We start from the raw sequence: 288,358 nt of genomic DNA on the forward strand, positions 1-288,358 counted from the left end.
TTTTGAGATAAATACTACTGTAAAGAAGGATAAAGACTGAAATCCACTGAACTGAAAAAAAAAAAGAAAAAAAGAAAAAAAGGGAATTTTTTTTGTCACAGGAAAATTAAAAATGCATTGTCAAAGCTATTTGGCTGGTCAGTTGAGCAACTGCTAGAAAAAGCGACTTCTTAATGATTTCTAAATCACTGTAGGTACAAAAAAAAAATTCAGACACTAGTAAAGACTAATAAGCAGTTATCTGCACAGCCATTAGTACCAAAAAAAATCAAATTACAATTTATTTTCTACCTTTTACTCTTTTAGTGGTAGTGCTTAATCTATAAAAATTGGATAAAGATTTAGCAGGTTATTAAGCAGCTAATAAGCTCCAGCATTAAAATACTGTTTTCAGAAAAAAAAAAGCACTCAGAACACACAAATATTCCACCAGATTTGGAAGTTATTTGCATAACTAGAAGGTACTCCAGAGAGTTGGTAAGAACCCTCTGTGCTTTAATTTCTGTGCTTTAATTTCACCCTATGACACAGCAACAGCAACCTACTCGTCCCACCTTACCAATTGCTGCTTTGAAGCACTTCACTGAGCCTCTTTCCTAGGACTTCCATCACTCAGCACTGAGTCGGAGCTGAATATCAAGGTTTTCCAAGACATGGAAGACTGCTGTGGCATGCAGTAAATAAAACAAGCATGCATTTACTGTAAAGTGCAGCTGAACAATTCGTTGAGATTTCAGTGCACTGTAATGATTTTCTTTTGCTTACTGGCGTCTTACATGTTCCCATAGATTATTTATAAAAAGATAAGGCATTTGTTCATATGTACTAGTGCATTTGTACCAGTATACGTGAATGTGGTCACCCTAGGTCATGTCTGACAGCCATTTCAGACATGTGAGCCTTTCCACACTAGTAGTATTCATCTTATTTTTCTGTTATGTTACAGAACCTACCCCATTGATTTCAATTTCTTTTAAATCTTGCTTTTAACTTTCAGAGACATATTTCCCACAAGGTATGCTTCTGCAAAACATCAGGGCGCTGCTTTTGGGAAACAGGCAATATGGAGGGAGCTATCATTCACACCTGGCACCAGACTTAGGTGTCAGTTAGGTGTCGACAGATCCAATGCATATGCTCTTAGTGATCTTTACAGAAATCATAAAAAAAATGTGAATAATTGTATTATGTCAGTGTTGACTGTGGATACCTCAAACAGCACAGCTGAGTGAAAACAAATATACAGTTGGCAACCACCTAATATTCGTACTTTAATAGGTAGATGGACGTATGGTGTAATGTTTTCTCCAAGAGATAATGCAGAAGAAAGATTACTTCTGCTTCCCGCACATTACGGGATATTACATAATAAATGTTTTATTGGCAAACACTTGTTGCCAGAAAATATTTAAGGCTGAAGTCACAGCAAAGAACATAAGTAGGCTAGAACAAAAGCAAAATAACTTTATTGTGAATTTGAAGTGACCAGACATATAAAATGACACTTATTATGAATCTGGATTGTCCTCCTCAATGTCGCATGCATAGCTACTCCTCTATGTACATATTTTTCTTCCTCACCAATCCTGCTTTAGCATTTGACTTGATAGTGATTTCCAGAGGAGATGTAATCCTAAACATTCCCATAGGGCAGGAAACTAAAGCTTGAGATAGAAGGGAGATGTACTTACAATAGGCATAAAAATTTACTCTGCTTGTTAGAAGAAAAATAAATCCATTTTAAAACATATGTATTATGTTGTTACAGTGGTGTAAATTACTGGAATTAATAAAGTTATCATAGTCTAATAGAGCAATTAAAATAATTAAATACCCAAGTAAGAGAGGCTACTAAATTTTTAGAAATGATCCGTTAACCCAGAGCACTGTAAGAAGAACAAAATAAAAAAGCTTTCTATTCCTTGTTCTGATAACAATTTCTTGGAAACAGTTTATCAATTTCTTTTTCTGAGTATCTCCTGGCACAGTCACAAAATTGAAATCCAACTTGACAGAAAACAAGCTATACCTCTAGCTAAAGTGAGTTTGTGACCTTTCTACCATATGTAGCATTGGTGCACTCTACAGAACTATTCACACATGCCATGCTCCATTACTTCTCTTTCTGTCTGTGAAACCAAAATTCTCTCATCTAAACTAACTTGCTGGCTGGGCCTCAGGAGAGGTCAATTTTCTGGTTGACAACAATTTAAGTTATTTTGACACAGAGAAGAACAAATTCTCCTCCATAAAAACTACAGATTATAAAAATCCTCCATTTCATCTTCTCAGGATTTACTGCTGTAAAATGCATGATGCTCACACATTAAGGCCATTTAGGCCAGGAAAATATTTGTGACAAATGGTACTTGTGCACAAATAAGTTTATATTTCATCTACATAGAATAAAAATGATTTGATCTCATGTAGCTCATAACACCAAAATGTCAATTTTACAAATACATGTGCCCATGTTGTTTACACATACGGAGAATTTCAGAAGCATGCAGAGAATGCTATGTATACTGCAGGGTTTTTTTTCTCTCATTCAGAGATTTTCCAAAATCATAAGACATTTTGATGCAGTAATATATATAATGCTACTAAAGTAAAGAGAATATATCCAGATTATTGTTTGATAAAAATGGGCCAGTTAGGCCACAAGGAGTCATTCTGATAACTCTGTAGTCCATGCTAAATAAGGAGAGATAAACACTACCATAAATATACACTAAATAAAAGCAAAAGCAAAACTTCATAAAATAAGAAATTAGATGTTGTTGTATGCTACTTTCATGATTCAGAAATGAAGAACTGTCTGTTTTTTCAACGTACATTAGAATCTGCTTACTGCAGCTGTGATGCTTGCGTTTCACTACTCTGACTTACTCCATTACAAGCCCATTTTCTTTTGTACATGATGTGTTGCTGTACAGCTTATGCTGGAAGAGACCATTTAGGTCAAAGGTTTTGTGCAAAATACCTCTGAAATAATGAGTAAAGAGATAGTAAAACTGCCTTCTGTCAGGGAGGAAAGGTAAGGCTGCAACATATATACGCATTTCAAGTGTGGAAACTGTCAGTTGCACTGACACTGATGTGATAAACCGTGTGAGTATGTGGAAAAACACAGCGTGACTTTGCCTTTTTATCCTCCGCCTTTGAGGGTTTGTCAAATATGACGTAAGCTAATTCTCTTACAAAGGTGTAGAACAATAATAATAATTTCGTACTTTCTAATTATCATTTGGTGAAAGAAATTGGATGAGGGAAGGAGGTGAAAATCATCTGGGGATAAAACAGTAAGAGGGTTTTGTCAGCAGCTGTGCATAAGCCATCAGCAGCTGTGTACACACTCTTCACTGTTTTAGGATAAAATCATACAAAAAGTATCACTCCAGATGGGGAAGGCTTGTGTATGCCAGCTCTCACACAGTTGTGCTGCAAGGATATTCCTTCTCATGCTAGACCCTGCCCAGGATCCAGCCTCCATCTTGATGCATCCTTGCCTGCCATCCTCCTCTATAAGAACACCATGTTACTGTTACATGGGCATCATGCAAACCTTGCATGTTCCAGTGCACTGGGCATTAACAGTGCTAGGGGTGGAACTGCTGAGAAAACTTCTCATATTTGGCGCTGAAACAGCTCCTTGGAGTCACCTGATTTGCATTAATCACACTGCCATGCGTGGATTTCCATTTCTCTATCAAGTCTGTTCTAAATGACTGTTTGTAAAGGAGGTGCTGAATGACTGCATAGTGACAAATACTATTGAATATACCTGAGCTAATCTTAGGATATTTCACTAATTCCCTCAATGTATTTTTCAGATGCAAAATGGAAATTGTGATGAGAATTTGTGAAAAATAATTCTATGTCCAACCCAAAGGATCCCCGGCTCTCAGTCACTTGTACTTCTACAGGTACACATGATGTTAAAGGTTCTGTGATACCATCTGCATCATTCTGTAACCCACATTAAATCACTCTTTTATGTACAAGGGCCAAGTAGGTACATTTCTCATTTTTCACAGTGGAGATCAAAGCCCTCCTTTGCTCATTTTGCGGCTAGCTTCTTACCGTTGGCACATCTGGAAGCACCTGATGCCCTCTCAGATCCAACCTCACCTGCAGCTCCCCATATGTTAAACCCTTCTTCCAGGGCATTCCTAAGGTTTTGGGCATCTAGCCATCTCTCTTCCAATGAAAGCCCCTACTGCACACAGTCTCACTTGACATGTTATGCCTGGCACTGAGAGGCCCGTGCCCACAAAGCCAGGCTTCTTGCATGCCCTTATCTCTCAGGGCTGGAGCTGCACCGCTGGGCTCACACATGTCCCAGCCCACGGTGGCATGCTTGCACTAGGCTGCCTGCTCCCAGCCAGTGCTAACAGCAGAGAGCAAGGAATCAGAGATAGCAAAGGCTGCCAAACCTCAACAAGCAGTTTGAGTGTGAAAACGGATGTCACACAAAGCTTCCTCCCACCCCCTTTGCTCCTCACCACTGCACAAACAACAGACACTGCAGCAGCAAAGTGCAGCCTCTGGCTTCTTTTCAAAGTCATACTGTCCAAAATGCCCCCGCCATACCTCGGGACACTACCCGGACACGCTGCCACCCGACCACTGCCCCCACTTCTCCCGTCGGGCCACGTCCCGGCTGCACCCAGAGACTGCAGGACTGAGCGAGCTGCGATCCCCACCTTCACATGTCTTTACTCAGAGCTGTTTCCCGCTCTGGGCCTAGGGCATCCCTCACCCCGATTGCCCATATGGTAAGACACAGATCTACTCTCTTTATTTAATTCCATTTGACTTTATTTCTACTTGAAAACCATGCGCGGTCGCCCATCGGTCAGTCCCGCACGCGGACGGGAAACCCGTGGCCACCCCGTTCCGGACCGCCCCGTCTCGCTTCAGAGGCGCCATCCGACGCCTCCATGCGCCGACAGGGACCCCGAGCCCCCGCCCCGCCCCGCCCCGCCCCGCCCGCGGCACAGCTCTCCGCAGCCCGCGCCTCGAGCAGCCGCTCCTAAGCGCCTCGCGGGCAAAGCCCGCCCCGCCACCGGCCCCGCCCCGTCCCCTCGGCTCGGGCTCCTCGGCCCCACAAGGACTCCGGGACGCTCAATGTCAGGTTGGCGGTGCGGCTCGGCCGCCGGCAGGGGGCGGGCGAGGGGAAGCGGTGCCAGCCCTGCGCGGGAGCGCGGCTCAGTGTCGGCGGCGCTGGCCATGCCGGGCAGCGCGGCGGCGCGGTGCTGAGCCCAGCGCGGCCGAGCCGCTGAAGGGCACGGGAGGCGGCGGCAGCGGCGGCGGCGGCAGAGGCGGCGGCTGAGGCTGAGGCTTACCACGCGCTCTCCTTCGGCCGGGGCGCGCAGCATGGAGGGCGGGAAGCGCAGCTCCTCTCCCGGCAGCCGGGACGAGGGCAGCGCGAACGCCTTCCCAGCCAAGCAGGCAACCCCGGCGGAGAAAGCCCAGAGCAGCCCCGGCGGCGGTGCGAAGGAGCATGGCAACTCGGTGTGCTTCAAAGTGGACGGCGGCGGAGCCGAGGAGCCCGTGGTGGGCTTCGAAGACGCCGAGGGACCCCGGCGGCAGTACGGCTTCATGCAGCGGCAGTTCACCTCCATGCTGCAGCCGGGGGTCAACAAATTCTCCCTCCGCATGTTCGGCAGCCAGAAGGCGGTGGAGAAGGAGCAGGAAAGGGTTAAAACTGCGGGGTTCTGGATCATCCACCCCTACAGCGACTTCAGGTGAGCGCAGGGCTCCCGCAGGTGAGCCGGGCAGCGCCGCTCCCTCAAACTTCGGCGGGCTCCGGCCCGGCCTCGCTCCTTCCCTCCTTCCTCGCAGACCCGCTCTCCCGGTCGAAACTTTGCCGGGGGCAGCGTTAGGCAGCGGGAACGCGGCGGCCTCCCTGCGCTGCGCGCTGCGCGCAGGCGGCGGCTCGGGGCAGGGCGAGTCTCCCGCCGACCCGGCTCGGCGCTCTCCAGCGTGCTGCAGCCGGGGCGACGGTACCGCCCGGACGCGGAGGCCGCATCGGGGCTTGCGGGAGTGTCCCGGGCTGCAGGGTCCGAGGGAGTCCGCGGCCGCGGAGCCCTCTCGTCTGGATGCAGCGGGCGGGAGGGTGTTTGGGCAGGGCTGGAGACAGAGAGAACTTTGTCCAACGCTGCGAGTGAAAGCGTGTGATCAGAGGTGCAGCGGTAAATAGGGCATGAGCATGGAGTGTCGCTTTCAGAGTGAGTTGGATGTCTGTGACACCGGGATGCTCTTAGAGAAAGCATCACAAATAAATTCCCAGCAAGAGGTATTAAGGCTACGTCTTAAATGCGAGATTATTTCATTTTACTATGTATGCCAGCTGGCTGCGTGCCTTTGTAAATTTACCACTCTCTGTGGTATTTGCTGAAGAAACATCAGTGCTGTTAAGCATATTTGATCAAGGACTTGAAGTGGCCACTTTCTGTATACATAATAAGTGAATCATGTTAGTGAGTGTCTTTCAAAAAAGGAAAGCCCATCCTGTTCAGTAGTGACATGGGTCTCCTAAGAAAAAGTGGGCTAAAATAAAATGTGCTCTGGGAGGAAGTGTGGAGCCTGGGTTTCTGTGGGACTGTCAGGGTCCTGGGCAGTGAATGCTGCCCACAGCCCTGGAGCACAGTGGGACCCCAGCACACAGCCCCACACAGCAGGGCTGGTTGCTGGAGGTCCTCTCCAGTGCTTGCTAGCCTGGCTGTGTTGGCTGCAGAGTCAAGGATCCTCTGCTGCCTTCCTGCCATCAGAAGGGAAGCAGTAGGGCACGACTGTGGCGTGTGTGGGGGACAGGGGCTCTAGTGGCCTGCTGTTTCCTGCTTCTGTCCATGAGTAACTTGATTCATGTCAGGGTGACAGTAAAATGAATGAGGTTATTCCTGGATGTCGAGATGCTCATTTTGTTATAAACTGATTGTCCGAGTGAGGTATGCAGTCCAGCAGTGTGTTGGGCAGAATGAGGTTACAGACCGTATTTTGCACCCTGCAGCTCTTTAAGATGATGATACTCATGGTGATAGCTGGTGATACTCCTGCTTGATTCCATTACACAAATGTCTTCTAATGCTCTCCTGATTCTTCCTGTGGGAATGTTTGAAGATCATAGTTTGCTTCCTTGTTTTATGATAGGAATAAACACTTATTTTTAGGCCTGCGTGCGTATTCTTAAATTAACTGTATTTTTTCTGAAGTATTTGTTGTGTTAATTTTATAAAAATTAAGCTTTTTGTTTTTTTAAAGAAAGTTCATAGTTTTTGGTATTTTCTTTCCAGTCTTAGGCGACATGCCCTTGTCCATATCCTATTCTTTACTGTTTCGTTACTTTTTCAGTAAGAAATTTGAGCTGCATGTGTTGTTTTTCCTGAAATTATTGTAGTGACAATATTTATAGAAATGGATGAAGAAGTTGTACTCTGTAGTAAAGGCAGCTTCCTAAGCAGGAATAAGGACAATTCCAGTCAGTTGCCTTCGACAGTATCTCTGTGGCGGAGAAAACGCATTTGTAAGGGTGAAGTTGTTTTGATTTGTTATTGTATTTTCTAAGAATATATTGCTTGCATGTAAAGCACACAAAGAGGCACAGGTTCATCTATGTTAGTGATGGTAAGACCGAGAGAAAGAATACAATTTTCTATCAAAATAATATTATAAACAGATGAATGTTTCCCAGTATCAAAGTGGGAATATGTAGGGTAGGCTTGTAAATGTAGTTGTGATCAGCATGTGATCATCATGTTAAATGTGGTCACACTTAGGACGATACTGGATTAACTACATATGAGATAGGAAAACTCTGATGTACGCTTCTGTGGGTTCTTACCTATTTCTGTTTCTCTGGTTTTGAGTGCTTGTGTGCATTTGCTGCAAGTGGTGCATTTGGCTAGTGGTTCACCTAATTCTCTCATTTGTATATGTAAAACTTTGCATGATCATTGACAGTGAGCACTGTTTATTGACACTGCACTGCGTGGGGCAGGCAGTGTCTTTGTGCTGTCACAAATCCTTTTTATAGTGGGAGCAGAAAAGTATAGATTGTACAGAAACTCAGAGCTGGATGAACCAGTTACTCGCATTCTTGCTGGGCTTGATGTCTATTTTATTACTGTTTGCTTCTATCTGCTTGTGTTTCAGAGAAGAGTATGCTCTTCATCATACATATACCCTTGGAGAATTAAATTCCGTAAATGTTGCATAACACTTCTACAAGGGAGCTGTTCTGTTCCTGGTTGTCTCTTCCCAGTTTTCTGAGGTTAACCTCTGATTTGAAAGCTGTTATGTAAACCGAGCACCTAATGCACACCCACACCAAGGACTTCTGTTTGTCTCTTCTCAGCTCTGATTGATGCCGCTCTGAGCCTGGACAGCGTTTCTGTGCAGTGGCATGAGTCACAAAAGTGAATTTATCGTCAACAATTGCACTCCTGTAGTCCCATGTGCTTTCTGTGGGATACCAGGTGCCGTCAGCTGTGCCTGCTCACCTGGGTGAGCGCAGCCCCTGGGAGGGAGCTGCAGAAGTGGCCACAAATCAAAGCAGCACAGAGCCGGAGCAGACCCCAGCAATTGGTTCAGCCACTGCTGTAGGGGCTCTGTGCATTTCATAGCAGATTCATTGCAGACGTGAGTGACTCCTGTATGTTACTGGGTTCTAGTGTCATTGGGATTGTACGTGATAGATATCCCAGATGAGATCCCAGTAATTAATCATGCGGTGTCCTTAGGCACCTTTCGTGAGCTCTCAGAGTGTTTGCATGTGTATGCTTGGGCTCACGGGTTTGAGCCTGGGACATCTCCCTGTCCATGAGCTCACACAGAAACTCACAGCATTCTGGAGATGTAGTTTTTATTACTATATCAGCTAGAGCATCTACAGTGTGCAAGCTAAAAAGAAAACAGAGATGCTACCTCCAGAGCCATACGGGAGAGGAACATTTTAATGAGAAGGACTGAGTAGGACTAGAGTGGGCAAGTAAATGCAACCTGTGCACTCTGTTGGTTAAAGTTTTTAGTTTGATGTTTGGGAACAGCCTGTGACTGAAAGTGGAAACAACAATTTTAATTGGCTTCAAGTTGAAGTCAAGTTGTACTGACAGGGAGCTGTCTGATGGTGGTAGATGAGGAGGTGCAGTGCTGGCAGTGCTGGAAGCCTTTTTACTGTAGAGGTGGCTATGAAGTGTGAAGTCCTCTGCAACAATGCAATAATCTATTGCCTTTTTCTTCAGAAGAGTCCCTCTGAGTAAATTCTTTTCAAGGGGCCCAAAGCCTTATTTTAATGATAACAGAAAAGTGAATGTAGAATTAACTCTAGAATTGGAGCAGAAAATTTTAGAATATAGTGCATAAGAAGGTATTTTACGTGGAAGGCATACCATTATTATTTTTTTTAAGCAAAAAGCTAAAACCTTTTCCTATACAACTTTGAGTGTTCTCATATAAACATTTATAAATCATATAAAGCACTATTGATATTATCTTGAGACTAAATTTAATGTAAGGTTTTAATATGTTTTAATCAGAGTGAAAGACCAAATAATATTTATATTTAAATACCTAGTTACTTCCAGAATAATTGTTGTCTGATGCTATTAAAAAAGCATTCTCATCTTCTGCAGATTTACCTATCCATGTCATGCACGTACACATGACAAAGTGCAAGTCAGAACTGCGAATGTGCCTCAGGTTTTTGGTTTTTTTTTTTTAATAATTATTATACTTGTCTCCATTTTGAACATAAATTTGACTTCTTTTGAACTGGTGCTCACTTTCTGGACCTGCCTTAAATATCCACAGTCACCCCGATGAGGTAGACTCTGTATGTTATGGGCAGCTTAAAAATACATATTTCTCAAATTATTGCCAGTGCTGATTTAAAACCTGTCCTTCCGGGGAACCAATCTTCACTCTGTGTTATACGTATAACATATTTTAAGAAGCTTAGGGTAAGCACTTTGTCCCTCTCATTTGTCACGTCTGTAATGTCTCAGTTGAAGCTAATGAGCTTTATCCTTTTGTGAGCTGTTACCTACTCAGGTTTACACAGAGCAGTACAGTTGGGAAATAAGGCTGTATGTGATTAAGACAATATGTGTTACATCATCCTTATATGCAATTTATATAGCTATATATATGTATGTAAGATGAAGCATATAAATCATGTTGGTTTATATTAAATAGATCATTTACAAATTAGTGTGGGCTTTAATGGATACATTATGTCAGTGGTCGTGTAGGAGTATGAAACAGCTGTAGCTTTGGATTCTAAATGTAGTTGACTCAGTTTTGCGATTAGTGATGATTTTTTTTTTTTTCCACTATATCAAGGCTCTTGAGTTATTTGCTTATTACTAATTCTTGTAATTCCCGTACAAACTGATTTTTTGAAATTTATTTGGATTTGTGATTGAATTGCTGTTTGGCTAGGGCTCTCTTTCATGTATACTTTTCAAACTAGCACTTTTATTTTTATTAAGGGAAAGCTTCTAGTTAAACTATTCCTTTTACATAAGCATCACGCTTTGTACATCACTAACCATAGGGGAACATTGAGTATCGAACAGGTCATTAGCAGTGCTTGGCATTTTATTTACTATATCCCAACATTTTTTGTGCTTTACTTCCTTAATGCCCAAAAGCATAGAATGACAAAATTGCAACATTAATCTAAATAATTAATATATATTGCCAGGAAATTCTTTTTGACAGTAAGTTATGTATTGCACTTGATAATAGTTCCCCAAGTAAAATGCAGCTGTCACCAAGGTAGGTATTGGCAAGTAAGCAGTACGAAAATAAGCAACAAAATGTTCTGCTGGAGATGCTTTGATGTAGAATATGGGCCAGAAATTAATTTGATTCTTTTTCATCTTCAGTTGCTATTATTTTTAATATTGAATTATACTCATCATTAGCTGTCACTAATACATTTGTTATGAAATGGGTGACTAAAACTAGCTACTGGCATTTGTTTTTGCGCAAGCTGTGAGCATGTATGAGTGAAAATAGATATGTAGAAGTGTGTGTTGTGCCTCTGGGCTCCTTAGGGTCATGTTTTTTTAGTCTCCTTTGTGATTTTCTTCAAGCACTGCAATAGAAAGCCTGCTGAATCCACCTGAGTTGGTGCAGCCGCTGCTCATCTCTTGCACCTCGAGGGGACGTGGGAATGATTAGGACTTCATTTGTGCAAGAAAAATAAATTGTTTTGTTTCCATTCATTCGCTTGTCTGTAATGTAGAATTATAATGCATTGTTTGAGCTCACATCCAGGTCCATTTCTCAATTTTTATTTTGTTTATTTTCATCCTGGAATAACAGCACATTCATTGTATTGTCTTTTGAAATTTTAATGTTTTATATACATGAGAATATGAAGCAACAATTACAGCAGAGAAAGAGTTCAATAATGTAAGTCAAAAAGTAAATCCATTCTCTGTACTTTTCATTTAAGCAGGGATGTTTTGGAGGTCCCCTGCCACTCCCAAGGGGAAATACACAAGTACAGGACACTACATTTTAGAATATTTAACATATTTACAATCTAAGTAAAAGTAATTGTGTACATGGGGGCTTCAAGATACGTTTAAAAAAACAAAACAAAGATACCAAAATGGCCCCACAACCCACAAACCACACTGAAGCATTCTACAGTTCCTGTAGTTAATCTAGAGTGCGAGTCTTTGAACTTTGAGATGGGACACTCAATACCATGAAACCTCTTGTTTTCTGAGGTTTTTTTCTTTTTTTCTTTTTTTCTCCCTGTTGTTCTGAATGACGTGAGGGAAGTGCTTGATAAATATGTGTATAGAGAACAAGATAATATCAAAATTTAGATTTTATAACATCAGCATCATGCTTGGGCTTCTAGTATTCAATCTGTCATTCTCATGGTTACGTTGGTAAGACCACACGTTTCTGAATATCTACTGGTAATTTATTATTTCTCACCTCATCAAAATAAGTATTGCTTATAATTGCATCAGTAGAGGTTAGATTTCTTAGGTTGAGTATATGGAGAGAACTGTGAATTAGAATACTATGTAAACATGGCATTGTAAATAAAGTTCTAGATCAAGGACTTGCTTCAGGGGCTTTAACAATTACAAAGATGAGTAAAAATGCATAATTTTTGATATGTTGCTTAGGCTTTTTATGCTTATATAATCAAGTTAAAATTTTAGTGGCTTCATTTCTGATTGTTTAGTCTGGGATAGATTTTTCAGGGTACTCAGCAACAAAAACCTGTGATACAAGAGGTCACTTAAAAAAAAAAAAAGAAGTATGATGAATCTCTGCGTTTGCATTTGTCTCAACTTAGGTACAGTGACGTAGAATTTAATTAAGCCTTATCAGCTTTCTTGAGCAGCTTGGTTTGAAGACAGTAGAAAGCAAACTACTATTTCTAAAGAGGAGGGAAGAACATGAAAATTTGTGGGGAAATTTATTTCATTTAGATTTAAATAATCAATATCCTTTCTCATCTGTGCTTTCACTCAACAATGTGCTTGGGAGCCATCTTCTATGTCAACATGTGATTTTGGAGAGAGAAGAAACTCTTAACCTACTTTGCAATGTTTAATTTTTAACCTGACAGTACAGTTCTCGTTAATTGCTTGAAAGTCCTTTAGCTGTCTATTCTCCGATTCTTTCCCAGAGGCATGATTTAATTTTAAAAATCATAGTGTATTCAGCTCTAATTATTGGAGGGCTCGTTCTAGACACGTAGTAAGGTATGTTAATGACCAAAAACTGTATCAGCTAGAGTCAATGTCAGTGCTACCTCAAGGACACTGTCATTTAGCTTCCATAAAATCTCTGCTAATATCTTTTAATCTGATGATAGTCAGATTCAGGAAAGCTGCATGTTATGTTGAAATAATCTTACTACCTTGGTTTGCAATGCAGCTGGAATAAATCTAGAGTAAACTTGTAATCAGAAAATGTTCATTTGATTAGAAAAGAAATTCAGCCATTATATATTATAACAAACAAACAAAGCCCCAAAATCTTATTGCTCTCCCCCCCCAAACCTTTCCATATTTATGTTGCTGAAATTCCTACAGCTTGATTTGCAGTGTGTGGATAGGAACAGAATTCAGTTCTTACTTTATTAGCTTGTGTGCTGTTTGTGTTTGTCTTACCTAATGAAGCATGTTATTTAACAGTTTGCTGTGCTATTGGAATTAAGTGTGCTGCTGACATGAATACATTTTAAATCTTTATAAAAATCATACTTATTAAAAAAAACCATAATAACGTTTTTTTTCACCTGTTTTTCACCTGTTTTTTCACCTGTTTTTTTCACCTTTGTTTTCACCTGGAAAAGCACAGATATCTTGATGCTCACAGCCAAAGCTAACTAGAAATAGGTAGATGGTGCAGGCTAGTAGTCAGGAATTAATGTCTCTAATTATTTTGAATTTAGGTAATTACAGTAAATTTTTTTAGGCTGCATTTTTTATGTATTATTATGATTTTCTTTATCCAATCCTTAGAAATCCATTGAAGCATGTGCTTACATTGAACCTTATGTGAAAAGCTGTACAGAAATAAAACATGACCTCAGTGTTCATGAATTTGGGAATCAAGCCTCCACATTACATACGTACTGTATTCTGGTTGCCTCCAGACTTTTTTCCTCCTCTCCTGAAAATAAATACTGAAGTACTGATGTTCTCCATTTCTATTGTATCCTGCAATACAATCCCAGACTCTTGCTTCTCTTTAATGGCATGATTACACTGACAGATAGTATTCTGAAGTGAGCTGGACTTTTAGTGTATGTGTAGATATATCACAGGATACTAATGAAAAGTGATTTTTTGACTTTCTCCAGTCACATCTATGGATACTATACAGAACCTTTTAAAGATATGTGCGTAACATAAAATCAATGCAGCTTTACCAAGGAGATGGAATGTATTGATGGAAGACTAGAGGAATGGAGTCAGGTGTTCATATGACTGCTGAGAAGTCTTCCATCAGGTTCTGTAGTGACTTCTGTCTATCTGTTCATGCCATTTGCAGAACTTACGATGTGTGACATAGAGAAAATAATCTGTAGTAGGCAATACTACCACCTAGTAGTAGGCTTCCTCACAATGCATACTAGCAAGCTTCTGTCTTCCCCAAATATATCCTAGGCTATAGGTTTCTTGGAATGGTTGTGCATGTGCTCATTTGCATTGATTTCTCGGTGAAGGTAACATAGCCAAATTGTCTCTCACTGTGTTTCACCCTCACTTTAGTGCCAGACAAGCTGAACAGGAAAAAAGAGAGATTTTCTTTTTCCAATTAGGCATTAGTATGTAAGACAGAAAAGTGGGATCAAAATAAAAGTCGTAAAGTAAGGCAAGCATGTCCCTCTGCCTTCAGCTGTTCATTGGAGGCTTTCTTATTACTCGCCTTACCAAGAATACTTCAGAGATGTCCTGTTTTTCAGAGCTGGCGTCCAGTCTTCTTAGAAACTGCTATGTAGGTGACTCCTTAAATACTAAATCTGTCTGTTTCTGTATTTTCTTTAAACAATTTATTGTGGTCTAACTTTCAGGTAGTGAAATAGAGCTTATAAACAACAAGCAATCCTCATTTGAAAGTTTGCAAGAACACAGTGATGTTATCTGTGACAGATCATCTGAGCAGTTTTGTTTTCATTTTTGTTTTTATGAACATCTTTGCTCTTCCCTTATTCTGCTTTTCCTTCCCCTCTCCTCTGTCCCTTCCTGAAGATGCAGTGAATTCCTTTACAGAAATGGAAACAACAAAATGATGGTTTACTGTAATTTGTTTGCCCTGTGATATAGTTCCTTTTCTTACTGTGTCTAGTATGTATGAGCTGCTGAGCTGTTGGGCTGACTTCCTCTTGGTATTTGAACACAGTGTCTTGTAAACAAAAACTTGTTAAGATTTTTTTTTTTTTTTTTTTAAAGGAAAAATGGTTATATACACAATTTCCCATAATGTGACCATGTTGGTAGATTTCTTCTGGGAAGGCACGTTCCCAGAAGTTGAGTGTGCTGTTAATGTGTAGACTAGTAGCAATATATGTTGCCCAAATTGTCCCTCCAGCCCATTTATTGCCAGCTTGGGAATTCTACTGTTGCATACATCTATCACATTAAAGTTATAATTATAGGAGGCACACTTCTGTAATGCAGAGGAAGTGTGATATCAAGAGTAAAGCAGTGCCAGATGGCAGGCAGTTTAACAGAGCATTGTATAAGGGTCAAAATTGAAAATGTCTGAAGTCCAATGGCTTATTAAGCAGTAGATGTTGCATGTATGGGACAAGTGAGAGATAAGAAACCTAACTTAAGTATCCACGTGACCAAAATTGACTTTTAATTGCATGTGTTCTGTTAGTAAATATCTGAAATGCATGTTTTTATTAAGTTACGAATGTTTCTTGAAATTGGAGCAGAATATCAAGTGCAGTGATAGACTGCTGGGCAGTAGAGTTTGTACATGCATTTACTGAAGTCTTAAGTTTGTTATGATGGCTGATTCCTCTGACACAGATGCAAATATCTAGAAACAATCTCAAAATATTTGATGCTGAAAAGAGTTAAGTCTGGTGCCTAATATAAACAATAGCTCAACCGAATTAATGGTTGTAAGTACTGCTTGAAGGAATAAAGCATGTAGTGTTTGGTTTTGGGTTTTTTTTTGCCTATCCTCTAAACTGAAGATGAAAACTGAAGATGTTTTTGTTTCTTCATGATGTGTTTTCTTCTGTGCTGTCCTTCGCATGCAGGCTTGCTTTTTCTGGCGAGAGATGATTGACATTAAGATAGGTCTCTTCAAGACACCTTCAGTATCGTACACTTGTTGTCCAAGTATTGTACAGTGTTGTCCACTGGCGTTACTCAGTAATTTCCACCTGCCCTCCATCATTCCTATAGGGGAATGATGGAGGGTAGGAGACTGTAAAACCCTTTTTTTTAGTATGACCAGGGACATTCTGTCATTTTAAAGCCATCTTCACAGTCTATGTAGCATTGACTGATTTTCTATTTTTATGGAACGGCTGGAAAAATTGCAGTGAACTTCTGCTCCCACACTTGGTTCCTGCAGCATGGCAGTGATCAGATCTAGAAGGAGAGCCATGTTCACAGCCCAGGGAAGCAGGTACCAGAAGTCTGCAGGAAATGGTAGCAGATGTTGCTGCTCTGGTGAATGACTTCCTATGTTTTTCTTAGACCTAGGGATTCCACTGTGTTACTGAATTGCAGCTCATCTTAGTATTGAATGTACATGCTGGTTTTTGTCGTTAGCAAAAGAAATGGATGAAATGTGGTATTTAAGTTGGTTTAATGCTTCCAGTACAAAGTTTTCAATTTCTGGAACATCTTTGAAAATCTGAATTTTACCCCAGGCTCTGGACAACGTGAGGGAATATACAGAATATTAGATGAAGATGTGAGAGATTATGAGCCTGTACCTCTTTGGATGTCAAAACCTGGAGACCCAGGTACTTTTAGAGTCTGGACTCTGGCTGAACATCATCACATTCCAGCCTTAAGGGGTTGTAAATGGCAAGACTGATTTATCAATACTGTTGCCCATGTGAATGTTCTGAATTAATATATAATAAGAATTTGCATATTGTTTGTGTTCAATCTCATTCAGATATCTTTCTCTATAAAATGTGTATAGATGTAAATAAGTATACATATTTTGAATGTGCTGTTTACAGATCAGTATTTTTTCTAAGATTCTGGTGGAAGTTCTAGCAATAATTAGTTTCTTGTTGATTTCCTCCAATGAGTTAACAAAATTCATTTGGCTTTTTCTTATTATTATGCATCTGTAAGTTAAACTTTTTTGAATAGTTTGTAACTCGCTGTCCTCTAAAAGTTCTGCAGAAGTATTTGGCTAAACTAATTTTCTTTTAATTCTAAGGGGGAATTGGATTGTGGCTAAAATCTATTCTGAGATCTCCAAAGTAAAATATTTTCTTTTGCTGAAAGCCAGAAACCCATTTATAAAATTTAGAAAATTTCATTTTTGTAAAAAGGAATGAAAGATACACATCTGGCATTTCATTTGCCATGGAGAACAGATGTTCTTTTTGTTTTGGTATCTAAAAACAAGTCATTTGTCTGTGCAGTAGTAAATAGCTTCCTCGTTACTTTTGCTGCTCTATGCAGTTCAGGTCATAGGTCCCCAACCAAAGTTTCTTATTTAGAGCCGCTTATCAGTGGCTGCTATTAGAGCCAGCTTCACTTGCCATACTCACTTTCCCTTGTCACCCCTAACCTGGGTGATGTGCCTGATCACTGGAGCCATCCCATCCCTGGGGAGCATGAGTAGTCTTTGCTTTGAACTCGTGAAGGTTGGAGACTTTCTGTACCAAGAGAATTGACAGCCAATTGTGAAAAATGAAATGTGCTTCCAAAATATAAAGCTTGCTGGCAGAGAAGTAGATTATTCAATAATTCACTTTTATATTTTTTTCTGATAAATATTTATAGGTGAAGCACGTAACGGAGCCTGTGGTTAAGTTTGAGTAAGTTTTCAGATCTTAATATCATTACAATCTTTTATTTTTACAGGCTGAAAATTGACCTGTTTCTCTGCAGCTCAAAGAAATTGTATTTTTTTATTAAATAATAAAGGTGTGTGGATGGGAAAACATCCAATGTACCTATTTTTTTATAACATCTTCACTTTAAATTGTTTTGTCTCAGTGAAGATAGAATATAAACTTTTATATTAACTTGTATTTTGGTATCAAATGTCTTTCAGTATTTAAAACAACCATTTCATATGACTGAATTAAAAAATAATTAACAGATACATTTCAACACAAAAATTTAACACAGCTAAGGTTTTAGAAATGGATCTTGACCACTATTGCATTGTTATACTGCAGTGGGAATTCATTTTCAGCTGCAATCACAAGAAGCACATGCCCAGCAGTACTGCTCCTGGCAAAGGCATACAGGAAAGAGAAAAGCTTTCACTGCACGTTGAGGAAATCTCTCTGCTGTACCAGATATTGCAGGTTATCCCTTGCTTCACAGTCTGAAAAATATCTATTGAACTGGTGTTCACAAAGAGGATGTTAGTTCTCTTTTGGGGGGAGAGGGAAGGATCTTTTCTTCTTTCCCCTGAATAAAATTGCAAAAATGCTGTTTGTCAGTTGCATTCAGTTGCACCAACTGATGTCCACCCATAGATCTCAGAGATGCATTTTGCATCCCTAGAAACTTAGTTTGTATTTCAAAGCTCTACGTTTGGCCAAGATTACTGCAGGTTCTTTGTGAGAAGTTTTCTCCAGGATTTGGTGTGCGGAAGCCTGATAGAGAGTTGGAAGGTGAAGTAGCCTGTAAAGGAGGCAACAATAGGCAACATGTAGCGAGATCATGGCTAAATCTTAGTCCAGTAACTAGAACATGCTTGAGAATCATATTCTCGTTCTCGTTTGCTTTTCTGTTCTGGGTTTTCTTTTTTTTTTTTTTCTTCTTTTTTTTTTTTTTTTGTTTTTGTTTTAAGTGAATATCAAGTCAATCTGATCGCTGCTCTGTCTAGCAACATAATGAGCTGATTTGTTTTGGCAGTGCAGTCAGCAAGCTTGTGCTGTCAGAAGGATGGAAGGATTGAAGCACGCAGAATGTGAATTGGGAAGTCTTAAAAAATGTTAGTTGTGTTACACCCATTTAAATATTATGGAAGACAAATGGCTAACGGAGGGATTTGGATGCCAGCTGAATAATGAAACAAATAGTGGTTTCTTTATGTGATTGGCGTGAGGATGAGAAACCTGCACAATTTGCTTTTTGTGGGAGAGGCAGGTGTTTCACTGTATGAAGTGTGAATTAGTGTTTTGAGACATCATAGGGAAATCTGATATTGAAATTTCTAGCTAAGCGTTTGCCTTCTGCCCTGCATCACCCTCAATGTGGGTATATGGGGAGATTAAGCTGGCTTGTGGAAGGTGCTTCTGTTATCACTTCAAATATTTTGCATGGTACAAATTTCATCAATTAATTGATGTTTCAGTGGTATAAATGAATTGATAGCATAAGTTGAGTTTACAAAATATTGACTGAAACATAATGCAATTTTCAGCTCCTTCTTAGTTTAAAGGTCTTGCCTGAATCTTGCCTGAAACAAAAATTTCCAAGAGTTTTCTGCTTTCTGCTGACTAATAATTCATATTTGAAGTTACTTGTTAGCTTCTGTTCTGTTTTTTACAACGATATGCACAGAGACATTTTACACCTCATTATCAGAATTGAATTGTTAGTACATTTGGAAAATACCAGAAATACTGGCATCTTGTGTGCACTAAGCTGAATCTTAGTTTTGTTTTTGTTGTTGGAGATACTTACCTTAGAACATGAATATTCACAACTTGGTGGTAAAAAATCAGTGTCCTCACCATTGCTTGCCCCTAGGATGTATTGAAAATAACAAAGGAGTGCCTTACAAATAAGCTCTTGTCCTGATGCTCCTCTAAAGATAAGTAGAGAAAATAGACTTTTCTCTATTAACAGAAACATTTAATGTTTAAACATTACATTGATAGCTGGGAGATTGAATTGGTTAAGAAAATCTATTAAAGCACCTAATTAATTCTTTTTTCTTCCATAAATCTGTACGTTAACATATTAATTGTCATGTTAACCATAAGATTTTTGCTCATTTCTGTACTTTTTCAAAAGTACGGTCCTCTAAAGACAAACAAAAAAGAATGCTTTGACAATAATTTTATAAAGCTTCTCCCAGTTAAAGCCTCTCCACTTCTACTTCACATAGAAGCATCTTAAATGTCATGTTTCTAATTGGCACCCTTAACATTTCTGTCACTACAGAATTCCTAATGAATTCAAGTGCTCCAGCATGAGATTTGAGATTATTTTGCAGCTGGAATATTTTTAGATCTCCATCTCTTTCAGAGTTTCTCTCATGCTTATAAAGTGGTCCTTTCTAATTTGAGGATAGGAATACTTTTTGTCCCTTCCCCCAGATATCATCTGCTACAGAAATTTGCTGACAGTGTGTGGTGATTTGTGACTAATTTAAGGGCCAGCATTATGAATTTGAAACATCAGTTGGAGCACTACACAAAATGTTTCCCAATACTGAGAAGCTATGGCACAGCAATTTGAAAAGAGGGGGTGAATCCAGGAAAAACGCATCACTTGTACTGTAAGGCATGTTAGCTTTTGATAATCTGATATATTTATCTTGTGATTGGTGTGCAGGTTGCCATAAATAGATTCAGCATCTTCCAGCAGTAAATTCAATTGTGCATTTGGACTCTCCACCAGAATTTTTTTCCCCAGTTGGCAGCTATCTGGATGGGAGCACCAGCCTGTGCTTTTTCTGATGAGCAGAGCTAGTGAAAGGAGGAGCTGTGCAAAGGCAAGGGTGGTGTGGTGTCAGAACTCCATCGGGAGCATGTGCTGCTCTTGCCCAAGGTTAAGTGGAAGTCAGGCTTTAATTCTTCCTACTGTAGTTTAATAAGTTTCTCTGGAGAAAAAGTAACTGCAAATAGCAAATGTATTCAGGCACTTATGGTAGGGGATTTTTGGCCAAAACCAAAGAGACTTATTATTAAATAATAGTGCCATGTTACATAAATTTATCTTGTCCTCTTCATCCTTCTCCCCAGTATGCACTGTGGGTAATAACACTTCACTGACATTTATTTCTTCATCTCAGAATACTGTTAGTGCTTTAAAGTGCTATGAAACTTTGGGCAGAAGCTACTGGATGGGTACTAATAAGTATAGATCTTCTAATAAAATGTCACATCTACTGCCTAACAGTTGAATTTACTGAATATATACATTATTTTAATGTAGGTAAGTAATTTTGAAGTCATCATCTATGGACAGTACTGTGACTTTTCTCTCCCAGTAATCACGCCTGTAGAGCACTCAAGCTAAACATAAACAAATGCCATAACCGAAGAATTTTGAAAGTAGTAAATTGTTTTTCACTGGCTTGCCTGGGCCCTGGTCAGGTTCCCTGATGTAATTCCCTCATGTAATCATCTGCCTTGTGCATATAATCACAACTGTACAGCAAGCTGCAAATGTCCTGCACTGTTTTCTGTTATCAGGTAAAACTCACGGGGGGGAAAAAAAAGTAGGAAACCCTGTAATTTGTTAATTTTTGTATGCAGTGTATAGCTGTGTAATAAAGAGGAGTCAGCATTGCTGAATTTTATTTTCTCACTAAAAAAAAATAACAGTGGCGCATGGTTTGGGTCTCTGAACATACATGTCTAGGCTTCAAGTGAAGGAATTCAGTTCTGATCTCACATCAAATGGAGTTTTCTGACCATCAGAAATCTTCAATATTATTTATTTTGCTTGCTTTTAGTCTGAAAGAAAATGAAAACATTGAGCTAGAAGATTAATGAGGTCCAGTACTGCCCATAATTAAAGCCGTGAAACTGAATTTTCAGAACTTCAGCCTCCTCACACACCAGTCTCAGGCAGGTAGAGGAAGCTTTTCTGATGCTCCAGCAGCTTTCCTGTCTAATTCAGTGAGAGTTCATTAAGCTTAGTATGTGTTAAAGAAAAAAAAGGTAACAAATTTGTGTTAAATTTTCATCTGAGTTAGTAATTTCATCCTTAATTTGTAATATTTCTTCAGTTCAAGGTTAGGACTTGAAGTTCAGGAGTTAATCTTACTACTGTAAGCTGCTGCTTTAAAGTTGGTAGGAGTCAAGTGTTAAAGGGCGTGTGTCAGCTTTGTAAGATTGACAAAGGAAGGATCTGTCTGGCGTAACCCTTATCAAACAGGGACACCCAGAGCAGGATGCTGTCTATCTGAAGAACTGTGAGGAGGAGACTCCACAGCCTCTTTGGGCAAAAAAGATTCCTCATTAGTTTTCACTTAAAAGAAGGTAACAGTTTTCAGAGCAGAAATAGAGGGGAATAAAGAATATAAATGAAAACAATCAGGATAATATTTTATCTTAAAAACAAACAAACAAAACTCAACTTTTGCTTAAGGTTGGAAAAATCAAAAATTGGTGTAACTTAAGTAGTCTTTCATGTGCTACATCTAGAGTCCAGAACTTGTAAATCATGGAAGCACTCTACAATATATTTGCAACATGTAAACAGTCCTTCCATGCTGGGTGCTGACTAATATTCCTGGTCAAAATGTAAGAAATTTCATATTTCATTTACGTGCCGCCTTCTTAAAAGAAGCATGGTGAAATGAACACTTCTGCCATCAAGAAAAGAACTGGGGGTTCCTGATGAAAACCATCCCTTCTTCCTCCTCCTGTACTTTCCAACACATTCCAGTTATTCTCTGTGAGGTTCAGATGTTTTTTGGTTTGTCTAGCTTTGCTGTCTGTTACTTAAAGAATAACATCAATAGAGCTGCAAAGTAAGAGAAAGATAGCGTGCTCTGTGGGAATCAAATTCTGACATGGCTAATCGTGAGTTTAGTAGTTGTTACAGTATGCCGTAATGAAGTTTTATATTGCTATTATTTCTACTAAGATCTGTTCCATATAGCACATTGACTTCTCTGCTAGGTGAATTGATGATCCATGAATTAAAAGAAGAAAAGCTGTGTTAGAAGGTGAGAGAAGAACGCTGAGTAATTGCATCTGCTAGCTGATCAGTATATTTAAATAAAGAAGAAGACAGATTTTCTATGGAAAGTTTGTGAAAAATTTCATCAGATCTTGATTTTCTGTATCATCAGATTTGGATTTAAAGATATTTTGTAAAAAATTTGAATGTCTCCTTCAAAGTCCTTCCACTTCATAATGTATGGGGCTGATGAGTATTTATGGCTGAATAACATGAACTCGTTTCTTTTTCTGCTGTGTTTAAACAATCAAATTATTATAGTCTTTCTGGAAACTGGAAAACTGATCTTAAGGAAGGCCCTGACTACTCTGTAGCCTCAAGTCACAACACCCAGTGTCCTAGAGATGTTGCTCACTTTGTGATTTGTGACACTTCTGACAATTTCTGTTAGGTCAATCTGGGTGTACAATAAGAATAATCATATATTAAAATAGGCAGATTTGAGGACATTGGGACTGTCAATGGGCATTAACCTGAAAATAATAGGAAACAGAAATCTCAGTGACCTCTTACAGTGTTGTAAATGCAGCAAGTTTTGCAGCACATTAACTACTTGAGAGCTGAAGTTTTGTTCTTTAAAACTCAATTTTCTCTGTATGGAATATATGAAGTGGAAAATGAAGTGTCTGCTAGAATTTATAGTGCTTTACGTTACTGAGCTTTGTACAGACATTGATTAATTAGTACTAAATAGTTCTTCATCACTTCCTGGGTAGTCACATTTTAAACAGACTGTCCTATTCTGGATAACCAGTAGCAATAAACAAACTACCAAAGCTTCAGCGTGTTCTAGGAACATAAAGTGCACCTTGTAATCAGGGAGTTTGGAAATTATCGTTGATAAATTATGAGTGAAAAGATCACTGAAGGAGAACTAAATTCAAAATAATTTTACTTGACAATTTTAAAGTAACTATGATGTTTTTCTGCATAAAATGTTTCCTTAAAATGAGTAGAAAATTTCTAAAGCTGTCTTTTTATATTGCATTAGCACTTGAAGGTTTTTTTCACCTAAAGATGTTAGTACACTGAGAAGCATTTCAAATGGTTCAGTCTGGTATCTGTGGTTTCAATTAATGGTAAGTTGCAGTAGCTATACTGAGCTAGCTTTGCAGGAAGAGTGAACTGTCACTATTTACTAAGGTAGTTCTGGCTTCTTATTATGTGCTCTGAATGCTTGTTACCCCAGATTCATTTTTTTGCCTCATTCTCAGCAAGTTTGTGTCACAGCCTTACCACCACTCCCTTGCTTTTTGTCAACATTTCAGAACAATTTACATACATCTGGAGCTCTGAGATGGTAAGTTTTTAATATCTGTAACTACCCGCAAGGGGCTTGGAGGAATAATAATAATAATAATTAAAAAGCAAATAAAAATAGCTTAAAACAGAGAGGTACCTCTTTGTCTCAGTAGCAGCTCCTTGCACTGTCTCATAACGCTTTTTAGTAGGCCCTTGTTATGTGAATAGTAGGATGTTCTGAACCACTGGGCAAGGAAAGCACTGTATTACTTTCTTTGCATAGATCACCGAGGGCAATGCAGAGAATGGCATCTAGTTTTTCTCACCTGAGAAACAAGTATTGTATAGTGGAGCTAGGGAAGTAGTGTGTGGAAACGTTTTCCTGAAGGAGAACATATGATTCATTTCTGAATGAAAAATGAACTGTACAGTAATAAGACTTTTTCTAGCTACCTAATCAGATTATACTACATTGTGCACTAAAAATCAAAGCACAGAACTGATGCAGTCTCAGAGTCCTTAGCATTAGATTTTGTTACTGAAGCCCTGACTTTACCATAACTTTTGCTGACATTTAGTGTCAGAAGCACCAATGTTTTGCATAATCACCATGGATAACTATCCTTTAAACAGTATTATTGTAGGATAAACTCAGCTGATTCAGTATTAAATTTTATTTTGGCCGGGTAGCTGTTTTGTATGTGGCTTTGGTTAGCCTTAGTTATATAACTACATAACACCCTGCTGGTTAGGCTTAAGAGATCTAAAATCCAGGAATGGTTTGTTTAGGAATGAGCCACAGATACATGTACATCTCTTGTGATTATTTCTTTTCTATTTCCCATTCATTTCAGGATTCCTTACAGAATTCTGTTCTTCAGAAATGCTTTGTGAAATATTTTGGTTGAATACTTGTGGTAATTGAACCTGTCAGCCTGGAAACAGTAATATATAAATTTGTGGTTCCTTCTGCATTGTATTTTTAGTATACTGATAAGGCATGTAGTACAGCAGTAAGCCTACTGTAAGAATTAAAGAAACAAGGAAATACGTTTGGAAACTTGTGCCAGTGCAGAGGTATGGAAACTGTCACAAGTGTTAAGCACAAATACATTTATAGCATTGAGTCTTCACATTTGTTGTAAGACCAAAAATATGTAAAACAGAAATCTCACTGTAGTACATGGAAAATTACTTGTAAAGTCTATTTTATGCAGTTTCTCTGTGTATTAGTTACAGGAATTTTGATTCAACTGCTAGTCCAGACTATGTCTGTAGGCTTACCATAAAATGAAGAATTAGGAATTCTTATGCCAACCTCAGTCCACTATACCACTCTGGTTTTACTGTGCTTCACAGTTACAATTAGTTATTTTGTATTCTTAGATCATTCAAGAAGTATTTTCTGGATTAAGCTAAAAACAAAGGAAATTTATAAATCCAGATAATTTAGAGTACATATCTGGAATCTAATTAAAGATGTATGGTGCATGCAAATTTAGAAAAAAAAAATACATTTGTGATTCTGCAACACTTTTTCTCCTATTAAACTTATATAATTATTGTTAATTGCCATGGACTTTTGCCATGATGGGAGTGTCATGTAGCATGTGAGATGGTTTGTGCTAATGTAATGGAAGTGACCTGGAAGGGTGTACTGAATGCTGTGCTGGTGTCAGGTCCACCACACAGAACTCATTGCAGCTGTTGGCCTGCTCAGGTCCTGCAGAAACCATTCCTGCTCTTCTCTTCTAGAAAGTCTAGTGAGAACATGAGAAACTGATGGAGACCAGTTTCTGTGCCTTTCTAGGTCATTTAGCTGTATAGATCATGCTGCCTTTGCTTACTTGTAATGTTGAGTGCATGTAGTTGTGAACTATCTCACTTAGTGAACAAGACATCAATGATTTTTATGGAGTGATTCTAGAAGCATAGAGATACTGATAATACACATGGAAATGCATGAAAGTCATAGGATAACAAAATAGTGTAGACTGGGAGAAAGCTGTGAGAAGTCATCTAATCCCACTAACTGCTGAGTGTAAGACTACATAGTTATTTCTGGTTTTGGCTTCTGTGATTTCTTTCTTTTTCTGTGGTGTTATTCAAGCACTGTTATGGTATGATTGCCTTTGTAAGTACGTTTAATATGTTACCAATTAGATATTTGGGCTTCAATTTGGACAGAAACCAGAAAAAATAAAATAACTGCGTTGATAAGACACGAGTGGCAGTAGGCACCAGTATTACTTCTATGCACACACTATGTGCTATACACACGCTACGTGCAGAAGACTAGAGAGGCATGCAGGATTGAGTCCAGAGAGTGGCGGTCAATGGCTCAGTGTCTGGATGGAGATTGGTGATGAATGGTGTCCCCCAGCGGTTGGTGCTGGGGTCGATAGTTTTTAGTTTTTTTGTCAGTGACACCAACCGTGGAGTCAGGTGCACTCTCAGCAGATTTGCTGGTGACACCAAACTGTGTGGTGCAGTTAGCACACCAGAGGGTTGGGATGCCATCCAGAGGGACTTAGACAGGCTTGAGCAGTGGGCCCAGGTGAATCTCATGAGCAAATCCAAATGCAAGGTCTTGTATCTGGTTCAGTGCAACCCTCATTACCAACACAAGCTGGGGGATGAAAGGATTGAGTGTAGCCCTGCTGAAAAAACCTGGGGTACTGATGGATGGGAAGCAGTGTGCCCTCACAGCCCAGAAAGCCAAACCGTGCATCAAAAGAAGCATGGCCAGCAGGGTGAGGGAGGTGATTCTGCCCCTCTACTATGTGCTGGTGAGGCCAGGTGTGGAGTCCTCAGTACAGGAGTGACACAGACCTTCCCGAGCATATCCTGAAGATGGCCACGGAAATGAAGCAAGGGGTGGAACAGTTCTCCTATGAGGACAGGCTGAAAGAGCTGGGGCTATTCATCCTGGAGAAGAGGAGGCTGCGAGGTGACCTGTGAGGCCTTTCAGTATTTATAGGGGAGGTACAGCAAGGAAGTGGACAGGTTCTAGCAGGGTCTGTGGTGATAGAACAAGCGGAAATGGCTTCAAGGTTAAAGAGGATAGATTTAGGTTAGATATAAGGAAAAGGTCATTTGCAGTGAGTGTGGAGAGGCACTGGAAAAGGTTGCCCAGAGATGTGGATGCCTCGGCCCTGAGACTTTCAGACCAAGGCTGGATCAGGGCCTGGACAACCTGGCTTGGCTGTGGATGTCCCTGTTCATTGCAGGGGAGTGGGACTGGATGAACTTTAAAGGTTCCTTCCAACTCTGAGGATTCTGTTTCTGTGATTCCACGATAAGTCTGCGGGGTGTCACACATGCATCCCTTTCAGATATACCATTCAATGATTAGCACAGTATTGGCTTCATTCTAGATGCATGTTCTTGAGAAGTAAGGCAGATAATGGGAGATAATAATTACTATTCTACTGACTGTGCATACACAGGAATTAAATTTATGTCAGAATCAGGAGTTCTAGCATAAACAAAATGTTCAAGTAACCTTATATACATTTATTTTCTATATGAAGGCATAGTATAATTGCTAACATAATTTAAATGCTAACCTAAGATACTAATGCATTTGGGCAAAATTAACACTAAATTTCAGTATTGTAATTTATTTGTATGGAACCAAAAATGTAGTTGAAGTGAAATTAGCAGTGTGATAGAAGTCATTTTTCTAAGCAAGTTATGCCCACATTGCACCAACCATTCTGTTTCTTTCATTTTTTCAGATTTTACTGGGATTTAATCATGCTCATCATGATGGTTGGAAACCTTGTCATTATACCAGTTGGAATCACATTCTTCACAGAGCAAACAACAACACCATGGATTATTTTCAATGTGGCATCAGACACTGTTTTTCTATTGGACTTGATAATGAATTTCAGAACTGGGACTGTTAATGAAGACAGCTCTGAAATAATACTGGACCCTAAAGTCATTAAGATGAATTATTTAAAAAGCTGGTTTGTGGTTGACTTCATCTCGTCGATACCAGTGGATTATATCTTTCTCATTGTAGAAAAAGGAATGGACTCAGAGGTTTACAAGACAGCAAGAGCACTTCGTATCGTGAGATTTACAAAAATCCTCAGCCTGTTACGCTTATTACGCCTTTCAAGACTGATTAGATACATACACCAATGGGAAGAGGTAAGAGACATACATACAATCATAACATTGTTTGCTTCTGTTCCCATAAAAACTGGTCAGGTACCTCTGAAGAGCTACTCAAGACCCAGGTTAGAATAACAGGCTTTTACTCACCAGTTGGCATAGTTACAGAGACATGCTAGTAGAAAGCCCTTTTGGAAGAAAGCACAGAGCAGTAACCATCTTCTGTCTGATAACCACAGAAATAAAGTGTGTAGGATTGTCAGCGCAATTGGGATGGACGAACTCCTACATCAGAAATTTTAGCAGCCGCCTAAAACTGCCCTTGATTTTGGTGTTTAGCATTTAGAAGTAAGAAGTAAATGCTCTTTCAGTCACAGAGAACTAGAGAACTTTATATATATGTATTCATTTAGACACAGAAGAAATTGAAACCACTTTTAATTGAGTAGATTTCCTAGAACATTCATTGTTTCAAGGCTGTATGAAGGCTGAATTCTTTATAAAAATGGGGAGTTCAAATTTTGAGTCATTTCCTTCTAAACTGTCAACTCCACTATTTGTAGATGTGACCTTAAGCTGCCTGCCAGTTTGGCTTGATGACATTTACAGAAAATTATGGCATTCCCTAATTTGGTTTGCTTATAGTTAGGAAGCATTTGAATCTTTGGCACATATTACCATGATTCAGGCATTTCATTTCTTGCCTGTCCCCATTTCTGCAGTTTTAAATATCATAATATGTTTTAAAAGGAAGTGCTAAAAACATAGGAAAAATAACTGCTGTTTTCTACGTATTTTTTTGCAGCAAGTGTTATAAGAATTATTTCGTATTTTCACTGAAATGCTATTTAAAAACTGCATTTATTTATTTAAATGAACATTTAGAAAATTAAATTAATACTGGAGAATGATTTTCTACCATTTATGTGTTTGTTTTTTTTCTGCTAGATACTCTGTTTTAAAGTATTATGTTCACTTTCTGGTTTAGCAGAAACCTCAGTGCTGATCCTCCCCAAAAACAAAATCAGATTATATTAAAACCAGCATGAGGCTGAATGATACTAAATATCAAATGTTTAACAAATTTATAGTTGTTTCTCAAAAACCTGAAATAGGTCATTATTTTTATTAGTATGTTTTGTAAATTCTACTTCTTTGCCTCCACATAATGGAGTGTAACTATATTTTTGACACAGAAATGGAGCCCTGTAGTTATGTACTCAATTTAACTGAGGCAAATGATTAAGCATATCTTGCAGTTCTACCATAAAGCTGTACTTTTGTCTCCTCTGTGCTTTATAGAGAGACAACCTTCTGAAACACGTTCAATGACATTATAATCTGGCAGCTTGAATTAATAGCTTGCCACTGAAAGGCCCTACTAAGAACAGAAATGAATACTTTTTTCCCCCTTTGCTTCTCTGTTATCAATGATAAATCAAGTATTCTAAATCAGAAATAGTTGAATCTAGAGCTGACTAGGACTAGAAGTGACCAGAAGATCTTGTCCTATCTAGCAATGCCTATTGCTGTTGTAATCTATAGTTCAAGGCTGCTAATTTCCCCAAGGTGCTTGATTGTAACCTCATCTTTGCCTCTTTTGGTAATACTTAAATAATGCTAGCATTTATTAAAAATGAGTCGAGTCCATCTTTTTGTGTTGAGTAACACATTCTAATGCTTGCTCATTTCTCAGGAAGGTGGAAAGGGATCAGAAGTATTATTGTTTCTGGGTCTGAAACTGCAGGGAGGCAGCAGTGGGCTTCATGACTACTTTGAACAAAGACTTCTACTGCCTGGGAGAGTGTGCAAGATACCCTGAGATGAACATAGGCTGAATGAGCTATTGATAAATCCTAAAATGAAAATTAGACAAAGTAAAATAAAACAAACCTCTTTTCTCTAGCATATTATGCATATCAGAAGTCAGGGCAGTCATATGGAATTTTGTGTTTGGCTTTTGCTATCACAACAGTGATGTATGGAGATGTGAGACTGTACTGCACAATGATCGAGGACAACTTTGGAGAAATTGAATGTTGCAGCACTGTAAAGTTTTAAAATGGCAAAACTGGATAGCCAGACTTAGTTTAATTTGGATATGATGGTCAGATGATCACACAGAGGCAGTCAGTCAATGAGACATTTGCTGGTCGTGATAATATGTTCTGTACTGTGTGTACACATGAACTACAGAGAGCATCCAGTGACTTAATTTTTATAATACAGAGCTGGAGTCTAAGTGTTTCAATGGATTGAATATTTGTTGCCTATGGGCTGACATGTTGTTTTTCGGTATTATGAAGTTATGTATAAAATAATACATTGTATGCAAAATAATATCAAAAATATTGAGAAGACAGATAGCAGCTTGTTCTTTGCAAATTGTGAAGCATAGACTTCCTGGAAAACTGATAAATGAGCAAGCCAGGTTGTGTAACAACACTGCTATCCCACTGAAGTATTCGTATGACCTTAAATAGTAAAGATAGGTTGAAATTGGAGTTTTTCATTTTCTTAGTATCACATACCTAATATTCAGTTGGTTAGTATCCTAAACTCTAAGAGGAGTTGGCAAAAATGTTAGAGATTTTTATAAGACACTAGTGAAACATAGTTTGTTTTCTTTCTTTCCATTATTATTTACATCGATGAAATTGGTGTCAATCTGCTGTCAGTTCCATCTAGGTAAGCAGTATTTGTGTTGCAGAAGCTTTCTTCTTAACTGCTAAAAAGTAACAGAGATCCCTAATAGGCATGGATGGATTGATATGTTGGTCTGCTGTAAATAGTTTGCCAGAACAAATGACTGTAAAAATGAGAAGAAACATTTAAATGAAAGTATGGGGGACGTGTTGAATTTGCAAATGTTTTTCATCTACAGAATCTGATATGCCAGTCTCTTAAAACCCAAAACAACAAAGAGATAATGAAGAGATACTTATTTTAAAAAAATTATGTAATATAGCATTTAGGGAAACATATTTATTTAAAATGCTGATTGCAGAAATTGTTTTTGCAGTGATTTCTGACTCTTCATTTGTTGCTTTTGTTGTTGTTGTTGTTGTTGTTTTTGGTTTTGGTTCCAAAAAACAAACAAACAAAAATTCCTAACTAAACAAACAAAGAAACAAAAACACTGGAAAAGCAGAACGCAAGCATGAACTACAGGATCTATTGTATATGTACTTTAATGTTACTATATTCAGATAATCCAGCAGGACTCAACCTGTATCATTATGCTGACATGGTCAAGAATTGAATATGCAGAGAACTAGACAGTGAATAACATAAAAACAAAGCTGTAATAAACTATGTTACTGAAATAGAATAATTGTAAATATGGAGTGGTGACATCCATAAGTCTTTTTCAGAAAATCATTCTAAAAGTATTGAGATTGATTTGTTTAAGCTCCCATACATTTTAGATAGATATGCTCTCAACTTGTAAGTTGTGTTACCAATGTTCACAGATAACCAAACAATTAAAAGGTATTCAGAATTAAGAATACATGCACTGTTAAATTATTTTATGTTCTGAAATAGAAAGTCATTCTTTTCCTCTGAGTTTCAATAAAGAGATTACAAATGATTCACCACTTTGAATTTACCCATGGTAGAAATTTACTGATTTTTTCAAATAACGATTTTCTCCAGAGGCTTCTTAAAAACAGACTTCAAAAGCCTTTCTTAAAGCTATTCTAATTGCAGGACAAGACCTAGTAGAAGTGCCAGTAAAGAAAATTCTTACTCCTAAAAATGGTCCATAAATATTTCATTCTGAGATGCCTGATTCTTTGGTATTAGAACAGATTTTAAAGTCACAGATTGCTTATTGCAAGATTTGCAAAGAAGTTTAGGTTTTGCAAACATTCATACATGAGAATGTTTAGTAATTTTAAATTGCATCATGTTTTATTTTGATTTGGCTGGTACTGAAATCTGGTACCTCAGTTGGGTAACCTTTTCAAGGTTAATGAACATACCAAACATTTGATAGGCATTCTTGCTTTGCTAAAGCTCCATTCTTACATGAAACTTATTCCCCAGATTTCTGAGCACATCACACAAAGTGTCTTTAATTTTTACTGTATTATTTCTACAATCACAGTTATACAGAGCTACCAAATCTCATAAATAAAAGCTGTCTTGAAATCTGAGCCTCACTAAAATGTTTAAGAATTAAGTAAATACGGAAGTGCTTTGCCAAATCAAGTTCTGTAATAACAGTTTAATCTGTCGCTTCCATGTTACACAATCCCAATTGTCTTTGATGAACACTAGGTGTCCCCTCTTTGTTCTGCTTGTTAATAACCGTACAGGAATGTATATATAACTAGATGTGATGATGATAACTACCTGAAAAGCATACTGCATAACATGTTTGTGGTACCTGGATGACAGAACAGGATTTGTACTTGAACAGCATACAATTTCTGTGGTAGGTATACATCACTCCCTTTATTATGTCAAATCTCTTCATTCCCTTATAACCTGCTGAGAAGACTAGATTTATTGTGTCTCCTTTGGATCACTTACTAGCATACAGTGTGACAAAGGAGAGATGATGACTTAGCTGGGTACTTGGTGGGGCTGGGTAAAAACAATGTTACATCTTTACCACTGGCATTATTCATTTTTCTGTGTCCTCAGTAAAAGGACAATGAAGAGAGGACTGTGTCTCCAAAGATGCCTTCTTTTGGTTGATGGTGTTGTGCAGTGCTCTTTGCTTCAATTAACAGAAATGGGAGTCGACATAATGTTTTTGCTTTCTTTTTATTTCGTTTTAATTCCTCTCCTCTGTGGCAGTAGTTTAATCCTGTAAAGTTGTATCGCTTACTGTAATACAGCAAAAAAGACACCAGTACAGTTCATTTTAAAAAATGATTTGGTATACAGTAGGACATACTTGTTTATTGCCTATTACAGATGCATCAATCAAATCTGAATCATCCAGCTCATAGGAGTTACAGGGAAAAAAACTGGTTAACTTCAGAGAGAAAGAAGATGTAGTAGGAGTAGGAGAGCCTACCTTCTCTTACTGGCAGTCTTAAAGCCTCTAAAATTTTGCAGAAAATTGTCTGTACTGATTTCTTTGGCTTTCTTGCCATTGAAAAGACTGAAATAGGAGAAAATTCATATTTTCTGCCAATTTCAACTGTAGGAAACTGAAAATCAAGTTTTCCTTTTTTTGGGGGGGGAGGGAAATTGTGCTTGGAAAATGCTGCATGCCTAATTTATATAAATGAGTGAGCTTGTGTTTAGCACTGAGTAAGCTACTCAAACCAGGGTAAAATATTCATGCTGTTGTCTATGTCGTTTCTCATTGAGCAGATATTTGATCTCATGTACACATCTCACACAGATGACTTCCATTTTATGCTGTGCTGTGTCTCAAGACACCTGATTTGTAATCCTATTATAAAGTTGTCTTTACCAGGCGAAGGTGTTGTCATGTGTACTTGACACATGCTGACCTCCTTCACTTCTTGCGTAATCTAGACAGGAAAAAAACATGCTATTTGCTTGTGACTTGAATTGCAAAGTCTAAAAGTGTGCCTTGCTCAACACAGCTATGGTAGTAGAACGTATCTGTAGGTTCATCAGAACACAGAGGCCCATCCATGTCAGATGGCTGCTTCTATTATCCATATGGAGTTGGATGGTTTGGTAGAAAGCTCTCAGATGTTGAGAAGGACAGCATTTAAGAAGTTTTATGCTGGTTTTCAAGTAAAGGCTGTTCCATTTTGAAGCACGTTTGTACTTTTCTTATAATGTGACAACAGCAAGTATTCTATTCCAGGTAGGTTTAATAATCTACTTCAGTTGCATTGTGTTAATTTGTATTTTTGGATTTTGAGCATGCAAAAAAACTTCTGTGTCCCCCCTCTGCATTTAATAGGAGCATTCCAGTATTTTACATTTGGATGTGAATCTATTCATGGCACCTACTCAGGGCTGCTTTATTATAGGGTTTCTACTTGAAGCTATACAAGCTGATCAAGCAGCATGCAGAAAAGGATACCCAGCCCAGTTCCTCAGGGGGAACACACTGTTTGTGCCTGTGAGTTATGCTGGCTGTTAGGTCATTACGGGTAGGACTCGTAGTGCTGGTATTCCTCCATAATTTGATTGTGATGTTGCCTAATGGATTGTCTGTCTCTGACAGCAATTAAAACTGAGGTATTTTATCTGTAGGCACTGATCCTGTAGAGCCAGAACCCTTACTGCTAGCTGTTTTCTCTCCTTACTTAAAATTAGAGAATATAAAAGCAGTTGAAGCTATTGATGCTGGCTTGATTGTTTAATTCTAGTCTACTGAGTATCATTTGCTTATATGCGTAGAACTGAAATGATAGAAGAATTCTACAAATAAATAACACATTGATTCTGAAATAAAGCATGATATACTGTGGAAGAGTATGCAAGTTGAAACATTTTCATAACAGCAAAAGGCAGTCTCATGACGTACAGATATGCAAGTCTGAGTGCTTAAATAACATATTTTTCTTCTCTGTCACATTATATACAAGCCTGCTCTGTACGTTTTGTTAGATAGGGCACCCAATCCTGACTGAATTGGTAGTGTTCAAAATATGGGAATGTAATGGAGCTTATTTCCTAGAAATCTTAGTGTTTATATGTACTGTCAAAGTTTTAACAACAGGTCACTACATTATGCTCAGCTCTGCATTGCTTTTTTATGTATTTCAATGAAAATTAGATATCAGAGCAACTAAAGCATATGTGCATGAGCTGTCACTGATGTAGGTGATGGAGCACACTGAAGTTTGTATTTGTTCACTCTTTTAAATTCTGTACAACAGTAGGAAAACACATGTAACTGATAGTGACAATTAGAAGACATTATGATCCATCCTCTCCTAATAATAGAATACTAGCTGCCAAAAAAGAGCAGCAGATTTTTAGAGCAGGCAATTACTGAAATGCAAGCAAGACATAGTATTCTGTTCTTTAATTTCCTATTTTGCAATTTAAGTATAATAACTTCCACAGAAAAATATCTTTCTTCCTACAGACTAAATAGGAAATGTTATGAATGTGAAGTTTTTCTCTTCATCTCGTTACTCCATAGTGCCAACAAGGTGTCTTTCGTGTGTAAGTACACTGACATAGTAATTGTGCAATGTCAGTTTTCCCTAGGAGATAAACTGAGGTCTTAAATAAATCTCCCTGAACTGAGACTCTGGAAAATAATGCCTTGTATAGTAAGTATTCTTGCTGGTATTCTTGTCGGATCTTTTATTTCTATTTTCGCTTACATAATACCGACAGATTTTAAATTTGCACCCAAGTTTTCTTTGTTTTCATTTTCGTGTAGTTGCTTTAGATATTGCTAGGGATTCATTATCACTGCTTAAGGCTGTCTGAAGAAGACTAACTGGTCTAATAAGATTTTACAAGGCTTTTTTTTTTTTTTTTTTATAGAATGCAACAGTGTGTCTTCACATTGCTAATCATTACTAATTGAAAGTTGAGGAGGAAATTATACTGGAAGAATAAAAACTGATGGTCAGAAGCTGAGTATGAACAATTTTGACTTTTTCCTAACATTTGGCTTCGAGAATCATTTCACTTCTTAAGTAATCGTGTATTAAAGGATAAGTTATATAGATTTCAAGCTGATACAGTTTCATCTTCTACTTCATGGGGAAAGTTGTCAGTTGCTGTGAACACTTCTTTAAATTAAAATAAAAGAAATAAAAAAGCAATAAAATAAAACTAACCCACCAGTTATGTTCCTCTCTCTGTGTAGAACACCGTGCTTCTGAAACTGCAGGCTTTAATTAATGTGGATTCTTAGGCACTGCCTCAATTGTCTTAAGTCTCAGAGGTAGAGAAGTGAGATTGGGCAGACCAGCCTGCCTCATCACCCTTCCTCACTTATGTCGTGCTCCTTAATTTGTCTGGGCACTTTGTCAAATGAGATCAGGGAAATAATACCGATTCACCACCTGTCAGCAGGCTGAGGATCATGCTCTGATTTTGATCAAATTTGACTACCTTCTAACTCAGCAAAATACTTGGGATGCTACTTGTTTGAAGAGTTGCTGACTCACACTGAAGACCGTGGAATAGGAGTTTAATAGTTAATTAGGAGCGGGATTCTACTTTACAAAGCTAAAGTGGTCTAAATTAACCACTCAGGGAGAAAGAGGCAACTGTATAAACCTATTTAGAGACTACTGAGGAGCTGGGTTGGCAATGTAGAAATAGCTTTTCCAACTCTAAGTTGCCTTCTGAGTTATTTCTAACCTGAATTTCATGGAAAGAAACCTGAATTTCATCGAGTTTATTCCATGACATTATCTCACATCCCATATGCGTAATGTATGATTTAAATATAGTTGCAACCTGAAAAGAATGAGCAAATAACCTAATTTAGAGATTGAAAGCACTGTGCTCCTTGCTGCTGAGCAGGAATTAAAGCTGTAATTGAACTGCTGTGCTGCTCAAACAGTTCTGCATGGAAAGCGTGCTCTCTTCCTCATTGCTTTCATCTTCTTTAATCCAGACACGTGCTTTGACATAGCCCTTCCATTCGTCTAGGCTCATAGTCTTTTCCTCTTACTGTTATCTGAAAACAGCTCTTTTTTCAGCTTCTTTGCTTTAGAGCCAATAGCAGCAAAATAAACTGCATCTGCACCTTTTAGTTGTGCTGCTTTGCTCAACATCATAGCATTGTTGATCTGGCATGAACTACTTCCAGGTGGTGCTAAGTATTATTACAGTCTTGGTGTTGAATGGATATGCATCTCTAGAGATCCCTCCCTGCACCCAGGTGGGTGCTACTGGATGAGAAGCTGGGCCAATGGGATCCATGGCTGCCTAGGAGAAACCATCTGAAAAGAACCATCTGAAAGGCTGGCTAATTATGATGGGACAGCTGTCATCTTGCCAGAGCACTGAGCACTATGCTGACTATAGACAACAGGAAATATGATACTGTCAAAAAAGGGGGGAAAAAAAAGAAAAAAAGAGAGAAAATAATGGGAGAAGATATTGAAGCAACTTGAACAAATATGCATGCACATATTCGTGTGAATAATCTTCAAGTGTGAGGGTTCCTGAGACGGCTTACATACCTCTCAACAGAAACCCAAGAAAACTGTCCTGCTTAAGTTTTTCCATCTCCAGATAAATTCTTCATGTGCAGTTTACCTTGCTTGGCTTAACTTATTAAAAGGACTGTGATAGCAAAGTTTTCTCTCCTTGCTAATGCTTCTTTTCATGCCTTTAAGATAGTGACATACAAGATTAATGGCCAGAATCTGAAACTGGAGAGAATGGTGACATGCATAATTCAGAATGAATCTGTTTGCAATGCTGCTTTACTGTGGGATTTCCAAAGCATAGTACTGAAAAAGGTGTAGTAATGCTCCTTAAGTTGTTTGATTCCTCAACCAGAGACATGAACTTGTCTTCATCTGTTGCAAAATTGACAAAGTGTTTCACTTGAAAATTGTTTACCATCTTAGGAAGTTTAATGTTGGGTATGTTTTCAACAAAGAAGTGGAAAAATGTACAACTAAAATGTGGTTTCAACAGGCAAGGAGTAAGTTTTAGAATTGCTGCATTATTTTGATCACCAAGGAAATTTAAGCTGTTGTTTACAGACAAGTAACTTAATATAGGCACACCATGCTGTAATCAGCACTTCAGTGGTTTGTCTGATTTCATATATTTTCTCAAGGATAAGATACTCTTTTCTTGTGGAGACTTTCCAGTGAGCTAAGCCAAGCACTGGCTTTCTTTCAGTGTTAATCATGTAAATACATTTTTAACTATCACCTATTTTGTTGATGGCTAGACCAATCAATCATATCATAAATGTGTCATTATTTGTCCTTTTTATAATGTGACATTTTTAGTAATTGAATGCACATCTTAGCCTTGTATGGATTTGTATCTGTATTTCTGTTCATGTTTGAGTGTCACAAATGTGCGTTCTGATGGATCATTTGAAAACAGTTTTTTTAAAAATTCTGTCTGTTTATTGAGGCTCTTGATTGACAGAGTAACTGCCAGACACTGACAATGAAGGTATTAAAATACTTTCCTTGGATAGAATTAGTCAATACTGTAAATTTTTTTTTAATCAAAGAAAATCAATGAAGATACTGCTTATTTTCAAAATAATTACAAAACAAATTCTAGCTGAACTGTGCCTGGCTTCTTCCTTTTCATTTAATCTTCCCATCATTTTCCCATGGAAGATTGTAAAAACAAAACTTCAGTTTTGAAGGTTTCAGTTCAACTGTTATTCTGTTTCTGAGAATAATTAATTATTGACTCAGTAGTTCTTATCAACTTTTGCTTAGCAATTAAATAATTTTACATTTGTGGAAGAAGTGATTTGCTTTTCCCTCAGCCAGAAGTTTAGAATTGATAGCATTTGAAAGCAGATATATAGGATGTTTTCCTGTGACACAGCAATTCGAATTCAGTCTGCTTCAGCCAATTACTAATGCTCTTAGGGGCAGTAAAGTCAATTTGACAACTTTAGATGGTGCTTTTGGGAAATTTTCTCTCTCTTGTTTTTTTAGATATGTATGGATTTCTTGTCTAAAGTGAACATGGTCTGAATATTTTAATGCATTAAGTACACAAACTGTTCAGCTGCATGCTAATTTTAAAGCCACGTGTAATAACTATTTAACAACCTATTTAGAACTAAGAATTGAAAATTATTGCAACAGTAAAGTAGCATCAATTTGATGTCATTTGCTACAGTGATATGTGAATGATTGCTTTTTGGACTTCACAGCTACCATGAGGTGCTTTGTCTAGTCAGTCAGTTTTTCTTGGTATTGAAGAGACAAGGAAAAAGTGTTAAGTATTTGATTCACAAGTTCAGTGTAAATAACTCAGCATAAACAATGTTAAAACTACATTTTCTCATCTTTCCTTAGCTATCTCAATAAGGAATTTGTTGCCTTTTTTAAAAGTTTTAAAAGTTATGGTTCCAAGTAAACCTTGAGCCTGGCCCTATGGATTTCCTTCCAGTATCTCCAGAAATTTTCCTCTGATGTGAAGTATATATCGTGATGTTCTTTAGACAAATCTAGACTAGAATTAGATTGTCATCTGAGCAGCATAAAGTAATTCTTCACCAGTGTAAATTTTTTTTTGATGAAATCGTAAAAAAGCACTGGCTTGGATACTTAAGGCTTGAGTTTCAGGATTAACATGCATGCTGGAGGAGATTCATTTTCCTTTATCTCTCCTGTTTTGATCTTTGACAGTAAGCTTTTTCTCGCAGCATTGCGTCTCTAGCTCTGTGTTTCAGTGCTAAATATACTTTAAAAACTAGTAATATATTATTCATTACGCATGCTAAATCTATGTGAGAGGAAGGAGAAAAAGAAAATCTCTCAAGAGAGAAGGGGTAAATAACTATATGGTCCCTATATGATGTTGTTGGTTTTTTTTCCTTGTGATTTCTGTTACCTGCTGCTGTCTAGATCAAAAGCTCAGCTGTGATGTTTTCTTTGACTACCATCTCTTAGTCTAAGCAGTGTTAAGACTGTAGAAATAATAGCGCTGATTGTTACCTAGACTTTTTGAATTGGCTGCTGCAGTTTGTGATAGAAGCTCAGTACTGTTAGCTTCTTGCTGACTGCACATCTTGTCATCTCATCAATACTGGGGAGAATCACTCTGATGAAAACAAAATCAGAAAACAAAAACAAGATCAGTGCACCTCCCACCTCACAAGAAAATGTATCTTTGAATTCTAAGACAAAGTATACTCAATGTAATATCTCCTTAGCTGTTAAATGTTGGTTTTATTAATTTTATAAACAAGTGTTTTTTAGTTTGCTGCATTTTCATATTTTTACTTATGAAGAAAATGGCTGTTCCTCACAGAAATCATGACTTAGAACTATTTCTGGTCAATTTAAGCAGTTTAGGACTCTGAGGGGATTTTCACTGGAAATCATAACATCTGATATTTTCTCTCAAGACATTTTGAAGATTTACAAGCCTTCAGCTGGCCTTAGCCTTGTTGGTTTTTTTTTTTTTTTTTTTTTTTTTCTGTTTGTGTATAAAATTTTGTCTGTGCAGCATTCCAGTTCCTTAGCAGAATAGGTAGAGATACTGTTTCAGGACATGACTCTCCTTTTTTCTGAATATTTTGTGGTTGCAAATGTGATTTTGAGATACAGAGATTCAAATCCATTAAGTATTTTTTAACTTCACATTTATAATGAGTAAATTTAATTGAACCACAGTTTATTTTTAAATTGAACTACAAATGCATTTGAATGTCTTCTGAGTGTTTTTTTTTTGTTTGTTTGTTTTTGTTTTTGTTTTTGTTTTTTCCCCACACAAAGAAATCATTTCTCAGATATTTATTCTGCAGTTTCTTTTTGGTTACCCACATTTTTATTTTGTGGAACTGCCATGAAGAAGGAAAGCCTATCCTGTGTTCTCACAGATAGTGAAGGCAAATAGTCAGAGCTGCTGCAAAAACTGTTGGATAATTTGTATCTTTGACTATTCCTGTGGTGGAATATACAAAACAGAAGAGACTTTAATGAAGATTTTTAAGTAGATTAGTACAAATTAAGCATTTCAAAAGATACACCCTTAATTCTTTTTATTTCTACAGTTTGAAATGGAAGAGTGAAAATCTGTTTTTTAACTAAACAAATCTAAGAATTTTTAATGGGACATTTTGTAAGGTCAACACAGACAGAACCTAAAGTAAACCTAAAGTACATGGAGTTGTCACCTCAAGGTCATTCCTTATTAAACATCTTTAACTATAGTGATAGTGCCTTCTTTTGCAAAGGGAAACAAACCGAAGAAAATCCCCTGCTTTACCTGCAGATGTCTTCAAAGCTAGAGGGAGGTCTGGCATTCCTCTGCCCCCTCAGTGGGAAGGGTTTGTGGTGGGGTTGGCCAGAGATGTTGGCTATTCTAGCTTACGGCTTTGCCAAACCAAAAGCTGTTCATGATGCTGGCTGTGGGTGCCTAATGGATGTGGCGTTTGCACGTCACTGGGGCATCACAGGTATATGTGGTGATTATACAGGTATATATGGAGTGAGTGTCTCGTGACACACATGGGAAGGACACTGCCTCAGCCCTGACATAAAATCAACTTGATGTCAGCAGATTTGTGCTCCCCATTATGATACTAAGCAGGGCCATCTGAAGTGGCCATCTCTTCCCAAAAATTGGGCAGGGAGCCCAGACACGCATTACGCATTGGAAGGCAAGATGTCAAAATACGCAACTGAGGGGCTATTAGAGCTGCTGTTCAGCTCCTAGCTACTGCTAACTTGCCTGTGTTTAGAAGAATTAAGGCATATGACCTGGAGAGAATGCAAAAATTAAGCTCACTTAATTATTTCTTACAGTATTTTGTATTCAGTGTTCCATTCAGTTCCATCTCAACTGAGTTCAGTAAGACTGCACTGACGAAAATTGGAGGATTTTCCACAATACTGAAATTATTGGAACTCTTGAATCTAATCAAGATTTACCCTGGTGACCTGCTTCGTGTGGTTCCAAGAGGAAATGTAGATATGTCTACTGAAAAGCTAATTTAAATTTGAAACAGAAGGACAAATCTAAGTTTTTCATTTATCTGTCTATCTATCTATCTATCTATCTATCTATCTATCTATCTATTTATTTATTTTTAAATTTAAGCTGCTCTTGTTTTTAAGTAAAATGTAAAGCTGCTAACTAGCATGTTCCAATTCTCGGGTACTACCAGAGCTTTGCAGTGATACTACTATCATTCAGTTACCTTAGATGTTTTCAGAATATATCCAAAGAAGCAGACAGTGGATGATTTTGGTCCAACTCTGTCTTTTCATATTAATTTCCATGGCCAATCAAGTATTTGTATTTGAAATATGGTTTTCTACATTATACTTTATGCCCTTTGGAATAATTTCTATGTATTTCTTAGATGTGAGGAGAAAATTTAGTTTGCTCAGTATTGGTGGTAGTGAGCACTACTGTGTAGGCAGAAGAAAATCTATTATTTTAACTCTTAAGTAAGTAGAAGTGTTTCTAAATCTTCAGATAATTTGGCCCACCATTAGACTTACAGTTTTCTTAACTAGCCATAACAAGTAGAAAAAAAATATATCTACTAATGAATAAAGCAAATCTTAATAAGGCTTTTCTCCTTAAGTTATCAGAGTGAAGTTTTAAGAAAATGCATGAAAAATCATATCTCTGAAGCAGCTTTGTGACTTAATCTATTTCCAAATGACAGTACAATGATGTATCAGTAATCAGTGAAAAACAATGAGTGATCTAATACTGACCAGATCTGCTGCCCTGATAACTCTTCACTATCAATATAAGAACAAATACTGAGTCAAAATGGCTCAGAAAAATGAAGTGTTATATTCAAAAGGCTAATGTAAAATCTACATACCTTCAGAGCAGTGTATGATGTCGCATATGTTATGCAGTTCTTTGAAATCCATTTCTGTTTTAGATATCGGCATTACAATTCATCGTGCACTCTTTGCTAGCATGTTAAAATGTTGTTCTCCCACCATTAGTCGTACTGCATACACTGACATCAATAGAGACTGCTGTTCTGTTTGCTGGAAGTTAGTATCGTTTTTGCTTTATACTGGATTTCTGTTTTAAATACAGTTTTTATCAGATGAAAACAGAATGGATCCTTTGGAACAGACCTACACAGATCTTAATATCGTAGAACAGATAGCAGATAATAGAAGATATTCAAGTCCAGCTGAGTTCTTTCTTCCGACCCTGTGTGATTTTGCCTGTCCCATGTACCCCCAGCTCCCCAAAAATGACATCTTTTCTTGGTTCCTGATGTCTACATCTCTGTTTATTTCCTTGAAAGAAAGAAATACAAGCTATTTCAAAGTGAACTTCCAAATCAGAGATTTCTGAAATTGGTAGACAGCTGAAGATTCCCCATCCTTCACAGCTGTTTGTTTGCTGTGGTGTCCTTGACATATTAAAAAAACAAACAAACAAACAAAACCAACATGTATTGTAAGATACAAGGTTATATTTTCCTGTTTCAACCAGTTCCTAGATAATCAGCAGTTTTTAAATTGGAAACCTGTTGGGGTTTGGCATTCTTCAATCTGTAATGCAGATTGGTTTATAACCAGTTGATAGCTATCCAGAATAATACCTAATATAATCCAACGCCTGTATTTAATTGTTGTTACTGATTTTTCTGGTGCTACAGCGCCATTCTTCTACAGTTAAAATTTATCAGTGTTCTATGCAATTCAGGTACATTGTCAGTAAGCGTTGGTGAGAATCTACACTGGCAAAAAAGATCCCTCAAATGTTATTTTCCCTTATAGTGCGGATTAGCTATCACAAGTCATTGATCCAGCTGTATTCACATGTCTATATCCTTTTATCCTGTTTATTCCTGTTAGATCAGTGAGGCTGAAGCAGTCTCTATAGCTGATAGGGAGCACGTCTTTAAGAACTTAACTTAAGCTGTTGGAGATGAGCTCTTTTTGATGCCTTGCTGGTCATGCTTCCTTGTGCCCATGCCAAATCCAGTGTTAAATGAACCCCACATCTACTGTGGATTTGAGATTACTGTAGTTTTTAGCCAATTAGATTTTGACTCTTCCACCTATTCTATTAATACTTCTCTGAGAACTTTGTAATGTTGTCCAGTTAAATATTGTTTCAAAAAATGTTATTTCACAAGTTACTTTGAAAAAAAAACAAAAACTTTTCTCGTTCAGAAATTGTGGTGTGTGACATGTTGTGTCTTATTTTGGTATGGCTTCCTATTATTTTGTTAAGCATACTTTAAAGAAATTCCATTTTTTTATGTGAGATAGTTCTTCTGGGGAGCATTATTGTTTCCTGTGTTTCCAGTTTGGAGCATTTGACAGACTTCTAGGTTTCAGGCCCACAATGCGGGATACTTTCAAGACAGTCTAAAAAGTTGTAGACAGTCAAGAAAGTCTGGAAAGTCTATCACATTTTAAAGAGAAAACAAATTTCAGCTACTTGTAGTAACCTGTACTTCTGAGGGGACATGTCGTATGCCATGTACTATTTTGGAAAAAGCTCTCAGAGTTTCCCAACAAAGGAAAGTTTTATTTTGTCTACATCCATTTTTCATCATAATGTCTTGAATTTAGTGATCTTCTATGTTTAAGGCACAGTTAGGACTGAGTTTTTAGGGAGGTAGAAGATTCTGGGAAACAGTTTAATGTGGAGCTCATTCACAGTGTTTCCTTGAAGCTGCTTCATAATCTTCAGGCAGATAAGTAGATCTGTATCCTGTTTCAAAATTTCAGTATAAAATTCAAATACTATTTTTAATATTTCTCTGCATTGGTATTTCCATCTCATTTCCACTGAATATTAACTTCAGTTCTTTGGGTTTCCTGAGCCTTGCCACTTATCACATTACTTAAAGGTGTTTCTAACCACCAGCAAGAGAAGAGCTGGAAGAGTTGCTTTTTAAGCAGCTGGAAGCTAATGAAAAGATGATATTAACAGTGCTATAAAACAGCTGCTGGTTGCTGGGAAAATGGTCAATGCTGATGCACTATAATGATTTTATTCCTCTTTCTTAGTGAACTCCAAAGTGACCAGGCTTTTTGGTCTGTGTGGTAATGGAATGTTCCTTACTAATAGTCAAGCAAATTGATGTCCAGATGAATTTAATCACTGTATTTCCAGAAGTGTGTTGGAAATAATACAGCAGTTCTATGGAGGGAGATAGTTTTTTTGATTACTCTGAAAGGCGAGTTATAGAGGGAAAATATATACATGCAGCTTTTCAAAGTCAGAGAAGAGTCTGCTTTCTTTAGCTAGAAAAAAATATGAGGATTAGAAATTGACTTAAACATTTAATATAGGAAAACATATCTTCTGCAGTAGGAAAAATGACATACAGAAGCCCAATTTTTATGGTAACTTTGACTTCTCATCCTCCCCTATCCTCCCTCTTTCTCATTATTGCTTTCTTTTCTGTGATTATTCTTGTAGGCATCAGTACAATAGCATCATCTACTTAGCTGGAAAAATAAATTAATAAATTAATAAACAAATTATTGGAATTTATTTATCTTAGTTTATCTGCAAGTAAGGGCCATATAATATACATGTGTGTGTGTATATATATATGTATATGAGAGCCATATATGTTGTGTGTATTTTGTTTTGTGTGTATTTTGTGGGGCAGAAGTGCAACATAACCATGAGGGAAGACAATATTATAACAATTAATCTCTTTGAAAATGGTCAAATTTCCAGTGAAGACCTGGAGTTAGTTCTAAGAGTAGTTCTTTGTTCAGTTTATTCTGAAATTATTCACTTCTCAAAGCCACTGGTTTTTGTATTAGGATGAAGGTGCCAAAGGAACCATTATAAATATAGAACTGCACTGTTTTTGGTTCAGAATATGGCTTTGAGATCACACCTATTGTTGCATGGCAGTCTCTTGTTCAATTCTATTTTTTGAATGATTTTGTTTTTTGGCATTTTTTCTTTGCTACAGTAAAGAAGAAAATATCTGACCATTCATTTTACCTGCAAGAAGACTTAAGAATATCATTCAACTAGAATATTTTAGTGTGCCAGAAAACATTTTTATTTCACTTTTATTATTCATTATTATTTATAGAGTTGTTACAATTTTAGTTTTACTTGTGGGACAGGATACTTCAGCAGTGTAAACTTCCTCCTTACTCCTCCTCCTCCAGAAAATGTTGAAAAAAGTGCTGTACTTTCATTTACTAAGAAATGCTCCCCAATATCATACAATTTTGTATTTTTTTTTCATCCAATCTACTACTGAGTCACTTACAATTATATAAACCATAACAGATTTCTATACCGACTGAGATTGGTGAGCATGCATTTGCTGCAATACTGTGACTCATTTTCAGGAACAGCCAAAGTCGTTATAATGCTTGAACAGTTTGATGCTGCCTGCCTTTCACTTTTCAATTACAGCATACATTATTTAATACTTTTCTAATCTTAATGTCTATAGGTATTCTTTGTTCTTTGCAACAGAAAAGTTAGCAACATGGAAAGCCCAACATTTACCAGAGGAATTACATTTAGGGAGACCCTTGATACTGAATATTTCTGTCCCTAATTGTCCCAAGGAGTTTCTTGCTTACGGATATCTGAGTATGTATATCAGTAATGTGATATGGGAATCTGCTATTTGAAGTCTTGAGTGTTTGGAATGAGAATGGTTGAGAAAATATTGGTGCTTCATTCATTTTCAGAAGACATTCATTTCCTCGGTTCCAGAAACTCCTTTTTATTTTGCGGTTTTGCACTCTTTCAGAAAAAGAATTCTCTGAGCCATTAATATTATTAGCAGGGAGATAAAATTAAGGATTTTCATACCTAAGGCTTAGCATTATTCACTGATTTTTATCTTTTATCCAGAACAGCTTCTTCAAGGTCCCATTTCTCTGTATGGCAAATGGCAAAAGTAAAGCATTTCAGGACAGGATTCAGAGCAGTCCTGAAAACTGTGCCCCCAAATGCATACATTCTCTTTTCCCAGATTCAGGTAAGTATGCAGAGGATGGAGCAATGCAGGATTCTGCCCTTGTATGTGATCATGTGTCATGTGAGATGAAGGCAGATCTCTTAGCCTAAAAAAGGGGAGCCACATGCAACACCATGGAGTCAGGATAAATCATGAATCTGTTAAAATATAAGATAAAAAGGTAGGTATCTTTATTAAAAACAGTGGCACTGATAGTCACATTTTAGATCTGTGAAGAGCTGACTCCTGAGGTTTGTATTAAACAACTTGAGAAGACATACCAAACTGGCCTTTAGAGAATTCGGAGAAGAAATAGATAGCATTTATTTTAAATTTTCAAAATGTTTCAAATTGAAAGTCAGCATTAAGCTGTATGGGCTTTCACAGAACCTCACATATCTTGATATCTTAATGTCACCTTCAGATAATCTGAAGAAATAGGCAGCAGCTGAAGTGGAACTTTATCTGTCATAAATTTATACTGCAGTTTAGGTTTTACATTTTGTTTGTAGCAACACTGAATTTTATTTCATTTAAAGCAACAATCTTGCCACCCAATAGCTATACTTTTTTTTTTTTTCTTTTTTTTTTTTTCTTCTGAGTTGTGCTCTCTGCTCTGCTGCTGGTTTTGACTTGAAAAAAATAATGCTGGAAAAGATTTCAGATTGGAAAACTAAGGTCTGTGTTTAGATAAGGTCAAATTACATATTTATTAACCTATAGCTTCCATATTCATGTGCTTTGCTCTACACTAGGTATACCATCATGAAGATATTAGTTTCTCACTGTCCTTTAAATTGTATTTGAGCATGGTGTCTGTGTAGACCAAGAGGTCACGCTGTTGTTTGAGTAATGTACTGACAGTGGACAAAAATCTCCTCGCATATTAGAAAATAGTGTCTCAAAGATGCACATACATAACCAGAAGTATTGCTCTTAATCCTGTCCTGGATCTGTCCAGGTCAGATAAATGCTGTAGGCGCATGTAATCCTCCCTTCAGACAGTCTGATCTCCTGGACTGCTTCCAGCCCAGGATTCCAGGTGTATGATGAGAAATGTGTCCTGAGCTAAAGCTTTGAATTTATATCTTTGTCTCTTTTTACCATTAATCCTTGTTTGATTTTGAATCTTCATGCCTTCTGCTCTCTTAAATTATTATTTTTTTTCACTATTACTGTATATAAAGAAAATTTACTTTTTTATAACATGGTGTGCTTTTCCCCCCTCTTTTCGTTTATTCTCTGTACTCTTGCTTTCCCTTTCACCAGGATATTCCTTGCACTGAAAAGCTGGTGTCAATGTTAGCTTGTCTTACTGCTATGTTTTGCACAAGCTCTATGGATGTGACATCTCTCTTTGCAATAAGACTGTAGGACAGGATGAAGCATATGATCTTCAGCTTACAATTGATAAGAGTCAGTGTGAGAGGGTAAGCCTATTTGTCTGTGTCTGTAAGAGTTTTTTCAAAACAGACCAGTTACTGGTTGTAAGGTCTTTTTTTAGAAATTCAATATTCATTTAACATTGAGCTCTGTTCACTTCTCTATTAAGCTGCTAAGCTAATCCTGAAATGCGGTTAACTAAAGATTGATATATTCTAATTAATAAAATGGAAGCTGTTCATGAAGATAGCAACATGAAAGCTGTGGAGAAAATGCCTTGCCTTGATTTTTCCACAGTAAGCAATTTGATATCATTGTACATTTAATATATACAGCCAAATTTTGTCACATCCATTACTTGAGTCATGAACTTCATCATTCATCAGTTTTCCAATAACTGGAATAAAATCTTTATGTTTTGATCTTGTGGAAGAGCAAGTGAAATGGATATGAGCATACTCATCAGTACCTTCATGGAAATAACTTAAAAAGTTACATTAGCTCATTAAGAGCCACTGGAGAGAATCATATTATTTAGTTTTAGCATTCCCTGATTCAAATAGTTAAACAAATTCTAATCCCCAAAATAATGGTATTCTTTTCTAATAATGGGTTTAAATACAGAATCAAAAGACAGCAAGATGAGAAATAGCTAATATCCCAGGCTAAATTACAAGAGCAGGCAACAAAGCCTTGCTTCAGCATCTGTATTGTAGTGGATAATGCAATCCATGCCCTTGTCTCAGCTAAGTAGGACATAGAATTGCACATCTTATACAATCCATTGACAAGTTCTTAAAAATTTTTGCCTCAAATGGTGTTCTATATTTGTTCATTAGTTGTACTACCATGCTACCTGAAATACTTATTTGATTTTGGAAGTCACATTGTTTCTGATGCAGCACCAGTTTGCCCAAAGTTTCTGAAGAAGAAATCAGAAGGTATCCTGTTGGCCTATTCAGTTCACTGTAGAGGTGTTTTTCAGTACCTCCAAACTGCCAGTTAATAGTCTATTTATATGCAATATTACAAACTAGATTGAATGTATCAGGTCCATTAAAAATTACTCATTAAAAAAACAAAACAAAACAAAAAAAAACCTGTACAAAAAATAAGCATAATTATAAAGGAGTACAGAACAATTAATAGAAAATGTATCCCAGTCTACCGGCAGCTGAAATACATGTGTCCTGATCAATTTACCTCTGGTATCAGTGGAATGGCACAGACAAGGCTTACCATGTCTCAGAGGAAATAGAGAAATTGTGTATTAATTGTATGTACATTTTTAATAAGAAATAACAAGTGCAAGGTCAGATTTCAGCAACTATAAAGAAACAGTGCCAATAATTTATTATGCGAGAGTTATTTTTTCCATCAATTTTCCATTTACTGCTCCATCAGAATATCAGAAAAATGTAGATCTTTGTTTTTCTGGGTGAAAAACAAAAGAAACATAGGAAATGGGACTATGACTTCATTTGTTTTCAAGTCAGGAATGACTGTGATTTTGTAATAAGAGAGAGGAAGAGAGAAAAGTAGGTATCACAATGTAGGAAGAATTAATTTTGCTATATAGGCTTTTCTAGCATATCTAATTTATGCATTTACAGAATTGTTTTGCTTTTATTTTTTATACTATTCAAATACAGCAAAGTTTATTTAGAATACAGAAATACATAAAATTTATATCAGAATGTTGTTGAATGATCTCATTTATTTGCAGTTTATGCACAAAGGTTGGTTTTATTAAAAAATATTTCAAATAATGTGTGAACACACTGGAAGGCTGTGGTGCTGTTCAGCAAGACCTGGACAGACTGTAGAGTTGGGCAGAGAGGAACTTGATGTTTAGCAATCATGAAATCATAGAATCATAGATTCATCAAAGTTGGAAAAGAACCACAGGATCACCCAGTCCAACCATCCACTTATCACCAATACTTCTCACTAAACCTTATCCCTCAACACAAAATCCAAACGTTCCTTGAACACCTCCCTGCAAACTTAGGGAGGGTGCACTCAATGCCCTCATCCAGGTCATCAATAAAGATATTGAAGAGGACAGGCCCCAGCACTAACCCCTGGGGAACATCACTCATGACCTGGTCTCCAGCTGGATTCAGCTCCATTCACCACCACTCTCTGGGCCCAGCCCTCCAGCCAGTTCCTTATCCAGCCAGGAGTGTACTTGGCAAAGTCACGGGCTGCCAGCTTCTGCAGGAGAACAGTGTGGGAGACCTGTGGAGGAATAACTGCATGCATCAGTACAGGTTAGAGGCTGACTTGCTTGAAAGGAGCTCTGGACAAGAGCTTTTGCAGGGTGGTTGGACTCATAGAATCATAGAATCATAGAATCACCAAGGTTGGAAAAGACCTAAACGATCATCCAGTCCAACCGTTCACCTATTCCCAATAGCTCCTACTAAACCATGTCCCTCAACACACATCCAGTCTTTTCTTGAACACCCCCAGGGTCGGTGACTCCACCACCTCCCTGGGCAGTCCATTCCAGTGCCTGACCACCCTTTCTGAAAAGTAATACTTCCTAATGTCCAGCCTGAATCTCCCCTGCCGTAGCTTGAAGCCATTCCCCCTGGTCCTATCACTGATGACACGAGAGAAGAGGCCGACCCCCAGCTCACTACAGCCTCCCTTCAGGAAGTTATAGAGAGCAATGAGGTCTCCCCTGAGCCTCCTCTTCTCCAGGCTGAACATTCCCAGCTCCTTCAGCCTCTCCTCATATGGCCTGTGCTCCAGACCCCTCACCAGCTTCATTGCCCTCCTTTGAACACGTTCCAGGGCCTCAATATCTTTCTTGCAGTGAGGGGCCCAAAACTGGACACAGCACTCGAGGTGCGGCCTCACCAGTGCTGAATACAGGGCAACAATCACCTCTCTGCTCCTGCTTGCAACGCTGTTTCTGATGCAAGCCAGGATGCCATTGGCCTTCTTGGCCACCTGGGCACACTGTCGGCTCATGTTGAGCCGAGCATCAATCAATACCCCCAGGTCCATTTCCTCTACGCAGTCCTCCAGCCACTCCGCCCCAAGCCTGTAGCGTCGCCTGGGGTTGTTGTGGCCGAAGTGCAGGACCCGGCATTTGGCCTTGTTGAAACTCATCCCATTGGCTTCAGCCCAGCTCTCCAGCCTGTCCAGATCCCTCTGTAGGGCCTCGCTACCCCCAGGCAGATCCACACTTCCAGCCAATTTGGTGTCATCTGCGAATTTACTGAGGGCGCACTCGATGCCCTCATCGAGGTCATCAATAAAGATATTGAAGAGGACAGGCCCCAGCACCGACCCCTGGGGAACACCACTCACGACCAGTCGCCAGCTGGATTTGACTCCATTCACCACCACTCTCTGTGCCCGGCCCTCCAACCAGCTCCTCACCCAGCCAAGAGTGTATCCATCCAAGCCTCTGGCTGCCAGCTTTTGCAGGAGAATGCTGTGGGAGACAGTGTCAAAGGCTTTGCTGAAGTCCAGGTAGACCACAGGTAGACCACATCAAGCCTTTCCCTCATCCACCAGGTGGGTCACTAGATCATAGAAGGAGATCAGGTTGGTCAAGCAGGACCTGCCCTTCATGAACCCATGCTGGCTAGGTCTGATCCCCCGGTCACCCTGCACATGCCGCATGATCTCCCTCAAGACAGTCTGCTCCATAACCTTCTCTGGCAGGTTTCTGGTCAGGCTAACAGGCCTGTAGTTCCCCGGATAATGATTTCTCGAAGACTGTTCCAATTCCTGCAGTTCTGTGATTATATAACTTGCTCTATGTGTTTATTTTGACCTGTCTACTTGCAGAGTTTATGAAACATAAATGTACACTAGTGTGCTCTAGGAAAGACAGTATAATACTAATTTTTTAAACAATGTTGAGTTTATAGAGAAAAAGAAGATCGCTAAAAAGACTTAGTGAGACAACTGCATTAATTATGTTTGCTGTGGGATTCTGTACACTGTATGCTGTTGGCGCAGTTTCTTCTGTGTAAAGTTTGTTAGTAAACATGATGCTTGCTGATGATTGTGAATGAAGCACAAAGTGTGGAGTCTGGAGACCTGCTCCTGATGCTGCTCCATCACCAAGGGAAAAGAAACTTTACTCCCAAAATCTTTTTTTTTTTTTTTTTTTTCCTCACAGGGGTCGTAAACAGTAACTGAACCTTGCCAATAGGGTATCTATGGCTGCCAGCCTCCCCAGTTTCCTTCTCCTTTCTCCATATGGTTTCAAATTGCAGTTCTTAGCAGAATTTCTGACATTAGGAGCGAGCTGCGTGTTAGGAAGTGGCATTTACTTTCTCCTGCTTGATACTGTCCCAGTGGATAATGATTCTCATGGTCTGTTCAAGAGCTCCTTTTGTTCTTTACTCTGCCAGTCTGTACAGTGCTCAAGCTGCAACTCAGACTTTGCTCAGTCTAGGACATAGCCCAAATTCAGACCAGCTCTGGGTATGTGGGACTGACTGCTTGGCCATGTGTAAGGAGAAGGAAATGGTGGCTGTGGAGAGGTAAAAGGAGCTCTCACTGACTCGCCTGGGAAGAGAAGCTGCTTTTAGACACAATGGGAAAAATCTATTCAATATTTAAAGATTAAGGATAACCTAGTAGATTGCAAGTCTGCTTTCCTCTGCCTGAATAAAACTGAAGCTCGTCTGTAGTTGTACATCCTCCAGTAATAGCATCTTAGTAGCAGCAATGTAGATTCCAGGTTATAGAACTAGAAATTAACTTTAACCCCTACTGTTGCTTTGTTACACTGTAATCTGTTGTTACATCAGATACCTTTTATTAGAAATTCACTTTCACAGGAATAATTTATAGGTTCTTTATTGCTTCCTCAAGTAAATGAGAATAGAAATGCTAATTTCCCCATTTATAAATTATTCTACAAATGCTAATTTCTTTGCCTGAGAGTGCTTAGTTACATTGTAGTGCAAATTTTGAGTTACTGAGATATACAACTAACGGATGAGGAGTGCTATTGTTTGAAGACCAGTCTCTTTATGGTGTAAGCCTGCATTTGCTTAAGGATTCTGACACAGAGATCCGTCGATTTTTCCTATAGATTAATGTTAAGCCATCAAAACTCATTTTTCTTTCTCACTATTTACATGGCATTTTTCCAAATGTACTGAATAGAGACTTTGCAGGATTTTATATGCAAGCAATGATTCATCAACCAGAACTGAAAGTGAAATTGGCCTTCAAATTTTGGTGGATTTTAACTGAACAAACAAGTCACATGCTCTTGTGTTCTGAGACCAGAAAAAAATTTGGTTGTATTTTGCATATAAATATTCACAGCTATAAATAACAATTCTATTTTTTCATGTTCCCTACTATGAATTTAAAACCTCCTGCTACAACAAAGTATCCCCGCAATGCAAAAAAGGTGGTTTTGAATGGAAGAGCAACATGAATGTTCACCAAAATTATTTGCCAGTATTCACTTACTTGTAGACATAATGTTCTTCCTCCAGCCACTGTTTTATACTTGTCTTTTTAATTCCAGTGACACCACATTAATGCAAACACTTCGGTGCTTGTTTCAGAATCACTTAAAATGTATCTGAAATAGTGAATAAAGAATAAGAACTATTTCCAGTATCCCTACTTTAACATTTCCTTCCAAAGACAGGGATTAGTAAGAACTACCACAGTAGTTAATAATTGCTACTAATAACTTGATCTATATTCTTATAGCTCACTGAGATATCACTGTAAAATCCCAGGTTATTAGTTGTTACTACTTATTTTCTATTCCTCTTAGTGCCTGGATGCTCATGTCAAGTTCAGATCTGGAATACATGGAATACATAATACATAATGGAATACATAATGGAATACATAATACATCAATGTACATATCTGCTTCTGGGAAACTTCTAGACTTCAAAGTAATCAGATAATTGTAGGAAAATACCTTTCGTCTTTTGATACTTTGGGGCTTTTAAGCATGATGTCAAGTTGATTTCATAAAAGAAAGAAATTACTTTAGTTATTTCTGATAATGAAAAGTGGTGAAATTTCTAATTGTAATGGAAAAGTGTGACATGTAATTACTGAGTTTTTAAGATAAATATACTTAGTTTGAAAGCAGAGTATGATTGATAGTCTCATAGTTGTTGTTCTGTTTTTCTTTTTTCCTGTGGTATTCTTAGCAATCCAGTATTTTATTTACCATATCTGACTCTTCTGATTATGAATAGCTGTGGACAGCAGATGTTAGGCAGTGACTCTTGCTAACCACCAAATGCTCCATCTCAGTGCGATTAAGCTACAAGAAAGCCAGAGATTATAGCACAGCACAATAAACTTTGTTTTGGTAGCTGTTTCTTTCTCAGTAACATGCCAATACATGCTTTGCTTTTTTGACCAGAGATGGGCATCAGATTCTTTCTTTCATGGGACCTTCATCACCCAACATCTTTCCTCTGAGATATTACAGCTCAGTGCTCATCTTTTTGGATATGGAGGTTTTCTGTTTTTTTTTTTTCCTATGTTACTCTTCACTGAAATAGAAGTTCATAGAATCACAAACTGCTTTGAGTTTGAAGTGACATAAAGACTATACAGTCCCAACTCCCTACTGTGAGCAGGGCTGCCATCCACTGGATCACGCTGTCCAGGTCCCATCCAACCTAGCCTTGAACACCTCCAGCAATGGAGCACCCACAACTTCTCCAGGCAGAAACGGGCCATTGCTGTGTGCAGCCCCTTCCCAACCTACTACTTAACTTCAAGCTTGAGAATCAGTTCCATCTAGCTTCAAGGCACTTGAAGCAAAGGCTAAACACACATGTCAAGCATTAGTTTACTCAGATGTTAGGTCTAGATTTGATTCTGAAAAACAAAGAGTTTTGCTAACCTTTGCAAAATTGAGTTAAATGTTAAAATCTTCTAAAAATTTTCTTGTGTTTCATATTGTAATATTTTTTTTTTCCTGTTTAAATATATTTAACATGAGAACTACAGAAATAAGCTGCAGTAGAAGTTAGCTAGTACATAGTGCTTTGCATAAGCCGTTCTTCAGTGTTGCTTAATTTTGACCAGATCAATTTGGTGCACATTTAAATTTAGCCAATAGGAGTTTGAATTAAATCGTTGTCTATCTTCTTTCAACTTTGCCACAGGGTCTCTGAAGGAGAACATAATATTGTAGTTACATGTGCCCTAATGTTTCTGAAGACAAGCCATTAATAGCATACATTGGAAAGTGCATTTAAAACCACGACAAATATTTTTTACAGGACAAGTAAAGAGATTTATTTAATCTGCCCTATTTTTAAAGTGATATTGCCATGTGACATAGGGTATTACTGTTGGAGAACTAGATAAACACATTATAGTAATTAACCTTCCTGGAAAGGGGGAGCTTCTGAAACTTTAAAATACTGCTCTGAAAAATAGTCTGAAAAAAAATAGTTGTTGAATTATCAACATCTGCTAGATAAAGACTAATGATATCATTATCATTTCTTTTAAGAATATTGGACTGATTTCATTTGGAGGCAAGTCAATTGAACTGAAATGAAATAAAGGGAGCTGAGTCAGTCTTTTTACCCCAGGACTGAATTTGGCACACAGTCTTCCTCCTGTACTTTTTATTAGCTCCCTTACAAAGCAATTAAGTACAAACAACTGAGCATCAGAATTCAGTCTCAAACCTCTTAGCAGAAGGAGAACATTGTACAGTTCTTTAGGTTATGGTATTTCAAGCCTGACATTTCTGCTTTTTGATTTAGTATAATAATATAGCTTTTCCAGCTTAACATTAGCCTAACATATAGAGGTTGACATTTTCAATTGAATTCCTGATGAACATTTTTGTGACATCATGATGAACCAGCTGAATTTTTACTTTGTACAGTATTTTGACATATGGAGGCAAAGTATTTAAAATTCCTTGTATTATTTTGCTTTTTTCTGACTCTTTACTCTACTTTCTCTTTCATTTCTCCTTTTCCAATACTGAAAATTGTATTAAAACTCTCTTTATGCCTTTATACTTGTTCCAGTGCCACTTCTCTCCATGCTGATTGATTTGAAGCAACATTTTTCTGTGTGGCCATCAAAAGAATAAATACCATGCTTCACATGTATTTCTTATACTTGGAATGTGACACTGCAACAACTACTTCAGTAATTAGATGGCAGCATATCTCTCAGTGACTGACTTATGCTCTGTGTTACCAGAAGGGTACCAGTCAAACAGGATTTTAAGTCTCTCAACACATCTCACAGTTCCTTAGAAATTTGGTTGGCAACTGCAGAGATTTTTGCTTGGCAGCTTCAGTTTGTTATCAGTATAGATCTCCATTGAGGCTGAGCAATCGCCTACTGAAACTTGCTGATGTAACCACACTGCTGGCTGCCTGCATGTGAGTGCCATGTTTCTATGCCTATGAAAACCAGATAAGTGGGAAGGAACCTGCTAGTGAAAAGCAAAAAAAGAGCTCAATGTGAGGTTCTGTACGACAGACTATCTGACTTAAAAAAAAAACAAAAACAAAAACAAACAAACAAAAAACCCCTACAAAACAAAAAATCTATTATTTTCATGTGTATTAATTCAGTTTTGGAAGATTCTTAGGGATTTGTTAAAGATAAATAATAATGCCATGGACTGATTTTTGGCTTTAAATAGATTATTTAGATTTCTAAGAGGTGAAATATAATTCTGTGCAATATTGGTAAGATTAATAAAAGATTAATTTCTAAAATTGCTAATTCTTAATGATGATATTCTGTTTTTTTTTGTCTTTGAAATAGTTGATAAATGTTCTCATTATCCTGAAAGTTATCCAACACATGTACATTCTCCTTCCTTAATCCCCCCACGCTTAAATGAATAATGAGGATTCAATGGGAGACCACAAAAAAAAACCAACAAAACAGTAGGTCTTCCTTCCAAATTATATTGTGAAAGACTTTGGTCATATTTTATTCTGCATCTATGAATATATTGAATTAGATGCATCTTTTAGCCATCCCTGCTCTGAATCTACCAAATGAGTGGTACCTTCAAAGGCAAAGCGAATTCAAGAATGTAATTGAAATGAATTTGTTTTTTCTATGTGATTTGTACGTACAGTAATGACAGTCGTGAGGAAGTTATAAAGTATGGGCTCATATGTTTCTCAACAGCGTGTTAAAGATGTCACTGTTAGATTTAATGTGTGTTCCACATGGAAATTGCAGCTGATTCTTCCTGGCAATAAGTTGATAGTTGATTCAGGCTTGACAGGAAAATATTTAAGGCTTTTGACCTAAAATGTAGTACACTCTGTTCTATCTCCATCACCATGGAGAAAACAGATGCAAAAATGTAAACATAACTGTAGGCATATTTCAAAGTAATTTTATCATCCTTTGCTTAATTAATTTTTCCAGAACTTTTAATCAGGGTAGATTGGGCTGGAGCTTTTCTTTAGTAAAGCACAGTGCAGTGCTTTTCTACTTCCCATTTAAAGTTAGTCTCAAGACAAATTTTGTACCCGTTCCAAAGCAGGGTGTTGCTCTGAATGTATGGGAAGCCATTCTTCTCTGGCTGTCTGGCAGCTTGCCTCTGAACATGGTCGTGGAGACACACAGCAAACCCTAAGGGGGTCACTTGCCTGCTGGGTTTCATAATAGCTGGTGCATTCTGAATAGTTAGTTTCATGATGTAAAAGTAAAGGATGCCTGGAATAAAAGATGTACTCCTGAGATGTGTTCACTGCAATAAACAAACATGAAAGTAAGAAACCCTCAGCCCATCCCTGAGTCTGTTGCTGCTCAGGTTCTTCTCACAGCCTATTGCTGAGAACCTCAGCTGATTTCAAGGCCTGCTCTTTGTGAAAAGGGTTAAATGAATATAAATGTTTGTTCTGCTTTACTGTTAGTACTCACTTCATCAGCTTAGAGGTGTAAATATTTGTTTTCCCATTGATCTTCTGTCCAAAAACACCTTCCTATTCAGTTGGTTCTGTCCATAAACCTCCAATTCTAACATTGATAGAGTTCTGATATTTCAACTGCTTGGTCTATTAATCTTGAAGTGTGATTTTCTTCTTTTGGCAGTCTTTTCGCATTGCAAGATGCTTAATTTTACCATTTAAAATGCACAGTTTTTGCAGTATCTTTTCCTTGGTGCTGTGTGAACAGTCCAAGCTGGACATGGCTGCAGGAATTAATTTTTACCCTTTATTCAGCACCTGTGAGAGCACATCTGAGACATTGGCTCCAATTTTGAGTTCCTCTGTATGAGACACACATGGGTGTATTGGAGCAAATCCAGAGGATGGCCGTCAAGATGCTTGAGAAACTGGAGAACAAGTTGTATGAGAAGAAGTTGAGTGATCAGTGTTTATTTAAGCTTTGAGAGATTAACTTCTTTATAGAACTGCCTAACAAAGGTGAAAAGGTGAAGTTAGAGCTTCGCAAGAATAAGATGGATAAAAAATTGCAAGAATAAGTTTGGATTATATGATAACATAATAAGATATGTTAGTGTTTTGTGGTGGTGGTGTTATAGGTTTTTTGTCTGGATTTTTTTTTTTTTTTTTTTTTTTTTTTAAATCATGGGATGGTGAAAACTGAAACAGAGGCCAAGGGAACTTTTGGCATCTCTATTCCTGGAGATACTCAGACCTTGACTGGATGGGATCTAAGCAACTGGGCAGAAGTTGACCTTATTTTGATCATAGAGGTGGACCTTTTAGAAGTCTTGTAGAAGTACCTCCCATCTGATGTGATTCAATGAACACTATTCTTATAGTTTGTTTTCCATTTACATGCCTTTTAATTTGTTATCAGAGTTTCACATACTTACTCTCTTAACATCAGTTGAATTTGTTCTGGCAGAATCATCATTGTCTAATTTCAAAATTTTTAAAAAGTTATGTGCCATCAGGCTTATAGGACTTTCTCTTTACTGATGCAACAGATGTTATGGCAGATGATGCAATTTGGACTTCTGGTTCCTGCTTACAAACTCAGAAAATCACTGTTGTTTGTTTCTGTTCATGCACTTTTTTTCATATAAGAAAACATCATCTTTTATACTGTGTTTGTTTCCACAATTGTCTATGCATTTGTGTGGTTCGCTGTAGATTTCAGTTTTGGATTCCAGAGGCCTTTCTCTCTTATTTTTTGGATTCTTTAAAATGTCTGTTGTGTCAGAACACTGCCCACACATCATAAGCCTTCTCACCCCCACTCCTTCAAAAATATGCTAGACTTGTTCTTCAGCTTTTAACCAACCATAAACTCTTCAGTGCTTCCATTCTTTTGCTATTCTTGTTCTTAAAGAGTATATTGATCACATTTCATTTTTCTGCTGAATGTAGTGTATCTCAAATATCTCTTGTACAGTTTTCTATTGGTCTCTTCTTTCTGAGTTAACTTAAAAAATGCATTATCTTGTTCAGAAATGTTACTGACAAACATTTTTACACATCATAGCTTCTACTGGTATCTATGCAGTGCAGTGTGTAGCACTTCTTAAGAAAAATTGTTCAGATAAATTTCTGAAGCCAGAATTATAGATCAATACAGCTTGAAATGCCAACTCACCTGTTTTCTGCCTGCATGTTGACCTGCCTGGACTCAGTTATTTCCTTGCCTTTACACAACAGATAAGAAGACAATCCAAGGATAATAAAACTTTCTCTACATGCAGAAACATAAGAGAGTGAAGAAAAATATGTTAAAAATGAACTACACATACATAGAACTGTAAAGGAAAGATGATGATAGCTTATTTTAGTTTTTAAGTTTCAGCTCAAAATCTTGTATATCTGGTTGTATTTTACTTTAAATGCTTGTTTTTCATGCATTATATATATATATATTTTTTTTTTCAATCAAAATGAAAATATTTTAAAAATCTCAGCATTTTTGGTAAAATGTGATGGTTTTGACCATGTTTTCTGGGCAGATCTTTACCAGTCCCAGTAATACCTTTTACACAAGAATTAATCACTTACATACTTTTGTTAGTTTACTTGAGGCTTCCTAATCTTGAGAGGATTATACTAGATCTAAATTTATGTATGATTCATGTTCCGTGAGTGATATCACTTTTTTCCTTTTCTGCATGTTTTTCCCATGTTTTTTTACAAAACTTGGGTACAGTATAAATAAATATAAATGGATAAAATATTGTATATATAAATATGTACAATATATATTGTATACATAAATATATGTATACATATATTTGTATATATACATTGTATATATAAATATATACAATATAATTATATATAGCATAAATATAAATAAATAAAGTTAAGCTCTGTTATATAATGGAGTAGTGTTCCTTAAGCAAAATGACAGTTGTGACATTGTCGATGTCATTTCAACAGACTATATACAAAATACAGCCAAAATACATAAAGTCAACATATGTCCATTAGCAAAGAAAAGGTTTTTGCAGCTTATGTGCATTTTCTTCCTCCTGATTACAGGCTTCTATTTCAAGATTCATATAGATGACAGAAAGCAAGCTTGGAATTGGATGGAAGTTATAAATAAGCAGTAATATGCATTACCAGTTTTTTTTAACTTGTCAGAAAAAAGTATCCTTATTCCATCAATACTTCAGTTGGTCAGCCAGTGGCTCAGCATTTCTTAGCTGTGAGAACATAGGGTTTGAGGAAGTGAAGATCCTCTAAATTTAGATTTTCTAAAGCAAAATATAGACCTGCTAAAGCTATGTTTCTAAACTCTATATGTTGTGCACTCTTCTAAGACAATTTTTAACCACTTTGAGACCACTGGAGACTTTCCTGGCAAGGCTGGATCAGGCTCTGGGCAGCCTGATTCCCATGACTTTCCAGGGGGGTTGGACTAGATGGCCCTTCCAACTCTAAGATTCTGTGATTCTATAATTCTCTGATTCTGAGTCTGCGGTAATACTTCCAGTGAACAGTTGAATGAAATACCCAAGCATCCAAGCAGTTTTGAGGTGGGGTGGCAATTAGAAAACTAGGTTTTCATACCTCTGACAAATGCATGCATGTGCGTGTCATGGAGTTATCTCTAGATTTATCCATGTCTGTGACAGGGGTTTAGCAGGCCCACTGGCCCACTGGCCCAAAAAAGCGGAGGGGGGGGAGTGTCAATGATTTACAGGCTGGTTCTGTGACTACAGGGGCAGGGGGACCAATGGACTGATGCCCTGGAAAAGGGAAAAGGGAGAAGGGGACAAGGGGGAAGGATAGGGAGGTGGGAGATGAGCCTAAAAACAGAGCAGTAGCAGCGATCTGAAGAGGAAAGTTAATTTACTAAATCAGAATGCAAGATAACACAATATAATACAATATAATTGGAATTGAGGCTAATAAATAAAATAAGAGTGTCCAAAACCGAAGGCCTTAATCTGAAACTGAAGGCGAGATGGTCAGGAGCACACGCACTGCCAATACGAGCAGCAAAAAAAGAGAGCAGTCTCATCACTTGCGAGCAGTTTTATCTGTCCCTCTGAACACAAAGTCCTCTGGGGTATGTAGTTCTTCTCTTCTGAGAGCCACGTATCTGGAAAATCATCAGTCCACAGAACTGGAGCATTAACTCTTTAACTCTCAATGCTTTATTTACATGATTTTATGATGTGGAATACTCATAACAAAAATCATAAAACCGTGACAGCGCTGTAATCAGCTAAAATCAGCTCAGTATTTTCTTCCCAAGGCTTTCCATGCATCTGAAAATCTCTGTAGCTTTCATAAAAACACATCAAGAACTGAGCTGAGCACTCTAGAGTGGTTGTGATCTCAGTGCTTATGAAGTAAAAAATGATTGAAAAGTTGTTTTTTCTGCTTTGATGTGTTATCCTGCCTGAGCTAAGCTTGCAGAAGAATTGTAGGGTTTTTCTAAGATCTCTTGGTATTGCTGCAAGCCACTGATTCCAAAAAAGTGTTCAGTTTGCTTCTTGGAAGAACACTTGTTTTCTTTATATGTGAACTTCAGTCTTGGTTTACATTCAGGCCTACTGCTGATGAACTCTATGAGACTGTGGATTTCACCTGAGCTCTCAAAATGAAATAACCAAAGTAAATTATTCCATAAGGAAAACAGCAGAAAAGGAATTAGAAAATTATTGTACTGTGTAGAAAATATTAAACGCTCTAGTTACCTTCTTATAATGTTGCGACCTCTAAATTTGTGTTTGAGGTGAAATTGCATATAAAACATCTCATAGTAGCAGTGCACATTGAATTTAACAGAAGCTGAAACACTGGTTTCAATGAACTCAGGAGCAAACTGCATTGTACTGAAGGTTAATGACAGCAGATTTTTTTTTTTTTCTGTCAGTAGAGCTACTTTTGCTTCCTTTTTACTTTGTGATTTTCAATCTAGATCAGATACAGAATAAACAAATTTGATAAATTAGAATAATGATGTTTTGGAATGAACCCGTCTCTCTATCGACATGACAGGGGAGATACATGTCAGTGGACGAGGTAGCGTATTCTGAAAGACAAAAGAAATTGGAAAGCAAGCTGTAGTCTTATCTGATAACAGTTAGCAGATATTTGATATCCATAATCTGAGTACCCAAAATAAGTGCTTATATTGTAAAAGTAAAAAGTTGAAGGAAATTATATTATATTCATCGTAATATTGTATTTTAACATTCCCTGATAGTGTCTTGAAACTTCCAAATGACTGCAGTGAAAATAATGAAACTCCTACCACCTTGGTTTTAGGTTTAACTCTGATTGAATAAAGAGTGGTGTGCATGATACTGTGAGATTTAGTTTATGAAAAGATATTAAGTTATCTGAGACTGTATATGGATTTTTAGGTCTTCATTTTACTGAATGAAGCTACAGCTATGTGTTTGTATGCATGGTTGTGGTTGACTGGGACTGAAGCTGTTTCTCTCAAGTATCAGTTCACAGAATCAGAGAATTAGAGAATCACAAAAACACCAAGGTTGGAGAAGACCTACAAGATCATCCAGTCCAACCATCCGCCTATCAGCAACAGTTCTCACTAAACCATATCCCTCAACACAAAATCCAAATGTAATTTAATTCTTTCCACTTTCAAATAAGGTAGTATGCATTAATTAAGTTTGCATTTTTGAACAACTTGTGAACACTTCTGTCAGGAGTAAGCCTATGTCAGAATACCATGAAATTTCTCTTCTATCCATCACTCTTGCAGTTGGAGCAGATCCAGAACTAGAAAACAGTAAACTTTCACATTTTGTTGCTTGCTTGTACAATGTCTTCCAGAGAGGACTAACAACAACAAATACTGCTATTGAAATCTTCATGAGTTCTGCAAAATTCATTGTTTGGTTGCTCAGTTCCTTGGTGAGCAGGAAGTTTAAAAAGGTATATTTTTAGCATATCTGAGCACATAAAAACTTCAAAATGCATGTATATATGAAGGCTATAGGGAGAATGGTTTTAAACTAACAAAAATGGAGATTTAGTTCAGACATTAGGAGGAAATACTTGGAGGATGGTGAGGCATGGAACAAGTTGCCCAGAGAAGCTGTGGATATTCTGTCCTTGGAGGTGTTTGAGGACAGGTTGGATGGGACCCTGGACAGCCTGATCCAGTGGTTGGCAACCCTGCCCACAGCAGGAGGTTAGAGCTGGATGGTCTTTGAGGCCCCTTCTGACCCAAACTGTTCTGTGATTCTACCTGCAGTGAATCATAAAATAATAAGAAAAGTTATTATGAACTAGGGATAGGCAATACTATTTGGAAATAAATAACGAATAGATGTTAGGGTATTGTATATATACGATATATATACTGTGCTTTGGTATTTACACAGGATCTAATATTTGTGCTGGGTTGAATGTCTCTGTGAATTGTTTCTGGTCATGATAAAGCTTTTCACCAGCTTTCTCCATTTGACTGTAGAATGCCTCCAGTCCATTGGGAATTATTTTGATATATGAATTCAAGTTCATCTTATAAAAAGCCCTAAACAGCATCTTCTTTGGAAAATGTATCATAAATAAATAAGATGAGATGGAAAAAGCAGCTGATCTTTGCTTATCTGATATAGAAACTGAACAGAGTTCGTTATAAAACAAGAGCTAATTTGTTGGTTGCAATCTTCCCAGTCTTCCTTCTGTAATCATGTTCCTGGTTTTGTCACACTGAATTCCTATAGTTTCCTTGGCACAAGTACTTGCAGGAGTTGTTCAGGATGCTAATTCATTGCTATGAGTTGGAAGGTGATGGATAGAAAACAGTGTTACGTATTTTGTGTTCAGAAACAAATATATTAAAAAAAAAAAAAAAAAAAAAGGATTATTTTTCCACCTGCTTCCCTTAAATCCATGTAACTTCTTCCACTGTAGCTTTCCCTCCCCTCCCAACAGCCTAACAGCAGCTTTAAGTGGACCTACCACCTGTCCCATGTTTATTTCTTACCAGTTCATCCTTTATCTCTTCACAAATACTCCTTACCCCTATACTGTTTATTATTTTGAAAGCAAGCTAGCTTTTGTATGCGTAGTACAATGCAGACTAATTTTCTTTGTTCTTTGTACAGCATAGCATGCTCATATTGATTTTTATGAAAACTGAAGAAGAGCAGACAGTTTTGATTTATTGTTAGATTTACACAGAGTATTTGAGTCTATGACTTTACGGCACACAGAAAGCATATCATTATAATTAGGTTATAATTTTTTTTGCTACATTTTAATTTAGAATAAGTTGTTGTGTAAATTGCCTTGACTTTTTAGATTTGGGATCTTCTTGTACAGTGCTTACAGATAGATGCTTGCTCGCTGATGTAGAGTAAAAAAATAAAGTATTCTAGTAATAAGTGTTTATTTGAAACTATTTGAAAGTCTTTATAAAATCTTCATACTGGGGCTAATTAATTCTTGAACATTTCTCACTGTGTGTTGACAGTATAATTAGCTTCATAAAGTTCAAGCACTGTGAATCACTTGATGTATTCTTTATTCTTTTTTGTGTTCTAATGTGACATGGTTACAGTCTACACTGAAAAAAATACCTCCATTTTCCTGCTTGCTTGAGTGCCCTTGCTACAATTCTCACCTCATTTATAAATTTGCATTCCTCTGGTGGAACTGTGGTCACACTGGAGCTGATCGCTATTCTGCCATTGATGAAGCCACTATGCAGCCTCTTCTTCAGTTTTGAGGTCCCCCTCAAGCTTCCAAAGCTATAAAATGACCTACTGTTAATTATTTGTTGAATGCCTTTATTCAGTGTCAACACAAATCTGGTCCCTAAGCATGGAACTGCATCATAATTCTGAGAATTAACTGAAAACTATTTCTCAGCTCATGCGCATGGTGTTCTGAGCAAAACTTACTGAAGCATCTTAAAGAGAGTTTGGATAATAAAGTAGTTTTATGTCAAGCACTGTAGTCTAGCAATTCTACTAATGAGTTTTTACAAAAATAACATTCACACTCCTCCTTTCTAATGCCAAGTATTTTCTAGGATTTATTTTGTGATAAGCTGTCACAATAGAAATTTTGACAGAGAGATGTGTTGCGTAGTTGGGAATTCCAGATTTAAGGCCATGATCCTGTCAGACTGAGATGTGTAGAGCTTGAGTAGGCATTTGTCTTCTTTTAGATTCAGCCTTTTTATTTATAACAGAAGGAATAAGAGCAGCAGCTCAGTGCTAAAGATCTGACATTGTCCTAAACTCTTCTGCAAGTGAAAAATGTTTCCTAGTGGATTTAATGAAACTTAATATGCCTAAAAACTTAATAATTTAGCACTTACAATTAAACATGCAGAATAAAATCACAGCTTCACAGATGTTGCTAGTGACTTTGCTGAGGATTTTCAGCAAGGTCATATAATTCAGGATTGAGAATGAAAGTCAAAAAAAGTGTCATTTGACAACATAAATTTACATGTTAAAAATGGTAAATTTGCTTACTTAAGATTAAGGAAAATTTGTAGTATAAATTTCTCAGAAGCTCAAGAATAATAAATCAGTGTCCAAATGATACAAAAATATTTTTTAATTGATAAACATCCCTCCCCTCCCGTATCTGCCTGTTTTATTCCTGCATTAATCATCTGTAGTCATTAGATTTCTTCTCTAGAAGTTAGGAAAATGAAGCAGACATCCTGCAATTCATATCCAGAGACAGAAAGTGAAAATGGCACTTTTCTCCTGCTTTGCATTAGAGTAAACACTGTCATGGAGATTCTTGATATTCTCCTTCTTTCATGATTTGCATATTCAAAGATAAACTGTGCAAGAATTAGCAGAATGTGTGTGCCCTGAAAAAAGAAAATGGAATAATCTATTTCAGATGGGTTCAATTCCTTATTTTAGGTTCCCTAAAAAATATGACAATTTAGACTAACTGGAGTTAGGATGGATTTTTTGACCCAGATTTCCAATTTAAGTTACTGTTCACATCTTTCAGGCTTTGTGGTTGTCATACATAGAGTTTCTTATGAGCAGAGTAGATATGTGCTACATATGTGATATCCTTTCATCGTAGGATATCAGTTTAGTGATTTAAAGGAAAGTAACTTTTAGAGAAGTATTTTCAAAAAACATGCTTGGTAGGGAATTAATAATCTTTAAAGAGGATTTGTAGTAGTAAAGAATTACTAGTATAACAATTTTACAAAGCATTATCCATCCTTTCAGTTGTGATTGGAATGCATTTCAATCTGCCAGAAAATTCTGTAGCTGTGCTGGTGAAATATCTGGATAGTTTTGGCCGAGAGGGTTTTTTTAGAGCGTTCTACCTCACACAAACAGGTTTCTCAATGGACTAAACAGTTGTATTTTTGTTAGTGAGTCAGTTAGTTAGTTTGTTTGCAAATACTGTTGCTTCAAGAGCTGGAATATAAGTCCTTTCCTCTTCAGTAAATTACAACATTTTCATCTCAAAAACCATAATAAAAAGGTCTGTCTGTGTAGTCACTTATATAGGAAATACAAAACATGAAAAAGCCTCTCATTCAAATTATCCTGTGGAATGGTTAACTTTGAAACAAACCCAGGACTGGTAAATAGCAGAGAAATTAGCCGTATGAGGCGGTGGTTGACAAAATTTGAAAGATGTAGATGAAGATACATGTCACAAAATTGTATAAAGTGATAAAAAAAATTGTAGTTTGTGAAAACAAGATGGGGAAGATGAGGAAAACAAAGGATCATATTTCAGAGGTCTGGTCAACTCAACTTTCTGAGAACATGAACTTGCCTATCAAAGGCAACATTTCTGTCATTTATATAACCGTTGATGACTTTTATCATCATAGCGATTGCGCAGAGCCACATCAGCCCAAGAAATCTCCCACAAGTTGCAGGGAGGAACTAGACCTTGCAGTTTGCAAATCTGAAACTGGAAATGGAAGGTAGAGGCTAAGTATTCCAACATGGAGCATTTAAGCATAGCTGAAAATGCTACTTAAAAAAATAAAATTTCAGACAACTCAGTGATAGTTACATTTTCTGACATAAAAGATACGTAGTTTGATCATGCTGATGCCTGCTAGTAGGTAGATACCACTACCTTCTGCGGGGAGAACAGTGAAGAAAAGCCACTAAGAGTTGAAGAGACATTAAAATAATCATTTTAGTTCGATGTCTGTACAACTGTGAAGAACAGAAGAGAGGCAGCTAGCAAAATTGAAATAAACCCCCTTTTTTGCTGACACGGGGGCTATAAGTTTCCTTTTATGTCTAGCTAAGCAGTGTGTTAATCTACACATTATTGTAATGCTTTAATGGAGTTGGGATTTGAAGTCACCCCAAGTTTCCTGGAGAAAGGGAACAATGCAAAGAATAAAAACATGGAAGATTAAAGGAAAATGAAAGTTTTAAACTTTAATTTTGGTCCAAAGCATCTGTCTACTGTAAAGGAATCTGACTGCTTAAGAAGTCTAAAGTTTCTCTTTTTATGCTATAGAACAGGACAAACAGTTTCTTGTCTGTGTGTAAGCCTAGGACAATTATGTAAACATCTTTTTTTCCTGTACTTTGTTCACAAAGAATGACAGCAAGTGAAGGTCAGTGTTCCCTTCACGCGGAGTTACGTATTTGAGATCACTGTGTTTTTTTTTTCTTTTTTTTTTTTTTCTCCTGAGCATCTTGGTAAGAATTTCACTGAATGTAGTCTTGATGTACTTGTATTTGTAGGTACATGGAAATACTGACAAATTTGTCAGTGTATGAAAATACTTAGGAAAAAGAAATTCCTCCTAAAATCAGCTCGGATTCTGAAATGACAAATTAAATCAAATTTACATAGCTTGTGTATAAGAAATAAAATTTTTGTTTACATATGGTTGTGACCAGCTCAGCTACTTTAAGGATGATACCAAGCAAGTAGATTGATTTCTATATCTGTGCTTTGTTCTTTCTGCTGACAAATGTAGACTGTTAAAATGCAAATCAATAAGAACAATGCTATAGAGAGCTGTTAGCATTAAATTCTGGTCTTGAAATGCAAAGATTGCACATCAGAGTTATTAACAGAGACGTGTGGCAAGATGGATGATTCCTCCTTCTGCTGCTGGCTGAGTAGCATAATAACAGTGAAAAAAAAATTTGAACCTATGTTCTTTTCTTGAATGATTACAGTCCTTCTAGGGTAGAGTACTTGATGGGAATGCAAATTTCCCCCTGCCACTAGATGCCTTCTGCCTTAGGCTGGAGAAGAGAGCAATTGCAGGCAGTGCTCCTCTTCTTACATCAGTCCTCAACCTAGAGAATCCATCAAGAATTGTGATTTGGAAACCTTCTGTTATGACAATGGTTGAGCTGTACGTAGGTGTAGTGGGAAATGTAGGAATTTGTTCATTCCCCTTTTTTGGAGCTTCTAGTCTTCCCCTGCAGAGAGATGAATGAACCTGATGATGTGGGTGAAGATCACGCAAAAAGGAAGGTTCTGTGAGCAGAAGGAAGGTTCCGTTTAAGAGCAGATCCAGAGAACATAATGGACTTCTGAGGAAAATGCTGGAAGTGATAGGGTACCTTCTTGATAAACTGCTGGAAAGTCAACAGCTTCAGTATCCATGGAAGACAAATATATTAAGAGGGCGGTGTGATTGTAACTTTGGATATATTGTGCACTTTGGAAAATGGAATAGGTGAGAATGAGATGATTTCTTTGCTTCCTTACAAAACTGTATTCAATACGGTGCTTGATAAAAACACTTGGAAACCTTCTAACACTCAAGACAAGGCTATTTGGAGCAGTAAAGCAGAAAGATCATTTACTGATGCAAATAATTCCATTTCTTCTGTTTCTTTAAGGCTGAAGAACTCCTTATTTGTTTGTTGTTGCTAGGGCTGAGCACTACTGTGCATTTTTCATGAAGAGACAGTGAGAAATAATTAACACCACATTTGAAAGTGTGTAGCACAGAAGAATGTAGGACGAAAAAAAATAATAACACAAATTCATTTATAAACTGGAGAACAAAAGTAAAAGTGCACTGAAAAATGACTACAGGTGAACAAGTCCTGAAGCAGATGGTTGGATACATGAATGTAAGGAAAGCAGTATCCAGATTTTAAAAGGAGCAATGAAGTTCTGCCTAAAATTGAAAACATTCGGAAAAATAGTAATTGATCTATATTTCACTCTTAGTGTTTTACCTGTCTGACGTCTGAATTAATAAACCCTTCTGTACCCCACAAAAGAATCTCAGGGTCAGGATCCTGAGAGCAGGATCACAGATTTAGATTTGTTAAATCTGGGATGGTAATATTGCTACAAGCCTCCCAAAAGAATTGCTAGCCAACCACAGCCACACTGTTTCTGTTGTCTGCAAGGTAAAATAGAAGATCTTGGATAGAAAAGAAGAATTGTGCCACAGCTGGATATAATGGAGATGTCAAGTTTAATAATTTGATTTTGCAGGCTGAAAATGTGATTGATTTCACTGGGGTTATTTATAGAGTTCAGTCTCACTGATGCAGAGTAGGAAGACTTTCGGACATATTTTTCTTGGCAAGCAAGTTTTCTTTTGCATAGAAGGCTGCTAAAACTATGAGTCTCAGGAGAGACTAATTAAATTGAGGAAGAAATGTCAAAGAAAGGGGAATTAGAACTCATAATGAATGTCTTCTTCTTTGATTTGGTAATCAGTTTTTCCTCCTTGCAGTCTCCTTTCTAGCAACATCACCTGCTTTATAGTTTTATATACCATCCTTTGATTAGTTTCAATTTTGGGAAAAGGCATGGGGAAAAGACACATTCAGCAAGTCTCCATATTAAATATTGACTGTTTTGTGGCTTGTTTTTCATTTGAAATCTGAAAGAGAAACAGCTGTTAGCAATCTTTTCGGAGTAAGCTTGAAGACACTTTTGTTACAGCTTAAATCTGTAGCGGACAACTTTCTTAATCATCTTTGAGTAACTGAATGTTACCAAAAGAAATTGTAATTGTCAGTAATGTACATATGGCACAAAATTATGCTGTCAGAGCAAAAGGGGTTTCTATTAGCAATCAGACTTAACGTTTCATCGTTAACTGAAAGTATAAATAAATATTGATAATTCTTATTACAAAGAAGTATTAGTAGACCTAATCACTCTTTGAAGTAAAGAAGGTTCATTTACTTGTTCTAATTGAAAGTAAATAGTGATTTTCTTAAAATCTTTAAATAAAGAAAAAAGTAATTTATTCTTACCTGTTGTGGATAGTTGTGTGTACAAAGCATTAAACGTGAACACCCTGGCTAAATAAATTCAACACTGAAGTTTCGATTTTCATTTTACCAAAGTCAGTTGCAACTCTAGTTTAAGTACTAAAGTACCTCTTAAATTAAATAGGTGGGCTTGTGTTATTTTTCCAATACTGAGATTGTGATGGCAGTTTATAAACTCACAGGAGCAGCAGCTTGTCTATGCATTCTCAGCCAGTTTTTTACTCAAAATAATCCAATCTATCTCACATGAGTGGATTCTGACTGGACTGAGATTCCAAATGCTCTTAGTGCCCAAAGCACTGAAATACCATTAATTTTTTAGCTAGATATTTCTTAACGAAGAGCTCCTTTATAACATTCTCATCAAAATGCCAGACAAAATGTATTGGTCTATCTTCTAATTTATTTGCAGCAATAAAAAAAGAGAAGCTCTATATGCAGATGTATACTGCAAAGGTCTGTAACACAGTAAATTTAATAGTCCCTAGCTTAGTAGCTTAATTAAGAGTCAAAAGAATATATTAATATGTAATTAATCAGTGATGTCAATCTGCAATTGATTGATCAGATTGTCTAGAGAGACAGTGGCTTCTTCACGGAAAGACCAACCCGGACATGACCTTTAGCCATTTGCAGGACAGAACATTGCTTTGGGCAAGGAGTTGCCCTGTGCGATCCCCAGAAGTGCTATTCAATCTCAGTAATTCTGTGATGAACAGACAACCCAAGAAAACTGCCTGAATTTCTCAGAAGTCAGAGGGTGGTCTCAGAGCAGGAAGCTCTTTTGAAAAAAAAACAGGTCTAGCTAAGTTGGGACCTCGGCCTGAAGAGCTGCAGGCAATCTGAAGAAAGTCTCTGTGTAGACTGCAGTGATTATCATTTTCCATATGCAAACAAGATAATGATTATTTAGGCCTGAATGAATTTAATTTTACAGAATGCGTATTTGTCAGTATAGGCCAAATCTTTACAAAGAAATGAAAAAGTGTTAAATGTTATCTTCCTGAAACCGTGCTTCCATTTTTATTCACATCTGAACTGGTTGATGAAGACATCTATTTATGAAATCATTGATTTCATAATTGATACGTGTGTATTTCTAGTAAGTATGTAAATGGCTGGGGAAAAAAAAAGGAAAACGACATTGAATAAAGACTGTTAGGTCAGATAGCTGGAAACTGGTACAAAGGTACAGGGCTAGTAGGATTAAACATTCTCAGTACACGTAGAAAGTTAAGAGAAAGACAGCAGTTGCAATTCAATAAATGAGCAAGCTACTAGAAGAATCTGCTCCTTCATCAGCAGTGTGAATGAAGATGTAAAAATTCTTCTCGTAAAACTTGAAGGTGATCAGTTCTGTAGAATATGTTTCAATAAAGCAGAAAGGAATGTATTGGACCTGGAGACAAGCAGCATGGGTTATAGCCCTGTGTTGCAGAAAGGCTTTTCTCGAAAAGCAGAGTTGATGGTGTCATTCTGAGAATATGCTTTGTTAAAAAATCTAGTTTGAAGTGCTTGTCTTGACCTCTTTTACCTGAATTCACCCCTTCAGTTGTGCCAGTTTGGGTATTTGTCAGGTCATCCTGTAAAGCAGATCAAGGAAAAAGATCTAAGTTCAAAATCAAAATAGAATTTTTATAATGCATTTTTTAACACAGTAGTTTCCTTTATCCATTTTATGGCAATGCCTACTACTTCTCTTGAGAGAAACAGCAGGAATATGTAAGTACTGTAAAAAGCCTTACACTTGCTGTGCAATGACTAGAAGAGGAGAGAACAGGAAGATTCCTTGAGCTGTTTTGAAGTCTTTGGTTAGTAAAGTACCTTTGCAATTAATACATTTCTTTCCTTCAAATAATTAATTGATTAATTAATTATGTATATATACATATATAAATGTATATGCGGGGGCAAAAATATGTGTAATGACTCTTCCTGACGTCTTTTTTTCTGACAGTTAAGTAAGTTTCACAATTTTGTATGATATAATTTCTTGAATTCAGTCTCTTTTGCAGCTTGTGTCATCAGTAATTTTTGTTTAATTTATTATTACATACATTCTGGACTCCAGGATCAGTCTCTGTTAATTATTATCTTTCTTTCCATGAACTGGGGAGTTTTGAACAATGGTCATGAGTTTCTTTGTGTATATATACAATAACACAGAAATTATTTATAAGTAGAACAATCACAAAGAAAGCAATTTTTGTGAGTCAAAAGTGCAAGGAAACCTTAGAATAGAAACATGATGCCACAGCCTTTTTTCAAAGAGTATGAGAAAGTGCTGTCAGTTAGGTATAACAAGGGAATATTTGCAATTAACATAAGGGAAAAATGGTGAACGGAATTCACATGAGGTCTATACATTTTGGGAAAAGCAAGCAAACAACCAAATACACAGCCATGAACAACTGCCTCCTTCCTTGCTACTGCAACTAATCTGAATGGATTCACTGTTTCGTCCTGAGTTACCAAGATGCACATTTCTGGCACAGCACAAGGGTAAATACATTTTTTACTCTTCTGGAAATATTTCAGTATGTTCATGGACACTTGGTTCTGCTTCAGTGCAAGGCAGCAAGCTGTCTCAGCAGTTTGTATTTCAGTTGAGTCTCAAAGTGGAACCAGGCTGCAAGTTGCCCTGCACTCCTGCCATTTAAGTTTTTTTTACCGTGCTTCTGTGTGGCCTGTGCTGCATCTCAATGAGGCTTCTTTCCCTGGATCATTGCACCAAGTCCAAATACATGGCATTCAGCAAAGCTAAGCACTGAGTGCTGTACTTGTGTCACAACAACTCCAGGCAGAGATACAGACCAGAGAAAGATTGGCTGGAAAAGTTCCCAGCAGGGTTCCAAGGGACCTGGGGGTACTATTCAACAGCCAGCAGTTTGCTCCGGTGGCCAAGAAGGACCAGAGCCTCCTGGCTTGCATCAGAAATTGAATGGCCAGAAGAACTGGGAACGGGGAACTCGAGCACTGGTTCTACTAAGCACAGATGAGACGTAATGTCAAATACTATGGTCGGTTTTGTGCCCATCACTATTAGAAGGATATTGAGCTGCTGTTCAAGTATGTGCAGAAAAGAGCAATGAAGTGAGTGAAGGGTCTAGAATAAAAGAAGTATGAGGAGCAGCTGAGGGAACTGGTGTTTACTCTAGAGAAGAGGAAGCTGAGGGTAGACTCCATTGCTCTCTACAACTACCTGAAAGGAAGTTGCAGCAAGGTAGAAGTTGATCTCTTTTCTTAGACAGTGAGTGATGGCACGTGAAGCAGTGGCCTCGAGTTGTACCATGGGGTGTTAAAATTTGGTATCAGGAATAATTTCTTTATAAAAAGGAGTGGATATGCATTGGAACAGGCTGACCAAGGAAATGGTAGAGTCTCCATCTCTAGAGGTTTTTAAGAGCTTTGTGGATATGAAGGACACAGTTTAGTGATGGGATTCAGTATTTTATGTTGATGGTTGGCCTTTGAAAGTGATCTTGAAAGCCTTTTCCAAGGTAAATGATTCTACAGCAGAGGGATAGATTTTCTGGCACACTTTAATGTGGATAGCATAGAAACTTACATTACTGAAAGTAGTGGGGTGTAAGGTTGTAGAAGCTCCCCTGTCCCTTTGGTAACTGCCCATTATGGTATGAATTTAGTGAACTTTGATTTGGAAGCAGGTTGGTTTGCCATCACAGATGTTTACTCTTCACCCCCATTCATTGATACAGCAATCGCATCCAGTTTTCAAATATTGTTTTAACATGTCTTCTTTTATGAAATCTTAATGTGAACATTCAAAATAGTTGCAGGGTCACAAGACAACTGTTTTCTGCTGCTGCTTTTCTGTTACTGTCACCTGATTGACATTCATCCCAGAACATGTATGTACAACAACAGCTATGTCCACGCTAGCTAACTTTAAACAGCCTCATTCTGGACCCTCTCCTTTGTATCAGTTTACCTGGCATGTTTTATTGTAAAGGCTTTAGCAAGACTGTGATAAAGAAAACAGATGTGGGCTTCTGCTCCAGACCCTCTGTGTTTCACCCCATTTCTTTGTGGTTGTGCAGCTGTTAGCCCAACAGATCAGACCTATAGGGATGTGTTGAGTGCAGCTGCGCAAAAAACACGTTGCTTCCAGGATTATGCTTCTGCATCTGCAAAATGCAGCTCAGTGTTGTGTAAATGCATTGGCTGGAGTCAGTACTGCTTTGGATATCTGTACTTCTTGGACATTAATTGAAGTCTGTAAAATCTTCATTTGCAGAAAAAAGAACCAAAAACTTGAAGGAGGGTATTTTGCCCCACAGGATGTAATTTATGGTTTTGAAAGAAGTTCTGACATTTTCCATGAAAAGTCAAGGTTATTCTTGTTGCTTCTCATGAACTTCTGTTTATGCAGAAGTCCATTTTTGTGTGGTCTATAGTTCCCTGCAATTATGATGTTTAGAAATGAATTTTGTGCCTCCTATCTATGCAATTTATACTTTTTTTTTTTTTTTTTTTTTCCCCCCTGGACCTCTTTAGTTCTGTTGGATAAAGGAAAAAATTCTTTCCAGCTCCGCAAAGTGTGCATTTGCAACCTGCTGTCATTAAACAGATAAAGTTGAAACATCATGTGGACTTTGCTGTCCCAGTCCCCGTCAGTATTCTCTTATTCTGCAGCTACAAAGAGCATGTTGTTATATAACTAACATAATTTTTAGTGTCAAGGCAGGCATCTAGCAAAATGGAAAGCAAGAACCAGGTTATTTTAGTTAGAAAAGAAAAAGAATATATGACATTATTCAGATACACTTTATTTACAAATATCATTACCATATTTTGGAGAGCTTTGAAGAGAAGTTGTCCTTAGCAGAAAAATACGCAACTCAGTGTGGACAGTAGGATGCACCATGGCTTGAGTGTGTGTTTGTCACAACTCTTCGGTTTCTATGAGTTCACTTACAGAACACATCCTTATCTAAAAAATGTGGTACAACTCCTGGCTGTTGTTTCTAAACACACATGGTTTAAAGTTGTTCTGCCATGTTCATGCACCTAAATAGAAATGTCCTGATTTGCAGAGGTGTGATCAATTCTAGGTCCTATTGAAATCAATGGGAACTGATGATTGCTCAGTTCTTTTGAAAACCAGGCCATTTATATATAGGTACCTAAATATGGCACCCAATTTTGAAAAGCCTGGCTTTAACATCATATACCATCTTCTTTTGATATCTGGGTCCCTGACACAAGAAAGGGTAAGAATGATAATGAAAAAAACAACTGTAATGAAAAGAAGACTTACCAGTGCACCCAGGAATATTTCTCTGCAGTGATTATAAAATAATTTTTAAAATTGCTGCAAGCAAGTTTCTACAGGTAAAATGTTCTCTTTCATATTTCCTCTTCTTATTGAGAAGAAAGTGGATGGCTCCTTTGCATCACAGTCTAGTAATTATGCTCAAAACAAAATTAAACTTGGATGGAAGTACAGACACAGAAAAAAAGCTGTTACCAGCTGTTCTGTATGTTGGTACAGAATAGCTGCAAGAGGTGCATTTCTGTACGATCGTTCACTTGCTGATTCTGCTTTCGTAAGTATCAAGAAACCAAAAAATAGTTGTTACTTTATCAGTTTTCACATTATTCACTCAATATGCTGCAGCAAAGAATTGTTATAACATTAAAAGCCATTCCAGAAAGTACAGTTAGAGATTTTGTAAAGCTGGCAGCAACCTGAGGAGCTTATTTCACCATTCCATTAGCATCCTCCAGAGGAGAGCATCCTTCAGACTCGATTCTACTCATGGTTACACAACTGTTTGAAACAGCACATAACTGATTCAAGAAATCTGAAAAAAACTGAAACATTGAAAACAATTATTTTTGATGTTGTGATCATCAGCTTCTAAAAAAAACTCATTTGGGATTTATGTGAAGTTTATGAGCCTCCAGGGTTTGTGTTTCTGAGCTTTACTGTGCAAACATGACTCAAGGACTTGTGTTTTTTAAGTTTCAGCTTGCAGCTTGGAAAATAGTGACATTTATGAAGCCTGTTTTCCTGTGACTCTGCTGCATGTGTGTGGATACATTTAATAAGCTGTGATATCTGTATTTTTGGAGGATGAGGAATTCTCAGAGGATTTGCTGGTACTGAATATTTGGGCTGACTTTGTGGCCTTGGACAAGGAAATGACAGAAAGAAAAGGTGAACTCTTCTCTCTTTACTGATACCTATTTCCCTCAGAGCTCTAGGATATACTAAGACTTTTGTCTTTCTGTTCCATTTTGTTGAATGTCATTTAAATTACTGTGAGAAAAAGGCATTAAAAGATTCACAGAAAAAAAGAATCCTAATAAAGCTAAAGTGATATTTGATAATATTATTAGCAATGGATTCTGGAAGTTGTTGCTTTGAGAAAAAATATTACATTGGAAGAAATTTTGAAAACGGATGGAGAATGTTCCTTTCAAAGGCAGTACCGATTGCTTTTCTTTATGACATGAGACAAATTTCAAGACTGAGTCACAAATGTGACATAGGCAGAATCAGTAATATCAATTTAAAACTGAGCTTACCCATAGATCACGCTAGTGTGGGCTTACTTAAAGTCTGTAACAGTGACACTGAATCATTTATTTAATGTCTTCAACACTCTGAAGTAGGGTCCAAGAAGGTGAAAATGGGATTCTCTTTAACCTAAAGTGACCAGTGTTTCATTTTTGTCAGCAGTTATGTTAAGCTTAGTAGTGGAAATTGCATTGGAACCAATGTATCCTTTCTTGAACTTGTATAAATGCATAACTTCAGTAAAGTATGTGTTAACTCAGATGAGAAAGAACTGAAGATAAGATTTTGTTGTTCTTCACTGTATTTCAGAGTCTTGATATATTCAAACAGTCCCCTAGGTATTTTTAATAGGTTATGATTTTTAATGGGTAAAATATGGGATACTTTCTGCACAAGCATAGCTGGGAGGGATAGCAATGTAAATTATGAACGATGAAACAATTTAGGTAATACATTTCAAACATTCAAAGACCTCAGCATCTTCGAAGACTTTGGTGTCACCTGTACCTGAAGGCTGTTTGTTCAAGGTAGGTTTGTGCCAATAAACTCACTGCTGTTTCAAGACATATTTTTCCCTACTTCTTCCCAAATCTTACTTTTCTGAGTAAACGCTGCTTTGCCAGTCTAGACCAGTAGGTTACCGGCTGTTTCTGTGATGGGGTTGGTGGGAGGTGGCTGTTTGGACTGGTGATAGTGAGAAGCCCACGCAACTCAGTGAATCATTGAATTGTATAATTGTAGAATGATTAAGGTTGGAAAAGACCTCTAAGATCATCAGATCCAACCACAAGCCCATCACCATTATTCCCATTAAATGGTCTGAGGAGGCCAGGCATCATTGAGAAATGCAACTGATTCAGGAACTGTCAACTGTGCCACCTCCAGAATACAGTGTTTTTTGATCATTGTTTTACTGATTTGTGCAGAACTATCTTTTATTCTCTGAGATCAAGCTTAAGGTTCTCTGGCATAACAATAAATGAAGTCTGGGTGGGTGTACCAGTGCTTTTTCACTTTTAGTATTTTCTGACTGATCATGATATACTGTGGTAAACCTTAGAATTTTAGTCATTTAAAAGTAAAATTAAAATACTTGCATTCCAAATGCTTTTTCATGGGGTTAACTGAGAGAAAGGGATATATCTGTGCATTTGAGAGACCTTGGCACCATAGATTAGTCTTAGGACATGTAACCATTTTTAGATCTAGTAATAGTTCATGGGGATTTATTGTTGTTCTGTAACGCCATTCCAGACCGCACAGATGCTTATTTCCTGTTGGCTTTCTCACAGAAAATCTGTTCTCTGTGCTTAGTCTCTGTAAGCCTCTCTGCTGTCATTGTCTTCAGCTATACTGCTGGTCTTGCAGCTTGCATAGTTTCAGTGTCACGTTGACAGCTTTACGCATTTCTAATATGTATTACTTGGAGGAGCAGGTTCTTTCTGCAGATAACACTGTTGTTTTAAGAATTATAAAAATATATAATGACAAGAGTGCATCTCTAAAAGCTTGTTCACCTTTCCAACTGTGTTAGCTGCAATGAATTGTGTCCTCTATGAATTGTTGCACAGCAGCAAACACGTTGAGCTATTTTAATTCTGCTGGAGTAGTGCGTAATACTATTTTGAGAATCCATGTTTGTGTATACGATGTCTGCTAGAAGTTTCCAAACCTAGTAGTCAAAAAAAGCACATGTAGCAGCTCCATGAGGGGAGGCTGTGCGTTCGCAGTTGCTATACGTGCACACAGTACTTAAGTAAGCATACACCACGTACACCTGCATATACAGATATGTATATGTGCACATACACATACAGGCAGCAGCCACACAGATCAATCCAGGCAGAAAACAGTACTCAGTCAAGCACAGAGTGGCACTAATGGTCTAATTCCATCTCCATCTCTTGGAATCTCTCTATTTAGACACATAAATTATTGATCCCTCCATCAGCTAGCTGCGCTCAGATGCCTGCTTTGCCCCTGGGTCTCTTCCCTGTTACCTTGCACCCAGATACACAGATGCATGCGTAAGTATTTCCCTGGTAACTGTTCCATAATTAAGACCTTACCAGTAGCCAAAACCCTTAACCCAGTGTCTTTCCAGTAGCTAGCTGACTTAGATCCCTTTGATCTCCTGGAGCCATCTCATAGATGCTGCTTCTCTCCAGCATTTAGCCCAGACTTAATGGCTTCAGTGATACTTGTCTTCCCAGCCCCCTATCCTGTGCACCACCTTGTCCAGCTGGGTATTTGATGATGATTACACTCCACATTCACACTGTGCGATATGCACAGTCTCTGGCACTACAGTTACTGGCATCATAGACATGCCTGTGACCCTACTCCAGCTGCTGGCCCTTAAAGCTCCATGCCCACACATACATATATATTCCTGTGAAGCCACTTAAAAAATTGGACACTTAAAGAAATAGGTAGCTGTTGATTTCTTCTCTCATGAAACTGTCACTCTTTTCCAAAAAAGTAATTTGGAAGTCTCAGTGTCAGACTTTGATCTGCTTTCTCTGTTGGCCTCTGGAGAAGAGAAGGCTTCCAACAAAGTGAAACTGTGAAAACATTTCTATATTTTCTTCACTTTCCCTGATGGCCACTGAATTGTGAGGGTCTGCCATCTCCTCTTGTTTTAGCCTCAAGGCTGCTTTCGACAAATCCAAACAAAATGTGCCTGCATGTGTCTTCATTGTCATGGTGTCTTCTGCAGCGGAATGGTTGTGAATGGATTATTGGCAGGAGGCTTTTTATCCTTTACTGAGGATAAGAGGAGACAGGAGTTTGTGTAACTAAACTTGATGTGGTTGTTCCTGATAAATTGGACTCCTATTAATTAATTCTTTAATGTCAAGCACAAATAAATTACAGTTAATTTTTTTTTTTTTTGTCTCTTCTGAACAGAAGCACTATAGCAGCGTAACCATTATCTTACCTGAACATGAGCTGACTATGAATTCAAATAATAAGACATTATAAAAAACGTCTTTTTCAAGTTTCAGAGGGAACAGAGCAAGGCAGAATGTAAAATCACAGGCAATAATTGTTCAAGTTAGAATAATGGCCTATATGATCTTGAATGCCATACAAGAGTTAACAAAATTCAGTATCTTTTTTTTTTTTTTTTACAATCTAAATTTCATTTTCCTGATAATAATCTTAGATAGTCATCTGATCTTAATTTCTGTAGTTGGAATGCATATTCTCCTATACGACATACTAAATTCAGCCTGTAACTACATTTGAAGTAGAAAATATATCAGAATTCTAGAAAGCACAGGCAGATGCAGCATCACAATGATGAGCAATGGCCCAGAGGTCATTTTCCATAAATCCTCCCCTGCACCATGTTCTGCAACATCTGGCAGTGGTATGTGGTGTAGGCATACCTTGGACTGTGTGTTCTGCTGTGTTCCAGAGGGTGTGGGTGACCAGCACTCACTGGATTGAGCATTGAGAACTCAGCCTGTGGAACACTGGGGGGGTCTGGTTTCCCCCTCCCCATATTTGCTCTTTTCCTCTCCTGTTGTTTGCTCGCAGGAGCGCTGTGAGCAGCACTGCTGCCTGCACACCTTGGCCCTCAATGGACTTGAGAAATTCTCTTGCTGTTGCCTGTTTCTGTACACAATAAGAAAATTCCCGTATTTATCTCAGTTCCTTGCTCTCACAATGTTATTTGTTGTGTCAAAGAATAAACCTTCTGGATCAGGAGTTTATTATGATTAATATGTCACAGTGGAGTTCTGTGATAATACAGATTATAATAACATCCTGTTTCAGTGTAACAGACTGCTGATGTCTTGTTTTCTGTATTACTAAAGGGACAGCTAGGAGGATATGAAGTATGTGGTGAGGGACTTAGTAAGGTAATTTAGAATCTTATTGTATTCTATGCTAAATGATATGTTTCCAAGTGCAAAGTGAAAGTCTGTTTGAAAGATTTATGCTAGGGTTACAGCTGAGAAATGCCCTTTTCTTTTTTGCTGTGTGTCTTGCAGCCGGCTGTTGAATTGCTTGAAGTCTACTAATCAGCTTTGCTGGTAGTCCTGCTGAGAAAGTGTTAGTCGTCCATGCAAGACATAAGGCAGAAATGTACGGATTAGGTTTCTGAATAAGTTTTGGACACAAGCAGCATGAATTTATGAGGAATATTTCATAAGCATTGGCAAGCCAGTTTGATTCCAGCTGTAATAAGCTAAGAATCCAAAGAAACCAATTTATTTTCTATGTCCAATTTATTCTGAGATTTGTACTTTTATTTTGTTAATTTTCTTAGATGTTGAAAGGAGGAGCAGTGACTACCATCTTCCACAGTCTGAAGTTGGGGTCAGTGTGTAAATTTAGCTCTGTTTTGTGTTTCTATATCAACACTTGCCAGTCTGTACTAGATAGCTTCATAGAAATGTTTATGTAACTGTGTTTGAGACCATTATGTTAAAACTCTCATGAGACCTATCGGTCCAAATTCAAGTGTACTTTAGCTACAGGATTCTAAATATAATATTGGGGTTGGACTCGATGATCTCTGGAGGTCCCTTCCAACCCCTACGATTCTGTGATTCTGTGATACACCAAAGCATTTGGACTTTCTTTTCACATATATTTTAAACATGCCAGGGGCTTCTGCAAAGGAAGATGGAGATGAAGCGCTGATGTGCAAACCTGTTTTCCCTCCATCTTGAGTTGTTTAAACTGATGGTGAAGAAAGGATCCGCTTTCTGCTGCCTGGGCCTGTCCAAGGCTTTCTGCTACCCTTGCGGAAGGAGGAAACTCCTTGTGGTTTTTTTGGAGAAACTCTATGTGCAAGTAGTTCTCATGCTGCTTTCTTTAGGGATATGCTGGACCTCTATTGGAGAGAAAAGCAATATAGGGCTGAAACTGGTCTTCAAACTTTTATTTTGGACAGAGAATCCTGAGACTGGTACAGTGTGAGAGCAGCAGGCTCCATGGAACAGCAGAATCGTCCTTTATCCACATATTAAGCATCAGCATACTCACTGACTGTTGTCTTTGCGTATTGCTGGGTATCTCCAAAGCAGTGTCTGTCATCTGGGATGTCCACTGTCTTCCACCAGCCCTTGAAAATTTTACTTGGAGAGACTTATCTTGACTCCTCACATATTTCACTCCTTCCTGCCATATTACTGTATGGATGTTTTTGCCAGGCTCCCCACAGCTGTTATTTATAGGCAGTCGTTGTTCAATCCCTGTTCATTTGTAAGATTTACAAGCTAACTTTTGCATTGCCTTCTGGTACTTCTCAGCTTGATCTATCAGAGTGTGGATCCCATCGAGAATGATATAGAAGACCTTATATATAACAAGGCCCACAGCACTTTTAACAGGGCCTTTTCTGTGTTGTATGCAGAAGGAGAAACTTCGGAGTTTCTGGTGTGATCAGTGCCATAGGGCCTCAGAGGACAGGCTCTGAAGAAATAAACAAATAAAGGAATAAAATGCATCAAATAGACAACATAGCCGAAAGGATAGTGGAGGTGGCTAAGAACACTGTTGTTTTTTTCATGTGATTATTGTGTTACATTGCTTTTGCAGAACAGAAGAAAGAACAAACAGCTTGCTCAGCAGATCTGCTACAGAACATGGCATTTATATGGGACCATTGTGTAACTTTCTGGCAGACTGAAAAATATAACAGGTTTGCAATGGGAAGCAGATAGGCTGGCCTAGATTGTCCCCAAATGGTGAAAATTTCACTTTGGGAAAAATGAAGCCCATTCATAAGAGGAAGACCACAATCTTTAGATTGTTCTCAACAAGCAATACTTCATGGAGAAGTACTCATCTAGTTTGAAATTTTCGGTCTTTCTGCAACTCAGAGAGATCAGCTCCAGAACACATTTCTCAGTTTTCCCTTTGTCGTGCAGAGGAATTTTAATTTCCTTAACTGTTCTCTTTCCATGCAGGGGAAAAGCTGCCTAGGAGAATACAGCAGATAGCTATTTCAGAATAGCTGATTAAACTATTCCACTAGAAAATCAAATTAGTTTGGAATGAAATACAGCTATGGAAATGCTTGGAATTACTTTAGTGAGTTATATTAATAGTATCTGCAGGATCTGGGTGCAAACATACTAAGTTCAAGGAAGAGAAATATTGTAGGTGATGGTAGATGATGTAGAGCTGAGTCCTCCACTGAGAGGTAATGGAGTGAACTACAAACAGGATGGATCTTCACTGTGACAGGTGACAAGATAGCTAACTAGTGATGGTAACCTGACTACACACATTTAAAATGATAGACAGATTCCTGTTTGTTTGGACTTTTTCCCACTGAGTCAAGACAACTGCTAATATGCTTAAAATAAGGTACTTGCTAAGTGCTTTCCTGGATTAAGACCAGGGAACCAACCCAGCATTTTGCAGAATTGACTTCCTATATAGTCAGTGAAAAATACTATATTGCCAGTCATTTTTTTTTTCTTTTAAGCAGTATCGTGGTTAATAGGACTTTATTGCATTAATATTGGTGTATCATCTGCATGCTTAATAATATAAAATGAACATTCTTATAAGTGGCTTCACAGTCTGTATTTGCACTGACATTAGTACTTGAAAGTAAAATTTAAATCCTTGGCCTTGTGCTTATGTTAGTAGCTCCTACAGATTGCTAAGGGAAAAGTTGAGTAACTTTTTTGGAATGTCCATTATAATACATTGTTTCTGAACGGTGCTTCTGCTTTCTAAATAATCCATATGGTCTCACTAATTACTCCAACCTCACAGACATTCTGGTAGCATCATTGAGTTACTTTAATGTGTAGATGTGTGGGTGATTTTGATAGTGGAAAGGAAGATGAAGAAAAAAATCCTGGTATGTGAAACATGGATCATTTCTTAAGTTACTTACCTTGTTTTCTTGTAGTTTGCACAAAAGAGACTGCCACTCCTGCATGTAGAAGTGGTTTTTTTTTTAAGGTTTTATCCTATAGAAATGAATGATCACAACGTGACAACTATGATTGAATGTGACTGAAACATCAGGTAGATGGATGTACTAGATTAAAATAATTTGGAATGGAAATTCAGAATTTGCAGGGAAAAACAACAGAAGAAATTAGTCCTGCACATGTATTTGATTTGCTTAGCATTTTCTGTACAAAATCCGCCTGAGAAATGAAGCAATTCTTGTCTGCAGACAGTGATGTATGGTACATTTGAGGCTCCTTCTAGTAGTAGTATAGTAGTGTGTTGATCAGTGAGTGATCAACTCACTGCACCTGAAAATTGTTTTGAATAGATTAATCCACTATTCTATAGACAGAGTCTTTCTATAGTAATACCAAAATATCTCTTACTGACTAAAACAAATAAGCAAGAAGAAAAACAAAACAAAACAGCCCAAGAATTAAAAACAAAAGAGAGTGAGTAAATGCTGTGGTTGGCTGCCACCGTTGTTTCACTCCCCTACTGCGTAGTCCTCCCACGTTGCTCATCTTCTGTTGTACTTCGGGATGTAAAATAAAAGCTCAGGCACCTGAAATGGAGTTCCACACATCAGCTAGAGCCATTTAAAATGAGGCTTGTATTTTTTCTTTGCTTTGGTAGCAGGGAGTTTTGTGGCAGAAGGAGACAGCTGGATTTGTTTTTGTTTTATTTTTTTTTTTCTGATGATTTATTTCCTCCTGATATGCATTCTGTTTATTTTGTAGTTTCCGTAAGAGCAAATTTCTTTAAATTTACTGGCTGAAACAGAGAAAGAACAAAATTTCATGAAATTCATGAAATTAATGTATGATGTACTGTCAGGTCAGACACACAGAATTGTATAAACTTTATTATATATGGATTTTTATTTTAAGAAATGCAGTTAGGAAAATTAAACCTAAATCAGAATATTTGAGCTGTCAAAAATTCCAGTTCTTAAGTTTATTAGTACCCCTAGGTGGCACTATATTCTTTTTTTGTTCAAAAGTAAATCAAATACTTTATAAGTAAATAAAAGCAAAATCATAGCTTAATGCATATGATGATCTCTGAAGTGTCAATTGTATAATAGATTCCACATTTTCTCTAATAAAAGTGATTATCAAGTTTTTTTTCTTTTAATATATAACTCATGGAATAAAACTGTTCTAATTTGAGAATTGCCTGAAACTACATTAGAGTGTATTTGGAATTAAAAACAAAAAACAAAAAAACTTCTAAAAGGACTTGATTTTTCCCCTATAATATACCTGTATTAATTATTTCGATTTTAACACATTTTAAATCTTCCATGGTAAATCTGTGCCAATAATGAGAGAAAAGACAGACAAATGTGGACTGATCCTTACAATAAAATTCAGATACAAGAAATTTTAAACATTATAAAGAAACTGTGTTTCCTCTGCATCTAGTGTTTCAATATACTAATGGGTCAACACATGGCTTTGAAGAGTTATAGATTTTTAAATTCTAAGTAATAGGAGTTACATAAGACAAGGTTGTTCATACTAAATAAAACTCAATAGGAAACAAGTGGAATTCAATTTTGAATCTAGAATAAATCTAGAATTTTTTTTCCAGTTTTATATTTATTTGCTTATGTATTTCTTTACATTCATGATTAGGTTCTTTTAATTGAAATTGGCACATCATGAACAAACTAATCCTTTCTGTCACTTTTGGTGACTAGCTAGGGTTTCAATGTGTTAATTACTGTGCTGTTGTTTTTCATTTGTTCACTAGATTTAATTAGTAGCTATTCTATAAGACAGAGTGTGGGTGGGATTGCCTCAAGGATTTGTGTGGAGGCAAATAACCCCTCTAAGTTCTTCCAGTTTTGCATGCAACGTAAGTAAGCATTGCTTCAGCAGCACCAAATGCTCAGTTCCTGCATCTTTGTGCCATGGGTCTGGCTGTCCAAACAGAGTGCCAGTGGAGCAGAGGAGCTAAGCCTGTTTTTCTTCCAGTCACCTACAGTCAGGGCCAATCCCGTACTCCTTTGGAACTGGCTCTCACTGGCACTGGAGACACCCCCGGGAATGCTGCTGGTGCAGCACTGAGTAAGGTGGCACAGCCTTCAATCCTGTTGTCTTGGGGTTAAGCATTCTGTGACATCTGGAATGGAAGATCTGAAGTAACCAAAAGTGAATATTACTGAAGATCTTTCATCTCACCTTGTAATGGTTAAGTAGTAATCACAAGACACTTCTGCAACTAATGCAATCTTTTAAAATAGTTTATGTGGGACCTTGGTCACAATAAATGCACTGATAGAAAATAGTTCTGAAAGCTGAAGTTTCTGGGAAAAAAAAGAACAAAGGAAAGGAGAGGAAAGGAGAGGGAAAGAAGGGGAAAGAGAAAAGGAAAGGGGAAGGGGAAGGGGAAGGGGAAGGGGGAGGGGATGGGGAGGAAGGGAAGGGAAGGGAAGGGAAGGGAAGGGAAGGGAAGGGAAGGGAAGGGAAGGGAAGGGAAGGGAAGGGAAGGGAAGGGAAGGGAAGGGAAGGGAAGGGAAGGGAAGGGAAGGGAAGGGAAGGGAAGGAGAAAGGAAAAAAAAAAAACAAAACCACAAACCATGAGAAAGTCTGAAACGAATTAGGCTATGTGTTATAGAACAAAATGTTCAGCCATCCTGGGCGTCCATTTTATGCATTAAGCTTCATGGATTTACTTTATTTTATTTTGAATCTTTAATTTGCAAAATCTAGCCAGGCAGTTTTTATAGTTTTGTCGAAATTAGTGTAAAGTAAGTAATAAGAATAGAAGAAAACTTTGTAATGGTGCTGCGTATGTTCTCCACACTGGCTTTCAGTATTCAGCATTTTAGGCTGTAATTTAGCTGTAGATGTCTCTCCAGATATTTCACAGACAACTGTGTTCCTTTCCTCTCACATTTTCTGCGTAATACTAAGTCCACAGCACATATGAAATGGCATCTGTATTCTCTTGAATCATTACCAGAAGATACAGGAGTATCAAATACCCACATGATGGTGTTTTTCAACAGTTAGATAAAATCAAGTTTGTCAGTTCTATATAAACTGCAGAGTATGCAAAATCTATGTCCCTAGTTTGGTTTTCAGATTATATACCTTGGTGTGGCTAATTTTACTGTTCCAAATAAAATAAATGCAAGAACATGTAATTCAGACTGGTACAGTGTTGCTGTTTGCTGATAAAAAAGATGTGCATGTTCAGTGCAGGGAGTAGAGTTGCATGAATAACTAAATTTATTTCTGTGTAGAAGAAATGTGAGGAAAGATTAATGGATCTTTTGTTTGTTTCAGGCATAGGAATAAAATGTGACATTGAATGAACTGGTGAATAAACTAAATAACTAAACTATGAACTATAGCATTAACTAACATGCAAACTATAGCGCAACATTTCTGCTGTCTGCATGTTTACATTCTGACATCTTTATCATGACATGCAATTGTCTCTCACTTTTGGCTGTCCATCAGATTCATCCTTCCCAAGTCCTTTCTCCTCTGATGTTTGGGATTTAATTTAATTAAGCTGCAGGAAACAGAGCAGGAAAAATAAAGTAATCAACGATCCGTTGCAGATAATATCAAACTCCTGTTGACTCCTGGGAGACAAGGATTTCCTTAAGAAAACTGAACTTACATACATTCTCCAGAGGAACTCTGGACATTTTGATTCGAAAAGCTTTTTGAAAATGAAGAAAGAACAAAGCAGAGGGGGGAAGAATTGTGAGATGAGTGTGGAATCAGTTTTATGTTTGTACAGTGAAGTGCTGCTTTTGGTGGTGAAACCTTGTTCAGATTTTGACAAAAGTAGAAAATGAGGCTTTGTTTGCTTACGAGCTTAAGGCACGTGTCAAAACCCTGGTGTTCTGGCTGGTCAGCACACGTCACAGTCATATACAGTCTGTATACATTTATATGTGTATATGGATGTATTTAATATACAGAAGTAAAATTTTATATATGTATATAGAGATATATATATGTATATATATGTATATATATGTATATACATGTATATATATATATATCCAGATGATGTATGATATCATGAGCATTCTAGTCCATTGTATCTGGCATCAGAAAAGAAATTGCATGCTTTTTTTCTCACTTTAATGATTATACTTGAATGAACAGAAAAGATCTAACAATACACTGATGGAATAACATTCTGTTTGTAGCTGACAGGGAAATACTGAGAAAGCAGATAATTGTTTTATAATTGTGCTTCCTCTGAAAGGAAGAATCAATAATCACTGAAGTGTAAAGAGAAGACAAATCAATTGAAGGGAAAACTGAAAAGTTTGAAGGGAAGATGTTGCAGAGATCTGAGAATTGTTTTGGTCTGTGATTACAAAACCTTTTCCATGCTTTGAGAATAACGATGCATTTAGCCAGTTAGTTATTTTGTTTTTACATCCATAGCTCACATTTGTTTTACTGTTGCCCTTATGCAATGAACTGTTCGGTTACTGGGGAAAAAAAAAAAAAAAAAAAAAAAAAAAAAAAGTGCCATTAATTATTTATGGTCTTTTATATAAATAGTCTGCCTCTCTTTCTTAAGGCCTTGCTCAGGTCTCCACAAAGGAGATGAGCACCAAATATGGGAAATGTGCCACCTCCTTACGCTGAATGCCCAGCATAGGGTGCAGCAGCCTCAAGGGATGCCCTGCCTACTGCACGGCTCCATTGCTTCCAGGGGGTTGGCAGGAACCATCGTGCCCAACTCCTGCTTCAGAACAAGCAGTTCTGCAATTAGGCTTCTACAGATGTGTATCTGAATGGAGTAAGTGGCATTCTTAATCGAATTGTGCAGAGCACAGCATGACTATTGCACATGCAGGATGTTAAAAAAGACAACCTCTTCATTTATTTTTAATATGTTTATCCCAGAAATAGAAATCACATGGTAGTCAGTCAGACCATAAAAGTTTTCCCAGAATGCTCATGATTGCTGTTGTGTTGCTTTTATTTATTTATTTAGCAGAGAATATGATGACATTGTGATGTCTAGAAAATATGTGGGTGACCTGGGATTGACTAGTACTTGTGCTGGTCATCAGACAGTGAGTACTTAAAGGAGGAGGGGAAAAACCAAGTATTCAGCAAACTGATTTATGAAAAATGTCAGTTGTTTATTGCTGCTTTTGTGAGTGGGAATCTTAGAGGAAGTTCCAGGGCGATGGACTGGGCAAGTGACAGGTTAATTTGGGCAGGCGAGAAATTTCAAAATCGTTCTTCAGGGAATAATGCCTGGCAGAGAACTGATTTAGTGCTGCTCTGCATCCAGCAGCCTGTTTGCAGTGCTTGTGGCCTGTCTCTGCAGGGCAAGAAGCCAGTAGGCAAAGAGTTTTCACAGCTCTGTAAAACCACAGCTTCTGCTCCCTTCTCTCTTGTCCTTTTGTTTTATGTTAGTGATCCTAAACACATGCAGACCCCCATGATCTAGGGCTTTTGAAACATTTGAAGCACCTCATGTTTAGCTGGTTCTGCCAAACTCAATGGTAAAAATAACTCCCCGTTCTGCTGTCACCCTGCAATTGCGTAAATGCTGTTCTTGCTATTCAGCCTCCGTCACAGCACTGTCCCAGTGATGTTAGCTGCAGCACTGAGAGCACACAGAATAAACATTTCCCAGATTTTGCCTTGTGGAAACAAAATATTTCTTTAACTTAGGACTGCTCATAGAAGTAGGATGATTGGAATGTCATTGCAAATTTTGCAGACTTCCATCTTTATTGTAGGCCTTACAATACTGTCTTTATCCTGGAGTCCCAGCTCCTAGAGTTCTGCGACTTTGTAAACATCTCGTACACCCTATTTCCTTTTCTTGTTGCTAGCTTTAGCCTCCCACCAATTTCTGATATGCAGATATGAGCAATCAATCCATATTTTTAAATTAATTTCAAGTTTCATGGTGTCACATGAATCATAGTTAGTTGTATTTACCTGAAGTTGACAATACTACCATGATATGGTAGTTGATATGAAATGTGAGCTGTTGGATAACAATCACTCAGAAAAAGAATGGACAGTGTTGTGTTCTCTAAAATTGAAAATCTTTTCTGGATGTTTCTGAATGTAATATTAATTTTTTCTGTGACAGTATAAACAAAATAGAAGAGGATATGGCACAGGGACATAGTATAGAGAAATTAGAACGTTTGGAGTGGATGGACTGAAAATGTACTGCAGGGATACTCAGGGGAACAAGAATAACAGAAAACACAGAAAGCTCTGGTCTATTTTCTGAAAGAAAATCCTTTTCCTCAAAATGTTTAGTAGCATAAATCTGCCTTCAAAAATGGAAGTAAATCACAATCTCACCACCAGTTTGGGACTGCCTATAAATCTACATAGAGAAAGTAAGGATATATTTTTCTTCTCCTTATGGAAATTAGACAGTCCTGCTTCAGCGTCTTTTTTTTTTAAATGCTAAATATGACAAGCAGAAGGAGAGATGTAGGGTGGTTAGAACCATACAAAATATGGGCAAAACAGAAATAGACAGTGAAAGCAGTCGATTGCAACCTATGTCACAGAGGAAAATACTGAAACAGCAACAAATATAAAACAATATTTTAACAGTGATGTAAAGGGAATGTAAAATAAAACTATTAAATATCCCTAAGGAAATTTCCCAAAGCTTTCTTCCTGTTCAAGGAAGAATGAAAAAATGATTCTACGAGATGATTGGAAATTTCATTGAAGAAGAGTATTTTTGCTTCAAGTTCTTTTGTGCCAGGTCATGCTTCATTATGTGTTCTCTTCAGCGGCTGCCCATCATTTAGGTGTCATCTGTGAGTTATTTTTTTGTCGATAGCCAGTCTGATAGCAGCTGCATTGGGAGTCAGCTGCAGCAGACTGACAAGGCAGAAACATGGAACTGGAAAAAGGCCACGTAGAAGCTTCATACACTAAAACTACGCAGAAGGCAACAGACAACTGTGCCCTCTTCTTAGAAAATACGAGGCAAAGGTTGATTTTTCAGTTGTCAATCAAGAGTATTGCATACTGTTGCATGGCCAAGCTGCTTGATCTCAAGACAACACTGAACTCAGATGTTCAGGTGCTCGGAGTGAGTAGCTCCTGGGGGTCCAGGTTTCTTGCAGAGCAAAAAGATGTTTTTTTCACAGAAATGAAAACATAAAGAGAAGAGAGAAGACAAAATCCCACTGTGCAGTCTATGAGTTGAAATAGTCGTATAAAACTAAAAACTAAAAAGCTATGTGAAGTGCTGTTGAGAAAAGACAACACCTACTCACTTTTGCTGTTGTAAATCACAAGACAAATAAAAGCATAATAAGAAGGTAAACACAAAGGTCATCTATGTGACAACAACGAAAATTATTGAGCCTTTAGCAGCATGTTGTAAAACTAGCAGGTAGTCCAAGAAAGCTCACAGCTGGCTGCCAAACCTTGGAGGACCTTTGCAGAACTCAGCGTGGACTAGCTCTGTGAGATATTATGCAGCTGAGATTTTTGACATTCATTTGCTCTGGTGGCAAAAGACTGCAGGCAAACTGACAAATAAACTCCTGGCAGTAAAATAATGCAAAATGCAGGGTATGAGTGAAGGATGGACTGAATACTACCATGAAGGAGGGCTGATAGTAACATTAGCTATTGAAAATGCTGATGTGTTAAATAAAAATTCATGAGACGACAGAGGTATTCCTGGGATGAACAAGGAGCTGTGGTGTCCACTATGACCATGAATGGTCAATAACTGCACACACACAACTAACAGTAGTCATGTAAAAAGTTTTACTTGCACAGTACTGAAAAGCATATCCCTACTCATAAAGCTCATAAAATGTGAAGGTGATGATAAAATGTTCCGTTCAAGTCCCTCTGGTGGCTGACAGTAGGCATTCAGCTGGAATGACTGATTTCAGCATGGCCTGCAGGAAGGAACCATGGACAGTCATAGCAACAGCCTGGTGAGGAGCAGGCACTGAAAATGGAGCCAGATGTTCTGGAGCTAAGCTTAAGCTGGATGGTGATCTGAGAACCAGACATTTTTAGAAGATCAACTAGAATCCAGCAGAAAGCCACAGCTATTATCCAAGAAAGACCAGTGCAGATCTGTGTCTGGATATACGGGGATGTCACAGTGCACCCACAGTGGTCACAAACATGAGGTGTGATGGCAAGGCTGCAGCTGGCCCTGCCGAGGCCAGCGGTGAAGCTTGACCACCCTCCCCATCTTTGTGGTTTGTGGTCACTGCTGGCAAGACTCAGCACTTGATTGCTCCAGTAGTATTGCTTGCACCTGGTCAGTTCTCAAATCCACAGACTGATGTGTCGTGACACTTACAGTGCAACCTGTTCTATTCCTCATAGGACAGACTGAAGCTAGACGTGCTTAACGAAGTACAGGTTTACAAAGTGTATATTATGAAAGTGTGTACAGTTTACAAACTGTACATTCTTGGAGAGACTGCAGAAGTAAGTATTGAGATGCCATAATTTTACACATTTGAATACAAACAGCTTTCCCTGTCAAAATATCTAACATAGTAAAATGTTCATGTTAAAGTATAATTAGTTAATTTATATTGATGAATTTATTTTCTAAAAAAATAACGCGAAAAAAACATGCAGTCTACACTTCAACTTTATAACTGACAGCAGTAAAACGCGAAGTCTGGGATGCATTGTGCATTGAATCCTGAACAGTTTTACCTGTCATAAGCAGGTATTATTTTCAATGTCATTGGAATTAAGACAAAAAAACAGAGAACCCAAACAGGACCATGAAAACATACTTCTTTCTTCTTACAGTAACTCCTCCTGCCCGATTTTATTAGTATTCCTTTTCTTGTCTTTTATTTTCAGTCTTTTACACTGATTAACTAGAGATCTGTAGAAACTTTTGAATACTCAGACCTGCTTGCAAATTATGGTTTTGGATATGCAGGTAACGATTGTCTTATCATAATAATGGTATTCATGTACTTAGCAAATGTTGAACACAGTTACAAGTAGAATAATTTAGAATCTGAACTTTCTGCCTTAAGGTAGTTTAATGTACTAATTCAGGTAAACAAGATAACGTACAGGAGAGATTATTGTCTGCAATTTTTCAAAGTAATTTCTTTAAACTGTAATATATTTCTGACAACCTGAAGTTTTTGTAGGCAACTGAGTTCTTAATTTCTTCTAGCAAACATTGGGATGATTGTGAAGACTAGGATTCTGGCATGTTCCTTCTACCTGGCCAGGCATCAGATCACAAGGATTTTTTTCTTTTTCTTTTTGGTTTGTCAGTTTGTTTTCTTTTGTTGTTGTTGTTGTTGTTATTTGTTGTTGTTTGGTTGTTTTTTTTTTTTTACAATTATCATTTAGACCTGCAGAAGGGATTCTCTATGTGATTTTGAGCAACATTAAGCTTTTAACTGCAGGCTTCATTTGCACTTATGGAGTAAATAGTTTTTTAAAATGCAGTTTAATTAGCTGTGTAATTTCCAGGTTATTTGTCAGTATTGTGAAACGTTGACTTATGTCAAATTGTTATTAGCATAATTACTTATTCCATTATATAACATTAGAGTATGTTATTTTCATTTTTCTATTTGTATGTATATGAATATGATATGTGAATAGCTTTATCATGCTTCCTCTTACCAAGATTACCAAGATTTTCAAAGGAATAAATGGATTTTCTGTGTTTTGGATTTTAAGCATCCATTCACTGAAGAGTTCTGACTTTCATAAAGCATCATTCATCATCTTCTGCCTTGACTGTACTGACAATCCTAGATATAACCAATACTATTTTTTTAAAATAAAGATGGCTTTTTAATTTACTACAAAAAAGAGAATTTAATTTATATGTGGAATTTCACATATTATATTCAGGGTTTATGTTTAATTTTAATATCCAAAATATATAAACATTAAATTTGACAGCTGTGCCTCATAAAACAACATTTTTTCATCTTTTTTTTTTAATGAAGTCTTTTATGCTATTCAAATGAAATTGATTTGGTTTCAGTACTTTTATTCCACAGGAAATTTAACATAACAGTTTTTATTTTCAATTCCTTGCCCATTAATTCCATGTTTGGAAGATTAACCTCAATAGCTTCAGTAAGACACCAACTTAAATTCCCAAGGAGAAATATTCCTCATTATTTCAGTTGTTTGCTATTAGATCATTATGTTGCTGTATTATAATTAGCAGAATTAATTTGAAGCTCAGAAATGCACCAGGGTGACTTTTGGGGTAAGCATAATGGAAAAAGACCTGGGGATTTAGGAACTTAATGAACCGTTCCTTTTAATATCGAAGGGCTTTTGGGGGGTTTTAGGATGAGGGTGCATCTCCTACTTTCAGAAAGCGTCTGTTTGCATCTTATCTTCACAGACCTTGGAAATCAAAATCTTTAAAGAAAGCAAGAGATGTTTAAGAAAATGCTGAGACTGAAGGAGATGGGTCTGCAGGTGTCTCAATTGTAAAAACATTTTGTGCTGAGATATGCTGTTACTTTGGATTTATAAGTACTTTCTGCTTCGTGGTCCTTCATTTCTCTTGGGTTAGAGTAGAATTCTTTCTTCAGTTATGGATCTACCAGTCAAACCTAAAAGTGATTCTGTACCTTGTGTACCTGCATCCCGGAGTTCACACCTGGAAATATCCGTGGGTGTTTTTAGTGTTCAAGTACCAATCATATTGCTTGCAGGCACAGCAGACAGAAGAAAGAAGTCAGAAAGAGATCACAGGGAACGCTGTCTGTGCACTGTTTTATTTTTAGGTCCATGAATTTGAGACCACGTCCTGCCTGTTTCGATGTCAGGCCCTGCCGGCACCCTGCACCAAACCACACTGTGAATACAAAGCTCAAGGGAAAAGACCTACCGTGCTGGGGGGAGAATGTGGTTATCTCTGAAGTTGAGCTTTAACAATGGAAATCAAGAGGGCCAAGGGTTTGCGAGACTTGAACAGACAAATATGGTCAAAAACAATCCTATGGGGCTTGGCACAAGTTTTTGTGAAGATCTTGGTTCTTCCGAAGGATCTCCCTAAACTGTCCTAGCATTTATTACATATTTTGTGTTAAACTTCTTTATGAAATACATGTCTGATATTTATGGTTTCATTTCACATTTTATAAGGATGAAAACAGCTTGTATATTAATAGTGGAGAAGTTAGGTTTCATGAGCTCAAAGTGAGTCTGAAAAATGAAGTTAGTTATTTGAATTCTGCCCCTATATTTGAAATGCTGTAGGCAGTGGTAGCTGTTAAGATTCATGTTAATTGTTCTGTTGCCCTTTTCAGTGCTGTGGGAGTCCCTGCTCTAGTCTGACTGTGGGCAGTTGAGTGATGGTGAATAACTTATTTTTCTTCTCTCTGTTTGACACTGGAATACTTCTGCACATTAATATGAAAAACAGTATCTCTCACTCAGCTAGGAAGATAAATTGTAAACAATATTTTGGGCCATTTACAGACTGGCTATATCTTAGAGCTGCCTTCTTTGTAAGATATGAGTAATTATAAAAGGTAATAATAAATATTCCTTCTAGCTCACCTCTGCTCACAGAGTTCAGTGGTGCTGTCACTTGAGATACTGTGCCCATCAAGAAGCTTCAGCTGAAGGTCAGGCGATGCTGATGCTTGAAACAATGCTGAAATGGTAACTGTATGGTATGCTTCAAGTTGGCAAAACTTGCCATCTCTCTTCTCATGAACATTTCAAGTATTTTTTTGCCACACATTCATTCTTAGTTCTGAACTATAATTTAAGAATAGCTTCAGCTAAATTTTTTCATGTAGACAAGCTGTAGAATTGCACGTCTTTCTCACAGCTATAATTTGATTACTACTATAACCTCCACTATTATTATCATTATTTTGTGGGTTTTTTTTTAATTTTATTTTTGTCATTTTTTGTTTGCTTTGTTTTTGCTCACTTTTGCTTTGCCTCACTTTATGAAAGCAAAGGCTTAGTCTAACAAGGTACATTCTGTCATTAAAATAAATAATGAAAGATACTTTCACCTGTGTAAAAGCGCAGTGAAAATTAGCACTGTGTTTTTTGTTTCAGGATCCTGAGGTTTGTAAGTCTTGGCTTGTTTTCTTTGTTACAGAACTAACGAGACTTTCTGTCTTGATGTCAAAGCAGGTCAAACACGTTAATCACAACAGGATAATAAAAATAAATGCTTTGGCAGTGAGGTTATGCCCTCAGTATGAGAAGTAATATATTAGTATGGCTTTGGTGAATTTACAGTAGATAATATGTATTGCTGAGTTTGTATGGAGTGAATAAATGTTGCTTACTGGTTTTAATGATTCCAGGTTTAACCTGAAGTTGCAGTGCTGTCACATGTCTGTGTTGTTGTGTTGTTCTTTTTGCTACATGGAAGCTGGCTGCCATTTGTACATGCCTTGAAGCAGAATAAATGGGGCCGCTATTACAAAACCTAATGTCAAATTGAGTCCATCTAGAAATAACAATTTTTAAAGGTCACATAAAATAGGCCAATCATCTCAGCTTTTTTTTTTTTTTCCTTTTCCTTCTTTTTTTTTTTTTTTCTTTTTTTTCTTTTTCTAGATATGTTTGATTTAAAATATTTTATACCATTTATTAAATCACTGGTGTTTATACCCCCAGGGCATACTAAAGCAGAAGCAGATCTCCGCATTTGTCATCAGCTTAAAGTCACAAATACAACTAGACTAAATAGTGCTATAGACATTTTCCCACAACTGAATTATCAGTGATGAATTATTTATTATCAAATTAAGCACAAGCATCAGGAATCAGTTAAGAGTAAAATGTAACTCTAACGGCACACCTTGGCATTTCAGTCAATGGACCTTTACATATACTCTTGCAGATATGTTTTCCATGTAGAGTGTAGTAAACTGCAGCTTCCAAAAAAATGAACTTTGGTCAGAGTTGGATGCAATCCACAGTATCTCAAATGATATTTATGAAGAATGTCCTTTGAAATCAGTTTGTAGAATATAACATGGATAAAAGTCATGATTGGCTTTCACTGTTTAAAGCAGATGGAGAGACAGAAATGCAAACAGAGCCTTTGTGCTGTCTTCCTCTCATAATACTTTATTTTCCTGGAGCTTTCTGTTACAAATACTGTCTTAGAAGTGAAGATTTAGCTCGGGTAGAAAAATCTGAATCCTGCAGTTCTTAATCTCTGTCTAGGTGCTGCTCTGAGGAATGAACCTAACAATTCTGGGCTGACCCAGAGGATGAACCAAGAAACCTTGTGATTTTCGTGACTATTATTTTGCCTGGCAGTCTATCCTGAACTTACCTTGCCTTGCTCAGTGCCACACTCAGTCTGCTTTTAGTGACTAGCATACACGTCAGCTATTTCAGTCTCCAGAAGGTTCAATATTCCAGGCTCCTCATAGCTCACTTAGTGTAAGTGTCATTTCATGTGGCGTTAAGGCTCAAAGCAGAATGTGAAGATGAAGCCTTGACTATCTTTATGATTCTGAACACTTCTAGTGCTTCTAAGAGGTGCAAAAGAGGATGTATCTCAATCAACTCTGTGGTACAAGATTTTAATAAATTTTTCAGGACTTCCTGAGACTTTCTTTTCCCTTCTGGGAGAGTTAAATCTTGGTAAATATTATAAATCAAATTTTATGAAACTGAATCAGGCCGAACTACAAATCACAACTGAAGAAGTATTGCTTTCCTGTTATAAGAAGGCAGAAGTGGTAACCTAGAGCCCTCCACAAAAGCAGATTTTATGTTCATTTAGTTGAGCTAGATATGTACTATTAACTTAATATGACAGCTCTCAAATACTGTTAAGCGAGTGGGAACTTGCTGGAACAGTTTTTCTGTCTCAGGATTGGAAATCAGAGTCAGCAGGACCAATTTAAAGTACACACTCCAATACAAATGTGAGAAAAGAATAATCTGCTTTCTTCTTCACACATGGAAATCAAGAGAGTCATTAATGAAGTGTGAATAAAAACTGAGATAAAACATGTGGCCTATGACTTACTGAGGAGAAATTTCTTGTTCTCAATGAACGATATTTTGCCAAAATGTAAAAAATGGCTAATATGTGATTACATTTCAGTCAATGTCAGACACAATGTCAGCTTGTTAGGGAAAAATTTAAGAAATAATAATAATACAGGAAGAAATTATGGGTTTCCAGAAGTGAGGTAATAAATCACAGATTATTATTAAACATAATTTTAAAGTGTATGGAAGCTGGAAGCTGTTAACAGTAAAAATATTATTTAAAAAAAAAAAAAAAAAAGCCAGAACAGAACAACAAAAAATGCATTATAATAATAAAAAGTATAATTTGCAATGCAAATTGAGTGGTGGAATACAAGAAGAGATATCTCTTAAGTATTTTCTATTATGTGAAGTGATAGTATAGGAAGAGTTAGTTCTCAAAGAAATGTTCTTTTTTCTTGCTTGCAGTATTCTCATGTTGCTGAAGTCATTTCTTTTTGTAAATGTATGTACTATAAAAAATTTGCACCTGATGGCTGAATAGTTAAGTGGCCAGATTTTCAAATGTGTTTTAGGTGTGCTCATTTATGTGTGATTTATGGATGGTGAATCTTTAATGATATCTGAGCTACGAGCATTTAGATACCTGAGTAATGCGTTTAGAAGCCTAACTCTACGCTTTTCCATGTGTTTCAATTGTATTTTTTATGAGTTTCATCTCAGTAAGGAATCCATTCCAAAAATATATATATATACATATAATTTAAATGTATAGCACACCCATGCTGTGAAACCGAACTAATCCATTTGATTCCACTTCTTGGACAATCTGCTGATGGGCAAATGAGTGGTGGTAGCTTTCTATATGTCAATTCCACTCTTAACTACATTCCTCATAGGAATTTTAGTAAGGATTAGTTCAACAAATAGTAAATGTGTTTTTTGATTACAAAAAGAGAATGTGATGAAAATATGAATGATTACTTCTTATTTCCTTGTATCACAATCAGTTCCTCGTGAAAGAGTGTAAAAAAGTAAACAGGCACTGTGGGTCTTCAATCAACAGGTTAGCGTGACTGTTAGCTTTAATAAATAGCTCTCTTTCAACTGGAGAACTCAATGCAGTTCTATAAGTCTATAGCTCTATATAACTCAATACATCACAAACAAATGTTACTGATAACTTACAGCGCTGGCTTTGGATATTTTAATGTGTTGGTGTTTTTGTTGTTTTGTTGTTGTTTTTCCAACCAAGCAAAGATTTCCATGATAATTTCCAAAAAAGAAAACAGGTTTTATTCACTGGAGTTTGGTTAGAATACACTGAGATGTTTAGTAGGTTATTTCAACATGCGTAAGATTTTTTCTTACTGAGCTTTTGTATGTAATACAGTTATCACAGTTATTAGAGTAGCTACACAGCTATTAAAGTAAGAGGACGAGTGATAAAGCACCACAATTAATCCGTGCCATGGTGAAAATGCTGATTTCATGTTACAGTGATAAGCAATAAAGGTAATGTCCAGAATGCTAATATATATGTAACAATACCTGCTGATCCTTTGTACTAAGCTGCATTTTATTTCTTGAGTGGAAAGGTGTCAGAAGTGATGGTATCACAGTGTCAGATGCAGATGGTTTCCATCATTTCCTCTACTGGATTTGTTTCACATATTATTTTCAGTATATTACTGTTCTTTCATTACTGCATTCAGTGATGATTACTGAGAAGGTACTCCAGTAATGAAAAGGCAGATGCTGCTTACTTTTTAGGAAAAACAAGTTACTCAGTTATAGAATTGTAGCAAGATAGCCCTTGCAAAGCCCAGGCCCATCAGGAGTCCTCGCTGATTCAGCAGGGCCTTTTAATTTGAACTTAGCCTTCTAGATCTTTGGTTTGATTTTTTTCTTCTTTTGTACCATCTTCTTCTGTATCCTGGTTCAAATGGCCCTTTGGAGAATATTTACTGAGCCATCACACAGTTTCACAGGCTAGGCAGGCAGCAGTACACCTATAAAAGCAAGGCAAGTTCGCTGGAATACATTTACAAATCCATCCACTTGTCTTTTTTTTTTTTTTTTTTTAGTACATATTACTATATAAATAATGTGAATCTTTTATAATTTGAAATAAAAATATAACAGTGCAAAATGCCCTTAAATTCATGGACATCCTCTATCGTTAGGAGCTTTCACACTCAGGCTATCTCTATAGCATGAATTGATGCCAAAAATGTGCTCCATGCAAGTGAAGGATCCATAGAGAGATCATTTTTAGGCAGCTCTGATCACAGGACACGTGAACAGCCAGTCATCTTGACTGTGCCTGTAGTTGCTGAGGTCAGAGAAGGATGCAGCAGATCTGGAGTCTGTGCTGCTGTCTAATTGTCTTTGGAGAGTTTCACAAAACCAGATCTTCTAGATCTTCTCCTGATTATCACAAACACTTAGATGTGTGTTTTCAGACGTGCAATAAAATAACCATGTGGGGATAGTGTAACCTAAATAAAACTCAGTGTTAGTTAGTGCTCCAGAACAGTAGTGCTCTTTTTATTTCCATTCTTGAAATAAAATTATTTCAGTCTTACAAACTACCGACTCACCCAGTTCATCTTTTGCAACTGAAACTGTAACTATTTAAATAGCTCTAGTTTAAATACATTTCCAAAGAGCACAAATTTTAATAATGTCACTTTTCTACTTATTTCTATTTATGTTACATCCTAAATATTACTGTCATTTCCTAGGTATTGAGAAGAACTAAATAGTGCCTAGAGAACATTTAAGAATTTGCTTCAAGTGTCTGTGAAGCTGAGATTTGTAGTATTATTCTCTCAAAATGCTCTAACTTGAGGCAATGTTTTGCACATAAGCATAATATATTAGATATGTTTCAGTTACATAAGTTTTACAGTTTAGTATTAAGAAATATGTCATTATTTTCAGTAGACGCTCACTAACAGAAAATTATATTGAAAGACATCTTAACCTGCTCTCTTTATTTGCACTTGTACTCATCTACAGCATGGGTACTTAATCACTGCCTTCAGTTTTAGCAATGTGAAAGCAGGGGCAGAATAATTTTCTCACGCACACTTGAATTCTTTTGGAATTTCCATTTTGGTGATGTGTGTTTTGCAATGTTAGTGAGCAGGATCGTGTTTGCAGAGGCTGATCTCTGACTGCGGAGCATGGTGATGTGTTGCTGTACCGTCTACTAGGTGAGAGACTGGGATGCTAAAAAGACAGAATCAAATGCATTAAGAAAATGGATGGACTGGATGCCTTACTGGAGTGTGTGTGGTCTTCAGTTTTATTATTCGGCTGAATAATGATGTCTAATATTTAGCACCCATCAAAAATCTATGTTTTTCTGTTGATGTCTCTTCACATAACTGGGGAATAACAGCTGACCTTCATCTTTTGTGCTCTTGTTCTAAAGAGTATGTTTATGTTGTGCTATAAGAGGCTATACAAATAAAATTGTTTTCTTAACAATAATGGAAAAATCCAAATGACTATTTTTTTTTTTACCTTAGCTTCTACAGATGTTTCAGGATTCTCAGTGTTTTAGCAAAACTGCCAATAATTAGGAGCTGTGAAATATTCATATGTCATTTTGCTTGGTGAGCCAAAATTTGCATATATATATATATATATGTAAAATTACTATATTGCTTCTTCACTCACATTTTGTTACTTTTTAGAAGGTGGGAAATGTGACTATTCTGAATAGGTCATTGAATTTTTATCTTCCACAATTATGTGAATACTTAAGATACCCAGTTAACAGACAAGCAATGGATTCACTAAATTTTCCAAGCTTCCCAAGTCTTTTTTACTTTTTTTTTTTTTTTTTTTTTTTGAGATCTACTTTGATTGAAAGAAGTTTGTGGCTTTACAAAAGTACTTCAGCTGGTGGCTTCTGTTTAAACGAAACACTTTTTAGCTGCTTGTGTAACCATGATGCAGACAAGAAGGAGTCAGGTGTGTCATGTACAGTCCCATGCCCAAATCAATGTGCCCACATTAGTGAATATCACTGAATGAACTCTGCCTTCTTTGAAGTTCAGAATGTTGCTTCTTCATCTTTAATCGGCATGATGAAAAGTAAATAATTTTCATTTCTGATTTACATCACGCTTCTATAATTTTTCTCTACAGATTTTCCATATGACATATGATCTGGCCAGTGCCGTGGTGAGAATCTTTAATCTAATTGGAATGATGCTGCTGCTTTGCCATTGGGATGGTTGTCTTCAGTTTTTAGTACCGTTACTCCAGGATTTCCCACCAGATTGCTGGGTGTCCCTAAACGGTATGGTTGTAAGTATTGTTCATTTTTCATTGTGCTTTCTAAACTTTATTTTTCTAAACAGTTAGTCTCAGACTTAAGTACATGCCTAGTAAGACAGTGCCCTGCAATGTACTCAAAGTTATTCAGGGGTTTTGTTGGCTTGTTTACTGATAAACAAAGGTTGCTTTTGTATCCCTCACGACCAACAATACTAAGCTGACACAGTCAGTAAATGAACCAGAAAATAATTTCAGTTTTGAGGCCATTTTAGTTAGTTTTTTAATCCTCATTCCCTCAAAGAAGTCACTATAAGGCATTTGGAAACACACAATTCACTAGAGTTTTCAGTTTAAGTTTTATTTTCAGAAGACTATAGATGTTGATTTAATCTTTGTTATTTTCATCTAATATAGCCCTCTGCTTGTTTTGTAAATAACTTCTGGCTATGTTATTAAGTCCTTTACCCTAACTGTCAGGATGAGTTTTTTCTAAGTAGAATATAGGAAATACAGATGTACTTCTGTAATACTTATGTGTGTGTGAAAAGACAGTTCAAAGAGAAAACTTGTTTATGCCTTCTTTATAAGGAAGGTTAATGATGTTCTCCTTGTATGACATATGCCTTGAAGAATTAAATACTTCTTGTGAAGCTGGATGATGAATCAGACTTTTTTCATAGAAAATACGTGGATATAGTTGTTGAAACGTGTCTGTAGCAAACAGAAAAAGTCCCCAGTAACGGTCTCATTGACCACATAAAACACAGAATCACAGAATCATAGAATCATCAAGGCTTGAAAAGACCTCTAAGATTATCTAGTCCAACCATCCACCTGCCACCAATATTTCCACACTAACCATGCCCCTTAGTACAAAATTTGAATGTTTCTTGAACACCTTCAGGGACAGTGATTTATCCACCTCCTCGGGCAGCCTGTTTCCACAATTTTTATGACACCTTTACTGTGGATGGGCAACTTGTACAGTCCCACATATTTCTATTGTAAAAACATAAGGTATTTGTTCCTTTATGTAATACTGCCTTTTACTGTTGGAGCTTAGTGACTAACACTGTCAGTCATACAGACAAGCATTTGCAGTCATTGAATGACATATTTAATGATAAGCAGCATGTTTGCTGACACCTCACTGTGTAGCTTTCCAAAAAAAAAAAAAAAAAAAGTGACATATCTTCACAAATGGAATTGCTACAATATAAGTAGGTCACCAGGATGCTGACTGGCACGTTTTTGCATTCTACTGCATTGTGGGTTCTGCTTCATAACATCTTTCATTCGTATTCTGTAAGGGTACATTTTCTACCAGCTTTCTAAAGATCTGGATAAAATTTACTCTGGAGAGTGAAAGGGAATAAGCCCTGGCTTATGCTTAACTTATAAAGCTTAACATTTTTTTATATAAATAGGTAAAAACTTAAAAAGCATTTACCTTTTTATAAATGCTTAAATATTAAATTCTTCCATATGAGCTACGTTTGACCTTAGAAAGTGGTACACATTCTTAGGGAGATCTTTCTGCCTGCCTACACTGAATTTTCTTATAGAAACAATTCTGTCTCCTTACTGGCCAAATGCTCTTGGAACGATCCTTTCTGAAAGGATCATTTATTTTCTCTGACAAACTTGCTGCTATTAATGAACACTGCATATTGTTGGTGGCCCCAAAGGACCCCAAAGGACCAATATCGTGAGGAAGAGGAGATCTTTACCCATATCCATCTATTGCATCTTTCTGTCAATGCATTCTTTTTTTACTCAAAGATTTCAGCGCAGTATTCTGTAAAGACAATTAAAAATGCATTCGGAGTTTGTCTCAAATTTCTGAATCAGAGAATTCTGAAATACGTAGGTTGCCCTGAAAGTAATGCCACCTATTTATTTCCATGGAATCTGCCAACAGATACAAAGGAAACTATTTCATAGGGTAAATCCTCAGCTACAAAACACCGTTTTTCAGCACAGTCACCACCATTAGCTACACACTGTCACCAGCAGTGAACAAGAGCTTGCATGCACATTTGCAAACATCTGCATGGCCATCCAGAACGTGGCTGGAAATGTGAATATGAAATGTGAATGTGAAAACGTTGCTGCCACTGCTAAAAAGCACCAGGTCACTGTGCTCATATCCATTGTCCTCCGTCGATATTCAGTGCTCATCAGTGAATGTCAGTGGGTTCTAATTTTTCTGCATTGAGTTCAAGTCTGCACTTTTGCTTCATACACTCTTCCATGTCAGGCATCATTGTGTCAGACTGCCCTTTGCTGCCATCTCACATGGCAACATAACATAACAGGATCTTGGTGAGAAGGTTTGACATACACTGCATTATGACCAACATGCACCTTTGCTATCAGAAGCCAACAGAATAACACAGGTAATAGTGCGCCTTTTGGAGCAGCCCTTGCACACCTGTTCTGAAAAAGGCAAAATTGCCTATCTGTGAGTTTCAATCTTATTTTGAGTAGATATTGTTGTTTGTTTTTTTTGGTGTGGGCATTTCCAGGTACTCACACTGTCACTTCCATGTATGTTCATAAAAAAAAAAAAAATTCAAAACCAAACAAAACAAAACAAAACATTTTCACATGGGCTACAAGGAAAATACACTAACTTTGCTTTGAAATAATATTTTAACAGTTAGTGATGGTGATCATAGACTTGAAGACTTATTCTTAGAAAACATATACATCAGTTTTTCAGTACACAACACAGCTGCTAGTTGGTTGCAAGCCAGAGATTTAAGAGATAATGTGTTGGTGAAGGAAGTAAAGATTCCATGAGTGTGACATGCTGTCTCCTCAGTCTTTGCAACCTAGCATACTCTTCCAAGCCACAGTTGCATTCTGTCTTATACTTGCGTTGCTTCAGGCTGCTGATTACAAGAATGTCCTCTAAAAAGACCTTCTTCTGGAAACATTCTTTTCTGTAGAAGCTAGTATGTGAAAGTTTTCAGATTCCACAGGCCTACTCACATTATACTATTAGGAAGAACAAAGGTTAAATTTAACGTCAGAAAGGAACAGAATAATGAAATCAAGCCTACTGCCTCTCTGAACAATGAAATCAAAGAAAAATAAATCAGTGGATTTTCATCTTTGAAAGAATGATTAAAAATGTCAGATTGGACCATCAGATTGACTATGAAATGAAATGAAAGGGCTTCTCTTTGAAAGGAAATAAGATGGCCACAGGCTGGTACTGAGCCAAACTTGACCCTGAATAGTTCAGACCACATTGGGATGTTATCCTCAATAATAATGAACTCAGATGGTGTATGCACGTCTTGGATTTCTTGGCCAATTCTTAGCACTGGCATTCCTGTTACAAAAAGAAAGGCAGAGCTGGTATCTTTCTTTAATTTTTCTAGTTGTGATTCCACCTGCCCACTTTCATATCACTACTGCCATTTCGTTGCACTGATTTTTTAAAAGTAGTTTAGTTAGTAACTGTTTGCCATCAGGATCCTATGTTCTTTTAAAATATACTTCTCTAAAAATAAGAGACAGTGACATGAGCTCTTTCTTTAATGCTCACTGTAAGTTGTATTCCAGCCAATCCATTCTGGATAAAACAACAGACAATTAGTGCTGTGAGGGTATATTATATATGCATATATAATATATATTCAGTTCCTTATCTTTTTTACACCAGTATTATGAGTTTAATTACTAAACAAGGTCTTCTCTGAAGAAGTTTTACAAAGTTTCCTAATGATGCTGCTAAATTTCTCCTTGGCTCAGAAAAGCTATTATCTGCAGCTTCTTGTGTGATTTATCCTCAGCTTTCTGATCTGCATTGCCTCAGACTAGTGTACTTCCATAATGACTCATAGACCAAACAGCTTTATCATACCTCAGAGTCTGAGCCAGTTGTTCATTAGAAAATTAGGAGTAAAACTTTTGCTTGAGACCAAGGAAAATGCAAAAACAGGAAGAATGCTACAGGATCCTTTCCGATAGTTAGTCTGTAAAACTCTTTCTTTTGCATTTTGTATTCACTTTCAGCTGTGGTGAATTGCAAAAATACAGTGTGTGAGCTCCAAATGATGAGCAGTTATAGCCAGGTCTTGCAGGAGACAGAGTTTCTAAGCAAGTGAAGATATGATGACATTTTTGCCACTGGTGCCATTTGGCCATCTAGCCATCTATGTATGAAATAAAGAAATATATAAAAATAAAGAATTATTTGCAGTAAATTCACTGTTGCTGTATTGGAAGATTGCTCTTCATTTTTCCATCATCTACGGTAAAGTCTCAAATGTTAGTCCCTGAGTAAGAGTGTCTGAAGATCCTGACCTCTATTTTCACGTTTTTATTTGCAGTAGTTGGATGTATGTAAAACAAAGTCTACTAAGCAAGATATTTACTTGAAATTTTCAGATTTTTTACATGTAACAATGTCTTAGTTAGAAAAAAATATAGCAGAGAAGTATAGAACTTGAACACTGGGTTTTTTCAAAGCCAGAAAACTGCAGAGCTTCTGGAAAGAGCACGCTTTGCTAGCATTTCTCATGGCAGTCAGACAATGTTTGCTCAGCAAGAACCCTTTAGGTTCTGTGGTTTCTTTGTTACAGCTTTTTCTTACTATCCTTGCAGTTCAGTCGTGTCAGACTCTGGGTTTGGTGGGGTATTTTTTAGGCTTTATGTTAGGTGGAGGGGGATTTTGCTTTATATTTACTCATTAACACCATTGGAAATCAGAAATTATCCTGCAGAACCTCATCTCGGACAGTATCACCACTGAAATGAAAATATTCTGGGAATTTCTGTTGTAGAGAATGAAGGCCCTTCCCTTTATGAAATAAATTGTTTAAATGAATGCTTGATAGTAAAATTCAGAAGTGCAGGAGATGGTCAGGGTTTCTAAGGGCTAAGAATTATGGTAACAAATTTTAACATGCACAAAAACTAGTAATAATGCATCAACTTAGCATTTCTTAATAATGAACATTATTTTTAATTACATAATCACACACTTCAGTAAGATCTCTGCTTTACTCATCTGAGCTCAAGGAATGGATTACAGTCACAAGTATTCAGCATTGGGTTTTTGTGTTTTGATAATACATTGGCTCAGCACCTTCATCCCTATGGTTAGTCATTAGAACAGCTAAGACTCTCTTGAGATTTCTCTGCATTTGGTCTTCATGTGATAATCATCATTTAGTGCTTCACAAACATTATTGGAACAACTTTTTATTGTATGGCAAGATGTTGAGCAGTGTTCAAAGCACTGATTCTTTTGACTTCATTTGCAGTGAGAAGTAATAAATGCTTGTAGAAATCATATCCCACAACCTTTAATTGGGTACTGAGTAAGTATGGAACATATGGGAGTCATGTGGTTAGCAGAGGCACTGTGGATCTCTTGAGATATATTACTACTCTAAAATATTTTATACTCATATATTTACATATGTCTATTGCTTTAGTTAGCAAGTGCTTCTATAAATAGTTAAAATATTGAAACCACATTTCTGAGATTGACTCTGATGAAAATATTAGTAAAGTATGAATTTCCCAATTTAGACGAGTGCTCTATTTACAATACAATTTCCAAACATGGTAACACTAGTAATTATATTATGTAATCTACATTCCTAGGACAAAGATATTCCTCTTTGGAGAATGCAATAATTCTATCTCTTCTAGGATGTGCCATTGTGCAATGTTGAGTTATGGCTCTCTTTTGCACACAGCCTTGACCCATCATCTGATGTCAGGCCACTTCCTGCTTTATCAAGATAACAGAGTAATGCTGCAGTTTGTGCCCTATTCCAGAAGGTGAAAGAGTAGCAACCTGTGTTAGGCCAAAAAGTAAGATAGCTTAGGACAATATATTAGTCTGTGTGATTTGATGCTATAATAAACTGCAATGGAAAATGCTGTAGACATGCAGCACAAGATACGCTTCATGTAGACTGAAGCCAGGTGTTAACATCAGTACCAAAGTTTTACGCTAAGCTAACGAGTATTAGAGAAAAGAAGTAGCTGAGGACACTATTGATTTAACTCAGTGTGTCATGATCAATGGAGAGGAAAACAAATAATGTTCTCATTTTTTACAATTGCTGAGGCTTTAAGAAGGCCCGCGTAGGTTTTGGCGTATGCTTCTCTTTCTGTTCTCAGAAAGGTGAGGAGGCCATTCATCTTTGCTGGGCTGCAATACACATACTAATGAAAGAAATAATAACTTGTTATTCTTGCCTTCTTGCTTTTGATATACTATCTGCAATTCTACTCATATCTCCTGTACTCTGGGACTGTGTAATCTGACAGTAGATTTCTGATGCGCCTACATAAAAGCAGTCATTAGATTTCCCGTGCCTTGTATTTGTTCAAAATATTTCATCATTTTTATTTTGTGCACTGTCTTAGTCATTTCTGACAGTAAATTAATTCTGAATAATAAGTAAGTTCCTGGAGTCCAATGCAGCATCCACACAATATGATTAAAATTTGTTTCCATTGTGGCTGCTGTTTTTTGACCTAAAAATAATATTCATTTGTTCCAAACTGTTTTCTTGGTGTTATGATTTTTTATGTCTTCTATTTCAGATTATCTTTGTCTTTCAAGCCATGATATATCAGTGCAAGGCAGCTTTGTTTTTCTTCTAATAAATTTGAACTGTAGCAAAAACACACTGGTTTACAGTTTCACAATCACACCTCACTGGTTCACTAAGCTAAAATGATGAATAATAAATAAGATAAAATGATGATGATAAATATATTCATCTTCATGGCTTACTGACAGTGGTGTATTCCCAGGTTCTCATTTAGAGCCCACTGTGCTAATATAGTGAACTTATTGACATGCAGATCCTTCAGCATTGAAAAATAAAGGCGAAAAATCATTTACAGGAAGGCCTGAAACTGAAATCAGTGCCTCAAAGAAAGTTCTTAGAACACAATGCTATCAGCTTTGGCAATTAAAAACTCAAGCATTATTATAAGCCCTGTTACCTTACTATATTGTAACTAAAAAACTCAGTGTTTCAGTATTGATGCTATTATTTTATGATGACAGTGACAATTAGTTAACTAGATATTAATGCTTAGTGATTCTAAAGTAGTATGCCCCTATTTTTAAGTGCTGATTGTAACACTGTGCTACTGATTAGTTAATAGCTTCTAGAGAGGGAGACTTCTGTAATGAATTAGTTGGCTGCCTTGTGTGCTTCTTTTTCTTTCAGATAGAAAGCTGGTCTTCCTTACAGAGGATAAGAATAATGAAACAATTAGTTAGAGGAAGCATGCAAAAGCAAAATGTTGAACCTAATGGATACTTATTTCCACACTTTTTCTTCATTATTGTGAGAGCTGGTAGGAAATTACTCAGATGTGGATTCAAGGAGGGATTTACCCGTTTATCATCAAACCATAATTCCCATGTTTCTCCCTGCCAACAATCAACCCAACTCATGAATTTTTATTCTGTAGTATATTGTGATGGGATTTGGGGTAAATTGTAAATTATGAAATATTTTATGTAAGCCTTCAACTTGAAAGACTACAAAAATCTGCATGTAATATGGTTAGCTCCAATATTACATTTGATAGACATCCCAGGGAAAAATAATAGGCTTCATAATGTGTTTTAACATTTGAACATTTCCTTAATAAAAATTGAAGCAGAGCAGAAACATAAGTTGGTTCTATTGTATTTTAGGTGGCTGTATCCACCATGTACCCCAGAATGAATACTCAGGCAGTTTTATGCACCTCATTGCCAAATACAGTTTCTCTGTTATAAAAGAGTGCACTCCCTTTGTTTAGGAGGAACTGGATCAGGATCTTTTGTTCTGTCTCTGTAAAGGACAGTAAGTGTTTATCTGCATGTGGTAGTTTTCCAGGTTCAACTGACATATCCCTTTGGAATAGTTATTCTGAAGCAGTTCTTCACTGGTGAACTGAATCTCCAGGCACTGAATACTTGGATATCTATTCCAGAGAAGCTTTCTCAGGATAAGTCCAGATGAAGATAAATCCAACTGAATACCATTATATCCAGCTGCTCTTCAGCAAATCTTTTTTTATGTTTCTTCCATTCCAAATCTATGGTAATATGCACAGTATATCTTCCTGATCTGTGTGCTTAAAGAGTGTATAAAGAATAATTGGCTTTGCAGAGGCTGCCTATTATTGCCAAAAGGTCATTTTCAGCGATATTACAATCATATTTCCTCAAGGGCACTAATTTTAAAGCTTTTAACTGAGCTTTTTTTACCATGTCAAATTTACACTTTTCACACATGAATGTTCTGATATCTAAAGTATTTCTGGACAGAAGTTCGTGCTGAGATGCAATTAGAAATAAAAATTGCCCACCTGAAATAGTGACACTTTAAAGGCTTACACTTTACATTAGAGAAGTGAAAAAACAAGGTACTTTGCTCCGTGTCTAGGTCTGAAGTGAGGCACTTTGTATGCCAGGCTCTTCAGATTTTGTCACTGGTCTATATAACACTTCTTATACTTTGCAGTAGGTTTTTTTTGTTTTGTTTGCTTGTTTTCTCTTGCAAGAAGAACAGCAATTTTGGTATTAAAAAATTGCTGAGTATTTTAAAGAGCCACATAAACTGCCATACAATATTTTTTATGTCACTTTAATAAATTTTTTCTCTTTGTCTAGAATGACATGGTTTCAAAAAATGTTCATGACAGTGTCATGTGAATAATGTTGAAGAAGACAGAGCTGAATACCATCAGGTCTAATTCATTACCACAATTACCTAATTTTTGCACTACTGCTAATACAGTGCTGTGATATAAATATTTTGAAGCAATCTCTTTGCTTCACCAAGCTAAAATATTCTTTGTCACTTGAATGAGACCAGAAAATAGTTCCCATGTTTTCAGCAGATCACTCATGTAGCCTTTCCACTCTCATTTCAATCCACCTGTAATCCATAATGACGCTCAACTTTATTTTAAGGTTTAGATAGTGGAAAAACATGACATTTTGCTCTTTTGAATAATGAAAGCTCCTTTGATATACTTCCTCTCATGTACTTCTTTGCATAGAGTTATTTTGTTCCTTTCCTCAGATTTAATTCTAAAGGTCGGATCTGAAAAATACTTACATACATACATATTTTTTATAAAGTATTCTGTTACTTACATTTGGGAGTGTTCCAGCAGACATCTGTATTGCTGAGGAAGTCTTGTGTGTTAGTTTCAATAAATTCACAAAAAGGCTGTGTTGAAATTCGAAAAACTCAGAAGCAGTTATTTTTTTTCCAACACTACAATCATCATGCACTTAATCCTACCATTAATTATAAAGAGAAATAAAATCTGTCCTTTTAAAAATAAATAGAAAGAAACTTCTACAGTAAAACTTCAGAGGGAGAAAATAACTTTGTAATATGAAATGGGACTCAACTCACTATCATTTTCAATCTAATTTCAGTGAAATGAGAACTTTGTAAGTTTTTGGTTGGAATTAAGAAGCTGTTTGAAGGTTAGCTGAAACTTGTCTGTATCTGCATGCTTGAAGCTTACAAAACCTGGCTGCTGTAAAAATAAATTATTGTTGTCACTGTTCATACTTAGTGCTATTCATAATGCTTTTCATTCCCTCTGAAGGATTAATGGTGTGATTACTTTCAGTTGAGTATATAAAGCCAGAAGGACTTCATTTGATTATAAATAAACATGTAATATATACACAGAAGATTATCAGATTTTTCAGATCAATTGTCATTTTTCAGGTATCCACTAAATATGGAGATTCCAGCTAAGAAAAATTTCCAGTTGTGCAAGTAGAGTAGACTATTTTTTTTGTAAATATTGTATTTTGTAATTTTGTAAATATTTTTTGCACTATTTTCCCTATAATGTGAGTCTTCAAGATTAGCACCTTTCTCAACCATGGCAAGGTAAATGCCATGCTTTCAAGATGTAAATATTGTGTCCTGAATCCAAGAACTCTTGTTGCAACTTTCATTGTGTACTCTATCCTGTGTAATGCTATAATCCCTATAATAGAGCAAATATTAAGCTTTCACTCTAAGCATTCTTCTTCTCTCAGTAGATGCCTTTTTTGTCTCTCACTTGGTCCTCTCAATCGTGGTATATTTGCATTGAAGCTACTGCACAAGAACTGAATTCACCTAGACAAATCCCTAGCCACCCTCCAAGAGCCCCTCACTGATTTCCCAAAGCCAGTACCCTTACTGGTCAAACAAATTATCCAAACTGTTAATCCAGAAGGGTGTGGGGAGGCATTTCTGGTCATAAAAATGCAGGAACACTCAGCAGGGGAGCTGCTGGAGATGATTTTAGATTATTAGGCGCTTAATGCATTTGATAGAGAGAAAGTTTCCCCATAAGGTGATAAAGAACACCTGCATTAACCTTCTAATCTGAATCACCATCTGCAGGATTTGGGGTTATTTTTTTGCTCCCTGTATAGAGAGCCTAAGGAGACTCGTCAACTAACTTAGCTGTTAAAGTGATTAATCAAAATCAGATGATGTAAAATTTTATTATGCCTTTTCCTGTTAATGCACATTCTCTCAAGCAAAATCCAGGACAAGGTGGTTCACATGTTAATGTGGATACCTGGATGCAAATAACTCTATGAAAGGCACTGTTCCAAGCCTATTCATCCTCCATTGCTCAGGATTGTGGTGTCCTTCATGTTCCTCTCTCCCTCAATCATAGCCTCCTGTGGCTGACTGCTCCCCATGGTTCTTCTTTTGAGATGAACTGTCAGCCTCAGTGTTACCAATCTGAGTCAGAACATTTTCATTCTCTGTATGTGAACTGAGGAACCCAAACTCCTTTAAACTTCTCAGCAGGTGGATGTTATAGTTGATCCACAACATACTTTTGAGGATCTTCCTCTGATCAGAGGAATACGGTTTCATTCTTCACAGAGAGGCTTTTCTTACTTATCACGTTACAGTTCTGGAAGTATCCCATATGTTTTCCAAGCATAAAGTCAAATGGCATTACTATTATTCTATGAATAGAACAGCTGTCTCATTGAAACTACTGAGTAGTGAAAAGGGAAGTTAGCTAAATTAAAATCAGACCCATTATAAGATTCTCTTTTAGGACTGAGTTCACTATATTGACTAATCTGTAGAAACAAAGAGTAGAAGAATAATACCCATTTATGACTTGACCACAGATCTTTACCAATACGACCTATTCTAATTACATCTTTCCCTCTCCTTTTCATTATGGAAATCTTGGTGGAGGTGGGTAATTCAGAACTATGAATGGCATTGCTGAAATGCTATTTCCCTGATCAGCAACAAAGAATATATTTATTTGAAAACTACATGTGATGAGAAAAGAAGCGTTAACTGATATGCTCACAGATCATGCAGAATAATGCAGATAATGCAAGGAAACTGTCTATACAAGAGCAAACATGGACGGAGAATAATGAATCAGTGTTTTTAGTGCGCCTTACTTTCAGGTAAGTAATAACAAAAGCTTGGAGGAAAAAGTAGGAAGGTGGGCAGAGAAAAGAAAAGAAGACAATAAGGTAAACCCTCTGTATTCTTTGTGTTATAGAATAATAATAATATATAATAAATATTAATAATATAATAAATAAAATGATAATATAATAAATAAAATGATAATATAATATATAAGGAAACATATCCAACCTTGAAATGCACTTTGTCTCTTTCAAGAGACAACAAAATCCATGTGGACATCTATGGATGTTTGTTGTGTAGTTTATACAGCACAGCATTTCACCTTTATGCTTAAGTAAGTCCTGAGAACTGCACAATTATGTATGACTGCCTTCAAGTTGAAGATTCAGCTGCTGAGTGTGCATTCACATGGGATTTCAAGACCAACCTAGTGGCCATGTAAACTCCAACTTACAGCCTGTCTGGCTGCTTTTCAGAGTGTCAAGAGTAGATGCCCGGGAAAGATCAAACCAGTGTTCTTTAATAACTCCATCAGTGACACTGGCAGTGGAATTGAGCAAGTCTGTGGCTGACACCAAGCTGTGTGCTGCAGTCAGCACACACAAGGGAAAGGATGCCATCCAGACAGACTTGGATAGGCTTAGCAGGGAGCCCAGGAGAATGTCATGAGATTCTACAAAGCCAAGTGCAAGATCTTGCATTTGGGTCACTGCGAACCCCTGCTATCAATACAAGCTGGGATACAAAGGGAAGGAGCTCAGCCCTGCTGAAAAGGGCTCAGTGGGTGGTAAGCTGGACATGAGCCTGCAATGTGCCCTTGCAGCCCAGAAAACCAACAGTACCCTGGGCTGCATCAAAACAAATACTGTCAGCAGGTTGAGGGAGGTGATCCTGTCTCTCTGCTCTGCACTGATGAGGCCTCATCTGGAGTACTGTGTTCAGATGTGGAGTCCTCAGTAGCGGAGATACATAGACCTGCTGGAGCATGTCCAGAGGAAGGCCACAAAAATGATCGAAGGGATGGAACACCTCTCCTATGAGGACAGGATGAGAGATCTAGACTGTTCAGCCTTAGGCTGCAAGGTGACCTGAGTGTGGCCTTTCAGTATTTAAAGGGCAGATGTAAGAGGGAAGGGAACAGACTCTTTAGCAGGATGTGTTGTGAAGGATAAAGGGAAATGGTTTCAAACTAAATGAGGAGAGATTTCAACTGGGTTTCAGGAAAAAAATTTTTACAGTAAGGGTGGTGAAGCAGAGGAGCAGGTTTCCCAAAGAGGTGGTGGATGCTCCATCCTTGGATTCAGTCAAGGTCATGCTGAAGCAGGCTCTAAGCAACCTGATCAAGCTGTAGGCATCCCCATTACTTGCCAGGGAGTTTGACTAGGTGGCCTTTAAGAGTTCCTTGCAACAAAAATGATATGATACTATTTTGTGATTTTGTGCATTGGTTTCGGCTGCTAGATCATTTTTTCTTCAGTTTATTATTTTGGAATTCCTGGCAAACACTGAGAAGTACTTGCAGTGTTAGAGCATTTGAATTTAAGAACACATTATCAGTGAAACTTAGATGACATCTCAGAAAAAGAAAAGCCTCTGATGTAAATCCTGCCAGTTTACTTTGGCACCGATATTTAGTTTTTACATAGAGCCAAAGGAAAAGCTCTACTACAAAACTGCTTTGCTTCCTGTCGTTGTCTTTCCATAATAAAGTAATACACAGCTATTTGTAGGAGATAGTGTTTGATGAAGGACTGTGATTTACCAGAAACACAGATCAGCCCTCAGGAGGTCTCAGATATTTAGTAAGTTAATTTCATGAAGAACTGTAAACTAACCAGATGTAGCCTAAAGTCTCAAAGGTATCACATTAGGAAACAAATTGAAAAACTGACAAGAAAAGTGCTGCTTTCAATACCAGCTAGAAGAATGCATAAAAACTGCACTTCATCTCTGCTGTAAGAGTTGCAGTAGTTGAAGACAAAAGAATATATGATAGAAGGCTAAGGAAAAAATATTTGAATTTTCCTATTTAGTACCAAGTATTGCCTTGCTGTGTAAATAATCTATTGTATAAAGCACTGGAATCTATAAAGCACTGGAGTCTATAAAGCACTCATGAATCCTAGTCCTGCCTCTTATGCTTCATCACCTTGATTAGTTTTTAAGATTAAACCAAGTTCAGGCCCTGTGTAGACACATTCGCCTGAGTAAATTATGTCAGTATCTTTTAAGCTATTGTGATCTGCAGTTAAATATATATATATTTTAATTTTCTTAGGGCATATTTCTGAAACACTTATAAAAAAAAAAGTATTTTGCTACAGTTTGCATGTATATTGAGAGAGAGTGAAAGTATTCTTAACAAAATCAGGCTTTCAGTATTTTGATATGTTCTTAGTGAGAGATCATTACGATACTATGATTTTGTGCATATCTGTCTATCCACCTTTCAATTCAAATATCAAATTTTCATATCCTTTTCTTAATAAAAGCCTTTTCTACTACTTACTAAGTTAGTTGTTTCTTCTACTGTGTTTGCATAGCTTCAAAATCCCTTTGATTCAATCTGCAATAGGAGCACTCAGAATGTTACAAATTCATTTGCAAAAGAGATTTCCTTTCCATTTGTCATTTTATTTCAAATCAGATGCTCCACATAATTTGCCATCTAGTCTGAATGGATCACAGAATGTAAAGATATAGCTTCTTCTGTTGATATATCTTTTCTGAATTGGTTGCAAATACTGTCAATGACAATTTTATGTTACAGTTTTTAGTAAAGCAGTATCCTGTGGAGTCATGAGTCAGGTTTATATCACTTCACTCCTTCAGCCATCTCCTGGAATGGCTCTATATTAAGCTCACGTTATCTTCTGCCTGTTCTTGACTATCAGGTAACTGCTGCTGAAAATTCAAAGCTTTTCTCAGTGGCTGAATTTTAAAAGCATTTCATAAATGGCTTGATTCAGTGCTCGAGGTTTGTTAAATAAACAGTGTTTTGCATCATATCTACTCCCTTCCACCATCTGAAAGAAGCAGAACAAGAGACTTTATACATTCTTTCATCAGGCATGCCATTCTTTCGACTCTTTTTTCCCTCTTTTTTATATTCTTAATATTAAAGTAGTTATCTCTGTGATGCCTTCTTTACCCAGTTAAACAGAAACCTGTAGATGTACTTACTTATTTTAATCAATTATTGTGACTTCATAATAATTACTGTGTATTTACTGTCATTACAACAAATTGCCCCTTCGTGAACACTTTTGTGTCTGTTCCAGGCAGTCCCTCCCTTAAAGTGAGGATGCAGAGTTTATTTCAGGATTAAAAATAGTGTGATAGGAACTTCACCAAACTTTGAGTATGTTGTGAGTAACACAAAGGTCTTTATAACATTGGATGTTTGATCAATTTTGGGGGGGAAAAAAGTAGCTCCAAGAACAAAATTCAGCATATAATGGCATGGCAACATTATCAGTCTCAAAGATAAGAATTTGTAAAGGCTTTGGTTTTTGGATGTATTTTGGGTAATGACCAAAATTTCAAAGGAAGAAAGAAGGAATGCACTCTGGTGGTATTACTGCTACTAAAAATGATGCCACCTAAAAACTTTGAAGGCAAAAATATTCAAAAATTGCCACAAGCGATAGGCAGGGTCTATCTAGCACCCAGATGTCACCTTGCAGGAAAAACTTGTGTTCTTTGTGAGAGCTTAAAGGAGCTGGAACACAAGCCTTTTGAGCTGCAGACTCCTACAGTGAATTCTGCTCTCTCATCATGCAGGGAAGCTTAGATAAGACAACAGGTACATTTTGGAAAAATCTCTCATTTTTATCTGTCCGCAGATTTGTCACTGATTTGTTTGCACAGGGGCTGCATGAACACTGGTAGATGAAATGTGCCCTGGCTTGTTTTCTCTCCTGGAAGCTGTATACCTGTGGTGGCCATTTTCCTGAGACAAGCTGGCCACAAGTGAGCTGCTGATCACGAGTCATGCTTGACCTGTGCTGACTGTCTTCAGGAGCTGCCTGTGAGAATATCAATTGGTCCCAGCCAAAACCAGCACTTTCTGAAAAACTGCAAACAAATTAGTGTGAAAATAGCATGAGAACACTTCCAGCAGTGTTAGACTTTAAATGGGAAAAACAGACATAGCCTATGCTTTTAACAGCCTATGATTTTTTTTTTTAGTGCTTTCAGAATAAAAATTCTGAAGTCTGCCAAATCTTGACTTTCTTGACTTTCTTGTTAAAATAATCCATTGGAGTGGAATATTATTTTAAACGCAAATAGTGTGTTAGAAACATCCTTTTGTCTTTTTGTCATCCATTCCCATCTTTTGGACCCAATGACCTGAAAAAAAAGGATGAATCAAAGTGGTCTAACACGACGGCAGAAGAAAAGAAAACAAAAAAAAGCTTTTCCCCTCAGATTTAATTTTGTGATAATATAGGTACAGCTGTAAGAATCTACAGTTGTATCTCTGATTAGATAGAGATCTGAAAAGACCAGCATTGAGCAAAGTGCAGGGATACCTCCTCAATGAGCTGCTAAGCTTACAAATGTCTACTGATGTGCACCATCTTTTTTAAGGCCACTGGCCTACGCATGTGAAGATAATAACTCAAATATATGTGCAAGACAAAGCTGTGTGCTAACGACAAATATTTACACTTCTCTTGCTTTTAGTGAATTTCCATACCGATTCCACAAAGAAAGTAATGAATTCTTACCACAAAAATGTAATCACAGGGAGATATTCTTCCTGCTCATTTTTAATGATGAATACTCAATTATTTCTTCTTCATCAAGAGAAAAAAAAAAGTGTTTTACACTTCTACATTTTTGTTTGATGGCTAGTGCAAGAGACAGAGCACCAAAACATGAATAAGCTGTAATGACAGTAAAGTCATTGTACCGCTGAACTAAAAACTGTAACTTAAAATTGTCATTGACAGTATTTGCAACCAATTCAGAAAAGGTAACTCAAGACAAAGTAAATATGTAGTCATTGCTCCTCCAGTTGAACTTTTTTTCTTTTTTTTCTTTTTTTTTTTTTAAACGTAATGCCAAACACTTATAAAAATGCTTTCTGCCTATATTGGTTTTGAAAGTATATGCTGAGTCATTTGCACCATCTGTTATCTGTGCACATATCTACAAAGACAAATGTTAAGAAGATTCTGAAGACATCTGTTTATTCCACTGGGCTTACCAATCCAGTTTTGGGTTTTTTTTTCTTCTCTTTTTAAATCAATAGACATACAAACTTCCTAAAATATATTCTTTTTCCTGGCACTTCAGAGATTTGTAGAACAGCAGCAGGATATTTAGTCTTCCAACTCTGATCCCAACTAGACTTTATTTACGAGGTCTAAGAAACACGAGATTTTTAGCAGTAAAAGCTATGTTGGTATAAATTTCGTGTGATAGTACATTCTCTATGGCATGTACTTGAAAACAAAATAGGCATTGCACAGCTTTTCCACTGACTACCTTGGTTATTTGTTGTGGTACTAAAAGAACTCATTTGAAAGTTGAAATTACGTTATATTATTTTGCTGTAAATTACTGAGATTTTAACTGACTGTCAATCTAAGGTACTGTGGAAGCCAGAGAAAATTATGCAACTAACTGATGCACAACAATGTATCCTGTGTATCTGTATAGAAACATACTGGTGGATAAATTTTATGTAAGGGCCCCAATTCTAGTGTGATGTCTGTGTAACACGTGTATAACTTAGATAACATAAGCTAATTACTGCTAATGGACACAACTTGTTTTCTGAAATATGAGATCAGAACTGGAATTTGAAGATGTGTAGATGCCAAATTCAAAACATGGGAAACTTTTGAAATCAATAAAGCTTTTTGGCAAGTTCAGTCTATTTCTGCTACAGGATTTGATAAGAAACACATGTTGTTTTCTGCAGTTCTGTTTGAAGTACTAATTAAAAGTGTCCTAAATAAGAAAGCAGAGCCTTTTCTTAGCATACTTCTTTGATTAGTTAAATAATATTTTAAATAATTATTCAATTTAAAAAATCTTTAAGAAGCTGTTGGAAATAAGAACTTGTAAATATCTAGAAATAAGCATTGTTAGGGTTATATAAGATATAAATACAATTTAATCAAATTCCCTTTGGAAAAGATGCAGTTTTCCCAGTAATTTTGACCAGGGGTTTTATCTCCTCAAGATTTTAAGGGGCTTTTCTTGGAGGCAGTGCTGCAAGATACTATGTCCTGCCATATTAGCAAGGATGCTTCATGCTCTCTTTAACTTTTGAAGCTACTTCCTGCTTTGCATTCATTTCATGCAATTACTTTCTGTGACAATGCTAAAACCAGAGGTTTTATAGGCTGCATAGCTACTTCCACGCTAGTAAATAAAAGGAGCCAGGTGCTGAGCACTGGCATAGAACTAGGACAGGAGCTACTTACAGTGTCTATAGTATTAATCTTATTTGGGTTTCAGCACAGGCTGGCCTAGAAGTAGTAGTTCATTTCCCAAACTGCTCCCAAGTAGACCTGAAATAACTTGAGAGAGTGCTACATGGCTCCACTGCAGGAGTGTTTCTAACAGTGATCAAAGTTCCTGAGCTTCAAGATGATTTCTAATACACTGTAATTTACTAGTATAGACTCAGACCACTTATATCCCATCAATATTTACAACTGTCTTTACTAGTTTATATCTCAGTTGCTTTCAGGAGAATACAAATGCAATTATGGCTATGCATGGGTGTGTGCAATTCACTGCAAGACAAGCTCTAGAAGGGAGAGGCTGCTGCCCTACTGCTGCTACTCTGGAGGAGAACTAAGAGTCTGAGTCAAAGATCACTGTAGAAATCATTTCACTTTATTCCTAAGTCAATCTTTGTTTCACAGTTATAAAACAGGCCCTTGTAAACTGGGAGGACCATTTCTGTGACCCACACAGTGATTGTGATGTGACAGGAAAGAAGAACTGAGTCAAAAGTTTGGAAACAAGAATTATCTGTCCAATAGTCTGCTTGTTAAGATTGATTTCTAAATCAGTTTATAGTTTAGTTCAAGTGTATAGCTGAGGGAAGATAAGCTATGCCTAAGGGAATTACTACAGCAACGGAGTGAAATTGGTTTGTCTGATGACAACTAAATTTCCTCATGGAAACCTCTAGATATTCCAGTAAAATAGAAACTCTTTCTTAATACTGAGAAACAATAATTTGCTTTTATTTTTTTCCCCTTGAAGTCACAATGTAACTTTTTTGTGATTTATTTGTTATAAGATGAGAAGTCGATATTGCAAAAAAGATATTTGTAGCAGGCTTGTGTGAAATAATGAGACAAAGAAGAGTTCCCTGTAATGCAGGAAAAGGCATGGAAACAAACCTTTAAAAATCAGAAGTGCCACGTGATGAATGCATTCTTTAGGATAAAAAAGTGAATTAATGTATATTCACACAAAATTATTGCAAACAATCCATTATCACCGGCTTCATAAATCCAAAGATTTCTTAATGTCATCAAACTAGATTATGTAATCAATCCTGGGATAAACAGCTTTGGTATTTATCACAGTTACAGTTTTTAATAGTTTTTACAATTTAATGTCATTTCATTTTAAACATTTTAAACTGATTACTGCTAATCTGGAACCACTGATCAACTCATTGTCAACTAAGAAATTAAATGCCCTTTTCTACTGACTGGTTGCAGAGTGTTTTCAGTTCATATAGTGTGTGGTGTTTTTTAATCTATACGTTAAAACAAAAATATTACAATTTAAGGAAACGTTTGACATATATGTATAAATACATAAATATTTTATAGATGTATTAAAGAAAAGCTGAATTTGTAAACACTGGTCTACTTTATGGGATGGGCTTCATTAAGTCAGGGTTATTATCCCTGAATATCCTGGAATAGAACTCAAGGATCATCGAGTTCCAACCCCCCCTGCCACAGGTTGAGTTGCCAACTTCCAGATCAAGTAGTAGATCAGATTGCTCAGGGTCCCATCCCACCTGGCCTTGCACACCTTCAGGGACGGGGCATCTGCAACCTCTCTGGGCAACCTGTTCCAGAACCTCACCACCCTCTCAGTAAAAAAATTCCAGCTGATCTAAATCTCACCCACTTTAGTTTAAAAGCTTTCCCCCTTGTCCTATCACTATCTACCCTTGTAAAGAGTTGATTTCTGTCATGTCTATAGACTCCTTTTAAATATTGGAAGGCCTCAGATAGATTTCCTAGCAGCCTTCTCCTTACCAGGCTGAACAAGCCCAGCTCTGTCAGCTTGTCTTCATAGGAGAGGTGCTCCAGCTCTCTGATAATTTTCATGGCCCTCTTCTGGACCCACTCCAACAACTCCACATCTTTCTCATGGAGGGAGTCCCACGTGTAGATGCAGAGTACAATCACCTTCCTTGCCTTGCTGGCCACCCCTCTTTTGATGAAGCACAGAATATAGTTTACCTTCTGTGCTACAAGTGCGCGCTGTTACGTCATATCAACCTTACTTCCCAAGCAGTATTTTATGTACTTTTCACTGTACCTTTTACACATTTGGGAAAGAACTGCTTGCTGTTTGCTTCTCCTCACCTCCATTTTCTCATTCTATACAGTGGTATTTTACTTCAAATAGTAACTTAAAACTTGGAGTGAATGTCAGTCAAGAAGTGAAATTCCCCAGCCTAAGGATTAAATGATTTTAACATTAAAAGATTTTTATGTAAAAATATAATTTCAATAAAAGAACTGTAATTAAGATTTATCATATCAAAGATATGGTAGAAAAGAGTCAAAGACAACATTAAAATCAGCATTTTTTAAACTTAATGTTTGTAATAGCTAGAAAGTACATTTACAGGAGCAAGATCAGTTGCAGAATGGATCCCTGCAGGAACTGAAGTCCTGATCTTAATAACTCTTGAATAGTGTGGTTTTAGTAGTGTTACTTGTACTCTTAAGAACAGCTTATTGTTTTTCCCAACAAGTACTTTATTTTTCTCTATAACTGTCACTTTTAAGGAATTTGGTTTGATTATAAATTACTTCCACCCAAAGAAGATGTATACCAGCTTTACAATACATTGTACATTAATGGGTGTGAATTGTTTTCATGGAAGTCAGGGAGCTTGGATTGAAATACCAGCACTAACACTGATACTGTTTGAATCTCAAACTGAAAATGTTTGAGGAAAGGCATCTTTAGTTTTTTCATTTTCTGAGATTTATTTTTTTTTTCAACACACAAAAGAAAACAGTTTTCTGTATTATGCAGTGAAACCCAAAATTTATCATAAATGTTACTCTAAGTCTTTTTTGTTAGCACAGACACTGAAAAGTTATTCCTTAACAACACTTACAGCACAGAAGTTTCACCTACAAGTACAGACACAGATCACATTTATGAAAAACTTTAACTTAAAAAATAGAACAAATGTAAATGTGGAAGAACTATTAATTTCAAATTAATATATTAATAAATAAATATGAACTTTGTTATCTACAATCCAAGAATGATTAGCTTTGTTTGTTTGTTTGTTTTGTTTTGTTGTTGTTGTTTGCTTGTTTTTCAATAAGGGTATATGCAAGGCATTTGAATAGATGAAAAGCAAGGTCCATCAGTGATCTTGGAATTTAAGATGTCAAGAAAGCAAATGTAAGTTTTCTGAGAAAAAAAAAAAAAAAGAGCACTTGAGCAAAGCTTTGAAAGTGAGACACAAATGTTGGTATTTCACAAATAGCTTCTACATAGAAGTACTACTACTAATTTGGAGATTTTTTTAAGTTTGCAGAAATATTATTTTTGGTCTTTTACTTAATACAAAATACCAGAAAACAGGTTTATCTCCTTAATGTCATTCCAGTTCCTCTTCACTTTTTTTTTTTTTTTTCCCTTCTGAAATTATTTTCAGTTCCTTGTGGTAAACACTGTGTACTCTACATGCCTCTGAGCACAATTTGTTTCCCTGGGCAATGGATGATCAACAGCTCTAAAACTGTTCTCATTTCATTTATTTGGCAAAGGAAACAGAAAAATCTAACCAGGACTCCTCAGGCTTTTTGGAGCATTTTGAAGTGTCTGCTGTTCTCTTGGAATGGCCCCTTTAACTATACATATACAAAGCTGCAGATTTTCCAAGCCTCTGAGGGAACCGTCATGTTTTTCTCATCTCCAAGAAGGTCTTGGTAAAGATAGCTATGTATTAGAAGAGCAGGACCCATGCAAACATCATGAAGTATAACAAGACCTACTGACAGGTGCTGCACCTGGGTCAGGGCGAATCCAAACATGATGAATGCTGGTTGGGTGACTACTAGATTGTGAGCATTGCTAATGAGAAATACTTGGTAGTGTTGGTTGATGAAAAATTGAACATGATACTGCAATGTACGCTTGCTGCCCAGAAGGCCAAACACATTATGAAATCACAGAATCACACATCACAGATGTTGAAGGGGATCATTGGAGATCATCTAGTCCAGCCCCTCTGTTAGATCAGATTCCTAAATTATGTTACACGGGAAGGTGTCCAGACAGGTCTTGAATATGTCCATAGAAGAAGTCTCCACAACCTTTTTGGTCAGCTTGTTCCAGTGTTTTGTCACTCTCAAAGTGAAGAAGTTTGTTCTCGTGTTCACATGGAACTTCCTGTATTCCAGTTTGTGCCCCTTGTCCTGTTGCTCAGGACCACCAAAAAGAACCTGCACTTGACACCCACACTTGAGATACTTCATAGAATCAAAGAATCATGGAATGGCTTGGATTGGAAGGGATCTTAAAGATCATCTTGCTCCAACTCTTCTGCTGTGGACAGCATTGCCACCTGCTAGATCAAGCTGCCCAGTGCACCATTCAATCTCACCTTGAATAGCTCCAAGTATGGGGTACCTACAGCTTCTCTAAGCAATCCATTCTAGTACCTCACCATCTTCTGAGTAAGAACTTTCCTTCTAACATCTAAGCTATATCTCCCCTCTTTTATTTTAAAATCATAGAAATACCAAGCCATGTAAAAAATTGATCTCTCTGTTATTTTTAAGATCCCTTTGAGTACTGGAAGACTGCAGAGGTCTCTCTTGAGCCTTCTCTTCTCCATACTGAAAAAGCCCAGCTCCTTCAGCCTTTCCTTTTTGAAGAAGCGCACTATCCCTCTAATCGTCTCTGTTGCTGTCCTCTGATTTCACTCCTACATTCCATGTTTTTCTTGTGCTGGAGGCCTCCCACACCTGGACGCAGAGATCCAGATGGGGCCTCATGAGGGCAGAGCAGGGGGGGACAATCACCTTGCTCTCCCTGCTGGCCACTCCTCTTTCTGTGTAGCCCATGCTACAGTTCACCTTCCAGGCTTCAGGTGCACACTACTGGCTCACATCAAGCTTTTCATCCACCAGAACCCTCAAGTCTTTCTCCATATGACTGCTCTCAATGATTTTTTCTCCAGTTTGTAGCCATACTGCACAAGTTTAGGTATATTACATCTGTTTCTCTTCCTTTGTCCACTGATGCTGCCATTCCTTCATAGAAGGCTACCAGATAAGCAAGGCATTGTCTGCATTTGGTGAAGCCATGCTGGCTGTCTCAGATCACCTCCTTGTCTTCCATGTGTCTCCCAGGAGATCCGTACCTTGATCTTCCCAGGCAAAGACATAAGGCTCACTGGCCTTATAGTTTCCCAGAGTTCTTTTCTACAATTCTTAAAACTGGAAGCGGTAACTTTTTCCAGCTACCAGGGATTTCACATGAAAGCCATGACTTTTTGAATACGATGTAGAGTGGCTTGCCAGCTACATCAGCCATTTTCTTCAGGACACTGGGATGCATATCATCAGGTTCCATATAGCTGTACGCATTCAGCCTCATCAGGTGGTCTTGAATTTGCTCTTTGCTTATAGTGGGAGAAATTTTGCTTTCCCAGACTCCTCCAAAAGGTCAGTGGATGTGAGAAGCAATGGATGCAATGGATTGGTGGAGTACCTAAGCTTTCTCTGGGTCTTTCTTCCATCTCATTTCTCAGAGAGGATACACTTTCCTTGGCCTCTCTTTGACCAATGTACCTTAGAATTTTTTCTTGTTATTGACATCCCTTGCCAAGTTCATTTCCATCTGCAACTTGGCTTTCCCGATCCCATCTCTGCATGTCCAGACGGCATCCCTGTATTCTGCCCAGGCAACACATCCCTGCTTCCACATCCTGTCATTTTCTTACTTATCCCTCAGTTTAATTGGCAGGTTCTTTTCAGTCATCCTCGTTTCTGTCCTCCCCTGCTTGATTTCTCACCTATGGTGTTGTTCTTGAGCTCTCATAAAGACATCCTTATAGATCTGGTTTAGTTTCATTCCTTTGACCCCGAAGACAGCTTCTCAAAGGTTCTTGTCCAATAGTATTTTTAACAGCTGGTAGTCAGGTCTTCTAAAGTTCAAGGTTCTGACTCTGCTCTTTGCCAGGTCTGTATTCTTTGAGATCATAAACTCAACCAGAGCATCATCCTTACAGCCCAGACTGCTTCCAATTTTAACTTCTTTAGTGACATCAATGAGCTCTTCTTGATCAAGCAGGAACTAGCAGATCCTGACCACCAGATGTCCCTTATTAGTCCAGACCCTAATTTTAACCCACAAGCTCTCAACCTGTTCATGGCTGTTTTTTAGAGGCAGCTCTTTGCAATCCCTGCAGTTCTTTACACAGAAGGCAAATCCCCCACCCTCTTGCCCTACATATCTCTTCCAAATGTCTGAGACACTCAATCAGAGTATTCCAGTTGTGTAGTTCACCCCACGTTTCTGTGATAGCAATTAGGTCATAGATTTCTAATTGCACCATGGCTTCTATCTCCTAAAGTGACAGTGTGAGTCCCAGACTGCATCAAATGAAATGTAGAGATAGCGTTAATGGCGCACTGATGTTTTGTTTATGATGAATGATGGGAGCAGTACCCTGGCCAGCCTGGGCCACAGGGCAGGGAAATGCTGCCACTGTGATGGGAAATGAGGCAGTTAGGACACCTGGCCTGAATCGGGAAAGATTCAGGGAAAGAGCACACGACATCTTGCAAAAGGCCATAAAGATGTGGAGGTGACTGCCTGGGCATTTCTGGGCATCGGTCAACAGGTGTGAGATGTTGTGTTGCTGGCATAGCGTTGATTGGGAAGCAGTGGTACTGTTGCTCTGTGCTGGTCTGTAGGTGGCAAATAATTGCATTGTGGATATGTGTACGTAGTTATCATTCCATTTTTCTTTCTGTTTACCATTTCTTTCTTAGTAAACAGTTTTTTCTCAAACTAAGTGTTGACTTTTCTTTCCAGTTTTCTCCCGCATCTTGTTCTGGGAGTAAGCCAATGACTATGTAGTGCCTAGTTGCCTGACAGGGGAAATCACAAAAAGACATAACAACAAAGTTTTCTTTTCTGCTTGAGAAATCAAACAGCTGACAAGATGAAAAGTAGTTGTCTGTTAAAATGGAGAACTTAGAAAAGAGAGAAATGAGGCAATTAGAGTATGTTCCTGCATACTAAAACACCTTCTTGTTCTTCATAGGTCTGCATAGTCAGCTCTTTCTAATCTTTCTCCCATAGAACTATAAAATAAAATCGACCTTTAGTCTCCCTGTAATTAGGTTAACTCCCAGGTTTAAGAACACAATCATGTATTTGAAGTAGTCAGTATTTCATATCAGTGTGCTAAATACCAGCTGGCACAATCTCTAACACTTGATCTAACAATTAATTTAGAAGGAATATCTCCTCACATATAGGGGCTATATTACCAGACCACATTTTCAGAGCCAGTAATTATCCCAGTATATAGGTACAAATGTGTTTTTAACTTCAGCTACTTGCTGGCTCAGTCACCTGTCTTTTTTCTTGCAGAATGATTCCTGGGGGAAACAATACTCATATGCGCTCTTCAAAGCCATGAGCCATATGCTGTGCATTGGTTATGGAGCCCGTGCCCCTGTCAGCATGTCTGATCTCTGGATAACCATGTTGAGTATGATTGTGGGGGCTACTTGTTATGCCATGTTTGTTGGTCATGCCACTGCCCTCATTCAATCTCTGGATTCTTCACGGCGACAATATCAAGAAAAGGTAACACATTTTAATGTACCATCTTAAGTTTTTAAGCAGTTCAGTGATACTCTTTAAATGTGGAAAAGGTCTTATAAGTTTGCATGAAATAATCTAGTGACATTCACATGCTGTAGTGAATATTGATGTGCACAAAGGAATTCAGGACACACCCTGTGTTAACAATATTCCTGCACGAAATGCATTCTGAAAAGAGCACATGTCATATAAACTGATTGAAACCTTGGTTGTGTAACTTGCTTTAAACTCCATAAAACCACATTACACCCCCGTGCTGCACTCTGTAGGTACTCAATCTAAGCAGCTTGAAATATGACTTTGATGTTTGTAAATTAGGCATTTTTGTACAGTTCATTGTTTCTTCTTTGGACAGCAAGTTGAGAATAGATTTTAATGTAAGAAAATAATGGTCATTTGATAAGGACCATTCCCAATAAAAGTACTTTCAAACGCGGTTCCAAAAATTGAACTACCTCAGAGAAGTGCTATAAATAGGACCTTGCTTTATAATGTCATAGTTTATACTGTAATCCATGATGTCTCCAACAACAAGAGGAATGATAGCCAAAAGATAGCAAAGTAGATAGAATTTACTGAAAGAAAAAGAAAAGAAAGGTTCTTTATGTAACAGGAAGAAAAATTTCATTCAGTTCCTTGTTGAATTCCTCATAGGCATGATTAGAATTAAAAAGATGTAAATGGGTGGGTACAGGGTGGGAACTTTCAGGAGTGAACACAAATATGCACTAACTAGCACTATCAGTTGTTCAAAGAAAGGTAAATGCAAGTTTAAGTGCTCTGAAACCAGATGATGAGGCTAAGAGCAGTGGCATAAGGAAGAAAGGAGCAGAACAAACCTGAGCAAAAGACAGTAAAGATGTACAGTTATTGAGATGTTTAAGAGAGACCAAAATAGGATATTAAAATAAGAGAGGAACTGGAGAGGTCACACCAGGAGAGAAGTCTGCTATGTAAAGTAGTGAAATCAGTGAGTTCAAATCAGCAAGTAAGAATCATGTCCTGAGCAGTATTATTTGGCATATATCTGTAAGAAAGTCCAGAAAAGCAAACTAAGCAGAAATCCTGGTGTAAAGTAATACAAGCCAGGCTGAAAAACCTGGCAGTGAATGAGAAGATGAGAGGGTGACCCTGGTATGTGCTGAAGATGTAAAGGAATGGCCTGACTTTGCTGGGCAAGAATAAGGAAGAGTCCAAAACCAACATGTAAGTAGAAAGAAGTAGGAGTGTTTGTTTTACAGGAAGGCAAGCCAAAGTAACTGAATGTATGGAAGAAAAGTTTACACTCAGTTTTGTTAAGCTCTAATTGCAACAAGGCAACAGAATATATACATCAGAGATAGTCAGAAGTCGGAGATGTGGTTAACATTCCGGTAATAGAAAAATTAGCTAGTGGCTGACACATTAATATCAGAATTATTTATAACAGAAGTTTGCAAGCAAGAAAGCCAACACAATGTTGCCCTGAAACATCGGTGAGGACTAATGGTTTAGGTGAGGATGAGTTAAAACCTCTAAAGATGTCAGGTTTTACTGGCCACATGAAACTCCATAATCCATTCCAATTCAAAGCCATGGGGCTCATCCTGGTAGGTGGTTTAGCCAACACCAACTGTCTTGTTGGAGTTAGTCAACAATGTCTGTTCTGCCAGCTAACAGGGAAGGAATTTTATCAAAACAGGATATTTGAAGGGAGCTGTGGGACATGAATATCTTATTAGTAGCTATAAAAAAAAGGCATAAAAAGTAAACCCCATACTTGGTATAATTGTACTTTCATTACAGATTAGTCAAATTATGTACTCACATAAAGATAAGCATGATGTAGGAAAACAGCAAAAAAGTCTTAATTCACTAAAACCTCTCAATCATTATCCTCAGACTTTCCTGGTTGCTGCATGATATCACAATGTCTTGAGCTACGGAAATACAGAATATGTGCAAAAATGTTAATATATTTTAAGTGATGCTAAGGAAATCATAGGAATATTTTGTGTAAATTAATCATAGAATCATAAAATCATAGAATCATTAAAGTTGGAAAAAGTTGGATCATCTAGTCCAACCATCTACCATCCATCAATATTGCCCACAAATTAAAACCTATTTTGTAGTCTTTATTAAACTTTGCCACAGAAATGTATAGCAGTTTTCACTGTCTGAAATTCTCAACATTTTCATTCTTTTTTTTTTTTTTCTATTTTTTTGTTACTTGACATCAGAAGCAAGAGTTTTAACATGGCAATGACAATCAGGAATGAAAAAAATGAGCCAGAAAGTGCATGCTTTAGAAAATGTTTCTCTGTCTTTCTGGCAGCCATTTGTATGCCAGTTATTATAGTTTAAAAGATGTCTTAATTAAAGAATATTTCTGCTGATTTCTGAGGCCCTGAAATCATGTGTATATTATCAGCTATTACAACTGTGACGTGTCCTCATCTATTGTTTTATCATAGATTAATACTCTGTATTCTATACTATAGATATATATACATTATAGCCTAAGAATAATGGAAACATTACTGCTGCTGCTAAAGAATACTGTATGTTTTTTCTTTACTCTGTAAGCTAGATAAATGAGTATTTCAAAGATCAGTTTGGGCTATCTATTTTGGCAGCATTTTTTTCTAAAATAATATAGCTTATATTTCACTTATCGGGACCTGAGGAAAAGGTAAATTAAATCTTCAGCCACAAGTTTCAGACTTATATATTTATATATATATATATATATATATGTAAATACATATATATATACATAGCACTTTTTGTCTAATGCATTGCTTTTTCTTTCTCTCGGAATTCAAAAATTTGAAAAATCATGAGAGAGGGATTTGTTTAAATGCTAAAGTAATTTTTTTTTTAAGTTTAGTGTACGCAGGATTCTCTATTATGTGGTTCCATTGTTTCTTTTAAAAGACACAAAAAATAATGAAATTAATGAGAATTTCTAGGCAACACAAAATGATACCAGAGGTGAAGAAAAAGATCCTGGTTTGTTTGTTTGTTTGTTTTCATTTTGTTGACTGTTTTCTACTAAAATGACATTTGATCCAAATAATGGAAGGAGAATTCTGATCCTTCTTACCATACAAGGAGATGATTTGCCAAGACCAGCGTACCTTCCTCCTCCAAACCTTCCAAAGCTCAGGGCATTCAAAACTAGAACTGGTACAATTCAAGATGGAAGAAATAAACACAGAAAAATGAGAGAGAGATTTAATAAAGCCAAATATGTCAAACACCATCAAACAGCACCTGCTAAGAATCTGAGTGGTTGCCAAGCGCTGCATGCTGAGAGAAATCAAAGTAAGAAAGCAAACATTGCTCCCACATGTTTACTGTGATGAGCCAAAGACATAATTTTTCAGTGGAATTTAACAGCGATTATTAGCTGCTGATTAGAGAAGGTGGACAATAAAATCACATACCAAGATTCACTGCAAAAAAAGATAGGATTGAGGTACACTTCAGAGTGTTCTGCTGAAGAGAATGGAACTGTTATCAAAGAAAAAGCACCAAAAATACATAAATCAGAACTTGGCTTCCATGAGTGAAGATGCAAGGTCTGGCATAGGAGGAAGACATGTCAGAGCCAGGTAGACTCAACCTGACTTATCATTCTGCCTTATGAAGAGACAGCCTTATGTTAGCATGTACGCAGTAGTAAATAGAACTCATATTTGAAGTAGCAAAGTCCTTTCAGATTTTGTAAAATCTTGGAAACCACATCTCAGAGATGTTTGTCTTTGCTAAGACAAAATTTATATGAAACAAGTAAAATATATTAATATTTTTAACCAATATAGTAAAACAAAGTGGCCAATTAAGCAGTCACTAGTTTCTGTAAACAGTGGCAGTTTTTAATAGGAAAATGTTCACCTAGTGCTCTGGATATCATTGAATAACCTTGGTTGAAGTCTGGTTAATATTTCTTCAGTCTGTAGGCATAAATTACTCGTATACAAAGTCTCAACAAGCGAACAGAAGTAAGATTTATAGTAGCATACACTATGTCTCATATTCATAACAATTTTGAAATTGATAGAATGACAGCTACTATATCCTTTTTTATTATGTATTTTTCATATTTTCAACCATTTTCAATTCACACTATGTATATTCTGACTTTTATCTGTTTGTGAATCTAACACACTGGGTTTCAGAAATAATAAAAAGGCAGAACCAAACAGATAAAGTTATTTTACCAGTTGCAAGTAGTAAAGAGGCATAAAATTTATGGAATCCAACTATACAAATTAAATAGGAAATAAAAAAAAAAATGCAGCTTACTCCATGCAATTGCTACTGCCTTAATCTTGAGAAGAAATTTTAAATCATTATCACAGAGATCAAAGATTTCTAGGCTTGACAGTGATCTCAGATATCCCAAATGATATCTTTTTCTAACCCTTTTTTGTTAAATATGCTTTTATCTTCTCAATTTATGATATTTTAGCACATCTTCAGTTAAGTTAGCGTAGTCCAAAGAGAAAAAGTGTATTTCTACAGAGAAAATGCAGTAATTGCAAAATAATTTAAAAGCAACTTTATGATTGTTATTGGGTGTTCAAACATAGACAGCATCATAATTTAAAGCAGATTGCTCATTTTTACTTTTCCCTTCAAGCATTCAAATAAATGTTTACAAATGAATAACAGAGTTAGTACAGGAGGACAGCTTTAGATTGTGCTGCACAATGCTTTGCATCAGCCTCTCAAGTCTTCCTCTCACTGCGCCAGTTTGGATATCTAAATTTTCCTTGAAGTGTATGGGCAGAGAGACTCAATATGCACTTTCAAGAGCAAGCAAGCTCTTGGGCAGGTTGAAGCAGCAGTTGCTGAGCTGTATTTCCAATTTTCCCCTTCCTCCATGAACTGCAGCACATGCTCAAGCACCTTGTGCTGTGAGACATATGAGCTCCTTACTTCCACAGTAAGAAAGAGGGGCCACCTTTCTTGACTAAGGCAGCCAGAAGAGCAGATGGCACTGATTCCCCTCACTGTGCAGTGCCTGGGGCAGAAGACAGTCTTGGAAATGATGAAGTAGGTTCAGAGCTGACCCACACCCGAGCACTTCAAGCAGAAGTCCTCCAGGCTGCTTCTGCTGGGGCTAGGAGCAGCAGATGGAAAGAAATGGAGAAAGGAGACTCCTCACAGCTCAGACACAGAAAACATTGCTTTGCTGAGAGGAATAGAAAGTTTGCTGTTCCTGCAGGTTTACGGCAAATGACTATGGCTCCCTGGGAGTAACTGATTGATTCTTCAACCCTTCCATGCAGCTTTTAATAGCTGGTTGCCAGATAATCCAGAAGTGGTGCTGGTAGCAGGGACAAAACCTTTTATCAGAAAAATGTCTTAAATGCTAGGGCAGAGAGTTGTGCTTCTTTCTGCACAGTTACTGTAGTGTGTAGGGCTAAAGGCAATGAGCTGGCTCTGCCATGGAGTACGTCAGGATTTGGTCAGTATTCACTGCTTTTTGCATTTTCTTATGAAGAGAAGATTGCTTTGCCCTCTTTTCTTAAGTTTTAATCACTTTGTGGTTAAAACCATGGTGGAACAACGCCTCGACATACTCATTACTAAAGCTAGAATACTTTTCTGGAAAACCTTAGGTATCCATATCATACAGATTTCTGCAGGATCTTAGAAATATGATAAACTAGCAAACACATAGTAGAGGAAGAACTACAATAAGCAGGACCGCATTCCCATTTAACTAGGCTTGTACTAGCTTCTGGCATTAGGCAGATGTACAAAATACAAAGAGCCTAGCTTGAGTTTTAGATTCCCAGCTGAACTTGCAGTATGGGATGTAATTCCTCAATCTTAACCAAAGTTTCTCATGAAGTACTGGTTTGTTACTTCAGTAGCTGTTCACAGTGTGCATGTTTTTACAGGAAATGAAGCCCTGCTTTTCTGATGCTGTTGGTTGTTTTTACAAAGCCTGAAAATAGCATAGCTCTCTTTACTTAACAATAGCACATTTTCACTTATAAAGCATTATTTTAACATTAGGTCATATCATGTTCACAGTGTTGGAGCAGGTGAGCAATTTTGCAGATAAATCTTACATTTTCTGTGCAGTTGTGCTACAGTACACATGCAACACCAGAGGAACAATTTATTTTGGAGAATGAGGGATGATCTACTTCAAGCTGTGGTGGCATCAAATTTTATGAGTAAATAAAGTTGGAACCAAAGTGAAATCTTGTCACTGAAAGATCAGTGTAAACTTCCTGATGTTTAAAGGAGTATGTAAATGCAGCCACTGAACTCAAGTTTGTTTGTTGAATATAGCAGTGGTAGTTGTGTCAGGATAGGGCCTTTACTAGCCTTCTCATTCCACCAGTTCATGATATTGGTTTCCATTCGTAATCATTACCTTGAATTTTTGCTGTGTATAGTTGTGATATTTAACTTGACTTCAGTGTTCCTTGTCTTTCAAATATGAAAGAGCAATAGATAATTTTACACCAAGTAAGGACAAAACTGTTCCCTCTCCCTCCCTGAACAAGGATCAGAAGTAACTCACCTGCAATAACAAAATAAGTATCTTTGTGTCTTTTCAAATGCAACTGAACAGTATAAGGCATTAGGATATTATAAATCAGTTAGAATGCCCTCACCACACTGCTTTCTTGCTTTGTTCTGGTACATTGTTATTGTGATTCGGCTTCTTGTTGCAGTCAATCTTTCTGGGGTAATGGAGTTGGTTATTTGTGCCTTGTACCTTTAAAAAAGTGATGGATTCCTCCCTATAGCACTTCCTATGCAAGCCAAGTGCTATCCATCCGGCTGCATCATACCTGTGCCAAGCTGTAATAGACTCCCACTGCTTCTAAAATGACAGATGGGACTTCCTTTGATTTATTGCTATGTTGTGGGTGATTTACCTATAAAGTTCTGCTGTCTTGCATTATGGATTAGGTTTCTAACAGCTTTCCATTTGAAATTGCAGAGCAAGCTCATTACAATTTAAGCCATGTTCATGATGACTATGTAAAATCAGTGGGAAGACATGACATAATTCTAAAGACAGACTTTACAAACATGCTTTGTTTTTCTTCACAACAATTATCAGAGGGTAGGCTATTTATTTTTATTTTTTATTTTTTAAAGAAACAAATTGCACGAAACTTCTGTTTTCCAAAATTTCTGCTTGAAGGGAACTTTTTATAGAATGGGCCATTCTAACTCATTCTATGGTTCAGTGCTTGTTTCCTGCGTTTGCAGAAGGAAATAACATAATACTACTGAGAAAATAGTCCTTGTTATGTAGATTTGTCTGCTTCTTTGCCTTGCTAGAGAGGGAAGGAAAGAAAGAAACACTGATTTTATTTTGACTCCTAGATAATAATTTTCTTCCAACAACATTCTTTTTCCTGAAGTCTGAGAAATTAAAACATTTTCCTTGAAAACACAGTTACTTTGATAACTAAGATAATAAATACAAATTCTTGAAGTCTATGGGGTATATGGGGTAGCAGTAGGACTGAAAACTGTTCTCAGCAAAAGACTCTTATGAAGTCTTCTCCACTGTATTATTATATTCTCCACAGTATTATTATATTCTCCACTGTATTGTGCTAAGTTCTTTTTTTTTTTTTTTTTCCCCCAAGTGGTTAGTAACTTTGAAAAAATTAAAATGCAGTCTCAATAATAAATATAAAAATAAAATATTTTTATTTCAATATTTTCCTAAGACATACTAGGCTTACCCTGTCCAGCAAGCTAAACACTAGGAATTTATTAAAAGCAGAATAAAAGCAAATCTCTTCATAAAAATGCACAATGCTATAAGCTCACATTGTATTGTTTCTCGTTAGGAAAATGTCATTGCTAGGAAAACATCATTTTCACATGGGCACCTGTATGGTCTCCTAGAAAAGATATTACTTTACTGGCTTTCTTTACTATAGGCAAATCTAGCCAAACATATTTTCTCAATCCAGAATTTAATGAGAATGTGTAAATAATGTTACAATGTTTCAAGTACAACATTCAGCTATTTTTAAAATAAAAATGAAGACAACAGGCACTTTGAGCATTTCTTATGTACTTCTGGCTAGAGCTATCAATCAGAGTTTAAAGGAATTCATTCCCTTAAAGAAGACATCTCCTTATCATTTTTCAACTTTTTTTTTTGCTTAGATCTTTTTTCACTTCTGATCTGCAGAGATCATATGCTGGTAAGAGCCTAGCTGTCTATCCTGATGCAGAGCATCAAGAGTTTCTCAGCCCTCCTTTGGGCAATATCAAAAGGTGAACATGGGCCTCATCCCATCAAGGAGCCCCACCAGAGGCAGTCTAAAAAGCCAATGCAAATGCAAATTGAGCCAGACTGGAGAAAGAAAGGTTTGATCTGTGCAACAGAAGTAATAGGAGGGCAGGTGTGACTTTTACCTATGTCATGCCATCAAAATAAAAAGAAGCTGAAAGTAGCAGGAGCCCAAGGAGATGCAGCGTGGGGGAAGAATGGAGATGAAGAAGGGAAAGAACTAGGAGTGTTCTGTGGGACAGGCTTTTAGCATATTTTAAGGAGCTTACAGTGGAGGATTTATGGATGGGCATTGAATTGGATGGACATCTGCTGAGGAAAGCTTAAGATCAGAGAATATGTGACCTTATTTGGAATAAATTCAGAAACGATTTGTCATGGCCTCCATTTTGGGGGCAGAATGACAGATGAGAGACTTAATTTCTGCCTTTGCTTCTTCCACTTACTTTGAGAAAGAGCAGGTTCTCTAAGAGGACAGTGCCAATAAAATGAGACCTATGATCATAGAATCATAGAAGGCCCTGGGTGAAAAGGGCCTCAAAGATCATCTAGTTTCTAGTTGCATGTACAGAGATGTTACAGCAGTTGATAGTTCCTGGCTCATCAGGTGGGCCTATAAGACAAAGAACAGCATTTACAGACAGCTTTGCTAGAAGAAAAATATGAAAAGAATTAAAAGAACTATAAAAATGGACAAAAGACATTAAAATCTCTAATGGACCATATTGGATTTTAGAGTAAGGCTATAAAAATCTGTGAGTAACTGTGACTGAAAAGCAGTGGAGCAATAAAACCACAACTATATGTGACTCAATAAATGAAAATATAATTCTTTATTACTGAAAGGTCATGTTTTAAATCTCTGTTTCCAAAGTATTTAAGAACATGGCTTCTCCTCATAGAGTTGATTTGGGGAAGATAACAAATGTAAGCTGGCCAAACAGTTTTGAGCCCAGAAATTATTTAGGACAACAGGAAAACATAATCTTGTCCCTGCTTGAGACTTTGAAAAAAAATTCTAAATCTTCTTCTTCTTTCTTTTTTTTTTTTTTCTTTCTTTTTTTTTTAATAATTGAAGGTTTTTTTTTTAACTTCAGCTGTCTATTCTTATCTTTTGTAGTTTCTCAGTCCAACACTATCTCAGTCTACCCCCAATCCAGTTTCTGCATCTGGCAGAGAATATCTTTCCCCCTTTTCTTCAAAACTGTCTCTGGAAGCTATTATTGTTTTGTGGAGTTTAGAGAAATGCCCCGACGAATGTAAACCCTCCCCCAGTCTTGCCATGGAAGGAAAATAAACCTTTTCTTTTTCTGGGGAGTGCTGTGCCACTTATGCCAAAGAAATGAGAGCTTCCTACAGGAGCATACAGTGGTGTAATTAATAGAATGGTGTGACAAAGCAGGAATAAAGGAAAATAAAGTGAATTGTGAGAGCTTTGCTCTATGACATATCCATTAATATGAGGTGCATGCCCCATTGCATGTGACATTTAAATTTGTGATACAGTTATGAACAGAATAGGTAATAATCTTTAGGCAGACTGAAAATTAACTGTCTTTCTGTCTACAATGGCTGAAGGCAATTCCTCAGAGAAATGATTTGGTTTTGCACTTAGCACCATTGCTAAAGGTACCAATTTGCTTAAAACAGAATTTAACTTCATAACTTACATTATATGCATTAAAGATAATGGGTAATGTAAAGGATTTCTACGCTGGCCATCCATTTTAGAAAATGTCACTATCAAACATGGAATGTAGAAGGAAACACAAGTTTAGGTTTCATTTTGCTGCAGCTTTAGCCCCTGAAGTCCTTACATTACTACAGATGTTATATGCATTTATTATTTATAACAAGATTCTTATCTAACACCTGAATTTCAGCCTAAGCAACATTTTTTTTCTGCAGTTTTCAGGAATTAAAACTGTAGAGCCTATATTTAGACTCTTCTTCTCAAAAACATAGTTCACTATCTATGCAGATTTAAAACATATTGATTTGACAAGAAGATTGTAAAAACAAAAACTGGAAAACTTAAAACAGAATGATAACTTCAGAGTGGATAATTCTTGTATTTTCTTAATTTAGTATTTCCTGAAAAGAAATAGGAAATGAACTTTGTGGCACAAGTGAAATAATTAAAATAAGTTAAAATAAAAACAATTTTATTGAAATATGTATACATCTGTATACATATGTGCTTAAAAGTCTAGTTAAATTCCTTAAGATACTTATTTTCAGGTGATTACAGATTTCCTCATGATCACGACTTTTAGCACACTTTCTTTAAAACGCTCAAAATTCTTCCTCTTCTTCCTCCTGTTCAGTTAAGGAGAATAGAAATTAAAAACCTTTTCATGTCTCAATAGCTTGTTACCTGTGTTTTTCACACAGCCTGCATACTTTCTTTATAAAGGATGCACTACTATTCTCCTGGGAAAGTTTTCCTATGGTTTCATTGTTATTGCACAAAACTTCAAGGTCTAAACTACAGTGTCTGAAGACTCCATGTGATGGTAGCTCAATATAACACTGTACTGAAATTATCAATTCCATATGTGAAACAAACAGCCTCTGGAGGCTGTCCCACTGAGAGCCAGTGGTACAATCATGCAAATTCCTAGTTATAGAAAAAAAGCTATTTTATTCTAGTCTAAATCAAGGAAAACTTTGCTAAAATTTCTGATACTTAGCAGACTATTCCTAAAAATACATAAGGTGGTATGAAATTGATATGCATTTTCTAAATCAAATTTCTTTTTAAAAAAATACTTTTTTCTTTCAGTTTAGAGCTGCTTATGGATTTTTTCAGATCCATTTGCTAGCTTTTCACAGCTTTCACATTTTGTCATAGGCTCTTGAAGATGTTCTATGCCTTTGTCTAACATCTCCAATTCTTACCTTAATATTATAGAATAAAGGGAAGGAAAAAAAAGAACCATTATTTAAAATTTCATTTTCTGCTTTGTAGTTACAGCTTTTTGAATTTACCTGTGGTTAATCCCATCTATATTGAATAAAACACTTTCTCTGAGTATTTCTGCTAAAATCATCAGCACAAAAATATGTCATCATTTGTTTGAGAGTTAAATCTATGTAGACGTGTGGGAGGCAATCCCTATTATTAAGAACCTCACCTTTTCAAAATGTGACTTTGGTTAATGTATTGGATTATTCCTTCACAACCAGAAATGTCACATATGCTGTTAGTTTATTTGCTTGAAGAAAGCTATAATTTACATTAAAATAATAGAATCACAGAATGGTTTGGGGTGGAAGAAGTCTTGCACATCATGTAGTTCCAACCCCCTTGTCATGAGCAGCATCACTTCAGGATACATCAGGATCCCTAGGGCCTAGAACTCCTCCAGTAGTGGGACATTCAGAACTTCTCTGGGCAGCCTGTGCCTGTACCTCACCACCTCAACCACCTCATAGAGAATAATTGCTTCCTAATCTAATCTAAATCTACTTTTTTTTCCTCTTAAAGCTATTACCATTAATAAGAGTGCTCCCTTATAAAGAATCTCTCCCCATCTTTCGTCTGGGCCCTCATTAGGTACTGAAAGGCCACTGTAAGGTTTCCCCAGAACCTCAGAACCTTTTCTTCCCCAGACAGAACAAGCCCAGTTCCCTCATTCCCTCTTCACAGGAGAAGTGCTGCAGTCCTTCAATCATCTTCATAGCCCTCCTCTTGTCCTCTCCAACAGTTCCACATTTTTCTTGTGCTCAGGCTCCAGGTCTGTACACAGTAAACTCATGATATCACCAAGATTGGAAAAGATTTCTAAGATCATCTAGTCCAACCCTCCACTTACCACCAATATTTCCCTGCTAAACCATGTCCCTCAGTACAACATCCAAACATTTCATGAACACCTCCAGGGACATGACTCAATCACCTCCCAGGGTAGCCCCTTCTAGCACTTCTTTGGAGAAGAAATTTTTCCTAGTGTCTAACCTGAAGCACCAGGACTCCATCACACCAGGTGGAGCCTCAGAGGGCAGAGCAGAGTGCAAAAGTCACCTCCATCAACAGGCAAGATGTATTAGGATATGTTCTTCAGAGACTGAACCCCATGACTTTGCTGTCCCCAAAAGGTTTCTAAGCTCTCTTAGGTATCATTTTCATAGAATTTTTGATTTTTAATAGTAAATTGCTATTAAATCTTAATGAGCCTTAGTAAGTTTTTTGGTGTTTTTTTTTTTTCCCCATACCTAGCAAATAGGTTCCATAATTTTTTTGAATAGAAAGAGAAATATGTTATGGGTTCCTCTGCAGCCACCAGGGATATGTAGGTGTATACTCTGAAAGTAATGCCACCCATTCATTTCTTAGGAAAATGTAACAGATGCAAAGATCACATTAACAATGTTTCATAGCACAAATTTGCAGCTACAAAACACTATTTTTTTCAACATAGTCATCACCATTAGCTGTGCAGTTTAACCAGCATTGAACAAAAGCCTTTGTGCCACATCTGTAAAAACCAATGGAGGTGACCCTCTGTTCTTGTCACCACTGCTGAAGCACACCACCCACTGCCTCACTGTGTTTGCATCCACTGCTTGGTCTTCATCAATGTTCAACAAGCATCAGTGATATCAGTGGGTGCCGTTTGTTTCCACGTGAAGGAATTTAGTGACGTTCTTTTGCTTCATACACACTTTCATGTCAGACACCATGCTATCAGGCTGCCCCTCTGCTGCCATCTGTCACGTGGCAGCAAAATGCAATGGAATACTGGAACTGGGAAGGTAGCTCTACTGCCTTACGACTAACACCTCCACACCATGAGCTAAGATAATAAAATAGGAGGCATTACCTCCTATAGTGACTGCTTCTTACAGAAAATACAACAGTTTTCCTAGAAGATTACTATCCTACAGACTCAAGGGCGGACATTTGTCAAAGAAGCCTCCAGGAGATATACATTCATTAGCCTGAATATGTCTCTGAAACATTCATACTTCAAGAATAGATGAATACAAGTTAAGATGAAGCAAAATAAAGGTTACAGGTATTTTAAAGGAATGAATTAGACACAATACCAGGGAACAAGCAGAAGGGCAGTTTGTCAGGGTACTGGAGGCTTTTGCAGTTTGTGCAGGAATCTCAGAGGCACGAATGCCAGGAGATATTGTGTTAGCCATAGTGACTGAGGTTAAGCTGGAGGAGCCTGACAAATCATGGAAAATGATCTTAAGGAATGATTTTTATCCTCAGTTCATTTTTGTGTATGAAAAGACTCTTACATCATGCAGTGACAAGCTGTGCTCAAATAAGATATGCAGCAAGGTTATATGTTTTATCAGTAGATGAATAGATCATAAGGGAGTAACGTTATTATGGAGGCCATCTGCTTGGAATAGAAGTTTTCTGGCATTCTCTGTGTTTCTGTAGATTCTTAAAAATAATCAGTATTGAAGCTGTCTGTAATTATCTCAAGTATCTATGCATCAAATTCCAACATAGGCATGGATTACTTACAGCTGATGGCTGTATTCAGTCTTCTTACCTAAAGCAGAATCTGCATAGCATGAGTCTCTGGCAGTGTTTCCCACAACCTAGCTTCTGTCTAAATGATTACAATGTGATTATAATGTATTGGAAAATCAGGGTGAAATGTGACTGCCTACATCTCATTTCTCTCAACAGGAAGAAAAAGAGCACTCTCTTTCACGCACACAGGTGTCAAGCCTAGAAAAGCCATTTCTTAGTTTTGAATACTCTGCTGTAAGATGAAGGAAGGGGCTGCATCCTGTAACCGAGCAACTGGACTATCTTTGTTCACTGAAGTATCTCCTTTGTCTCTCACTAAGGCTTTGAACAGTCCTTCTTGTGCATGATAAACTTGCTATGCAAGTTTCTTTGAAATAGACCCTTTTAAAAAGCAAATTCTTGTTGATGAATTGGCATTTTCCTCTAATTAATACAAAAAGCCTGGCAAGCCAAAAGTCTTATCAAAGCCAGATTTTTCAGGATCAGCAGCTGCATCATGTCAGTGTTTCTATTTTACTCATGCCGGTGCTGCTACCCACATAGATGTTGGCACAACATCAAGCAGATGTAACAATTACGGTGCTAATAAAACATTATCCTTTTCTTTTCATTACAACTATTTAACAATAGATATAATGTAACATAATTTCAAGCTAATTAGTCCTTTTTCTTTTTTTTCTTTTTTTTTTTATTATTTTTCCTTTTCTTAATTACTACTTTAAATTACTTATTGAAATTAAAGGATTTCCTATGTGGAAGATGCTAATCAATTAAGCATGTAGATTTAGCTAAAAACATTGTAGCACATGCTGAATTGCATTATGCCATGCTTCATTATTGCAGGATCAGTTGGGTGAGGTGAAGCATTTGCCAGGGGGAAGCTCTGCTCCTGAAATGAGCATTAAAAAAAAAAAAATCACAGGAAATTAGATGGTTGGTCCTTGTCACCCTGTGGCCAAATTCAGCATCAAGGAGAGCTGCAGTGTTTGTTCAGTGCTTACGGACAGTTATCCCAGGGACAGGTACCTGGTCTGGCACAAAGCAGTGTTTGTGAACATCACTGAAATGAAGGAAGGACAGTGATTAATCCCACACTCCTTTCCTTGGAGCAGGAGTTCCATCTCCCTTCGCTCCAGGCATGGCTTATAATGTAGATATATTATTTTTATTTATTTATTTATTTTGTATTCTTCAGTACAGGAGAATTGAAAAGCTAAAAAATATCCAAACCATTCTAAAGATAGGGATATTGTATGAGTTGACTGTATAGGTACTAAATTTCTCTTCAGAACTGGCAGCTTTGGAGAAGAACATTGCAGCATATCTGATATTTTTAAATAAGCTGTCATGTGTACAATATTTTTCTCATTAAAATAAAATAATCTGCCTTAGACTTGATACAGTTTCACCTGTAACAGAAAGCAGAAGAGATGCTTTGCTTTTCGTTCCTCAGGGCTTTAGTAGTTGTTTCATTAAATCAAAGTACTGTTACTGCTTCTGTGAAGAGAGGAACTGAGCATGGTTGTCACGATCCTTCCCTCTGCTTTTTAAACCAGAAAAACACAAATTTGTGCAAGATAAGGAACAGAATAAGGAAACAAATCCTATTCAGAAAATTTACTATCAATTAATTTCTCAATTAAGCTAATTGAAAAGAACAATAATATGAGATTGAATATTTTGTGGGAATTGAAAGGAAATGTTTAATTACTGTGTGGAAGTAAAATGACAGCTTACAGCATTCTTGCAAGCAACAGTGCTCTTTATGGGGTAATTAGAGAAAAAAGAGATAATAAACAGATGATAGCTTTTCAAGCTAAACAAAATCACTTCAGCTCCTACCAATGATGAAGAACTATAAAAATGAACCTATTGCAGCATAACTTTTATTTTGATCTATTGGTCATCATAAACTATGATGTTGGGTGGTGGGTTTTTGTTGTTGTTGTTGTTTTTAGTCTAAAAATACCTTTAGGCTGGAGTGGCCTTGAAGAAAAGAGATGATGCCAGTATCCCTGAATTCAACCTTTCAGTACCCATGGTAGACAGGCAAGCTGATTGCTTTGCTACTATTAAAATATGAAAACTGATGTTTGATTTGCAGCCCTGGCATTTGATGTCTTTTGTGAATACAGCCAGATTTCAGGTCATTTGAGAATCATCTGTCTTTACTCTTTTTTTGGTTTGTTTTTCTTTTTTCTTTTTTGTGTACATAGTTACCACAGATAATCACCACAGGATCAAGTTTGACCAAGTATTTAGCTACAGTCTATTCTGTGCCTTGGCTCTGGCTTGAAGTTTACCTGCCTCATGAAATAAACTGCCATTGTAGTCCAAAGGTCTGCACAGAAACTGGTGGCTTTATGATACGCGTCATTACTTCTACATGTGCTAGGGAGAACAAGAGATGAACAGGAATCTAAGCCTTGAATGTTTCAACATTCAAAAGCTTTCATGCTTTTCCCCACCACAGATTTTATTATTCACCTAATCCCAGTCAAGGCTTGGATGAAATGATATTTTAGAAGATATTTTAGAAATATGCAAAGAACAGCAGCCCTCAAAAGTGTCAGTGTTTATTGATTCCTGGTAGAATTTTCAGTTCAGGAGGTAAGATTTCTCTGGCCAAGGACATGGAAACTGTCTTCAAATAATGTTCAGTGTTCAACCAATTGCAGCAGGTAAAAGTTTAGACATAATGTTGTATAACATGAGGATCACTCAATGACGAGGTAGTGAGGTAGGATTTCTGTCCTACAGTTGTGATCTGATCAGTGATTATCATATTCTCCACTCTATTCTACTTGCTGGTAGTTGAACCTCCAGGCAGCGGCTTCAATACAGCTTACTTGATGCAACAGACCCACAATATTGTTGCTTGATTCTCTATCTGTGGATTAAGTCGTACATACAGGTGGCAAATGACTGATGACTAAAGAGTGTAATTCTGGAGACCTTGTATCACCCAGGTGACAGGTTCACTAATCTCAGAATCATAGAATATCCTGAGTTGGAAGGGACCTGTGGGGGTCAAACGGCTTCCTTCACAGTGGGACTTGGAAAAAATGCATGTACCAGCATCCCACAGTAAGGACAGCCTCTGGCCAGACTGTCAGACTGCCACAGACTGCCACAAACAATGTATGAGCCAAAATTAGGGTTCCCAGTCTTTTCTAAGCAGAAATACTAGTTTTGCCTCCACTGCACTGCTGTGTGTCAGGAATAATGCTGGCAGTTGGTGGCACAATGAGGAGTCAAAGGAGAGAAAAATACCAGGTTTTCAGAACACATATGAGAAAACCGAACTGAAAATCTGTTAAATACCCATTAGTAAAAATAATCTATACAATTCTTCTAATTCCCTTCCCATTACTCCATTGCTTAATGTCTTTTATTATTTTAACGTAGAAACCACTTATGAAGTTAGACTGAAAGTTCTTTCAAAAGGAAAAAAGTGTAGCCTGCTGTCTGTGACCATCTCGTGTTACACAAGTGCATTCTAGCCTTAGCAGTTTTTTCAGACATTATTTTTATTTGTACAGATTAAGATCATTCAGGAAACAGAATATTGAGACACACAGCAATGTGGCTCAGCTCTAGTGAGTTGGTACAATTTGAGTTAAGAAATCAGTTTAGAAGTTTGATAACTTCTTTGTTTTGTAAGCAGTTTGTTACCTAATTTTTCAAATGAAGTAATTGAATGAAACTAGCAAATGAATATATTATTTCCTGTGACAGGGAGAAAATCTCATTTAATAGCAAGGGGGAGATGTGCCACATTGCGCATCAAATTACACATTTTTTTCTGAGGTTCCTTGTACATACTATCTTAAATGCAATGTATAACTGGGTATATCAAATTTAATTCAAAGTCTTTATGAAAAGCTACAAGTGAAGTGACTGCTTTTATACAGAGTATACATTAACAACACCGTATTTTAGTGAAAGTTACACATTTTCATTGTGTAGTTTTTGCACCAATTTTTGGCAACATCATATTTTTAATCATAAAAATATACTTTGCTGAAAGATTCTTTTTAAGTAATGCTGCTCCTATTATATTCATTATATTTGTTCAGTGCTCATTCTTGAATTTGCAGTTATTCTTCTGCTACAGAAGATCTCAGCTTTGTCATTGCTTGGTAAATTTCACAAAAATTTACTGCCTGTAAATATTCAGTCAGACGAAACTTCAGTTTGCATTTCTTTTAAATTCCTTTGCCAATGTCATTTGAATCAAGGTTCAACTTAATATCAAATTTAAGCATAGTAAGAATTACATATATTTCAGTGAATTGTAAACCAAAATTGATTTTTTTGTTTGTTTGTTTTCAATTGGGAATTGAATATTCCTGAATATTTCATCGTTTCTGTAATTCCATGATTGTTTACTTTGATTATTAATTTTGAGAGTCTACCAACACTCTTCCCTCAGAGTAATATTTTCCATGAAAAAGACTAACTTCTCCACACTATGAGGGAATTACATCCATTTTCTATCTTAGAATAGGAAACAAACACAAAAGCAAAAAATAATTTCTTGTTGGCTTCAAGCAGTTTACGTTTTAATTTGGTTAGCTGCAATGTTAAACAGTATTTTTCTAAAACCCACTGCACATACTGTACTTCGTGGTCTGTATCTGAGGATCCTTGTTGAATCTCCCCATGTTTCCTTAAAAGTTATATATCTGGTATGCTTTGCAGGAATTATATTTGAACTGTTTAAGTGCAAAACTCTCTCAGGCATTAAAAAATATTGAAAAATTGTTTCTTAAAATTTTAAACTCTGTGTTTGTAGAAATAGTCAACCATGAAAAGGCTGTCTTTTTGTTTGAAAACATCTGCCTGCATGAGGCCACACCTGCATTACCGTGTTCTGCTCTGAGGCTCCCACCATAAGAAAGATTTGGAGCTGCTGTTTGAGTCCAGATAGTCATAGTGATAATCAGAGGGCTGGAGCACCTCTCCTGTGAAGAAAAGCTGAGGGAGCTGGGCTTGTTCAACCTGGAGAAAAGAAAGCTTTAGGGAGACCTCATTGTTGCCTTCCAATACTTAAAAGTAGCTTGGAATCTGGAGGCAGACCAACTTTTTACACAATCTGATTTTTATATGGCAAGGGGGAATGGTTTTAAAGAGGAGAGATTTAAGTTAGATATTAGGGGGAAAGTTTTTACTCAGAAGGTGATGAGGCATTGGCATAGGCTGCCCAGGGAAGCAGTGGATGCCCCATCCCTGGAGGTGCTCAAGGTCAGGTTGGATGGGACCCTGGGCAGCCTGATCTACTGAAAAGTGTTGTTCCTGTACATAACTGGGAGTCTGGAACGAAGTGCTCTTTAAAGGTCACTTCCAACCCAAACTATTCTATCATTCTCCGGTTCTAAGATGAGCTGGTTGTGAAGAAATGTTATACTCTCTGCCAAGAAAAATAACTGACATCCATTTGAGTCACAGTTCCAGTCTATACTCAAAGGTTTCACAGACAAGAATTTTTTAATTTATATTGCTTTGATAAAATTACTTCAAATAGTTTAATAGTTGATTTTATTTTGACAGTTCTTATGCAGGGAAGTTTTGACTTACAAGTTTAATTAGCTTTGCCTTATGTTGATTCAGAGAGAATCTCATTTATTGCCCTTCCAATGTACTGTACATGTCTGCTTATTCCATTTAGAATTTGAAGCACAAATATAAAATCCTCTCACGATATTTGTTAACAGAAGGCTCATCGGTGCCTTGCTTTAGCATTAACTTTTGTCATCTGATAACCATATTTATTTTCTTTTTTAAGACTAAAATTTTAAAAGCACAGTTGTAAGGGAAAATCCCTTAGTATTTTCCTGCTGGATCAGATGCTATGTATCACAAAATAAAGCCTTATACTTTAAGAGAATAGTTACAGTTGATGACATGAAAATGTTTTGAGTTAGAAACCATTTCACCTAATTTAGCTAACTGATCGGTGCTAGTCATTAGGAGCTCCCCTAGAGTCAATAAGGAGGGAGAGAGAAGCATGGTAAAGGTGAATGTATTCCATCCATGCAAGACAATAATTTTAGAGTGAGATGAATTACCCCATCATATCTCTTCCTCCTTGCAATAGAGGGAATCAGACGCTGCTTTGAATCAGAGTCTTGACTTTTAGAAAGCTAAATGCAGATGTCGCACTACTAACCTCACATTCACAGAAGGAGAGCAGTCTAAGTTTTGGAATTCTAAGTTTCTGTTAAATGTACAGTTTTGGTTATAAGCAGATCTGCTGCCCTTTGACATGCTTGATGTTTTGAAACTACTAGAGGAAAAATTACAAAGAAACTTATTTAAGTATTAGTATGTGTAAGAAGTCTCTGGGTTATCTTCTGTGTGGCATTTGTTAAGTAGAGCATAACCTGTCATCCTCACAAAACTGATTTGCTTTAGGGTATGCAGACCTCATTCTGCTCTCACAAACAAAGCTGTTTTAAGACAAAAAATTCCTCTGCTTTCTCTTATTCCACTACAAGTTCTTCAGACTGGAGCAAGTCTACTTAAAAATACCTTAAGGAATGGTGTTGTCGTGAAGTTTGCATAATACCTTGAGGAATAATCCTCAATGTGAGTTTAATAGTTCTATAAAGCTTAAGATGATATAAAACTTTAAATACTTATAGCACATAGAGATCAACATACTTTAAAGAAATAATCAGTTCAGTTTTGGGGGGTGAATTATTAGGAGCAGGATGAAATTTGGTGCTTCAAAATCCAAGGTCTCATGTACTAGTACAAACTCTAGCTGTAAATTGGGAGATGATGTGGACAGGACAGGAACTTTCAGAGCTGTTGGATAAATTTCTCTTAGGCATTATTTGTTTTAAACTGTCTGCATACATTTAGACTGAAATTCAAAATAAAATTCAGAGCTATCTAAATGAACTTTTTGGAAAAGCATATTTAGAGAATTCATGGAGAAAGTCTACTTTGATATTGCCTGATATATTTTTAGAAGAAGACAGCTGAGGTGAAGTTTAGTAATGATAAGGGAACAAATTCATTGACTTATGGGATTTCAGTAAAGCATTCTTTCCTTGTTTTGTTTTTTGCCATTGTTTGGTGTTTGTATTCTAGCCTGTCTGCATGTCATTCATTTTATTTTGTCATCTGCAAAATATGTCATCTGTAAGTGTGTCATATGTAAAAACTGGAGAAGCGTTCCAAAGAGAAGAGTAGAAATTGCTGAGGACAAGTGCGAAAGGGTTATCATATTGTCAATAGAAGTTACAGGGAACTAGTCCCTTGAAAAACTAGTCAGAAATCAGAGTTGTTGAGTGCTGACATTTTGGAAAAAAATCTTATTCCTTAAAGAATTGAAGTAGCTTAAGAGTGACTGGGTACATGTAAAGTCCAGGTACCTCTAGGTACCTACATACTTAATATCTAAATGTACAAGAATATGTACACTAATAATATCATTAGTTCCATAGTTTTTAACTGATACTATTTATGTATTTTATATCTTTTTATGGTTCAGTGTATGGAAGGATGAATTGTGAGCTGTAGAGATTTCTAGGACTGTTTTTCTTTCAGCTAGAAAAGGCAATAGTAGTTATGAAATAGAAAGAAAAGGCACTGACAGGTACAACTTACATGTTAAAATACCTTATGAGAGATGACTTCAAGTTTCTGTTACACTGGTTTTATTTGCATATTTGCTTTATTGGGATACTGTCTTCATTTTGAAATATTGGTTCTGCTTCACTTGCAGATCTTTATTAAAAAGATCTCATTTTGCTCATTTGCCTTTAGCAGGAAGGGAAGGAGCATAAATTTTAACACATAAATTGAGTCCACTTAGAACTGTGATCGGTGCCATACTACTCACCATGGGCTGAAGGAACATAGAAGGAAAATTTTTCTGTGTACAAGGAGCCCATGGATATTTTGATAGCTGAAACAGCAAGAAGCAGTTAGTAGTGGATGATGTTCTTCAGTGAAAACAAGCACTTAACTTTGAAATCCACTTGACTCTTGCCTGTTTCAACAAGAACCTTTCTCCAACACCCAAAACTGTGCCCAGTGCTGCAGGTGAGGCTGCACAGCACAGAGGAGACAAGCCCTTCCCTCACCTATGGCAGTGCTGAGCATGGTGCATCCCAGAGTATGGTTGGCCCTTTGAGCTGCCAGGGCACACTGCTGACTCAGATTCAACTTGCTGTCAACCAGAAACCACAGATCCCTTTCTATGAGGCTGCTCTCATCTCACAGTCTGAACATATAAACGGAGTTGCCCCATTCCAGGTGCAGAATCTGGTACTTGTTAAAATTTATGTTGTTGGTGGTTGCCTAGTCCTGTAGTTTGTCTAGATAGAATCTGTAAGACTTCCTGACCTCCTGGACCCCTGATGAACTCAACAGCTCCTCCTAATTTAGTGTTATCAGCAAACTTACGTGTTTGTGTTCTGCTACCAGATCATTTATATTAAAGAGAACTGGCCTTAACACGGAGCTTTGTGGAACCCACCATGACTGACCACCCTGATGTAACCCCATTTACTGTAATCCTTTGAGCCCTACCTGTAAGCCAGTTGTTCGCCCAATGTACTATGTATTTGTCTAGCTGTATGCTGGACAATTTGTCCAGAAGGGTGCTGAAGCATTGATTAAATTCAAAGTCACTACATTAGCTGGCTTCCCTTGGTCAACTGAGTGGACGACCTTATCATAAAAACAAATCTAGTTCATTAAACAGGACTTTCCCTTTGTGAACCTATGTAGGCTATGATCAATGTTTTGTGTTTTCTTTCGCATGGTTTTCAGTAACTTGTAGAATAATCTTCTCAGTGATTTTACCAGGCATCAATGTGAGACTGACAGGTCTGTAATTGCCAGTATCTACTTTCTTTGCTCTTCTTGAAAACTAGGTCAGGCAGTTGCCAGCTTCCAGCCAATAGGGATCTCTCCAGATTCCCGAGACCATTGAAAACATTGAGAGAAGTCTCAGAATAATATAATCTAGCTCTTTTAATAATAGGGATTAATTCAGTCAGGCCCCGTAGATTTACATGCGTCCAACTGGAGAATCAAATGCTGCACAAGTTAGGGTTGACTAGGTGCTTACCATTACCTCAATCACAGTCCTCCAGTTCAGGGTGCCAGCAGTCTCAGCACTCATAATTAGCGATGAAGACAAAGGCAAAGAAAACATTAAGTATTTCTACTGTGTCAGTGTCCCTATTTGTAAGGTGCCCACCCTCATCAAATAACAAATCATTATTATCTCTTAGCCTCCTTTTGCCATTATAGTATTTTTTACAAGCTGTTATTTACTGTGCCCCACAGTACTGACCAGCTTCAACTCTAATTGTATTTTGGCCACACTAATTATATCCTTATAATGGCAAACATCATCTTTTGTGTTCCTGACATGTTGCCTAATTTTTCTTCCAGTTTCCATACATACTTTTCCTGACAGAACTCTAGAAGACCCCTGTGCAAGTCAAGGGTTCAGCCTTCTTCCCTACCTGCTTAACTTTCAACATTTTGGAATTATTAAAGAGGTGGTACTTAGAAAGTATTGGTATAGGTGTTAAAGGCATTTTAAAATTGCACCAAGTAGGGCGTGTAAAGCTTTCTGTAGTTCAGATAAACCAACTGATAGGGAAAAGACAGAAAGATTGCAATGTTTTCATTTATAGAGATAGCTGAATTACTATTCATTAACAGGTTTTCTAAAGAAGTTTGAAAGCATTTGATTTCTAAAAAACATAGAAGTCAGCTGTCCAGAGTTTTTGAAATAAGCTCATACTTGGGTGTAATACCATGACACAAGGTAATGATGTTCTCATTTTAAAAGCTTTACCATAGGTTTCCTTCGTCTTATCAGGCTTTACTGTAGAGCAGGGATGTGTTATTTCTCTCCCACTGGAGTCGGAAGTAGTTTGTCACTGTCTTTTGAGACGTTTGTCATATCCATAGAAAGCAGTCTACTGGGGAGATGTGCACATGGAGAATCCTTTACTAAATCATCTTCCGTGTAAAATGTAGTGCTCTTCCACATCTGGCAATTCGAATTTTAAAGAGTATGTTTTCACATAATTTTCTATGTTTTTACTACAGACTGTGGCTGTCACATGGTATAAGTAAGGCCAAAAAACCCACAATTAGGTTTGAAGGAAATTCTGTGCCTCTGAAACACAGATTTTTTTCCACAGATAAAGATAAGAAAAGCTAGAGGTACCATTTTTTTTCCACTGATACTCTGAATAAATCAAATTAAAACAAACTAATGAGCCAACCAAAATTTTCTGTGTTGAAAGAAAAATGTACAGTATGATGCAAAGAGTCATTAAAAATTATTCCATTCACATATGAAGAGAGTAAGTCAAGTGTCAACTCTGATGGATGATTCAGGATCAGCTACAACTCTTTTAAATACAAACCAAATACAAATTTTTGACAAAATGTAACTTACTGACAATTCTCTATTTTAGATCTGTTTTAGATGTAAAATCTCACTTAGACATACCAGGTAATCTTATGAATTGACATACTTATTAAGAGTATTCATAGTCCTGTGAGAATTTTAATTTTTTTTTTTAACGTTTAATTTTTCCAGAAAATAATTTAGGTCTCTTTATATGATTTACATCATTCTTGTGAGGATAATTAAACAAATAAATGTTGAATGGTAAAAATACATATATTTCTGACCATTTTGGATGAATGTGGTACCCAAATAAAAAGTGTCATTGCGTCATTCAAAATTAACTTGGAACACATTAGTGTTCTACTACATAAAATAAATATACTAACTTCGCTTTCTTTTTATATCTTCATTTTAGCAGATTTTTTTTGCAATTGAATTGTGACAAACTACAATTGTTCTCCTGAACACTCAGTACTACCAGTGACATATAGCAGACTGAAATAAATAATTTTTCTTTTCTGGACTGAAAGAATATTCTAGAAAGAAAAAAATAATCGTGACTTGGGCTATGTTAGTGAAAGAAAAGAATAAGTTAAAAGTTTTGACAGATCATGTCACATGAGTACTATGTCACAATGTCAAGAAGGGAATAGTAGTAACATGAAAAATGCAGAATGTGAGTTAAAATCACACTGAAAAAGGTTAGAAAAAGCTCTTTTGCTGAATAATAATATATTGTGTACTCAGGCTCAGATATTTTGACATTGAGAACTTTTAGATAGTTAAATATTTCTGGGAGGCTTTAGCTTCATAAAGACTCATATACGTTCAAAATGTAAAAGTTGCTAATATGCAGATGTTCCTATTATGCTGCGAGTTATTAACATGGAAATATTTTATGGCACACAAGTGATTAGCACTACATTCCTACTAGTACTATTTTTACTGTTGCCCTAAAATTCTCTTGTATAAGCATAATCCGTGGTAGAGAAAAGTACTAGCCCGTCTGGGAGAAAGCACCTATTCAAATAACAGATCTAATGAAAGGGAGAAGTGTAAACTGCTGGCAAAGCAAATTGCTTTCAGCATAAATGTTCTCTTCCTCAAGGTTATTCTGATAAAAATGTCCTTTGCAATTCTTTTGCATTATATCCTGACTATCTCAATTTAAGGTACATTAGCAAAGAATATTGTTTATTATCATTGCTCAAGCATACTAGTTTACAAATAAGATTGGGTAGAGGGGTGCAGCCCCATGCTGCAGTGCATGGTGACATCTGTTCCCTACCTGTGTGTTATGACAAAAGTTACATATCATTCTTGCATGAGGCTACAGCAAGGGTTGGACAGCACAGCATCTTCTCTTTAGCCATGGAGAAACTGCAGAAGAATGAGAGCAGCAGCAGGACAGTCAGATACATAGAACACACGTGGATCTGAGCTCCACTCTCTCCCACTAAATCCATACCTAGATGAGCTGAAGTGATTATTAGAATAATTTTACTACCAATACCTTGTCTATGTGAGACTATGACTGTCCCAGAAGTCTGATTCGCACCCAAAATGGATGGATAATTTTTTCCTTATCAGAGAAGAAACCACTGATGGGCTAGCAAATTTAAATCTCACTTAACACATAGGGGGAAGAATTCTTGCTTCAGAGGTGCAAAAAAGCTGTACAGACCTTAACTCAGACTTACATACTCATCATATATTGTTAAATAGCCCCATGCAAAGTTACTTTCTCCTTATTTAGGGAATGCTTGTTATACATGTGGTCCCTTCTAATTTTTTTCCACATTGCAAAACAAAAATTAAATTGAATTGCAGCAGAATTAATTTATGCAGGTTAAAGAATATATGCAGCAGCTCATAAGGATTGCATGTACAGTATAAATTCATTTAATTGGTCTACAGGGATGCTGGTCTTAATTAAGCCCTCATTGACTTTTTCATTTAAAACAGTTAAAAATGCCAAATACATGGGATTAAAAAAAAAAAAACAAAAAACTATGCATAAGAAACAGTATTTGACCATTTGTGGCATACAGAGCTTCTCCATTTTTTGAAAACTGTACTATTCAAAACAGCCTCTGAAAAAAAGTAAGCAAACAAAGCAGGAGAGAGTTCAAAGACCCAGTAGAAGCCAGGAAACCTAGCACACAAAGTGAATCAGGTGAGGTCCTGGCATCTCTCTCTTTTCCCTACTTTCTGTTTCCTGATTCCATAGCTATTTTACTAGTTCGCCTCTCTTCTCTTTGTTCCTTCTAAGGAATACCTTCTGCTTTATCATCTCCATATATTGTAGCTTTTTTTTCTTCAATCATCTTATTAACATACACAGCACTAACAGGTCCTAGATTAATTCAGCATATCCAGTTTCTGAAATTTCATGATTGAAGCTGTCCCCTGAATGAAGCACTAGAGAATTAGATGGGCAGTATGTATGGTTTTCCTGACTGCAGCATGGACTGAGCTAAAAATGGTGGTAGTGTAGTTTCACAACTAGAAATTTAGGGAAGACAAGGTGTGAGGGGTTGTCTTCAAAAAATCATGTGTTAATATGAATATTAACATCATCACTAGAGGCAGTTTCCATAATTTTCAACAGTTTTGTTGTCACTTCAATAACAGTTACACTAAATTAACTCGTTTTTGTTTTAGGGTCCTCTGATATCTTCATAAACATATATAAGGCATAAGTGGACACATGAATAAATTTTCATTTAATAAGTGCCTTGAAATTATTAAAAATTTGGAGAGATTAATGATTCTTCCTTTTCTCCTCCTGACAGTACAAACAAGTGGAACAGTACATGTCATTCCACAAATTACCTGCTGAAATGCGCCAGAAGATCCATGACTACTATGAGCACCGCTATCAAGGCAAGATCTTCGATGAGGAAAACATTCTCAATGAGCTCAATGACCCTCTTCGGGAGGTAAGATTAGAGCATTCAAGCTTTGTAGGATGGGAACATTCCACATCTTTGCGGTTTTTCTGATTCTGTTCTACAACACTTAACCTGATTTGACCATCTATCTTGCATGAGGCCACAGCAAGGGATGGACAGTACAGCATCTTTACATTAGAAAATAAATGAACTTTATGTTAGAAAATTAAAAAGAGTAACATGCCATCCTTAATTGTTGAGATAAATCGTGGTCTTCTGCCATTCTATAAGAGACCGAACTGGAATGGTTTGGAGTGAAAGACATTACCTGCTCCCTACTTAGAGACAGGCAATCTATGTTGGTGAAACCTCTGAAAGCCATCAGTAAAGCTGTAAAGTACAAGTAGTATCCTTGGTTAAGATGGTTTTTACTTCCTGTCTTTACTGCCAGATAAGACAGTTCAAATCTGAAGTACAAGCCATGAAAAAGTTCTCATATTTTTAAACCCAAGTTTCTAGTATGGTTTTGTTTTTTTAAAAAATTGTGTTGTATATTACATGTGTAAGCACTTGAAATTTTCTTTGGTGACATGCCTGGGATGCTTCTTAATCAGAACATGCTTCTTACATGCTTCTTACTCAGAACATACAAGTGACTATCTTCAATTGGATGGTGTTCATGGATGACCTATGCAAGGATGTTTGTATTATCAATCTGCTGAAATCTTCTACTAAAAAGAGGAGGAAAAAAATAATTGAAATATTCAGAGAGAAAAAAACAGAGACGGAAAAAAGAAGAGAAAAAAAAAATATGAGGAGAATAAAGGATAAGTAGTCTGTGGGGAAACCTGTAATACCAAATTGTGCATTTTACTATTCTCTGCCAAGGTAGAAATGCTGCTGGTAATGGGCATATAACTCCATACAGAGCAGAGGACAACGTATGTAATTTTAACTCCTGTCAGAGCACAGTAAGATATCCATAATCTTTGAAAGATATGTGTTTATTCCTTTCTAACGTCTTTAGTGGATTAAGAAGAACGTAGGTCTGTGATGGTTTGTCTATTCCATCGAGTCCAACTGTTTGCAGTGAGAACATGTCAAAACATGCTATGCAATTCCTATTAAACATTACTCAACTTCCATATTTAAAATAGGTGGGGTATTCAAATTGTAAGAAACAATACCATCCATTCCTGCTCTTGGGCTTCTAAAGCCTGTTGGCACAGTTTGGCCGTGCCAGTGTTACTAAAGCCTGATAGCAATCTCCATCTTTAGAAACTACCTGCTGAGAATGGTAGACTGTGCTCAAGACTGCTGGATAAATGCTAGATGATTCAAGTCAGTACCAGAACAAACAACAATTTTTCTAACAGTTAGGCAGTATAGATTACTGAATTCCAGTGCTCAGCTAATTCCCTAACATACGTGTAGCCTCTCTTGCTGTGGATTTGTAAGCAGTTTGGAGGGCAGGTGGAGGTCTCTGGTTTCTAAACCTCCTCTGCCAATCTACCCTGAGGCTACCCTTGGTATATTTGGAAATGTCAACAGGAAAATGCACTATAAAAATCTACCATGTAGGACAGGAGAAGTCTGTAAATTATCTCTACACTACAGTGATGGGCAAAATAAAAATTTTAGCTAGTATGGAGTTTACGTTCTTTTGAAAAATTGAGTGCATATACAAACTCATCAGTCATTGACATCAGAAACATTGTATGTTTTAAAGGAAAAAAATTATCCATAAATGAAGTATAATACCTTTCTAGTTCCAAGTCTTCTGGTACTAAGAACAATTTTGTATTGCAGCACCCTAATTAGCTTTCTCATTTCCTCCTTACATCAATCCCATTTTTATTTCCTTATTTCCCACTTCCCTGTCTCCTGTTTCCTCATTCCTTCCTTTTTAAAAATTTTCTTTCCGCTCAAGAGAAGCATGACAAATTTATTCAATCATAAACAAAACTAAAAAGCACTTCTAGGGAGAGATCAGGCATAAAAATGTTCAAAAATTAATGAGTGACTAAAAACGTTAAGAGTGGAATTTCACTGAAGGCGTGGTTTCTGGTTTTGCTGTACAGTCATGCAGTACTTAGGATGATTTCTTTGTTCTATTTATTATCTCAGAAAAATGTATTTATTAGTATAGTGCATTCGTTGAGGATTACAATCAAGTTGCACACTGTACTAATGGCAACATAGTGATTTCCAGAAAAATATGTCACCAGAAATAAAAAAAAAACAAAGCAAAACAAACCAAAAACATAAGAATTTGATGGTGGCAGTGAGAGAGCAGGTTTTCCAATGCATCTCTCTCAATTCTAGCAGTAACTCTAGCACTGCGCCCTGAAAATGCCACTTGGATGCGTGCTTATTTTAGCTGTTTTAAATTCAGTGTTAGCTACCACTTCAGTATGCACAGTTTTATAAAGCAAATAGTGAATTTTCAGTGTTACCAATGGATAATAAATTAGACCCTTTTAAGAGTATACCATCTGCCAGTAACTGTACAAGGCTATAATGTGCAGGCAGTAGTACGGTTGCATAATTGAAAGAATTTTTTAATGACTTCTGTATTTTACTGTACCCTATATTTAGTGTAGGGCAAGAATTAAGCATTTAGTCTCCACTGTGCATATGCAGCATGATGAAAGTAACTTAGGACACTATACTGAAACCATGTTTTGTTCTTAGAGTTTGCAGAAAAGAAGCCACACAAAATAGTGCATAAAAAAAGTTTTTAAAAGGCTTGCTTCATATTTGTGTATGGTGAACTTTGTTGGGTAGCAGAAAAGAAAGAAAGAAAAAAAGAATCCTGAACATTTCTGTTTTTTTTTTTTTTTTTCCAGTGCTCCCTAAGTGCATCATATCTGAGTAAAGTGCCTGGTAAAAACCAAGTGGCAGCTGACCTTTATCATTTAACGACACGCTTGTTTTAACAAAGATATCAAGTTCAATGGATTAAAAGTTAGATATGTATCAGAATGTGGGACTAACAAACCTTAACTTCTCCTTGGTTGAGTTACGTGATTTGGGCATACTAACTGGATATCCTTAACTCCACATATTCCAACTGTATTAACCATACATAGCCATGTGTAGTGTGCTGCTGTGTGTGCTCATATAAGGAAAAGCGTTCTTCAAAGAAAAGTGAGGAATTTCACTCCTACTGAAAAGCTTATCTCCTTTTTCACAGAGAGAGTTATCTGATAGTAACTGTCCAGCCTTCCTGGGAATCAAATAGTAAGGAAACTCTCAGCAGTTACATTTTTTATAGAGGTGGAAAGGCTCTTCCAGATCATGCGGGTTCATTGAACCTATTGCAGCTGTGTAGAAGTTCTGTATTACATCTAAGCTGATCATCGAGCTCCCCCTTTATATGCAACCCCCCACACACATCCTAGTTTCATTGCAGAGAAAATATAGTCAATCAGTTTAAAAAAAAGCTTTGTCTTCAGACAGTTGTTGTCTTACAAGATACCTTCCATCTTTGAAAACATTTGCAGTTAACTGTCTCCTTCCCTTATTTTTCAAGGCAGTAATTAGCAAGAGGCTGCAATTAGCATGTTTTCCTTTTACACGTATTGGCTCTGGTCCTTCAGCATGTAGAGATGTGAAGTTTTCTGTAGTTCACGTTCTTTTAATTCAGATACATGTTTGAAAATCATCTGGTATGGTGAGGTATTTCATTTAAATGGAGTGTTTCTAAGTGTCACAACATAAAAAAGAGATGGTACAGTCAAGCAAAAAATAACAACCAAACAACCAAACAACAACAATAAAAACAGGAAAAAAAAAAATCCAGCAACACAGAGCTAAGAGAAATCTCTTCAAAAATGACAGCTGAATTACAAAAATTAAAAGACAAACATAAGAAGTTTCATCAAAGAAAAAAATTTAAGAATAGCCGAAGTGGCTCAGCTGTGGGTTCTGCCTAAGCCTCCAGCCTCTCCAGCAGTGCCTGTAAGAGGATAGATACCCAGAGAACAGCAAAGGACAGGGTGACTATGGTATTTCCCTTGAAGGCTCTCCTAGACTCCAGCTTTTTCAAATTCAGAGGATACTCTGCAAGTGATGTGATTTGTCTATTGAGTAATCCTGAATTGATATATCTTCCAATTATTTACTTACATTCCTCTTGAACCTGTGTAATCTTTCTGGAAACGCAACATCTTTTGACAAGGAACACAGACCTGTGCCCTTCTTTTTCTTGGGTTTGAATACAGCTCCCACTGTTTATTAGATTTAGATGGCCTCAAAAAAAGAAAGTGAGGATATAGACAATTCCTATTCAGTCTTTGTATGCTAGTCATGATTGCATAAATTTTTATGGTAACATTATTGAATGGTATTTTTTTGAGGATATAGTGCTCTATTCTTAATTATTTTTGCATAAAAGCCAGCTCACCTCCATGATCATCTTTGTTGCCATTCCCTGATATTTTTTTCCCAGCTCTACTGTACCAGATCTGCACCCAGCATGCTGATATTTTAATAATATTAATGATTCTTTTCCTAAAATTCCAAACATTAATGTTCTTTTTAAATCACTGCCAACTACTGGGTTTACATTTTTCTATTATAATTGCTAGAGGCAAGAGGTAATGGATACATTATGTATTTGCTGACTTATTTCACTTAATTTTGCACTCCATTAGTAATCTCCTACCAGCCCTTATGAAGCTCTTTTTAGTTTTCTTTTTACAAGCTTTTTCATTTTTAGACAGTGCCCTTTCTGAACATGAGCAGAACTGGATGAAGCTCTTGGCTCTTGTTTTCCCATAAGGATAGTGAGTATAAGTAAGTTAATGGCACCTAATGGATCTGGTAGAATGGTAGAGTTGCAGCATTTAGTAACATTTCTTGTAAGGGAGGTGCATTCATAACAGAATAAGGGAAAGCTTCTGTTGCTGGATTTATACTTTTGTAACAGTAACTAAAATGAAAGCTTACTAAAAAGAGATTTGTTTTTTACATCTTGGCAAATTAAATATATTTGTAGGGAAAATATTTGGACTTTCAAAATGAATTCAAAAAATTATCAATTCAGTAAGTTCACTGTTCTTTTCAGCTAACTTTCTCCTTTTCCCCATTAGAACTTCCTCTTGTAGTATTTTTTGTTCTATTTCATACTGGTCTTTAGAAATCACAAAATATTATATTCCTGTTTGGACTGTGCTATGCTTCTATGAACAATGAAGAAACAACTCCAAAGTTAATATGAGGCTGAAATGTGATGTAATTTGGGCATGGTAAGCTTTAATCCTTTTTAATAATGTAGTCATCATGATTTTCGGATACATGCCATTGAAAATTAACATAATAGTAAAAAATAAAATGAGTTTATTAAAAAACATTAAAGTAACAAAATCAATATTAAATATCAGTATTAAGTTATTGCAAATTACAGATATTTTACTTCAGTAACAACTTATGTCCATGCTTTTAGGGTCATAAAAGAAGTAATAATTTCATTGTAATGGATTGCATTTTATGTATTTTTATATACACTAGACCTTGGTAGAAGCTTAGGAGGGGAAGTAGAGAAAATGCATCAGAATTATAGATGTAGTCATACAGGAAGTCATTTAAGTATCTCTTTAAATAGTTTCGTGGAAAGAGTGAATACCTCTTTATCTAGTGCATTAAAGAGCTTTTCCACATAGTCATGGATAAAACATAACCTCAGTTCAACATAACCTCTGGTGTACTGAAATCATGAATGAATTATGCAGCACATCAGTCTTCTAGAATAAATGCTAGTATACTGGTATACTGGAGCAATACTTATTTGACAAATTCTGAAGAAAAAAAAAAAAGAAAAGCATTGCTATTTTTCGTATCTGTTTAACATATTCCCAGATGATGACCAGTTCTGCAGAGCAGGCTTAATCAAAGCTCTAAGTCTCTTTGAAAGGAATGTTACTAAGATATAAATTTGAGAACAGTAATAAATAGGCAGGGTTTATGTTGGAAATTGGCCCACGGTCACCAGGTGACTGGATTTTACTGTGCTTTAGGATACTCTGCACTACCAGGTATGACACAGAAACACTCTGTTTGCAGTCTCAAATTTGATTCCTAGGAATCTGAGAAAATGAAGCTAAAATTATTTCCTGCATTGTGGGGAGTGTGTTTGCTCCTTGGCACATGCTCATACACGTGTCCAGGCTGTAGGTGGGACACAGCTTTCGAATTACCAACCACTTTCATCACTGCAGCACGTATTCCAAAAACTTTTATCAGAGTCCCTTCTGTGTTTAATGTCTTTGTTAGCAAATCCATCTTGAGCTGCGACATGCTTTGGCAAGTTCAAAATATAACTGCTTGCAATAATACAGATAATAATACACTGACAGCTCTCAGTAATTACGATTTTCAACAGACTTGTTACTGCATCTACGATATTCTTTTGTAATAACTGTTCAATAAATATTTCAGACATGACAGTTCTTTCATGAGCTCTTCTAAAATACTAAGTTAAATCAAATACGAAATCTTAGTGCCGTTGTTTTCTTGTTAAAAGTGTTAAAAGATGTCTTTTGAGAAAAGTACCAGACTATTTGGATGCAAACTGAATACTCTCAAAGCCAGCTACAGAAGTGTAAGTCCAGTCTGTACTTGCTCTTGCCTGGACTGCTTTTCAAGGATCTGAAGAGCAGAAGCAGGAGGGCTTTCCCCGGAACTCTGTCCAGTTCACTGAGAGAACAGCAGCTAATGCAATAGCAGTGCTGTCCCACAGAGGAGAATTCTGCACCACTGCCTGACTTGAGTCCAAGATCACACTTCCAAGTGTCTGTTCTGTCTCAGTTTTTAGTGGACTGAAGGATTGTTTTGTTGATACTTGAGTGGTACTAAGGGGAGGATTGAAAGAAATAGGCTTTTTTATTTTCTTTTTCCTCATGTGGCTTCTGCTAAAAGGCAGTTAAAGTTAAGGCACATTAGACAGTGCTTACCACAGTATGTTCATTCCTATTAGATCTGACTATGCTCTTGCAATTGTAAATGGAGCTGCTAATTTTTAGGATGGTAAAAATAGTAGCAAAGTACTTCTGACAACTTCTGAGTTAGTTTTCTGTACGTAAGTTTTTTAACACTGTGATTGCTTGGGTTTGGCTGGTGCTCTCTCTAATAGGTTTTGTTAAGTTTCAGATCGGTTAGCTAAAGCAAATGATCTTTTTCTCCAATCCTTTAATAATGTCCAGAAGTCCTTTTATGTTAAATCAGTAGAAGTTAAGAAAGTTCCTCCAAGTCATCTAGAGAATAAATGAAAAAAAAAAAGAAAAAAAAATAATTTTATCCAGGGTTATAAACATTGTGGTCTGTTGTAATTCAAGATTAGGATATGGGAGATCTAGCTTCAGGGATGCCATCTGGTACAATGTGCTACTGCTACCTGACAGGTTCTCCATTTTTCTTCTCGTGGAGTTCTGAAGTGAAATTTCTTAGTCCTTATATAGGGAGAGCATGGGCAAAGGAAGCAGAGGGCAGGATGCAGTTCTGATCCATGTCAGAACTGCAGCGCAGACAAGGAGGCACAACATGGATGTCCCCTCCTCCCTTTCCCATAATTCTCTCTCTTGGTAATGGTGAAAAAGAACATTTTTTCTTCATTTTTCCCTGTGAATTTAAATTATGGATCCAGAAGCAGGCTAAAGTCTTTTGAAGCATTTATATTTTTTTGAATTGGTTAAATTGTTCTGAGGGCCACACAAATGTTTCTGTGTTGAATCAACATGTTCAAATGTACCAGTGTACACTGAAGTTGTACAAATACCAATTAGTGTTGTATCTCACCAGCAAGAGATGATGAATGTGTCGTGAGCTGCCAGATGCTAAAGCAGATGCACATGCCTATTTTTATGCACTCTGTCATTCAGTTGCACACTTGGAATAGTAGTAACAGCATGCAGAAGGGTACATGGCATTTCCCTTTTGTACACTTGGAGATGTCTTTTAAAAGCATGGTATCTCAAAGGCAAGACAGTGAAAACAAAAAACTACAGAGCTTAAAATCTGTAGTTTTCCTACCTGAAGGAGTAGGTTTTCCTCATCTGCAAACTTCTCCATGTAAGTGTAATACAGCCCTAGTTGATGAAGAGCCTTTAAGGGATGTTGCATGGAAATAGAGTTTTCAAAAAAAAGTTTTGTTTACTGATAACCTGCACCTCTGATAGTACATAGTGTGGCCAGCAGGAGCAGGGAGGTGATCATCCCCCTGTGCTCAACACTGGTGAGGCCGCACCTCGAGTACTGCGTTCAGTTTTGGGCCCCTCACTACAAGAAAGACTTTGAGGCCCTGGAACGTCTCCAGAGAAGGGCAACGAAACTGGTGAGGAGTCTGGAACACAAGTCTTATGAGGAGAAGCTGAGGGAGCTGGGATTGTTCAGTCTGGAGAAGAGGAGACTCAGGGGAGACCTCATTGCACTCTGCAACTTCCTGAAGGGAGGCTGTGATGAGGAGGGGTTTGGCCTCTTCTCCCAGGCAACGAGCAGGACACGGGGAAATGGCCGCAAGTTGTACCAGAGGAGGTTTAGATTAGACATAAGTAAAAACTTTTTCTCTCAGAGAGTGGTCAGGCACTGCAATGGCTGCCCAGGGACGTGGTGGAGTCACTGTCCCTGGCAGTGTTCAAGTGGTGTCTGAATGAGGAGCTGCGAGATGTGGTTCAGTTTGTGGTAGCATTGGTCATGAGAAGATGGTTGGACTAGATGATCTTGCAGGTCCTTTCCAACCTTGTGATTCTATGATTCTGTGATACATCTTTGCTTTTCAACAGGGTGGTCTGTGTCCTGTACTAGTGCTTGAAATGGCACATAAGTAGACAGATAATGAGACAAAGTGTAGATATGTATGCAGAAGGTTTTGAATTTAATTTGAAGTGTCAAATACTGAAGGAACTTAGGTGTTTTTAGTGATCAACAAGAATCTTCCTCACTTAAATTACTGAGATATAAGATTGTTGGAAGTGAGTGGAGTTAAAAGCTGCTGCAGAGACTCCAGTTCATGTACTCTGAGTACCAATGCATACTTCCCAGTAGTTCCTTGGCTGAGTTCAAGGTAAAGATTTTTAGATGCTGTTTTCATCTTTTGGGATGAAAGCTTAGAGGCTGGATCCAAAACCAGCCTTAGCAGCACTTACTTACAAGGATTTTCCCTAACATTTTCATCTCCTAGTTCTGTTAATTTTCTCAAGAATAAATCCATATTTCATTTCTCCCATTTGTGAAAAATGAAAACTCAGAAGTTGGTTGAGAAGATATTAATAAAGTGCCTAAAGCTCATACAGTTGCATGTCTCAGAGCTGATCACTGTGTGTTTGCGCACTCTGATCATTGCAGTATACTAGAAACAATACGCTGCACCTTGATAGAAGGCTAAATAATTCTGTAGAAAAAGTACCTATGTGCTTATGTATATAAAAACAAGACACATTCTTTGTAATGAACAGTTTTCATTTCATTTCTGTGATTTTGTGAATGTCATTTATATGTACTTAAAATAAATTTAACTCATAGTAGGGAATTTGAAATAGTGAAGAATTGAAAATCAGGAAGCAAAGAGGAATCTGTATTAAAAAAAGAGAGAGCTCGTTTTCAACTCTTTGAAAGGAATGATAACTGCAGGACAAGAAATGGTTTTAAGTTGAGGGAGGGAAGATTTAGGTTGAATGTCAGGGGGAAATTCTTTACAGAAAGAGTGGTGAGGTGCTAAGGCTGCCAGAAGAGAGGTTGTGGATGCCCCATCCTAGAGGTGTTCAAGGCCAGGTTGGATGGGATCCTGGGCAGCCTGGTCTAGAATTAAATGGGGAGTCTGGTGGCCCTACCTGTGGAAGGGGGGTTGGAGATTCATGATCCTTGAGGTCCCTTCCAACCTGGGCTATTCTGTCTGATTCTGTGTGTGTGTGAGAGAGGGAGAGAGAGAGGAAGAATGCAACTGTTTAGAATTATTTGAAAAGTGTTCCTGATGCTGTGGTAGTTGGACAGCAGGTTGTTTGGAAAATACACTGGCTTGTACATGCATCCAGCGTCTGCAAAAGAAAAGTGGAGCTACTTACTGTACCTCTCATTGCTACACATTTTATACTCACTCATTTATGAAAACACTACTTTTCATGATCATCCATATTTCACCAAAAATAGAATGAGTCCCAGCAGTAAGAGCTAGATATAAACTATCTCATCATTTTTAGCAGCTGGCACAAAATAAATGCCCTACAGAGAGGAAGAGAATTGCTGTTGATATTATGTGTAGATAGCTTAATATATAACAGACCTTGAAAAGAATTAAGAGGCTATGACATCTCTAATGCTGCTGAACAGAGCTGGCATGTATGTAGTTTGCTTCGTCATTCTCCAACACAAGAAACCTTCTTCAAAATATTGATACTTATAGCAATGTGACAAACTTAGAATGTGAGAAAGAGGTTAATACCCTTCCTGAGCCATTATTTAAAGCTCATAGCTGGCCTATTTTTAGGCCACCATGTGAGAAGATGTTAGCTGAAAATAGATACAGATCATGTGCCCTTGCAGAATATAGAACATAAGGACATTTCATTTCCAAAGAACATAATTGGAACTGGGAGCAGAATCTTCTTTCACCTTTTGCTTGTAGATTATAACTCAATTTTACAAGCACACGAATTATGTTAACCACTGAATACTTGACTGAAATTAATTTCAAACATATTTCTAATAAGACACATTACTGAGTTAAAATTTGGCTGTTTTTACACTGAAGACACACATATGCATGTATGTGCACACATAAATAAGCCTGTGTAGACATGTATGTGGAATATATAATGCATACATACACTTTCAGGCATATATGTGCAACCCAGTGTCCGAAATGCATGTAAGAGAGAAGTACTATATAAAAATCTGATTATGTTTCTCACTGTTACAGTATGTCTCAGCACATCTATCCTACACCTTCAGTCTATGCTTATGTTACTTTACCATGAACTGTAATGACAAGGCTTTTAAAGACTCTCCTATGATATAAAGTCAGTATAGATTAATTTATTTGTAAAAGATTAATATATAGTTTTAAGATAATTTGAAAATTTTTCTGAATAAATTATAGGAACATATTTCTCATGGAAATAATCCTGAGTCTGTATTTAATTCATAAAGTGAGTAATGCCTGAAATACCTTTAATGGTTAAACAGCTAAACAAATGTAACGTTTTCAGCAAGCAGATAAACTGTAATTGGGTTGTGTTATTTTTTGTTTTGTTTTGTTTTTTAAAGAATATTTAACTGATGTAAACGGTGCACCATGGTATGCCCCCCTGCTTCCTGTGCCTGCCAAGTCTCATGCACAGATGCTGATGGCAGCTCCTGGAAACCCCGCTGTCATCAGGCTTCCTCATTTCTGTTGCATGCCTAATCCTAGAGAGAAAGCACAGGCAGAAATATTCAAGGCCTTACTGACTGCATGCAGAGAGCAAATACAGCACACTTAGTAAACGTAGAAGGTGGAAGGCTAAACAGGTATCTCCCTTCACTTTTTGGATGCCTTATTTACACAGGTACTTCTTTTATATGCTCCTCAGAGTAAATATTTTCAGGATTTGCAAATGCAGAGGATGTCCCATGTGCCCTTGATCTGTCAAGTCTAGATTGTGATTTGGCTCCTAGCTCTAATGTGATTCTTTCTTTGCTTCTCTGATACCATGCACTCTCTTTTATCTTGCTTATGTTATGTAACTGGAGTGAATGGCTCAAATATTGGCCTGTGTTTATAGACACTGATGAATGACTTTTACTATAGCTGTAATTACTAATGCATATGAACTAGTCCACTCCTGCCAATTTGCCTTCTCTTTCCCCAGCGTGATCTGCTGTTGAGGTTGTTCTTGCTTCCTATTTGCACTCCTCAGAATTTCTTGCATTCTTTACACCTCCTATGCCATTTATGCATCTCTTTTCCCTGCAGCTAACATTGTTAGCTAAAGTGGTACTCTCACGAAAATTCTATCGTCAGGGCTGTCTGGCTGTCACTCTACTGAGTTACTCCCAGAGATTTCATTTTCATTTTTTGCCATCTGATGCTATTGCTTCTGTAGCCATTTCTCCATGTCTCACTTTTTTCATTTGTAACTGAGCAGCATCCTCATGATTCACCGCAAAACTGAGCTCCAGAGTCTCTGCTCTCAGTATCTTTCTATATGGCTTGCACTGCAGCCCAGTGGCCTGAATATGGGTCATGAGCTCCTTACACTTTTGTCACATGCTTCTCATAGCGTAACAACACTGAGCTGCTGTGCTTGATCCTGCTACAGCACCCTTTGCAGTGGTTTCATTTAGAAGGCAAATTTAAATGGCCTTATAATTAGCTCGTCTCTCTTAAAATAATAGAGCAGTGACGATGGCTGATTCAAAAATAGAAAGGGATTGGGCATCCTCCTTATCTGTCTCTTTATATCTTTCTGTTAAATATATATGTGTGCGTACACAGTTGACAATGTTAATATTCTAGCATTACACACAGGCATTCAGGGTTCTATCACACATTTGTCTAAGAAATCAGAATAAATCTCACTGTTTGCAAATGCTCTTCTTCCCCACTTCAAGATGCTAACGTAGATAGCATAGCAATGCTTTATGAGTCAAAGACAGGAGTTCGTTTATACTGTATATACAACAAGTCACTACTGAGTAGTTACCAATGAAATGCAAAGAGAAATGTGCATAAAAACTCCAAACAGTATTTCAAGCTCAGCTAACTAGTATTTATCCAGTATAAACAGTAAATTTAATTTAAGCAACTTAATAATTTTACAGAATGGTTCTTTTAATTCATAATAAGGAGTAACTGCTAGCCTAGCAATTAACAAGATAACAGTATTTCCGATCCAGAGCTCCTGGAGAGGTTCAAAATAACATGGCCTACAAACGACTGCTGCTGATAGTTAAATAACCGTTTTCCTGGCTTTTGTTGTTAACTGTGTCAGCTAGATGATACAAAGAGAGTGTGGGTAAAGCACACTTGAGAAGCAGCTAGTGGATGAGTCAGTTGTCTTGGGCGTTTGGGCTGTGAGATACAGGAGACAAGAGGAGAAATGAAAGGATAAGGAGGGAGGGATAGAATGGCAGAAGGAATTTCTTGCCTGATGCAGCACTTAGAATAAATTCTCAGGGGAGCTATTCTTAGCATTGAATTCTGCTCTTCACTAAACAAGTACAAATCAGAAATAGTCAACGCACAAATTTATCTCCAGGATGTAGCTTTCTGTTTCTCCTAAGGCGTGTTGAGTTTTTTCTCCCACCAAGTTCTTTGTTTCAGTAGTTTGTGCTAGTCCTCAGGCAGTTCTCTGCTAGCTTCACAGTTTTTCCTCTGTTTTCATCCATAAGTTATTTTCTGCATGGGCCTTCTTGCTTCAGTGAGATAAGTCATCTTGTTCAGCCACATCACATGTTCTGCATTCAACAAATATTTTATACAACAAAGCACCCACATCAACACATTCTACGTAGTAAGTGATGCAAATACAAGTGTAGCTCTGGATGACTTTGTGAAATTCCACTCTCTTCCTCTCTCCCTGTTTGTTTGTTTTTTTTTTTTTTTTTACGTTTTTCTGTTGTACACAACTACTCTGCTTTCAATCACATGGATCAAGCACTGTTGTGAGAATAGCAACACCCTTTCCAGAACTTTTCAAAAACAAAATAATTTCTTTCTGGCTGTCAGGTAATATTTCATTTGGTGCATATAAGAAGTACACTTTATTCTAAAGAACTCTAAGTAAGATCTGAGGTTGTTTCTGGAAGGATGTAGTAGGAAAAAATAGTAGCTGCCACACAGATCATGTACAAGGTCAATCACAGATTGATTGGTGTTAGCAAGTGGTACCACAGTAGTTCAGAACAAATGCAGAAGGATGAATATGGTTTTCAGAATCATCACATTACCACAAGAAGGACTGGAAGCTAGGGAGAAGGTGGAAAAACAATGCTATTTGTTAACCTGTGAGCAAGCAGACCAGGAAGAGAAATGTGATTATTAACAAAACCAACATTACTGTTCCTTAATTGTTGTTTTAGAAAAATATGAGGTTTGCTTCATAATGACTAATTTACACCATTTTTCAATGGACTAACACAAGTTTCTGATACAGGCAGATACCGATAGGATTTTACAAATCTTACATTTCTTGCAGTTCTCCTTCCTGCCACAAATTGACAATGCATACGTTAAAAGTCTGTAGACTCATAATTGAACAACTTCAAATTTAAAACGCTTTACTAAACCTAGACATCAGTCTTACGTGCCTCCTACCCAAGATATTATTTGGTAAATACTACATTATTAGTACAACACCCAGACACAAAAGAAAGTTAAGATATTTTGCTGCTCTTGAATACAACCTGAAATACTGGTTGTTAAATAAATTTTGTAAATTGCAGTTTATTTATACAATTAATAAAAGGAAACAGAATCTATAGCAACTGCTGCTGTCATACATAAATTCTATATTACCTTCTGGAACAAACTAGCAGTGATATTCTTCAGGATTTTTTTCTGTAGTAGTCACTTCCAGCACTACATATGGAGAGGGAAGGCCTTCAATAACTAGAGGCTGGTTAACTGGCTCACACTTATCTGAGTTACCAGCACTTCCCAAGCTTTTGAAACTAGACAGGCTATCTCACGATTACAGTTTGTCTTAAAACATCGTGTCTGTGCTCATTTTGATAGTTCTTATCCTTTTCCCAACAAAATTATGAGACATAGAAAATTTCAGAACATTGAAGAAGATTACAGCTAAATTAACTTTAAAATTTGCACAGTTTTGGAATGGGTACACTGTTCAGTGAATGAAAAGATGGATAGTGTCTTTTTTTCTCTCTTTTTTTCCTTCTTTTTTTTCCCTCTTCTAAAATATTCTAAATATAATAGAAGATCTAGAGAAAAGAAGCATGACATGCATGGAATTGCTCTCTCCCTTAACCTCAGTTAAATCAATTAACAAGCTGGGAAAATGATGGATGTCTTTCACCAGACAGACCTTATTGGAGGTTTGTTGAGCCATCATATCTGCATTTTAAGTTAATGCAATAATAAGTCTGAAGTACAAAAAATACATGTAGGGAATTGAATTAAAAAATCAGATCAGAGTGATATAAAAGTACACAGAAAGCCAGCATTCAACCACAGAAGCCAAGAAAACATAATTGATCCAACCCATATCTCTGCTGCTTGAAAATACATAAAAAAGATTGGTTTCTCTTAGGAGACAGCAATACTAGCTACCATATGCACTTTTTAAGGACGACTTGTCATAAAATGAGGTGGAGGGAGCCAGGGAGAAAAAAAAAACACAACTGTGCACCTGCTTCAACTCAGTCCTGGCAGAAACCAAGCAGGGCTTTCATTCAAAGATGGGCTGTAAAGCAAGTTTATTACTCCCTGCCTTAGCTCATCTCACAGCTGGTTGGAAAATTTTCTGCAGCTGGGCAACCAGTGTGCAGGTATGGTGGAGGTCCTGGAGACCTGAGGGTTTTGAAAATGTAAATACACAGACTGTCTACTGATTTTCAAGACAGAATGTCTTTCCCCTTTAGTTTTTGTCAGGCTTTGTGCATTGTCTGTGGTCAAACACGTAGGTTACCTCAAATCAGAGCATTCTTGTGCTTCTAAAGTGTAAAGCTGCGGCAGCTAGAGAGAGAGGTTTTCCAAAGCCTACATACCCCCCGTATGCAGCTGTATTTAGAGAGTGGCAAAACACCAAAGTCTTGAAGAAAAGAGAATTACATCTCTCGGTGCAGTTCTAGACATAAACGATGATATCCAAAGGTTAAACATGAAATTTAAGCAGTCTCTGTGTTAAAAATGCCCATTGTTCTGGTACAGAGAGAAATCTGGCATAGTGTACAAAGAGAAAATTTGTGCCAGACATCAAATGGGCTACAAATGAAGCCCTAGATCTGTGTTTTCCCTATAGAGAATGCTAGATTTAAATGTAAGTGAAAAATGGAAAGATTGTGGTAAAACCACTCAAAGGTAAAGCTCTGCATACTCATTCAAACATGTCTAAAAGCTTTGGAGTAAAATTTGTTTTTCAGAGAAGCACTCTGTTTAGTTGATTAACCACAGTGTATCAAAGCAATTTGAATCATTTCAGGTGTACCAGAAATAAAGAATATTGCATCCTGTTGCCACATGTATATTTTCTGGCACTAAACAAGTTTTGATCTGTGTGACTAACAATGTAGTCACTCCCCCAGTGGGATGCTAACCCTAGTCCTCCTGATTGCCTGCTGTCATAAAGCCTGTGAGTACTTAATATCTGTGAGATGCCTTCTTTCTGCCAAGGCTGAGTGCAATTGAACAACAGGTTAAAATTAACTGCAATCACGAACACATACAGAATATGACTACTTAAAACCCAAATGAACCGCATATGTTGCTCAAAAATTAATGGCTTCTATTTATTTCCATGGAAACTTCAACAGATATGGAGAGCACAGTAACACTACTTGATAGAGCAAACTCTCCACTACAAAACACTATTTTTTCAACACAGTCATCATCTGTAGCAATGCATTTTCTCCAGCTGTGAACAAGACCCTGTATACTGTGCTTGCCAAAATCAGCAGTACATGAGGTGAACCACTGTTGTTGTTGCAACTGCGGAAACATACCACCCACCTCCTCACTGTGCTCATATCCTCCGTTTGGTAACCATAAAAACACAGCAAGCATCAATGAATGCTAATGGATGAAATTTTTTCCATATGGAGAAATTCAGTGATGCACTTTTGCGTCATAAACACTTCTGTGTCAAATGTGTTTGTCAGACTGCCCTTCTGCCATCTGTTGACAGCAACAACATGTAATGCAATACTGGTGGTAAGGTTCAGCCTCTACTGCCATACCACTGACACCACCTCTGGTGTTGTGTGCTAATAAAATAGAATAGGAAGCATTACTTTCAGGGAGGCCCTCATATATTCCACATGTTGATATACCCCAAATCCTTTTAAAGCAGAGCATTAAGACATAGGGAAAACAAACAAACAAATAAACAAACATGCATTGTTAAAATTAAGTTTTGTTTGTTCGTTTGTTTGTTTGTTTTAATAGAACTGACCAAATGAAACTAAGTGTAGCCATAAACACACTTTGTTGGCCTCTACATAGGAAGAACACAGCTTGTGGACAGAAGTAGTGTCATCTATTAGCTGAATTGGATGTGTGGGGAAAAAACAACCCATCAGTCATACACATTTTTCTAGGACTTCCTCTTTTTTCTACTAACAGCTTTTTCCAGTCAGTCTAACTAAAAGCACTTCCTCTATCCAAAAGTTTCTCACTGAGAGAAAAAGCCTAATGCCATCAGAGAAGTGGATGACCGCTGTGCCCATTGGCATTATTCACAGCTGCTTCTTTAGGTGTGACATGACAAGATGTGTTGGAGCAATTGCCCAGAAATACTGAACTCATGAAAATGATAATGTCTAAGGATTTAATGACAGTTTGAAAAAAAAATGGCCAGAAGAGCCAATATGAGTAATAAGGCCAATACAACATCAAGCAGCAGGAGCCAGTGGAGACAGCTAGCTAATCCCTAATATAAAGCAGATCACTACACCTCTGATTTAGTCCTTGCATACTAGTCAGGTACTTGACCTTGATAAACACTTATTCCATGTGAGTCTGAATCACTCCTTCCTTTAGCCACTTCAGACACATAAAATGTTATTAATTCTCTCTCAAGGCTTCCATTTGTTATTGGTGTACAGGTGAGAAAAAAAAAAACAAACATTATTTCTTCTAATAAAGATACATGGGGGATCATAATTTGGTTCCAGTAATACTCCAAAGAAATAACTCAAAAAATAAGAGTTAAAAAAAAAGAAAGATGTTTATCTGCACATAAAATGACAACTTTTAATTAGGCTTTAAAAAAAAATAAAATTAAAAGACATTACTTTTTCTCCCAGAGCTTTCTGAATTACATAAGGTACTTTCATAATCATTACTGTTTCTTTACCCCTAAGATGATATTTGAAGTGATATACAAGAATCTGAAATTACAGCACTGCTTATGATTAAGACTCACAGAAATGTATTTTACTTGTTCTGAACGATCTCATATTTAAATAAAAGAACACTTTAAAGAAAAACAAAGCACTTAAAAATGACACATTTCTTTCTCCCTCAGTAATTTTCCACCTTCTAACATCTTAAACATGGAAAGTTGGTGCTTTAACATAAACTTTCTTAGAGAACTAATCAACAAAACGAGTGCATTACTAGAACGTAACAGCTGAAATTACCACAGCGGGGAGGTTTTGTAGCTTTGTTCATGCCTTCATTATGCAACTCAAACGGAACAGATAAACTGTATGTATAGATGGGTATATATAGGTATAGACTATATAGCAAGAGAGAAAGGTGTGCAGGAGATGGAGCCATAAAAAGAAATGAGGTTCCAAAAGTGAATATCCTGCAACAAGATGTTTTGTTTTATTTGCCGAGAAGAAATGAAATCTTTTTCTGTTGGACTCTGCTGGCTCTGCACAGAGGGCCCATGTAGTTGTGAGTTCTCTCCTGTGTTTGTATCATAAAGTTATGAAAATACATTATTTATCACCTCCTTTTTTTCTATATGTCACTGAGTCACAGAATGATTAACGTTGGAAGTAACTTCTTGAGGTCATCTGATCCAACACCCACACTTAAGCCGGGACAGCTACAGCACGTTGCCCAGGTCCACATCTCTCTTATGCTGGGAAACTAAGAAACAGATTATTCAATATGCTGAATAGGGCAGAAGGATCACCACAGTTGATCTAATGGCAGTACTGTGCTTAATGCCAGCAAGAATATCATTAGCTTTCTTAGGAGCAAGGGCACGTTGCTGACTCACGTTCAACTTGGTGTCTGCCCAGACTCTTAAGTCTTTTTCTGACAGTGTACTTTCCAGCTGGGTGACAACCAGCCCTACTGGTTCCTCAGGGTTCCACCCCATAAGCGGGACTATTTACTTCTCCTTGTTGAACTTAGTGAGATTTTTGTCAGCCCATCTCTGCAGTCAGACTGGTTTCATCCAGACAGCTGCATGGCCCTCTGGTGAGTCAGTCAGTCACTATTTCCACTCTTAGGTCATGCACAAATTTAGCGTGGGTGATGTCCCTTCCTTCGTCTAGGTCGTTAATGAAGATGTTAAACAGACCTGAAAGTGTTACTGACCACTGCAGTATGCTGGTTGTTACTGGCCTCCAACTAGACTTTGCACCATTGAATACATTCCTCTGGATCCACCCATTCAGTGAGTTTTCAGTCTACCTCACTGTCTGCTCATCTAACCTATGTTTCAGTAGTTTCTTTGTGAAGATCTTATGAGAGGCAGTGTCAAGGCCAATGTATCTCCTGATCTGTTTCTTTTCCACTCAAGATGGGAGTCACTTGTCTTGATGTCTGGAACTTGCAGTTCCATAAAGTTGCTGGTAAAGATTGAGACAAAGAAGCATTTGGTACCTCAGCTTTTCCACTGTCTTGGATAATCAGATCTCCTGCTTGTTTGTTTAAGGAGAGGGCCCACATTTTCTTTGCCTTCATTTTTGTCACTGAGGTATTTGAGGTATTGTTGCTCTTAATGTCTTGGCCAGATTGAATTCTATGCTTTCCTGTTTCCATCTTCTTGGCAGTGTCTCTGAATTCCTTCCAGGTTACCTGTCCTTGCTTCCACCTTTTCTAGGTATCCTATTTGTATCTGAGTTTGGTCAGGACCTCCTTGTTCATTCATGCATGCCTCCTGGAACTGTTGTGTCTGACTTCTGCTTTGTTGGGATGCATGACTCATGAACTTGGAGAAGGTGATCCTTGAATATTAGTCAGCTTCTTAGGGTCCCTCTTCCTTCTAGGTCCTTATCCCACAGAACTCTACTACACAAATCGTGGAAAATGACAAAGACTAAGGTTGTGATCTGTGCACTCCTTGCTGTGTGAAGGACTTTATTTACTTTATCTGCCCCACTTCTCAGTCATTTGTGCTTGACAGCTTTTTCCCTAGGCTCTCTGTTCCCAAGCTCTCATTTTTTCACTTCCTTGATCTCTTTTTCAAAGTCAACCTTCCTGACTCCTTTTTTTCTATTTCTTCTCTGTCCTTTGTGTTTCTTCCTGTTCCTCTCATTCTCTTTCTTAATACTGCTCCCCTCATACTGTTTTTCTTTCTGCTGATGACTGTTGAACTTTTCACTTTCCAAACCCCTTCTGTGCTAACTGATCAGCCTCAATATTATTTCAAGACAATTTTTGCATCATTTAGTAATTTCCTTTCTCTGCCTCCCAGACATGCAAGACAGTTATTCACTTTCAGAAATAGAAAACAAGCGGCATATCTACAGAAAAGTCCCTGAGAAGAGCAAGAAAAGTAACGGTTATTTCCAGCTTTCTGACATCAGCCAAGACGATAGCAAGGCAGTCTCAGGGAGAGCAGAGAAAGTAGTCTGGGACTCCACACATGATGCCACCAGACTGCGAGCAATGGGAGAAGAGAATAACCTGTCCTCTCCAGGGAAACAGTGGCTGAAGTTTTTCTGAGAAATAAGGTTCCTTGTTACCTGTTTAGATGAAGAGAACAGGCTTTTCTTCTTTCCTTGGAAAGACAGTCAACTGGAATCTCTTTTTAGTATTTATTATGTTACCCAGAGTATACTTTAAGGGGTATATATAAAAGGCATATTTAGAATATATCTAAGCGTAGAGATGTGATGCTGTTGAGACAGAGGCTAAAGAAAACTGCTGTACTGCTCTTTGTTAAGAGTCAGTGTTCATTCATGCTCAGAAACGCTTCTATTTCCAACTTGCCATTAACATTACTACTGACAGTAAGGAAAAGGCTGAGATTCTCAATGCCTTCTTTATTCTGTTTTTAATGATCAGATAACTGTCAGGTTCTCCTCAGGGAACTCTGCCCCCTGACCTGGAAGTCAGAGATGGGGAGCAAAATAAATTCCCCACAATTCAGAAGGAAGCTAGTGAAGGAAGTTAGTGACCTGCTACTCCACTTGGACTGTCATGAGTGCACGGGGCCAGATGGGATCCACCTGAGAGTTCTAACGGAGCTGGCAGAAGCGACTGACGCATTAACTTCCATTATTATCAGAAGTCCCAGTCAACCAGTGAGGTCTCAGAGAAATGGAGGCTTGGTAATATGATGCCCATCTACAAGAAGGATTGGAAGGAGGATCTGAGAATCTACAGGCCTGTCATCCTGCCCTTGATATCTGGGGAGATCACTGAAGCAGATCTTCTTGAGTGTGATCACACAGCACGTGTAGAACAACACAGGGTCAGGCTCAGCCAGAGTGGATTCGTGACGGGCACATCCTGCCTGATAAACCTCATCTCCTTCTATGACCATGTCACCCACCTAGTGGGATGAGGGAAAGGCTGTGGATGTAGACTACCCAGGCTTTAGCAAAGGCTTTGACACTGCCTGGCTCTGGAAAGGTAAATATTCTTGGTGAGAAACAGCCTTAAGACCTGTAGCAGTTTTAGGAAAACAGTACTGCTTTCTGAATTTAAGGATCTGTTTGAAGTGCACAATTCTGTGTTTATAAGATGAATTAAATTCTGAGAAATAAATTTTTCTACTGATTTCAGCTAGCCCTGCAGCTAATTACAGTGGTCATTTATATTTTCAATAGAGTTGTTAAAATCAGAATGACGTTACTGGTACAACATTGGAAAACACAGGGCTAAACTTTGCACTTGCATAACTTTATCACTTAGTACAGTTATTGCAGCAGCTAATCTTCTTGTTAGCTTTTCTGTGTAATTCTTATCTAATCTTTATCTTTCTGCCATTTTTCCCTGTTAAAATTGAAAGGAAATAAGATGTGAAACCCACCGGAAGAAGACAACTTTTTTAGTACAAATCAGAACTGCTTTATTGTTCCCATCACTTCGCTGGAAAGAGATGAAAAGCTAATGAAAAGATTAAAAATGAGGCACAGTAGGAGAAATAGAAAAATCCAATAACTGCATAATTTATGTTTGTGTGTGTGATCAAAATATTCTTTTTTCAGTGCCATTTATAATGTATATATTTGCTGACCGTCATTACCATAATGTTTCTTGTCTATTTAGGAGATCGTCAACTTCAATTGTCGGAAGCTGGTTGCTACAATGCCTCTTTTTGCTAATGCAGACCCAAACTTTGTGACTGCCATGCTAAGCAAACTGCGTTTTGAGGTGTTCCAACCTGGTGATTATATTATCCGAGAAGGTGCTGTGGGTAAAAAGATGTATTTCATTCAGCATGGCGTTGCTGGTGTTATCACCAAATCCAACAAAGAGCTGAAGCTGACAGATGGCTCTTACTTTGGAGGTGAGTAGGAAAAAATGAACTGTACCTTTGAAATGAATGCACTAGCATAAAACATATTAAGATATGAGACATATAGAGATGTATGAATGTCTTTTGCCTGGACAATTCCAATTGCTGGGAAGTGTATGCAAAATATTTTTGAATAATACATTCACACTCTGCTTACGCTTCTGATGTAGCTGCTGAAGATAGGGAATAACCTTTCTAAGTGATTTTAAATGAAGAGCATCTCTTTAAAAAGGGATAGAAATTTGTAGTCATAAATGCACTTCTGAAAGTTAAAAATAACTGCAAGAGGTCAAAATTTGATGGGATTAAAGACGATTATTATTATGAGATATTTGGCATCCTTCAAGAATATTTCATGCTGTTATTAGGGCTTTTTCACTAAATTTTTTTGTATGCAGTATTGATTAGCCTTCCAGTAAAAAAAAACTGAGAAACTGAACTCTGAGTAGACAACCATTCAACAGCTGTATGTTAATGAAAATAAATTTAAAAAAAAAAAAAAACAGACAGAAATTTTAATGCAACTTAAATTCATTTGGTAATCCTAATGAAAAATAGATAATCATTTAGATGAAGTCATCTGAATATTTGTATTGGAATGAAAGCAGTCTTTTTTTCACATGTAATAATCAGTATGATTTTGTTTTTCTGGTGGCTTTTAGTTGTCTCTGTGCAATGAAATAGGTATCTGCTTCTTAAGGTAGAGAAAAGGCTGGCTTCTAGATGTTGATTGAACATTTGTATGTAGTACTGCTGCTTAAGACCATTAGTTAGTTTGTTATTGTATTAATTTTCTGTTCAATCCCTTGAATCATCCCAGAGCTGAGCTGAGTCAAAAGCCTTTCAGAAAATGTTGGATTGAGAACCTAAACAGTAGCATTTAGCTGATGTACAGAAGTGGAATGCTTAAAAATGTAATGTGGGCCTCAGAGTTTGAATTGGGCTACAGAGTTACTTAACTAATCCCGTTTTAGAGTAATATCCTAAAGCAACTCCTACTGATCTGGCCAGCAGGTCATGTCATTCTGCAGTAGCCTTTGCAAGGTGATTTGTACCAGTATTTGTACAAGCACTTCAGAAAAGCAGTCTTGTGCTTATCCCATGGGCTTAAACCATAAATACTGAAGACAGGAGATTAAGAAGAAAAGGTAAATGCTGAGGATGAAGAAACAGAGCAACCTTGGTCGTGGTTTTCTCTGTGCTTAGCAGTGCCCCAGTTTATGAAAATGAGTTTGCAAGAACCTGCATGCTGAATCTGGCCATAATACTCCTCTGAACCAGCAGAGGATCAGAGGAGATTGCAAATGGAAGTATTTTATGTAACTGTCAGCCTGTTCTTGCAGTGCAAATGACTCCTTAGCTCATCCTGTTCATCCGCTACCTTAGCAGGACTGCAGTCAAAAAATAAGCTATTTGCACTGTCTGGATACCTGAAGAACTTAATATAGTGCATACCAAAACATTTTGTTCATACAGACACTCCTGGGATGAGACAAGGAGCACAAAGATCTGGACAAATATCTCTGAATCCTAACAGCTGCTGGGGCAAATGGGAAAAAAATATTGGCTGCTGTTTGTAGCCGAAAGGGAAGATACGAGAAAAGGAAGAGTGAGCACACAGGGAGAAAGAATCTGGGAAAGGATGTACTCTGGGATACAATACATCATGATTCAGATCTGTTTTAACAAAATATCATACAGCATTGTGAATTCCCAGAAAGAAAGACCTATTTGACTGTAGCTGAAAAGAGAGGAAACAAGATGCCCATCAGAAAACTGTGAAAATCTTGGTTTGTCAAAGCAGAAAAAAAACCTCTAATACACTCTTCTATCTGAAGGAAATACATTTTCTCTGAAAAATGCACCACAGTCTGAGCAGAGCCTCCTGACCAATACAAAGATTAAAAATATTTCACCCGGGAATAGTAACAAATGTCTGTCCAAATCCCAAGACTAATCACTTTCTTTTTCTCCAATGGAGACATGCAAAATCTGAGACCAAGATACTGCTTAACAAGCTGCAACTTACAACTTTAATTCTATAGCCCCAGATCTGACCTAATAAATCAGTTTAAATATTTATGCTTTCCACTGAATAAAAAATACAGAGGTGCTATGGGGTCATGAGAGCTTGGGTTTCCCAAGAACTCTGGCTCTGGGGATTTTGGGAGGCGTCCTTGGAGAGGCAAGCTGTCCTACAAAACTCATGGAGTGTGTCCCACCTTAAATTTGGAAAACATTTATCAGAGTATCAATCTTTAAAATACTTTGGTATTGACAAAATTTTATCAGCAGAAAGTTACACCCTGGAGTTGTAGGACAACTAGTAGTTAGTGTGAAAGCCAAGACTTAAAATGAAACAAAGCAGTATCACCAGTATTTGTTTGGAAATTCTTGTCAAAAAGAATGTGTCTGAATATCCACAGCCCCAGTAACAAGTAGAAAATTCTGTGGTTTTAGTATTGATTAATGAGACTGTATTTCACCTCAGCCTTACATTGATTTTTGATGGAAGTGCAGAGTGATGACTCCAGAGAGCCCATCATAGATCTGGGCTTTATTAGTGTATGCCTTTTATCTCATATGTGCTCATTGGTTTCTCCTCTCTGATGTAAGTAAGTCAAATATACTAGCCACTAAGATATTTTGGCTTGTTTGGTGACACAGCTGTCAGGAGAGTATTCTACCTCTTAACTTCCACGTGTGTTCTTAAAGAAAATCTTGAATTTTGGATGTAGGAGCATTATTTAGCCTTGCAGACTGTAGGATGCTAGTTTTTGTCCTTTGCATCTACTTCAAGTGCTAGTATGCATTTGCAAATGATGTCTGGTACTATCCTTTTCTGTAGCCAACATCTGCCTCAGCCCTTCCCACCACTCCAGCTTTAATGGAAAACAAAAAGCATGCATAAGGGAATGAGTGAGAATACATCTGGCCTTCTAGTCTGCAAGCACATATTGATGGCTTATGTCCAGCTCTTTATCTAACAGAACCTCAAGTCCTTCTCCACGAGGCTGCTGTCAATGATTTCTTTTCCCAGCCTGTAAACATATCTGGGATTGCCCTGACCCTAGTGAAGCACCATGTACTTGTCCCTGCAGGACCTCTTTAGGTTCACGTGGGCCCACTTTTAAAGCCTGTTCAGGTCCCTCTGGATTTTGAAGGTGTTGCAATTGTTAAATAATTGTTTTTTTTTCATTTGGCCCATGATTTTATTTATCTACAGTTCGCAATAATGAAATTATAAAATATTAGTGAATACAGCAGTGGTTTATGAGACATCCTGGAATTTTTTTTTCTGTCTCAGTACATATTTGTGTTTCTGTTTATTAACACCCGGTATTTCAAACACAATAGTGCATTGTGCTATAATCCTGATAGTAAATAGTAGGGAGAAAATTGCCAGGTTTCAGTCCTGCTGAACTTTTCCGTCTTGGTAGCAGTTGACTGTATTAGAAATTGCTCAAAGATCTTTTTGTGTTGGAAAGAGTTACAGGACAGATTGTTTATTTCTTCCTCACTACACACATAAAAAATAAAGGTTTTTACATCTTACAAACCAGGCACAAAAATAAGAGTAATTCATTTATACAGAAACATAGATTATCATTTTACTGAGGCTTTATAGAGCAGAAATAATACTTTAATGTATCTAATTACCCTAATGCAAATTTAATTTACATTTTAACAGTGTCTGTTGGTATAAGATGCTGTAATACCCCTAATACAAGTGAATTCTGATTTTTGGTGGAGTAAATCATATTACAGGTCACTCCATAATGATCATATTTACACGATTTACAAAGGTGCCATGATTAATAACAACAAACATGAGTGTAATAGATTAAAGAGAAGTCTGTTGTAATAAAAGAGCTCATTTCGCACAGTTCCCTTCCTTTTGCTCAGTCAGTTGTGGATGTGGCTGTTTTTACTGCCACAATGAGATCTGGCTATGTGAAGTGTCCTTACCTCCTGGCAATAAAGCCTTTTCTCCCCTGATATGTAATGATCCTCCACTTCTCTGTGCATCCCTTGCTCCAGTCTGCTGGTGTTCACTAGCAGTCTGGTATGGAATGCAAGCTCCTGCCTGGGTAGAAAAGGCAAAAAGGAACATTCTGCTATTTTTCAACTCATACTGTTGCCCCTGCAAACATGCTGATGAGTGGGAGTGGTTTCATGATGTCCCCTCCAGTTGCCAGTTCCATGCAGTCTGAGGAGATACTCTGGGCATGCAGTCCTGATCTATCTAAGCACATACTGAGCCTCGTTTGTGTTTCAGTGCTGTGTCAGACTGGGGCTGACATGCCTGCAAAGAGTAAAAACTGTGAATAAATCCACCACTACCCAAACAATGGTCCTCAGCAGAATGAAAGAGGCTTGTTTGGAGCATATTCCAAATGCTGCTGTTACTTCTTTTGCTTGCTTGCTAGTGGGTAGAGCACTGTCTCCTCACTGTGGTCCCATTCTCCTTGCTGAAGTTATTGGCAAAGGGGCTGGCAACCTCAAAGGACAAAAGATAAGCCTTGCGTCCCTGCTATGTTTTTCCTCTTCCATCTGTTTTCCCACCTGTGTTTATACAGGCTTTCCTTCATTCAACCACCCAGACGTATGTTCCAGGAAATTATAACTCCATTTTTCTGTTTTTAACAGATATTGTGTTAAAGCTGAAGGAATGCCAGTCTTGCTAGGGGAATCCAAACTGAGTGTGTAGGATGTGTAGGATATATTTTTATCATTTACATTAGCCTGGGGCCCCCATGGAGTTTGTAGTTGGATGGAGTTTCCTAATTCCAATAGACTAGTGTGCAATAATTCATGTACCCAGTTGGTGATGTGTCTCTTGTGCTTCCCTCTCCCTGCTGTTTTTATTTTATTATCCCCATTGAGGATCTCAGTGGTATCATGCCACTTAGAGTCATCAATAAGACATTTTGTAGACTAACGAAAAGTCATATTGCTTTAAAAGTTTTTTGGTTTTTTTTTTTTTTGTTTGTTTTTCTATGAGTTTCCAGATATATGAAGGATGAGGAAGTATACATGATTCTCTAAAACTGTATTTTTGATACGTGCTGGTTTATGGTATATTTATGAGAGTTGCCCTGTGTAGTTTCATACGTAATGTAGATACTGCTTGCATTGTAATCAGAGACAAATGAATGTCTTTTTTTAATTTAGTCAAGGACACCTATATGAAACTTCCAAATACCACTGTTCCTCTAGCAAAATCACATATAATCCCCATCTTCCCAGAATTTGGAGACAACTTATGGGATTGCTTTTTTTTTTTTTTTTTTTTTTCCTGTTTTTATTCTTAGCACTGGTTTGTCAGTGTCACTTACGGAATATTTCATATTTTTAAATGTTTTACTTTGCCGCGGTTATTTAGTGCCATGTTAGTAGTTACCCTTTCAAGCTTTAGATTCTAATAAATTGTATTTTGTATTTCCTTCAGCTTCTAGAAGTCCAATTAGACAGAACTATTTCAACCTACCTAATATTTTTGGATCTTTTCCCCATTTCAGAACAGCAATTGTCAGTATATTTTAGACCAGTGCAGTGGAAAATAATACCATGGGAAATGTTGGGTCACTTTAGATTATGTTTTGCCACTTCTTTCTTTCTGGGTACACTGTAGGTACTTCCTTTCGATGGACAACTTTTAAGGATTTGCAGTATTATATTTTTTTATATATAGAGAAAATGCTGTTCAACTGCCTGACTGCTCACTGCTTTACTCCTTGTGATTTATACCTGAACAATATGATATGATACAATTCTGCATTTTGTAAAAATGCTACATAAAAATAATATGATGGCTACTTGTTATTCAAAGTAATGGTGAATTACAGCTTTTAGGATTTATATGCCAATCCAGTATCTCATTGAAAATACATAATTAATCATAAGTAGCCTCCCTGATGTACTTGCCATGTTCTTAATGGAAAGTACACAATCAAATGGTTAAAGATCTCCATACCAACTCACTTGTAAAACAATTTTTAGGTGAACAATATAGACCATTTTTCTAAGCCTATTACTTGAAAGAGGTCATAAAAATGGAATGTCCTTAGCACAAACTAGTTTGCCATTTTGAGGATACAATTTTCTCACAGTACAGCATAAACTCCTTCTACTAAAGATCATGTTGTTCTTTTGACACCGTATTTTATATGGAAAAATACCATGCAGATGGGAGAATTGCTCACAATTTAGACGTAGTACTATTTTAAAAAGTCTAAGGAAGTTTTTAAAAATGTTAGAGACTTTTTAAATATGTTAGAAAAAAATGACTTGCTCTGAAATCCTATTAGAAAGTAGATTTGATTTTAGTTTTGTTATTTAGAAATAAATAAGATGTAAATTTAATAACATTATTGAAAGAAATGATTATATAATCTTTACTATTTAAATAGCATAGGCTTGAACTCAAATGATAGTTCTTATCCTGCACATTCATGAATAGTTTAACTAATTCCTAATTTAGTATTTATAAGCAAGAAAACCAGCACACCCAAAATGTCACATCAGCATACACTGAAAATTTGAAGTGACAAACACAGATAAAGCAAATGATAATTTTGCAAGTACCTTCACTTTTGGACAGTATAATTTAACCTAAATATATGAGTTTAGGTTAAATATTTCATCTAAATATTTAATTTGAAACTGACTGTGATTGTTTGTTTAATAATTTAAACAGATAAAAATAAGAAGTGCAACATTTTTATAGTCCACTAAAATTCAGCTAAAATAATAGTTTAATTAGCAACTGTAATAGTTTGTCAAAGCCAATATGTCAAGAACCATGCACTGAATATATAAGGAATTAACTGAGTTTTTTCAAGATCGGACTCCAAACAAAAGGCATAAAATGAGTAGAACAAAGCCACGTTTATACTTTGACTCCAGCAGTATAAAACCTAAATCTATATTTAGGCACATTATCTTGAAATCTGAATTTATTGCTGTTTGCTTGATTTTAAATTAAAAATAAAATGAATATCATAAAAATTAGGAGGTTTTGCAAGATAATAACTAGCGTATCTTAGTCTCTTGCTAGAAAGAGCACTTTTCTAAAATAGAATAGGACTCGGTGGATACTCTGTTATAAATAATATTGAAAACAAAGTAGAGGCTTGCATTTCTATTTTACATAATGATCCCAAGTTTTTTTTATCATACTGAGCTTTCTCGAAAGACTGAGCTGAGAAAATAGGCAAGATGTAAGATGCCTCTATTTGCTCTAATCATGAACCTTAACCACAGCTATTTGCTGCAAGTACAGAGAGAAAAAAAAAAGACAGGTCAGGATATGACATAAAATGGCTGTCTGGGGAGATGACATGCCACTTTTTATAGAGGTAATTGTATTCCAACCTTGTATGTTTGGCTGTCTTTCTTGATGTAAAAGTGATAATGACTTAAAACGTTACTGGAAAGATTTAAATTTTACTTCCAATCTATATTAAGCAAATTATGTTGAAATAAACTTATTGGTGTATCAGTTTTTATCTTACAGTAAATACAAGGACTTAAAAAATCAAGTTTTTTAAAAAAAAAATCAATCATTTTTTTAAAAATTACAAGTCATTAGAGACTGCCTAAGATGGGTTGACTTACAGCACTCAAGCCCGCCTTCTAAATGAATATATTCCCAGAATGTGTTTTCTATATCAACATTTACTTTTACCACAGTAGTTAGCAATTTAAAGATTCTGCCAGTTTGCTTAAATTATTATCAATCTGGTTTTCTCAGACCTACTATAAAGTAGTGTATTAAGCCTTATTCAAGGAAGTGGACTGATACAGAACAAGAGTTGTTGGAAGAAATAACATTCTTGTAGATCGACAACAGAAAGGACAAAATTAGATCCAGAAAAAAAGGAAGGGGCATACTTTCAGGATTGTTGCAGACCTTAAATAAATTTAAAAATTGCTCATACATTTTAAGACTTTCTTTTTAAAGCTTGCCTACAAACCCTATCAAAGTTTGGGTCAACAAAAGTTAGGCAATTCTTTTTGAAAGAATAATTTCTCCCCAGTGCTCCCTGTGCTGTCTCCAAAGAACTAAATGCACCTTTTTGCCAATTAGAAATTATACTGGAGAAAATAAGAATCAAATTTCTCTAGTTCAACCACTTACCAAACCAAAAATTAGACGTATGAACACAAAGATTAAGCAAATGAGAACTTGGATGGGACACTGGTATGGAAAGGAGTAATGGGAAGAAGTGCAGAAACAGAATTAATCATTCATCTCTATCTTAGATGAGGAAAATAATTACAAAAATTCTGCCATGGATGCTCATCTCCAGCTGCTTCTAACTCATTTGCTTTGAAGGCTGCTTCTTATCTCAAGGAAGCTTTGAAGACAAAAATGACTGAGTCTGAAGGATTCCTTCTGGTTGGGAGGGATAAATATAAGACCACTTGTGTTGTGAGTGCTGATATCCCTCATTTTTTCCCTACTGCAGATTTCTCTCAGGAAGACTGAAATCCTTATTTTTCCTTGATATAACTCCTTAGTATTATGTCATCTTCAAACATAGAAACAAATATTCTCTTCAGTACCTATTTCATTCTCTTTTTCTCACATGACGTTACATTTAGGACATCTTCGTGATAGAGGATTATTGGAAGGTGCTGTCAAGGAGGAACAAATATTTGCAAGCAAGAATTGCATTCCTAACTTGTCATGAGGGTATGGATAATGAATCTAGCTAAAATTCTGTTTTTTTATTTATTATATTAATAATAATGCACTCTTTTTTCCCATCTTTTTCTGTTTAATAAGTGGACAATTTCAACCTTACTAGTCAGTGCACATCTTCAATTTATTTTATTTGCCTTGTTAAATAAAATTAACAAATAAATTAGATGATGAACATTCTGAGAGCTTGTAGCAAAATTTACAGTCAGGCATTTGAAATGACTAGAAACAGGCAATAAAAATGTGAAAGAAATTTGCCTGTTATCTTTTTATTTAGTAAAATGACCCTGTAAAAGGTAACATCTATCATAAATAGTTAAATTAGATTTAGGTAAAGCACTCAGAAAACGATGAAAGACTGGAACTGAGTCTTTAAGGAAGTTGCTTAGCTGCAATTGGCTAGTCTTGCTTCAAAATAGCAACTTCTCATGAATTCTCTGTGGTTAATCATTCTGCCTGTCTGAAGAAAAATGTTTTTTGACAACTTTATGGACAACTGCACACTGAAAGCTCAAACTAACCAGTCCGTAACTCTGTATTTACTGTACTAAAGTGGGAATAGATTAATGGGATAGTTTTTGCACACTTTTCTTTTGACTGTCCTTACATATTTAGCTTACATATTTGACTGTAAAAGGCAGTAAATGTCTCAGATTTCTTCCTCCATTAAGTTCTGCTTTTTGCTTCAGGAATGTTCCTGTTTAGCACTGCCTATATTTCAAGATTTCTCGCATATTGGAGAGAATGGAAGAATGTACTCATCCAAGCATGACCTGAACCTTTTCAGTTCCATCTACTCTTGGGTTTAGGGGATATCACTCATAACTCCCCAAGCAGTCTCAATTATGTGAAACCTATTTTGCAAAATCATTGTGAAATAAAATCTGCCATTTATTCACTATTTTGAAGAAAATGATCTAGGAAAACGCTCTACTTCTGAAGGATGTGATTTCTCAAGAGTCTCTTTTAATTGTTTGGAATTCAGATAACTGATTGCTAAAGAAAAGGTGTCACTCGTGCTACCTGTTATACAGAATGTCCCAGGCTGAAGGTTGCATTACCTAGCTGACTGACATGCCAAGAATGGTGCATATTGGCTAATTCCTGGACAACGTCAAGAACTGTTGGTTTAGTGTTTTGCTAAAGAGTTACTTCTTTGAAGAGTTAGATTAGAGAGGGAGAATAACTGCTCTGGGAAACTTGCTTTGAAGTCTGTGTAAACTCCAAGCAATTAAAAAGAATTAAAAGACATACTATAAAAAGGTATGAAAGCATGGATGGATGGAAAGAGTTGTCATTTATCTAATGTCTTTCCTTAATAGTTTAGAAACACATTGGTCTCTATAAAGTAAGTAATATTCTAATCCTCTGTCCTGTTCTCCTAGAATTTTTCTGTAGTAAACTAGAATGACTGACCGAAGCTTTTGAATGGCTTTGATTTTCTGTCTTTCTTCTGCTGCTGAAAGTTGCCAGATGGTCTGAATAGCTGCTTACCTTTTCCACAGCAACATATCTGCCTGCTACATGATGAAACAAGCTTCCTGCTGAGGAAAGTGAAGCGAGAGTCAGCTGTCCTCAGCTGGAAGGACACTTCATTAGATCCTGTAATGCTGAATCTCACAGATAATAGGAAATCTTTTATGGCTTTAGAAATGGGGAAAGCTCTTAATAAACTGATATAATTTCAACATACATTGAAATTGCTAATTATTTTTAATTTATTTTTATATGGAAAGGACTATACAACTAGTTAACTAGCCTCTTTGTTTCCACAAGAAAAATTGATTTCTGTACATAGTAAAGTGAACTTTTGCTCTAATTCTGCTATTTCTGTTCTTGTAAAAACTGTGCATATTATAGTAATTCATTGTAATATTTCATTTTCTACATATTACAGTATACCATTCTCAAGTCAGAAATGTATTCCTTGGGGTAGGACTAGCTTAGTATCCTGTAATGAGCCAGCTGACTACTTGATTCATAACTGTTTCCTTTTTCAGCACGGCTTTTCTATTTGTGGTCACATTTTGTCGGCAAGGCAACTTTATCTTGTTATTTGGATTTCTGGAGTTTACTTCCAGTCTCTAATCAAATCAAATCATAAGGAGGCATAGAAAGCTCAGTAGTTAACTGAACTTTTGAACTAATTCAGGAGTAAATTTTTACAGAAAATGAAATGACTGTTAATGGATAAGTGCCACACTGTCAGATGAGCTGTACTGCGTGCCATGGAGGGAGTGGGAACAAAACAAACAAAAAAAACATTTCTGACATCTGCCTACAGAAATAGGAAATCATTATTAGAATAACTAGTCCATGTAGTTATCCAGCAAAGACTAAGAGTTGCAACATCACAAAAAATGCTTGAGGTGATTTGCTCCTACAAAGAATAAAAGAAAAAGTTTAGGAGTCTCACAGCAACAGGAGAATTTAAAAAGTGAACACAGTGTTCTTACTGAGATAGTGGCATACATGTGTGTAACAAATGTTGGTGAGTTTTTATTATTGCTGTTATAATCTTCAGAATTGGCTTAGCTTCAAAATTTGATCATTGTAGTTTTTTTCTGTTGGTGTCTTGACAGCAGAAAATGCATGCTTATTGAGTCCTTACCTATCTTATTTTCAGAGCAGTATTGGTCTGTGGGACAGATCTGATGTAAACAGCACACAAATCTAGATGATTTTTATTCAATATGTTCCATAAAACCAAATGAATGTTTTTAGCATTGTTTGGTGTTTTCAAATAGTAATTTTCCATTAGTACAATGATTGACATTTGTTTTAAACTGTTCTAGGGAGCAACTGTCAAAAAAGATTAAGTAATTAAAGTAAATCTTGCATTAAAAGTTTAATTATAGGTTCATTGTAGCCTAATATATAACTGTTAATGGGAATTAAAGACATTTGTACATTTGGAAAGTTAGAAGTATTTGACACTTTTAAAATGTCAGCATGAAGGCAATGCACCATGCTAACCACAGGTAGGAAAATTAGTCACTAATATTCTGCAGGCACTTTCTTTTTATGTTAATAAAAAACCTTGTTTGTCCAAACTGAAAATAGCCTGTGCCCTTTGTGTTTTCCTGCACACTCCTGTGCTATTGTTTGTTGTTCATAGTCCATTTAAATCAATTGAATGTCAAGGAGAGCAAAATTGGTGAGGGCACATGGTGTTCTTAATGCCACGAAGACAAACTATAAGTATACCCTGAATATTTTCATCACTTTTTCCTCTTGAAGTCTACAGTTCGTTCATTTATATGTATATATATGGGATATATATATATCTGGGATATACTTATATACATATATATGTGTATGTGTGGGGGTATGTATGTATGTATGTGTATATCCTGGATGTATTCATTACTTTTTTCCTCTCTCCAAGTCTACATTTAATTTTCTGTATATTTACATATATATAAAGATTTTTATTTATCTAAAAGAACACAAGTATTTGACAGGAATATCCTTTTCAGACTCCATGATATTCCTCATATTTTTTCTGTCCCATCCTTTCATATAATGTCTAACTAGAAGATTTATTACTGATATCAAGAGCATTCCAAAGAGATGTTCTTAAACCAGAAGTTGTGGCTTGACACAGGATTTTCAGACTGAAATGTATAATTTACATAATGATTCCTTCCAGTCTTCTTACTTGATAAGAGAAATGATGAAGGAAAGTTGGACAATAAATAAATAAAAATTATTGCAATAACTTCTATGATCTTCTGTATGAGACCTAAAAAGTATCTTAGGAAACAGGGTGGGTATTCACTGCATGAATCTATCTCCCGTTGGGCAAAATGTCCTTCTCATTCTTGTAACTAAAAGGCAATGGGTACAATCAAAGGAGAAGGGGTCAGGATAAGCTGGGGGATGAAAGAAGGAACAACTGACTTCTGTGTGACCTGGCTGGCTCTTAACAGTAAACAATCATTTTTCATGGGTAACAGGTCTTTTGAGGGACATTGGGTTGAAACTCTAACAGTACTCATTAGTCTGTACATTCTCCCCAGAGCCATAGCGATTCAACTACAATTTATTCTAGTACTGAATGCAATTTAATGTACTTTGATTTATCCGTTACTATTAAAGCATTTTAGCTCCTAAGCCTTCAGGGTTAGGTGCCATGTGAAAATTCTTCAGCAAAAAGTATCAAAAACCATTGAACAAGAACCATCAGGGTTCTTTATATCCTATAGTAATAAAAAATGTATTCTGTTAAAGCCATGCATCAAAAGAAGGGATTGTACTGGCACCTTACACATTTGAATTAAACACTGCAGAACTGGTGTTGCTAAGGAAAAAATATTTGTATTCCCACATTTCACTGAGTATGATCAATTGTGTTAGATACAAGAGTGTGTTAGGAGACTGGTTCCCAGTCCATTCCCAGTATTTAAATATGAACTCTGTGCTATTATGTGCCAGAACTGAGTAGGAAAACCTACTTCCCCCTGGAAACCTAGATAGAATACAGAATTTTTCAGTATTTTCTCATTCCCAAGCATGAAAATTGGATCAACTAAAACATTTCTTTTTGCAAATGACTTTTAAATTTTGTTTTGTACTTTAAAAAAAAATACCAAATAGTTTTCCAGTAGTTTCCAAACTCTCTTTAATTTTGAAGTCTTCTGAGAACAGCTTCAGTTTTAGCTGAATATAAAAAAACATTTATACCTGAATCATGTTTTACCCTGTGTTAAAGATTCTGTAGGTAATGGTGAACCCCCTGTAAACTTGTCTAATGTAATATTTAACTGAGAAGAGGGCTGAAGACAAAGAAAAGAATGAGTGTATGCATTTTAAAAGAGAGATATCTTTAATACCTTCAATTTGACAACTTTATAAACATATAAGAACTAATATCTGAATATTGAGCTCTTCTGTTGGGAACATTCTCATTCCATGAGATCGATTTATACATCTCTCTCATTCTTCCCCCTATGTTTTTCTGTTGCAATCCTTCCACATTGCCTTTATCCAGTAAGTCTTTTCCTGTGGATTCAAGAATCAACTTTTTTAAGACTCTGCATATGGTTTTGGTCGCACCTGTTCCAGAATAGTGAATTCCTGTTGGAGAAACTCTTAAGAGAAAGCCCACTAGACTAATCAAATGATGTAATCATAAAGGGGTTCAACTGTTAGCAAAATGAGGAGGGAAAAAAAACTAGTTATTGTGTTCAAAAATCACATATTAAAATAGTAGAGAAAATCTGTTGAATGTTTAAAAGAATCAGTAGTGTTTAGCTGAATATATGTGTTTTATAAATCAATAAAATCATTTAGGTTGAGTCTGCAAAGTGTTTGACAACTGATGAATCATTTCTTACAACTAGAAGCTTTTCTGTTTGTTTGTTTGTTTTTTTTAAAAAAAAGCCTGATAAAATCTAAGCTGAGAAACACAGCTCTTAAAGGAAATCAGTTATTTCTACACAGTAGCAGAGACAAAATCAAGTACTTTTAAAATTGCCTATGCAACCTTGCATAAACAGCAATAGAAAAATTGCCTCTGAGTACTTGTTTGCACTGAGTCACTTCCTAGCTGTTAAGTAACACGATTCACTGACTTGTTTCCTGTGTGTAATGAATTTTTCTCTCTCCAGAGATTTGCCTCTTGACCAAGGGCCGTCGGACTGCCAGTGTTCGAGCAGACACATACTGTCGCCTCTATTCCCTCTCAGTGGACAACTTCAACGAGGTTCTGGAAGAGTATCCCATGATGAGAAGGGCCTTTGAAACAGTGGCAATTGATAGACTTGACAGGATAGGTATCACAGTTTTTTCCATCTTTCATATTCTTAAAATCTATCTAGCATTTCTACCTTAAATTGAAGGATAAAGTATCCAGATTAAACCTTTGTTACAGATGTCATTTCTGTTACACAGTAATAAATGTTCTGATGTTCTATGTATAAATAAGACATGTCCAGGAAAGTAGTTCTGCAAGCTCTCTTTCAAATAACAATATACTATGAATTTTAGAGAGCCCTGGTGCTTCTGTGAGAATTATTTTGAATAGTTTAATTATCATTAGTATGACTTCTTAAGCCTATATATTTCTTTTGCTACCCTCAGCAATTCAAGGTGTTTATCCAGTTTAGTGAGACATAAATGACATTTTCCTACATAAATAGTTTAGAGATAGCACCTATAATGATGAGAAGAGCTGAAGTCTCTCTCTGCTCTCAAAACCTGTGTCTATTGAAGTGAGCTAATCCTTTGCAGCAGGGCTCTCATTTTCCTCACAACATGGGCACTGTTAGCATTGATGACTGCACACTGACATTGCTCAGATCTGCTTGCAATCACAAAAGCAGGCCAAGGATATCCAAATGGAAAGCAGAATGATATGGCAGATTATCAAAATAAGTGTGTTGCTGTTGTGCAACTAGCCGTTCTGGACCTCTCTAGTAGGATATGTTAGATAAAATGTATGGCTTTAGGTAGAGAGAAATGCACTCTGATCGTCTTTACTGACACTGATTTTAAAATGCAACTATTCATAAAATATCTTTTTCCTATTTTTGATGTTGTTTCCTTCACTTGACAAGAAAATTCCAGTGTAAGAATTTCCCCATATACATATAAGTCTTCAGTTTCTTCAAAGGGAATACAGAAAGACTTGGAGAGCATTGCCATCATGCTGTCTATTCTAAGCTGAAATGTGATTTGGATGAAAACATATTTGTGTTATCTGTGTTACAGCAGGAATAAAGAAATGAAATGCACATATATGTTTATAATATTGAAGATGTCTATTTTATTATTTTGGATTATGATTACTTAGTATATTAATTTATCTTACTGAGAATTTTCAAACTTAACAATTTGTCTTCCAAAGAGATCTTTGGAAGTGCAGTCCAACTCCTAAGTAATACGTGCCTAAGTAATGCTGGTATTAAAGGGCAGTCTGCTCTTGTAGCAGTAATCCAGTCTGAAGTGCTATGTTTACAATACAAAATCTACACAGCACAAAAGATAAAATGCAGACTGCCTTCTCTAAAACAGAGACAACTCAGTGCAGTTGTATGCCTCTGAATCTGATGACAGAAAATTGAGAGAGCATCAAACAAACATCAGGATAATAGAGGAGATCAGTGTGCTCTTTGAGTAAGCAGGTATTGCATTAGCAGTGAACTCGTATTAGTTCATACATGTAAGAAAAGATGATTTCATACATGCTAATGGTCAATGATTACTAATGTCTAATAATTAGTTCCAGGGAATGTACTAAAAGGCAGATGTATTTATAACTTATGTAACAATTAAGTGGAAATTGGGACAGTTTTGCAATCAGAAAGGTATGCAGAGCTCAGTGACTTTTTCCATCCCAACGTTCAGTAGATTACTGTGGTTACATTTTCACAGTAATTGTAATAATGGCAATGCACTGCAAGTGAAGGGGTAAGGATAGTTCAGGTGTCTGAACATGGTGTGTTATTATAGCATGCAGTTCTGGAACAGAATGAGGGAGAGCAGACTGTGAGTGAAGGCCACAGGCAATTACAGTGCTTTGGTTCCATCAGTGATGGAACCAAAGTGTAAAGTCATCGTGTCAAGCTGGCTAAGTATTTTGTTTGTCTGTGCAGGGAAGAAGAACTCCATCCTCCTGCAGAAGTTCCAGAAGGACCTCAACACAGGGGTGTTCAACAACCAGGAGAATGAGATCCTGAAGCAAATTGTCAAGCATGACAGGGAGATGGTACAGACCATCGCCCCGGTGAGCTTGCAGCAGATGCCTGCGCTGAACTCCAGCAGCTCCACCACCTCCTCGTCGCGCGTCAGGACGCAGTCCCCTCCTGTTTACACCGCTGGCAGCCTGCATTCCCCCTCACCCAGCACGCAGACACCCCAGCAAGCCGTTATCCTCTCTCCCTGCTCCTACACCACTGCCGTCTGCAGCCCACCAGTACAGAGCCCCCTGGCCGGCCGAACTTTCCAGTATGCCTCACCCACAGCCTCGCAGCTCTCTCTCATGCAGCAGCAGCCTCAGGCGCCCCAGCTGCCACCAGGCACTGCACCCAAGAATGAGGTCCACAAGAGCACCCAGGCCCTCCACAACACCAACCTGAGCCGAGAGGTGCGGCCCCTCTCTGCCTCGCAGCCCTCCCTGCCTCACGAGATCTCCACCCTGATCGCCAGGCCTCACCCCACCGTGGGGGAGTCCCTGGCCTCCCTTCCACAGCCGGCCCCCGGTGCCAGTGCACCTCCAGCCAGCCGGGCCACCGTCCCGCAGCGGGTCTCTCTCTTTCGACAGATGTCCTCGGGAGCCATCCCCCCAAACCGGGGGGCCGCGCCACCCGCAGCCTCCCTGCCAAGGGATTCTTCTGCAGTCTTAAGCACAGAGCCCGAGGGAGACAAGCCACGGTTCGCGTCAAACTTATGATCCCTGGTGACTGCGAGAAGCAGACTTGCGACAAACTGAGAGCGGTCCCAGGAACTGTTTTAGCCTGTTTCCTCATGTACCCCAGCAGTCTACTATGAGAAAAATACTTTAGACAGCTTTGCCCTACATAACGAATGTAACATTTATATATATATATATATATTATATATATATATATCCAAAAAAAGAGATTAAGAAAACTTGTTTGAATTCATGCCTTCCTTTCTTGCAACCATTAAAGAAATCTAAATTCACCTGTAAAATTATTTATTTTTAATGTGTAAACTTCAAAACCAATCTAACATATTTCTCTGTTCATGAAATTTCTTGTTTCCATGGGAAAAATGTCAACATAGTAACAAACTTCAAACAAGTATAAAACAAATAACCTAACTATTAGGTAGCACTGGCTGAGTGGTATTCTGAAACTATCATTATTCCATTTGTTCACACTTACTGTTAATAATTTCCCGTGTAGAGTTCAGTTGTTGTTTCCCATCGCGTCTCCCATTTTAGCGCTTTCCATTCAGAATTAGATTGACAAACTAAGGCAGACACTAGCGCTCCTCTGGATAGGTTGTAGCCTCACACCATGTCAACCCTTCTGTTGTTTCAGAAAACTGGGTGGATTTCCTTCTTCACATTGCAAAAGACTTTTACAAAGACTATTGCCATTGTAAATACCTTTTTAGACCCAAACAACAATAGCTGCTGTGTGGTGTACCATTGCAAGGTCTTTGTTTAGGAATTTAGGTTCAACTCTTCACTTCAAAATTTACTGTTTTAAAATTTGTTAAAGCTAAGTGCAACACAACTGTTGAATTGTAATGCAATGGCTTAAAACCTACAATGTTACTTTTACATGCAATGTTTTATGCAAAATTGTACGCTTGATCCTGCAAATCGCTTGTACTTCACCAGTACCATCACTTTTCTTCTCCTTGCCCTAAATAGCATCCCAAAATATTCCATGCATGCTTTGGAAAAAAAAAAAAAAAAAAAAAAAAAGACAATAAAAATAGGTTCAGTCAGCTATTGTAGGAAAAGGCTTTATGGTATCTTAGAAAATAATAACCATTCGTTGATTGTGTCTACCTTAAAATTCCTATAATGCTGACTTTGAATCTCTGGTTTAAGTCTAGAAGTGAGATTTTTCATTTAAATAATTATTTGTAAACCACAGCTTGATTTAGGCTTTCAGGTGCTTTTTGTGTCTTCACTGTAGTTTTGTAGTTGACTGTGGTGTTAATTTTAAAAAAATAAATATAATATAGCATCAGGTCTGTCTGGAAATGCACGATTTGCTCTTTGTATATTGTAATTAAATGGATAGTATATCCTAAGGCATGTAGTGTCAAACATAGCCCATAGGTACAAGGTTTATTATTTTTTATGTCTTCAAAACAGAAAGGAGATGGTAACAGAAAGCAGGGTTAAAGCATACTGTTTTGTGAATGTTTTGTTTTGTTTGCTCAAATCTTCATGTTATCTTATCCACAAAAAAAAGTTATTTCATAATCATTTGTGCCTGATTTACACACATTAAATAGAGATTTAAATTACGTGTCATATTTTAACTCATTGAATAACAGCATTATGGATATGATGCAAGCATACGTTTTGATCCTTAAAACTCAGCTGACCCATGTTAAGGATGTGAATGGAAAGGAATTCTTCTTTTCCCATTAATGCTGAGTTTAACAGTGCATGGAAAAATTAAATAACATCACAAACTACGTAATGCAGTGAATCCAGATGTACTTGAGAGCCAAGTAAATACTCTAAAGCTAACAGAGCTTGAACCCATGCTGCCTGTTAAGCCTTTTACAAAAATGGTACATCAAATAAAATTTAAAACATATGTATTTTTCCAGTTTCTGCTGACTCCCACTCACCAGTAAAAACAATGTAACTAACCCATTAACATGCTGCTGCCATTAATCAAGTGGCCCAGAGTAGTCTATGAGGAAGCGATCGTTTAAACGTGTTTGGAACAGTATGGATACGCTGCAAGACCATTTATTTCTCAGTACAATACCCCCGATATTATTTTAATGCTAACAAATTCTGTCAAGTAAGATCATATCCTGATCTTTCAAACTCTTTAAGGTTTACATTTAATAGGAGAAATGGGGTTATTAGCAAAATATTTTTATATATATTTTTATTTTATTTTAAGCACTATGAAGAAATATTAATTCACATGGTCTTTCAGTGAAACCATAAATAATTTTTAATGACTTTGTAATAGAGTGGACAATATCTAGGCTTTGTATGTTAATTCAAAAATAAATGGTACAGGGTATAAAATTATATACGTATATATATAATGTATGTATGAATGTATATATATTTAGATTAAGAACCAAATGACTCACATTCCTGTAATATAAAGGTCCATTGCTAGTTTCCAAACTGACCTATTTTGTCTGTACATAAGTAAGCCCATAAGTATGAAATCTTACATCTGTACAGGATGAAATGTATTAATGAAAAAGGTTGGATCTTACTGCTGCTGAGAAGACTATAGATCTGATTCTTACAATAACTATCATTGGGGATGAATTAGATATTTTTTCTTTTGTCTTTGCTCAAAGCCATAAATAAATATATAAAAAAGATTATTAATAAATTGAAGAAAATTTAAAAAATAAAACCATGAATATTTCCTTTTGTCCTGATATGTTTATAACTTGGCAAGTTTTGCTTTATCATGGAAGAATTTATAACTTAGCAGGTTTTTCTTTACCATGAAGGAATTACTTGCTTTTCCCATTTCTCTGTTCTTAGCCTCAGAATTGATGTGCACCAAGTACGTGAAGGTGGGGAAAAAATGAGTAATTTTTTATGTAGATTAATACTAGAAATGTGAAGACATACATGATGTACTCAGTCAATTCCTAAGCAGTATTGCCTTCGTAGATTAGAGGAAATAATTGTGCTAAAAAGCATTATCTGCACAGTAGTATTGTTTGAGCAATGACCAATAAACTGTAACATTTCTTCACTTATAATTAATAAACTGAGTAAACTCAAGCTTACTTGTATATAAAATTGAAACTACATCAGTGGAGAATCCCAAGTTATTAGCATAACTTACAAAAACTGTACTCTATCATACTTTCACTTTTCACTTTTATCTTACTATCTATGCCAGTGCTAAATAATACAGCTTTGCTTTTTTGTATAAAACTTAGGATTTCGACGGGTGATTTGTGTAGAAGTATTGTTCATTAATTACACTGTAGATGATTGTAGATGAACAAAAAAAAACCATTTAAGACAGTAGATTTTTGTGTAGTAACTTCAGTAGGATGAGTCTAATGTTGAGTTGAATTACTGTGCTTTTTTAAGCAAGTATGAATAGTTGCATTTTCAAATTGCACCCTAAAGACAATGATTATAATAGCATTTAGTTAATTTTTGTTTTGCTTTACAAAGATTTAATTTTTGTCGAATTGTAGTCAATGAAAAAAGACCGGCATTTCCACAAATACTAGCGTTAGAGTAGAAGCTTGTTGGCTGGCAGCAAAATTCTGTTTGGAAATTATAGTTCTGACCTTCAGAAAGCAATGTAGTACATTCTGAGATGTTATAAGAACTGGGTGCATGCAGTTTATTTATGTATTAAATTTGGCCTTCTCTTTTTTTTTTTTTTTAATTGGGAGTATTAATACAGTATTACTGCCTTAGAACATATCCTCTGACACATACATGTGAAATTTTAATCCGCACATTTCTACTGGCAATGGGTACCCTGTACTCCTTTGCATACCTAACGATTTGAATCACTCATTTGATTGGTGTGGTGTGTCATATAGATGATCAGGTGGCATAACTTCTGGTCCATGGTAATATTTCCATCACCTCTGTAATCACAGACAATATGTTAAGAACTTATGGTAATACTGAATTTTCAGGTCAAGGTATTGGAACATCGGAAAGTGAAACACGGTGGTAAGGGACAAGCACGTTGTCCACCTAAATGAAGTAAATTTAAATCTTCCCCTGTGCGTTGTGTGTGTATTTGCAAAACTTCCACATGTACATATATCTCCTTTAAAACGCATAGTTTGTCTTTTTTTGTTGTAGGATGTATGCAGTCACTTAGATGGCCCCTGACTTACAAATGCAAAGACTCAAGAACACATTTGCACTGAGATTAAACTTCCCTCCACGCTTGGAACTGTTACACATTTATGTTACACATACATGTTCTTTGGTCAGCTTTCAGAAGCCACATTTCTTACTGTCTTTCAATTATATGTCAGATTTGGATTTGCTTGTGCTCTGCCTTGAGGATTTTTCTGAAAGGCTGTCAGCAAAGATGCCAAATTCCAGCTTATTTCTATAACCAGTTCAAATTTGCTGTGCATGACAGGGAAGCAGACTCCTACAGGGATGCTGATACTGAACCTCAATCAAATCAGGGTCCAAACTGACAGTGTGTATCCAATGCTAGTTGCTTCTCCACAGTTACTGAAGAGTTTACATGGACACAGGCAATAATAGCATTAACAGAATATCTTACCTGTCTTCTATTTAATGTCTAGTCTTTATAGGTTCTGCACTGGTATTACAAACTGCAAGATCTTGTGTGAACATTGTAGCAGAGCTTGACCATTGCAAATGGATTTACTTGCACCTTTTATTTAGGGTGCAACATGTGTGCAGTCAGTGTTGAGTTTTCTTGCTGTATTGTAGGGGTTCCAGAAAGAGACACCTGGCTTTGAAACAAGAATTAAAGTATAGGAGAGGGCAATAGATGTAGACTTATATCTCTGTTGATGACAGTCAGGAATTTGGGAGCTCTGGACCAGGCTATGTTTGAGTCAGATTTTTTATGGTTTTTTTTTGCAAAGTCAACGCAAACAATGGTTTTTTTTCTTGTACTTCAGATGTAGTATGCACTGCTGAGGAAATGCCTGAATTCATCAGTTTTTCTCATACTGGAAGACTTACTCCAACTCTAGTTTCTCTAGTCCAGCCAAGAAATAGTGAGAGCAGTAACTGATGTCAGGTCATGGTCCACTAAAACACGCAGTCCTCTAGGTAAGGAGACAAGATGGAATATTACAGTAACTCCTACAAAGAACTGTCAGTATTCCTAAATATAAGCTTTTGATTCACATCTGGATCTTCCATGAAAGTAGATTATATTGTCATTGCTAACATTATTTTGTATGTTTGTTTTAACCTATATGTTTGTTTTAACCTATCAGTCAGTACCCTTCCTGTCTATGATTTGTCTTCATTGTTCATCCTTTTGGCAACAGAAATTTGTGCTGGTATTTGGAGGCAGTGCAGTATCAGCTATATTTCACTTTAGCTCATGCCTGCATGTTGATCGAGAGGTTAAGATTTTGTTATTCTTGTTGCTTAAACCCTATAAAAGAAATGTACTCTATGTGTTTTACCAACTAGTATTATATTAATGCATGAGAAAGGCTCAAGAAATTTTAATGATTCATTTGGACCTTTGTTTATAGGTCATAGTGGCCCCTAATAGTGGTTCTGTGTGAAAATCCTAGAGAACAAATAGAATATCTCCTTTCTTTTCTGCAGTAGTAAGATCATTCGTCACTTAGTGGACTATCCATTAGACTAATCAGATTCTAGATTGACAGCCCAAAGCTCTGGCTTTTTGTGTTTCCTCTGCGCAACCAACAGATGTGGACAAAATTCAAAATTGTCAAAATCTTGATTGAATGATTGATAATCATATAGAGAAATAAATTAGAGCATATGATAACATAATGTCATCAGGCAGATAGCATCAGAAAGCAAGCAAGAAAGTAGAAAGAAATGTTCTGACACCCCTGTATGACAGAAGACAGTATGGGTCCCTAAGCATTATGTGAACTGCTATGTGAGTTGGATCAAAGACAACATCTGAGCCATCAAGTGAGAGAGAGACTGTCTTTGGACTTTTAATCTTCTTTTTTATCTGTACACATTTAAATCTCCCAGAATAATAAATTGAAATGCAAAAAGAAAAAGAAAAAAAAAAGTATTTGCAACTTTACAAATCCCATAAGTCTTGATCCTCTACAAGTAAACCTTACAATTGTGTTGTTGTTTCTCTGAGAGCAGAATTAATCTGAATGAAGATGTCTCAACTAAGACACACAAATTTTAGAGTTTGAGAATATAATTACTTTATAGCCAATGTTTTCTTATTCAGATCTTTGACAATATTCTGTGAAAGAGGAGCTTTTTTTCGCAGTCTTTTGCCATTTTTTTTTACAGTTTGCAAAGCAACCAAGGCCTGGAATTGTTAATAACTGGTGAAAAATGACATATCTGGGGTGAAAGTACACAGTGTAGGCTGTGGTATTACAGAAGGTAGCACTGAGCACAGAGCACCATGTGTCATGGTCCTGGTTATGCTGGCTATTTCAGGCTATGCACTGTTTATTTCTGCGGTCTTCTGTCACACATCTTGCTCTCTTATTCTGGCCTAATAATCGTTTGCAAGAGAGATACTCGATGTCAGGAACACAGAGAAATTCTTCTGGTTTTTTTGGGTTACTTATGAATGAGTTTTTTAAAATTTCAGCTCTGATAAGTGACAAACTGCATTGTGCAAATTGGAATTATTTTTCTCTTTTTTTCTTAGATTTTTTTTCAGAGGAATTCTCAATCTTGAGATAACTGATGCTATTGCCAAAGAACAGTAAAAAGGGCAAAAGTGACAACAGAATGAATAGAAGAAAGGCAGAGAGATGTGCCATAAGCAGAAAGAAATTATTTTCTTGAAATAAGTCATTTCTGTTGAGATTCCCTGAAGGCCATGAAAAGGATAGGGGAGGAAAGATGACAACATGTCATGTCCTATTTCAGGATGGCAAGTAGCTCTGTCATGAGGGGAGTGATAAAGCAGGAGAAGCAGAAGAAATCAGTCTCTTGTTTTTCACAAATTAATTACTTCTTTTGGGTCATTTATTTCATTTCCTTTTGAGAAGTGAAAGCATATTACTGGTTGCTTCTGTTGATATCAGACCTAGACCTGCTAGAATAGTGTGAAAGAACATCTGAAATATTAGAAAATTGGTGGCTCTCTGATCCAATTTTGTTCCAGATCCCATGTAGGTTCTCTTTTAATATTCCCAGATCCCTTTTAGTATACATATGTTGAAAACTGCTGTAGAAATTTTTAATCTGATTATAGCAGTATTGAGCTCTGTCTCACAATTTATGAATACGAAAACGCACAGACTTTGTCAACAGACTTAATCAAACATCATGTTAGGCTGGAATTAACAGTCTAGTAGTAGGTCTAGGATGAAAAAAGCAAAAAAATCTTCTCTTCATAATATGATGGAGGCTGTGACAGCACAGCCGGCATGTAAGATATTCAGGGATGTTTCTCCTACAGGAATGTTCAAACTCAGGTCAAATCTTGGCTCCCACACTTTCCTTACCTTCCTCATTTGCTGTGGCCAGCTCTCTTTTATTCCCTTTTGCACATCTTTTTGTCTTTTGCAAGTGAAGTCAGAACACCGTTATAGTGGTAGTAAAAGGCAACAAATCATGACTGTTACATCACAAAACTTCAGTCTTTTGCAGCCTGAGGGTATAATCAGAGAAAGTTACTTCTTTGCTTTTGTATGTCCTGCAAACAATAAGGGTAAACAGAAGCATGCAACACTTTAAAATCCACCGAGAAGAAAGTATCTAGAATATTATCAAATTCTACATATTTTTACCTTTTTTTTAGCACTACAATTGGGGAAAGGGGAAATAATTATGGATAATAGAAAATCTATGATAAATATAACTTCTAGTGACTCTGTCTGACCATGCAAGAAGATCTGTATACTAGAAGGGCAGCAGGTGTAAATCATTTAATGATTACAGAATCACAGAATCACCAAAGTTGGAAAAGACCTTCAAGATCACCCAGTCCAACCATCCACACATCACCAATAGTTCTCACTAAGCCACATCTCTTAACACAACATCCAAACGTTCCTCAAACACCTCCAGGGTCGGTGACTCCACTACCTCTCTGGGCAGCCCATTCCACTGCCTTACCACTCTTTCAGACAAGTAGTATTTCCTAACGTCCAGCCTGAATCTCCCCTGGTGCAGCTTGAAACCATTCCCTCCAGTCCTATCACCAGTTACACAAAAGAAGAGGCCGACCCCCAGCTCACTACAGCCTCCTTCAGGTAGTTATGGAGAGCAGTAAGGTCTCCCCTGAGCCTCCTCTTCTCCACACTGAACAATCTCAGCTCCTTCAGCCTCTCCTCATTAGCCCTGTGCTCCAGACCCCTCCCAGCTGTGTTGCCCTTCTTTGAACCCGCTCCAGGGCCTCAATGTCTTTCTTGCAGTGAGGGGCCCATAACTGGACACAGTACTCAAGGTGCAGCCTGACCAGAACTGAGTACAGGGGGACAATCACTGCTCTGCTCCTGCTGGAAATACTGTTCATGATGCAAGCCAGGATGCCATTGGCCTTCTTGGCCACCCAGGCACACTGCTGGCTCCTGTTCAGCCGAGCATCAATCAATACCCCCAGGTCCATTTCCTCTGCCCAGTCTTCCAGCCATTCTGCCCCAAGCCTATAGAGTTGCCTGGGGTTGTTGTGGCCAAAGTGTAGGACCCGGCATTTGGCCCTATTGAACCTCATCCCATTGGCTTCAGCCCAGCTCTCCAGCCTGTCCAGATCCCTCTGCAGGGCCTCACTACCCCCTGGCAGATCCACACTTCCAGCCAACTTGGTGTCATCCACAGATTTACTGAGGGTGCACTCAAGGCCCATATCCAGTTCATCAATAAAGATATTGAAAAGCACTGACCAGCACCGACCCCTGGGGAACATCACTTGTGACCGGTCTCCAGCTGGATTCAGCTCCATTCACCACCACTCTCTGGGCCCAGCCCTCCAGCCAGTTCCTTATCCAGCCAGTAGTGTACTTGGCAAAGCCACGGGCTGCCAGCTTCTGCAGGAGAATATTGTGGGAGACAGTGTCAAAGGCCTTGCTGAAGTCTAGATAGACTACAGCAACAGTCTTGCCCTCGTCTACCAGGCAGGTCACTAGCTCATAGAGGGAGATCAGGTTGGTCAAGCAGGACCTGCTTCATGAACCCATGCTGGCTAGGCCTGATCCCCTGGTTGTCCCGCACATGCCGCAGACTCTCCCTCAAGATAATCCACTCCATAACCTTCCTAGCACCAAGGTCAGGCTAACAGGGCTGTATTTCCCTGGATCATCTGTACAACCCTTCCTATAGATGGGAGTCAGATTGGCAAGCATCCAGTCTTCTGGGACCTCACCAGTCAACAAAGAGCACTGATACATAATGGTGAGCAGCAAGGCTGTCACCTCCACCATTTCCCTCAGCATTCTTGGGTGAGTCCCATCCGATCCCATGGACCTGTGACAGTCCAGCTGGAGTAGTAGGTCTCTGACTGCGCCCTCCTGAATCACGAGGAGATTAGTCTAAGAACAGTTACACAACCTTTATTTCATTATGAAACATCTTATCTCATTAAACATAAGTGCAGTTATCACAATTTTATTGGCAGTGGCACTTTAAAACTATGTCCTTACTGCAAAATGATGAAAAGATATTCAATTATGCAAAAAGAAGAAATTGATTTAAAAAATGATCTGTAACAAAACTGAAATATACTGTTATCTACACATATATAAAACTCCTGCAATGTATTTTTTTGAAAGCTGCAGCACAACTCAGTCTTTTATACTCTGAATGCAAAGAACAGGCTCTGGACATAAAGTTTGTTACAGCCATATGTGATCTCTTGCCTTGGCTAAATGAAATGCCACCATTCTCAGCAGCTGATAGTCTTTCATCAAGCAGGATAATACTGGAAATTGAAACAACTCCTTCTGAAACTTTGACACAGTAAAATGTTTTAGCCAAGCACATTTGCTAATCTTAAAGTGGTACCAGGTATTAAAATGCCAAATAGTGCATACAGTACAATACAATACTTTAGGCACTTTATTTTACATTATTTCATCAAGTACCTGGAAGCCTAATTAATCCAAGATTAAAGTTCCATTGATATGGATGAGTTTTAATTATTATCTTTATTTCTTGTATTTCATATTTGCACTAGAGACTAGGAAAAATGCAACAAAAAGCTCTAACTCAATAGAACTGAATAGAGGAACTTCTTCGAGGGCCAGAACAAATTCCTATGAATTACAAGGTGAATATGAGCCAGTGGTGTGCCATCACAGCAAAGACAACAGACAGCATGTAGTTTGTAGCAGTAAGGCAGCAGCCAGTAGACCATGGGGAGGGATCTCTCTGGCTCTCATGGTACTCTACTGGGAGTGCTGTGTCCATTTTTCAGTGCTCTGATATAAGAGAGACATTGAGCAACTGGAGCAGTTTCAGTGAAGAAGTAAGAAAATATCAAGAGAGGCATAAGGAGAGGCTGAGGATACAAAAGGAGCAAGTCTGTTCTTGATGATTCACAGTAATAGGATAAGAGATGATTAGCTGGAACATCAGAAATTGCAGTTAGATATAAAGGAAAAATCTTCAATTATATATGTATATATATGTATACAAACATGTATATAAAAAGAAAGAGAGAGAGAGAGAGAAAGACAGATTTTTTCATTATGTTTCCATTTTCCTAACAGGATAGACAAATGAAGTTCCGCACAAACATGCGCAAGAACTTCTTTACAGTGAGGGTGACGGAGCACTGGAACAGGCTGCCCAGGGAGGTGGTGGAATCTCCTTCTCTGGAGATGTTCCAGACCTGCCTGGATGCCTACCTGCGAGACCTGCTGTAAGGAACCTGCTTTGGCAGGGGGGTTGGACTCGATGATCTCTGGAGGTCCCTTCCAACCCCTACAATTCTGTGATTCTGTGAAATGCTGTAATACAAGCCCAGAGAGGCTACAAGATCTCTTTTGGAGGTGTTCAAGACTCACTTGACATGACCCTGTGCAAACTGTCCTAAGTAGACTTGCACCCTGCACTGAATGGCCCAGAGGTCTCTTCCAGGCTGCACTTTTCTATGGCTATATAATTGACGTGTCACTACCTCTGCCCCTCCACTCCACCTCCTCAGCACCAGCCTCTCTGATCAAGCTTGTATCTAGCAGCCTGTATCACAAGTTAATGGCCACCGCTTCTGTGTTGTCCACGCAGAGACTTTCCTGAGTTGGAGGTTGTGGCAGCAGCCTTTGTGCAAGGAGATGTACTGGAGTTCCACATATTCAGTCCTCTAAATAAAAGAGAGGGATAAAGAGAAGGGAAGAAAGGAGTAGAGAAAAGGCAATAACAAGTCACAGGTGACGGAGCATCTGTCCTGATGGAAAACGCTGAAGTGAAACTGTTTCCTCAGGCACTGTGATTTCTGCGTATACTTGTATGGGAACTGCTGGGTCACGGCCTGAACCTCTGATTAATCACCTGAGGTGAGCCTTGAGTCAGCCAGAGGAGCACAGGTAAAGGCAATTCACCTGTGCTGCCGGAAGGGGTGGAGCCAGGCTCCACCCCTCCTGGACCCATTGAAGAGCTGGCTACCAGAGGGGAAGGATCTCTTCTGGAGATCCCCTCTTTTGGTATCTTCTGGTCAGCTCAACCCAAGGGTAAGCTCTTCCACTTATTCTTTTTTGTGATCGTTGTCTGCTTTGCCTTACTCTCTTGATTATATTGCAATTATAACATCTTGATATCTATTGATTATACACAATTATATTGTGACTATAACATCTTGGTTATACAATACTCAAGTCTCCTGTTCATGCTACTGACAAGTAGCTTTACTATCTCTCTCACTTTACACTACAGAGCAAGCAGGCTGGGCTGCATTTCATTCTGTCTTCCGTTACAAACACTGCCAGCAAACTTGTGAATACAAAGCCAAAACTCAGTCTCCTTTTATGGTAGCTGTACAATAGAAAATATTAAAGCTGTTGAAAGAATCTTCCTTACAACCTACATGGATCACAGCCCAACATCCTCATCCAAAACATAAACTAGCGCAAACTTATTGTGTATGCACTGTCACTATTTGCACACAAGCTGAATGTAGCTCTGGGCTTTCACCCCATTCTGAAGGAAATTAACCGTTTGTGTTTGCAGTTGTCATTTGTAGCCCAGTAATAAGGCACAATTAAAGGTAGGAAGATAAGGAAAACTGATAGCTCTGAAAACTTATATGATGAGACACACGCTCCTTCCAGACATGTCTGGATTTAATTACAAACATTGCTCTTCATTTAAGCAATGACTTCAATTCAGCTTCCAAAAAGCTAGTTATCAACTTGGTTTCACCTCTGAAAATAAAAGCTGCCTTCTTATTGAAATCTGATGAGTACACATTTGTTTCAGGCTTTGCTGGCCAAGTAGGATCCCAGAGGTTTCCAGAGGCTGAAGTCTTGGTTACCTTAGTCTTCTCCTTTCCAAGGATGGACTTGTGGTATTTTGAAACATTTCCTTCCAGTCTTTAGACCTTGCAGCCAGAAGCATGTGGTAGCTAAGAACATCTGTGCTGGCTAAGAAGACCAGAGAGGAACTGCTACTTGATGCAACTGCAGATCACACTTGGTAGTGCTTCATTTGTTTAAGAGATTAAATATTCATTGTTTATTAACATCATGCACCAGTTTATTTCATACAGTTGAAAGTTTATTATGTGACTGAAACTTGGTGATTAATTTTCTATGTCAAAGGAGGCTCCAGTCATTTTTAGGTAGATGCAGAATGATTCAATGCTGTATGCTCAGTCAGTTACTGATTATATAGCCTTGATAACTACATAACAATTTAGCACTTGCCTTCAGCAAAACTATTTCTCCAGGTGAGAAGCTGCAGTACCATTCAGAGTCCGCTCTGAGTCACTGCTCCATACCTAGAGTACCTAGTAGTATACCCACACTGAGTACCACCCACAAAGGTCAATCTTTCAGTTTTGCTCATTACCATCAGGTTTACAGATTCTGCTTAGCCAGAAGTACACTGCCAGAGCACTGAAGCTGAAACAGAGACATCTTAATACCTTTGTTGGCTCCTGTGTGGACAACTGGAGTCAAGAGAAAAGACAATCAAACTGATGATGTGAAGGAAGCAATTTGAGAGAGCTGCCTTGTGACTTTTATTTCTCTGATTTCTATGAATGCCATATACTGAAAGCAAGTCCTGTGGATTATGGAGGTATAGACAGAGGGATGCAGGCTTTCTGGGTTTCCTATGGTGAGTTTATGGGATTAAGATCAGTTCCTAAAAAGAAAGAGGCCATATGAAATATTACCTTCTAACACAAATATGAGCAAATGCTGTCTGGCATGTATATGGTTTCATAGATAATGTTGTAAGGAGGAAAGATACTGGTTCTGTCTATACAGTCTGTGAAGTTTTCATCCTATGAATGACATGACATGACAGTATAGCTTTGCTGATCAATTTTCTATAGGAAAAATCCCACAGCTTAGGGACTCTATATATCTCTGTTACAGCTGTGTCAACATAAGCTTGTAGTGCAAGCTCAGGAAACAAATGGCATGTGCAATTTTAGTAACTGCATTTGAATTTGCAGAGTCAACTACTTGAACAAACTTCCTTGCAAGAAATATCTCCTGAGTTAGTGTCTGCTCTGAAGGAGCACATAGTCAGTTTCCAAAAAAGTTCATTTTCTGTTGCCTTAAGATCTTTGTTGTAAGAATCACATATCATGTCTTCATTTGTGGAGAAAATTGTGACTGAAAACAAATTTACACTGTTTGTGCTAAAGATTGTGATCATTCTAGGTGAAATAGAAGTCAAGCAGTGAATTAATTACATTATCAGGAAGAGTTTGTATCGGTGACAGAGCAGCTCAGTGCTGAAAATACAGCATCAGCAAGACCCTGTTCATGTTGTGGAAATTGAGAAGTTGGGTGTGATTAGCTCAGAAGAGATTGCTGTGCATTCTGTTAATTGCTCTCTCTGTGAACTGCAGGTAGATTGTATCTGCAGTGTTTTTTGTAACATCATTAAAGCTGCATTCACACAGGGGCAACTATGGCCTCTGGCTCAAGAGATGTGACGAATAATATTTAGATTTGAGGTTTCTTGAAAGGAGCTGAGTTGAAGGGAGAAGCACTTAGTTCTAGTACTTATTAAAAATATTTTCACTGAAAAATACCAACAGAAAAAAAGTTGATTGGGAACTCTAGTACCAGAACTTAAATATTTTATTGTAACTTCTGGTTTGTTTAATTCAATAAAACTACAGGAAGTGATATAAATTCTCTCTTTCTCTCTCACTCTTTTTTTTTTTTTTTTTTTTTTAAATAATCAAATAATGATGTACTGCATTAGGGAGCTTGCAGCAGTGCTAACATCACGTGACATGGTCCCTATAAGAGGTTTTTGGAGATTGAGAAAGTATTTTATTAGGTAATTAGTTTAAATTTAATCAGCGCTCTTTTCAGGGATATATAACTAAGTGTTTTGAAATGTGTATATATATATATATATATATATATATATAAGTATAATGCTTTTTAGCATCTATATCAGTGACGTAGACAGGGGAACTGAGTGCACCCGCAGCAAGTTTGATGATGACATCAAGCTGCATGATTCCGTTCACATAATAGAAAGAAGGACACCATCCAAAGGGGACCTGGATGGGATTGAAAAGTGGGCCCACATGAACCTAATGAGATTTAAAAATAAGAAAATGCAAGGTGTTGCATTAGGTTGGGGTAATCGAGTACAGAGAAGAAGTCCTTGAGAGCAGCTCTGTGAAGAAGGACTTGGGTGTTCTGGTGGATGAAAAGCTGGACACGAGCCAGCAGCATGTGCTAACAGCTGGAAGGCCAACAGTATTTTGGGGTGAATCAATAGAGGACTAGCCAGTAGGACAGGTAGATGATTGTCCCACTCTGCAATCATGAGGCCCCATGTGAAGTACTGCATCCAGGCCTGAAGCCCCCAGTACAGGAAAAATGTGAAACTGTTGGAGCAAGTTCAGAGGACGGCCACAAAGATGACTAGAGGTCTGGAGCTTTGCACCTATCAGGTAATGCTAAGGGAGCTAGGCATGTTCAACCAAGAAAAGAGAAAGCTCTGGGGAGACCTCTTCCAGTACTTGGAGAGAGCTTATTATCAGAAGGGAGGACAACATTTTACAAAGTCTGATACTGGTATGACAAGGGGGAATGGTTTTAAACTAAAATAGGGAAAATTTAGATTAGATACCAGAAAATTTTTTACTCAGAAGGTGGTGAGGCAGTTGCACAGGCTTCCCAGAGAAGCTGTGGATGTCCCCACAGAGATGTTCAAGGCCTGTTTGCCTGTTTTGCATGCACAAAAGCCTGTGCTGGTGTGCAGCAGCCCTGCTTTGTGGCATGGGACTGGAGCTGGGTGATCCCTGAGGTCCCTTGAAACCTATGCCAATTTAGGATTCTATGATTTTAAAAGCATGAGTATAAAATCTGCTTTACAAAACCCAATAAAACAGAGCTGAGTAGGTTCTTTCTGAAGGATAATTTAAGTATTCAGTCCACTAACTAGCAAAAGGACCCAGAAGGAAAGAAGGCTGGTAGAAAAGGAAGATCCCATTTAACTCCTTCTCAGTATATTGAAACAACGCAAGTAAAGAGCATCTTACAACAATTTAAAGCAAGCAAAGAAAACATATTGCCTTAATATTTATTCTACAATTCTCTCTAGAATTTTGTATTTATTTCCTTTTTTATTTTGTAAAGGCCCTCTCTCCTTTACAGGTAAAGTTTAGCGATAGTCAATAACTAACAAAGATATAAATAATATATATCCACTTCTTGGAATAATCTAGCAGATAAGGAAGCAGAATCCTCCTCAATCTATGGAGGAGGAACAGAGAGTAGCATGGGTGGAAATTGTTGCCAGAGCCAGGAGTCAAACTATATCTTTGCTTTTAAGAGAGTCCCAAGTTCATGCTGTTGCAGACATTTCAAGCAGCTTCTACTGTAAACTTTCCTAACCATTTATATGCACCTTTCTTGACATCAGGCTGTTGTCTGAAACATTGCAAGCTCTAGTGATGTAAATCCTGGAGATTGTTTTGCCTACTGTAGTGTGATATATGAAGTCCCGGAGATACAAGGTAGTAATAAATTTGGACTTTCTCAAAAGGAGTTAACTGATTTGAGTATTTGTGAACCACTCAAATGTGCATGCACTGTGAGCAGTGATACAGTTAGGAGAGCATCTGCCTAAATGCGGCCAGAATTATCTATATGTATGTAGCAGTTTACCTCTGATTAAATGAGTTCTCCTGTGAATAGATGGTTTATGTTAGAAAAAATCAGTCAGAAATCAGTTGTGTACCACATGTGCACTGGTTTCATGAAACTGTGCTAAGGGGAAGGGATAGCTTTTCATAATTCTCCTAAAATACATGTGCCTGCTTGAAACAATAAAGCAAACTCCTCAGTTCATGTGCCCCTCAAGATTTTTATATTCATTCAAAATCAGCCACAGAGGCAACAGGTGAAGAAGACAAGAATTAGGAAGGAAGATTTCTGCTTGAAATTAACTTGGGTCTTTAAAGACCATTCTTTACAGACATTTCTTGTTAACCAGAGAATACATCAAACACAGTTCAGATCTAGCATCATGAAAAGCACTGGGAAAGCTTCTTGCCTTTTAGCTGCTGATGGAAGTTGCCACCTGTCCTTCAGCTGTTCTATGTCCCTGTCCTAGGGTTAGGCTGCCCAAAAGGAACAAGAAGACAAAGCAATTGCTCATAGGCTTAAACTAAAATGTCAAAAACCATCAGAAGCATCTAGGTATTTTACTTCCTTTCTGCGAATTGTTTGCATTTCAGGTAGCACTGCAGTAATTTTAGTGTTGAGGAAGGTGAAAAGTATAACAATGGATAATAATTGATGATTCAGGAAAAAAAAAAAAAAAAGCTTTGAACAAAACTTATGTTTAGTCAAAACCTCTTCTCATCTTGAGTCTTCCCAGAGAATTAATTCCAAATGATTGTGCCTTTAAAAAAAAAAAACAACAACAAAACAACTTAAGTGAATTCATAGAATCATGGAATCATAGAATGGCTCCTGTTGGAAGAGTCCTCAGGGATCATTAAATTCCATCCCAAGGGATGGGACATCCAGAACTTCTCTTGGCAACCTCACAACCCTTTCAGTGAAAAACTTGCCCATGATATCTAATCTAAATCTTCCCTCCTTTAATTTAAAACCATTCTCCCATGTCCTGTCATTATGTACCTGTGTGAAAAGTTGATTTCCCTCTTGTTACTCCCCTTAAATACTGGAAGACAGTGAGATCTTCCTGCAGCCTCCTCTTTTCCAGACTGAAAAGCCCAGCTCCTTCAGCCTGTCTTCACAGGAGAAGTGCTAAGCCCTCTGACCGTCTTCACATCCCCCTTCTGGACTCCCTCCAAATCCACATCTTTCCTCTGCTGGGGGTCCCAGATCTGGACACAGTAGAATGAGATGGGGCCTCACAAGTGCAGAACAGTGGGGAACAATCACCTCCCTTGCCCTGCTGGCCATCCCTTTTTGGATTCAGCCCAGAATTCTATTGACCATCCAGGCTGCAAACACACACTGCTGGCTCATGTTAAGTTTTTCATCTGCCAGGACCTATAAGTTCTTCTCAGCAAGATTATTCTCACGGGGTTTTTCTCCTGGGCTGTATACTATCCCTATGACCCAAGTGCAAAACCTTGCACTTTGCTTTATTGTTTATCATTAGTTTCATATGGGCTCACTTTCCAAGCTTACCAAGGTCCCTCTGAACAGCATCCTTTCCTTCTGCTGTATCAACTGCACCACTCAGATCGGTGTCATCAGCAAACTTGCTGAGAGTGCACTTGATTCTACTCTCTCTATTTTTGATACAGATGTTAAAGAGTACTGGTCCCAAGACAGAATCCTGGGGGATGCAACTTGTCACTGGCCTCGACCTGGACATAGGGCCATTGACCACAGCACTCTGGCTGTGACCTTCCAACCAATTCCTTATGCACCATATAGTCCATCCTTCAAATCCATATCTTTCCAATTTAGAGATAAGGACGTGGTGGGGGACCATGCCAAGCGCCTTGCACAAGTCTCGGTAGGTGACATCAGTTGCCTTACCATTGTCCACCAATGCCAATTCCTTTTTTAATTCAAACAGAATTAAAATGGGTACAAAGCACAGATTTAAAGGAGGTTCTTATAAAACTTTTATACAAACAGCACTGGCCAGTAGTGTTCTGCAGCATCTGATGCACAGATTCAGACGTGAATGATCCAAATCGTTTATCACATCACTTGTATACCTTCACAAGTTTCTTTTTCTAGCTTTCCCATCCACCCCTACAACTTTCTCATCCACCTTTACATGTCAACAGAGCATTCTACAAAACACTCTTCTACTGTTCATGCAGGCACTTATCCAATCAGAGTCATGAGACGTTCTTTCTTCTTCTAGAGGTGTCTTTGGTTCTCATGCTGTTTATCTTGCTCCACAGCTGCTGCTCTGAACAGTTTTTGTATTCCCACCGTGTTTGTTGTAGTCTTGTTATTCTGATTCAATGTTAGCAGTCTTCAGTGGTTCACTGTGAGTCTTCTGGTATTTCATACTTTTTTAATAAGCCCTGAAACAAGTCACAATCGCAGCAGTCTGTCATCTGGACTGAAAGAAAAACAACTCTTACTGCTCTAAAGCTAAGCTGGGTGTATGTGCAGATTGATTGGTAAACAGAAAAAATAAATAAAAATAAAAATCCGAATATGCTACAGGTATACTCCCACTATTTAGATTCTAATACACAATTTTTTGAAACCAAAGTTTGGTGTTGTTACTCTCCTTCGACTGCCAGAAATACAAAGCCTTAAAGCAACCTCAGAGTCCAGTCATTCTCTGGCTGCACTGACTTCTGTGCAATCATGGATGGAAGGCCAGCAGCCACTTTGGCTCCCACCTCGCCACTTTACTGCTTCTTTTTAAGCACTGGCCTATACTTAACATGGTGCATCTTGAGAATTACTGCCAGTGGTCTATTCTGGAGTACTCGGAATTGCTAGCTGATTCATTATACTCTCACTATGATTAGATGAAAATTCTATGATTAGATGAAAGTTTGGTTATATTTTTATATTTTCTTGGGCTTCATATTCAACCATTTACTGCCATTGCACTGACTTGATTAAATGTGCATCACTGCAGTAAGAAAAAAATTGGCAATATTAATGGATGACAGAGAAATTTCTTAATTGCTTACTACAGCAAATTTACAGCTGATAAGGATGTAAATACCTAATACATTTTAGATTCAAATTGTTTTATTAGTCTAAAGAGACAATGTAGGTACAAAGTAAAGATGTCCTTTAATGATGCTCAATGCAGTAACTTGATCTGTATTTACTTTTCAATTACACATTTTGTTTTATTACTGAATAAGTACATAATAAGGAATTATAACTGAAACATAGTCTACTGATCTGTTATATATACATTGTACATACTGTTACACAAAGAAAGTTTTTAAACCATGACTTGTTGTTTTGACATTGTCTCCTTGTTTTATTTTAAATCAGTGACATACAAAGCAATATTAGTCTTTATTGATAGCTGTGTTCTAGGTCATTCATGCAAGTTAGACCAGACCTACAAATGTTCTTTGGTACAAGTGCATGCCATCACGTTGACTGAGTTGACCATTCAAACTCTCAATTAAATCAGTGAAAACTGAACTGATTCTGGAAAAAAAAATAATGACATGTGTTCCTTTAAAATAGAATAGGAAAAGAATTTTGCTTGATCTGCATTTCATGAACTTCTGGAAAAGACAAAAATGGTGCACATATACACATACACACACACACACGAATGCACACATTGCCATTCCTTAGCTATTTTTTTATAACCCTACTCCTCTGGCCCTTCTCAGACTTATTCCTAGAAAGAAATGAGGTAAAAGTATACTGAGGACAAACAGATTTCTTCCCTCAGAGGTTTCAGGCAATACTTTTAATGCATGTTCTGAAAGTATAAACCATTCCTCTCTCTACAGTCTGCAGTTTAGTGTCGATGTTAATGTTTTGGTTCAGACAGTTGTGGTTTTCAAGTGAATCTTCCTCTTCAGTGGTTTTGCAGCTGCCCTCAAAGACAGGGATGTTGAGGAGAGCTGGCGGCTCTTCAAGGATGCCCTCCTGGAAGCACAAGAGGTCTCCATTCCTCTGAATAAGAAAGTGGGCAGGCGAGGTAGGAAACCGGCATGGCTCAGCAAGGACCTGCTGAGAGAACTGAGGGCGAAGAAAGGGGTGTACAAGCTCTGGAAACAAGGCTGTGTCACCTGGGAAGAGTACAGGGATGCCGTCCGGACTTGCAGACGTGGGATCAGGGAAGCCAAGGCGCAGGCAGAACTGAACTTGGCAAGGGACGTGAAAAACAATAAGAAAACCTTCTACAGGTACATTGGCCAGAAGAGACAGGCCAAAACGGGCGTACCTACTTTGGTAAATTTAAAAGGAGAACTGGCTTCAACAGATGAAGAGAAAGCTGAGGTGCTGAATGAGTTCTTCACCTCGGTCTTCACTGGTGGCCAGGATTCTAGTCTTCTTCACGTCCATGAACCCTGCATCCCCAAACCTCTATGTGGGGACCAAGGAGGTAAATCCCTCCCCACTGTAAGGGCAGAGCAAGTCCGAGAGTACCTCCTTAGACTGAATGAATACAAGTCTATGGGGCCAGATGGCGTGCATCCCAGGGTCCTGAAGGAGCTGGCTGAGGTGGTCGCCGAGCCGCTCTCCATCATATTTGAGAAGTCGTGGCTGTCAGGTGAGGTCCCGGATGACTGGAGGAAGGGTCACGTCACTCCCATATACAAGAAGGGGAGCAGGGAGGACCCGGGGAACTACAGGCCGGTGAGTCTCACCTCCGTGCCTGGGAAGATCATGGAACAGATCCTCCTGGACAACATGCTCGATCACATAAAGAATGAGCATGTGATCCGAGACAGCCAGCACGGCTTCACCAAGGGAAGGTCATGCCTGACTAATCTTGTGGCCTTCTATGATGGAGTGACGGCATTGGTGGACGAAGGGAAGGCGACCGATGTCATTTACCTGGACCTGAGCAAGGCCTTTGACATGGTCCCCCACCACATCCTCATCTCCAAATTGGAGGGAAGTGGATTTGATGGGTGGACGACCCGATGGATAAGCAATTGGTTGAAAGGCCGCAGACAGAGGGTGGTGGTCAATGGCTCTATGTCCAGGTGGAGGCCGGTAACAAGTGGTGTCCCCCAAGGGTCTGTCTTGGGACCGGTGCTCTTTAACATCTTTATTAATGACATCGATGATGGAATTGAGTGCACCCTCAGCAAGTTTGCTGACGACACCAAGCTGAGTGGTGCGGTTGATACGGTGGAAGGAAGGGATGCCATTCAGAGGGACCTCGACAGGCTTGAGGGCTGGGCTCGGGTGAACCTAATGAGGTTCAACACGGCAAAGTGCAAGGTTTTGCATTTGGGCCGGAAGAACCCCAGGCACCCGTACAGGCTGGGAGGAGTGGGCCTTGAGAGCAGCTCGGCAGAGAAGGACCTCGGGGTCCTGATGGACGAGAGACTTAACATGAGCCAGCAGTGCGCTCTGGCAGCTCGAAAGGCAAATGGGATCCTGGGCTCCATCAGGAGAGGGGTGGTCAGCAGGGAGAGGGAGGTGATCGTCCCTCTCTACTCGGCTCTTGTGAGGCCCCACCTGGAGTACTGTGTCCAGGTGTGGAGCCCTCAGTACAAGAAAGACATAGAGATCTTGGAAAGGGTCCAGAGGAGGGCGACTAAGATGATCAGGGGGCTGGAGCACCTCCCCTATGAGGACAGGCTGAGGGAGTTGGGCTTGTTCAGCCTGGAGAAGAGAAGGCTGCGGGGCGACCTCATTGCAGCCTATCAATACCTGAAGGGAACCTACACCCAGGAGGGGAGTAAACTCTTCAGAAGGGCTGACAACAGCAGGACTAGGGGAAATGGATCAAAGTTGAAGGAGGAAAGATTTAGGTTGGATGTTAGGGGGAAGTTCTTCACAAGGAGAGTGGTTAGGCCCTGGAACAGGCTGCCCAGGGAGGTTGTGGATGCCCCGTCCTTGGACGTGTTCAAGGCCAGGTTGGACGGGGTCCTGGGCAACCTGATCTGAATGTGTGTGTTTGGTGGCCCTGCTAGGCAGGGGGGTTGGAACTACATGATCCTTGAGGTCCCTTCCAACCCAGGTGATTCTGTGATTCTGTGATTCTGTGATTCTGTGCAGAATAGTTTAATTGCCTTTGCAAAATGAATTCTGGGCTTCAGCATCAGCTGTTTCAGTCTACTAATCTATAACCTAGTAACCTAGTTACTTCTTGCATTAGATATAATTTTGGGGTGAAATATGTGAGGTGCTTTCTTTTTAATTCTTTAAGCCTATGCACATTACATTTGGTTATACTGGGAGGAGTGTTCCTGTTCTTTCATCTTGAAAGCTAAGAATTTCAGCATTGTCTGTCCATATACAGGATATCGGTATTATATCTGGATATAATATCCAGAGCAACAGAAATACCAGGAGAGAGGGAAAGCTAAGATTGTTTATCTTGGAGAACAGAACTCAGGGAAAATTGTATTGATACACAAATATCAGATAATGGGAAGGTATTAAGATGGAGCCAAATCCTTCTCAGTAATTTCCAGGGATAGGACAAGAAGTAGTAGGCATAAGTTGAAATTTCAGTTAAACTTAAGAAGAAATGTACTCACTGTGATAGTGATCAAACACTGGATCATATTGCCCCCAAAAGTGTGTGAGCTTTATGTCCTTGGAGGAAAAATCCAGAACATGGCCCTGAGTAATGTGCTCCAAGCAGGAGTGTGGGACAAAGCAATCTCCAGAGGTACTGTCCAACCTCAGCTGTTCCAGGAGTCTGGTCTTGGCATAGAAAAGGTACTTCAGAATTCTTCTGATTCTGGAGGGTTTATATCATGTTGTCAAATTCAAGGGCTCTGGTGGCTTAGTGATGTTTTCATCATGAGCACATATATCAAATCTATCTTCACTTTCTGATACTATTCTGCTGTTCATTATTTCACCTTGGGGGAGGGGGTGGAATATCTCTGCCCATACATCAGAATAAACTGAAATTAATCATCAGCTTCAAATCCAGAAGCCCCAGTAACAGACATTTTGTCTAGGAACCTTTCTGGCTTTGGATTACATCTCCATGTATTTACATTTTCCCTGTTATCTGCTGAGACACACAAATGCTTTCCCTTTGCTCAAGCTCTGATGAGCTGATGCTGACTGCCGGGAGAGCTGTCTTTGGTTTGGGCAGCTGCCGATGGGGAGGGACACCTGAGAGATGCTGTTGCTGCAAAGACAATAGGTTGCAGCCACTTGAACAGCAGTTGGTTTCTGTGGGGGAAAGGCCTTAATTTGGAGCACAGGCTGCTGGAGAGTTCTCATACTTTTGTGGCCTTTTTGTAAAGTGTAATTGATCTTTCTTGATGGATTTAAAGATGCCATGTAGCAAAGAAGATTCTAGGACTATGCTGACAAGCCAGGAAATGACAGGGTGTCTTGCTGCTCTTTGAAAGATAGACCTCTGAGACTCAAATCCTAACAGTGCTTCCAGAAACCACTTAACCTAGCATTTGGAGATGTTGAGTTCCTGTGGCTTGGTAAAGGACTCCTAAAATGCATTTACATTAAATTCAGTAATTCCAAGATTACAGACCAATAACATGATGTTTTTTTCCCAGAACTACACACATTTTAGATAATGTGCTATCCTAAGGCCAGACTTGCTCTCTTAAATCAAATACTCACGCATCAGGTGGTGCTATACTCTCCATTTTCCTAGTGCTCAGGGCACATTCAAACATCAGAACACCATTCCCAGTGGTGCAGCTGATGGAAATCCATAAAGATTTTCTGCCTTTTTGGCTCTGTCCCATGCATAGTGCAAAAGCTCATAGTGAAGGACCAGTTCAACAAAATTGGAAGGAGTGACTATGGCCACAGCTACACTGGATAGAATTAATAATGAGGAAAAACAAAACTGTTGAAGCCCACATTTACAGATAGTTATGGAACTTTTATTTATTGCACACTTAGCAGCACTTCTAAAAAGTTCGACATGCTGAGCTCTGAATTATTGGAAAAGAAAACGTAGCCAAGAAAATTAAAAAACAGCAAAAAAGTTTCAAGGTATTTCAGTAAGTTTATTTGAAAAATCACACGTACACAATTGAAAATCTGGCTGGTACTACGAAGATGGCTGAGTGATCTTATTCTACTAGTGTGAATTTATGTATTTAAGTTAGAACAATAAAGGATATGTGTCTATGCTGGGATCCTAAGTGACAGTCTGGTGGCATTGACAAATATTAGTTAGTATAATATATCACTCAGATCTCTGTTACAACTTTGTCTCATTTTTCATTGTAGTAACAATGGCTGTTTCATATCACTTGTTTTCAACATCAGTGTGCCTTATGAGAAAAATATATGCTGTTGGGAGCAGTATTGATTTAATGGAGAAAAGTTGTTTAAAGGGCAAGCAATGATTCAAAGTGTTGACAGTAGGTAGAGCAGTGGGATCCAGTGAGGAGCTCTCTGAGCAAAAACGAATTGTGAAGGAACAATCTTAAAGAATAATGTAGTTGCTTTAAGGTTGGTCACAAACAAACAGAATAGAATGTCCTTTAATTCAAAAGTTGTAAAACTGTATCAGGCAACAGGCATGACTCAAAGGGCAGTACTCAGAGGAGGCAACTGGAAGGGGGTGAGTTAGCATCGTTCTCGAGGATGCTTTACTTGGGCTTGATCCATAGTCAAAAGGAAATTTCCATTGACTTCAATAGACTGCACATCCAATCCTCTTTTAACAAGCTATTGGGCTTTTTCATTCACCAGATGGCACTTTTTAACCATATCGCTACTAATAAAGCTCCAAAATGTTATTAAAATTTAACTGCAAAATTAGATGCAACCAGCTAAGTCTTAAGTAGAATGACAATTAACTAAATATTGGTAAATATAAATCATGAAGAATCTTGCCTTTATATGCTGGCAGGAGCAAAAACAAAATTATTTGTTTTTATTGAATGCTGCTTATTGTAAACAATTGAAATAGCACCAGCCATTCCTTTTCTCCAGCTGTCATTCTGACGATATGAAAGCCTGGGCAAACAACATCTAATTTCAGTGCCATCCAACTGTAAATAAATTGTGAAGTCTTTATGTCTGTGTAGCAATATATACTTATTCCAATGTAGTCCCATATGCAGAGTGTCTGTGTCTTGCCCCTTTAAAACTAATATTTTTTCAGTCAGACAAAGAAGGGTGTGGGAAAAAATAGCTTGCCAGAAATTTGAAATAATTTTTCAGTGTTTCTTTTTGGGGCAGTAATAACAGCTTAGAGTTCTGAGTGTCAGAGTGAGAATAATAAAGCTGATTATCAGCATTTAGGCTTTTTGTTTCCTGCCTTTTTTACCCCCCACACTTCACTCTGCTTGAATAAGAAAAAAAGATTGGCCACTTTTGTCTCGTATGAATGTAAGACTACAGGTAGAAGCAAAAAAATTTATTATATTAATTTATAACCTCTATTCAAGGTTGCCTATTTTATGTGATGAATTGTTGAAACTTCCTTGCCTATTTTTCTTGTTACTAAGCATTGAATGGTCTGTGTCAATTAGAATCAAACTAATGTTTGACTTCTATCATTAACAGTTGTTACAGCTTCACAGCTTTATATTCTCATCTTCAGTTTTCAAATAATTGCCTACTTAAGCAATCTTAGCATTTTAGGGATTGACTTCTTCCAGTAGCATAAAACTCATATTTCAACAAACAAACAAAAAAACATCTATAATGTAATGAAAGTCTGTTTACATGAGGTGATTTGTTCAAATTCAGATTTTGTCCCTATCAGAAATATTTCACGAACATTTTTAATATCAGCTATCCTTAAATACACTTGGAAACCATCTGTTGGATAGGCTGAGAAAGTGTGATACTCATTGGCATTCATTTCATTAGCAATGTAAATCACTTCAGATGACATATTTTGGCAGTCTGTCTTGAAAAATGCTTTGGATAAACTCCCTGAGAAGGCAGCAAGCATTGCAGACTCTCTGTGTGCTCCTCAATTTTCAGGCTGTCCTTCACAAAGTTCACCTTGGCAGGGCTCCCTGATGTAATGCCTGAGTGGAGCTGGGTGCTACAGATAGGGTTTTTTTTGGCCCTCAGCTAAGCAGGGAGAGGCCTAACCCAGATAAAAAAATTCAGAAGAAAAGAGAGATGGAGCTCTCCCTGGAGGAAGTGATTCTGAGCCACATATTTCTTTCTGGGCCAAAGAGAAGTGTTTTTCTCCATTCAGGATTCAGAGCTGAGAACTATCATCTGGCACTTCAGCAAAGCCAGGCCTTCATTTCTGGATGAAAGCTAGGACTTTTTTTGCCTTTTTATTCATTAAAAAATGAATAAAAAGACATCTGGGATATAAAAGACTGCAGCTCAAATACCTACGCTTGAATTGGGCAGGGGAAGGCAGAGATGTCCTGAATGTCACCAGGATTTTATGGGGTGATATTCTTAATACTTTCAGTTAAAACTGGCTCAGGGTGTTCATCTCACAGCCTGCTGGATAAGGATAAGTACGCGGTCATGCACCTGGGTCTGGGCAATTCCAAACATGAAAACAGACTGGGCAGTAAGTGAACAGCAAGCATCCCTAAGGAGAAGAACTTGGGGCTGCTGGTGGATGAAAAAATAAACCTGAGCCAGAAATGCATGCTTGTGGCCCAGAAAATAAAGTGTATCCTGGGCTGCATCAAAAGAAGGATGACCAGCAGAGCGAGGCAGGGGATCTCCCACTCTACTCTGCCTTTGTGAGGACACACCTCAAGTACTGTGTTGACTTCTGGGACCCTCAGCACATCAATGAAAGCTGTTGTGTTGGTTCAGAGGAGGCCATGAGGATGACCAGAGGGCTGGGATACCTATCCTATGAAGAGAGGCTGAGGGAAATGGACTCTGGGGAGAGTTTAAAGTGTCCTTCCAGTGCCTAAGATTGACCCTACAGAAAAGATGGGAATGGACTCTTTCTCAGGAGGTGTAGTGACCACAGAAAGGGTAATGGTTTTAAAGTGAAAGAGGATAGATTTGAAATTTTAATAGAAATTCTTCACTGTAAGGATGGTGAGGTGAAGCTTTGGATACCCATCCCTTTCCAGATTTTGCAGATTTTTTTTTAATTCACTGTCAGAATAACTAATGTTATCAAAGGTAGTTCATATTGCTTTAAGAGCTGATGTCTAAGTTCATACGGACTTAATAAGCAAACCTCTGCAGATCAACAATTTTTAACTTGATTGTATTCATAAATACACTTACATATTTTATTTCATCTGATATATTCTTAGAAACAGATGTCTTTGGTTTACACAGTTTTGAATCAAGTGAGAACTGTGTTTACCTGGAGCGAGAGATTCCAAATACTTCTAAGAAAGGGAACTGAGGTAGGAATATTTGGAAAAAAAAAAAAGGAGAATCATTATCCTTTTTCTCCTTCAGTAACGCTCTAAGTCACTGAACAGTTAACAGATTGCCAGTGTATTGAGTTGGAATAGTGGAGCACAGCAAATGTCACTTTTTAAAAAAAAAAACACGCAGGAAAGAGAATGTATGGAACTACAGGTGAGGCCCCTTCAGCTTTACCCCTGGGAAGTGGTGGGAAGGACCTGAAGAAATGAAAGAGATTCATAGTTTTTGGAAAAGCTAAAAGTCATGAAAACCTTGTAATTTATTTTGGAACTTTTTTTTTTTTTTTTTTTTTTTTTTTTTTTTTTTTTTTCCCGTGTAATCACTAGGATTTTAATTATCCAGAATTTGTTATCTCACCAAGAATTGTACCCCTGTCATAGGAGAGAAAAAGCCCAAGATAAAACAGCACCATAAAGTAGTGTCTCAGTGAAGTTAGAACTTAGTTTTCATGTTAAAATGTAAAGTCTGGGAAGGTCTGAAAATGTTTTATTTCATTTTCTGAAGTGATGAAGAATTACATTAGGGATAACATTTTATTAAATGTAGTCAAGTCACTGTTCTTCAAAGAGTAATGAGAAAAACCAGGAAATGGAGAAACTGTGCCTCTCCTCTAGGATTATAAACGTGAACTGTGTCCTTCACAGGTTCTGCATTCTCTGTGCATTCTTTGTATACCTCATATTTAGGCTGCTGCCATCCATCACACTCACAAAAAAAATAAGAGTAATGTGTTTTACTTCAGCGTACTAAGTAGCTTTTGTTCTCTTCACGAGTAAACTACTTGTCTATCAACCAAGCTACGGTAAGATTGTATATGGAAGAGTTAAAAAATAGAAACGTTCTACAGCTTCTTCAATAATCTTTTTCTGTTGAAATGTCTGCACCTGTATGGAAATATACATAATAACATAAGCTCTTGTGTTAGTACAATCTGAAAACCAAATTTTTTTAGTGCTAAATGCTTTTATTTCATCTACATCTTTTGCCTAGTTTTGAATCAGGCAAGCTGGTTAACAGATTCCAAATCTTACAAGCATTTGGAAAAGCATATTTTTAGACTTTAATGATGCAACATTTCATTTCTCATACATGATCCAATATTTCTAGTTATTTCTAAGTTCTCTGATTCCATAGGTAAAGATAGTGATCTTGATATACTTGGCTTCCAGTTGCACCTTTTTTTTTAATTTCTTTGGGTGTTAATTCAGCCCTGTACTATTTAAGGTAAGTTAAGTTGGATGTAATAGCACGGAACAAAACAAACTACTTGATACAGTAGAATTTGTACTTTCTGTATTGCTTACTGTGCTCTCACTGCAGAGAACAGGAAAACTGAAACCAGTGTCTAGAGAGCTGAATACTTGGTAAGGAATTCCTGTGCACAGAACTTGAAGTCTCTATCACACAAAAAGCTAAAAGAAAACACAATATAAGGCAAACTGTAAGGTGATGGTCAGAGGAATCAGTATGCAAGCATATCAGTACAGGAGGGACATTAACACATGGGTTTGACTGATTTATGCATATCCTGCTAACTTGTTCACCAGGATAGAGACTGATCCACTGGATCATGAGTTTTTCCCTGTTTCTTTAGAAACTGCAAATTACTAAATTTGTGTTTCTCCTCATTTTCTATATAGATCTGCTTTTTACTGTTAAAAAACTCTACTTACAATCAGTGGAGAATGGTAAGCGGCTTGGTGGACCCCTTCTCATGAATATGTTATCAACTGCTTGGCAGTGGATGAAGACATTTGGTGACACTGGTTCTCTAAGTCCTAGTGAACCCCACTTCCCTCTATTGTTTTAACTACATCTCTCCTCTCCAGTGGCCTTGAGAAGTTTTAGGAATTGATGATATAAGAGAACTAGGATGAGCCTGAGCCAAGCACAGGACTATAGGAAAAAGACAGGTAGGCAGGCAAAGGAAAGTTACTCCAAAGGCAGGCTATCGCCAGTAAAGATCCCTTCAATTTATTTTCTTTCTTACAAAGGTGATCAAGGAATACGTAGGAGAATGATGCCTAAAAGGCTTCATCAAGAACATGTTTTGTCCCATAGGTTTGGTTCTGCCACATAGACAAACTTAAGTATTGTCTATGGTGATAGATCTGAACATCTCAGCTAGTCTTTAGTGAATCTAATGAACTAGTGATCTAATGAAATGAATGAACACATTAGTTGATGTCTGATTTATTGATTTATCTGGGAAACACTTTGAGATATTAACAATTTCAGGGCAAGAGCTTGAAGAGATTGAAGCTAAGGCCACAATTTATACATATCATGTGATCTGGTTCAAGAAAAAAATGTGTGAAATAGTAACAGTACTGAGATCTAAGTGTGCCCTAGTAATTTCCTCTCTCCATATGAATGTACAAGGGATGAATCCTTCCATGTCTCCTACAAAAATACTCTAGAGATCATTCAGCAGCTTTTACATTACAATCCAACTCTCAAATTGTCCACCCAGATGATAGTCTTCTCCTGAACGTCTGTCTTATCCATGGAAGGAACAAAATAGATATATTTCTTTGAACAAATAATTCCATGGAATTTTATTAAAACAACACTAGTTACATATATCTCAAATATTTTGAGCTTTTGCAATTTTTCAGCCCTCCAGCCTAGGAAGTACTGAAAATGTTTGTGTGCTTACAAAAATTATTAATGATTAAAAAAAATTTATAGGGCAATTAACATTTTTTCTCCAACTTTTGCATGCACCTGCCTTTGATACTGTACAAAGAGTCAGCAGAAAAAAATGCAACGCTGCAAATATATTTTAGCACTTGAAACGACACAACTGGGACAGCACACGCCAGTGTAAAGTATCAAATGCTGTGAGACTCCCAAACAGCAATACTTGCAAAATTAGAAATAGAAGTAGGCTAAGATCATTAACCAGCAAAATTCTACTAAAGTAGTTACACAGGTATGGAAACATTATTTTTTGCTCGCTGGGCACTTAATCATTCATTTATCATGTTTTTTCTAAGTGCATTCATTAGCTTTTCACTAGCATATCAGAGAATTAGTTGAAGTGTATTTTTTTTTGTTTGTCTTTAAACTGTGGATTACACTAATTAGGATGTAATTAATCAAAAATTAATCAAAATATGATTGTTTTTGAAATTTGCATATCTAGATTATTCCTCTTGAATCTTCCTGACTGCTTTGGACTTGTATATATGACCTTGCACAGGTCTCACATGCATCATATAACATTCAGTTATTAGATGGTGCAGCATGGCACTGAAAAAAACATCAAGACTTCCTCCTAGAGATTGTACTATGTTTTTAATCCATGCATAATCCAGCGAGCATTAGCACTATTTCTAATTAATTTAAATCAAATGCACAGATGTAAGTAAAGATTCATGCTGCTTAAACACATGGTAGCACAAATACATTCATAGTCTGGGAAAAGAGTTCAGATTAATGAATGCTTTAACTTTCAAAAGGTCATGGTACTGTGCCACTCTCCATTGTGAGTGTCCACACTAACAAAGAGTCATAGTGAATTTTCACTACCCTGAATTTGCAGTGCCATGCTTCTGAATGGTGCAAAATTTTGCTTGAAGTAAATCCATGTTAAATACATAGACAAGAAAAGACCAGCTGTAAAATCCCTCCTTTCAGAGAATGCTCAGTGTAACCTTTGTACTGACTACAGCAGCAGTAGCTGCAGCAGTATAGTTCATCCTGCAGTCAGTGTGGTGGACTAAATAAGACATTTGTATTAGTATATTTTCTGGGTTATTTTACCTCCCCTTGGGCTATTCTGCCCTCTGAATGGAGAATCTGCTCATTTGACAGTCATCCAACTTCAAGAAATCTTTTTGGTAGGCTATTAATACCATATCATCATATACCAATGCTCAGAATGTGTAAGTCAAAGGTGCCTGACTTAGAAAAAAAGACAGTGTAATTATGAGGTTTACATAAGTAAATGAATCTACAAGCAGTTCTACAGATTCTCATGAAAGATTAGTTCTGTTGCAAAGCACTTGGAGTTGGCATTTCAACAGTCATGTAAGAATTACTAACCTACCTCCTTGTGAAGGATATTTCCTTGAGCTGCACTAGATGGATTAATCAATGTATCTGGTTAACTTAACCAGAGTGCCATAAGAAATCCTGTGTAGAGGACTTCAGCTAATACCCTGTCCTTGAGAAGAGACATAAGTATTGAAGCAGAGAGCTGAATCAAATGAACTGACTTTGTCTACAAGTAGTACATACAATGTACAATCTTGTCTCATCCCCACACTATGTCAAGATGAGAAAACAGATTATCCATTGAAGTAGTTTAGCTGACACATTTCTTAAAAAGCATTTCAAAGGGATTTTATGCTGACTGTGTTTAGAACAACCTATATATTTATCAGTGTTAGCTTTAATGTACAGCTTTTATAGTAAGCAATATTCAGTTGTATAGTGTCTTGCCTTGTTCCTATTTGCACTTTTATTTGGCTATATATTAATTGATACAGTTCGACCAAGGTTCTGCCTTGAGGCAAACCTACTGGCAAATTTATAAAATGATAAATGGAGCAGATGCAATAAGGATTAGCAATGGAGCAGCCATTGGCTCTAGGCAATTAAAGCAGTGAAGAAAACTCTGTGTTTCATTTGCCTTTGCTGACAAATTATAAGCTGTGTCAATTATAATAGAGCAAACAAATGTTTTGGACTTTTAAAAATCTGTTGTGTGTAACAATATCTGGTTTAAGGTTATGCTACTGGCATCCTTACAATTATATTTGTAGCAACTGAAGTCAGGAAAGCCAAATTTATTACATTTCATTTGAGCAGAGGTCATTGCAATACTGGTCTCACATTCTGGAAGCCTCTTAAGCTCTCTGAATGCTAAATGAAATTTCAGTGAGCTGGAACTTCATGCTGAATCTTATTGCAATTCAGAGTTGCTGCTAGCTTTTATATATCCGGCAGGTTCGAAAGTACATACTGAATGTGAACATTATTCTGTTTCAAATTATTTTCCAAATCAGACTTTCAATTTTTCACGCCTAAGGCAGGAGTATTCTTTTCATCAGTTTGCAGCGTTTGCACTGAGCACAGACAATACTGTAGCATGTTTGTTGCACTTTATGCAAAGTTCTCTTCCAAAAGAAATTGCAGCCCAAGCTTCTTACAGGGAATACAGGCTAGACTGCAGCTTTTTAACTGTCCAGAAAGTGGGTTCAGTCATAGAAGAAAGAGAACATGATATAAATTGCCTCTTCCTCTGGAATCAAGGAATCTCTAAGCTGCTACCTCATCTTGATCTGCGGATGATACTGAATTACAACAGCACTGACTGTTACAATATTGTATACTTCTAATGATATCAGCTCATACTTGTACACCAGTATCTTGCACTGTTTCATGAGAACTTATGGTAGGGTAATGCCTCTTTGACTTCACTTCTGGAAATAGTAACACAAAATCCTTTTTTGAGCAAGTGTCCTGAAATTTGTAATGCTATAGATCCAAAATTTTACCTTTGTCATTTTAATGATTTCATTTTTGGATTTACTGAGAGATACTTATCCATGATTAATACTTGAGTTAAACTGAGGAGCTTAGCATCAAATGCAGCTTATTTCACAGAACCATATTAATTCATTCATTTATTTTACCACTCTTCTCTCCCTTATTCTAACATCTCTGAAACATAACTTGAGTTTTCTCTACTCAGTGCTCATTCTTTTTAAGGCAGCTAGAAATGAAAACTGTACATGAAAGAAAAAGTTTGGAGTTAGATTGATTTAAAGAGAAATATCACTCTTGCTTAGTTTCTAGCACTTTCTCCAGTTTTTTAGTGTGCCCAGGTAGTCAGAAAAGTGTGTGCAAAATGCTGCCATCATGTGGTCTGCTAAGAATTTTAGTTTTTTCATTAGTTTCAGCATATTTTATGTATATTTCCCCTCTCTCCTTTAATTCATTTTTTGGAGCAACAGCTCCCAGTGTGAGTAAGCCTTGCTACTAGTTAGGTCAGCAACCTCATAACCTTCTTCGAAAGATGTGACAGTCACTGCACACCAAATGAGAAAATAAATTGTCCTATATCTAGCCACTTAAAAAACTATGAATATGCAGACATCAAAGAACAGATCCTGCAAACATGGGTGGCTCACATGCCTACTTTCTAAGCCAAATAAATATGACAGAAGAAAAAGCAAAACCAAAAGTCAGAGATAGGGATTGATTTGCTCACAGTATGTGCGGTTGCCTGGAGAGAGAAGTGGCAAACAGCAGTAACAATAAGAACAACAACAACAAAAAAAAAGCAGCCAAGAAAATAAGAAGGCAAGGATTAGAAATGTGGCTCTGAAAGAAAGCAGAGAGGTAGAACATTCGTCTGAGCACTTGCTGGAAGGCCTTTTTGCTGGATCATTTAACAAAGAAGTGGCTTCCCACTGCTTGATTCCTTCCACTTTCTAAGAGCCATGGGGCTGTGAAAACAGCACAAGAAAGAGCTGCATATGTCTTGGTCCAGTCCCCAGATCTGAGTCAGGATCACCTATTCTGAAAGCAATTCACACAGATGTTTATTTTAGCTTGATCTTGGAAACGTCCAGAGATAATGTTTCCCCAGCCTCTCTTGATAAAGTAGTCTCTATCCCCTGCTGAAGAGCCTAACTCTGCCTGCTCTTTTGTAATTACCAAACTTGGCTTTCCTAGGTGTAATTTAAAACTGTTTTTTCTTTTACTGTTCCCGCACATGCAGAATATATTCCCATCTTTTTCAACATTGACCTTTTTTTGATTGCCTCTTCCCAAACTTTTTCAGTGTTTACTCTCATGTCATTTATAAGACCTTTAACTCACCTTTTGCAAAATCACAGTCCCTTTGCAGAAAGAACATTCTGAACAAGCAATGTAAATAGACACTTTGTGGTAATAGCTGATGTCCATGCCAATATTTACTTCTCATATACCTAAAAGACCAAATACAGCTACTCTCTTTTCCACTGAGCCAAGAACTCTCCTTAGCCAACATTTTCTATAGGGTGTAGTTTGTGGCTAATTTAGTTCACCACAGATGCAGAAATGTATGGAGTAGAAGACTGAGTACACATTTATGGCTCAAAGGATCTTCTAATCTCCAGTGCAAGTCACTTTTACACTGTGAGAAGCTGAAAAACTGAAAAAGAATATCTTCACTTCCCGATTTTCAGTTCCTCACTATTTCAAATTCCCTCCTATGATTTAAACTTATTTTTAACTACATGTAAATGTCATTCACAAGACCACAGAAATAAGTATTAAATAGCTTTCAGCTGAACAGTTAGATAGCAATCAAATGGAACAATCCAGGCAAAAATGAAAACTCTTAATTACAAAAATGTGTATTTTTTTCAATAATGTATATTATCACACATGTATGTATTTTATTTACAAAATAGTTTAGCCTTCAATCAAGGCAAAATCTGTTCCTTCAACGCTACTGGAGACTGGAGCAATGCTCTTATGAGGAAAGGCTGAGGGAGTTGGGCTTGTTTAGTCTGGTGTTTTTCAGCATCTAAAAGAAGCCTGCAATCAGGAGAGAGACTATTTACATGGTCTGGTAGTGATAGGACAAAATGAAAGGGCTTTAAAATAAAAAATGGAGTTGTATATTAGGATAAAATGTTCACCAGAGAGTGGCAAGGCACTGGCACAGGCTGCCTAGAGAAGCTGCGGATGTCCCATCTCTGGAGGCATTCCAGAGCCTGGTTGGATGGGACACTGTGCAGCCTGATCTAGTGAGTGGCAACCCTGCTCATGGCAGAAGCCATTCTATGATTCTATCATTCTATGACTTTATTATTCTATGAATTTCCCTTCCAGCTATAAAAATAGCCAATCTACCATCTAGTTCAGAAAAATTGTGATATCACTCTGCTTTTGATATCCTTTAGCTGTTTCTTTTCTTTCAAAATCATTTTTATAAAACCTCAATCTTTGGTCTTTCCATCTGACTCTTACTATAAGACTCCGCTGTCATTGCTGGCAGGTTGATGCAAGGTAAACATTTATTAATTAAAAACAAAGCAAAAACAAATTAAAAAAACCTACATTTTTTCCAGAAAACAGTAATCAAAAATATATTACGTTTCTTTTTCTGATCCATTCTGAGGGTATAGATGCATGAAAATATTACTGCAATATATATTTCATAGTACTGGGCTATATTCAGACTCTTTTTTCTTTCCAAATGTGAGGTCTCCTCCTACTCAATGGATGAGAACTAGGGTATTTATGATACTTGGTGAAGTTTCATATGCTTGTGTGCTTACCAGGTGTTGAAAGGATTCAATGCTTTATCTTTGCCAGTAATTTGTACTTTTGTATTGAATTTGCATTCAGCATCTCATTTGCTAAGTAAATGGATGGCCAATTTGGTACCTGTCATGACCTTGAGTGCACTGTAGATACATTCTTTCATCCTGTCACTCTCTCAAGCCATCCTGAATGATAGCTTAATTTTTAAAAACCAAATACATGTTTTCCTTTTGAGCCTTAAATGTAATCTCTGATAAAACCTTTTTGTTTTTCGTCTAGATTCTATCAAAATAAATTGTTATGTGCAAGACTAAATTGAGAGGCTATAGAATTTCCATCACTGAAGGATTCTGAGGACAAGTTAGAGGAACATCTGTCAGGACTGGTTAGGTATAGCTGATGCACCCTGGAGGTAAAATAGGTGACCTTCATAGTCCATTTTTCCCCTTTTTTCTTTGATTTTATAATTGGCTGCTGAGTATACAGTCGGAAAGTCAGTGACTTTATTCTTCACTATGCACTCTTTTTCCTGAACTAAACTAAAATGCCATTGTTCATTTGTTTGTATTTCCCTATGGGTAATTTGGAGTGTCAGGAGATTTTGTTCCAGCATTTCTGCAACAAAAATCTCCACCTGTTTTTGGTTTTTATTTTTTGGCATGGGCAACCTTTTCCAAGGTGGTTTCCTACCCTTATGTAATAACCGCAGAGCCACTTTCCACTTTTAATTGATTTGCAAAACTCCACACACAAAAAAGGAGACATCTCCTTTGCTTCTGCCTTACTTTCCTGGACCTTGTTTACCTTACAAATCTGGAAACTGGAAGAATAAAACATTTGAAACAAACTGAAATCTATTTCAGTACAGTTTCAGTACAAAAGCTGTATATGCACACTTTAGATCTCAACGCTCCAAAGAAAGTTTATTTTTATGTATGAAACCTTGAGTTGCTCTGTACACAAGATTTAGGGTTATGCAAGATTAAAGTAACATATAATTTTAAAATACTTTGCCTCAAACTTAGGCTTTTATAAAATAACACACATAAAAAGGAAGATGACTTTCATTCATAAGGATTTCAGAACTAGGAGATGTGCATTAAGAATTTCTTTGGGAAATAAAGAAGGACCTTTTAAATTAAGAACAGGCTGTTCATCATTTTACTGATACAGTGACGCTATTCATGGACATCCCATGAATCTCATTGCAAATAATGCACAAATGCTCTCATCCTCCAAATGGTATTTTGAAAATATCTTGAGCTCTCATTTATAAAGCAGGTTTTACACAAAATGGAGAATTAAATGAAAAAACTTGCTCTTTTTGATGAGTCCCTGATTTAAGAGCACTGAAGTAGGCTCTCCTCAGAGTGCAGAAAACCACCAGTTGCTTACAGTCTCTTGAATTCAGACATTCTTTAGAAAAAGGTTACTTTTTAATAGGAAGAAAGCTGAATCTTGACAATGATAAAGTTTAAAATGAAAAGACTCTAAACAGACCTCCTCTGCCTCCTGTCTGTATCTTTACCCTTGGTCTCAGCCTAGAAATTTGTTGTGGCTTTCTCAATTGTCTGAAACTTGGCATGGTTCCCTCTGGAGTGGGAAGGAACTGTAGATTTGGGGTGGTTTGGGGTGTTTCTTCACCCTTTTCTCCTGGACTTGCAGATATACCTATTCCTGAGGCTCTGGAAGGCTCAAGGTGGGCTTGGTTCTTACCATGACCAAACCCCTTCCTACTGTTTTCTGTGTTCCTGCCTGATGTTTAGAGCAGTGGAAAAGAAAGCCTTCTGCCCTCCCTCCTACCAGATACACATCTCAGAAATTCAACACTTTTCTAGCATAAACTAGAAAGTCTTTCTGAATAGTTATCTTGTCATGGAAAGAGATAAAATAAAGATTTTTTTAATTAAAGCGCACATAAAGCATCAAGTATGGAAACAGAAATCTGAAAACAGTCTCAACACTCACACTGTTTATATCCTGTTCTCACTACAAAAGGTAATTATTCATTCCGGTGTTACGGTGCAAATTTATACTATTACTTCATGCTTGTACAGCCCCATCTTGAGCACTGTAACCAGCTTTGGGTGCCACAATAAAAGAGAGATATAAAATGATTTAGAAAGTGCGCAAAGAGGGGTGCAAAGATGGTGAAGGGTCTGGAGGACAAGGTGTGTGAGGAGCAGCTGAGGGCCCTCGGTTGGTTCAGCCCAGAGCAGAGGAGCCAAGGGGAGGCCTCATGGGGGCTGTAGCTCCTCACAACGAGCTCTGCTCTCTGTGACAGTTGCAAGGCACAAGGGAACGGCATGGGGCTGTGTCAGGAGAGGGTTGGGGGTGTCAGCAAAGGGTTCTTCACCAGAGGGTGGTCGAGCCCTGGAACAGGCTCACCAGAGCAGTTGTTACGGCCTTCAGCTGCTGGAGTTTAATGGGGGCTTGGACACCACTCTCAGACAAATTGTCTGATTTTTGTGTGGAGCCAAGAGTTGGACTCTATGATCTTTGTGGGTTCCTTCCAACTCAGGATATTCTGTTCTGTAATTTAATGTTATGCAAGAATTTAGTAGTAGTTCATCTTACTTTATATATTTGACTTTGCATCAATTAAAAGGATAACTCCTGGTGCCTTGGTTCCCTTTAATTCAACAGAACCAAAGAATGTGTCTTAATGAAGAAAATAAGCACCTCACCAAAATAAATGCCTAAAAAAGGAAGTCATTGCTTAGATGTGGTGCTTTTTCTCCGTTTTTGTGGAAAGGAACATAGGCTTAGTTATCTTCAGATATTTCATGTTAGTTAAGGTGAGTAGTGTTCTAGATGTTCCCATCAAAAAAGGAAGCAGTTTCAGGTTTGATTTTCCTGGGTGGAATGTTACTGTCACTCTTAATGTAAAGATGTAGAGGCAGAAGCCTGAAAATGCATACCAAAACTAACATTAATACAATATAAACACAAAGAAAACTACAGTTTTTAATTTGCAGAACCTTATTTTCTTTTCTGATATAAAAAAGTCAGTCTCAGAGTGAACAGTGTGAAAGGAGAGAAATCACAAGCAGACACTCTGATTAATGCATTCCCTCTCTACCATGCCCTGATAAATTTTATGTATGAGGCTTCCACGGAGCTGAGGGAGACATGAGAAAAAGCAAAACATATGAAACCACCTTTGAACAAGGAATAAGACAATCAAACAAGAGATTCCTGGAGGTAACAATATGGTGCCACTGGATACAGTACCACAGAGAAGCTTGTGCCTTCAACTTTTGAGCATGAAAACTTAGCAATTGCTAAAAATATCCCAGGATTCTGGGGTTACATCTTCAATAACTTATCTTGCCTACTTTGTTGCTGAGGTATTTTTCATCACTCATAGGTCAAAAACTTAGTTCAGCTCAGTGTGCTTGATATTGATCTTAGAAAAATCTTGCCAATTAGCCTGAATCTTTGTGGAAGCATATTTTAATAAATGTTCAACATTAGCATCCATGCCGCTGTGCGGGAAGGCAGATGTGAGAACCACAAGAGGCAAGGGTAGATCAAGGTCAGTTTATAACTTCGGTAATGCATTCTAGAACTTATAGCCAGAAATCTTTAATCAAGGACCAATCATAAATTAAGGAACTTAAAACTTTAAAATAACTCTTGATAACTTGATTCATCTTTAGGGAACAAAGACTGTTATATAACAGCAGATTAAGATGTTAAAATAAAGTTTTCTAAAACTGATTTTCCTTTAGCTTAACAATCTGATAACTGTGATTCCGGTCATCACTCTAACACTGCCCTTAAACTGGATCATTTATAGGCCTTTGAGCTGTTATGCAAGCATAGAAGCCGGACAAAACTATTCAAATCAATTGCTATATTTCCCTTTTACTCCAGGAATAAAATTATTATTAATTAATATCAATAACGATAATGAAAAGAATAACAATAAGAACAAAAAAAAGTACCATGTTTGAGAGAATAAAAAAAGATGTAAAAACTGTGGAGAGTTTCTGACCACCAAAGCAAGACATTACTTCAAGGTTTGAGGCAGAACGTACAGAAAGATCCAGAATTTGCCTCTGACAAAGTAATTAAGTTTATCAAGCAAGGGAATTTGCTTTGTCTGGTCTGATGTTTATAGGGATGGATAGTGGCTTTGCAGTTTGGACATGAGAGAGAATACAAAATGAGAATAAAAAGAGACCTGCGGGAGAAAGTTATTTACTGTTCAAACTCGGAATCAACAAAACAAGTACAAGGAGTAGTTCGTGATACAGCATAAAATGCAAGATAAAATTATGCCCAGAAGCACTACTGTATGATGGTTTGTCTACCACAATACTTGCAAAATAGTTGCAATATATTCATACAGAGAATTAGGCTTTGGTCATTGGGCACTGGCAGAAACAATTTTCATGTCTTTGCATATAAGAGGCCAATATTAGCTGAACAAAGAGTTTATCCCCATAGCTTAACAGAAGCTTAACCAAGAAATAACCCCTCACAAGGAACTTAATGTTTGTTTGTTTGAAAATCTATTTGGGTCATTTGCAGATGGTGTGCAAATCTGAGAAAGGTCCATTTGGTCCTGATGCATACTCTGGACTCAGCAGGACATTCAACTGCGAACCGTGAGGGCACAGGGCCCAAGGAGGGCATCCGGCAGGATGCCATAGACCTAATTGCTGGTGGACTAATTCTGTTAAACTGAGATGTTTAATGAACTCATACAGAGGTCACATGGGGGCAGAAAATTATGCAAGCAGGATTAGTTTTCCTGAGGATTCCTCAAAATGCCTACATGTCTGAAGCCTGCATAGTCTATATTCACCATCTAATGAGCTGGTGACTTGTTAACACAAGACCAGATCCACTGGAGGCAAATGTAGCGGCATTAAAATTCTTTATTTTCCCTGATTTACATTGTCTGAGTTGTACTCTTCTGAACAGGTCACTGTGGCTATTATCTTAGTTTCATAAATAAGCCATTTGTTTTTATGTTTGGTAAACTACGGACACAAATTTAAGCTGCACACAGTAAGACTGGTTGTACATCCACATTCCACATACCAGCTGTCCCAAGTAGTCCAAGAGGTTTGTTGGAGAGCAGTAACACAGTCCCTGCTTACAAGGCCTCTAAGTCAGTGTGTGGTCCTGTCACGTTGTGCATGGACAGACCACGAAGGATGGGATGTGAAACAGTTTTCCTGATTCTGTTCTGTCAGAATCTGTTTATGATTAAAATTATAAAACTTGCTAGTACTGCTGCTGCTAGGTAGGGAGTCCACTGTGGCCTTGTAGATATTAAAGAAATCAGAGAAAATACTTCCAGCTTATTGCCTGAAGCTGACTCAACTTCCTAGAAGAAGACAGTGTAGGTGTTTCTGGAACAGAAAATAATGGCCCATCTCCTGCAATATCAAAAGCAAGTCTTTCATTCCACATGAATGTAAAATAGGGCAAAACCTTTTCCCAGCATGTTAATGGCAAGATCACAGGCGTATGAGTTGTTTGTTTTGCCTATAAAGGCTCAAGCCACAAGCAGCTTAAAATAGCTGGGCCCTAAGGGATGCAATCACCAGTCAGTGACCAACTTTTCCCACAAAGCTGCAATGCTGACAACTCTGGACAACTTCTCTGCACCATGGGATAGCGTGGGGTAAAGGAAATGGCATATCTGAGAACTTCAGGAATGAAATATTTGGCACTGAGAGCATTAATAATGGTCAGTAGTTTTTCAGGAATATCTTAAAGGCATCCTTCTGTTTTTATACGAGACGTATCAACTAACTTTTAAAAATTATACTGTAGAAATGTAGCCTCCATCCAGAGCTGATTAATGCATGGAGACCCAACTTTTATCAGCACAGCCACACATGTGAGATAATTAGGCAGGATGTTGTATGCTGCAAACAGAAAAGAGTCAGGGTAAGGGCACAAGCTCTAGCAAATTATCCATTTTGCTTAATAGTCATAGTGAGGTGAACAGGTCAGAGATGGTCCTCATTAGTCAGTACAGATGAGGTTGCTTTGTGCAGGGGCGCTCAAGATTTACCGGGACATTCATTCACCTTCCCTGACAAGGTTATTTACCCAAGCATCCCTTCTGTCTAATATCCTCATGGGTTCTGCATGTCTTTTTAAGGCAGGCAGCTAGTAGAAGTTACAAAGCACTATTAGTAAAAGGTGTAAAAGATCTGTAACTCTACAGGATAACATTGGTGCCATTCGCTGAGCAGTTCCAAAACTTACTACCTAGGATCTTCCTTCTTCCCACAGATGCCCAGTGCTTAAAGAATTTAGACTCTGCCCTCTTTTATCCACATGTACTGACCCTATAAATCTCACTGTCTCATCAGATTTATGCTCATATTTGTTACTGTAATGACTCAATGATGACCACTCTTATATTGCATATATTAACAGCCAGATAAAGCATTTAAGCGATTTCCTTAATGAGTCTCTTGCTTTGATGCCAGGTTAACAATGGATTGGAAGTACAAGCTTTGCCAAAGCACACTCTAAAGCTACATTACTACACAATAGTGATAAAGCATTTATGGGATGATTTTAAATGATGATGATCATCATCTACTTTGTTCAACATATTAGAATTGCTAATCAACCATTAACTAGCTGGTTCTCTGGGACAGAAAGATAGACTTATTTAAACATTAAAATGTTGGAATGAGGCCATAATGACCAAGAGAAAGCAAAATCCTATACCTGTCCAAACCGTAGTGATGAGAAACACCTGAACTAATTTCATTATTAAGATGTCCAGTAGGTGATTGTATTTCCACTGTATTTTCTTTATTGTATATTGTTGAGAATTCTTAATATTTATCTTTATTCATGAAGCTCCAGGGCAATCATCTGGAAATAGCCTTTTTTTTCTTGAAAAGTTTACCAAATTTTAAAGAATTAGAATCTGACGTAAGGTTATCTGTTTCCTCCAATTTCCTACTGCTCAGTGACAACTACAAGGTAGTGGAGGATATAATTATTACTAGGGAGTGCTTGAATGGCTTTTGGTAATTGGAATTTCAGTAAACCTTGCCAGATCATCTAGCAATATTAGGGAGACATCTGAGTCATTGCTCTCTTGACAATCTACTGACTTTTTTCAGATGGCAAAGTCACTAGATGAGTTCACATGTGGGTTTTTTTTTTAAAAAAAAAAAAAGAAAGAAAAAAAGAAATATAATTGAAAAGTGAAAGCTGTCAGCGTTTATCTGAATCTCTAGTTTGTGCTGCTGTGGTCTGAGAGTGCGTTTCTACACTCTTCTTTCCACTTGCTTCAGCTAACTTTCTTATGGATGGGAGCTGAGAAAACTCACACTGGTAAATGTGTAAAGCAATATAGGAGTTTCATTATTCCTGAAGTGACTTCAGGTTTAACTTCCTAATCATTTTCTTTGTATATATCTTATATATGCATTAAGTATGTCAAACTAAATAAAAAATAATTATTAATGAGTGTTAACAGAAATTTATGATACTTTCTTGTATGATAGAGACATGACATATAAATAAGATTTTCATAACAAACACAGTCAAGATGGATAATTAAATTTTGTATTTTTTATGCCAATGAAAACATCTTGCTAAACATACTGTGATCTAAGAATGACTACAAATGATGTAGCTCTATATTTTTTTAATTAAGTCAATTATATTTAAAAGTAATTGACTAACTGAACCTAAATTTTGTTTTAATGTTATTCCATAGCCTATTTCAGATGGTTAGGATAATCAAAGTTTCTTGGTCAGCATGATATGTAGGCGTGTAACAGCTGACAAGCAAAATCAGCTCTCCTTTGGAAGCCTACTTTTTCTCATTACAGTGCATTTATGCTGAGAGGTCACTTATGACAGCATTTGGCATCATGAAGGAGAAAAAGATCTAAGGATCTCACCTCTATTTTCTGAGATGTTTGCTTTCTTCTTCCCCTGTGGTCAGCCATTTATTCTCTAAGGACAGCTAGAACAGCCCCAGAAGGTGCAATACTGTTAGTACAGAAAAAAAGCTGATAAATTGAATTTAGAGTAAAAACAAACTCCTCTGTTTGATTTTGCTTAGAAAATGTAATTGCCTGAAGTGTCTGGCCTATACAGGATACAGCTAAGTGGTGTTAAGGCAGCTCTTTCCAGTTCCTTAATACTAATCATCTACATTTGCCTCAGTGAATAATACTGTAACCTGGGGCTCCTGTGAAGCAATGGATGCCTTGCTGGCCCAAATAGGAGCCATCAGGACGGACCTAAATTGCACTCTGTTCTGGCAGACAGGAGCCTGTGAGGGAAAGAACATGAAGGACAGTGGTTTAAGGCACAGTGACCTGCTGGAATTTAGGGGATTTCATACCAAGGGATTTCTGGTTAATGAGGGCTCTATGGAAACTATGGTAGTGTGTAAAGACCCCATTGGTCCACATGGATTACTTGCCTGTACAAAAAATCTGACCACACTCTTTTGTGCATTTCCTAATTTTTCAGTGAACTGGACATACTTTTTTCAATCATGTAATTTCTCTTTTGTTCACAACAGGTGAACATATATAGATGTATTAAAAATATTCTGCAGCAATGCCAGTAGCAAATTCAAAAGGAAGAAAGAAAGAAGAGATGAGCCTTTAAGGAACAAAAAGCCATTAGGCTTTTATGCATCTTAAACTGATCCCAGAACAACAGAGTCATCTTGAAAAGCCCTGATACATTTTACATGTTTCATTTCACATTGTTTGGCTTCATTTTATTTGTAATGTCTACTTTTCTAACTCATGTAGGTAACATAGCACTTCAGGAAGCTCAGTAGTAATCTCAGTATCTAACTTTGCTGCTCATTATATATGTTAATGTTTGAAGCTTTCATGACACCGAGGTTAGAAAAATCACAGTAATGCTAAATTCATGACATTAAATAAGTTTTATAAGGCTAGAAGCAGCTGTCTCCTGTCTCCCTTCTCCTAGTTGTCAACCAGCACAATCTTGCTTAGGGTGCAGCATTGTTCCCAGCATATTTTCACTGGCTTATCCAAATTCTGCAGTTTTGACCCCAGTTTTGAGGCAGATAAAGAAAATATAATGAGGCAGGAACTCTTCCCATCATCCAGAAATCTTTCTTTGGGCTGGGTATTGGTGGAATTTTCCCAGAGGTTATATTTAGGTATAATAGAAGCAGGCTGTCAGATGGCAATGATTCCTGATGCAGTGATTATATGACTGTCTTATACTCTGAAGATAACCCAAAGACTTGTGGGGTGGCTGAAGAGAGCCAGCATTGGTGTTTTACTCTTTGTGAACAATCTAACAAAGCAACATGAGAGCAGTCTCACAGGGTGACTTACTTGTGAACTAGAACTGCTCAGGACCATCAACTTCCTTATCCTTTTTACAAAGAGTTTAGTGAAAGGTAGATCATGCTGTTATTCTTCACAAGCATTTCTGTCACTGTGTCGCTGTGACCAGAAGTTTTTATATCCTTGGATCAAGTCTTTTACCAACTGATTAAATCCAGATGCTGCAAATGTATGGAAATATTCTTAGTCCCAGTTGTTATGACAGGGTTTACTGAGAAGGAAACGAAAATCTTAATTTTTCCTGAATTACTTTTTCAAACCTCTTAGTGGGTTTGGTAGTGATAGGTTTATAACTGGACATGATGATCTTAGAGACTTTTCCGACCTTAATGATTCTGCTATTCTTTCCTTAAGGTACTGAAGTCCAGACCATTAGTACTGAGCTGTCATCAAGGCTTAGCCTTTGAGTTTCTTATATATTTAATATGCTGAACTGAAAATGAATCAAACCCTTGAAAGCACTGGCTAAAGTTGAGACTCCCTATTCATTCAGAAGATTAATTTATCAAAAAGTAAAAGCTAGAGGAAAAAGTAAAGGGAATCACAGAATCACAGATTCACCAGGGTTGGAAGGGACCTCAAGGATCATGTAGTTCCAACCCCCCTGCCTAGCAGGGCCACCAAACGTACACATTCAGATCAGGTTGCCCAGGACCCCGTCCAACCTAGCCTTGAACACGTCCAAGGACGGGGCATCCACAACCTTCCTGGGCAGCCCGTTCCAGGGCCTAACTACTCTCCTTGTGAAGAACTTCCCCCTAACATCCAACCTAAATCTTCCCTCCTTCAACTTGGATCCATTTCCCCTAGTCCTGCTGTTATCAGCCCTTTCGAAGAGTTTACTCCCCTCCTGGGTGTAGGTTCCCTTCAGGTATTGATAGGCTGCAATGAGGTCACCCCACAGCCTTCTCTTCTCCAGGCTGAACAAGCCCAACTCCCTCAGCCTGTCCTCATAGGGGAGGTGCTCCAGCCCCCTGATCATCTTAGTTGCCCTCCTCTGAATCCTTTCCAAGATCTCAATGTCTTTCTTGTACTGAGGGCTCCACACCTGGACACAGTACTCCAGGTGGGGCCTCACAAGAGCCGAGTAGAGAGGGACAATCACCTCCCTCTCCCTGCTGACCACCCCTCTCCTGATGGAGCCCAGGATCCCATTTGCCTTTCGAGCTGCCAGAGCGCACTGCTGGCTCATGTTCAGTCTCTCATCCATCAGGACCCCAAGGTCCTTCTCTGCCGAGCTGCTCTCAAGGACCACTCCTCCCAGCCTGTACGGGTGCCTGGGGTTCTTCCGGCCCAAATGCAAAACCTTGCACTTTGCCGTGTTGAACCTCATTAGGTTCACCCGAGCCCAGCCCTCTAGCCTGTTGAGGTCCCTCTGAATGGCATCCCTTCCTTCCACTGTGTCAACCGCACCACTCAGCTTGGTGTCATCAGCAAACTTGCTGAGGGTGCACTCAATTCCATCATCGATGTCATTAATAAAGAGGTTAAAGAGCACCGGTCCCAAGACAGACCCTTGGGGGACACCACTTGTTACTGGCCTCCACCTGGACATAGAGCCATTGATGACCACCCTCTGTCTGCGGCCTTTCAACCAATTGCTTATCCATTGGGTTGTCCACCCATCAAATCCACTTCCCTCCAATTTGGAGATGAGCATGTGGTTGGGGACCATGTCAAAGGCCTTGCTCAGGTCCAGGTAAATGACATCGGTCACTCCATAATGGAAGGCCACAAGATTAGTTAGGCATGACCTTCCTTTGGTGAAGAATAGCTGTGTCTCTGAGCCAGATTAATACCCCTGCCTCTTGAGCTTTGCCAGAGTAAACTTTCATTGGTCTTTCAGGCACTGTTAAACAGGACGTGAAATCAAAGAATGATAGAATGCTTTGGGTTGGAAGGAACCCTTAAGATCACATAGTTCCAACCTCCCTGCTATAGGCAGGAACACCTCCTTCTAGATCAGGATTCTCACAGTCCTATCCAGCCTGGCTTTGAATGCTTCCAGGGAGGGGGCATCCACAACTTTACTGGGTAACCTGTTCCACTGTCTCACCACCCTCACAGTAAAGAGTTTCTTGCTAACATCTCATCTAAATATACCCTCTTCCAGTTGAAAACCATTTTCCCTTGTCCTGTCGCTACATGCCCTTATAAAAAGTCCCTCCCCAGCTTTCCTGTAGGCCCCCTTCAGGTACTGGAAGGCTGATATAAGGTCTCTTCAGAGCCTTCTCTTCTCCAGACCTCAGCCTGCCCTCATAGAGAGATGCTCCAAACCTCTGATCATCCTCATACCCTCCTCTAGATCTGCTCCAACAACTCCATGTACTTCTTGTGTTTGGGGCCCCAGAACTGGATGCAGTACTCCAAATGGAGTCTCATGAGAGCAGAGCAGAAGGGCTCCCTCAACCTGCTGGTCACACTTCTCTTGGTGCCTAGAATACAGATGGCCTTGTAGGTTGCAAGCACATGTTGCCAGCTCAAGTTTTTTCCATCAACTGACAGTCTCAAATCCTTCTCCTCAGAGCTGTTCTCAAGCCATTCTGTCCAACCTGTGCCTGTGCTTGGGATTGCTCCAATCCAGGTGCAGGACCTTGCACTTGTCTTGTTGACTTTCGTGAGGTTGGCATGGGCCCACCTCTGAAGTCTGTCCAGGTCCGTCTGGAAAGCACCCCTTTCCACTAGCATGTCAACTTGCAGCACTCATCTTGTCGTCTGCAAACCTGCTGAGGGTGCACTTGATCCCACTGTCCATGTTGCTTGCAAAGATGTTAAATAACACCAGGTTCAATACCAATCTATGAGGAATGCCACTTGTCATCAGTCTCCACTCAAACACTGAGCTGTTGACCACAACTCTCTGAGTGTGACCATTCAGCCATTTCCTTATCCAATGAGTTGTTCATCCATCAAATCCATTTGTCTCTAATTTGGCAACCAGGATGTCTGGCAGAACAGTGTCAAATGCTTTGCAAAAGCCCACATGCATGATGTCAGGCCTCATCCACTTGGTAGTACTGGAAAATTAGACAGGCAAAGGATGCACGTTTGTTCTTCTGCTGGAATTTCAGTGTGACATAACATGTTCTGATCATAACCTCACGATTTCTGACTTATGCAAGAAAAACATTTTGAATATGATTCACTGTTTAATAACAGAGCTGCATAAGCTAAGTAATGAATATTCATGGGTGCACTGCACCTGGATCAATTTCTCAGTCCATTTCACCCCACAACTGCACAAATGCCCATGCGAGCATCACACTTATGTATAAAAGAGGTCAGAGAAGCAGAAGGAAGGTGCACTGATTCAAACCTATATTGCTACAAGGAACTGAGATATTTGCTTTGGGCTTTTGACAAGAGCCACTTCTTATCTGTGCTTGCTCTGTCTTCCAGTGCTTGCTGATAGCAATGTAAGTTGTAGTTATACTCTCTACAGGAATCCAACCGGACAGGTAAGGTGGCAGAGGCATTTAATTTCCAAAGTCACATTCATAGTTCGAGTTGTCTGAATTCAAATAGCAAAAGAAATGTAAATGGCCAGCCATATCCTTAGACACCTGATATATGTCACTGCACTCTCTTCTCTTATCAGCAAAATATTAATTGCCATTATCTTTTTTATCACTATGAGTAATCAATCACCTCACTGATGCTTTTCATATGCCTATTTACATTTAAATCAAATCCCAAAGCATTGAAGTTATGCAGTGAGGGATACCTTAAGTTGAATCAGTAACTGAGTCATAAAAACAGACAATTTTCCTAGTCTTTGGATCTTCTTCAGAAACAGAAGCAGTAAGACTGAATGTAAGATCAGAGTGAGAACAATCTTGCTTAGAATTTGATTTAATTATGTTGATTTATTATTTTGGAATTTAAGCACTACTTTGCTTGTTAAGCTGCAGGTGAGTGAGTTCTAGCAGGCAAAAGAATAAGATGGCTTTCTGGCCATGGATAGTGAGTAGCTGTGCCTGGCAGGGATGCAAGGCAGTTACACAGCAAAAGCTATCTGTGGTGCCATTAAAAACTACAGCATTTGACTATATAACAATATATTCTTCTGCCTATATGAAGATTTCATTAACATTTGAGGTAGAAACCTGGAAGGACAGGCAAACTCCAAAGGCCCGTGTTAGTGGCACTCCAATCTACTTTTAGGATTTTAATCTTAATTAAACAAGAGGCAGATAAAGGTTTCAAGCAAAAGCATTTAAAACACCTTGTTGTATTAAAACACCTTTTATGTTCATAAAAATACCTTATGAGCATCTCATAAAGCATTTCAACAAATGCCATATCTGAAACTTCATCTAATAAGAAAACATCTGAATTTGAATGGCTGATAACTTGTTTGTAACTAATGATGCCAGAATGTTTAATGTCTTTAACAGATACCATAAAAAATGTCTTTCCATGAGCATCATAGATCACTATGCAAAAACTGTACCAATGAAATATTCATCCCATCAGACATATGCACAATGAAGCATTGAGATCTTATTAATCTTTTTAATTAGATGAAATGTCTACAAAGTGTGGTGTAAAAGTCCAGTACAGTCTAGTAACATATGGTACTTAAATCCAGTAGTGAAGCAATTTTACTACACCTGAGTAGATGTACTAATCTGCAGCCACCATATAGTTGAACAGTTATTTCAGACTAGTTAGCTTTCAAAGCCTATTTTAGCTTGCTTTTGTTCCCTGTCTTGACTATCCATTTCTGCCTGACTCTACTCTGTGAGCTCAGACAAGGAACATGAATGTTAACACTCAAGAGTTCATCGTCTCCCAAGGTGATAGGATTATGAATATGCAGTTACAACCTTTTAGCGCTAATCAGCCATGTTTAGTCAGCCTTTCTAGAAGATAAATGAGATTCATTATATGATTGTTCTCTGAAATATATAGAGAGATAGGCATAATTCTTTCTTTTCCAACATATATCCTCCTCTACTCTGCTCTTGTCCCCCTCTACTCTGCTCTTGTGAGGCCCCATCTGGAATACTGCATCCAAGTATGGAGCCCACAGTACAAAAAAGATAGGGAGCTGTTGGAGAGGGTCCAGAGGAGGGCCATGAAGATGATCAGGGGACTGGAGCACCTCCCTTATGAGGACAAGCTGAGGGAGCTGGGCTTGTTCAGCCTGGAGAAAAGAAGGCTGCGGGTGACTTCATTGCCACTTTCAATATCTAAAGGGAGCCTACAGAGGGGAGGGGAATCAACTCTTTGAAAGGGTTGATATGTGTAGGACAAGGGGAAATGGTTTTAAGTTGAGGGAGGGGAGATTGAGGTCAGACATCAGGGGGAAATTCTTTACCCAGAGAGTGGTGAGGTACTGGAACAGACTGCCCAGAGAGGCTGTGGATGCCCCGTCCTTGGAGGTGTTCAAGGCCAGGTTGGATGGGGCCCTGGGCCTGGTTTAGCATTAAATGTGAAGGTTTGTGGCTCTGCATGTGGTAGGGGGGTTAGAGATTCATGATCCTTGAGGTCTGTTCCAACCCTGGCCATTCTGTGATTCTGTGATTCTGTGTGATATATTAGAAAACTGAAAATGCTCTACAGGGCACTTCTTAAGTGTACAGGAAATCTACAGAATTTGGGGGGAAAATTACCTTTTTTTTTTTTTTTTTTTTTCCCCTGCAGCTTTTGAGAGAAAAGGCAGAAAGCTTTCAGAAAGTCCTGACAGCTTTTGAAAGGAAAACTCCTTTCGAATCTGGTATGATGAATATACGCAAAAGTATATGACAGGAATGGAAGATCCTTGGTTTCAATGCAAGTGAGAAAGTTCTGGGTCTTAGAGTCAGTGCACATCAGCCAAAGTCCATTGGTCCATTGGCTACAGCACAGGTGTGGTGGTCAAGGCCAGCCTGTTGTCAGCAATAAGAGTAAATATTATCTGACAAACACAAACCGTGATGGATTAAAATGAAGTAGACAAGCAAAAAACCACAAAACATCCTCCTACCCATCAGATTCTAATATGGGTCCAGGATCATGTTTTTTAATAGCTTAGTTGTGACTTTTTGCAATAAAATACAACATATTTATGACTTAGACCAGTTTTCATTACTCTACAGGAATTTAACATTTTTTTCCAATGTTCTGTGGTTTTGTTTTACTCAGAACTGAATTAGTAGCAGAGATGCTAATCTGTTTCTTAAATTGCAATTAACTGAATCAATAACTAAGAATTTTCTTCTGTAATAGAAAAAAAAAACCACCAACCATCAAGTACATAGGATGCAATTAATCTCATGATTGGTTTGAGCAACAAAATGAAGGAAAATATTATTCTAACAGATTATTCTGTTGGCATATGGCACATATACAGAAATGAAAGGAAAACTTCAACTCTGTTTGAAGCCAGAAATCTGGGTAAGAGCAGATTAAGTCCAAGAGCAAAAGGTGTTAGACAATTATCTTTTGGGCTGTAAGGAAAAACATACATTACTGACTCTCAGTTCACTCTCCTTCTCAGACAGAAGATCAAGTTTTATGAAGTTCAAGAGAGACCTGAATTTAACTTGTTATTTCAAGGTAGTAGTGAAGACTGACTATACACTTCAGAAATGACCCCCTTGGCCTACACTAAATTTCTGAAAGCTTTGTATCAAGCTCTCAGGCAGATTCTTTTATTGTACTTCCTCCTTTAAAGCAGTCTGTAAGTATTTTCTGAAATACAAATAGATAGGTGGCATTTCTCCATGTAACTAAAATGAGTATCTCAGCTAGTCGCTTCTTTTCTTTTTACCCTTCTCCTAATCTAAGTAAAAATATGTCTGTTTGGAGACATGGAATTGACATTTTCCTGGGTTGAATTTCATATCAGGGCCTTTAAGTTTTTGGATAACCCAGGTAGACAGAGCACTACAAGAGATGAAGCCTTGCCTGTCCATTCTGTCCACCTGATTTAGTTTAAAATAAGCCCACTGCCAGGAGCCAAAACAATATTTCCAGAAAGCTGAATACATGCCAACATTTTCTGAGGTTTCTTGCCCACAGACAGACATTATTTAACATAAGAATCTCCACTTCTGCACTCAAAACAAGCTTTGCACCTACTACAATAGATGATCTTTACAGTTATGAACAAGTTGTCTCCATGGAGAACCCAGAGGAAGAAGGAGCCCTGGAAATCCTCCAAAGGTCAAAATAGATATGGGCCGCAGGTCTTTCTCTCTTATTAACAAGAAACTCCTTGCTATGTTGCCTGGTGAGTAAAGTCAAACTACATTCAGATCTAAAAGATGCCTTTAGCTGGTTGGCTATATTCCCAGGTACCACATACTAATCAAAATGTGCCTTTCACGCACATGAAAAAATGGATATAAATAATTTTAACTCTTGGTGAATTGCCTCCTCTTGGTTACAGTCTTCTGGTAAACATGTTCAACAAGACCTTAAAATGCTTAAATAGAAGTTCTGCTTGAAGTTTCTTGAAATTTAGTTCTGAAAAGTCTGCAGGAATTAATTGCCTATCAACTAGCCAAAGGAAAACTAAGAAACAAAATAGAGAAGAATTGGAATTTGTGTATTGCTTTTCTCCTGTCAGACAAAAAATGAAAACTCTTTTTTCCTTGAAATGCTTATCTTCAATTTAAGATATGTACAAGTCACGTAATGTGAAATTAAAACAAAGAGAAATTTCACTTAAGCAATGAAACTGATGAATTTACCAAACCAAGAATAACAAAGAATTAAATTTATAGCATTGCAGGCAGAATAGAAAATCATATCTCCAAAATACTGTCTTTCAGTCCATCAGTTAATAAAGAGTAAGATGACAAGAGATATGCTGAGGTAGAAATGTTTGGTTTCTTTACCTATAAGCTCCTTAAAAATGTAGCTAGAAACATTAAGTGTTACAATTTGCTACTTTTTTTATTCTGCTTTATCTTCTAATAGGTAATCCATGCAGATATGAGTTTTGTTATACATAAGACCTGGCTAACATATAAACATACACAATGATTTGCAATGGAAAGAAAGAGTAGCATGAAAATTCACTTCAAGAGACCTTACACACAGCATCAGAATACTTAAAAAAATAGATGCATCTAGGTATACCAATTTGATTGGAGCACAAGTTAGGATACTATCAGCAAGATGGAACATTTTCCCTCATCAGCTCCTGTAAAAATCTAGGATTCTTGAGAGTTTTGCTTTGCAAACTCACCTCCATTGGGCATCATCATCCTGGCATTGTCCATAAAGCCACAAAATTCAAGACTGGATTTTCAAATTAAAGATAATAACTTTGTACCAGCAATTCACAGTGGACAAATCCTGTTTTTATACCAGACACAGTGCATTTTGAAACTGATATGTGTCTCACTCAAAATCTTTGAACTTGTTATTGTTTGATTTGTATTTTTTTCTTTCCCATGATGTGAACAAATTTTCTTTTGCTTGACTAAAGACCTGACCTTGTCATCTATACAACACAGTCAGAAGACTCAGCCCTGTGTATTTTGTGATCCTTTTGCCATTTCAAGTTATTGTTCATAGTATCTCTTTATGGGCTGAGTCCTTTTAGGGCTATTCTCCCTGCCCTTGCAGTGGGAAAAGAGAATTGCTCATCAAAGCTAAGGAGTTGGAAACTGTGTTAAAGGCACTCTACGCTCTGTCCAGAGTATAGTAAGGTAACTTTACAGAGAACTTTACAGAGCTTCCTCATGATGAAGGTCTGTGCTGTAATGGATCAGAGGTTCAGAGCCTGTAGTTCTGCTAAGTTGAACTTGGGTAACCTTCTGGAGACTACCACATTTTATCAGAGTTAGGAAATATACAAGAAAGAGAAGCATGAGTAATTTCCTGAGAATGTTCTACAGGGGAAATAGCAAAGATCCCCATTAGATTCAGATTGATTGGCAGGTTAGAACTTATTACTTTCAAGAGAGAAGCTGGAGAAATATTGTGAAAAGAATGGTCATGTTTATCTATAAATTGGTCCCAGGAAAGATCACCAAGGTAATCTGGAGACTGTCTTGATACTGAGATTGTCAAGCAGACCAGTGAATCTAGATCTTGGTCAGTAAACTGTGGAATGTGTTATCTGTCAATTATTTCCAGGATATATTTTTTTCTTTTTCTTCTCTCATTTTTCTTCTCTCATGTCAAGAGATCTGTGGTAAAAGTCTGTCTGTATTCCTGTACACAGCCTTGCTTGTCTCTGCCTCATAACTTCATATAACCACAAATTATGTGCAAATGAATGGATCTGCACACATCAAGAAATGCAAGATGCTGAAAATGTGTAAGCAAGCATACTGCTTATGTTCAGGAGCAATGCTGAAAAAGGTGTTTCTAAAACTCTCAATACATTCATGTAGAATACATGAAGGTCATGTTGTTCCGAAACGGTGCAGTCAGGTAGTAAATAGTGATGTCTTTGAAACACCAGAGTGCCAGTGGTGCTATGGGTGTGAAATTAGAAAATTCGCTTGAGTAGTTGCACAGAAACTCAGCACAGGATGCTTTACTATACTGAATTAGACCTAAAATAATTTCTCTCTTAGCACATGTTCATGAAAAACTTAACTCTTCAGATCTCAGTCTCAGAAACTCTATGCTTCTTCCACCATCTTTAACCACAGTCTCCTGAGTCTTCACAAGTAGACACCTCAATAGCCTAGTAGTCATTCTCAGTCTGACACCAAAGGACAGTACAGCCCAATTCTTGAATTGAATAGTAACAGTCTTTGTCTCAAACTCCATTAATACCTTGATTATACTTTAGACAGCCAGTAAAAATGGAAAGGCATTTAAATCTGTTAATTAAAAAACTGCAACAATCTTACTTATCTGCAGTATACAGATATTTGTGTGCAAATGTTCGTGTGTGTATTATAGAATCATAGAATCATTTGAGTTGGAGAGGGCATTTACAGGTCGAGTCCAACTCCCCTGCAATGAACAGGGACATCCACAGCTAGATCACGTTGGTTGGATCCTCATCCAGCCTAACTTGGAGTGTTTCCAAGGATGGAGCATCCATCACCTCTATAAACAACATGTCTCTGTGCTTCATCACCAGTATTATAAAAAACTTTTTCCTTACATCCAGTTTAAATCTCTCCTCTTTTTGTTTAAAACCATTTTCCCTTGTCCTGTCACAACAGATCTTGCTAAAGAGTCTGTTCCCTTCTTTCTTATAGTTTCTCTTTAGATACTGAAAGGCTGCTATCAGGTCTCCCAGGACCTTCCCTTCTGCAGGCTGAACAGCCCTAGTTCTGTCAGCCTCATAAGGGAGATGTTGCATGCACTGGATCATTTTGGTGTCCCTCCTCCGAATACACTTCAGCTGGTCCATGTCTCTCCTGTACTGAGGACTCCAGATTTGGATGCGGTAGTTGAGATGAAGTCTCACCAGCACAGAACAGAGAGGCAACATAGCTTCCCTCAACTTGCTGACCATGTTTGTTTTGATGCAGCACAGGGTACAGTTGTCTTTCTGGGCTGTGGGGACACACTGCTGGCTCACATCCAGCTTGCCATTCACCAGCACCCTCAAGTCCATTTTGGTAAAGCTGTTCTCTGTCATAAAGACAGAGATATAAAATATCTATAAAATCCCCCAGCTTGTATCGGTATTGAGAGTTACCACTACTCAGGTGTAAGACTTTTCACTTGGATTTGTTGAACCTCATGAGGTTCTCCAAGCCCCACTGCTGAAGACTGTCTATATGTCTCTGTATGGCATCCTGACATCCTGTCCCTCTGGTGTGTCATCTGCACCACTCAGTTTAGTGTCATCCACAAATTTGCTGAGAGTGAACTCAATCACACTGTTAGTATCACTGATAAAAATATTAAAAAGTGACACAACTTGTTGCAGATCTCAATCTAGACAGTGAGCCACTGATCACTACTCTCTGGGTATAAAATCCAGACAGATGATATCATTGGCTCTTCCCTTGTTCATTGATGCAGTTATGCCATCATAGAAGGCTGCTGGGTATTCATTCAAACAGAGCACAGATCATTCAGTAACTATAAGAGGTAGCTATAATAAGTGGCATATACAAATTCAGTGTTTAGAAAAATTATTTAAAAAAAAATCAGAAAGTGTATGAAAGTATGTGGTTTGTACGAACTTGCATACTGATGGGATGCTAAGAGAAGCATAATGAAGGAAGAACTTGTATTTTAGCTATAATGTTCCCAGTGGAGAATACTTACAAAATTACATTTCTGTGTTTGTATGTGCAATGATAGCAATGTATGTACATGACAAATAAAATTCAAATTCTTCTTTCAGAATGTTTGTGTTTTTTGTTTTTTTTTTTCTGAGCTAGTTTATGTGGACCTGTAAGTAGATAGATAAATAGATCTCAAATTATGTAAATGGTCGGTGCCACATTATAGAACAAAATCTTACAAGAGCAAGTTCCTGCCCTGATTGATCAGAGCAGTGCCCCACATTCTTCACAACCTATGTCTCCTTTTTTTTTTTTCTTTGTTAATCTTTCTGCATGGTTTCAGTTTTTAATAATGTCTCTTAATATTCACCCATATCTCCAAAGGCAATTTCAGCACATCTGTAAGATTAAACAAAAAATGTCAACTACCATCTGTTCCTTTGTGAATTCATAAATACAGGAATAGTCAATAGCCAACTACATGGACTTATAAATGTCACCACTGCACACTTGCAGTGCTCAGACTCCTAATGGAGGTGCCTATAAAGATCCAGTCTTTTCACACTTATACAGCAAGGATTACACTGCATGTGTTGCAAAGAATATTGAACAGACATTTGCAATATTGCAATTGATTTGTGAAGCCATTATTTGTGTTAGTCAGGTAAGAAATGAGTGAATGCTTCCAGATCCTTTTTGTTGAAAGTACTATTCAGATTGAAGTAGTTCTCTGAAGAAGTACTTTCCAGCCCTCCTGTGATTTGGCAGTGTGCTAAAACTCATTAATAGGGATTAAAGTTTTAAAATGACTAGGTCCAGATGACTTTAAGTTAGGAAATCTAGGAGCAATGAAGGCAGTCCTGACTTCCTCATAAATATGTATGTGTAGACTTGTAGATTTCTTTTTATTCTTCTCCAAATTGAGGAAAGAGAAGACATCTTATTTTGCAGACTCAAGGTCACTCATTGAAAAAAAAAAAAAAAAAGGTAAAGAAATAAAATATAATTGAATCAATATATTTCAGTGGCCAGAGGGCCTACGCTACGGTGATATGGCCATTCTTCTCATTCAGAAGGCAAGAATATTCACAGGTTCTTCTAATCTCAGCTCAAAATTGCTGTTTATTGCAATTCATATAATTTCTTTGTTTTGAGAAAAAAATCAAAAACTCTAACAACCAAAGAGAAAAAATCACATCAATTGGAACAGCTGCTCTTTAACTCTAGAAAAAGAAAACATAAAGCTATGATAAATTGTATTTTAGGCTAAGATGCTGTAATCTTTTATGATCATGGGTATGACAATGAACGTCTACTGAACCTTTGGTGGTCATAGAAATTGCAAGAAAGTGTCAAGAAACTTGAGAAGTGAACTAGAACATATTCAGCCCTAGACTGGTTTTAGAGACCTCCACTGTGACAGTTTGGTGTCTGTAATAATAGTTACGTTGGTGCAGAGCAATACAGGATCAAAGCCCTTGAACAGCTTATGCATATTACCACTGCAAAATCATTACAATCCTTTGTAAAAATATTTTCTCAAAGCTTGCCAAGAAAACACGCATGTATTAGAACTTACTTCAACACTCTTTCTCCTCTTTCTGTCTTCTCAGTTCTATTAGTAATTAATAAACTCTATAACAGTAGCAGGATTCATGTCCTCTATTAAGAGATGCACTTACCTATGTATATTTAGTAGATTTTAATTCAGTATAGTTTGCTGATGAACAACATATGCATTGGCCTAAAAATTGCCAACTAAAGCAATATTGACCTCTACTCAGTATTATGAAGCATTCTGAATTCATTTTATGCACACTGAATAAGGAAGGTGGAAGGATTAACACCAGCCCTTTTGCACCTCTGCAAAGCCACCACACAGGAAGCAGGAACTTAATGGTTAGTTATGCTCTTACACAGTGCTGCTTCTGCCATAAACATAGGAGTGGGAACTCCTTTCTTTCCCTAAGAATCATCAAAATTATTACTCACAAAAAGATTGGCATTATTTACTTTTCAAAAGAAAAAATAATAAGAATTTCTTCTCATTTTTTTCTACAGATTTTGTACAGTTAGGAAAGGCATTTGGGAGATGGCTTTTCTGATATTTTAAGAATTTCCATTTCCTTAGTTACTGTTTACATACCTCTCATTTCATATGCATGCTATCATGGGTTTTTTGTTTTTGTTGGTTTTGTTGTTGTTGTTGTTGTAGTTTTTTCATTAAATATATACAGGAGTGGTAGGAAATAGAAAGCAGTCAGATTAGAGGTTCTTTGGACTGGGAGTCATTTCTTCCCCTCTGCATGTGCTGTTTGCAGACTAGATTGGGACTGAAGGGCCCCAGAGCATCTTTTTTTCAGTTGACTGAACATAGAAAGCTGAAAATTTGAAATAATTTCAACTTGGGAAGACCACAGTGAGCCACAAATGCAAAATATTCTTTTTCATGTTCAACCTTTATGATCAAAACATTTTCACTGGACTAGCACAAGATGGTAGGAAGTAGTCAACAACTGAGAAAACAGAAGACTGATGCTTTATCAATTTACAGATGATCCTTGTCTTCCCAGTGTCCATACTTCTTATTCTGAAAGTACTCATTTTTAGCTATTGAAAATATACAATGAGTAAGGAAGAAAATAATGTATTCTAGCCTGATCCTCAGTATGCCACGGTTGACTTGGGACCTTGCCTCTTTTACTCCCACACACCAATTATATTTCATGGGCTATCAACCCTGAGAACAGTGCTCAGAGAGCACTCAGAGAGGAATCAAAGTAGAGAAACCAAAATAATATGTCCAACATAGAATCACACAGAATCACAGAATGGCCAGGGTTGGAACAGACCTCAAGGATCATGAATCTCCAACCCCCCTGCCACATGCAGGGCAACCAACCTCCCCATTTAAGTCTACACCAGGCTGCCCAGGGCCCCATCCAACCTGGCCTTGAAGACCTCCAGGGACAGGGCATCCACAGCCTCTCTGGGCAGCCTGTTCCAGCACCTCACCACTCTCTGTAAAGAACTTCCGCCTGACATCCTACCTAAATCTCCCCTCCCTCAACTTAAAGCCATTTCCTCTTGTCCTGCTGTTATCAACCCTTCCAAAGAGCTGATTCCCCTCCTATTTGTAGGCTGCCCTTAGGTATTGAAAGGCTGCAATGAGGTCACCCTGTAGCCTTCTTTTCTCCAGGCTGAACAAGCCCAGCTCCCTCAGCCTGTCTTCATAGGGGAGGTGCTCCAGCCCCTGATCATCTTTGCGGCTCTCCTCTGAACCCTCTCCAACAGCTCCCTGTCTTTCTTGTACTGGGGGCTTTAGACCTGGACGCAGTATTCCAGATGGGGCCTCACAAGAGCAGAGTAGAGGGGGACAATCACCTCCCTGTCCCTGCTGGTCACCCCTCTTCTGATGGAGCCCAGGATACCATTTACCTTCCGAGCCACAAGGACACACTGCTGGCTCATGTTAAGCTTTTCATGTATCAAGACCCCAGGTCCTTCTCCGCAGTGCTGCTCTCAAGGACTGCTCCTTCCAGTCTGTATGGATGCCTGGGATTCCTCCGGCCCAAGTGCAAAACTGCACTTTGCCGTTTTGAACCTCAACAGGTTCACCCGGGCCCAGCCCTCTAGCCTGTTGAGGTCCCTCTGAATGGCATCCCTTCCTTCCACTGTGTCAACTGCACCACTCAGCTTGGTGTCATCAGCAAACTTGCTGAGGGTGCACTCGATTCCGTCATCGATGTCATTGATGAAGATGGAAAAGAGCACCGGTCCCAAGACAGACCCCTGGGGAATGCCACTCCTTACCAGCTTCCACCTGGACATGGAGCCATTGATGACCACCCTCTGTCTGCGGCCTTTCAAGCAGTTTCTTATCTATGAAGTGGCCCACCCATCAAATCCACATCCCTCCAATTTGGAGATAAGGATGTGATGGGAGACCATGTCAAAGGCCTTGCTCAAGTCCAGGTAAATGACATCAGTCGTCTTCCCCTTGTCCACCGATGCCATCACTCCATCATGGAAGGCCACCAGATTGGTTAAGCATGACCTTCCCCTGGGGAAGCCGTGCTGGCTGTCTCAGATCACACATGCTCATTCCTCATGTGATCAAGCGTGTCCTCCAGGAGGATCTGTTCCGTGATCTTCCCAGGCATAGAGGTGAGATTCACTGGCCAGTAGTTCCTGGGGTCTTCCTTGCTCCCTTTCTCGTAAATGGGAGTGACGTGACCCTTCCTCCAGTCATCCAGGACTCACCTGGCAGCCATGACTTTTCAGATATGATGGAGAGTGGCTCAGCAACCACCTCAGCCAGCTCCTTCAGAACCCTATGATGCACACCATCCAGCCCTATAGATTTGAACACATTCAGTCTTATGAGGCGGTTTTGGACCTTCTCTGTCCTCATACTGGGGGGGATTTACCAGCCCAGTCTCCACCCAGAGCTTTAGGGATGCAGGGCTCAGGGACATGAGAAATATTAGAATCCTGGCCGCCAGTGAAGAGAGAGGAAAAGAACTCATTCAGTTCCTCAGCCTTCTCTTCATCCATTGAAGCCAGTTCTCCTTTTACATTTACCAAAGGAGGCACACTCACTTTGGCCTGTCTCTTCTGGCCAGTGTACCTGTAGAAAGTCTTCCTATTGTTTTTCATGTCCCTCACCAAGTTCAGATCCACCTGTGCCTTGACTTTCCTGATCCCTTGTCTGCAAGTCCAGATGCATCCCTGTATTCTTACCAGGTGACACGGCCTTGTTTCCAGAGCTTGTACATACCTTTCTTTACCCTCAGTGTGCCCAGCAGGCCCTTATCGAGCCACACCAGCTTCCTACCTCCTCAGCCCGCTTTCTTATTCATAGGGACAGAGAGTTCTTATGCTCTCAGGAAGGCATCCTTGAAGAGTAGCCAGCTCTCCTCAACATCCTTGTTTTTAAAGACAGCATCCCAGGGGATCTCTGCCAACAGTTCACTGAAGAGCTTAAAATTCGCTCTTCCAAATTTCAGGGTCCTGACCCCACTCTTTACCAGGTCCACATCCCTCGAGATCATGAATTCGACCAGGATGTGGTCAGTGCAGCCCAGGCTGCCTCCAACCTTGACACCTTGAATGATCTCATCTGCATTGGTGAACAGTAGGCCCAGCAATGCTTCTCCTCAGGTCAGTCTGCCAATACCTGGACCAGAAAGTTATCATCAGTGGATTCCTGGAGCCTCCTGGATCTCTTGCAGCTCGCCATGTGGTCTTTCCAAGAGATATCCGGATGGATGAAATCCCCCATCAGGAGAAGAGCCTGTGAGCATGAATCCTCCCGCATCTGAAGAAAGAAAGCCTCATCAACAGTCTCCCTTGATCAGGTGGCCTGCAGTATACTCCTATCACCAGCTGGCCTTTGTTAGACCCGTTCCCAGTTTTAACCCACAGGGTCTCAACCTGTTCCTGACTGTTTCTCAGAAGGAGCTCCTCACAGTTTATCCACTCTTTGAAGTAGAGGGCAACTTCCCCACCTTTCATACCTCACCTATCCCTTCTAAAGAGCCAATACCCCTCAATGGTGGTATTCCACTTACGGGAGTCATCCCACCATGTTTCCATGATAGCAATAAGGTCATAACTTTCCAAGTGCATCACGGTTTCCAAGTTGTCCTGCTTATTTTCCAGGCTGTGCGCATTGACACCAAAGGTACTTCAGCTGGGCTTTCTGTCTCACTGTCTTTATAGAGGATCCAGGAACCCCTAGAACAGCAGCACCCCCCTGCCCCAGTCCATCCCTTTGCACTCCACCATCATCATCTATCAAGTTTGGTACGAACTCTTGAATGACCCGCTTAACCCCAGAGGCCCTGATTTTGTCTCCTTCCCCCTTCATACCTAGTTTAAAGACCTTTCAATGAGTCCTGCCAGTTCCTCAGCTAAGATCCTCTTACCTCTCAGAGACAGGCTACTTCCATTTGCAGCCATCATGCCAGGTGCCAAAGTATGTTGCCTTGTGATCAAAAACCCAAAATTCCTGTGTTTGCACCAACTTTTAAGCCATTTATTTATGAGGTAGATTTTTTGGTACCTCTCAGTATCCTGCCCTGCCACTGAAGATATAGAAGAAAATATCAAAAGCATGCCCACTCCATCAACTACCCACTCCAGTCCCCTAAGCCTTTCTTAGCAGCCTGAGACTTTTTTCTCAGCGATTTCACAGAATCACAGAATCACAGAATTGTAGGGGTTGGAAGGGACCTCCAGAGATCATCAAGTCCAACCCCCCTGCCAAAGCAGGTTCCCTACACCAGGTCGCACAGGTCGGCATCCAGGCAGGTCTTGAACATCTCCAGAGAAGGAGACTCCACCACCTCCCTGGGCAGCCTGTTCCAGTGCTCCGTCACCTCACTGTAAAGAAGTTCTTGTGCACATTTGTGCAGAACTTCCTATGCTGCAGTTTCCAGCCGTTTCCCCTTGTCCTGTCTCCACTCACCACTGAAAACAGTCTGGCCTCGCCATTCTGCCCCCCACACCTTAGATATTTATAGACCTGGATCAGGTCCCCTCTCAGTCTTCTTTTCTCAAGGCTGAACAGACCCAGTTCACTCAGCCTTTCCTCATAGGAGAGATGCTCCAGGCCCTTCACCATCTTTGTGGCCCTCCGCTGGACTCTTTCCAAGAGATCCTTGTCTTTTTTGTACTGGGGAGCCCAGAACTGGATGCAGTACTCCAGATGAGGCCTTACCAGGGCAGAGTAGAGGGGGAGGATCACCTCCCTCGACCTGCTGGCCACGCTCTTTTTAATGCATCCCAGTAAGCCATTGGCCCTTTTGGCCACAAAGGCACACTGCTGGCTCATGGCCAACCTGTTGTCCACCAGGACACCCAGGTCCCTCTCTGCACAGCTCCCCTCCAGCAGCTCATCCCCCAACCTGTACTGGTGCATGCAATTATTCCTCCCCAGATGCAAGACTCTACACTTGCTTTTGTTAAACCTCATCTGTTTTTTTCTGCCCAGCTCTCCAGTCTGTCCAGGTCTTGCTGAATGGCAGCACGGCCTTCAGGCGTGTCAGCCAATCCTCCCAACTTTGTATCATCAGCAAACTTGCTGAGGGTGGCCACTATCCCCTCATCAAGATCATTGATGAAGATGTTGAACAAGACCGGACCCAGCACAGACCCCTGAGGAACACCGCAGCTACAGGCCTCCAACAGGACTCTGCACCACCAACAACAACCCTCTGCGCTCTGCCAGTCAGCCTGTTCTCAACCCACCTCACTGTCCACTCGTCTATCCCACACTTCCTCAGCTTTGTTATAAGGATGTTGTGGGGGACAGTATCAAATGCCTTGCTGAAATCAAGGTAGACTGCATCCACTGCTCTCCCCCCATCCACCCAGCCAGAGACAACATCATAGAAGGCTACCAGGTTGGTCAAGCACGACCTCCCCCTGCTGAAACCATGCTGACTACTCCCGATAACCTCCTTTTCTTCCAGTTGTCTGGAGATGACATCCAGCACAAGCTGTTCCATCACCTTTCCAGGGACAGAGGTGAGGCTGACCGGCCTATAATTGCCTGGATCTTCCTTCTTGCCCTTTTTGAAGACCAGAGTGACATTGGCTATCCTCCAGTCTTCAGGCACCTCCCCCGTCCTCCAAGACCTCTCAAAGATGACCGAAAGCGGTTCAGCAATCACCTCTGCCAGCTCCCTCAGCTCCCATGATGCATCCCATCGGTCCCATGGATTTGTGAACATTGGTGTTGCCTAGGCACTCCCGGACCACCTCTTCCCTGACTGAAGGGAGGTCTTCCATTCCCCAGATCCTCTCACTAACCTCCAGGGTCTTGGATTCCCAAGGAGGAGCTTTTTCACTGAAGACAGAAGCAAAGAAGGCATTCAGTATCTCCGCCTTCTCAGCATCCCCCGTTACCAGAACACCCCTGTCACTTAGCAGGGGAGCCACATTCTCCCTAGTCTTCCTTTTACTGTTAACATACTTAAAAAAGCCTTTTTTATTATCCTTTATCCTTTATCCTTTATTTTATCACTGCCAGCCTGGACTGTCAATAAGGGGTAATAATCAGAAGGGCAAATGAGTGCAGGAAGTTTCCTAGCTTTATCCAAGGCAACCTCATGGGTGGACCTCCCTCCACACCCCCTCTCACCTTTCCTTTGTGTTCCAGAGCTTCAAACCTATTGCACAGAGGCAGATGGGGAGCCAAAGATAGTCGGAATGGGGGATGCCCACTTTGCCGAGCCGGTACCCATTTCTACTTCTCTTCCTTTTTCAAATTGTTGCTAGGGAGAGGAGAGGGGGCTCACAGCAGCACTGTCAGACTGCTGGTTCCCTTCTCCCACCTGCTGGTTCTCCTCTCCCACCTGTTCACGAGACAGCAGGGGGTGACATGCTCCATGTGGTGCCTACACCAAATGCAGGAATAATTTTGGTCAGACTTCAGCATGCAGTAAAGATGAACACAATCTGTAGAAACCATCTCTGTGAAAAGTTTTTCTTATCTGTCCCTGTTTAGAGAAAAATGCTTTTATTTACTGGCTAAAATAGGCTTTTTGTTCTTGGCAATCTGTGATGGATTTCAATCTCGTTTTCACCAGACACACATGGAAAAATAGAGAATAACAGTGTCCTTTTTAAAATGTGTCTTCAGAAATACTTCATAAACTATGAGCATATTTGCATCTGAAGTGTTTGATAAATTTATTCCCAGGTATCTCCCAGGACTCTTGTTAAGTATCTTATGTAAGGTAATAGCATAATTGATTTATGATGTTGTTCCATGAACGACCAAAAACATTTTTTGAAAAGTGAAATAATGATATTAGAATGAAATATATCACAAATATTTGCTAAAGTCAATATGAATTTTTGTTGCTGACCTAAGATCTGATATGTAAATTAGAATTGGAAAGAGAAATGCTGAAACTGCATAAAAATACTGAAAAAATCTTGAAGTACAACACAGAACTGGTCTGCATAATCCAGTTTTTACCTTTTTTACTTAAGTTTGCAATGAATGTACTCATCAAAAGAAACATGAATAAAATATTTTCCATCCTCATTACCATTACCTCTCTACCATCATGCTCATCACAGAGGTGATCACAGAGATTTTGGCACATGCACAATCACATCTACCGGTAACAGATTGCTGCTATAACTTAAAGACAGAAACTGAAAATAAAGCCTGACTTTAATTTCTTCGTTATTTCACCCTTCGTTTGTTTCCTCAACTCAGAAAAGTTATGTACTTCAGCAGAGAAGCTATGGAGCTCTGTAATGACTAACAAGAAACAGAGTATATTTTGAAATCCCACATCTCAGTGGAGCTTGAGTACTTAATCCAGTGCCTCTGTCTGTGTGGGCCTGTCACTCTATGACCGTGTTCTAAAGATGTACTCGTGAACCATTCCTTTGAAGAATAGAGAAAATCTGCCTTATTTGAAAATCCTAATAAAAGAGGCTGCAACCTTTTAACAGCACAGTTTCCTGGATAGGCAAATTACTTGGTGAGGAAAAGGCCTCTATCAGCCAGTGGAAGGCTTAGCCCACAGCACCCTTGTCAAAAGGTGCCCTACAACTATGCAACTAGCTGCTCTGGACAGGATGCTTATCCTCTTTAAGTCATGCCATCCTTAAAAGTAGGATATTTCAAACTTCACCGAAAGAGAGAGGAAGAAACAAAGAGAGAGAAAGAGTGCAAAAGAAATCATGATGTTTCTACAGCCCAATGGTTAATGCATTTATCTATAAGACAAGTTTTATGCATGACAATAATACTTATTATTATAAAAAGGGTCTAAAAACAAATTATTGAAAAAAATGGATAATATTTTTTGAAAGTAATAATTATATTTTTACAATGTTAAAAATTCTGCATGTCACACTGGTCTTAATACTGGGGTGAGGCTGGCTTGTGTTCTGTTATATTTCAGAAAGAAAATAAAGTGGTATGACACGTAAGGAGATACAATGAGAATACAATGAATTCCTCCACACAGAAAAAAAAAATGTCCATTGATATTCACTGATGCTTGCTGAATGGAGACCAAACAGTGGCTGTGAGCACAGTGAGGTGACATTAATGTGAAACACAAGACATGTTCCAGATGGCCATGCAAAATTTTTATGATTGTGGCATGTCAGCTCTGTCTTTATCATTGGCAAAAAACACAGCTAATGGTTGTTACTATGTTGAAAAGGACTGTTTTGTAGCTGGGAATTTGTTTTATCAAATAGTGTTAATGTACTCTTTGTATCTGTTTTAGTTTCCATGGAAATAAATACGAAGCATTACTTTCAGAGCAATCTACATAGAAAGCAATTGTTGCACAAGCAACTGCTCACCCCATACCAACCGATGTCCATCCAGTTCCCGCTACTGCATGGACAACTCTTCAACATTTTTCAAGTTTTTCTTCACATGACGCCATATAGTATGGAATACCTCTTTGGCCACTTGAGGTCCCAGTTCTGTCTTCTCGTTGCCCTTCATGCCCCCTCAAGCCTCCCTCAGTGTCAGGACAGTACAAGAAACTGAGTAACTGAAATGTACAGCACCATTCAGCAACAACATCTGTGTGTTACCCACACTGTTTTTCTCCTAAAGCCAAAACATAGCAGTATACTAGACATGATAAAGAAAAAAGAACTCTGTCCCAAGTGAAATCAGCACACTGATGAACAGTATTTTCTGGCTACAAGCAGGCATGATTCAATAGAAGGAAGGAAATTCCAAGTAAGCACAGAGGAAAAGATAAATGTGTTTTTCCTACAATATGAAATTTACCAGTATTTTATATTTGGAACCTAGTTTTGGAAACAGGCAAGCTAGCTCATTGGAGAAGACACTGGAGAAGGCTGGTGTGGCATTTTTGTTGTGTTTTGTAAAAGAACCAAAACCCTAGTACTACCTCTACTTACACTGATGTCATGACTTTTTTGGTGCAGAAGGTACATGATGGATCACAAAAGCAGAGAAGTGATGAATATCTTTAACAAGTATTGAGACTTACTTGCTAAAAAACCTTCAAATACAGCCCAAGAAATATTTTTTCATTTTTGAAATTGTGCATAGCATGAGCTTTGGAACTGTAATTTTCCATGTCTTGTGTATAACATATTCGTTGTGTGGTAAGGCCTCACCTCAAGTACTGTGTTCAGTTCGGGGCACCTCAGTACAGAAAGGACACTGAGGTGCTGGAGCAGGTCCAAAGAAGGGCAACAAGGCTTGTGAAGGGCTTGGAGAATATGGTCTATGAGGAGAGACTGAAGGAACTGGGGCTGTTCAGTCTGGGGAAAAGGAGGCTGAGGGGAGACATTATTGCTCTCTTCCAATACCTGAAATATGCTTACAGTGAGAGCGGGGTTGGTCTCTTCTCACTGGTGACAGGTGACAGGATGAGGGGAAATGGCCACAAGTTGCACCAGGGTAAGTTTAGGTTGGATATCAGGAAACACTTCTTTACAGAAAGGGTTGTTAAGCACTGGTATAGGTTCCCAGGGAGGTGGTTGAGTCACCATCCCTGGATGTGTTTAAAAACCATTTGGATGTGGTGCTCAGGACAGGGTTTAGCACAGGGTTGTTAGTTAGGGTAGTATGGCTAGGTTGTGGTTGGACTCGATGATTTTGAAGGTCTTTTCCAAACTGAGTGATTTTATGATTCTAGGATTCTATGACACAATCCTAAAGGCTACTTATTTTAGTATCTAGTCTGTTATCAGCCTGAGTGGTGATGATCTCATCCAGAAGTAGGAGATTACTATAAACACGTAGCAACAGCCACTGTTCTTATTGGAGGGTTTGAAGATTTATCAGTAGAACTCTGTGTGGGGTTTTCAAAGTGAAATCGTGTTTAAACGTCTAATGCTTTCACTGGTTAAAGCAGTTATGGCCTTCTTTTCAACCAAAATTTTGCTCATTTTCTTCACAACTGAACGTCACTGTTCAGCTGCAAATCCATAAAGTTGAATAGGATGCAATAAAAATATAGGCAAAGATTATTTAGACTTGTGTCTAGATGTGTCAGGTCACTGTTTGGATGTATTTGTTTTTTATCAAGCTTAACTTTGTCAGAAGGACTCCTCATCCTTTCTATTATTTCATATACTCTTAAGCATTTTGTCTGAATGAAATGTTAATTTACAAACTAAATTTAGAGGGCTCATGGGACTCGCCTGCAAGAGAAGAAAAAGAAAACCCTTTATTTTCTCAGTAACAAGCACTAGTAGATACTCTAAAATGATATTAACTAAATGTCTTCAAATTACCTGGTAATGCTTTAAAAGAACAAATCTACTCTTTGTCTTTACAACAGTTATTAAGTCTAGACTTAATACCAAAATTTCTTCAGATGCTTTTTGGTATTAAAGCAGAAGTTTGTCAGCAATTTAAAAAAATATTTCTTGGTTTAAATGCCTAAGTCTGATATCAGAGAAAATAAATTATATATTGAAGTTAAAAAACAATTATAACACTTGAAATACCTTAATATTACTAAGATTTTTTTATGTATTAATGCTAGCATTTTATAATTAAGCTTCATACTTTCATAGCCATATTTACACACATTTTTTTTAATGTTTTGAAGAATGGAGAAAATACATATTTTTTCAGCACTGCAAAAGAAAAGCAGAAAATAATATAAAAATGGTATCTTCTGAATCCTAATGTGTATTGTTTTCCTAGAGTTTTGTACAAGTCAGTTTTTAAACGGATGTTTTAAAAATAGAAATAATTGATAATTATTAAAAATATATTAGTCCTTTGTCAATGTTCTCTTCCTCTCCGTAGCTTGTGAAGGTTGCATTTCTGCAGCCATCAGAATTTGCAGACATATCATTAGCTTCCTGTGACACACAAGCAATCTTTACAAGTTGTGAAATTTCTGATGAATGATGTTCCATCTCTCACATATCTAGAAATCGCTTCTCCATCTCAACTTATTTGCAGTAGAAGACAGTTCCTGAGAATTTCGTTCAAAAACTGTGTGTGACAGCTCTGTAAAGAAGATTCCCAGCAATCACCTCAGTCTGAGGAACAATAGAAACACAGTTATACCTTCTTGCTTTTGTTCTGTTCTCATCTATGTAATCTCCTCTATTTGCATCTGATAACTACAAAGGAGAAAAAAAAAAAAAAAGAGAGAGAGAGAAATGGAGTGTGAAGTGAAATTTATTATAGAATAGTAGTCCAATTGTTACAGTTCTCATTCAGAACATATGTGAAACAAAAACAAATCTCTTGGTGTTGAAAATACACAGGGAGAAAGGTCAGATTTATAATGAATGAAGGGGAATTAATCATTAACCATTAAGTGTTGCAGTCATGAATTGGGTTAATATGTTTCTAGACCATTTTAGAAAAAATTCTTTGCTCTGCTCCACTCTGCTCTGCTCTGGGAATTTCACTTTTCAAATCCAGGAAAACAAAATCTAAGAAAGCCTATAAATAAATCAGCACTATTATTACTGGGAGGATAAAGTGCTATTAAAGTTAAAAGGCAATGATGGCGCAATTACAAATGGTTATAAACTTGAACAGAACATTTCTACTTTGAGGACTAGAATAGTTTTTCTAATCATCAGTGTAGTGGAACCATTTTTCAGTGCAGGCTCTGGAATCACAAGCCCTAGATAGTTTTTACAATCAACTCTAATAAATGCGTTCCTGGAGTTACACAGCTCTCTATCATAAGGGAAGATGGTACTTGAGGTGCTGGGGGAGATGGAGGGAGAACCTCTTTGCAGTCTTATTGGAGTGAAATAATAGAGAAAACAGAGACAGGTTTTTTTCTCAGGGAAACAGAGCAAAAGCAGTGGTTACAGGCTGCTAGAGTTGATGGTTCGTGAAATCCAGAAAGATTACACCTTTCCTACCCCAAAAGACAGCACATATCACTTTACCTGCTGACAGTTGTATCTTGAACCTTTTCACCAATGGGGAGTTCCCACGTCGCCACTCCATGGGCTGCTGTTTTGACTCCAACCCACAGGTAATAACATGTCTTATTACCAGTAATAATAGAATCCAGAAAACTGTCACCTTCAGCCTCATATTGGTTCAATAGGCCTTCACACAAACTTGCGTATGTGTTCTTTTTGTTTCTGTGTAAGCATTTGTGAGACCTACTTTTGTGGTATTCTAACACTGCCGCCATCATTTCCAATACAGTGAAGCTGATACTGAGCTATATACACAGTTAGCTGTTCGTATCTACCAAGTTGCATGGATGAGCTGATAGAGACGCTATTCATTTCATAATATGATAGCTATGCATGGCCATTGTGGCTTGTATTTCATATCACTGTCACCATAGCTGAAATGCACCACCTACAACCCCGCTGTGCTCACATTCACTGTTTGGTTTCGATAAACATTCAGCAAGCATTGGCAAATGTCAATTGGTGGAATTTTTTTCTCATGCAGGAATTCAGTGATACACCTTTGCTCCATACATAGTTTCATGTCAGACACCATTTTGCCACACTGCCCCTCTGTTGCCATCTCTCAGATGGCAAAAAAAATGTAGTGGGACATTGGTAGGAAGGTTCAACTTCTACTGCTGTATCAGCAGCTCCTACCTGTGACATAGTAGGCCAACATAATCAAAGAATCATAGAACAATTAAGGTTGGAAAGACAACTAAGATCATGGAATCATAGAATCATAGAATCATCATGGAATCATAGAATCATAGAATCTTAGAATCTTAGAATCATAGAATGGCCTGGGTTGAAAAAAACCATAAGGATCATCCAGTTTCAACCCCACTGCTATGTGCAGGGTCACCAACCACCAGACCAAGCTGCCCAGAGCCACATCCAGCCTGGCCTTGAATGCCTCCAGTGATGGGGCATCCACAGCCTCCTTGGGCAACCTGTTCCAGTGTGTCACTACCCTCTGTGTGAAAAGATCATTTAGTCCAACCATCACTCCATCACCACCGTGCTCACTAAAATGTGTCCGTCAGTGCCACATCTATCCTTTTCTTAAACGCTCCACGACAGTGACTCAATCAGCTCCCTGAGCAGCATGTTACAATTCCTCATCACATTCTTTCTGAGAAATTTTTCCTAATATCCTACCTCTTCTGGTGCAACTTAAAACCATTACCTCTTAACCTCTCTGTAGTTACCTGAGAGAAGAAGCCAACTGCCACCATGCTACAAGTTTCTTTCAGGTAGAGAGCAATATGGTCTCCCCTAGCCTCCCCAGGCCTAGACTAAACGATCCCAGTTCCCCCAGCTGTTCCTCATAAGATTTGTGTTCCATACCCTTCACCATCTTCTCTGGACAAGCATTACTTTCAGAGCAGGCCTCATACATTTCTCTTATTTACACTGAATATGTTTCCCAAACTAATTTTTTATTACAAATGTTACATGCATAGGTGTGCTTCAGTTTTCAGATGTCTGACTTAAAGCGCTTCCAGATACAAATTTAAAATGCCATTTTTGCAAATCATGCCATCTGCCCATTAGGTATAGCAATTTTGTACCTGCTGAGTAAAGATTTTCTTACCTATAATTCAGCTGACAGGCATGACTTAGAATAAATTTGTGGTTGAGTTTGATAAAATTGCACAAAGTAAGTGTTCTAGTGATTTCAAAATGCACCTTCTTTCAGTACTCTTAAAGATTACCAAAAAAACCTCATTTTCCACATTCCACTAGTTTAATACAAGGCAATCAATGAAATTTTGAAAGCTATTTATATATTACAAGTTTCTCTCTTGTGGTCCATTTCAGTGTTACATGTGATGGTATATGAGATAGAGAAGAATATTATATTCTAGCAATAAAGAATCAACTTGGTTCCTTTTTGAAGGGAAGCAAACTGCTGTCACTAACTGCTGTATTATTATTTCTTTTTTCTCGTGGAGTCAATTGTTAAAAATCTGCCATCAAGCCTAAAAGAGAATCAGAACATTGCTCTCATATTATGGAAAATACATTCTTAAGATGCTGATATCTCATAATGATACTATGAAAACATTTTTTTTTCTTTTGAGGTTGAAGATCACGCAAAATGCTAGATTTTAATAGTAAAGTATTAAAAGAGCACTTTCTAACTATCTCCCATTACTGAATTATAAGTACATGTTACAATATCTCGGCTTTTTCTTAACATGATTGCATTTGTATAACCTTGAACACACTCTAACCGAACTTGAAATCGCCTGAAAATATTTTATCAGTTGTTTTTTTTTTTTATCTAATTACTCAAAACATTCCAAACTTAACAAATGGACAAATCATGAGTTTTTTTCTCTTCTAATCAATTCACAAAATCAACTATTTCATGTAAAAGTTAAATCACACTACTTTATTTGCCATTAATGTTTCCAGGGCATCAAACTCATCACATTTTCAAAAATGACTTCTGAATTCCAATAGTTAAGAGTTAAAAAAAACCTTAAAAGGTGACCAACATCCTTTGGAGGATAAAACAGCTCCTTCCCTAGATGAAGTGAACTTTAATCAAAAGAAATTGTTTCAAGCAAAAGTTTCCTTGCCACCTACTCACATTTATTATCCATACCATTGAGCTTGACATTGTCCAAAGTCTGACTTTGTTGCTACTTTTATAATTATAGGAATTTTGATATATTTTTAAAAAATGAAATTAAGGAGGGTATTATTAAATCAAGCTGAATGCTACAGAAAGTATTTCAATTCAATCAAAGAAGATTGAAAGTAGGTTTGATCTCCACTCTCAGTGTGACAGAACTGGTAATGGAAGCTAAAGGAGTTAATGGATTAAAGTACTGGAAATGGGATGATACAATTTTCTAGATCTAGTAGCTTGATCCAAGTTTCACTAGCAAAGTGAATGTCTTCTGAGTCTTCATTCAGCTCCTTCTGGAGTGTTTAGGATTTGGTTCCCACCTTATTGAACTTCAGCTATCTTGGAGGCTTAAAGGTTTTTAATGAAAAATGATATTTCAGGCAATCTGCAAAATAGCAAAAATACAACTGACAACTGTAACAGTGGAATAAATGCTGCTTTAGATGATTCAGAATCAAATGACCTAAATGTAGACAAAACTGTATCTTAAGTTTTCTATGTTTTTTTTTTTTCTAGGTCAAAAAATAAAATCTAATAGCATGGTGTTGATACTACAACTATAAAGAGCTTTGAGGAACATCAGGCCGATAGGTCTCAGCTAACCTCTATTGTACAAATGAAGATACAAAAAATGCAAAGAATTAAATTTCTCTTTGATGTACTTTGATCATATTGATATAAATTTTCTTGTTTACTGAAAAAGATACAATTAAAAAACCCAACCCTCTAAAATCTACAACAGAAAATAGTCAGCACACATGTTCAAATTATATTTGAACTGTTGAACTGCTCCAAAGTTAGTTCCAACCACCTTACCTTCAGGTTAGCCTGGCAGGATTTCTCCTGGAATTTCTGCACATAATGCTTATTAGTACATAATTCTGCACATTCCTGGTTTCCTGCACATAATGATTAGCTAGTCCACCAGACATTCCAGACATTCTTTGCAGCAAACAGTGGCCACCTCTTAGAGAAGTGTGTTATTTCAAGAATACATCCTCATTCCTCTCTTTGGTCAAATAGACATGTAATCATTTCTGGCTGAGGACTTAGGCACACGTTAATCTAATGAAAGGATTCAGACTTAAAACCTTACATGTTGTGTAATGGCTGGAAAACAGCAAGTAGCAGTGCTGTCTGAGTTACAGACTTTAATCCCAATTTAGTAGTGCGTTGTGAAAGTCCTTTTTGTTATTCAAATCTAGGAGACCAAGCTACCTTTGAAATATCTCACTACCTAATTTCTTCTTAGGCATTTCAATGAGTACATAAATCAGACCCTTAATCTCTCATCACAAGCAAAAATCCATCAGGATGTGGGCAAATAACTGCAATATTTTTTAGCTATTTTGATACTGGAATTCTTCTGGTATGTACTTAAAACCGAGATTTTCATGGATACCTTATGAAATTTGGAAAATTCTGCTCTTCTTAATCACTGCTTTAGACAGGCATGTATTTGAAGTTTCAGAAAGATCTTATTTAATATATGAATTAAAAGAGTAGGTTCATTTAAAACTGACTTTCTTCTAAAGTTACTAATAGATTACTGTGATAAGGAAAGTGAGTTCACTGTTGAATATTTCAACACTTTTAATAATACTGAATAAAGAACACACTACTTTATGCAAAAAAGTGTGAAATAGAAGCTAGTCTAAAATAAAAAAGGAATTGAATCATGCAGTTAAAACAACTAAATGGGTAAAGAGTTGAAAGAATTTAGTAATAATACATTTTTAATCAACTTATTAAAATGAAAAATAGATGCTACCCTCTTACAAGTAAAAATTTCACTTAGAATTTCACCTTCCTTGGTTAATTTCTTAAGTGCTGAAAAAACTGGTGGAAATTTACATTGCAAAATAGAAAATAAAGCAAATAATTTGATGAAACATCTCCTATATAACAAATTAAAAAAACAACAACAACAACAAAAAATAACGGCATAAGTATAAAATAATTCATGCAATGCTCTGAATCATTCTCATAAAATTAGTGCATTTCAAAGTGTTTCCCAAGCATGTTTAAACATCTTGAGTCTGTATCAGCCAGAGGTGGTTTGTGCAGTTCCAAGTCATTGCCTCTGTAAACTCTTAACCTTTTCCAAGGAAGGATGTTCTAATCTGAGAAACATGAGCTCACATCTGGGGTATGACCACGTTCATGAGCCCATGTTGTAGCCACAGGGGTATAAAATCTTTTCTGCTTTGAATTCCTAATATGATTTTATATGTTAACAGTTACTGTGGTGCAGCCAAGATGCGAAAGTCCTCCACTCCTGCACTGGATTTATGTTCCCAGAATTAAAGATTATGGTGTTATCATTTGAAAGACCCCAATTTCTTGTGCTCAGTCAATTTTGTATCACAGTCTTCTTTTCCATAATTAGCTTTTCTGACTTTAGATTCAAAGTTCTCAAATTTCACACACATCACAGAATCATAGGAGTTGGAGGGAACCTGAAGAGTTTACCAATTCCAACCCCCTCTCCTACAGCAAGTTCTGTACAATGTGTCACAGAGGTAGATGTCCAGACACATCTTGAATAGATCCATAGAAGGAGACTCCACATCCTCTCTGGGAAATCTGTTCCAGGTGCTCTGTCACCCTTATTGTAAAGAAGTTATTCCGCATGTCTGTGTAGAACATCCTGTGCTCAAGTTTTAGGCTATTGCTCCTTGTTACTATGCACTGCTGAGAAGAGCTTGGCCTCATCCATTTGCACCTCACCTCCACTTAGATATTTTAAAAACATTGATCAGATTAGGAATTAGGAAGCCTATTATGAGTCCTGGCAAAAATCTTGACTAAACCATCAAAAAGATAGTGATTTTAAAAAGATGACATTTTTTGTGTCACTCACACAACACCTTGGTATGGCACACCATGGCACTCCAATTTGCTGACCATGAAAATCAAATCTGTTGAAACACACTCAAGTTTTAATTCACAAGTGAAATATGAATGAACTGCTTTGTAAAGATCAGATCATGTCCCTGGTAGCCAATCACAATTTGATATAGGATAAATCCTAATTTTCCATTTGACTGCTTCAAAACATCCAAGTTAACCTGCTTAGATTCTGACAGTTGAGTATGCAATGTCACATCGAATTTCACATCAGTTCTTGCAGCTCCAATATAGATATTGGTGAATAGGCGAAGTTAGGAATTTATTGTTTGCATGCAGGAAATCACAATAAAATAACCAACAAGATATTACAAATGCAATACCTAAAATATAGAGCTACTTTCTACTATCCATGCCCTTCTCTGGTATTATGCAGCTACATCATTTCTTCTTCGAATTCTAATTTTTGTAGAATCTATTTGGTGCTGACAGTGCACACACAGTCCACCTGGTCTTCACAGCTGATATTCATGTCTTCCTCAGACTGTAATCTAGCTGGAGTAATTCATATTTTTCCTAACATATTTTTTTACCTTCTATTTTCTTCATTAGTCTGTGAATCCATATTGCTTCCAATTTGCTATGTGTAATGCTTTTTACATACGTTAACTTCTCATACTCATTCTTTGTTCTCTGTTTCTACTAACCCTGTTTTGCCCAGCTCCAGGGTTTCATTTATTTAATCAAATACTAGTGAGACCTCACAGCCTGGAGCTCTCCAGTGCCAGTTTGTGCCCCATGCCTGTACACTGAGTCCTCTGACCCACCTTTCTCATGGCCTATTATATCATACCATGTCCATCCTTCTCCATTGCATATCATTACGTCATACGTACAGTTATCTTATTCTACACAGAATGCACCAGTTTCTATAATCTTTATAAAGTTACATCCTTTGAAGAGAAATGAAATAAATTTGTCATAGCAAATGGTTCATAATACAAATTGTTGTTACAGTTAACTTAAGTGCAAACATTAAGTTCCAATGAAGACAAGCTCATTTGAGGTAACCCTGCCAGGCCTCAGTACTGAGGTCTTGCTGATTCACTACAGCACTTGTGTTCCATTACCAGCAGGGGCACTATGGTATGGTATGGTACAGGGGTACTATGCTATATAGCACTACAGGATCAGCGAACAATCACAGTCAAAAGCCTAGCACTGTACAGACACATGTATACATATATATGTATGTGTGTGATGTATATATATATTTAAATATATTTTAAATACATATTTTAAAATATATATTAATTATATATTTTTATTTTTATTTAAAATATATACATATATGTGAGCACATATATATGTGATTACAGACCTATTATCTCTGCTGCAGACCCTTGTAGAATATGGTACTGTAGTTTATTTTCTACGTGACAGAAATGTCTGCTATAAACACAATTCCTCCAGCATGATCCTTACAGCTTGACTCTAACTTCTGTTCTTCGCACAATGCCAGTAAAGCTGTAACAGAGATCATGATGAAGTTTCTGATCCTGCTGCTGAGTAGGATAACACTTGCTTATCTGACCTGAAAAGGATAGGATGCCATTTGTGGAATATTTATTAGAGGAGACCATGCAGAGTAAAACCAAAATGATTTCTGATAATGAGTCCCAGTAGGATATCTTAGCCAATGTCAAAGCTCATTCATATTTAGTAGGGACAATTACACAACCAACATTTGGCAATAGGTCAGTCCGTTATAGCTCTTTATGCAAGGACACTTAGGATGTGTATATTGGTTCATCATCACTACATTTGTCTGTACTTTTTTTTTTACAAAAAATCGGGCTGTAAAAGTGTTCCACTGAATTTACTCTGGAAAGAACATAAAGCCGCTTCTGATCTGGGCAATGATGTTGCACAGGAGATGGTGCTTTATCTCTTTTTTTTTTTTTCACATTTTGTAAAAAGCTTTCTCTCATATTTCAGTGTTGAAGACCACTTACTATTTCAGATTTGAGTGGATATCATCAAAACATTACAGTATTTCGGTCACTGAACTCAGAAAATGTAAAAACTATCCTAGTGACTCAGCAAGAATTTCATTATTTCTACCTTCATAGGTCACTGCAAGTCATTTACACGACAAAAAAAGGGTAATGCAAGGCATAAATATTAGTAATCCACTGACTAATAGTTACTCTTACTTAGCTAAGTTATTGTATGTGATAAGTCAGTTAGATAGTTAAATGTTTTAATAAATGAAGCAGTTTTACACAGCTAACAGGTAGTGACTTGGAGTTGTAGATTCCAGATGAATTTTAGGACTAAGGGCCTGATAACACATTTCCCTTCATTTTTGTCACATTAAAATACTTTCCCCCCTACCCTCAGGCCCCAACTGTACAGCCCATTGTAGTAACAAATGACAAAATAATTTCTTGATGCTATTAGCAGAAACTGCATACATGTAATTGTGAATCAAATACTATGTAGGTAATCTCATTCACATTCACACCTGAATTTATTTAGACAGACTAGCTCTTTGAGAATGGATACTAACCCCATTGACAGGGTACTAACACCATTAAGCTACACTGATAAGGATAGCAACAAACATCAATCTAAAGTGCAGCAAAAATAGACAGTTAAGACATTAAACTAGTATTAGTGACTAGACAGATCTGACATAGCCATAAGTGCTCAGATTGAAAAAGAATTTGAGTTAAATACTATCCTGCCATAAATAGTAGCTATTAAGTGGCCATTTATCTTGGACAATTAAAGGAATCACTGGGGACCTTTGAGGCACTAATAAACAAGACATCCATACAGGGATACAGTAGAACTCAGCAAATTTATGCTTACCTATATTTTCTGTCATATTTCCACAAAAGGCACCTTAAACTTCAGTGCTATACAATAATAGGATTTTTACTGTATTAGTGCAGATTGTGTTATAAAATCCAGAAACATGTTTTAATGCACATGGGATTTGATTTAAATCATGAATGTTCTTTTAAGCGACTTCAGCAATTATAGTTATTTCTACACCACTGGTTTAGATTAAACATGAAAAGAACAGGTTATGAATACTTTACCCAAGCAAAAAAAAAAAAAAAAAAAAAAAAAAAAGATTATTGGATTTAATGTCTTTTGCAGTCTTCACAGAAATATCTTACTGCTCATGGACATGCTGTACTTTCCTCTACTTAAAATTCAATGTCAGTAAGAGCTATCTGAGAGCCAGCATTTGCACTTAGAGCAGCAGTAATCAACTCAGGAGACTAGCTGTGAGTCTCAGGCACACAAGCAAGATATTAGTGTAAACAGACAGAATCTCCCTGTGAACAAGGTTTCTTTTTTGTAAGGAACTTCATAAGAGCAACTTCACTTTTCAAGCACCAAAAAATATAGAGGGTGAATTCCCACAACCTTGCAGAGGATCTCTATTCTCCACTCTAATTCGGTGTGTCTCTTCTCATTCATGCAGAATTTCACATCTGTGAAGAACTCAAACTTTCCATAGCCTGTACAGCAAGTGTGAAGCTTTGCAGTGTATCCAGTATAATTTTCAGGAAGTGCCTTATTTTGCTTAGCAACTCTCCTCATAGCAAAAAAAAAAAAAAAAAAAAAAAAAAAATCCAGAATCTTCTGGTCAGCCAAGAATGTCACTTGAGTGAAGACAAGAATTCATTTCAGAGAGCTGGGGTGATCAACAAAATAGAAGCAGATGGAAAACACACTGCATTAGTCTAATGAAGTCACAATAACCAGATCAAGTCAGCGCAAGCAAATCTGCCTTCCTAAGGTCATATGAAAACATTTTATAGCAGAACAGCAGAGACTAAACCCCTGGTGAGCTGTAATGATCCAGGTCTGAGCCAAATTGTATCTTTTCTTCCTGACTGACATTAAAAAAAAAAAAAAAAATAGTGTTGAAAGAGAAAGAACTGGAAACTGTTGACTCAACTGTGCAGACTGCAGACAGCTTGTGAGGATATTGCAAAAAAATGCTCACATGCACTAATTTGAATGTTTAGGAAAAACAGACCCAATACACATTTTTGTAACCATAGTTTAATGCTACTGTACTAGTAATTCTTTTAAATAACTCAAACAGAAACACCTGCTAATTTTCCCTAAGATTTTTCAGTGTAATAGATATAAACTGCAGGGAGAAAAAGGTAGATAAAAACACAACTATTTTTTCAGTAGTACTGGGGCTTAAACTGAAGAAGAAAGTTCTGGAAAGTATTTGTTTGCAGCAGTAAAAAAACAGCAAATGACCCTCTGGTATCATGGTGTTTATTTTCCTTATGATTGCCACTTCATTCTAGTCCACATTTATAAAAATATTTGGCCATATTTCTCACAGTGACCATTTGTTAAAAAAATAAAATAAAATAAAATAAAATAAAATTAAAAAAAAAAAGAAAAAAAAATGGACTCAGTTCTTCATTGTGATGCTGCTAGGTACAAGATTTATTTGAGGAAAAGAAACTTTCGAGTGGTGATACAAGTAACCTCTTCTCCATCCCTTAATGTGCCAAATTGCAAGAAGCATCTCACAGACATGTGAAACAGAAATGCAGGCTTCTTCACAGATCTGAAAGGGATCTGAAAATCAAGGGATGGAGATTTCAGCAGTGGTTCTGGGGTGAGGAAACCCAGCTGAGCTCCTCTGGTGTGGGCTGAACATCAGACGTTTCTGTTCATTTCTGCTCTTTCCCTGCCTTGGAGTAGCAGTACCAGGTTGTTGGAAAATGGAAAGCCAGGGAAAGGAAAGGGGAAAGGGTATCAGATGTGTTGCAAAGAAGGATGAAGATAAATATTTGGAGAAGACAGTGTAGATAGGAGAGGAATCAGTTCAAGGCATGTTCAGTGTTATTTTCTGTTTTCCAGAATTTTAACAGAAAATATAGAATTTTCAGAGTTCTATGTTGAAGTTCAATATTTTAGCTCATTTCATTAGAAGTTTTCTCTCTTTAGCATGCTCTGTGCCCTATAAGCATATATTTTCTTTGTGTAAGATTCACAAATACTCCAATTTTTACAGCTCACCATTGTTGCAAAGTGGAACTTTGGTTGCTGCTGCTACATTTGACTGCCTTATTTCCCCTCAATGATTAAGAACTTTACAAAGGAGAATATTAAAGAGAGGGATACACACCAAGTGCCACAAACACCATCTGGACACTTTACAAGACCAGCAAGGCAGATCCCCCAGATCAGTTTCAGACAAAAAGCCATCTTCAGATTTTTCTTCTCTAAAGAGACAATCTCATCACAGATCCAGAAGCAGCTCCCTGAGCACTCTTTTCTCTTATTGGTTTTCTTATTTTTCTTTCAGTAATCCTGAGTACCTTCTATTTTTCCGTTCAAATCTTTTTTTTTCTTTCCCTGATTATGTTTGTGCACAGAAGGCTTGGAGAATAGATGCTTTCTTTAAGAGATATTATGCTGTAAATTAGAAGATTGTTTAATGATGATTAATCTGCAGCTTTTAAAAAAACATCTATTCAGCAAAAGCACAGAACTTCACCTTTTAGTTGATTAAAGAGTCTCCAACTTTTCCAGGCATGTTCTAAAATCCCTTTGATTTTTATTGCTGAAACATAAATTATTGGAACAGAATGCTGTTCTATTATACAAAAGATCTGCAGAATATTAAAAATATAAAGTTCTATGAAGCATACATTTAAAATTTTAACTTCGTATAAATGTTACCAGTTGTGATTCCCATAAAAAGAGGTTTAAAGGTAGCAAAATGTGTCAGATTGATTTTTTAAAAGCAGTTCAAATATGAGACATATCTCCATCTCTAGGAAGTAGAATTAAAATGGAGGGATTACAGAACTTTATTTAGCAATATACTAAATCATCTATAGTGTGAAATTGAAGTAAAATTACCGATAGGTATTCAAATTAACATTTATTAAGTAAACAGAATTCTAAAGAAAAATAAGGGAAGGAAAATGTCTTTATTCAATTTTAATTCACATGGAGCCAGAATTCATTGCAAATCACAATGCTCAGCATTCAGCATTTGATTCTATTACAACATTTGTTTTTAAGACATTGAGCTTACACAGTTTTCATGTGTGATTTGCACTCCTAAAGCAAAGCCATTTTATTTTTACAGTCAGATTTAAGTTGTACATTGAACTTTATTTAAATGCAATGAAATGGAAAACATAGAAATGCATCTTCAGTCATATAAACCAACAGGCAAATGCACATCAGTAAGAGTAGCTCTTTTGAAAATACAAACCACCAGTGATACAAAAGGTCAGAGACTGGAAAGATTTAAGCGGGAAGGTAGTAAAACCAGCACCTCACAGCTTCAGCCTAAGAAATTCAAACCAATCAGTCAGCTTTTCCAGATTATTTTATTCTTCAGACCTTCTGAACTGGCTAAAAATGTTCAGGATTACACTAGCTAAGAATTGGTGTCTTACATATATGTAACATCTCTAATAGGTTTACATTCACAGCAGCTTCCTGTTTAAGGAGCACAGATGCAGGGGAAAAAATAAACACAGGCACACAGAAAATGCCATAACAAACTTCGATTCCTGTATGTAATACGAGAGCAGAGCCCTGGATGGGAATTGTACATAGCTGTTGGCAAGACTATTAGTGGTACCGTCAGCATCTTTAATATAATTGGACTCACACCTGCAAATTAAATTCTCTCTGGGATTTATGTGAGTCAACACGAAAGCCAAAATGAATCAAGCATTTAAATCTTATTTCTCAATCGGCTTCATTACACCATCTGGGATGGGAACATGCTGATCTATGTGGGTCTGCATGCAACCCTGCATCGGTTGCTGTCTGTACACCTGAGAGCACAGTTCTGACTGTGTACACTGGTGCTGTTGCTCATACAGGAGCTCTGCATGGGCTCTGGGATGCTCCTCATTATTATCATACCTGCTGGTGGTAGCATATGGCACTAACCTGCTCCTAAGCACATCTGCAATGCTAACACCCACCCTGACCCTACTGGCATTTACGCTGAACTAAACTTCTAAAGCTCAGGGAGGGGAGAGGTCTCCTCAGATCTCACTGGAATTGTTACTTAAAAACTTTGCTAGTTTTCATCACTACATTTACCAAAACTCACACTTCCATTGCACAGATTCTGGCTCACAGTTGAACTAGAATCTAAAAATGAGCTACAATTATTTGCAATAATTTCAATTTTTTTAACTAAAAAAGAGAAGTGGTTTTCTCTGTTCCGGACGGTACCCTGATGCATCAGCAAAACTCGATCCCAAAGGAAGGCAAGACTGCATTAGACTCATTTTGCAGAGGTTTCATGTCTCATAATTGTTCTTATCCTTTGGAAAGACTGACTGAAGCCATTGCAGAGATCTATGAACTTATGTTGTGGTGTAACATGACAGGCAGCCAAGCACCTCACAGCTGTTTGCTCACTCTTCTCCTGAGTGGGATAGGGAAGAGAATTGGGAAAAAAATAAAATTCATGGGCCGCGATAAAGATAGTTTAGTGGGACAGAAAAGGAAGAGATGATGATGATGATGATAATGATGATGATGATGATGATGATGATGATAAATACTAGCAGATTACATAAAACAAGTTATGGACATTTGTTCATCATCCACTGAATGATGCTCACCTAGCCCCCAGGTAGCAACAACCACCCCAGTTTTATTGTTCATCATAGCACCAAAAGTATTCCCAGCCTCTCAATAGCAGGTCAGTGCAAGGAGCTGAAACGTCCTTGGATCTATGTAAACTGCTCAGCAACGGAACATCTGTCTCGCTCCAATTTATAGGAGGGAGAGGAAGTTCTTTGTTATATGTATACCTGATGTGAGATTAAGAAACAATGGTTCAAATGTTGGTCCAATCAGTTCGTTACAAATCCTAGTCACTAAGAGATATGAGGAAGGAAAGGTGGAGACTATCTGTCTCCACAGGTGATGGGGAAAGTAAAGCAGGTCACCAAGATTTAGCACACTATTCCGATGGATCAAAGCCAATATAGGAGCAAAACTGCAGGAGAGAGCAGCCCAAAGTGACTGGTTATAGGCAGCAAGCAGGTACAGACAGTGTCCATCAGCAAGCAGGCATCACATTGTGAGGTATCTGATATCAGACACGTCCCCTCAGGGTTGTCGATTGCCTTTTTATCCTTCTTCTCCTGTCAACTTGGTATTCCTGGGCACGTTGGTAAGAGTCACATGTAGCATCCCTGAGGTAGCCATATCCCTTGAGATGAGCCCACAGAAAAGATTTTTCCAATTCTGACCAAGACTTGCCTGGACTTCTCCTAAATCCAAGACACCACACCACTCTAGGTAGTAGGAAGAAAGTTTAAGTCTATTCCAGCTAAAACTGGAGTACAGTTCCATCAGAAGAGGGGTGGCCAGTGGGAACAGGAAGGTGATTGTCCCCCTCTACTCTGCTCTTGTGAGGCACCATCTGCAGTACTGTGTACAGGTCTGGAGCCCCCAATACAAGAAACACAGAGAGCTGTTGGAGAGGGTCCAGAGGTGGGCCATTAAAATGATCAGGGGACTGGAGCACCTCCCCTACAAACCCTTTCAGGCTGAGGGAGCTGGGCTTGTTCAGCCTGGAGAAAAGAAGGCTCTGGGGTGACCTCATTGAGGCCTTTCAGAACCTAAAGGGAGCCTACAAACAGGAGGGGAGTCAACTCTTTACAAAGGTAGATAATAGCAGGACAAGGGGAAATGGTTTTAAGTTGAAAGAGTTGAGGGATTTAGGTTGGATGTCAGGTGGAAGTTCTTTACAGAGAGGTGCTGGAACAGGCTGCCCAGAGAGAGGCTGTGGATGCCTCGTCTCTGGAGGTGTTCAAGGCCAGATTGGATGGCACCCTGGGCAGCCTGGTCTAGTATTAAACATGGAGGTTGGTGACCCTGCCTCCGGTGGGAGAGTAGGAGCTTGATGATCCTTGATGTCCCTTCCAGCCCGGGCTGTTCTGTGATTCTGTGACAGGACAACATGACAGTGCAATGACTTCAGTAGGATGTGCCCATAGCACTCCCAAAAGCCGGAAAGGAATGAAGAAAAATTATAATTATGATCCATCATTCTGGCAATGTATTAATTATGAACACTTCCTAAGCAATTCTGCAAACTGACCCAGTACTGTCTGAGATATCCTCTGAAAGCTTTTGCTATGTGACTCTAATCCTGGATCTGAGATTCTGGCTCTGTCTAGATAGTGCCTGGTGGCATTGCCCACAGCCACTCACAAGAATTTTATCCTGATGCAAGGTAATCTCTGACAGCCTCATCAGACTCTTGATCTTCTCTGTGATCTCACAGAACTCAACTACAAGGTGATATTCTGACTCTCAGGAGAAATACAGAAGGAAATTAAGGAATTAAATTTAGAAAATTCTCTAAAGGAAAAAAAAAAATTACAAAAATTTACAGGCATTCTGCAATGCTCTCACCCTTCATCTAGTTCAGTAGTGGGAGACTATCCAGCATGTCAATCTAGATAGACTCTCATTGACACCTTCTTCCCAGCCTGCCATTGTGCCTTTTTTTGAAACAGTGTCAGCAAAACAATGGCCGTATCAATCCAAAACTCTTTCTGATAGATAATTGGCATTTTTTTTCATAGAAGCTTCTAACCTTCCCCCAGATTCCTTCATTCATCTTTTTACCAAGCTTTTACAGGAAAAACAGTAGCTGTGTTAATATGTCCTCCCCTTCAACTTGATGTCCTTACCCGTTCACTCTTTGCTGATTGCTCATACTGACAGAGTGCCTGTTTTCCGCCATGCCCTTCCCTAACAGACCTAATGACATCCACAAAAGGAAATATTGCATGTCCTGAGTCACTGACCTCTCTCTGAGAAGGAATGCTATCATGTGTCCCATATCTTGGACGTATATATTAAGACCTTTTTTCTGAATTTTTTTAAATTGCTTTTTAACTGCTTTTTCAAGCGGTTCATAAATGAAGTAAGCTGAAATAAGCTGAGTTCTATGAGTTGTTCTCATATTTCAATAGTAACTTCTCTCCTTTCAACACAAGCAGTTCTGTCTCTGCTCTAACCTATCTCTTATCTTCCTTACAATCCATGCACTAATCACTATCTTCTCTCTTTCAGATGGTGATTGCCACATCAACTGCTTTATTGAAATCCAGACAGATTACATCTACTTCATTTCTCCTGTCTAACATGGTCTTATTTTATCAAAGAAAATTATCAGATTTGTCTAGTGTTATCTCACTTTGATAGGTACAACATGGAGTTCACAGACTGATTCAGACATATTCAGCTTATAAGCACTGTTTACATCTCTTTCTCAACTGGACCCCACATCTACAAGATCATTTCACTCCTGCAGAAGTCATATGAACATACGGCAACCCACATCTATGGGATATTATTTAAGTAGACAGAATTCCAAGTGAATTATGATTTTATTCTCAGACTCTAGTGATCCAAAGTACTTTGAAGACTCTGGGTAAAGCCAAATTTTGGACCCAGCAGTGGAGTATGCCAGTGGTATATCCTCTGAGGAAACAGAATTAAAAGGATATATACTTATGATCATCATGCCAGATATACTTTATTCACAGTAGTTAATCTGGAGAAGCATCTCTCTGCTAAATAGTCTTTACCCTTCTCCTAGCTTTTACAGTTCCTGCAGGAAAAACAAATATGCAAATATACTGGCAGTACCTTCTTTAATCCCACTGTCATACAACTCAGCACCAGAAACAGAAGAGAAATGCTCCAATAAGGAGAGAAATGAAATGTCACTTTTGAAGAGATAAATGGCTTTTCATGCCAAATCAGTACATTCCTTCTCTCTGCTAAATGCATGATCCTATTTTCAGGTAACACAGAATTCCTGATGCTTGATAGTATGGATAGAAATAAAAAGAGTAAAAGAAATAATGCCTGGCAATTTTTTCCCCCTACACTTACAGTGAGCATTGTGAAGCATCCATAAAATATATTCACATGAGGTTTAATGGAACTAGTGCCAAAGTGCATGCAGTTACACTGAATGTAACTGCACTAAGAATCTCATCTCTAGGAAACAGCGCAGTCATACTGCAGAAGTTAAAATCAGTAAGATTCATGGCTCAAAGATGAGAGAAAAGTATTAAAACCACTTTTCAAGTTTTCATAAGTTCATATACCTGGGATTGGAGATTTAGTCATTGTTCCATAGATGTCCACTGTGAATAATTAAGACAATTCTAAAAAGCTACTGTTTCATTGAACTCTCCATCCATCTGCAGATATCCTCTCTCTCTTCATTTTCTCTTTATTATTTTCTCCTCTCATATCACACCTGATTTCATAAACACAGGTAGTGTTTTCTTCATCCATCAGAACAATTCATAAGGGTCTGGATGATGTCTTTATGTTTCCTTTCCCTTCCAATAACAAGACTGGGAAAGACGTTTGAATCTACAAATATAAATGAGAAAGAAATTGGAAAAAAAATATGATCTCTAGTGCAGCAACTATGTATATGATGTCATTAAAATGACCTCTGTGATGGAGATGACAACCATAATGCTGATAATATAAGATTCTAATATTGTAATTTTTTTCTTTTCCATTTTAGCTGGTTAAAATTATTTTCTTTTTTATTACCTGATAGAAAGAAAGAATTACTAGCAAGCAAAAATAAGTAAGTGTGGAAACTCTAAGCGGTTTGTTTAAATCTGTACAAAAAGTGTAAAATGTTGATCAAGAATCTTTCATTATCCTGTCCCGAGTAACATCTAAGTCTCTCAATGATTTGAGCTTATCTGAATTTGTGACCATGTATGTATTTTGGATGATTAATTTTTGAACAATAGAGTGGTTTCGGTCAGAAGGGACCTTAAAGATCATCTTCACAGAATCACACACAGAATGGCCTAGGTTGGAAGGGATCAATGATCATGAATCTCCAACCCCCTTGACACGTGCAGGGCCACCAACCTCCCTTTATTACTAGATTTAATACTAGACCAGGTTGCTCAGGGCCTCATCCAATCTGGCCTTGAACACCTCCAGGGACGGGGCATCCACAGCCTCTCTGGGCAGTACTCTCTCTGTAAAGAACTTCCCCCTGACATCCAACCTAAATCCCTCAACTCTTTCAACTTAAAACCATTTCCCCTTGTCCTGCCATTAGCTACCTTTGTAAAGAGATGGCTCCCCTCCTGTTTGTAGGCTCCCTTTAAGTTCTGAAAGGCTGCAATCTTGTCACCCCATCACCCCACAGCCTTCTTTTCTCCAGGCTGAACAAGCCCAGCTCCCTCAGCCTGAAAGGGTTTGTAGGGGAGGTGCTCCAGTCCCCTGATCATTTTAATGGCCCACCTCTGGACCCTCTCCAACAGCTCTCTGTGTTTCTTGTACTGGGGGCTTTAGACCTGGACGCAGTACTGCAGATGGTGCCTCACAAGAGCAGAGTAGAGGGGGACAATCACCTCCCTGTCCCTGCTGGCCACCCCTCTTCTGATGGAGCCTAGGATACCATTTGCCTTCCGAGCTACAAGAGCACACTGCTGGCTCATGTTAAGTTTTCATCCATCAGGACCCCCAGGTCCTTCTCCACAGGGCTGCTCTCAAGGACTGCTCCTTCCAGTCTGTATGGATGCCTGGGATTCCTCTGGCCCAAGTGCAAAACCTTGCACTCTGCTGTGCTGAACTTCATCAGGTTCACCCGGGCCCACCTTTCCAGCCTGTTGAGGTCCCTCTGATTGGCATCCCTTCCTTCCAACGTGTCAACTGCACCACTCAGCTTGGTGTCATCAGCGAACTTGCTGAGGGTGCACTTGATTTCATCATCAATGTCATTGATGAAGATGCTAAGGAGAATTGGTCCCCAGACAGCCCCCTGGGGGACATTGCTCATTACTAGCCTCCAACTGGACATAGAACTATTCATCATCATCTTGAACCAACCCTCCCACAGTGGGCAGGATTGCCACCCACCAGGTAGCTTCCCAGGGCTCTTTCTGACCATGAAGACCTCTGAGGATAAGGCATTTACATATTCTCTGGGAAGTCTATGCTAGCACCTCACCACCCTCTGAGTAACGATTTTCTTCCTAACATCTAACCTAGATATCCTGTCTTCTAGTTTAAAGCCATTCTCCTTTGTCCTATTACTGTGAGGCCATTCAAAAAGTTGGTCTCTCTCCTGCTTATAAGCTCCCCTTTAGATACTAGAAGGCCACAATGAGGTCTCCCTGGAGCCATCTCTTTTCCAAGATAAACAAATCTGTTTCCTGATGAAAAGTATGAAACCCTTCAATGTGCTTTAATTTATTCTCTTGTGTGCAAATTCATTCTATATGCAGAAAATGGCTTTGTAGTAATTAGATTTAATAGCATTAGGACTCTCTGATGCCTTGCTTGGACAGTTGTTCAAATACTTATAGAAAGTACTTCAATTTCATTTCATTTTAAAACTCAAACTTCATTACCTCTTCAGTTCATTTCTAATTTAATTCATTACACGTTTTTATTTTCTTTTCTAGTAATTACACTTCTATTTCACCTTCCTAATGTATGATCTCTGTAATATTCTTTGTAACAGGACTTGTTATTCTCTGATATAGGCTTAGTATTATTTGTGAGTTGCTGATTTTGTGATTCCAGTTTTTGATTCAGTCTTAGTCAAGGCCATTTTCCTTGCAACACAAATACACCTGGGTAACCAGATAGTTTCTTTTCTGAATTCATTCCCTGCAGTAAAAATTCAAGGTCTTCTCTTGTTCAAGCATAACTTCATGAGAAAGAATAAACAGACTAAAGGAAACAACTGTCAGAGATCAAAGATACATTTTCCTCTACATATCCCCATTGCTCATATTTTGCCCAAGAAATGGTTCACCATCTATTCTGTACACATGAGAGCCTGACCAAGCAGAAGTATGTGAAATAGTTTAGTGGAATGCAGATATTTCTGGCATATGCTGTCACACTGCTGTGATCTATATGCTTTTGTTTTCTTGATTAGTCAACAAAACAACTGAACAAAATAAGTATCAACATGCTGGAGCCATTCGAGCTGCTGGTGTTGCTATTGTTAGAGGTTTTGCTCAGAAAGAGCTTTATATCCACAGAGAATAATTAGAAGGAGACTGTAGAGGGCAGGGAGACATTTGGGAGAAGGTCTGGGAGCCAGTGGTCCCCGTCTCACTGACTGCAGACATATGAATACAATTCACCTAATGTGATTTGCATTCGCAAGTCATTACAATTTATGAACGTATAATTGCTGGCAAGAAGACTGCACACTTTTCAGAGCAGAGCACCTTCTTCTTTCATGTCCTTTGCAAGTGCTATTGGCCTTGAATAAATAAGGCATAATGCATGGTAAAAAAGGATCACATGCATCACAGCATACACTGTTTTAAAGTTTTTAATGCCTAGTGCTTTGAAATTGTTCTCATGCTGATGACACTATAGCAAAGCCTCTTAATAATCTGTTGTATGACTGCTACTCTATCCCACTTCTAATAGGAAGTGTAAGATGTTATTTGTATTTGCATCTCATAAAATGCAGCACACATAACTATTTTTCAATATCCAGAGCTCCTTCTTACCCTAATAAATATACACGTAGCTCTCATATACATGATTGATAAGAAAAGCAAGGCAAAATTTACTTCTTCCAGTCTAAAAAGAATAAAATTAGCTCAGTGTGCTCTAATAACGAATCAAAGCTCAACTGATTTTAACCACTAGTCTAGCCACTCTGGAATGGATTGTGAGAAAGATCTAAATTAAGCCACGTTTAAAAGACAATTGTTATGTTGTTGTTGTTGTTTTTAAATTTACACTGTGCATGAGCCCGGGTGGTAAATACCATCAGCTGATTCATAGAGTAATACAGTCACAACAGTATTTTCTTCTTAAAAGTTCCCTATGATTAATTTTTTGTTTAACATAATTTTTATTTTTTTTAATTTTTATTTTTTCACAGAATTATAGAATGGCTTGCATTGGAAAGAACCATAAAGGTGACCCAGTTCTGGCTCCCTGCTGTGGACAGGGTTGCCAACCACCAGATCAGGCTGTCCAGGGCCCTATCCAATCTGGCCTTGAACATTTCCAGGGATGGAGGACCTTCAGCTTCTCTGAGCAGTTTCTGCCAGTGCCTCACTCTGAGTAAAGAATTTCTGCCTAACATCAAAATCTAGTCTTCTTTGTTTAAAGCCATTGTCCCTTGTTCTATCATCATTAGATAGTGTAAATAGTCAGTCTCACTCCTTTTTATAAGCTGCTTTCAAGTATATGAAGGCCACAGTAAGGTCTCCCTGGAGCCCTCTCTGAGATAAACAAGCCCAACTCCTCAACCTTTCTCCACAGAAGAGGTGTGCCAGCCCTTTGATCATCTTCATGGCCCTCCCCTGGACCTGCTTCAGCAGCTCAGCATTCTTCCTGTACTGGAGGCTCCAGGATTGGACGCAGTACTTCAGATGGGGCTGCACAAAGGCAGAGCAGAGGGGGACAATCCCCTCCCTCTCCCTGCTGCCCACTCCCCTTTGGATGCAGCCTAGAATACTGTTGGCCTTCCAGCTCAAAGCGCACACTGCTTGCTCGTGTCCAGCTTTTCAGCTGGATATCAGTTTACAGAATGTATCAGTTTACATTTTAGAAATAATATAGTGTTCCAACTTGTGTAGAATGTTGGTGCATTTTAATAGTTGTGTTGTGGTTTTTCTGTTTGTTTGTTTTTTATGTTGCATACAATAATACATAAACTATCAGTTACAGTGTAAAAACACATTTTACGTTTTACATTGCTTCACATAGCATCCGTGCTCATTTTTCACATACTTCAAACTATAGTCGCTTTAGTTATAGCTTTCTGAGGGCTGAAATCATAGGAGTTACGCTTATCAGCTTTACAACATCTCAGAGCAAGTATTATTGCTGCATTTCCTGCTCAGAATTATGTACATTAAAAGTCTTATGAAACTATTATAGGATTTATATAGGCTTAAGTTTTATAAAGCACACCTTGGTTCTTTGAAGTTTACTATGCTACTAATGACAAAAGTGTTTGAGGATAGATTGCACTGCTGGAGTGATAAGCAGATATAAATTACCTGCAATTTCCTGTAAGTGAATATTCTGACTATAGTTTTGAATCCCTAGTTGCTATGGCATTGGGCACTCTTACTGGATTATATCTATTGCTTTTTATTTTTTGTGCTGTTTGTTTCATAAAATGCAACCATTGTGCTGAAAAGAAGTTTAAGAAACAAGTTTCTTGGATTCTTGGTCAATATGGAATTATGTACATTTTATAATTAATGGCTACTGGCAATATTATAAAATGAAATAAAATGATATTTTCTAGATTTACAGATTTTTTAAGCTGAAGTAAGATAAAAGGACTATGGGTGAGGAAGAGTCAGTGATCCAGTAGTACAGGACACATAATGTAGGCGAAAGTGATTTTTACATTGTGGATTGAAATGACAAATTATGCATTTTGTTTGGAATACACTTGCAGCATCCTGCCAAGTAATTTGTTAGTTCTCTGCTTGTTAATTCACCTCATCTTCTCCTTCTTTTGCACCTTCGCTATTCAATGCTAATATTCTGGTCAGCCAAAAAAACAGACACCTCTTTCTCCAAATCATTTTATGATGAAGACTGCTGAGAATAAATAGATCAGATTAACAGAAAATAGGAGAAACTAAACCTGCAGAGAATTCTTTACAGAAGTGCGAGGGATTGTAAAGTATGTTGTGCTGTAATTTTTTGTGAAATCTATAACTACCATGGGAGTAATCATATACTTAGAAGGAAAATTATCCAATCTTGATTTAAAGATTTCAAATGGCTGAAAATCCAGTACTCTTTGAGATGTTATTTTAATTATTCACTATCCTCATTGTTAAGGAAAAAAGAAAAAAAGATTATACCTTATTTCTACTATGAATACATCCAACTTCATTGTCCATGAAGTCTTTTCTTCTGATAAAACACAAATCTGTCTACTACCAGGAAGTTCTTTTCAATATAGGAATGATAAAATGATCTGACTAGATTCCATTTGATGACTAGGCTAAATTTCTTTAGTGTGTTATTCAAAGACAAATTTCATCACCTGAGATCATTTTTGTTGCTGTTCCTGAAAGTTTGCACTTAGTGAGTATTCTTTTGGCAGTCTGATGATTTCAAGTAGACACCTAACAAAACACAATATGCAGCTTTATATCCATTGGCAATAGTAACTTCAGATATTCTAGGTCTGCCTGTTATCTTTTACTCACTGTCTAAAAGAGAAATTTCACATATTTCTTGCTGGATTGAGAACAGCTAATGAGCTGCTGCTATTTGAGTGACATACAGTCATCTTTTCATAGAGACCCCAGTTCTTGTTCAGGATAGATGCAAAACAAAACTTCCTATAAAAATCATGTTTGTTTTATCACTGTTCAGCAGGAGGAACTAGCTCCCCTCTATACCTTGCAGGAAGGCATACACTAAGCATATATTCAGTTGTGGCTTCTGCAGAACCTATTTGGTGGTCTTAGATCACGTCTGGCTGAGCTCAGCCAGATAGAAGGTATTATCTTCTTTTCTGTAAAGAACCTTTTACTCAAGTAAAGTACCTTTTACTCAAGTTCAGCAGTAAAAGTAGCAGAGTCAAGTTCCACCTTTGCTAGTTTAAACTGAAACCTACTTCTCCTATCACTTACAGTTGCTCTTTCAGCCATTTCTTCAAGAGCTGATCCAAGTTTTCTTGAAATAAATGTCCACTAAGAACTTACACTGTGAGCACAGGTAGGCATCCTGCCAGGTCTTTGAATATCTCCAAAGAAGGAGATTCCACAACGTCTCCGGGCAAACTGTTCCAGTACTCTGACTCCCTTACTGTAAAGAAGTTCTTATGCATGTTAATACAGAACTTCCTATGTCCAAGTTTTATGTCATTACTCCTTGTCCTATTGCTACATACCACCAAGAAGAGACTGACATCATCCATTTGCCTCCCATCTCCATTTAGATATTTCAAGACATTTATCAGATCCTCCTTCAGTCGTATTCTCGCCAGGCTGAACAGACTGTCTTTCCTCATATAGGGGATGCTCCAGATCCTCGATCATCACTGTGGTCCTCTGCTGAACTCCTCCTAAGACATCCCTGTATTTTTTACTGGAGAGCCCAGAAATGGACATAGTTTTACAAATGTGGCCTCACCAGGGCAGAGTAAAGGGGGAGGATTACCCCACAAATATATACTAGTCATAATTATTATTCTTATCCTTTTCTCTATCTTAGTAAGTAAAATTACCTCAACCCAGGAGT

General features: G+C 37.8%; 1 protein-coding gene across 1 annotated transcript; it reads left to right on the plus strand.

Annotated features, from left to right (window-relative positions):
* Nucleotides 1-5,290: 5,290 nt before the first annotated feature.
* On the plus strand, nucleotides 5,291-197,314 carry HCN1 (hyperpolarization activated cyclic nucleotide gated potassium channel 1). The gene is made up of 8 exons (XM_052670119.1): nucleotides 5,291-5,750; nucleotides 27,572-27,995; nucleotides 102,137-102,298; nucleotides 127,561-127,779; nucleotides 154,776-154,922; nucleotides 176,989-177,229; nucleotides 191,561-191,725; nucleotides 193,547-197,314. Exons 1-8 carry the CDS (start codon nucleotides 5,380-5,382, stop codon nucleotides 194,341-194,343), a joined length of 2,526 nt encoding a protein of 841 aa, XP_052526079.1. The 5' UTR covers nucleotides 5,291-5,379; the 3' UTR covers nucleotides 194,344-197,314.
* The last annotated feature ends 91,044 nt before the right edge of the window (nucleotides 197,315-288,358 follow it).

The sequence above is a fragment of the Tympanuchus pallidicinctus genome, unplaced genomic scaffold (assembly GCF_026119805.1).
Source record: "Tympanuchus pallidicinctus isolate F22 unplaced genomic scaffold, pur_lepc_1.0 scaffold9, whole genome shotgun sequence".
NCBI lineage: Eukaryota > Metazoa > Chordata > Aves > Galliformes > Phasianidae > Tympanuchus > Tympanuchus pallidicinctus.

Excerpts from the sequence above, each read along its gene's own strand:
- HCN1 (XM_052670119.1), top strand. The coding sequence starts at position 5,380 with ATGGAGGGCGGGAAGCGCAGCTCCTCTCCCGGCAGCCGGGACGAGGGC. Across the intron at positions 127,780-154,775 it reads GGCGACAATATCAAGAAAAG|TACAAACAAGTGGAACAGTA; the intron begins GTAACACATTTT and ends TCCTCCTGACAG. Across the intron at positions 154,923-176,988 it reads TCAATGACCCTCTTCGGGAG|GAGATCGTCAACTTCAATTG; the intron begins GTAAGATTAGAG and ends TTGTCTATTTAG.